The sequence below is a fragment of the Podarcis filfolensis genome (assembly GCF_964270895.1).
Source record: "Podarcis filfolensis genome assembly, chromosome: 13".
Classification (NCBI taxonomy): domain Eukaryota; kingdom Metazoa; phylum Chordata; class Lepidosauria; order Squamata; family Lacertidae; genus Podarcis; species Podarcis filfolensis.
Window position 1 is genome coordinate 3,437,298 of NC_139615.1, and position 282,138 is coordinate 3,719,435.

Sequence of the window (282,138 nt, forward strand, 5' to 3'; positions counted from 1 at the left end):
CAAATGCGTGGTGCAAATGTGGCCTTATCTGCCCATTTCATGAAATTTATACATCGTTTGGTTGTAAAAACAACCAACCCTGAAAATAGTTTACAAAACAGATAAAAGAATAAAATTATCTGTAAGCAAAATTAACAAAAATTGGAGGCCTTTGAACTAAAAACTGATTGGGGGGGATCTACACACAGGAAAAAAACACGCTATAAGTACGTCAGAAATTAAATTGTTAAAACAAAATGGGGAAAACAGCTATGGAAAATCGGAAAGATTTTTTATTTTTCATTGCTCTCCAGTGCAATCGGCTGTTGCATGTTTATAACACACTCAAAACACTGTTTTTTGACTAAGGTAGCTGAGTCCTCGCAGCAAGTTAATAATAAATTATTATTATTATAGAAGTTTCTAACCTGCTGGGTGCAAACAAATGCTTTTGAGTGATGTCAATAGACAGGGAGCTCCACAGTTCAGGCGCCGCTGCACTAAAACAGCTTGCTCTTTATTCGTTTTCAAAATGCGAACGCTGTAGCCTTGCCAAAGGTTCTTTTCCGTGATAGAACGCGCGGGGGCATATTTTGGCTTCCCCTCCCCTGTTTTTTTCTGACCTGGCTGCTTCTGCCTCATCCAATCTCTTTCGCCAGATGACTACTTCGTGGAAGACCCCAAGTTCAGCCTCTGCTACTGCGAGTCGTGTCACAAGCTCCGGGGCGACGAAGCCTACTATAAGCGAGGGGAGCCTCCCCGGGACTACGCGCTGCCTTTCGGGTGGTGCCGTTTTAACCTCAGGTACGGAGGCCGGATTGGAGAGCCAGGGTCCACCAGTCCAGCATCCTGTTCTCTTTTTTTCCCCATAAGATATTTATTAGAATTTTCCATTTTATACAAACAAAGAAAAAAAAGTAAAAAGAAAAAATAATAAAAACACATAAAGTTCACAACTTATTTTTCAATAACATATTTCCCTGACCTCCTCATGCCTCCCCTTCTTGTATTCCAGTTCAAATTATTTATCCAGCAAATCCTTATCTCATAGCATTACAGTTAAAAAAACACCTTATTTTCTATCCAACTTCTTAAATTATTGTAGCTTAAACTTTTACTTATATACAAAGAAAAAAAAGAACCATTTTTTCATATTCTTGTGTACCATTACAGCTAGAAACCACTTAATTTCAATCCAACATCACTCAACATTCATTAATATTGCAGTCTTTTTGTAAATAGTCCTTGAATTTCTTCCATTCTTCTTCTGCCGACTCTTCTCCCTGGTCGCGGATTCTGCCAGTCATTTCTGCCAATCCCATAAAGTCAATCAACTTCATCTGCCATTCTTCCAGAGTGGGTAAATCTTGTGTCTTCCAATACTTTGCGATGAGTATTCTTGCTGCTGTTGTAGCATACATAAAGAAAGTTCTATCCTTTTTTAACACCAATTAGCCGACCATGCCCAAGAGAAAGGCCTCTGGTTTCTTCACAGAGGTATATTTAAATACCTTTTTCAATTCATTATAAATCATTTCCCAGAAAGCCTTAATCCTAGGGCACGTCCACCAAAGGTGAAAGAATGTACCTTCATTTTCTTTACATTTCCAACATTTATTATCGGGCAAATGGTAAATTTTTGCAAGCTTGACTGGGGTCATGTACCACCTGCAGCATCCTGTTCTCACAGGGTTTTGCACATATTGCATTCCTTCTTTTCTGTGGGTTCATTCCCCCCCACACCCCCGAAATAACCCTTTCCTCTCCTCTCGGCAGGGTGAATCCCCGGTTGGAGGTGGGCAGCACCTGTAAGAAATGGCACATGGCCTATCACGGGACGAGCATCGGATCCGTCCGGCGCATGCTGGATCAAGGAGAGCTGGTGCCAGGTAAGGGGGTGCCCAGGTTGTCTTTTCTGGGGGCAGGGGATGCCAACTTCTGCCTCCGCAATGCCTTTGTCACTGTCACGGGGCAGTTCCTCCCCCTGCTCAACAGACAGCCCAAATTTTGTTCCTAGGAAACCGCACCCCGTGAGATTTCGTGGGGAAAAGGAAGCACACCCACTTTGAATTCTGTGGTTTTACACATAACAACCACCCCCTGCTCCTTAGCAGGTCTTGAAATTAGGCGAATCAAACCCTAAATGAACAACAACACATATGACATACAATGGTCCCTTGGTTCTCAAACGCCTTGGTACTCAAACAACTTGGAACCCAGATACTGCAAACCCGGAAGAAAGTGTTCCAGTTTGGGAACTTTTTTCAGAAGCTGAACATGCTCCATTTTGAGTGTTACGCTTCCAATTTGAGTGCCACACTTCCGTTTTGAGTGTTACGCCGAGGTCTGTCTGTTTTTGCTGTTTATTTTGTGTTTTTGTTTTTGCGGCTCTCTTTTGTGACTGTGTGGAACCCAGTCCAGCTACCGATTGATTGATTGGGTGACTGCAGTACATTGTTAACTGCTTTCATTTTATGGACCAATGGTCTTGTTAGATAGTAAAATTCATGTTAAATGGCTGTTTTAGGGGTTGTTTTTAAAAGTCTGGAACGGATTAATCCATTTTGCATTACTTTCTATGGGAAAGCACGCCTTGGTTTTGGAACGCTTTGGTTTTGGAACGGACTTGCGGAACGGATTAAGTTTGAGAACCAAGGTACCACTGTACTGCTCTTGTGTCGTGATTTATTTAACAAAATAAATAAAGGCAACATGGAGAAGCCATGTGTGGAAAGCTCAGCACACACTAACTCAAACCTTGGAGGGCTACCTGAGCAGGGGAACCTTTGCCAATCTAGACATCCCCAAGAGATTGTGTAGGGCAGGGCTCAGCAAACTTTTTCAGCAGGGGGCCGGTCCACTGTCCCTCGGACCTTGTGGGGGGCCAGACTATATTTTGGGGGAAAAAAGTGAACGAATTCCTATGCCCCACAAATAACCCAGAGATGCATTTTAAATAAAAGCACACATTTTACTCATGTAGAAACACCAGGCAGGCCCCACAAATAACCCAGAGATGCATTTTTAATAAAAGGATGCATTCTACTCATGTAAAAACAGGCAGGCCCCACAAAGGATCTAGGAGTCTTGGTTGACCACAAACTTGACATGAGCCAACAGTGTGATGCGGCAGCTAAAAAAGCCAATGCAATTCTGGGCTGCATCAATAGGAGTATAGCATCTAGATCAAGGGAAGTAATAGTGCCACTGTATTCTGCTCTGGTCAGACCTCACCTGGAGTACTGTGTCCAGTTCTGGGCACCACAGTTCAAAAAGGACACTGACAAACTGGAACGTGTCCAGAGGAGGGCAACCAAAATGGTCAAAGGCCTGGAAATGATGCCTTATGAGGAACGGCTAAGGGAGCTGGGCATGTTTAGCCTGGAGAAGAGGAGGTTAAGGGGTGATATGATAGCCATGTTCAAATATATAAAAGGATGTCACATAGAGGAGGGAGAAAGGTTGTTTTCTGCTGCTCCAGAGAAGCGGACACGGAGCAATGGATCCAAACTACAAGAAAGAAGATTCCACCTAAACATTAGGAAGAACTTCCTGACAGTAAGAGCTGTTGGACAGTGGAATTTGCTGCCAAGGAGTGTGGTGGAGTCTCCTTCTTTGGAGGTCTTTAAGCAGAGGCTTGACAACCCTATGTCAGGAGTGCTCTGAAGGTGTTTCCTGCTTGGCAGGGGGTTGGACTCGATGGCCCTTGGGGTCTCTTCCAACTCTATGATTCTATGATTCTATGAAATAACCCAGAGAAACACGCTGATTCCTGGACCATCCGCGGGCCAGATTTAGAAAGCGATTGGTCCAGATCCGGGCCTTAGTTTGCCTACCCATGGCGTTGGGTCTTGCTTTTTGCATTGTTATTATTGATGAGATTTATACGCCGCCCTTCATCCAAAGACCGCAGGGCAGTTTACGGCCTAGACACTGAAAACGGAGGCACCAAATACATACCCTAACAATGGGAACAATCGCCTCTTCCCCCGTAAGCCCATCGGGAGAGGCTGATTCCACCTTGTGTCTGTTCCTCCTCGCTCTTCGCAGGAAGCACGTCGATCCTGAGCTGCCGCCCGGTCAAGGCGGACCCGCAAGGCGGCAACGGCGGAGGTGGCGGCGGCGTGGGTGGCGGGGGCGGCAGTGGGGGGTACCACGAGCCCGAGGAGAACAGCTGCCACGGGCGCGAGGATCTCCAGCGCGTCTTGCTGTCTCCCACGTTGCGCTACGCCGGACTGGAGCCTTTCGCCACCAAAGTGCAGTACGTATCCCGCGGGGTGTGTGGGTGTGCTGTTACTGGGACCTTCGGTGATCCTGGCCGAGGAGCTGTTGGGGGGCAGTGTGGCGCAGTGGTTAGAGCAGCGCTTCTCAAACCCAGGTCCCCCCTGCTGTTGTCGGACTACAACTCCCATCATCCCTGGCTGCTGGTCCTGCCTGCTAGGGGTGATGGGAGTTGTAGTCCGACAGCAGCTGGGAGACCTGGGTTTGAGAAACGTTGGCATTGAGAGTGTTTTACCCTAGGAGCTGGGAGATCAGGGTTCGGATCCCGCCGCTCAGCTTGGGGGGGGCAGTCGCTACCTTTCTCTGCCTAACCTACCTCACGGGGTTGTTGTAACTGACAAGGAGGAGGAGCATGTGGAAGCAGTAAACGGAATAAAAAAGGGAGGAAGGGAGAAATGGGCTTCTTATTTCCTCTCCATCTCAAAGAAGCAGACCGTTTGGCAGCAGGTGAGAGAGCAAGCAGGGAGACTGTCCAGTGATACTGTTCATCTGGATTGAGAAGCAGGGAAACAAATTCTCAAAATCCAAGAGTTTAGAGATCTCCCCCCCCCTCCCTCCTCCCCCCCAAAACCCCTGGTAACTTGAAGACAGTTGACAGGATCAGGCCAATTTCAGGGGGCCAGGTGACCCTCACCTCTCTCGCCCTGACCTGGCCACTGTGATCCACATGACAGTCACCTCCAGCTATGATTATTGTAACTGCTCTACGTGGGGCTGCCCTTGAGACTGACCCAGAAACTCCAGCGGGTGCAGAATGCTGCGGCGAGACTCCTTAGGAGATCCTCAACGCGGGATCACATTCACCCAGTGCTTTACCGGTTGCACTGGCTCCCAGTGGAGTACAGGATCAGGTTTAAGGTGTTGGTTTTGACCTTTAAAGCCCTATGTGGCCTAGGACCCACATACCTACGGGACCGCCTCTCCTGGTATGCCCCAAGGAGGACCTTAAGGTCCACAAATGACAACATTTTGGAGGTCCTAGGTGGTTAGATTGGTCTCAACTAGGGCCAGGGCCTTTTCAGCACTGGCCCCGACTCGGTGGAACGCTCTGTCCCAAGAGACTAGGGCCCTGCGGGACTTGACATCTTTCCGCAGGGCCTGCAAGATGAAGCTGTTCCTCCAGGCCTTTGGCCAAGGCACAGTCTGACCCCCTCCTTTGGTAATCCTCACAGATATCTAGCCCAATGGTTGCCATTAATTTGATTCTGAATTGATTTTAAAATGAACTGATTTTAGAATGCTGTGTTACTTTTATTGTTGTTAGCTGCTCTGAGCCCGGCTTCGGCTGGGGAGGGCAGGATATAAATAAATTATTATTATTATTATTATTTATTATTTATTAGGTCTCCTGCTAACCTCACGGCCCCCTGATTCTGTCCGCCTTCTCTCCCGCAGATTCAAAGACCCAAAGTCCCACCGGCAGCACTCGGCCCAGGTGGCCTTCCAGGTGTGCGTCCGCCCCGGGTCCTACAAAGTCTGCGCCCAGTCGCTGGCGGCCCCCGAGCCCCTGGACCCCCGCTTCAGCAGTGCCGACATCGAGTGGGTCACCAAGGAGAAAGGTGCTACTGTCCTCTACGGGCTCCTCGTCCGCGTGGAATGAGGACCGCTCCCCGCCCAGGAGCGCTGACGAAGACGACGCCACGGCGTTCGGCGGGGAGGAGCGGCGGGGGTAGCGGCTGTTGCCAAAAAACAAAACCCCCGACCCCCTGCTACGCACAGACTGGGGGGGGGACGGCGACAGCTACGGCGATCGACAGGCACAAGAGACTGCCCCCCTCTCTCTCAGTGGGGCAGAGGACGGCATCGCCCCCCTGTGGCCACAGACGGCTGCTTCTTCTACCCCCCTAATTTTTCCTTTTTTTGCACAGAGACAAGCTAAACTTGGGGGGGTTGGGTTGTTTGGGGAGTGTTGAGTTGAGCCTTGTATTTAAGAGCATGAGGGGAGGGGGTTTTTGGGGTAAGCGGGGCAGGGGAATTAGCTGCCACAAAAGGACTTTTGCAGATTTTGGGGTGTGGGGGCTCTTTCTGGAACGCCCAGGGGTTTCTATACCGGCAAAATTCACCCTTTTCCTCCCTCCCTCCCAAACTCACCCTCCCCTGCAGTGTTGAGTCTGTTCATTGGGAAAGGATAGGAAGTTGGGGGGGGTAATATCGGCCCCCTCTCTTTTTCTTCAACAGCTGCATTGCGACAGGATCGGACATTTCAGGAGAGGGGCGTGAAGGGGGCAGGGGTTGACCCAGCTGCTGCCCCCTCCCCGGAAGAGAAAGCAGAGGTGCAGATTCGCACCCACCCCCCAAGCGTGGGTCTCTTTGCTCCTTAGTACGCGTGTGTGTTTTTAATGGGGGTCCTTCTTTTTCATCTTCCCCACCACCACCCTCTTTCTTCAGCCTTCTGCACCAACTCTTGTGTACCGCCCCCAAGAAGGTCGTGGAATAAGGTGTGGAATGGTGGGTGTATGTGTGTGTGTGTGTGTTTAATCAACACAGCCTGTGAACAAGCACTTAACCCCGTGGAAGGTTTCAAGAGTGGGTTCCAGGGGGGAAAGAGACATGGATTTATCAAATTTCACACCTAGCTTCTCGAACTCAACACCCGTACCACGATTTCCCTCCAGTTATTCCCACCTAAGAGAAGAGACACGGATTTATCAAATTTCACACCCAGCTTCTCGAACTCGCCACCCGTACCACAATTTCTCTCCAGAGAAGACTCCAGTGGTTCCTTCTCTCTTCTGCCCCCCCCCCCGTTCCCCGTACAACAAGCACATCGCCCCCCCCCAAATTAAATTTCCTTGCTCTTTTTATCCTGAAGGAGCCTGGCACTCACTTCTCAAGTGTGTGTTAACACCCATTTTCCCTTCTCAAGACACTTGATTATTCCCCCCCTCCCTTCCCTTATTTATTTAAAACCTTGTGTTGGTTGTCAAATTAAAATTTAAAAAAAAAATGTGAATTTTCTTGAGGGGCGAAAGGGTACATGGCTTTTAATGCCCACCCCGTCCCCCTTTGATTTATATATATTTTAAATGGTATTTATGCTGCTTTTTCACTTTATTTGTTGGAAAATGACATGCATTGGGGTGTTTTGTTTTTTTTACCTCTGTAAAAAAACTTCGTTTCCCTCCCCCCCCCCTTTTTTTTTTTGAACAAAAGTTTCAAAGGTTGTACAGTGCGTTTCTCCCCAACTTCCTTGCAAGGGTTTATAAACCAGGATTCAGCTGGTTCAGTGTCCGTGTCTCTTTTTCCTACAACCAAAATAGAGCCTGCTGGGTCTGTTTCTTCTGGGAAACCTGCACGCAGGATTCGAACACAAGATCCCTCTCCCTGCCTGCAGTTTCCAGCAACTCGTACCCAGACGCATCGCCGCCTTTAACTGCGGCAGGAGACCACAGCCACCAGTAGCCCTCTCCTCCTCCAGGAATTTGTCCGGTCCTCTTTTAAAAACACCCAAGTTGGCCTCCTGTGGCAGGGAGTTCCGCAGTTCCTGGATGAGCAAGTACGTCTTCCTCCGTTTCCTAAATCTTCCACCGTTCAGCTTCATGGGATGTCTACAATTTCCTGTGTTACAAGGAAAACTTTCCCTTTGCCACGCTTAATTCTATAAGCTTCTATCATGTTGTCCCTTAAACTAAAAGGTCCCAAATGCCGCAACCTTTGCACGGGAGTCGTCGAAATACGTTATTTTGGGGTGGCGCCCCGTTTTCCGGGAGCTGCAGAAGATTGTGCTTGTAACGAAGGGCCGAGGGGTGAGGTGACCCCTTTCTGCTCTTTCCCCATCCGCCATTGGGGCGGCAAGAGCTTGGAAGCAGCATCCGAAAGCTGCCTTGCATCCCAGCACGGGCTGGCAGCATCTTCTCACTAACCCTAACCCGGGCATTGGACCTGGGACCTTTTGTACGCCACCCGAGCCACAGGCCTTCCCCATGATTTGCAGGAAGGTATGGACATCTCCATGGCGGGACGTGGGTGGCGCTGTGGGTTAAACCACAGAGCCTAGGGCTTGCCGATCAGAAGGTCGGCGGTTCGAATCCCCGTGACGGGGTGAGCTCCCGTTGCTCTGCCCCAGCTCCTGCCAACCTAGCAGTTCGAAAGCACGGCAAAGTACAAGTAGATCAATAGGTGCCACTCCGGCGGGAAGGTAAACGGCGTTTCCGTGTGCTGCTCTGGTTCGCCAGAAGCGGCTTAGTCCTGCTGGCCACATGACCCGGAAGCTGTACGCCGGCTCCCTTAGGCCAGTAAAGCGAGATGAGCGCCGCAACCCCAGAGTTGGTCACAACTGGACCTAATGGTCAGGGGTCCCTTTACCTTATGGACATCTCCATAGGCCTGTGTCACTCCTTGCCACTTGGCGGGCCTGACTCTGCAAGGAGACTTTGCGAGTGGGCGTGGCGGGAAAGCACATTTCCTTCCTTAATAAATCATTTCATGCCACCCCCAATCTGATTGGCACAAGGTTTCGGCGAGTTCCAGACATGCTTACCCAAGGTTTGTGGTTGCTTTTGGGAAACACGTCACAGCGGAGACTTGCGAGGTCTTTGGGGTAGATGGTTTATTTACACAAGTACAGAACTTGAGCCTACAGATGGGATTCACAGCTTAATCCAGGCTTCCTCAACCTCGGCCCTCCAGATGTTTTTGGCCTACAACTCCCATGATCCCTAGCTAGCAGGACCAGTGGTCAAGGATGATGGGAATTGTAGTCTCCAAACATCTGGAGGGCCGGGGTTGAAGAAGCCTGCCTTAAATTCATTTTTAGTGTCTTCTGCATAGAAATGTGGAAAATCAAATCAAACTTTGTTAAGCCCCTTGCATTAGAGAAGGGAGATCACAGAAGCAGGTATGGCTGGTCTCCAGATTCGAACTCAGCAAAGGTTTTCTATCTGCAACTCCAGTGAAGCTGAGGACATCTCTTACTGCTTGAAAAGGGAAAAAAAAGGCTTATTTTATTTTTTAGAATATATCTTTTTCACATATAATAAACATAATTTAAAATCATTGTCATTTTCTGGTGAAAAGCACAATAGCAGCCCTTTCCCGGACTCCTGGGTCCCCCTCTCAGTTGGGGGAGAGCAGGGAGCAGTTTCCCGGACTCCTGGGTCCCCCTCTGAGTTGGGGGAGAGCGGGCAGCCCAGTCCCGGACTCCTGGGTCCCTTTCTCAGTTGGGGGAGAGCGGGGAGCCCTTTCCCGGACTCCTGGGTCCCTTTCTCAGTTGGGGGAAAGTGAGAATCCCTTTCCTGGACTCCTGGGTCCCTTTCTCAGTTGTGAGAGAGCTGGGAGCCCTTTCCCGGACTCCTGGGTCCCTTTCTCAGTTGGGGGAGAAGGAGCAGCCCTTTCCCGGACTCCTGGGTCCCCCTCTCAGTTGGGGGAGAGCGGGGAGCCTTTTCCCGGACTCCTGGGTCCCCCTCTCAGTTGGGGGAGAGCATTGAGCCCTTTCCCGGACTCCTGGGTCCCTTTCTCAGTTGGGGGAGAGCATTGAGCCCTTTCCCGGACTCCTGGGTCCCTTTCTCAGTTGGGGGGGAGAAGGAGCAGCCCTTTCCCGGACTCCTGGGTCCCCCTCTCAGTTGGGGGAGAGCGGGGAGCCTTTTCCCGGACTCCTGGGTCCCCCTCTGAGTTGGGGGAGAGCGGGGAGCCTTTCCCGGACTCCTGGGTCCCTTTCTCAGTTATGAGAGAGCTGGGAGCCTTTTCCCGGACTCCTGGGTCCCCCTCTCAGTTGGGGGAGAAGGAGCAGCCCTTTCCCGGACTCCTGGGTCCCCTTCCGCCAGTTGTGGGGGTGGAGCCTGCCCGGACTCCGGAGTCCCCGGCAGAGGGGGGGCGGGGCGGCTGCGACCCGGAAGAGGAAGCCGCGCGGGGTGTTGGCGTCGCCTCTCCCGGGCTGCTTCGCCTCCTCCTTCCCGCGGCCTCCGAGGAGCCCCCTTCTCCGCCTCGGGTCCCGGGCGCCCCGGGCAGCCGGAGAGGCCGCCATGCCGGCGCTGCTGGAGAGGCCGAAGCTGAGCTCGGCCATGGCCCGCGCCTTGCACCGGCACGTCATGGTGGAGAGAGAGAGGAAGCGGCAGGGTGAGAGAGAGCGGGGGGGTATTTGCATGCATTTGCATGTACTGACATTTGTAGTTTCATTTGCATGCATTTGCATGTACTTGTATTTGCATTTGTGGTTGCATTTGCATGCATTTGCATGTACTTGTATTTGCATTTGTAGTTGCATTTGCATGTACTTGTATTTGCATTTGTAGTTTCATTTGCATGCATTTGCATGTACTTGTATTTGCATTTGTAGTTGCCACTGTATTCTGCTCTGGTCAGACCTCACCTGGAGTGCTGTGTCCAGTTCTGGGCACCACAGTTCAAGAAGGACACTGACCAACTGGAACAAGAAAGAAGATTCCACCTAAACATTAGGAAGAACTTCCTGACAGTAAGAGCTGTTCGACAGTGGAATTTGCTGCCAAGGAGTGTGGTGGAGTCTCCTTCTTTGGAGGTCTTTAAGCAGAGGCTTGACAACCATATGTCAGGAGTGCTCTGATGGGGTTTCCTGCTTGGCAGGGGGTTGGACTCGATGGCCCTTGTGGTCTCTTCCAACTCTATGATTCTATGATTTGCATGCATTTGCATGTATTTGCATTTGTAGTTGCATTTGCATGCAGTTGCATGTACTTGCATTTGCATTTGAGTTTGTATCCCGCCTGCAAGTTGCTCCAGGCGGCTCGCAATCCCCACACCCCAACCCTGCCAGGTAGGCTGGCCTGGGAGGAGGCAGCGGCCGACCCCCAGTGACTTACTGGGGGGAAATCCCAGGATTGTAGAGTTGCAGGGGACCCCGAGGGTCATCCAGCCCAACCCCCTGCCATAGCTGTCAACGTTTCCCTTTTTTTAAGGGAAATTCCCTTATTCCGAATAGGCTTCTTCGCAAGAATTGCAGCAATGCCCCTGCAATGCGGGAATCCCAGCTGAAACTTCCAAGACCTTCCAACCTCTGCTTAAAAACCTCCAAGGAAGGAGAGCCCAGCATCATTCCAGGGAAATGCTTCCCCTGTCAAACGGCTCTTCCTGAAGTTTAGTCCCAATCTCTTTCCTTGCAACTTTAATCTGTCCAACCCTCCAGAGCAGGAGAAAATAAGATTGCTCCATCTTCCACGCGACGGCCCTTCGGAGATTTGAAGATGGCTGTCAGATCTCCTCCCAGTCCCCTCTTTTCCAGGCTCAACATACCCAGTTCCCTCAACCGTTCCTCATAAGGCTTGTTCTCCAAACCTTTGACCATCTTGGTCACCCACTCTGCACACCTTATCCTTCTTAAATTGTGGTGCCCAGAGCTGGACGCCGTCTTCCAGACATGGTCTGACCAAGGCAGAATACAGCGGGACTATGCCTTCCCTTGGGACGCGGGTGGCGCTGTGGGTTAAACCACTGAGCCTAGGACTTGCCGATCAGAAGGTCGGCGGTTCGAATCCCCACAATGGTGTGAGCTCCCGTTGCTCTGTCCCTGCTCCTGCCAACCTAGCAGTTCGAAAGCACATCAAAGTGCAAGTAGATAAATAGGCACCGCTCCGGCGGGAAGGTAAACGGCGTTTCCATGCGCTGCTCTGGTTCGCCAGAAGCGGCTTGGTCATGCTGGCCACATGACCCGGAAGCTGTACACCGGCTCCCTCGGCCAGTAAAGCGAGATGAGCACCGCAACCCCAGACTCGGCCACGACTGGACCTAATGGCCAGGGGTCCCTTTACCTTATTCCTTCCCTTGATCTGGACACTAGACTTCCATTGATGCAGCCTAGTATAGCATTGGCCTTTTTTGCTGCTGCATCACATTGTGGGCTCACGTTCAGCTTGTGGTCCACCAAGATCCCTAGATCCTTTTCACAAGGATTACTGGCAAGCCAAGTGTCCGCTATCCTATATTTGTGCAACTGGTTCTTCCTGCCTAAGCAGCGCAGAACCTGAACAAGTCTTGAACTGAGTTGCAGCTCCATGGAAGTTGCATTTCGGGAAGGTAATTGCTCCCTCTTTAGGGAAGCTTTTAATGTTTAATAGATTATTGTGTTTTAATATTTTGTTGGAAGCCACCAAGAGTGGCTGGGGAAACCCAGCCAGATGGGCGGGGTATAAATTATTATTATTATTATTAATAATAATATTATGCCTTTCCCCCTCGTCCTTCAGAGGAGGAAGAAGTCGACAAGATGATGGAGCAGAAGATGAAGGAGGAACAGGAGAGGCGTCGGAAGAAGGAGATGGAAGAGCGGATGTCCCTGGAGGAGACGAAGGAGCAGGTCTGTGGGGTGGCCCTGTGTTTTGGGAGGCCAACGTCCCTGGGGACGTCTCGGCTCACCTCCGACCCTTTTTCCACCCGCAGATCATGAAGCTGGAAGAGAAACTGCTGGCCCTACAGGAGGAGAAGCACCAGCTTTTCCTTCAGCTGAAAAAAGTGCTTCACGAGGAAGAGAAACGACGTCGCAAGGAGCAAAGGTTAGCGAGATCACAGGCGTCTAGCGATGCAGAGGGGAAAACCCTAACTGTGTGTTTATGTTTGTGGTTTCTGAACTGGCTGTGACCGAGTAGGAGCCTCGTGGAGATGTTGAGCCAGTGTTTGGCCGCTGTGAAAAAGGCGAACTCCGTGCTTAGGAGTTATTAGGCAAGGAATTGAAAATAAAACTGCCCATAGCCTGTTCTGTGGTGTGAACGTGCTTGGAATACTGTTCTCCACATAGGGCTGGGCGATGTTATGTTGCTTTGACTCTATATTTGATTTTCTTCAGATTGTTTTATTTATGTTTTATTGATTTAATATGCTGTAAACCAGGGGTCGGGACGTGGGTGGCGCTGTGGGTTAAACCACAGAGCCTAGGGCTTGCCGATCAGAAGGTCGGCGGTTCGAATCCCCGGCATGGAGTGAGCTCCCGTTGCTCGGTCCCTGCTCCTGCCAACCTAGTGGTTCGAAAGCACGTCAAAGTGCAAGTAGATAAATAGGTACCGCTCCGGCGGGAAGGTAAGCGGCGTTTCCGTGCGCTGCTCTGGTTCGCCAGAAGCAGCTTAGTCCTGCTGGCCACATGACCCGGAAGCTGGACGCCGGCTGCCTCGGCCAGTAAAGCGGGATGAGCGCCGCAACCCCAGAGTCGGTCACGACTGGACCTAATGGTCAGGGGTCCCTTTACCTTTAAACCTGTGGTCCATGGGCCGTAAGCGGTCCATGGGGGTTGTTTAAACGGCCCACTAGCTGCCCCTGAACCAAGCCGCTCGCTCAGCGAGTCCCTGCGCACTGCGCTAAACCAGCACAGTGCAGAGCAGGGACTCGGTTGACGCGATCCTGCCCATGGAGCGATCTCCGCGGGAGTGAACTGGCCCAGGTGAGGTAAACCTTGCCGACCCCTGCTGTAAACCACTTTGAGCTTTTTCTTAAAAATATAAAGTGATATAGAAATTAAAAGAATAAAATAAAATAATTACGTTCATATATTGTCCAAAACCGGTTTGAAGTCCGTATCATGATACAGTTGTACCTCAGAATTTGAACGCCTTGCAACTCAAACGTTTTGGCTCCTGAACGCCGCAAACCCGGAAGTAAGTGTTCTGGTTTACAAATGTTCTTTGGAACCCAAACGTCTGACACGGGTTCCACAGCTTCTGATTGGCTGCAGGAGCTTCCTGCAGCCAATCGGAACCCATGCCTTAGTTTCTGAACGTTTTGGAAGTCGAATGGGCTTCCGGAACGGATTCCGTTCGGCTTCCAAGGTACGACTGTACCAGTTTCGTAATTTTTGACCTGGCAATATTTTGTGAATTGTGTTGTGTGTGTGCAGTACGCAAAAATCAGAATGTGTAGGAAACCATGAAGGCAGCCCCTGCCTTGTGCAAAAGGGGCAGCGAATGGCGAGAGCAGGCGCCGGCAAAGATCAGTTTCTTTCTGAGTTGGGTTTCATCGCCGCCATTATTGCAGGCGATTTATTGACCTCCTTCCTCCTGTCCACAGCGACATGACGACGCTGACGGCAGCCGCCTACCAGCAAGGAATGGCCGTCCACGCAGGGGCTCACATCCTCAACATGCAAGGTGCGTTTCTTTTTGCTCCTTTGAGAGGATTCGCATAGAGTTCGGCCACGGATCAGGTGTGTGCTTCCCCCACCCGAAGTCGCCTTGTTCTGAATCGGGCCGCCAGTCTCCACCTGCGGTCCCGTTTTAGTGAGAGATGTCGGGACTCGAATCCAGGACATTCCATGTAGAAAGCCTCCGAGGTGCCTCCCTTGTTAGGATTGCAGGTATGGGAGAGCGGAGGAAAGCGAAGACTTTTTTTAAAAAAATAATTTTTATTAAGTTTTCCATTTTAACAATCCAATCAGATCACATTACACATTCCAAATTATACAAATACATTTCATATAGTCCAAATATTCTGCCAAATTATAAGTTTTTGTTGGGGCTTCCCATGATTCAAGTTCAGTGGGGTTCCAATCATCTTATGTTTCTACTGCCTTGAGTTTCCAATAGTTCCTTCTTTAAATCTTCCTGTTGTTATCCTTCCTTCATGGCCTCTGTTTCCACAGGCAAGTTGAAATGAGCAATAATGTGCTTCTGTGTGAAGTTTGTATGACTCTCCTTTTTTTTTTTTGCAGCTGATAAGTCTGTTGTTTGCAGAATGTCCTCACACGCTGGTGTTTATGCCAAATCAATCCCAAAGTCCTTCTCTGGTGGCAGACGCCATCTTCACTCACTTCCGATGAAATAAAATCTAGGCGTTTGCTCATTCATTATCTCAGACAGGTTGCATCGAACATTAGTCTTTCTAGGGGAGATTTGCCAATTCGGACTTGAAGTACAGATATGATAACAAATTAAGAGCTCGCCTCCCCCATGACTGTTTATCTCTGCAACTTGGTCTGTCCCGTAATGGCGGATCCCAATTAAATAGTGCATCACATATATGATATACGATATCTTTATTGTCATTGTCCCATGCAGAACAATGAAATTGAAAAACTACATAAAACTACTACAAAACTACATAAAACTACTACAAAACTACATAAAACATTCAAAAACCCCTAAAAACTCTGAAACCCCATTTTAAAATACACTATACTATAGAGACCCCTTATGCTGCGATCAGAATCAGAATTGCATTTGGGTAGAAAGTGTTTCTCAGGCGGCTAGTCCTAGTCTTCTTCCAGAAGGCAGAAGCTGAAAGAGATCATTTCCGGGGTGCGCACTATCCTGCGCTATCTCTGCAGCTTTCTTATGGCACCTGGAAGCATAGATTTGATCCAAGGTGGGAAGAGCGCATCCAGTTATTCTCTCCACAGTCTTTCATCCTTCCGGAGAGTCTTTTATCGGAGGAAAGAGAAGACTTGACCCCCCACCCCTTTGGGAAGGAGTTTTCTTGCCCTCTGGAATCCTTGGAGGGTTGATGTCAATGGGATTCCTTTCCTTTCTCTGCAGGGAGCCCCGGAGGCCATAACCGGGCTGGCACCTTGATATCCGCCGATCGAGCCAAGCAGATGTTTGGACCTCCAGTGATCACAGTGAGTCCCCCCCCCCCCCAGTTGTTCCAGGAAAGACCAGATCTCTTTGTTCAACACTGAAGTCATAGAATTCTCAAAGGATTTATTACTGTAATTTTTGCTCTATAAGACTCACTTTTTCCCTCCTAAAAAGTAAGGGGAAATGTGTGTGCGTCTTATGGAGCGAATGCAGGCTGCGCAGCTATCCCAGAAGCCAGAACAGCGAGAGGGATTGCTGCTTTCGCTGCGCAGCGATACCTCTTGCTGTTCTGGCTTCTGAGATTCAGAATAATTTTTTTCTAGTTTTCCTCCTCCAAAAACTAGGTGCGTCTTATGGTGCGAAAAATACGGTGATTTATTTGGCAAGAGGGGCACGTTGCTTAATCAGCAGAAACCTCCTAAGCAGTTTGCAAAATGCAATGTGAAATATCCGTTTAAAAAACTGATAATATGAAACAGGCATGTCCAACTCCCAAGAGCAGGGCTCAGCGAACTTTTCCAGCAGGGGGCTGGTCCCCTGTCCCTCAGACCTTGGGGGGGTGCAGACTATTTTTGGGGGGGAAAGAACGAATTCCTATGCCCCACAAATAACCCAGAGATGCATTTTAAATAAAAGGACACATTCTACTCATGTAAAAACACGCTGATTCCCAGACCGTCCGTGGGCCAGATTGAGAAGGCGATTGGGCCGGATCTGGCCCACGGACCTTGGGTTGCCTACCCCTGCCCAAGAGACTGCGATCTACTACCACTATATAAAAAACTGGCAGTGATCTACCCTTTGGATTGACCATTGTGGAGCTTTTATTGGGGGGGTGATCAACTAGGATCACATGATCGACCAGGAACACTCCGCAATTGACTAGTTGCACATGCCTGATATATAAAGCCAAATTGATGTAAGATTTCTCAGAGTAGAAGCAAAAGCCATGCATCTAAAACAAATGATACGTAATAAAAATTGCCCGTTAAAATGCCACGGAGGCATGCCTGCCTAAGCAAGCAAGAACTGTGCCAGGGGCTGAGCCCAATTTTCTTTTCCCCCAGGAAGTGGTTATATTTTGCTTTTCATGAGCAGACTCAAATGTTCTCTTCCAAATGTTCCCTCACAAAATGGCGGCCGGTGGCAGCGCCGCCTTTGCTATTGTCGTGGTTGTTGTTATTTAAATTTATATCCTGCCCTCGATCCCAAGGGCCACAGGCCCGTTTACAGTATAAAACCACATAACATGATAAACTAGGGTTGCCGTGTTTCAAAAAGTGAAAATCCGGACACAAAAGTTGTTGAGCTTGGGAGGAAGTTGTTGTTTCTGGCAAAACCTCAACAAAAATTGCCGTTTTGGAGCTATTTTTAAGGGAAAGCGGCACAAACAACACTGCCGACATGGGTTGCCGTGCGTCTCAATTTCCCCAGATATTCTTCCGATTTCCTCCCGGATGCTGCTTCCGACTGCAGTATTCTGCGTATGGCCCCCCCTAGATAAACAAGACAAAACGGTTAGTTCTTCCCTCACAAAAGGGCTCCCCTTTCAAAATGGCGGACGGTGGCAGCCCTGCCTTTGCTAGTGCTGTTTTTATGATAGTTTGTTGTTGTTTAGTAGTTTAGTCATGTCTGCCTCTTCGTGACCCCCTGGACCAGAGCACGCCAGGCCCTCCTGTCTTCCACTGCCTCCCGCAGTTTGGTCAAACACAAGCTGGTCCCTTCGAGAACGCTGTCCCACCATCTCGTCCTCCGTCGCCCCCTTCTCCCTGTGCCCTCCATCTTTCCCAACATCAGGGTCTTTTCCAGGGAGTCTTCTCTTCTCATGAGGTGGCCAAAGTCTTGGAGCCTCAGCTTCAGGATCTGTCCTTCCAGTGAGCACTCAGGGCTGATTTCCTTCAGAATGGAGAGGTTTGATCTTCTTGCAGTCCATGGGACTCTCAAGAGTCTCCTCCAGCACCATAATTCAAAAGCATCCATTCTTCGGCGATCAGCCTTCTTTACGGTCCAGCTCTCACTTCCATACATCACTACTGGGAAAACCATAGCTTTAACTATAGGGACCTTTGTTGGCAAGGTGATGTCTCTGCTTTTTAAGATGCTGTCTAGGTAGTTACTTATTAAATGAATATGCCGCCCTTCCTCCCGAGCGCCACAGGCCCGTTTACAGCAGGGAAACACGAAAATACGTCGCATGGCAAATAAGACAAAGCGGTTAGTTGTGAGGCAGATTTGGTGCGCCTCGCGGCATCCCTAAGGGACGTCTCTGTGCTTGCTTTGTCTCCCCAGTCTCGCCACTTTGCCACGCAGCCGACTTTCCCCGCCAGCACGGCAGAGCATGGCCAGTACCAGGGTGGACAGTCCGGGCACAGCCCTTATGCCGTGGGGCAGAGCCAGCACACGGTGCCCGTCAGCTACGCCAGCAGCCAGTCGATCCGAGGTGAGGATGGAGCCCGTGGGCGATCGGGTGCCACGCTGCATCCCTTTCCCTCCGTGGCGTGGGTGGCGGGGGCAGAGCAGGCCGGGCTTTCACCCCCCTCTCCTTTCCGTTCCAGGGCCATCTGCTTTCCCCACCATGCAGTACTTGCCGCAACAGCAGCCTGGCTACACAATCCACAGCCACTTCCCCACGGCTCAGCCTGGTAAGTCTGCAGAGTGGCTGGCAAATCTTAATAGTAAGTCTGCAGTTGTTTAGTCATGTCCGACTCTTCGTGACCCCATGGACCAGAGCATGCCGGGGGTTGGCAAATCCTATTATTTGTTGTTATTATTATTATTATTATTATTATTATTATTATTATTATTATTAATACACCTCCCATCTGGCTGGGTTTCCCCAGCTACTCTGGGCAGATTCCAACAAAATATTAAAATGCAATAATTCATCAAATATTAAAAGCTTCCCTAAACAGGGCTGCCTTCAGATGTCTTCTAAAAGTCAGGTAATTGTTTATTTCCTTGACATCCAACTGGAGGGCGTTCCACAGGGTGGGCGCCACCACCGAGAAAGCCCTCTGCCTGGTTCCCTGTAACTTCACTTCTCGCAGAGAGGGAACCACCAGAAGGCCCTCGGAGCTGGAAATCGGTGTCCGGGCTGAACAATGGGGGTGGAGACGCTCCATCAGGTCTACTGGGCCTTTGAGGCCATTTAGGGCTTTAAAGGTCAGCAACAACAATTTGAATTGTGTTCGGAAACGTCCTGGGAGCCAATGTAGGCCTTTCAGGACCGGTGTTATGTGGTCCCGGCGGCCACTCCCAGTCCCCAGTCTGGCTGCCGCATTCTGGATTAGCTGCAGTTTCCAGGTCACCTTCAAAGGTAGCCCCACGTAGAGCGCATTGCAGTAGTCCAAGCGGGAGATAACCAGAGCATGCACCACTCTGGCCAGACAGTCTGCGGGCAGGGAGGGTCTCATCCTGCGTACCAGATGGAGCTGGTAGACAGCTGCCCTGGACACAGAGTTGACCTGCGCCTCCATGGACGTGAGATGGCAGGGAAGCTGTGCTGGGAGACACTGTCTGTAAAGGAAAGAGAAAATGAACCAGCCCCCCCCTTCTTCCAAGGCCCTGTTCCTTTCCTTGCAAGGCTGACGCTTAGCTCTTTCAACCTTCCCTTTCCAGGTTTCATTCCTCCAAGCACAGCCATCCCTTTGCAGAAACAACTGGAGCACGCGAACCAGCAGTCGGGATTTACCGATTCGGTGAGTTCGCACCCGGAGCATCGCTCTCTGAAAATGTCCGTGCTCTTCTGTAGAGTTGGAAAGGGACCCCGGGGGTCACCAGCCCCCTGGAATGCAGGAATCTTCTGGCCCCAACGTGGGGCTCGAACTCGTGGCCACGAGATGAAGAACCCTATGCTCTTACCGACTGGGCTATCCCACAGAGGTCTTACGAGATGGCTAACAATATTTTTAAAAACCAAACGGCAGTGGTACGTCATCAGGGAAGCAGCCGCAAACCTAAGTAGTCAGTATGGGACCCGGGTGGCGCTGTGGCTTAAACCACAGAGCCTAGGACTTGCCGATCAGAAGGTGGGCGGTTCGAATCCCCGCGACGGGTGAGCTCCCGTTGCTCGGTCCCTGCTCTTGCCAACCTAGCAGTTCGAAAGCACGTCAAAGTGCAAGTAGATCAATAGGTACCACTCTGGCGGGAAGGTAAACGGCGTTTCTGTGCGCTGCTCTGGTTCGCCAGAAGCGGCTTAGTCATGCTGGCCACATGACCCGGAAGCTGTATGCCGGCTCCCTCGGCCAGTAAAGCGAGTTGAGCGCCACAACCCCAGAGTCGTCCGCGACTGGACCTAACGGTCCGGGGTCCCTTTCCCTTTCCCTGAACACAAGTGTCCAGGCAGAACGATGGAGGTGGAGACGCACCTTCAGGTATACAGGACCACTCTGAAATACCTCTCTGAGGAGGATACGGGTCTCCAATAAAAAAATAAAGACCCTCATCTCCCAGAATCCTTTGGGGGAAAGCCATGACTGTATAAAAATGGCGTCGCAGCGGTGCGAATGCAGCCGTTCTTGACTGTTTCTAACCGCACAGGGGGTAAATTTTAAGTTCGGACAGGAGCCTGGGAAGAACGTTTGCCTGCCTGGACTTGGCCGTGAAATAACCAGAGCATGTGCAGAGTGCATTCCCTCTCACCTTAGGAGACGGTCTAATTCCTCTGCTCTCCCTCTCTTGTCCTTGCCTCTCCAGTCGACCCTGCGTCCGATGCACCCCCAAGCCTTGCACCCGAACCAGGGCCTCCTACAAGCCCCCCAAATCCCTGTCCAGATGCAGACAGCTGCCAAGGTAAGCTCAGAACCAGAAGGCACATTGCCCCTCTTCCTGCTTCTACTCCCCCTCTTCCCAGTGATTCCCAGTTACGCGGTTTTCCGTGCCCATAATGTGTTGTCATGGTTCCTCTTGTTTTCGGCCTGTTGTGAATTTTGCCTTCCTTTTCCTCGTCCCAGGTGGGTGCCTCTCCCACCGCCGTCGCGACACCCAGCCCCTTTCCCTCCTGCTCTCTCCCGCTTGCTGATTTTTGGCCCCCCCCACCCGCTTTCTCTCCCTTATAGCCCAGTTTGGCGTACACCCACCCGGCCCGCCCAGCTTCCCCTGGCAGCTTCTCCCACGGAACCGCCCCACAGCAGCCCCACACAGTAAGTATCTCGCTGGCTGGGCGGGGGGAGCGGCGCTCAATCCCAAGCCTTGTCGTACCACAGCAGTACCTCTGGGGTTTTTTTTTTTAAAAAAAATATTGGTTTTCGCAGTTTTATAAACAAACAAATACACAAGACAAACGAACATCAATCATAACCTTATTGAAAATCACACTTCCTCGCTTCTCCTTGGTTGAATTTCATTGCATGTCCTATTAACGGTTTTCCAAATCACAATTTTTATGAAATTTAACTTAAACATTAACATCCTTAAATCTTCACATTATGGAATTAAACATATTAATTCATCACTTAACATAAATAAAATCCTAAGCCAATTAAGTAACTGCAAGCTGTTTTCAGTTCATTTAACTTAACTTATTTAACTAAATAATCATTAAATTTAATCCACTCTTCCTGATACTCCTCCTCCTCCTTCTGGTCGCGGACTCTTCCGGTTAGGTCGGATAGCAGTATCTCTGAGCGCATGCAGAGGGTCTCTCTTCCCTAGTGAGCCTCTGGCCTCTGTACAGTCTGAGGTTGGGGTTATTCTACAGATGGGGAGCCCCCATTGAGAAGGCCAATCCCCAGCAGAACCACCGCCAACCAGACTTCGTGTCGGATGCCGCCAACTTAGGCGCATCAATTTATGCGGGGCTACTAGAATACAAGGGGGCGCGGGTGGCGCTGTGGGTTAAACCACAGAGCCTAGGACTTGCTGATCAGAAGGTCGGTGGTTTGAATCCCCGCGACGGGGTGAGCTCCCGTTGCTCGGTCCCTGCTCCTGCCAACCTAGCAGTTCGAAAGCACGTCAAAGTGCAAGTAGATAAATAGGTACCACTCCGGTGGGAAGGTAAATGGCGTTTCCGTGCGCTGCTCTGGTTCGCCAGAAGCGGCTCAGTCATGCTGGCCACATGACCCAGAAGCTGTACGCCGGCTCCCTCGGCCAGTAAAGCGAGATGAGCACCACAACCCCAGAGTCGGTCACGACTGGACCTAATGGTCAGGGGTCCCTTTACCTTTACTAGAATACAACACTGCATTTGTTTTACAGTGGTGCCTTGGTTCTCAATCCGTTCCAGAAGTCCATTCCAAAACCAAAGCGTTCCAAAACCAAGGCGCGCTTTCCCATAGAAAGGAATGGAAAACGGATTAATCCGTTCCAGACTTTGGAAAACAACCCCTAAGACAGCCATTTAACATGAATTTTGTTATCTAACGAGACCATGGATCCATAAAATGAAAGCAATAATCAATATACTGTACTATAAATAAGACAGTATTAATTACTTTTTTTTCTTACCAGCGCTGATGATAGCCATTGTTTGGATGGGGGGCTTTTATCCATTTCCGCAGTCACACAATCGATCAATCGAACTGGCTTCCACACAGTCACGAAAACAAAAACGCAAAATAAATAGCAAAAACGAAATGTTCAAAAACCAAGGCGCAGCTTCTGATTGGTGCAGGCGCCCCGGAAACAATAGCCAACAGCCGCATCGGCTGTTCAGCTTCCGAAAAATGTTTAAAAACCAGAACACCTCCAGGTTTTTGGAATTTGAGAACCAAGGTACCATTGTATTTTATTTTTTTAAAATACAACTGTCTTTCTGACTTTTCCTGGGGGAAAAGAGTTCAGACAATCCGTTCGCAATTTGAGGATTTTTACTCTACCTTTCTATTAAAAAGATAAACCGATCAGACAAACACACCAGCACGAAACTACCGGTAGGATTCTTGGGCCTAGTTTCGGTACGAAAAACAGCAACAGAGGTTAAACAAACTGAAGCACAACATCGCCAAAGGTGTGGGCAGTGTGGAAGGCCTGGCTGGCTTCATTTGATTAAAAATAATCTGCGCCCCTTAACAGGAGGTAAACCTCATTGTGCTCAGTGTTTGGTACGGTCTGAACCCTATGCTGCTTTGAACTGTTCCTGCGTAGACTGGAAGGTGGGTTGGGGAGGGACAGAGAGAGAAGCGGAGAGGTTTACAGTGCTGGCTGCTTGGCAAGGCTCCAGGGGAAGGGAGTTCCACAGGCCGGCACCAAGAATTCAACCCCAGCTATGCCCTTGGCCGGCTTGATTTAGCACACAGATGATAAACTCATGAAGGCACATTTGATCAGGCTGGGAGGAGGTGATCTTTTGGCCAGGGCAGGAGCACTGTGTCGTGCACAAGAGGGATCAAAGAGGAGACACTCTGCCCACAGCCTGACCGGCACCCCAAGGGCCCTCCAGACACATAATAATAATAATAATAATAATAATAATAATAATAATAATAATTTATTTATACCCCGCCCATCTAGCTGGGTTTACCCAACCACTCTGGGTGGCTTCCAACAAAATAAAGTGGTACCTCAGGTTACATACGCTTCAGGTTACATATGCTTCAGGTTACAGACTCCACTAATCCAGAAATAGTGCTTCAGGTTAAGAACTTTGCTTCAGGATGAGAACAGAAATTGTGCTCCGGCGGCACGGCAGCAGCAGGAGGCCCCATTAGCTAAAGTGGTGCTTCAGGTTAAGAACAGTTTCAGGTTAAGAATGGAACTCCAGAACGAATTAAGTACTTAACCCGAGGTACCACTGTATTAAAATACAAGAATTCATCCAATATTAAAAGCTTCCCTAAACAGGGCTGACCACAGATGTCTTCCAAAAGTCAGGTAGTTGCTTATTTCCTTGACATCTGGTGGGAGGGCGTTCCACAGGGCGGGCGCCACCACCGAGAAGGCCCTCTGCCTGGTTCCCTGCAAGCTCACTTCTCGCAGGGAAGGAACCGCCAGAAGGCCCTCGGAGCTGGAAATCAGTGTCGGGCTGAAAGATGGGAGTGGAGACGCTCCTTCAGGTCTACTGGGCCTTTGAGGCCGTTTAGGGCTTTAAAGGTCAGCACCAACACTTTGAATTGTGCTTCGAAACATACTGGGAGTTTCCACCCAGTACCCAGCAGCCTGAAAACTTAAGGCAGTCACCCCTCATCTTGCTGCACACTCGATTGGTGCGATGTCAACCACGCACGGTTGAAGGCAGGCTGGTTGGAAAAGCGCGAGTCCCAAGTGAGGTGGAGAGCCGGGATTACGCTGTCACAAAGAGCGTTCTAGCTCCCTGCCTTGCTTGCTGGGCATTGGGCAAGGCCGGCTCAGTACACAAGCTGTCTCTCGCTCTCCTTCTCACCAGTTAGGCAATTCTAAGGGTTGGACAATCCACGATTTCCACTTCGCGCTAGGAACCGAGCCCCTGCGTAAGATGAGGGATTGCTGCACAACCTTCTGGTTGTGACTGTTAATTCATATACAGTGGTACCTTGGTTCTCAAACTTAATCTGTTCCGGAAGTCCGTTCCAAAACCAAAGCGTTCCAAAACCAAGGCACGCTTTCCCATAGAAAGTCATGCAAAACTGATTAATCCGTTCCAGACTTTGAAAAACAACCCCTAAAACAGCCATTTAACATGAATTTTACTATCTAACGAGGCCATTGAACCGTAAGATGAAAGCAATAAACAATGTACTGTACTATAAAATAAGACAGTATTGCAATGATAAAAATGATAAAAATTACAATTAATTTTTTTTCTTACCTGCACTGATGGTGGTCAGTTTGGATGGGGGGCTTTTATCCATTTCTGCAGTCACACAATCAGTCAGTCAGTCAGTCAGTAGACTGGCTTCCACACAGTCACAAAAACTGAAAAAGCCCAAAAAACAAAAAACAAAAACGCAAAACAAATAGCAAAAACAAAAGCGCCAAACTTAATCCGTTCCGGAAGTCCGTCTGAATTCCGAAATGTTCGAAAACCAAGGCGCAGCTTCTGATTGGTGCAGGCGCCCCGGAAACAATAGCCGACAGCCACATCGGACGTTCAGCTTCCAAAAAACGTTCGAAAACCGGAACGCTTCCTTCTGGGTTTTTGGTGTTTGGGAAGCAAGGCGTTTGAGAACCAAGGTACCACTATATACTGAAACTTCTTTCCTTTAACATCTCTTTCTCTCCCCTCTTGCAGTCTGGTTTCCAGGCCTCTCCGCAGCCGGCACCTCGGCACTCGTTCATCCAGCACCCGCAACAGGGCCAGCGCTTCTACCACAAGTGAGCCCCCCCCCCACTCTCTCGTTGCTTCGACACCCCCCCCCCGAACCTCAGCCCAAGTCCCAGCGCAAAGGAAGAAAATATACGTGGGATGACCATGTGTGTGGCTTTATTCTCCCCTTCTCTCTTTGCTGTAATTTGTGAAAGCAGAGATTGCACTCTAAATAAAACTTTGTATAATTCGAAGCGCATTCAATGGTGTGTCTGTTCCCCCCCCCCCTTACTATCTTGCCCCAATAACAGAAATCAGGAGTCTGGCTAAACATTAGCAAGAACTTTTGGGCAGTAAGAGCTGACCGGAAGGTAGTGGACTCTCATTTGTATTTCTAAGCGGAGGGAGGGAAGGGAGCAGCGTGGCTTCCCTAAAATTAAGTGTATGCAAAGCAACTAAATTTTGCACACATCACTCTAATTTAGTTTGACACTTCTCCCGAGCTGGTGCCCATCACGTTCTGGACCGGATGTCTTGGCTAATGCCCGATGGGAGTTGTAGTCTAAACATGTCTGAAGGCCACCAGCTTTTAAAGAGTATAAACTGGCAGTTTTCGAACTTTGGGGCAGGTCAGTGGGAAAAGACCTAAAGGCTTGTTCGGCTGAATCCTGCCAGGAGCCAAGTGTCCAAAGTGCTTTCCTGTTGTCAGTCCCCCCTCCCTAGTCCCCCATTTCTAGGGAAAGCAGCTTTTTTGGTGTGTTTCCCCCGCAGTAGCTGTAGTTCCAAGCGCACTCGCAGGTCAGGTTAAAAGCGAAAAGTATGTAAATTTACCGCCCATTGTTCTAACCAGCGCTACAAATGTTTTTCAGACGGCAGCTGACCTACGGGTCGTGTTTTCCACTCCTGCTTCTGTACATAAAAGGACTGCCCTCCATTTTATACGGAGAGGCAAAAAGGCTGCTTTTCCCTGTGCCGGTTTCACTAATGGGCGTGGGGTACAAACAGCCACCGGCCTTTGGTTTGAGACATTTTGTCCGTTAAACGCACTGCAAACACACTGGCCCCTCACCAGTAAGGTTGAGCGTAACGTGACAAGTAATCTTTCTTTTCTCTCTACGCCCCACTCAGTTATTAACACATAATGAGATCAGGAAATTTTAAATTTTCGGAGCTGGCTTCTGAGAACTGCCCTGTCGTCACAGTCATCAAAAACAAATATTCCAGGTAGTTTGTTGAACAAAAATCCTATGAAACTCTCAGTGCAGGAGGGAAAACCTCATGGGTCAGGACAAAAAAAGAGAGGCACATATCTTTATGAAACCTCCACATTTTTATACAGTGGTACCTCTGGTTGTGTTCGCAACATGAAAAGAACGCAACCCGCAGCGGCGCGTCTGCGCACGTGCGGGTTGCGATTCGCCGCTTCTGTGGATGCGTGTGACGTCATTTTGCACTTCTGCGCATGCGGTGAAACCCGGAAGTAACCCTTTCCGGTACTTCCGAGTCGCCGCAGGACATAACCTGAAAGAACGTAACATGAGGTATGACTGTAAACTGTAAAAAAGAAAAGAAAGAAGAGGAGTTTGGATTTGATATCCCGCTTTATCACTACCTGAAGGAGTCTCAAAGCAGCTAACATTCTCCTTTCCCTTCTTCCCCCACAACAAACACTCTGTGAGGTGAGTGGGGCTGAGAGACTTCAGAGAAGTGTGACTGGCCCAAGGTCACCCAGCAGCTGCATGTGGAGGAGCGGAGACGCGAACCCGGTTCCCCAGATTACGAGTCCACTGCTCTTAACCACTACACCACACTGGCTCTCAAAAAAACCACACACACAGAACTGAAATTTAATTTAAATTTTTTTACACTCCCCCCTCTTTGCCTCGTCTAGCACCTGTCCCTGCAGTGAGTGCATAGTCTTAAGCTTCCATGAGCTTCCTTTCTGGGGAATGTCAATCAGCTACCGGCCCCAGGAAGAAGCTGCCACCCAGTTGCAAATAGTGGTTCATTGCATTTTAGGGGGTTGGACTGGATGACCCTCGGGGTCCCTTCCCACTATACAATTCTATGATAACGCAGTAGTTTTAATGAACTTGCCGGTAACGTAACCCCCGCCCCGGCCCCTTACAAATTACACACACACACAGCCAGAAAAGGGTTTTTTCATATTAAACTTGTTTTTTTTATTGAGGTTGATTAACAAATGTGTTGGATTAACAGGGGGAGAGGGAGGAGGCGGCCACAGCGCTGACTTGTGAACAGCAGAGGGGAGTAAATATGAACCAAGGAAATGGGCAGCGGGTGGGGTGGGGGCTAGTTTGTTACCTACCCCCAGAAGACCCCCTTACCCTGAACAGCTCGTAGGTCGGGGATGCGCAGTTACCCAGCCTGGGGAAAAGGGCTTGAGGCGGGGGGGGGCGTGCTAGAGACTTTCTAGCTAGCTCCAAGGACAGAAGGGAGGCAGCGACAGCACTGGTTGCCAGGGAAAAGGGGGGGTGTGTGTCCTTGAACATGATTGACAGGGATCAGAGCCCAGGTGGGATGAGGGCGAGGAGCAAAAAAAAAAAGAGAGAAGTGTGTCATTCGCCAGGCAGCCGCGAGCGGGTTTCTCCTCCCATTTCAGGGGGGGCAGAGTGCCGTGCCTTTGGCAGGAACACCGCCTGCCCCCCCCACTTCCAGATCTGGGGAGGGGGGGGGCTTCTGTGCTCTAGAAGGGAAGGGGTTAAAGAAGGGAGTTTTAAGCAAGCTCAGCAACTAGAGCAGTGATCCCGCCGCCGCCGCCCCCACAAAAAAACCACATTTAATGGGTTAACCTCCAAAGCACAAGAAAGGATGCCGTCCCAAAAGAATTTACCGAATTGCCGCAACCATCACTATGCGGGGGGCGGGGGGGCGTCCGACGGCAGAGGCTGCCGTGCCTCCCCTTCCCACGTTGCCTCAACAGAAAACGCTCACGAGAACAAACACATTTGACAGGGTTAAGAGTGCGACTCTTCGCAATTCGCAACGGTAATTTTTTTCTAATTTTTGCTCAGTTTTTCTGGGGGGAAAGGCAGCTCCCTCCTCAGCGCCGCCACCAATCTTAACAGAAAGCATTAAAACTTGAGAGAGAGAGAGAAAAAAAATCAACAAGAGTCTCCTGCAATTTCCCCCCCTCCTTCTAGCCGTTTAAATATTATTCTTTTTTTTTCTTCCTTTTTTTAAGTGCAAATTCTCAACTTCTCTTGCCAGAAAACAACTGTAGTGTTACTAGCACCCGAGAGAGGGGAGGGGGACTGGGAGGACCGGGCTGAGAGGGGGACCAAAACAAGTGAAATCATAACAAAAGGAATACAATTAAGCGTCCAGCTTTTCTGCTTTTAAAAAGACCACAAAAAAGTTTCTTTTCTTTTGTTTTAATTCAAAAGGGAGTGAGTGGGTGTGGGAGGGTTTTGCTTTTTTGTCCTTTTTTGCTTTTTAGAGGAGGGGGGGGGAGAAAAAAAAGAGAGAGATTTGGGTGGTTTGGAGCCAAATCTGACAGTCTGCGGGTTGCGATCCTCTCTGGTTCATAACAAGTTGAAACTGCTGCCCTGCAAGGTGAGAGAAAAAGAAGAGAAGTTGGTGACAGGGGTTGGTGACAGTGGCAGGAAGGTAAGAGACGACTCCTCTCCCATCTCTCGCAAAACCCTTGCACGTTCCCCTTCCAGGACAGCACCCTTCCAACCTGGGTCTGCACTCACCTGTGGTTCCTTTATTTAGCCATGGCCTTGATAGCAACTGCAGCTTCCTCAGTCATTGCAGACAGTACGGTGATCTGAGGAGGGAGGGAGGAAGCAAGAATCAAGAGCTTAGAAGGGAAGGAGGGCTCATAAAGATATGTAATCACTTGAAAGAAACAATTACGCCTAGGATTAAAATGGAATTAAATTTACAAATAAGAAAATGTACGATAAGGAAAGTTATGTAATATGATTAGGACTGTGATATGGTTTTTTGAAACACTGTTATTGGAAACTGCTACATATAATTACTAAGAAATTCGGATGGAAGAGATTTGAGGAAGTCAAATACTAGGCTTTTGAAGATGGATGGTACTTAATTTTAATTAATTAAGTGGCAATATGTTGTATGTATCTTTTTTCTCTTTTTCTCCTATTTTTTGTTTGTCTTTATTATGATTCATCTCTTCTTTTTTATTATATTTACCTACTGAAAATAATAAATATTATTGGGGGGGGGAAGGAGGGCTCTTGCCAATGGCCCCCTCTAGTCCACCATCCTGTTCTCACAGTGGCCAACCAGATGATCATTATGGGAAACCCACAAGCGGGATCTGGGTGCGAGAACAGCCTTCCCTCCTCCTGCTGTTCTCAGCAACCGATGTTCAGAAGCATCGCTGCCTTCCGATTGTGGATTAAGAGCCCAGCCATCGTGAGGTCCTGCTAGCCCTAGCCCAGGCATGATCCAAAATGGGCATCCGGGTTCTGCTTGAAGACCTCCAGGCGAAGGAGAGCTCGCTAGGGCCGCCGGTATCGCACGTAAGAAGCGGTTTTCTACTGAGTCACACCAGCCTGCCTAGCTCAGGGGACCTGCTCTAACTGACAGCAACGGTTCTCCAGGGTTTCAGGCAGAGAAATATATAATAATAGTAATAATTTATTATTTATACCCCGTCCATCTGGCTGAGTTTCCCCAGCCACTCTGGGCGGCTCCCAATTGAGTGTTAAAAACAATACAGCATTAAATATTTAAAAACTTCCCTAAACAGGGCTGCCTTCAGATGTCTTTTAAAAATAGGATAGCTGCTTATTTCCTTCACATCTGGAGGGCGTTCCACAGGGCGGGCGCCACCACCGAGAAGGCCCTGTGCCTGGTTCCCGAAACCTCACTTCTCGCAGGGAGGGAACCGCCAGAAGGCCTTCGGAGCTGGACCTCAGTGTCCAGGCTGAACGATGGGGGTGGAGACGCTCCTTCAGCTATACAGGAAAGGTCTTTCCCCACCTGAAGATGCCGCTGGGACCTTCTGCTAGGGAAGCAGGTGCTCTGAGCTGCAGAGTGACTCCAAGCCCTGCCACCTGAAGCTTGAGCAGGGAAGCAACCTGCTCTGTCTGCTGTCCAACACCCCACTGTGCAGCTGAGGTCCAGCGCCCCGTTTCCCCTCCTCCTTTCTTATCCCATCTCCAACGTCCCCAAAGACACAGCAGCGGTGGGACATCTGGCCTTACACACAGATCAACGCCAGGCATGCTCGCTCTCCTTCTCCACTCCACCCGCAAGAAAATCTTCCCATTTGGTGGCTGGGAACCCCAGGCAAGGCCGTCTACGGTCCTGGGCAGCTCAGCTTTGCAACTCCCTCACTAACAAAGCTTAATTTGTTCCCACTGTTGCTTATGTTACACAGGACGGGAAAACATGGTGCTTCCATAATTTAAACGGCTAAGGGAGCTGGGCATGTTTAGCCTGGAGAAGAGGAGGTTAAGGGGTGATATGATAGCCATGTTCAAGTATATAAAAGGATGTCACATAGAGGAGGGAGAAAGGTTGTTTTCTGCTGCTCCAGAGAAGCGGACACGGAGCAACGGATCCAAACTACAAGAAAGAAGATTCCACCTAAACATTAGGAAGAACTTCCTGACAGTAAGAGCTGTTTGACAGTGGAATTTGCTCCCAAGGAGTGTGGTGGAGTCTCCTTCTTTGGAGGTCTTTAAGCAGAGGCTTGACAACCATATGTCAGGAGTACTCTGATGGTGTTTCCTGCTTGGCAGGGGGTTGGACTCGATGGCCCTTGTGGTCTCTTCCAACTCTATGATTCTATGATTCTAAAGCCTTATGGAATCATTTCTGCATCTGGCTAGGATTGGAATTTGGTATTCTGCCTTGTTTTTACCCCGCTTTTCAGTCGTCACCATGCTTTGCCACCCCAGGCCTCTCTGGGCTAAGGAATGCTGCTGTTAAATACACCCCCTGAAACACACAAATCACTTGGGCCAGGGGAGGGAGGCCGGCAGCAGGTCTCTTCCCCCCTCCGGCCCCCAAAGTCTTCTCTTACCAGGATTTCTTCGCCACAGTCATATTTCTGTTCAATCTCCTTGCCCAGGTCTCCCTCGGGAAGGCGTAGATCCTCCCGGACTTCCCCGCTGTCCTGGAGCAGGGAGAGGTACCCATCCTGGATCCCAATAAGCTGGAGGAAAGGAAGGAAGGAGGGCAGAACAGTCAGCGCCGAGCTATCGGGCCCCCCTCCTGACTTTAAAAACTCACTGAAGTAGCATTTTGGCAACAGAAGGACGGGGCCTTTTCAGTGGTGGCTCCCTGCTTGCAGAATGCTCTCCGCAGGGAGGCTGGCCTGGAGCCATCACTGTGTATCTTCAGGCACCAGGCAAAAGAATTCCTCTTTAACTGCCCATATGGCCTTTTAGAGTGTTTGGGATGTTTTAGTGAATTTCACTCCCCCCCCCCAGGTTTTAATGCAAGCAGTTTTTTAAAGCTGCTTTGAGTTGCCATGGCGGAAAAGCAACTATTGATTTTAACAGACAATAATAACCTGTTCCTGTTCACATTGGCATGGAAAGGAAGGAGTGTCTGCTCCTCCAGCTGCCTTGGCCTGCCACATTTTTGAAACCACCCCAAGTTTGTAACAGCAGATGATTTGTCAGGGAACAATCCCACGCCAAGAGACAAAACTAACAGTCCCTGGGGCACATCCAGCACTAGCAAGAATCATATATGAACGCTCAAAACTGAGAGAGAGGGTCCAAAACAGTTAAAAAGATTTCTCTGGAAGGGCAGAAGAAGCCTGTCTCCATTGCTACAGCAGCCGCCGCTAGCAGTCTACCCAGTTTGCAAGCCAGGCAGGCCATAGCGGGTACAAACCAACCCTCTCCTTTCGGGATTCCCATCTCTGAAGTGTGGGGGGGGGGGGAGAACCCCACCTAGCTCCACCCGCCTACCTGGAAGTCATTTCTCTTAATGTTGGGCACATCCATGTTGTGGGTGGAAGGGCAGATATCTTCATATTTTTTTCCAGTGAAGATGTCTATGCCAACAAGGTGCACCTACAGTGGGGGTGGAGAGGAAGACAGGATGTTAACGGGGACACATTAAAAAAAAACACACAGCACCCAGGTGTTCCTGCAGGAGAAGGCCGGAGGAAACAGGCAAGGACCTTGTTCTGTCTCAGGAAGGGACGCCAGCCCCCTTCTTAACAGATGCAGAGGCAGACACAGGCACAAACACACCCAGTCTGGGACTGGGGGACACGCTTTGGCCCACTGCAACCAGATCCCTTGGCACCCCACTGGCACCGTATCTGCCTCCGCTCGACCTGGACTCTCTGTGCCTCGCACACCAGTCTCCTTGTCAAGCTGAGAACTCCCTCAACAGCTAGGCCTCGCCTCCCGCTCTTTCCCTTTCCTTCCTTCCTTCTCTCTTTTTCTCCCTCTCTCCAGTTTCCACATTAGGGTAGCAGTATGGTGTGGGTTATTTATACACTCAAGATTTACCTTTTTTTTTTTTAAGAAACAAATAAATCAGGAAAACCAACAGCCACGTTTTGCAGTCTCTTCTCCACTGGCCTTTCACCTTTAACTTTTCGGGTTATCTAATTCAGAGGCTGAACTTCCACAAAGTTCAAAGCATTACTTTAACACCCCCTCCCTTTTGGGGGGGGTTTCTATTTCTAATCCGTCTAAGCCAGCCTTTCTCAACCTGTGGGTCCCCAGATGTTGTTGAACTACAACTCCCATCAGCCCTAGCTAGCTAGGCCAGCGTTCAGGGATGATGGGAGTCATAGTCCTACAACATCTGGGGACCCACAGGTTGAGAACCGCTGACTGGGGCAGGGGGAGATTCAAACAGGTACTAAAGTGATTATCCCACAAAGGTTGCCCCAAGAACCTGATTAGCCCCAGACACCAAGAGGTCAGTCCACGGAAACACACCTTGCATCCTAAAGTGTCCAGGTATCATCCAGTCTCCAAAAGCCACCAGAATGCATCGCCTACCGGTGACTTAACAATGCCACTGACGTGAAAAGAAAGCAGGTCTTTTGGCTCTTCACATGAGAGGAGAATACAGCCTCAGTAGACAGACTGAAAAACTCTGGGTATTTTTGTATACCACTTAGCCAGGGTTCCTCAACATGGTGCCCTCCAGATGTCTGGGGCTACAACTACTGTTGCCAACAGAGCTCAAGAAATTAAACATGTATGCTGCCTTGCGTTTTTGGCAAAAAAAAAGAGCAGGTCTCTCAATGCATTTCAAAGCAAGTCATTCCTTGAGGCTTAGGGCTGGAAAACGATCTCAGGAGATAGAGAAGCTAAATGGCAGCATGCCTCAGAGGTCAGGTGGCTGAAAGGTGACCAGCGCAGGCGACGGAGGAGAGAGCAACGCTTTGCAGACCCAAGAAGCCTCGCACAACATTTTCATCCCACCTTGCGCCTTACTTTTCAGCATTTCATATTGCAAACTGCCTTGAACTCACTGGAAGAAAGGCTGTTTATAAATGTAGACAATGATCTCAGCCAGGAAGGGCTGCATGCAATGGAGAAGAGAACAACAAGAGGTTCAAATTGTGCCAGGGCAGAAAGAGAGACAGACACAGGGAGAGGAAGTAAAGAACAAACCCTCTAGCTCCAAGCTTACTGTCTAAGCCCAGCATCTTCTCCAGACCTGGTGCCCTCCTGGCATTTTTTGCGCTATGTACCCCATCTTCTAAGACAGTGACTTTTTCAGGTCACTGCCCCCTTGGTTCCACAAACTCATCCCCAGTGCCCCCTACCCTATAAAAAGCATTATTCGGAATAGCAGTTTGCACCACCCACTAAGGAAGATAACAACACGATAAAATTTAAAACCAGAACAATTAATTGCACATTTATTCAAAAGCCAACTTAAACTATTTAGCTTAATTCAACAAAACTGATTAACCTGATTTGGTAATGCCAGCTCTTCAAAGTCAGGAGAGTCCATTACCCCTCCAGCAACCCCTGCCTCTTAGCACCCCTCTGGGCTGGTACCGCCCACTTTGGGAACCAATGTACTAAGGGGAGGCAGCAAGGACCAGGTGTCAGAACCCATTCAATTTTGATGTTCCTCCTCCTTAAAACCAGCTTTGCCTGCTCATGGGCAACTGCCCAGGTGCACAACATAAAAGGCAAGCTGGAGGACTACAGTGAAACTACTACAAGGGTCCAGGGTTTGAAATTAGCCAGGCACATTTTGCACCTGGCTATCGGCCACTAGTGACCAAGTGAAGATGGACGGTCTGTGTCACCATTAAGAGAAAGAGGTAGGGATTGGCCAATATATATGCGGACTGTGCCTGGATCAAGGGACTGCTCTTTTTTTAAGTTCTCAGAGTTCTTAACCTAGCTCAAGGTTTGTCATCTGAACCAGCCAGATGTTTAACTAAGAATCAATCACTGTCAGTCCATCATTTGAAAAATGAGACTCGAGAACCGTCTTGCCTCAAAATGGCAACTAGACATTCCAATTTGGTGACTGTAACCTTGGTTTAAGGAGCAATTTGGTCCCTAGCTTATATATCTGAGTTTCTAGCACTGCTGCACGTGAACACGCACAAACTCCTGCTGGAATACCAAGCATAGGGTTGCCATATTTCAGAAAGTGAAAATCCTGACACAAAAGATGTTGAGGGTTTTTTTTTGCCAAAGTTGTTGAATTGTGGCTATTTTTTACGGGAAACGCCAAAAAAATCAATACATGGGCTGCCATACATCCGGGTTTCCCCACGCATTTTAGTCAATTCTCGAAAATCCCACCGAGACACCATTTTCGATGGATGAATTCTGGCTGTGTCTGGGAAATTCCGGAAGTATGGCAGCCCTAGCCAAGCATGCAAATTCACACCTAGAGCTGTCCCAAAAGAGGACCACGAAGGTAAACTAGCCACCAGCCACCGTGGGCGACGAGGCACACTCACTTTGGCATGACCGTGCTTGCCGGTCTTGGAAGTGGACATCTCCACAATCTTGCAGGGACGCCCTTTGAGCACCACAAAGCCGTTCTTGCGGAGAGCAGAGCACTGCATGGGGAAGGTCGCGGAGGCCCCGGCATCACCGGTCTCGAAGTCTAGGTCATCAGCCATGGTGGAACAGATGTTATGGAAACTGCTGGGGGCATTGGGGAGGGGGGAGGAGAGAAAGACAAGGAAGAAAGGTTAGGCAAACTCATCGCCATCATCTTGCAAAATAAAAAGGCTTGGGTTGGTGCTGCCGATCCATTGCTCATCTTTAGCCCAGGACGACTTCTCATCTTTAGGCCGGAGTGAGTCAGGGTGGGGCAATGCCTGGCTAACCTCGCAAGCATGGATGAGGTAGGCGCAGTTCTCGTGATCACCCTGTGCATGTATAGAATTCGGCATCGAACGGTGCTCACAGCAGGGATCCATAAAAAGTAGCCAACAGTGTGACGCAGCAGCTAAAAAAGCCAATGCAATTCTGGGCTGCATCAATAGGAGTATAGCATCTAGATCAAGGGAAGTAATAGTGCCACTGTATTCTGCTCTGGTCAGACCTCACCTGGAGTACTGTGTCCAGTTCTGGGCACCACAGTTCAAGAAGGACACTGACAAACTGGAACGTGTCCAGAGGGCGGCAACCAAAATGGTCAAAGGCCTGGAAACGATGCCTTATGAGGAACGGCTAAGGGAGCTGGGCATGTTTAGCCTGGAGAAGAGGAGGTTAAGGGGTGATATGATAGCCATGTTCAAATATATAAAAGTATGTCACATAGAGGAGGGAGAAAGGTTGTTTTCTGCTGCTCCGGAGAAGCGGACACGGAGCAATGGATCCAAACTACAAGAAAGAAGATTCCACCTAAACATTAGGAAGAACTTCCTGACAGTAAGAGCTGTTTGACAGTGGAATTTGCTGCCAAGGAGTGTGGTGGAGTCTCCTTCTTTGGAGGTCTTTAAGCAGAGGCTTGACAACCATATGTCAGGAGTGCTCTGATGGTGTTTCCTGCTTGGCAGGGGGTTGGACTCGATGGCCCTTGTGGTCTCTTCCGATTCTATGATTCTAGGTACAGATCGATTCCCGGAGGATGAAGCAACAATGGCTACTAACCCTGTCGGCTTGGCTCTGCCTCCAAAGTTAGGAAGCAGCAAAGTTTCTCAATACCAGTTGCTGGATATGCAGGGAAGAGAATGTCATTGCCTTGCGCTCTAGTCTTGCTTGCGGACTTCCCACTGGGGAATCTACTTGGTCACTGCAAGAAAAGAATTGCTGGGCTACAAGGGCCCCCTTTCGGCCTTATTCAGCTGTAGGCTCTTCTGATGCCCTTGCTGGAAAACATCTAAAACTTAAGTATAGAGTCAAGGATTTCTGGTTGCTTAGCTATGCTAACAAAGTGACTCGCACCCCTGAATTAAAATTTCTGAAAGCTCACGGCAACCAGGACTGGATTTTTGTGTGGCAGGGCTGTAAGCTCAGTTCAGTTCCAAGACTTGGAACAAATTCCTGGGCTCAGAATTCTAACTCTTTTTTAAAGATTTTTTTCTTTTGCACCCAGCTCTAATTGGCAGATTTCTAGGTTCTTTTCAAAAGAAACAGTTCCTGAAGTTAGCCTACATCAAAGAATATCGCATCCCAAGAACCCCACCTTCCTTTTAATCAGGTTCTGGCTGTGGAGAGGAAATACATGGCCACTGCCTCTGAAGTGTCACGGAAGAAGGACTCAGGTCACATTCAGCTACCAAGGCTTATCCACAAAGCCCCTAAGGCCCCCCAAAATAAAAATCTTTCATGGCAAAAACTCTGAACTTTTTTTTGAGTCGACAAAATATCCAGTGGCAATGAATTCCACAGGTTAACTACTTGCCATGTAAAACACTTTAGCTTGTCACTATCACGCCGGCCAAGTCGTTTCATTAGATGAGCCAGTTCTCAGTTGACAACGCTCTGGGCAAGAGGAGAAGTACCGGCTGATAGCTGCTCTCTAGTTATAAGCATGGCCATAAGGCTCCACGCTTAAGTCACCGCCAGCTTATGTGGGGGGGGGGGGTGAGGAAGCACTTGCATGCCTGCAGTCTTAGGCAGACAAACGCACGCCTCAGCATGAGAACCAAGGTGGTACGGCCGACAGTGGCGTAGCGTGGGGGGTGCAGGGGGGGCCGGGCGCACCGGGCGCAACATCTGGGGGGCACGCGCTCACACTCGAGTGCTAAAATCCACGGGTTAGGGGGCGCAAATTACTTGCCTTGCCCCGGGTGCTGACAACCCACGCTACGCCACTGACGGCCGACAGGATTAAGGGAGTCCAAAAATCCAGCTGTCTGGCTCTGCAAAGGGGGGAGTTGGCACTCCAGGAAGTCCAGAGCTCTGCTTGCAATCTCTGCGTGCCAAGAGGAAGCTGCCATGGCAGCAGCGGCGGAACTAATCCAGAGTTTCCAGTGCTGTGCAAGGCGGGCACCTAAGAATCTAATGCCTGCTCATGGGAATTTGACATTTTTCCAGCGCTGCGCGCAACCAAGTCAATTCTCACCTGTGACAAGGGCACAGCTGCCTTGCAATAGCCCTGTTTCTGTGCTGCTCATGTGTAGTGCATTTGGGGGTTCGTGTGGGAGCAGGGCTACACTTTTGGTTCCACCCCCCCCCAAATCACAACAGCTTCCTTCACCAATTTCTCTTTCCACGTTGCCTTCTGTAAAGGAACCCTTGATGCCTGAGCTGCTGGTTGTGTTTAAGACTTCTGCACAACTCGGCGCCCCAACTGCACGGAGGTCGCCCATTAATTCAAGCATGTGGAATGCGCAACTGCTGAAATAAGCTGGTGTGATGTCCGGGGCTGGGGCCCCGCTCCCAAGCAAATTCCAAAACTGCCCAGCACACATACCTTTTGGCCTGGGCAGCCACAAGTTATTTTGGCAAAGGTTCAGCGGAGGGAGAGAGAGCGAGCAATGGAAGTGACCACTTTCTGTGCCTTGACAGTAAAACTACACCAGATTATGAGCATCACACTCTGGAAGACGTGCTGCCCCCTAAACTAATGCTGAGCCAAAGGCAGAGATGAGGGAAAGCGAGAAAGGCACCTGCCTTGGAGAACAATCAAAGCTGCCTGTTCATCCTCCCCAGCGCCACTTCGAAACTTACCTGGACTAGTTGTTTAGTGCATTTTTATGGAAATTTAGCACAGCTTTTAAAAAGCAAAAAACAAAATAAAAAAGCGCCAGAAGTAAGAAAGTATTTAGAGTCTGAAGGTGTTCTGCTAGCCTTTCCCTAATACAAGTCATCACAAAATCAAGGGGTTAAAATCTTGGGATGCAAAGTAATTTAGGGCTGGGGTGGGGAAAGGGGAAGAGAAAGCTTTATTTGTGTTCTCACTCTGTATAATGAAAAACCTTCACTTGTTGGGGCTTGCAAGTGAGACCCTTAAGCCCCAAGGACTGTGAAGAGCAGGAAGTCTATTCCGGAGTTTTGCATTCCATTTAAAAACAAATAAAACTCACAGCAATGGCTTCAGCATGCAGATGCCCACCCGCCAGGTTTAAAAGGTCCTGAGTAGATACTCCAGGTAGAGCTCAGCAACGCACAGTAACATCCCAATCCCTGCTAAGGAGAAGGACCCTCAGCAACTATGGAAAGGATTGAGGCACGCACACCCCCCCCCCAAGTCTCCAACTCGCACTCCGGGGATGCCTCTCAGCGGGCCACGAGATCTCTGACAAAGGCCGGGCCTCGCCTCATTTCGTGCAGGCACATGGCTCCCAAGTCGTCCGGAACCCTCCCCATCTTACATCAGAGCTGGAAAAACTAGATTGAATTCCCGAGGAGGTGCTGCAGGCTCACCCTAGCGTTAAGACAAAGCGGAGCAGAGGCGGCGGCGGCTGCAGCCACAGCTGCTCCGCTCAGCTACTACATGGCCGCCTGGCACTCCCTCCCAGGCCGGGAGGAGCATGTCGGTTCATTTACCCTCTCCAGAGATCTGCTGAGCTCGTTTTAGTTCCAGCCGCCGCTGCCGCCACCCCACCTCCTCCTCATCCAAAAACCGCTTCTGACCCACGCTACGCTCCGATAATTGATTAGGACAACTGCTAACTGCAACAGCTTAAGCGGCGTGACATGTCCCTTTGCAGACGGCAACGGGGTGCGCCTGCGAGGTCACCACGTGCTTCCGATTTTTGTCTGCCGCCGCCGTGAGGAGCAGTGGGAAAGTGGGAGGGAGCTGCGGAGAAAGGCAGGAAGTTTTAGCCCAAGTGATCAGGCAGAGAGGCCCTCCATGCCACATGTTTGGAGGGAGACTCCCTCTCTTCCTGCCAACACCAAGCATGATTCAGCGAAGCTGCCACTGCAGAGAGCGCCACACGTGGCCAAGGAAAGGGGAAAAGGGAGGGGGAAAAGGATTACCACAGCATTTGGATGGAAGAAATACCCTTTACAGTTTACGGGCGCCCCCTCCCTCCCCCATTTCAGAGCTACCTTAAGATTCCATGGGGAAACATCCCCAGCAAAACATGGGAAATTCAGTTACTGCATTTCTCATGTAAGGGCCAAATTCCTAGCAATTCTTGCCATACGGTTCCCAGTCACCTAGCACAGATTCAGCGGCAACACAGCTGCTGCAGGAAAGGCCTCTTTCAGTCACAGTCATTCACACCCAGCCCAGGGTCCCCGTTACTCAATGGAAGCCCAGCCACTGCCCAAACCTCTGCCATCCTGAAGGGGGATCAGAAGCCGTGCCCAGGGGGAAAACGAGGTGCTATGGTGAATGGGATCCCAGCCCCTACACCAGCGAAGCAGGAGATACCACCAGTATGGCTGGTATTGCAAAGGAACGTGCAGCTTCGTATCACCTTTCTGCCTCTCCTTGCATGGAAACGAGTTTGGAACTTGCAACCCTGGACTCATCTCCCTGCCTCCCCTGCTTTCCAGGCAGCTTGGCCTGCTACTTGAAAGTCTTCAAGCCATGCCGAAACCAGCTGGGGAGACCAACCGAGCTCCATCCCTCCCAGCCAGGAGAGAAGGACCTTCCCCCTCCCAACTTCTTAACCATAAATGAGTTTGCCTACTTTCTCCATCAAAACTGCAAAGATGGGAGGATTGGTTCATGGGATTCAGGAGCTTTAAAATACACTTGCTATACCCTCATGCATTCAGTAATATATTTATAACTACTATGGAGCTATGCCGCCACACTTCATCCACTCCTCTCCTACAAGGGGAGGGGGGAATTCATCACAACAGCTCCTTCCTCAACCTACGCTAACTTTCTCCGTGGCCTTTTGAACGCTGGGGTGTTTTTGTTACTATGGCATGTATTTTTGTGCTTTTATACTGTAAACTGCCCTGTGAGCCTCAGGTGAAGGGTGGCATAGAAATCTGATAAATTTAAAAATATATCCCAGGTTCCATACTTAAAGGCCCAAACTTCAGTGTCAGGGGGTTTCTCACCCCATTGTCAGTTCCTGCAGGGCTACTCTCCTCAGTAAACCGAGGGCAAGGGGGTGAAGACACCGCCAGCTACTCTTTCATGCATGAACCCAAAGGGTAGTCATATGCATCAACCACTCCAAAGCTCACTCCCCAAGGAACCAGCCTGCCAGGAACACCAGACAGCATGTCTATGAGATCCCCAACTGCCATCTTCCTGCCCCAGCACTGATCCTCCAAACCAGACCTTCAACCCCACTCCAGCTGGAAGCCAATCCTTTCTGCTAACCTGCTGCAGTTTCTCAACCCACTCAGGCACCACTCCCTTCCTTCATCAAGCCCTAACTGGGGCCAGCCCTTGCCTGAGGGTGGGGAATCATCTAATTCTCCCCCAACAGCTAACCTTAAGCCCCTTCCACTGCCTTATCTAGTGAAATGATTCCCAATCAAAATAAATATAAAAAAATAACACCTTAGAGACCAAGTAAGTTTGTACTTCGTATAAGCTTTCGTGTGCATGCACACCTCTGTGGGCAATTCCAGCTCTCTCTACCAAAACCTGACTTCGATACCTACCAGCCATCTCCCTAAGCCGTAAACTGGGGCAGAGCTGGTGACCCTGAGCAAAATGTCAATTCTCTGGGGGAGAAACGTCCTCCAGCTCTGTTTCTTGCAGAGCAGCCCTTCGAGGGATATTCCCACCACACCCATCTCCTACCTTCCCAAGTTCAGCTGAGGACAAGCCTCCGCTTGCAGAGTGCGGGAACCTCAGCGCCCCTTCCCCTCCCCTAAAGGCAGCCCTGACCCCCTTGCTGAAACAGATCCCACCCCCACCCGTGTCCTCAAAGGCCTTCTTTCCCACAATACCAAAGCCAGCAGGGCGTAAAGCCCCTAGAGCAGGGAGTGGACTTCATATCGGAGCCACACACCCCAAAGAAAACCACCCTTCTTGCTTCCAACTCCCACTCAGCCCTCACTCCAAAACCAATGCCTTCTGGTGCAGGATCCCAAAATGTAACCCTGTGCAACTGCAGGAGGCGACCCCCCCCCCCGATCCCTCCCCAAATCAAAGGGTCCCCCCAACCCCTTCCCTTCCATGTTGAATAGGTAGTATTTTTGTGTTTTGCTGGAAGCCGCCCAGAGTGGCTGGGGAAACCCAGCCAGATGGGCGGGGTGTAAATAATAAATTATTATCATTATTATTATTCCTTCGCGCCAGTCCCAACGCAAGAGCTAAAGGAGCCCCCAAACCTCAAGTTATACAGGCCACCCGCAAACCCCAATTACCAGGAGGCCCCCCATATTTTTCTTTAAAAGGTCTTAGGGAGCCCCCCCATATGAAAAAGCAATACCAGGCCTCATCCTGTCCTCATGGGCACCCCCTTTCCTCCCCACCCCCCCAAACCCTGTGTAACCCAAAGGAGACCCGGTCCAAGGTAGGCCTCGGCCGGGCCTGACTCGGCTACCCCCCTCCCTCCTCTCCCGCTCCGTGAGTCAGCCCAGCGGAGGGGCCCGGCCTGGCCTCCCAAGCGCAGGCCTCGGCCTCGCCGCCTCCTCCTCCTGCACGCGACACGGGGGGCGCCAGGCTCTCCTCCCCCCCCCCCCGCTCTCGCTCTCTCTGAGGAGAATGAGGGGGGGAGGGGAGGGTGCGCGCGGCGCCTCGTTCCGTGAGGGGGGAAAGGGAGCCACGCGGCTGAGGCGGCGGCGCCGGTCGGCCAGGCTTCCCCTTCCCTTCCCTTCCCCCCCCCCTCACTCCGCGCCGCGTCGCAACGGCTGCCGCCGCCGCCGCGTGCGCGCGCGCACACACACACACACGGGACAGCCCCGCGCACACACGCACACTCCCGCGCGCCCCAAACTCACCCGCCCGCGAGCTCAACCGCCGCCGCCGCCGCTGCCTGCTGCAACCCAGCCCGCAGTGCGCACGCGCACTTATCGCCTCCTCTCGCCCTTTCCCCCCCCTCCCTCCCGCCTCTTCTCGCGCTGTCGCTTTTTTCCCCTCCTCTCTCCCTCTCTCCTTTTGCCGCACGCGCACTGGGAGGAAACGCTCCAAAAAAAAAAAAAAGCGAAGGCGACCGCAATGGGTGGGAAGGAAGGAAAGTGGGGAGGGGGGAGGAAAGGAGGCGGAGCCTCGTCTTCCGACGCCGTAATGCGCCTGCGCTCTGGGTAGGCGCCGGGGCGCCGGAGCGGCTCTGAGCGTGCGCGTCTGAGGGGCGAAGGAGGCTACGCATGCTCACGAGGCGACCGGCGGTGTGGGGTTCTACTGCGCATGTGCATTTGGGTGTGGGGAAAGAACCACAACTAGGAAACGTCCGGCTTCATCGTTTGGGACTGAGCTTATGCAGCGCGCAAGCGCACAGAAACTGCGTCCCTCCTCCCCACCCCCGCGACCATTTGTTTTCCAATGCGCATGCGCCAGTGGTCCTTGCCCGTCCGGTTTGAGTTGCGCCTGAAATACCAATGAGACTTGCTTCCCTAACGAGGAATTGTTTGTAGATGCGCATGCGCGTCTGCTCCGCATGGGTTCCGGCCGACTCTCCTGCGCTCGCTTGCCGAAACTCTCAGACCATAGAGTGCGCGCGCGAGGGGGAGCAGAGCGGCACGCCCGAGCCCTTTGGCCTTTTTTTAGCCTCCCACGCGGTCTTCGGCGGCCATCTTGGCCGAGAGGTTGCCCGCCATGGTTACCAAGGCAACCGCGGGTTGCAACCATTCAAACGTGCCGAAATAAACCGCGTGCCATTCTAAAAGGTGGAGAAATAAATAAAACAGCGAAAAACTTCATATCGGCGACCTGCCATTCCCAACAACCAGAGCTCCCTGTTTAATAACATTGCATTTTGGTTAGGATAACTATGCTATGTTTTCCTTCAGTGAAATTGTCATTTGCTAGGTCTGAGGCCATAACTCACATTTGCCATCTTTTTTCTCGCTTAAGTTATTTTTATTGATTATAGATTGGTAATTCTTTATTGTAGTTGATAAGTGTGAACTGCCTAACTATGATTTGCTGATGTTTAATTTTACTGTTTACTATTAGATTCTGCTGAATTGTTGAATGTTGCTTTGATATAAGTTATTTATTTTAAAAGTTATTGTGACTTTTATATTGGATCAGATTGTTACTGTTACTGTTACTGTTTGATTTTTTTATTACCTTTTTGTGTTGGAAGCTGCCCAGAGTGGCTGGAGCAACCCAGCCAGATGGGCGGGGTATAAATAAATTATTATTATTATTATTATTTTCTAGTTTCATCACTTTGATCCTCTTGACTGAGTTTCCTGATCCTGATAGTTTCCATATATTCCCGCAGTCTTCAGAATGAGGGACATCAGAAGCTGCTTGCAGATAGTTGTGTGGCAACAAAGTAAACATCACCCATTCCTTTAGGGTTCCTGAAATCAGCTCCCACCCTCTGCTCCCCTTTCATTCTCCCATTCCTAGAAAACAGGAGCCAGGAGCAGCACCCCATGGCACTTCTTCCAATGGCTCCCCTCTCTGGGGCTCTCTCCGGACTCTTGCACCAACCACCAAATGCATTTTAAATAAAAGGACACATTCTACTCATCTCAAAACACCAGGCAGGCCCCACAAATAACCCAGAGATGCATTTTAAATAAAAGGACACATTCTACTCATGTAAAAACACGCTGATTCCCGGACCATCCGCGGGCCAGATTTAGAAGGCGATTGGGCCGGATCTGGCCCCCGGGCCTTAGTTTGCTTACCCATGCTTTGGTATGTGAAGTGGGTTATTTGTAGGGCCTGCCTGGTGTTTTAAGATGAGTAGAATGTGTCCTTTTATTTAAAATGCATCTCTGGGTTATTTGTGGGGCATAGGAATTTGTTCATCCCCCCACCCGCCACAAAATATAGCCCGCCCCCTCCAGAAGGTCTGAGGGACAGTGGACCTGCTGAAAATGTTTGCTGACCCCTGTACCAAAGCCTCATGTTTCAACCTCCTCCCTGTATCTGACTCCACCATTAAGTCTCTTTCGCCTCACTACCCCTTAGAGATGGAACTGCCACTCAAACTGCCTCTACGTGACCACATCATTTCCTTTAAGTCCCTCCACAAAACCCGCATTGCCTCCAAAGATTTTGCACCATCCAACATAGTCCTGCACTCCTCCAGAAGTTGCCGGACTACATCTCCCATCATCCATTACCCGTTCGCCATATTGGCTGAGGCTGATGGGAGTTGGGTGTCCCAACATCAGGAGGGCCACAGGTTGCCCACTGCTGCTCTTCCTACGCTTGTGGCCTGTCATTTGTTGTCAGACTCCCATCTCCCATGAAGTCCACCCACCATGGCCAATGAGCAAGCATGATGGGGGTTGTAGTCCCAACATCGGCGGGGGGGACGACGACAGGTTGGCCAGCACTGCTTTACAGGGAGCGCAGCCGAAGGAGTAAATGTAGACATGATTAGCTTGTTTTTGGACTACAGTTCCCATCATCTCTGACCACTGGTTCTGCTAGATAGGGATGATGGGAGTTGCAGTCCAAAAACAGCTGGAGACCCAACTTTGGGAAATCTGGTGTAGCAGAAATAATAACATATTATTCTACCTGCTCGTGCCTCCATATTCCCCACTTTCCCCCCACTGTTTTGGGGGGGCTGGTTTTAGATTGTAACCCCCCTGAGCCAGACAACCTGTCCCACCAATTCTTTCTAAAGCATGATGCACATAAAACAGTGGTTCCCAAACTTCCCACCCACAGATCACTTGAAAATTGCTTAGGTTCTTGGTGGACCGTCTGGTGATTTTTCAGCCTGTTGCAATTGCGGGTGCTAAATACTGTGTGATTCTTAACTGCATTTTTTACACACACCTACTGGAGCACCTGTGAAACTCATGGAAGCAGTTACAGATAGGTAGCCGTGTTGGTCTGCCATAGTCAAAACAGTAGCACCTTAAAGACCAACTAAGTTAGTTCTTGGTATGAGCTTTCGTGTGCATGCACACTTCTTCAGATACACATGTATCATGGAAGCAGTTCATGTGGCCTGCAGATCACAATTTGAAAAGCCCCGGCATAGTCGACACTATATAAAAATACATATTATAGTTGATTTCATAATGTACTGCTGCTTTTGTGGCTAATCGTTTAGGTTTAGTTTTTTGTGTTTGTTTGTTTTTCTTTGCTTGTGCGTTTAAATAAATGTATGTTCAAAACATCTCTACCCCCAGAAAATCTGCCAGAGCAGCTTGCCAAGTAATCAACGTAAACCCTGTTCCTGCCCTTAAGGCTTGCAAAGACGTGACACAAAAGGAGGGAAAAGAAGCAAACTAAGGTCCCAGATTTTTTTATGCCGCAGGGTTCTTATAATGATTAGCTTGTATGGAAACAGGGGGCTCATACGTCAAGAAAGAGAGCTTGCCGGCCTCTGAAAAACAGACTGGTGTCCTAACCAGGCAGCAGCAGCTAACCTGTGGCCCTCTAGATCAGGCATAGGCAAACTTCAGCCCTCCAGATGTTTTGGGACTACAACTCCCATCATCCCTAGCTAACAGGACCAGTGGTCAGGGATGATGGGGATTGTAGTCTCAAAACATCTGGAGGGCCAAGTTTGCCTATGCCTGCTCTAGATCAGGCTTCCTCAACCACGGCCCTCCAGATGTTTCTGGCCTGCAACTCGCACCATCCCTAGCTAGCAGGACCAGTGGTCAGGGATGATGGGAATTGTAGTCTCAAAACATCTGGAGGGCTGAGGTTGAGGAAGCCTGCTCTAGATGTGGTTTGGACTCCAGTTCCCATCAGCCCCAGTCCACATGACCAATGGTCAGGATATTGGGAGCTGTAGTCTTAAAGGACTTCTCGGTGGTGGCCCCCGCCCTGTGGAACGCCCTCCCACCAGATGTCAAAGAGAAAAATAACTACCAAACTTTTAGAAAACATCTGAAGGCAGCCCTGTTTAGGGAAGCTTTTAATGTTTAATAGGTTATTGTATTTTAGTGTTCTGTTGGAAGCCGCCCAGAGCGGCTGGGGAAACCCAGCCAAATGGGTGGGATATAATTTTTTTTTTAATTATTGAGCTTGAAGGCTGAGCGGGGATTCGAACCCTGTTCTCCCAAGTCCTAGTCCAGCGCTCTAACCGCTACACCACGCTGGCTGTTCCTTACTATCTGCTGCTTACTTCTTCTCTTCCCCATTCATTGCTCTGAATACTTTTTTTAAAAACTCCTGTTGTTAACGAGTGAAACGTCTCAGCGATTGTACTGTATTTGCAATATCAGTAACACATACAATAACACTAGAGCAGGGGTCAGCAAACTTTTACAGCAGGGGGCCGGTCCACTGTCCCTCAGACCTTGTGGGGGGCCGGACTATATGGCGGGGGGGGGAATGAACAAATTCCTATGCCCCACAAATAACCCAGAGATGCATTTTAAATAAAAGGACACAGTCTACTCATCTAAAAACATGCTGATTCCCAGACCATCCGCGGGCCGGATTGAGAAGGCGATTGGGCCAGATCTGGCCCCCGGGCCTTAGTTTGCCTACCCATGCTCTAGTCTAGAAGTAGAGCATGCAGGATGCAGATGGAGACACCAGGGGGCAGCTGGAGCAAGGTGTGAATCGGACAATAGGAATCAGCCAAGTGATTAGAATTATAGGATTGTGGAGTTGGAAGGGACCTTCAAGGGCCATCTAGTCCTTCCCCCTGCAATGCAGGAATCATAGCTAAGTAATTCCTGGCAGCTGGCCACCCAACCTTTGTTTAAAAACCTCCAATGATCAGACACAGAGGAGGTCAGAGACCTGCACATTCCTATAGTGAAGAGCAGATAAAGGTAAAGGGACCCCTGACCATTAGGTCCAGTCGTGGCCGACTCTGGGGTTGTGGCGCTCATCTCACTTTACTGGCTGAGGGAGCCGGCGTACAGCTTCCGGGTCATGCGGCCAGCATGACTAAGCCGCTTCTGGCGAACCAGAGCAGCACACGGAAATGCCGTTTACCTTCCCGCTGGAGTGGTACCTATTTATCTACTTGCACTTCGATGAGCTTTCGAACAGCTAGGTTGGCAGGAGCTGGGACCGAGCAACGGGAGCTCACCCCGTCGCGGGGATTCAAACCTCCGACCTTCTGATCGGCAAGTCCTAGGCTCTGTGGTTTAACCCACAGCGCCACCCGCGTCCCTCCTGAAGAGCAGATATTGGCAGGTAAAATGTTTCTCATCCTCTTCCTTCCTTTCTCAAAAGCACACATCAGTCCCCCGCTCCCTTTGCATCTGGATGCCCTTATCAGTGGCAAATCTTGGCTGAGGATCCCGGGAGTGTCCGTAAGGGAGTAGCCGGTCACCCTCCCCTCTCCTTTGCTGGCGCCTGCTATCCACCTTTGACTGGGTTGTGTGAATATAAAAAGAACCTCTTCTGATCTGGCCAAAGTCTTACGTAGTCCAGCATTCTGTTCCTCACAGTGCCCAACCAGTGTGTCCTAATACGAGTGTGTCACATATTGTTATTTATTTATAAATTCACCAGATCGACATCCCTCCTTAGGATCCTTCCCCCCTAAACGTTTCCCCCCAAACCTAACTTTTCTCAACAACTTTGACCTGAACCCCTAAAAAGGGGGGTGGATCACTGCCAGATTTTAATTCCGAAAGTAGATCGCAGTCCCTCGGGAGTTGGCCACCCCTGGCTGAAATGACCCTCAAGACCGCATATACAGTGGTACCTCAGGTTAAGTACTTAATTCGTTCCGGAGGTCCATTCTTAACTTGAAACTGTTCTTAACCTGAAGCACCACTTTAGCTAATGGGGACTCCTGCTGCTGCTGTGCCGCCAGAGCCCGATTTCTGTTCTCATCCTGAAACAAAGTTCTTAACCTGAAGCACTATTTCTGGGTTAGCGGAGTCTGTAACCTGAAGCATATGTAACCTGAAGCATATGTAACTTGAGGTACCACTGTACAATAAAGACACAAACCACAAACTCTGAGCTTGCACATCTCAGTTGCCCTTAGCCTTTGACAGTTGGAGTTCTGTGTTCTTTCTGCCAGGGAATCTTTCATACGTGTGAACCTCCAAGTTTGTGGGGCAAGCAATGCAGACAGCTGGTCTCAGCAATCTGTATCGACTACATCAGTTTCCCCAAACTTTTTTGCCGCCCCCCCTCCGTTCCATAAACTTATCCCCGGTGCCCTACTACGCTATCCTTTGAAAAGCATTTTTCAGAACAGCACTTTGCACAACCAGCTAAGGCAGCTAACAACACAATAAAATTCAAAACAGTTGATTGCACATTTATTCAAAATCCAATTACAGTGGTATCTCGGGTTACATACGCTTCAGGTTACATACGCTTCAGGTTACAGACTCCACTAACCCAGAAATAGTGCTTCAGGTTAAGAACTTTGCTTCAGGATGAGAACAGAAATCGTGCTCCAGCGGCGTGGCAGCCGCAGGAGGCCCCATTAGCTAAAGTGGTGCTTCAGGTTAAGAACAGTTTCAGGTTAAGTACGGACCTCCGGAACGAATTAAGTACTTAACCTGAGGTACCACTGTAAATTTATTATGTTCTTGTTTATGGGATGCGAGTGGTGCTGTGGGTTAATCCACAGAGCCTAGGGCTTGCCGATCAGAAGGTCGGAGGTTTGAATCCCTGTGACGGGGTGAGCTCCCATTGCTCGGTCCCTGCTCCTGCCAACCTAGCAGTTCAAAAGCACATCAAAAAGTGCAAGTAGATAAATAGGTACCGCTCTGGCGGGAAGGTAAACGGTGTTTCCGTGCGCTGCTCTGGTTCGCCAGAAGGGGCTTAGTCCTGCTGGCCGCATGACCCAGAAGCTGTAAGCCGGCTCCCTCGGCCAGTAAAGCGAGATGAGCGCCGCAACCCCAGAGTCGTCTGTGACTGGACCTAATGGTCGGGGTCCCATTACCTTATATGATGGAAGCCACTGAGAGGGTCTTGGGCAACCCAGTCAGATGGGTGGGGTACATCAGCACCCCCTTGCCTCTTAGCAACCCCCCAGGTCATCCCAGCACACCCAGGGACCAGCAGCCCCCACTTTAAGAACCGCTGGACGACATCAAGGCTCAAATCTGCACAGCAGCAGTTTAATTCCCCTGGACTTGGATTCTATTCTGACCACTGCTTGGTCATTAAAAACCAATGAGGCACTTACGTATTATTAGTTTGCTTTTGCTTGTATTCTATGTCTCATCATTGATGTCATTCTATAAATTAATTTCTCCAAAGAACGCTTACGTCTTAAATGTCCTTGCCTCTCCCCCTACATATCGACCTACAGTGGTACCTCGGGTTAAGTACTTAATTCGTTCCAGAGGTCCGTACTTAACCTGAAACTGTTCTTAACCTGAAGCACCACTTTAGCTAATGGGGCCTCCCACTGCTGCCGTGCCGCCGAAGCACAAATTCTGTTCTTATCCTGAAGCAAAGTTCTTAACCTGAAGGTACTATTTCTGGGTTAGCAGAGTCTGTAACCTGAAGCGTATGTAACCTGAAGCGTATGTAACCCGAGGTACCACTGTATTTTAATTTTACACATTTCATTTTATTTCACTTACTTCCGCACAAAGCAAGTTTATGCTTGCAGCCTGCTGAGCCTCATGACATCACAGGGAAGGAGGGGCAAATGCTTCCCATTTTACAGACTGGGACACTGAGGCTAAGCGAAGGCATATACCCACAGGGGTTGATGCCGAGGGCTGAAATCTCACTCCTAAGTCTTGTTTCCCTGAAGTCCTTTGTCATCAAGATTGTGCTAGAGAGAAAAATTGAAAATGAGAAAGAAATCGCACCTCAAACCTGAAGAGGAATATTCACTCAGCAGAAAAGGTTCTCCACCACAGCTGAGCAAAGGAACATTGGAGCAAGTGGAAGGCTACTTTTATTTTTTGTCCACAAGCCATTGTATGCAGTCCAATCCTGTGCCTATTTACTTGGTGGCAAGTCCCACTGTGTTAAACAGAGATTACTCCCAGGAAAGCGATTACAGTACTTGGGCACAGCCATTCTAAGCTGGCAAAAGCAAGCCTCCCTCTTGTGTAAATTAAGCCGCTTCCTGACCGCTCCTGGCCAGGAGGTGGCTAGACAGGGTGTAAGCCGTAAATCTTCATTTTCTGCCTTTCCATTGAATTTAGTTACGCCTGCGTGTTGTCTTTCATTGGAGTAAGTTTCACCAGGCTATGTGGGCTGGACCAATGAATTAAGGGAGTTAGGATAACTTTGGTTATCTCTTTCTGCATCCTTGACATTCCCCACCTCCATTTGCCCTTTTTACTGATTTTATTTATTAAAAATATATGGTATGCTGTCGTGTCATAAAAAAAAAAATCAAAGCAGTTTAGGGCGATAAAAGCATAAAGCTGTACAACAAAGCCATTAAAAAATTAAAAACATATGTCAATTAACCAGTGTGGAAGGATGTGTTTTTAATTGCTTGTATAGTTTACAGCAGTGTAACTTCCGCTGGGGGGGGGGACACGGGTGGCGCTGTGGGTTAAACCACAGAGCCTAGAACTTACCGATAAGAAGGTCGGCGGTTCGAATCCCCGCAACGGGGTGAGCTCCCGTTGCTCGGTCCCTGCTCCTGCCAACCTAGCAGTTCAAAAGCACATCAAAAAGTGCAAGTAGATAAATACAGCTCTGGCGGGAAGGTAAACGGCGTTTCCGTGCGCTGCTCTGGTTCGCCAGAAGCGGCTTAGTCATGCTGGCCACATGACCCGGAAGCTGTACGCCGGCTCCCTTGGCCAATAAAGCGAGATGAGCGCCGCAACCCCAGAGTTGGCCACGACTGGACCTAATGGTCAGGGGTCCCTTTACCTTTACCTATAGTTTACACCAGCGTAACTTCCGCTAGCTTAATTCAGGCATGCACGGCTCTCCCACAGCCAGTTTAAGCAGATACACTGGTTTAAGACCAGCTCAGGGTGGGGAGATGAGCCACAGCCTAACCTCTCCCAGCAGCCATATCTGTGGCTTAGGAATTCACCTTAAAAACCAGTCAAGCTCTGGACCCCTTAATCTCTCACAATGCCAGTACAAATATATACAAATAAATGTTGCTGACACAAACCCTACCCTAACACTATGCAATAGAACAAAAGAACATTAACCCCTCTCTGTCTCTCTCCATCCCCCTTTATCTTCCTGCTTTCTCTTCCCCAAACTGCACGATGTCTATGACAATAGCGTCTGTGAACTGTGAAAAAGACTATATGAATAAAAAATGGAGACGCAGTGTGTAATTTTCCTTGTTTATTTGTTTGCTTCTTATCACAATAAAATATTTTTAAATGGCCCAGGAGGCAACATTCGAGGGGAAACTTAATACTTCCTATGACAGAAGCCAAGAGGCAGCACAGAGGCAAACTAAGAGTAACTTTTTGTTACACTGTCCCAAAATAAGGACGTGCTTTCAAGATCTGTCCCCGGCTGACCTGGCCGGGCCTGATTACATTGAGAGCCGCAGCTTTGCAGCAGAAAGCAAAGCAGCAGAACACCTTATTTTTAGTTAATGGTTATACAAGGAAATGGGGCTGTTGGACTTTTACCTTGCCTTGATAACAAAAAAGGAGATTAGAATGCACACTGATTGCTAAGGGGGTGGTGGAGAGAGGGAAGAAATCAGAAATCAAAAAGAGGATGAAATGGAAGAATCAAGTTCTCTGCTTTGGGGCAGAGGGGGAGTTTGTTTGAGCCAGAAAGAGAGAGAGGAAATTGCAGGTCACAAAGGTGCTGTACCCTGCTGCCAAGTGAGAGACCTTTATCCAGGTCTTGGATGAAGATATGATTCTGTCTCATCAGAAGTGGCTGAGTCTTATCTTCAGGTGCAAATAGTGGTACAAACAAGCAGACATCCCCTCTGCATGTTTACTCGGAAGCCAAGCCTCACTTGGGACTTGCTCCCAAGTAAGCAACAGCTACAGAATTGGATGCACAGATTGTTCAGGACTGGTGCAAAAGAAAGAGTTAAACTGTTTGCAACTGCAGATCACCCACTTACTTTTGAGGAATCACAGGTGCAAATCAGTTAGGAGGTATCTGCATCATGTACCGGTATATGGTTCTAGATAAAGATGGACATAGCAAGCAAGCAAGCCCAAAAGGATAAAGCCAATGCACACCTATACGTGTGTCAGTCGATCCTCATTTATTTTTTTGTGCTTATATTGCAAACCGCCCTGTGATCCTCGGATGAAGGGTAGTATAAAAATTTAATAAAAAATAAAAAATAGGCGGATATACGTGTTAAATACTGTATACAGAATACATATATAATACACGCATACACGCGAATGCAAATGTAAGACACCAAGTGACTATCAAGAATGCACAATCAGGGCCCAAAATGTTCTACAAAATGCAAAGATCTGCATGGTTCATGCTTGCTAAAAGATGCAGAGATAGCAGCTAATATGGTAACAATTATATATATATATTATATATATATATATATATATATATATATATATATATATATATTGCAAGTAATGAAGAAACACACCCGCTCCAGCCTAGGCAAACAGGCTGTAAGTATGTTCAGAGCCTCTGGAACCAACGGCATAGCTATTGCAAACCACGGCCAGGAGCAAAACTGATCTGAAGGCAATGCATCTGTGATGCAGAGCCTGCACTTCACTTTCACAAGTTGCAACACAGTACATGACAAGGTCCTGTGTTTGCAGAGGCGTCAGAAAGCGAAAGAGCTGAGCACGGCAGTGACCCACCCCTCTTGCTGCGCTTCTTGGACACCAAGCGGTGCAGGCAGCCCGGTCTGTTGTTGTTGTTGTTGAGTCGTTTAGTCGTGTCCAACTCTTCGTGGCCCCATGGACCAGAGCACGCCAGGCACCCCTGTCCTCCACCGCCTCCTGCAGTTTGGTCAAACTCATGCTGGTAGCTTTGGGAACACTGTCCCACCATCTCGTCGTCCCCTTCTCCAGCATCAGGGTCTTTTCCAGGGAGTCTTCTCTTCTCATGGGGTGGCCAAAGTCTTGGAGCCTCAGCTTCAGGATCTGTCCTTCCAGGGAGCACTCAGGGCTGATTTCCTTAAGAATGGAGAGGTTTGATCTTCTTGCAGTCCAGGGGACTCTCCAGAGTCTCCTCCAGCACCAGAATTCAAAAGCATCCATTCTTCGGCGATCAGCCTTCTTTATGGTCCAGCTCTCACTTCCATACATCACTACTGGGAAAACCATGGCTTTAACTATATGGACCTTTGTCGGCAAGGTGATGTCTCTGCTTTTTAAGATGCGGTCTAGGGTTGTCATTGCTTTCCTCCCAAGAAGCAGGCATCTTTTAATTTCGTGACTGCTGTCACCATCTGCAGTGATCATGGAGCCCAAGAAAGTCAAATCTCTCACTGCCTCCATTTCTTCCCCTTCTATTTGCCAGGAGGTGATGGGCCCAGTGGCCACGATCTTCGTTTTTTTGATGTTGAGCTTCAGACCATATTTTGCGCTCTCCTCTTTCACCCTCATTAAAAGCTTCTTTAATTCCTCCTCACTTTCTGCCATCAAGGTTGTGTCATCTGCATATCTGAGGTTGTTGATATTTCTTCCGGGCAATCTTAATTCCGGCTAGGGATTCATCCAGCCCAGCCTTTCGCATGATGCGCTCTGCATATAAGTTAAAGAAGCTGGGAGACAATATCCAGCCCCGCAGCCCGGTCTACTCGGAAGCAAATCCCGTCGATTTGCAGCGGAGGCTTTCCCCTCCAGCCGTGCAAAAAAAAAAAAAAAACTCCCCGCGGTGGTGCAAAACTTTCGCAGGACCTTGATTAGGCTGATTACGCCCAGCAGTTAATCGCCTCGCCACCCCAGCCGCGGGCGCAGGATTTCCTCTCTCTCTCCCGGCGTTGCATCGCATCCTTCATCCCACTCCGGCCCCCACGTGGCCGCGGAGCACCTGAGCGGGACCCGGCCGTCCAATGGGAGCGCGGGGCGTGGGCGTGGCTGCGGGGCGTGGGCGTGCCTCTCCCCCGCAGGCCCCGCCCCTGCCTTATCATCTCTCGATATATAAAAGGGGAGGGGGGTGGTCAGCGCGGCCGGTAGGCAGGTGCGGGGTGCTGATTGGCCGGAGGGCGCGCGGGCGTGCGAGCGAGCGGCGGCCGTTGCTGATTGGGCGTTGGGCGCGGGGCGAGGGTGTGCCGGCAGGCGCGAGGCGGGCAGCGGCAGAGGCAGGCGGGCGGGCGCGCGGTGAGGAGGAGGAGGGGGCGCTTCGGCGGCGGCCGCGGCGGCACCAACGGACGGGCAGGCAGACGCCCAACAGGTGGAGGAGGCGGCGGCGGAGAGGCGGACGCAGCCGGCGGGGATGCTGAGCGAAGCTGTGGAGAGCGGAGGCGGAGGCGGAGGAGCCGTTACCGGCCCCGGGGAGAGCCCCGCGGGGGAGCCCGCGGCCAAGCCCGCCCCGCCCGCGGCAGCCTTGCCCGCGGCACCGCGGAGCCAGGCGGCCAAGCGCGTCTTAGGTGAGGGGGCTGAGGAGCGAGGGCGGAGAGACCCTCTGAGGGAACCGTTTGCCCCGCGAGCGCCTGAGGGAGGGGGAGGGGCCTGAGGGTGGGCGGGGCCAGCGCCGAGCTCGGGAGCGGGGGAGGGGCGAGGGGGCGGGGCGTCGTGGATACTGGGGGGGAGGGGCAGGTCCCCCAAAAAGTTGGGGCGAAAAACCACTTGGCAAAGTTTGTGGCAGGAGCAGGTTTTTTATATAAAAGTGTTTATTTGGTCAGGCTGTGAGGTGTGGGGCAGGGGTGTGGCTTAAGAGGTTGGGGGCGGGGTCACGTGGGGGCGGGGCTAGTGCCCAAGGTGTTTTTTTTGGGGGGGGACCCCACCAACTTTGCAAAATTTGTAGTAGGAATGCTTTAAAGAAGTGTTTTGGAGAAACTCAGGTTCTGAGGTGTGGGGCAGGGGTGTGGCTTAAGAGGTTGGGGGCGGGGCTAGTGGGGCAGGCGCCCCAAGGGTTTTTTGGGGGGGAGAGGAAACCCCACTAACTTGGCAAAGTTTGTAGGGACACTTTTTTGAATGAAAAAAGTGCTTTAGAGATGCTCACTCTGAGGTGTGGGGCAGGGGGTGTGGCTTAAGAGGTTGGGGGCGGGGTCACTTGGACAGAGGCGGGGCTATGTGGCAGGGAGGTTGAAGGCTGGTCCCCAAAAAGGTTGTGGCGAAAAAACACTTAACTTGGCAAAGTTTGTGGCAGGAGCAGTTTTTTATATTAAAAAAGTGCTTATTCGGTCAGGATTTGATGTGTGGGGCAGGGGTGTGGCTTAAGAGATTGGGGGCGGGGCTAGTGGGGCAGGTGCCCAAGATTTTTTGGGGGGGGACCCCACTAACTTGGCAAAGTTTGTAGGAACACTTTTTTTAATGAAAAAAGTGCTTTAGAGATGCTCACTCTCAGGTGTGGGGCAGGGGGTGTGGCTTAAGAGGTTGTGGGCGGGGTCACTTCGACAGAGGCGGGGCTATGTGGCAGGGAGGTTGAAGGCTGGTCCCCAAAAAGATTGTGGCGAAAAAACACTTAACTTGGCAAAGTTTGTGGCAGGAGCAGTTTTTTATATTAAAAAAGTGCTTATTCGGTCAGGATTTGATGTGTGGGGCAGGGGTGTGGCTTAAGAGATTGGGGGCGGGGCTAGTGGGGCAGGTGCCCAAGATTTTTTTGGGGGGGACCCCACTAACTTGGCAAAGTTTGTAGGAACACTTTTTTTAATGAAAAAAGTGCTTTAGAGATGCTCACTCTCAGGTGTGGGGCAGGGGGTGTGGCTTAAGAGGTTGTGGGCGGGGTCACTTGGACAGAGGCGGGGCTATGTGGCAGGGAGGTTGAAGGCTGGTCCCCAAAAAGATTGTGGCGAAAAAACACTTAACTTGGCAAAGTTTGTGGCAGGAGCAGTTTTTTATATTAAAAAAGTGCTTATTCGGTCAGGATTTGATGTGTGGGACAGGGGGTGTGGCTTAAGAGATTGGGGGCGGGGCTAGTGGGGCAGGTGCCCAAGGTTTTTTTGGGGGGGGGACCCCACTAACTTGGCAAAGTTTGTAGGAACACTTTTTTTAATGGAAAAAGTGCTTTAGAGAAGCTGGACTCTCAGGTGTGGGGTAAGGGGTGTGGCTTGAGGGATTGTGGGCGGGGTCACTTGGGCAGAGGCGGGGCTGTGAGTCATGGAGGATGAAGGCTGGACCCCAAAAAGATAGTGGCAAAAAAACACTTGGCAAAGTTTATGGTAGGAGCAGTTTTTTATTAAAAAATGTTTATTTGGTCAGGCCCTGATGTGTGGGACAGGGGTGTGGCTTAAGAGGTATGGGGCGGGACTAGTGGGGCAGGTGCCCCAAGGTGTGTTTTTTTTTGGGGGGGAACCCCACTAACTTTGCAAAGTTTGTAGTAGGAGAGCTTTAGAGAAAAAAGTGTTTTAGAGAAACTCAAGCTCTGAGGTGTGGGGCAGGGGTGTGGCTTAAGAGGTTGGGGGCGGGGCTAGTGGGGCAGGTGCCCAAGGGTTTTTTGGGGGGAGAGGAAACCCCACTAACTTGGCAAAGTTTGTAGGAACACTTTTTAAATGAGAAAAGTGCTTTAGAGAAGCTCTGACTCTGAGGTGTGGGGCAGGGGGTGTGGCTTGAGAGATTGTGGGCGGGGTCACTTGGGCAGAGGCGGGGCTATGAGTCAGGGAGGCGGAAGGCTGGGCCCCAAAAAGGTTGGGGCAAAAAACACTTAACCGCTCCTGCCACATTCTTTGCCAAGTTTTTTTATATAAAAGTGTTTATTCGGTCAGGCTCTGATGTGTGGGACAGGGGTGTGGCTTAAGAGCTTGGGGGCAGGGCTAGTGGGGCGGGGGAACCCACTAACTTGGCAAAGTTTGTAGGAACACTTTTTAAATCAAAAAAGTGCTTGAGAAGCTTAGGCTCCGAGGTGTGGGTCAGGGGTGTGGCTTGAGGGATTGTGGGCAGGGTCACTTGGGCAGGGGAGGGTGGGAGCCACGCCCCCAAAATGTTACAGCTTTTTTTGGGGGGGGACCAACTTGATAAAATTTGCATTAGGAGCACTTTTTAAAATGAAAAGAGCTAAATAAGTCAGGCTTTGAGGTAAGGGGCAGCGCTGTGGCAAAAACCACTAACTGCCCAAAATTTGTGATAGCAGCACTTTTTTAATTAAAAAAAATGAAGACTAAATTATAGCAGACCAGGCTTTTGAGGTCCTGAGAACAGGGAGAGTCTTAAGGGTCTGTGAGCAGAGTCATTTGGGTGCAGAGAGGCGGCTAGGCAATGGGAGCCACCCCCCCAAGGGGTTGTGGCTCATTTGACAAAAACACTAACTTGGCAAAGTTTACTTTGGGAGCCCATTAAAACAAACTCTGACTGAGGTGTGGAGCAGGGGGGTAACTTAAGGGCTTGTGGGCGGGGCAGAAGGGCTAGACACCAGAGAGGGTGAGGGCCATTACCCCAAGGGATTGGGGCTTAATTGGCTAGATCCTTAATTTCCTAATTTGTTGCTGTAGCTCAGCGGTTCCCAAACTTACAATAATAGTGTACCCCTTTTGAGAGTTTTAGTCTTAGCAGCATACTATTTCTTGGGCAGAAATAATTTGGGAAAAGTTTTAATTAATACCATTTTGTGTTTGAATCGCATTCTGCAGCTTTTTGCTTTCTTTTGCCCTGTACATTTTGAAACCCTTTTGAATACACAGGGGTATACAGGTCACACTTTGGGATACATTTCTCTAGTCTTGGGAAATAGCTTTCCATGTATTCATGGGCGTAGCCAGGCTTTGTTAGGGGGGCGGAATTATCTGTGACGCAATTGGTCAGCTAAGCGTTTTTTTTTCATTACTTGATTGGGGTGGGCAACTGCCCCCTGCGCCCCCCCCCCCCGCTATGCATGTGCCTGGTTCTTTTAAGAGGGGAAGGACCTCACCACACATGCCGCCTTGAGCTCATTGAAAGTGGGATATAAATGCAAGAGTTAATTGTAATTAGAAGATATTAGGGTTTGAATCTGGGACTGGTGTGCAATGCATGTTGCCCATTGGTGAAGCTATGGCTCCTCCCTTGCTTTGACCCTTTTGCCTTGGAAATAGTTTAAACTCTGCCTTCTCTCTCACATTCTCCCATCATAAAGAGATGTCCGAATGGTGTGCTGTAGCCTTTTTCAGGATAAGTACTTATGTAGGTAGGATGCTGGAAAGTGTTCCTGGTTTAGGGCGGGGGGTGTCTAGGGTTTCATGGGAGAAATGGCTATGGGGCTGCATGTTTCAGATTAAAGGTGTTGTTTTTGCTTAAATTACCTGGCCTTATAGAGAGCTAAAATCCCCCATTAGTTTACTTTTATTGTTAAATCTCAGGGTGTCGTACATGTTTCTTCCCCTCCTCATTTAATCCTCACAACAGCCCTGTGAGGTAGGTTAGGTTGAGAGGCAGTATCTGAACCAAGGTTACCCAATGAGTTTCATAGCTGGGGATTTTGAACCCTGGTTTCCTAGGTACTGGTCTGACACTCTAACCACTATGCCACATGGCTAGACCTCTGGCAGTTGAAACTGATGCAAATGAAGTTGGAGCCATGAGAATTCTGCCTCCTGAAAGTCTATTGAGGGACTTGACCACCAACTTAAAAGTGTGTATTGCTTCTTTAAAGCCTAGAGAAGCTGGGACTGTATATTGCCAAGCTAGGTGTCTACTAGATTCTGTTTTAAAACATTTCTATGCCGCCCTCTTTAAACCACTCACAACCCCAAGGTCATACAACAAAGAAGTATGTAATAACTGTGTAGTCATAGTGGGTTGAAATAAAAATTAGCTAGCCTTAGGGGCAAATCTTAGCTTGTTTTGGAACTCCTGACCTGAACCCAAACACTTAATGCTTGCAGAGTAGTATTGGGGTATGGAAGTGGCTTGGAGGTGTGCTTAGAAGGGAAAGATGTTTCACCAGGTAGGTAGAAGTGTATCTGCCTCTCAACATGTGAATTTTCTTTCTTTCTTGCCAACGACTTGCAGCCACCCAGGTGCAGGGCACTGTGAAATGGTTCAACGTCCGCAATGGCTATGGATTTATAAACAGGTGAGCCTCCCTTGTTTACCTCCCCAAAGGCTTGGAAGATGCATGAAACTCTGGGGCCTTTTATTTTACATGCTTATGAATATATAAATTTGATTTACGTTCCATCCTTCCTCCCTAAGAAGGAACAGGCTTGGTTGCAACGGACTCTTCATCTCGGGAAGTCAGAAGCAGCTGGAGTTCTGTCAATTCCTGATCAACAAAATGCAAAACATTTGAGTTTTACAACCAAACTTTTAAGGAAGACGACTCTACAGTAGTTTAATCTATTGAAATTTATTGGCTTAAATAATAAATTGACAATGATTACATAAAAATAGAACCTGGCTGAATCAGACCAGTGGCCCATCTGGTCCAGCATCCCATTCTTCTAGATGCCTATCGGAAGGCTGCAAGCAGGACCTGAGTACAGTAGCATTCAAGAAAATCCCCTTCAGTAGATTCCCACTACGGTGGCTGATGGCAAAAAAGGGAAATGTAAAGGAGGCCAGGCTTGACTAGTAGCAGGGCTGTCTTGCCCATAGGCGCTAGGGGTGCAGGGCGCTGGGCTCTCAGGGGCGCCAGGCTGAGAATCCAGGGCCCGAGAGTTGAGTCCGGGGAAGAGCCCGCCCGTCAGTTGGAGAGCCATGGTGGGGTCTTCTGCGGGTGGCTCTGCGCCACAAGTTTGGGGGCGACTGAGCCAGCGAAACGTTAGGTGGCCGGCCAGCTCTGCTCTCCTGTGCACCTGGGACTGGGCAACCGGGGGTGGGTGCCGGGCAGATCTTTGAACCCCGGTGCCGCATATGCTTAAGACAGCCCTGACTAGTAGCTATATCTTCAGTTTGTTTTGAATGTTGGCTGTGAATTAGCAATGAAGAGAACTGCACTTCAATGAAATGAACGTTCTCTTAGGTGAACTGAGCCTGAAATTATGCCTAGCGCCACAAAACAGAGCTGCTTCTCAGTTCCTTAATTTCTCTTAGAGAGCCTCTGAGTCACAGGAGCAAAGACTAACCCAGAAATTTTCAGCTGGTTTGCTCTTTTGCAGAAAAAATCTTGTGCCCCACCCAAGATAACTCTAGTGAAAGACTTGAGAATACCTGAGCAAGATTTCCAGTATATCCTTGTAGAACTAATGTACTGAAACATAAGAACTCCTTAACAGGTCTATATATGAATGCTCGGAAGAAGCTCCCTTGGACCTTTGTGCATTTGACTGAATCCCCGTACAAATGGAACACTCTGTTTGCCTGTTTGTGATTTTAGAAATCTGGGCTGCTTGGTTGGGCTAATCTGTCAGACTCCAGTGTGTGGCTTGGCTAATACAAACAGCTGATTAAGCCAGCAAGCAGAGCTCTGACACACCCAGCAAGCCAGCCAAGGACTTGGGATGTTTATCCATGCTGTGTGTTGGTACTATGATGCCCTCTTTGGGTGGCTGTATGTAAATGGAATTTGCTATGCTAGCAGAAAGCCACTGTTAATACTAATAGCATGGATTTCTGGTGAAGGGGATAGAGCAGAGAGCTAGAAGTTTTCAGATGGGGTGTGTGTGTGTGTAACAGCAGTGCTTAACTTAAATGAGACCTGTTGTCAGACTGGGAATTTCTGTACTTTATTAAAGTCAAACTTCTCATAACACGGTAGAAACTTAGATAGCAATCACATGCATCATCACCTGATCAGTTATGGAAACAAAATAAAGAAGTGTGCATGCACACGAAAGCTCATACCAATAACAAACTTAGTTGGTCTCTAAGGTGCTACTGGAAGGAATTTTTTTTTTTGTTTCAACTACGGCAGACCAACACCTACCTGTAACTGATCAGTTATGGTTCTCCTTTTACGTTTGCGGAAAACAATGTCTGTGTCTCATTTCTCTCAGCTTCCTCAGACTAGGTTAGCTGGGTGCCTGTCCCAGCTGAAGAGGTACCAAGTGGGTATGGTGGTAGTGACCGTGACCGTAGGCTGGTATAGGAGTAGACACATTAAAGTTGTGTTGTGGGTGCTGGGCATGTTACTCAAATTGCAGCAGGGTCAGGTGGAGTATTACCCCCCACAAACCTTTTGTTACTTCCCTGCCTCCAAGCTGTGGGAGATGGGATCTGGCTAAAATTGGTAGAGGATTGTAGAACTCATACCTCCCCACTCCCTAATTTGAGCCCTCATTTGGCGTACATGAAATCCAGAACTCTCACCCTCCCAGTATTCTGAGCTTTGTCTCCCTCTCCTTCCCTCTATACAGGAATGATACCAAGGAGGATGTGTTTGTGCACCAGGTAAGAAACACACTAAAGTTCATTCTCTTTGCCCTCTTCTCTGTTATACTGTCGGCTTGTGTCTCAATCACAAGCTTGTTCCATGTGGTAAATAAGTCAGCAAACAGAAATCTGAATTATGGTGCTCTACTGGATTTCCTAGAGGAAATTTCCTAGATGTGGAAATCATTATCTGAATTAAAGAGACCCCCCTAAATCCTTCTCTTGATCTCTGATCAGATATCCATTAGATAGGCACTAAGCTTTAAGGATGCAAAGCTTGTATTACTAAACTGGATGGGTAACTTATTAAACAGATGTGCAACTCTTTTGTAGATTAGGAGCTCCTCTTTTAAGGTAGGTTAGCATTGTCATCCAGATAAAGCTTTAGAAGAACTTCAGTTGCTACAAGTTATTATTCCTGTAAACCTCAAGCAACATGGTTCTTCTTGGACTACTCTGTCTATGTACATGGTTTGGAGAATGTTCTGTTCTTAAAACTTGCATCAGTAGCCAAATAAGCCTGCATTCCTAATTGCTGGTCGTTATAAAAGAACATTGAAAAGAGCTATCTCCAATTGTTTGAGAGTTTAATTCAGTTAGCATATAGTTCCTGTGCATTGTCTGTAACGGTTTGATGGAAATAAGGTATTTGCTTTCTTCCCAACTTCTCAAGGAAGAGTGATGCTGCATCCCAGAAACTTAGTGTAGCCAAAATGGTTTGTTGTTGGTGCTTACAAAAGGGTTTAACTTGGGAATTGGTAGAAACTTGAGAATGTAGCATGAGTTACATCGCCTTCCTGAAAAGTTCATGTTGTCTTCTCTGCACTTTACTAGACGGCAATTAAGAGGAACAACCCCCGTAAATTCCTCCGAAGTGTGGGAGACGGGGAAACGGTGGAGTTTGATGTTGTGGAAGGAGAGAAGGTAAGAGCTGTGGCACTAGCCTTCCAGCCGTTGAAGACTGGGATGGAAGAGTCTCTCCCCACTCCTTTTGTTCCTTGTTTTCTTTTGCAGGGGGCTGAGGCAGCCAATGTGACTGGCCCAGGCGGTGTTCCTGTGAAGGGCAGCCGCTATGCTCCCAACCGCCGCCGCTTTCGCAGGTTCATCCCCAGGCCCCGGCAGGCCCAACAGCCACAGGATGCTACCCGGACAGAAGGGGCCGCAGAGACGGTCAGCGAGGGGGAGAGGGCTGATGATGCTGTACAGCAGCGCCCCCGAAGGAGGCGCCCCCCACCATTTTTCTTCCGCCGGAGATTTGTGCGGGGGCCTAGGGCTCAAGCCCAGCAGCAGCAGGCCCAGCCAGCAGAAGTGAGTCCTCTGTGGGGCTGGAATTCTCTCGAGAACCTGTTGAGAGGTGGGAGAAGCAGAGTATCTAGTCTTTTTCCAGCCACTGTGGGAGTAACACTTTGCGATTCACTCACACACAAAACACAGCCCTACACATAAGTGAATTTGTATAGAATGTCATTGTGGCAAATGGCCTTCACCACTGAGCCATGATATTCTTTGGTGATCACTTGTAGCTGAGTAAGATGGTCTTCCCTGAACACAGTCTTAACAGTGACTGTGGAGGCCAATTCTGGATCCACACATCCACCGTTGGGATATAGGTTTCCGGGTGGAAGTTGATCACGGTGAGGGTTTGCCAAGCGTGTCTTCCTCTTAGCACATTTCTCCCTTTCATCCTGAATTTGAGTGTCTTCAAAGTCCATGACACCTTTGGTAAAGGCTGTTCTCCAATTGGAGCGCTCGCTGGCTAGCGTTTCCCAGTTGTCAGTGTTTATAATAAAATAAAAAAATAGATTTGGCTTGAGAGTCTTTGAACCTCTTTTGTTGACCACCAGCATTACACTTTCCATGTTTAAGTTTAGAATAGAGTAGTTGCTTTGGAAGACGATAATTAGACATCTGAACATGACCAGTCCAGTGAAGTTGATGTTGAAGAATCATTGCTTCGACACTGGTGGTTTTTGCTTCTTCCAGTACCCTGGCATTAGTTCACCTGCCATCCTTTACTGTAGGTGTATTGTACCAATGGTTCTAAGTGGCTCTTCTGGCCTTGGGGTAAAAGCAGTTTGGGATAATACCCTGAGGAACTGAAGGCATTGTGATATTTCTCCCTCAGGGCAGTGAAAGCACAGAACCCAAAGATGCCACCCAGCCTGAGGGAGATCAGCAACAGCAGATCCAGGCTGGTGAGAGAGCCCCAGCCCCTCGCTTCCGTCCCAGATACCGCAGGTAAAGCTGCAGGCAGCACCGTCATGTCTGTGACTTCAACCAGTAACACCAAGGCTGGTATTTCAGTTACAAACCATCTTTCCCTTCACAACATCCCCTTTGGGGACCTACATCCACATGATCAAAGCAAAGAGTAAGGTTATTTAGGCAGGTGTCCTTTGTATGCTGTTCACATGTTTGATGTACAAGAGAACCTTCCCTACTCTTTAAGGAACAGCATAGTGTTTAAAGGAATAAGGGGAGTACAGTCGTACCTTGGAAGTCAAACGGAATCCATTCTGGAAGTCCATTGCAAAATTTTCGGAAGCAGCAGAAGCCCCGTCGGACGTTCGGCTTCCAAAAGTAGTTCGCAAACCAGAACAGTTTGCGGTGTTCGGGAGCCAAAACATTTGAGAACTAAGCTGTTCGAAAACCAAGGTACGACTGCATATGGCAGCTCCTCTGCTTTTCCAGGATGGAAATGACAGCTCTCTGCAAGGTGCATTTTTGAAAGGGATGGGAAAAGGTCTACTCAGCTAGTATCTCATAAACAGTTTTAAGAGGAGATGCACATTCTGCTTTGAAATCTGCAGCCTCTTCCAATTGCTTTTCTTCCCCACCTCCCATTTGAGGAGCTGCTATTTACAAGGAGTTTGCTATTTAAGTTCTTAATCCGTGTTGCTAAATAACCTCCTGCTTCCTTTCAGCCACTAAGTCTTTCTTCAATATTTTCATTATGTTCTTTATATCCTGCCCTTTGTCCCAGAAGGGAGAATGGGGTGGCTAACAACTTAAAACAATGCGTTAATCATAAAAAACTTTTAAACCACAAACTGATCTTCGTCAATAAAAGCAGCAGCAGGTAATACAGCCCTGAGACCAACCATTCTCCAAAGACCTGAAGGCACAGGTGAGTTTTCAAATTATGCCTGAACATAGCCAGAGTGAGAGGCGACCTGATTTCATCTGGGAGGCGGCGGCTCCATAAGCAGAGTGTGACTATCCTTTGCTTTTCCAGACCTTTCCGCCCCCGCCCACCGCAGCAGCCCACCACTGAGGGAGGAGATGGCGAGACAAAGGCGGCACAAGCCCCAGCGGACGGCATCCGTCCTGAGCCCCAGCGCCAGCGCAACCGACCTTACTTCCAGCGCAGGCGCCAGCAAACAGCTGCCGCCCGCCAGACTGCAACTGAGGTGAGATCCAGGGACTACTGATTGATCCTACTGATGGATAGGATGGGATCTCTGGCCTCTGTTCTTCGGTCTCGGTCACTTTGGAAGCTCTAGAACACGGCCTTGTTTAGTGCATTTGTTAAAAGTTCAATGGCTGAGATAGACGGGAAGCCTTATCTATTTATTTTTGTATTTCTTTACTACATTTTTTCTTTGTTTCAGAGAGTTAGCAACTCCCAAAGCAGCTCACATCAGTTAAAAATAAAGGCATCCCCTGGTGAAACATAATCTAAAGAGATTTTTCTTTTTCCTTTTTTGTTTTTTCCTTTTTGGAATAATAAAACATGTTGAAATTTAAAAAAATAAATAATAATCTAAAGAGAATGGGTTCTTTATCTTAACCCAAGTGTTCATCAAATGCTCTGAACAGGAGGAACCTTGCTCACCAAAGCTCTCTAGATAATTCTGCAACCATTGGCTTAGATGTACAAAGCAATGTGTTCAGTACACTGTAAACATAGGTTAATCTTCTTAAAGCAGTGGGATTTGAAACTGGCTAGTTATAGTCTTCTCTCCTAAATGGAAGTAGAAGTAATTTGAAAAGAGGTGAAATATAGCCAGTGCTTACTTGCAAATTTGTTTGTCCCAACTGTGGGATATTATAAAGCAGAGAGGCAAAATGAATCTCCTTCACTTCCTCTCTTTTCCCTTTTTTACTGGGGTGGGGAGCTGCCCCTGTCGTCTGCTTTATTTATACCCATGGCTCCTTATGCTCAACCCTCACAATAAATTTAAACAATGCAAACAGGGTTCTGCCTGCTGGCATGGCAAAGCTGCCTTGTTCTTTCTCAGTATCCAAATCTCCCACTCACTGTTCAGAAGGGCTGTGCGATGGGCAAGATCCTGTGCCTTACTTTTACATAGGTGAGGGGCATCCATAAACTGAGCTAGGTTTCTGTAGATCCTGAGGAACTGCGCACTCTGCGTGCGCATTTAACTACCAAACATAAAAATGGCCTGCGTGTCAATGCCAACCTCTATTCAGAAACCTAACCCTGCTTTTTTTTCCTGCCTAAGGCTACCACAGCTACCAAAGAGCAGCCTGCTCCGAGCTCTGCTGCTGCTGGTGGAGACACCCCTGCCACTAGCACACCTGCGATGGCTCAGGAAGCAGTGGTGGAAGCCAGCAAGCCTGCTTCCCCAGCCCAGGAGAGTCCCTCTCAGCCGCTGCCGGAGATCCAGCAACAGCTTGTGGATGTAAGTAGATGCTGGCAGCGAAAGGCCCTTAGTCCCCTTAGAGTACTCCGTTCCCAGGACAAATTCACAGAAGCAAGGAAGCCCTATTCTAACCAGAGATGTTCCTGGACAGGGGCTGCAGGGAGTTGCAGTTCTACAGCATGTGGGGAGAGGGCATAGGTTTTGCCTCTCCGTGTTGTAAACCAAGGTGCATGAATTCTGGTTAATGCAGGCTGCATCTTCTGTCAGTACAGTGGTACGTCTGGTTACGTACTTAATTCGTTCTGGGGGTCCATTCTTAACCTGAAACTGTTCTTAACCTGAAGCACCACTTTAGCTAATGGGGCCTCCCGCTGCTGCCGTGCTGCTGGAGCACGATTTCTCTTCTCATGCTGAAGCAAAGTTCTTAACCCGAGGTACTATTTCTGGGTTAGCGGAGTCTGTAACCTGAAGCGTATGTAACCTGAAACGTATTTAACCCAAGGTACCACTGTATATGGAACCCGAAATGCTATGCTGCATATGGCTAAGAGCATGGGTAGGCAAACTAAGGCCCGGGGGCCGGATCCGGCCCAATCGCCTTCTAAATCCGGCCCGCGGACGGACCAGGAATCAGCATGTTTTTACATGAGTAGAGTGTGTCCTTTTATTTAAAATGCATCTCTGGGTTATTTGTGGGGCATAGGGATTCATTTTTATTTTTTTCAAAATATAGTCCGGTCCCCCACAAAGTCTGAGGGACAGTGGACTGGCCCCCTGCTGAAAAACTTTGCTGACCCCTGGCTAAGAGCCATTATTATGTCTTTCTGGCACTCTGTCATGTTTTCCTTTGCCACACGGTGTCCTCCGTGAGTTAACTTCAGAGAAGCAAAGTTATTAGTACAGAAAGGGACAGGCTTGTCAGCAGGGCTGTTTTTTTTCTTTGCAGATCTCAACACCTGAGCCTGGGGGAGAGCTGGCCCCAGCCCTACTGGCGTGATGAACCTGCACACGGTGAGGGGATGCCAAGAGCTGTGATCTGGTAAGGACGCCTGGGCAGGAATGCTAAAACTGAACAGAGATGTTGATTTATTACATTTGTGTTGTGCCATCTGAGGAACCCAGGTAGTGCATAAATGGTCTCCCCTCCCCATTTTATCCTCACAGCAACCCTGTGATTTGGGTTAGCCAGAGAAATTGGCTCAAGCCCTGCTAATAGCTGGATGAGATTTAAAAGGTTAGCAGTCTGATTTCTAAATTTGATGCACTTGTGTGCCTTACATCTGCTAGGAAACAGTCTGAATGGAAACTTCTAAATCCCTGAAGCAAGCTAGTTTTTCTTCCCCTTCCTACTGTTGTGCCATAGCGCTTCTCTGGGCATATGATTTCAGAAGTGAAGAACAAGTAAAGATGGCAAGATGTGCTGGGCCCCATCTCTGGTTTTCGGCCTCTTCTGAAAGGGAGCTTTTTAGCATTTAAGAGCTGCATGGCAAAGGAAGAAGTCACACCTCCTGAATTAATTCTAAGTTCTCAAAGGCACAAGAGGATGCTTTGAGAGGCTTGAGGGGTTATCTCTGGGAAGAGGGATTAACACTTCTTGCTGACAATTCAGACTGACTTTTGTTTCTCACCATAAACTACAATTTTCAAGGTTTTCTTGTGGGAAACATTTATGCTTGAAACTTGCATTCCTGCATTGGCTCCCAGTACATTTCTGAGCACAATTCAAAGTGTTGGTGCAGACCTTTAAAGCCATAAACGGTTTCAAAGGCCCAGTAGACCTGAAGGAGCGTCTCCACCCCCATCGTTCAGCCCGGACACTGAGGTCCAGCGCCGAGGGCCTTCTGGCGGTTCCCTCATTGTGAGAAGCAAAGCTACAGGGAACCAGACAGAGGGCCTTCTCGGTGGTGGCACCCACACTGTGGAACGCCCTCCCACCAGATGTCAAAGAGAAAAACAACTACCTGACATTCAGAAGACATCTTAAGGCAGCCCTGTTCAGGGAAGTTTTTAATGTGCGACATCTTAGTGTATTTTTGGTCTTTGTGGAAGCCGCCCAGAGTGGCTGGGGAAGCCCAGCCAGATGGGTGGGGTACAAATAAAATTATTATTATTATGCCCCCATAACTTCTGTACTTCTGCTAGAGCTTGGTATTTACCTTGTGGGAATAGCAGCCCTATGTCCTATTCTGCAAATGCATCCCCACAACTTCTGCTCCCTGAAGGCTGCTGCTTCCAGCTTCTCCTTCTGCCTCTGACCACATCTTTCCCCCTCCACAGGTGTCCTCAATGTGCCTACAACCCAAGTTACCTCATCCTGCACTTGAAGAGACCCCAAACTTCACCAATACCCCCTTTGCTGCTGTTGAAGCCCTGAATGTGAAAAAAAAAATTAGTAAACCCGAGGGGGGGAATTTGACCAAAAAGATAACTCGCTTTGCTTTAAAAACCTTCTGAGGGGTTTGTCTTCCCTCTCCCACAGCTTTGCCAGTTTGAGAAAAATAAACTGGCTGTTGAATCTTCAGTTAACTTTTTTCTCCCCCATTGTTGAAGAACACCCTGTGTGAACCATTGTGTGCAGTTTGGGCGTCAGTAAAAAGAAAAATTGCACAGACTTTGTGTCCCTTGTGTTTTCTTCTTCCCCCCCCACAAGGAAATAAATGTTGCCTTAAGGTGCTGCTTTGTCCTTTACCCCACAGCTCTTGGTGAGGGGATTTGTGGAGGATCTTGATCTTAAGGAATCCTAAGACCTACCCCATAATACTTAAAAATAACTTGGAGGAAGTGGAGAATAGTTCCTGGCAGCAAGTGTTGCTGCTTGCTTCGTACTATGCAGAGGGGCTGCAACTGACATTTGGATGGATAGAAGTCAGAGATTCTCCAGGAGTAGGGAGAATGCCATAGGTAACGCCAGCCCCACACTAGGCTGCTTTTTAAAAAGAGGCTTCTAAAATATTAGAAAGGTGGCACCTAACTTCCTCAAGTGCAGACAGTAATGTAGTGGTTATTGTAGTAGCAGGACTCTCCGTCAGCCTATAAAAGGAATTTACATTTGCTCAACTTACTGCTTCCCAAGGGAGTGTTTTTGCAGAAAGGAAGTTGCTGTTCCTGCTAATGTGGTGAGCAGGAAAGCATCCAACCTAAGTAACCACTGGTAGCGTCAAAAATCGTTGTCCTGAAGCGAAGCCCAAGTCCGGTGTGTTTCACCACGGTTGCTAACAAACCACTGGGTCCAAAACATATCCTACCCCAGAGTTCTAGAAGAACTGAAATGTGAAATTTATGGTTTTCCACCAAATACGTAACTTGTCTCTTTAAGTTTGGTGTTGGAACCTGAAAACAGGAAAGTGATCACTGTAACACAAGTGAGTTTTTTTAACAAAAGGGAGCCCAGCATATTACAGGCCACTTTGCTTAATGTGTGTTCTGGGAAACTTAATGTATGTTTTGATTAAAGTCGAACTTTTCAAGGAAACAGAAGTCTTGCTGAAAAAGAATCGGCATCACTTCTGCAAAGGGAAGTCCTGTCTAGCTTGGTGTCGTTAATGGACATTACTATCTTAGGTTCATTAATTTCAGTGGCTTTACTCTGAGGACTTGGCTGAATGCCACCTGTTGTATACTTGTCAAAAGCTTTTTAGAAGTCCAAAAGACTTCTCAACAAATTTCACAGCCATGGGATCAGATAACAGGTCCTCTTAAAGGTACAGTAGGAGTAGAATTAAATGGGCAGTTCTGCCCATGGAGGGCTGTAAGAAGTGGGGTGCCCCAAGGATCTGAATTTGGATTTATGCTTTTAACATTCATAGATCTGGAGTTAAGCGGTCAGCAGAATCCAATGCAAATAAACCAGAGTTGAAAAAATGAAAAAGGGATTGTGAAGTGCTTCAAAAGGATCTCTAATCTGGGGTGGGCAGGCCATTAAAATGTGGCTCAATTTAAACTATTTTTAAATTTAGAATGCATCACTTGAGACGGTTGTTTAGAAAGCAATTAATAAATTGATTATGATAAAAGTAATGCACATTGGGGCAAAAAAGAATTCAGCTTCAGATATACACAAAGCAAGCTCTATGTTAGGGAGCATTATGCAAAAGATCAAAAATAAAACTGCCAATATTGTAATTCCTTAAATCTACGGTGTGGTAATGCTTGGAACACTCTGTACAGTTGTAGTCTCTGCATCTCAGAAACAGCATTGTGGAAGGAACTGGAAAGGCTGGAACATTTGGGGCTTTTAATTTGGAAAAGTGAGCAAGAGTTGACCTGATAAGAGATGTAAAAAATTATGTATGGCTTGGGGAAAGTGAAAAGTTTGTCTCCTTTTCCAGAACCCAAGGAACCGGAATGTTGGGACAGGCAAAAGGAACTACTGTTTTCCAACAGTGCATAGATAAAACCACAAATCGATAGTGTGAGCAGTTGGATGGCTTTAAAAGGGAATTAAGACAAAATCATGGAAGACAGGGCTATTGGTGTCTACTAGCTGTGATGGCTAGATGTTCTCATTAGGGTCTGCTTCTGAATACCAGTTCTTGAGGACAGGAGTGCTATTGCATTTGGGTCCTGTTTGCATGCTTCCCAGAAGCAGCTGATTGCTCATCGTGGGAACAGAATACTAGATTTCATGGGTCTTTGGTCTGATCCACTCCTAAGTTCTTATGTCATTGTCAACACCTTGAATATCCCACTGGACATGCCCACATCATACGCCTCAACATGGAATTTGCAGCATTGCACTTCCAGCATCTACCAGTAATAAATAATGCCTTCCTATAAAGACATTGTGGAGTCCAATATAACTGAAACATCATTTGTTTGCTGGGATAATCTCAATTTTAAGTCCCTGGGAAGGGGCCACTTAGCTCAAGGAGTAGAGGGTGCTGTTTGCATGCAGGAAGTCTTGGATTCAATCTCCAGTTAAAAGACATGGGAGCTGCCGTTAATTCAAATAGACACCGTTAGAGTACATGGGCCGGTGACATGGCTCAAGCCAAAACAACCCCGTATCTTCATGTACTGTAAAGGCCCAGCAAAACAGCCTCAGTTGCTCTCTCCTTGGCAAAAACTGACTCTTTGGGAGTGGGAGAGAGTACAGCCAGTTTCTTTGCTCATATGCAAAAAGACATCCAGCAATGGGCTTGAGAATGGGTAGGCAAACTGAGGCCCAGGGGCCGGATCCGGCCCAATCGCCTTGTAAATCCGGCCCATGGATGGTCTGGGAATCAGTGTGTTTTTACATGAGTAGAATGTGTGTTTTTATTTAAAATGCATCTCTGGGTTATTTGTGGGGCATAGGAATTCGTTCACCCCCCCTAAATATAGTCTGGCCCCCAACAAGGTCTGAGGGACAGTGGACCGGCCCCCTGCTGAAAAAGTCTGCTGACCCCTGGGCTTGAGCAAAAAGGGAGTTGTGCAACATAGGGCAAAATATTCCTTGAAAGTTGAGGAACAGGTCACAGTGATCAAGTGATCAATCGCTAAAGAAGCTTGTGGCATTGTTAACCTTTCCAGAAAAGCAGGGGCAGTTGAAGGCCCACCTCTCTAGCTACTGAGTGCCAGGATTCAGACTTTGGAGAAGGAAAATATTAAGAAGTAGCGGCGCAGACTCAACTCCCCTATTATCTGTGTGGCATTTTGAACTATCCTGTTCCTTTTACTTTTTGGAACAGATTGCTGATGCATTAAACATTTAGAACTGGAGAGAACGAATGTAAAGCAAGCAACAGCCGTATAAGAGTCTATTCTTTATATACAAATATTTTTTTTCTTGGAAATACAAACATTAACATGCGCACGCACACACAAACATGCCTGTAATCTCGAGAGTCTCTTCCTCCGATTAAATACACAGAAAACAGAATCCTTTGCACAGTCCCGAGGGAAACCCTTTTTACAAAGTGGGTGTCCTTTTTCCCCCCTTCCTTGCTTCCATTTAGTATTTTGAGTGCTGGGTGGCTAACGTAGCCTATGGAGTGATGCAGTCCATTTGCTCTTGTTTTAAAAGCCCACCTTTAATAGAAAAGTCGCCCTAGCCCTCTTGGGGTTTAAGTGCCGTGGTAAAAAGTGCTGAAGAATCAGTGCAAAGCTCAAACCACTAGAAAGTTCACTACACGTGTTCAAGTCTGGATTTGTAAGATGGTGTGGACTCCCGATGGCACAGCTTCACAGGGCCTGTTCTACAACATTAAAATCCCTTTATAATTTCCATCGCTCCCAGCCAAGAAACCCTGTGTTCTCACGCTCACCGTGTTTTCAAAGATGTCCTTGCGAGGCTTAGGGTGAAAACCCCCAATGGTTTCAAACCAGTTTGGCAATACCTGAAAACGACTGGGTTAGCCAGGTTCCCTGCGGTTTAATACTTGCCATTTACGATTAATGCCAAACGATATAAATACATATCCTTGCAGCTGTTCTGCCTAGAAAAGAACTTGTTATTTCACCTTCCCAAGTATTGCCCTTGAGGTAGGGTGTGGGGTTGGCCTTTGTAACTGGTGAGGCCAGGACATTTTTCCATCTGGAACTCAGTTCCGGCCCATCTCAGGTGAGTGCTATTGCAATTTTAAGATAGTGGACACGTACACCAGCCTTTCTCAACCTGGTGCCCTTCAGATAATTTAGACTACAACTTCCTACCAACTCAGGTTGCAACGGACCAAGAGGCCTTCTTTCTCTCCTCCATTTTTGTTTTGCAAGCAAGTTACCTTTTCACCTTCCAGAAAACCAAGCTATACATTTGGAATCAAACTGATAACATTAATCAGTTGGCAATAATAGAGGATGAACCACACCCTGACGCAATCACCTAAGATTGAGTGTTTCTTAAAAAAATATGTGACCCTTGTAAGCAAGCCACACTGAAATAAAGGAAGGAGAAATCCTTGCCACAGATTCTCTTCTTCACACGGGAAGCCTTTTTGAACTGCTATGGACCATTCGTAGAGCCCTATAAACCACAGGGTTCTATGCGCTGTCCATGCGCTCTCGAGAGCAACAGGCTTCCATGATGGGACTGTCATCATCTTCTCCCTGCTTCCTCATAATCTGCTCTCGAAGGTTTGCGGGACCCTCTGGAGTAGATGGAGGGAGGCGAAATCTTGTTGCACACGAGGAAGTCCACTCACGTAACTTTAGATTCTGCCCATAGTGAGACCTCTTGGTTTATTCATGGCGCATGGCGGTTTGCATTTCTCTGTGCCGAAACGCTAACCAAAGTAACCATGAGACCAGGCAGCGCTGCCAAAGAAAACTCAACACCGCTAGAAAACTTAATTCCCAGGGTGTTCTGGTAGGGAAGCGATTGCTGTGACATCCTCCGCAAGCGGCCTTGCCGGTGGTTTAATATTCCTCATAGGAGGGAGTTCTAGAAGTGCAGAATAAGCTGTTGGGGGCATCCATCGAGATGGCCTTGACATTCAAAGCTGGAGAATGGGTGACACATCCTCCTCTCTGCACCTACTCTTAGGCCACAGTCACGCTATACAACGTTGAAAACACAACTGATACCAATTTAAACAGTCATGGCTGCCCCCAAAGGATCCTGGGAGCTGTAGTTTGTAACGGATGCTGAGCATCGTTAGGAGACCCCGCTAGTCCCTGTCCCGGAACTACAATTCCCAGAGTCCTCCATGAAGAGGAACTGATTGTTAAACCACTCTGGGAATGGACCTGGGTCCCCCCCGCAATGATTTGGCACCATTAGGAAACTACAGTTCCCAAAACCGTATTCTGATCTCCCTGCCCTACTTCACCCTGCCACAGAGTCCTCAACAAAGGAGTGCTTAGGCAACACACATGGTGGTCACTAAACACATCCAGGGCAGCCATTGTTGCTGTTGCTAGGCAACCACGGTGCAGGCAAAAATGGGTTTTTTGGGGGGCTTGAGACCCCAGAAACGTCACTACTGACCATATTACCTCTCCATGAGCATCCAAGGATGGTTTTAGTCATACCCACCCTCCAGTTCTTAATTTCTAGAAGGAGATGGGTCAGCCCTCGGGCCTAAAAGCCCTGACCCCTCCCCACACCCCAAAACGGGGTGATGGGAGAGGCCTGAGCGTGGCTCCTTAGGGTGTGAGCGGGAAAGAACTCAGCACATGTTCTGGGGCACTCTTTTCTCAGCTGCTTGTGTAAGTCAGGGCTGAGCCCTGGCTCGATGCGAAAATGGAGTCAACATATAAATAACCCGAAAATCGGTGAGAAGATTAATTTAGTCGCTGTCCTCAGAATTATTCCTTCCACCCCACCGTCCACCGTCCCTTTTTCAGATTCAGCCTCTGCCTTTGAACTTTGCTTTTGGGGAGAATGCGTTTCCTGGATCTCGACAGCACGTCAGCCTCCCAGGGCGTCCGCTCTCAGTGCAAATCCCCCACAATCCTTTATTTACAGAATCAGAACTCGTGGCTCCTGGCTCGACGCCACGAGCTTCTTGTTCTCCGAAACAAAGAAAGTGGGGCGATGGGCCTGTGTCCCCCACACCCCACAATGCCCACCCTGCTTTTTATTAATGTTTTTCCTTTCTTTCTTAAAAAAAAGAAATTAAAAACACATCCAGGCTAAAAACTGACCTAATGAAAACAAAGAAAAAAATAGGGTTCAACTCTGACCACACGCCAATAAGGCTTGTGGCACCATTAAAGTGCTAGGCAGATCCTGGTACCTCTTGCCAGCTACCCTGAACACCACGGTCCACATTTGCCGTGCCTTTTGGGCGCTAGGGTTCGCCGCCTGCCCATTCATGGGCGTCCGGGCTCAGTTCGTCCAGTTCCGTGTACGGCTTGATCTCTCGTTCTAGCAAAGATGGCGTCCGTCGGAATGTAGCGGCGATCTGGTCAAAGGTGCGGCCTCGCGTCTCGGGAACCTTGATGTACGTGAAGATCAAGAACACAAAGAGAAGGGCTGCGAAGACGAGGAAGACGTACGAGTGGAGGGCTCCCTGCAAGGAGGAGGAAGAGGAGAGCGTGAGAAACTGTAGCCCTGCCAGGTCTCGCACTGCGCAGGACCTCAAGAGCTCCACAGCTTAGGGGCCGCCACAGAGAAGGCCCTGTTCTCGTATGCGTCACCCCCTGAGCCTCCGAGGACGGGCAAACCACCCTGTTATAATAATTCTAAGGTCTCAAATTTAAAACAAATGTTCATAAATGTACAAGGCAAACACATACATAAGTATATAAACCACGTGTCTGAAATAGTACAGGAGAGCAATCCTGAAGCCATTTTGACTCTCCCAATGACCTCATATAACCCTCTGCAGTAAGGCAGGAAAATGGGGAAAATTGTCTTTTCGCTTACAAATCCTGTCTTAAGGGCGTATTTGTGTAGGAATAGGGTGAGCCTGTGACCTGGATTCAGGAAGTAAAGTACTAACCATCACAAAAGAATGGCCAGGCTGCCCCGGTAAAGCAATCAGTGACCATTATCAGGTATCCTGGCAGACAGGATTTCTGCTGAAGATTGCCTCCTTCTGTGATGTACGTATGATGTTTTGGGCTACAGGGCGGGCAATTTCAAGAGTCTATATAAGGGCTAGCGGCTGAAACTCACCTCGATCGAGGGGAAGCTCATCCCAATGATGAAGTTGCAAGTCCAGTTGGCGAAGCCGGCGACGGCCATTGCAGCCGGGCGGGGACCTTGGCTGAAGAGCTCCGCCACAATGAACCAGGGAATGGGTCCCGGGCCGATCTCAAAGAACGCCACAAAGCCAAAGGTAGCCACCATGCTGAGGTAGCTCATTGCCGGCACACGATCCTGCGGTGCGTGGAGAGAAACGGGAGGCGCTGCGTCAACCCTCTCGCGACCAAATGTGTCGTATTCATATGTAAAATATGTACCTCAGGTTACAGACGCTACAGGTTACAGACTCCGCTAACCCAGAAATAGTGCTTCAGGTTAAGAACTTTGCTTCAGGATGAGAACAGAAATCGTGCTCCGGCGGCAGCAGGAGCTAAAGTGGTGCTTCAGGTTAAGAACAGTTTCAGGTTAAGAACGGACCTCCGGAACGAATTAAGTACTTAACCCGAGGTAGCACTGTACTTTAAAACGAGGAAGATTAAACTAATGGCAAAAGCCAGGAATACCCTCTCCGCCCTAGTATCTTGCCTTTTATGTCCAAGGCATATGTGAGCATATGTACCAGATTTACATATAAGCTAAGCAAGCTATAAGGGACGCTGGTGGCACTGTGGGTTAAACCACAGAGCCTAGGACTTGCCGATCAGAAGGTTGGCGGTTTGAATCCCCGTGACGGGGGGAGCTCCGGTTGCTTGGTCCCTGCTCCTGCCAGCCTAGCAGTTCGAAAGCACGTCAAAGTGCAAGTAGATCAATAGGTACGGCTCCAGTGGGAAGGTAAACGGTGTTTCCGTGCGCTGCTCTGGTTTGCCAGAAGCAGCTTAGTCCTGCTAGCCACATGACCCGATGAAGGGCTATGTCCTCTGCCCAGTTACTCACCGTCAAGCCCTGGGCCACCGTCATAAGGATGGCACACACAGCCATTCCCGCCAATCCCAGCATATGCAAGGTCCGCCGGCCAGCTCTCTCCACCAGGAACACCTGGGGCAGAGAAGAAAAGATGAAGACGGTCGTGAGAAAGAGGTGGAGAGAAGAACTACCGACGAAAGAGGAATGGAGGATGAAATTGATGGACTATGCAGAGTTAGATAAAATTAACAGGAAGGATTCGAAACCTGCGGGACCAGAGATTCTCAGAAGACTGGAGTAAATTTACGAACTATTTGAGAAGCAATTGTGATGAACAGATTACGCTAGTAGGATTGCAATAAGTTTTGTAAGGTGAATTATTTGAAATACTGCAAGAAAGATAATTAGGAGAATTATTAGTTAAGGATAATTAAATGTAATATAATAAGAATCATAATAATTTTTATTTATACCCCGCCCTCCCCAGCCAAGGCTGGGCTCAGGGCGGCTAACAAGCAATAATAAAAACAAGTTGAATGAATACAACTTAAAAAACAAAATTAAATTACAACATTAAAATATTGAAACATTAATATATTAAAATGTAGCCTCATCGCAGGAGGAGAAAGGAAAAGAAAAAAGAAAGAGGGGGAGGGAACCAAATTGGCTCCAAGCCAAAGGCCAGGCGGAACAACTCTGTCTTACAGGCCCTGCGGAAAGAAATCAGAAATTATCAGAAATATAGAAATTAAGAAATGCATAATAAGCGATAGAGAACAGAAAAGCATCAGAGGTGTTGATGGAAGTCTAAAAACATTGTATAAGACGAGAAGTTATGCTGTATGACTGTTGGAACTGATGTGTTAAAAAATTAATTAAAATGTAAAAAAAGAGAGAGAGAAAGAGGTGGAGAAGAGAAACAATTAAAAAAGGAAAGAGCGGTTCAGGCAGTCAAAGGCCTTGCAGAGCAGGAGGCAATTCTTCCAGAGATTGGCGGACTCCAAATCCCAACAGGCAGCATGGCCCAATGGTCAGGAATGATAGGAGCTGTAGTCCAGCAAGCAACATCTGGGAGACAACCACATTGGTCCAAACTCGCAGCCTTTCTCAACCTGTGGGTCCTAGGGGGGCTAGGGGGGCGACTGGCCTGATACAGGGGAATTTCTTTTATGTTCCCAATGCACTGTTATTGCTATTATTAGGTAAAGGTAAAGGGACCCCAACCGTTGCGTACAGTTGCGAACGACTCTGGGGTTGCGGCGCTCATCTCGCTTTATTGGCCGAGGGAGCTGGCGTTTGTCCGTAGACAGCTTCTGGGTCATGTAGCCAGCATGATCAAGCCGCTTCTGGCGAACCAGAGCAGCGCACGGAAACGCCATTTACCTCCCCGCCGGAGTGGTACCTATTTATCTACTTGCGCTTTGACTGCTTTCGAACTGCTAGGTTGGCAGGAGCAGGGACCGAGCAACGGGAGCTCACCCCATCGCGAGGATTCAAACCGCTGACCTTCTGATCGGCAAGTCCTAGGCTCTGTGGTTTAACCCACAGCGCCACCCGCGTCCCTTATTGCTATTATTACTTTGTATTAAATGCGTATAAAGATTGGCCGGGCAAAAATGACTGCATCTATCAGGGTTCTGCTCCAATCAAAAATTCTATACAGAATGGGAATGCATAGGGGAATACATGAAGAAATATGGTGTTAAAGCAGAACTCTTAATTGGCAATTGTTAAGCGTCTAAGGACAAAAGAGGTAATTATAATTTAACAGTTTTCATGCTATTCTATTCTATTAAAGCAACTAGAAAAAATATTATGATGGGAAAATCTCACGCGGGTGAAGGGGAGCAGTGGGAGGAGGGGAGGGTTAGGTTGAATTTGGGAAATAAAATAAGATATGGGACAGCAAAGGATATAATAGATTCTTATAGAATAGTAATATATTGTAACCAGAATAGAAGTTCAAAAGGGGAAGTAAATGTATTTTTAGTATTTTCATTATTGTAATAGTTAGTGTTATTTCTTATCGGTAGAAAGCAATGTTAATTTAGGCTTCTTCGTTTTGCTGTCTGTATAATTTTTGTAAGTCAATAAAATAAAAAAATATATAATAAAACATTTGCCAGGCACGGATACAGCGGCAGGAGGTTCTTACCGAAACGACGGTGAACACCGTGTTCACGGCGCCAGCCCCGATGGTGGCGAAGATGGGTTTCTCCAAGCCGGCCTTTTTGAAGATGTCAGTCGAGTAATAAAATATCTAAGAGGACAGAGAGAGAGCGGTCAAATGACAGTGTCCCCCAGCAGGGCTGGCCCAAGACATCTTGCTTCATGGCTGGACCAACTCTGTCCCCTTCAGAGCCATCAAACACCCCCCACAAAAAAATTTCACTTCCTCTCCTGCTCCTGTTCAACACCTTCTTAACTGCTCAACACCTACTTTGTCTCTTTTTTCACCCTAAAAATGAAAGCAGTCTGGAATAGAGTGATGCAGGGAGGGAGCTACGGCCCAAGAGAGGAAAAGAGATGCGAAGGGAATGTTGTTGTTTAGTCGTGTCTGCCTCTTCGTGACCCCCTGGACCAGAGCACACCAGGCCCTCCTGTCTTCCACTGCCTCCCGCAGTTTGGTCAAACTCATGCTGGTCGCTTCGAGAACACTGTCCCACCGTCTCATCCTCCGTCGTCCCCTTCTCCTTGTGCCCTCCATCTTTCCCAACATCAGGGTCTTTTCCAGGGAGTCTTCTCTTCTCATGAGGTGGCCAAAGTCTTGGAGCCTCAGCTTCAGGATCTGTCCTTCCAGTGAGCACTCAGGGCTGATTTCCTTCAGAATGGATCGGTTTGATCTTCTTGCAGTCCATGGGACTCTCAAGAGTCTCCTCCAGCTCCATGGACAAAGACAACAGGCGAAGGGAATAGCTGCTTTAAATCTCCAGGGCCTGATGAGATGCACCCAAGGGTGCCAAAGGAGCTTGCGGGGTGTCATTTCAGAGCCTCTGTCTATAATCCCTGAGAATTCTTGGAGAACTGGGGAGGTCCCTGCAGACTGGAGGAAGGCAAATGTCCCCCTCTTTGAGAATGGGGAGCGAAGCAAACTTGTTTTCTCCTGCTCCAGAAGGTAGGATCTGAACTATCGCGAGAAAGGAGATCCTGACTAAACCTCAGGAAGAACTTTCTCACAGTAAAAAAGGTAAAAGACCCCTGGACGGTTAAGTCCAGTCAAAGGCGACTCTGGGGTTGCGGCGCTCATCTCACTTTCAGGCCGAGGGAGCCGCCGGTTGTCCGCAGACAGCTTTCCGGGTCATGTGGCCAGCAGGACTAAACCGCTTCTGGTGCAACGGAACACCATGACGGAAACCAGAGCGCACGGAAACACCGTTTACCTTCCCGCCGCAGCAGTACAGTGGACGCTCGGGTTGCCAACGTGATCCGTGCGGGATGCACGTTCGTAACCCGTGTCTACACACACACGGGTTTACCTTCCCGCCGCAGCAGTACAGTGGACGCTCGGGTTGCGAACGTGATCCGTGCGGGATGCACGTTCGTAACCCGTGTCTACACACACACGGGTTGCAATTTGGTGCTTCGGCGCATGCGCAAAGCACTATTTAGCGCTTTTGCGCATGCGTGACCCTTGAAACTCGGAAGTAACCCGTTCTGGTACTTCCGGGTTTCGGCAGGTCCGTAACCCAAAAAAAAAAAAAAACACAACCTGAAGCGTCTGCAACCTGAGGTATGACTGTACCTATTTGTCTACTCACACTTTGACGTGCTTTCGAACTACTAGGTTGGCAGGAGCTGGGAGTTCACCCCGTTGCGGGGATTTGAACCACCGACTTTCCGATCGGCAAGCCCAAGAGGCTCCATGGTTTAGACCACAGCGCCACCCGCGTCCCTCTCACGGTAAGAGCCGTTCGGTGGTGGAACGGACTCCTTCGGAGAGTTGCGGGCTCTCCTTGGTTGGAGAATTTTGAGCAGAGGTTGGGTGTCAGGGATTCTTCGGCTGAGATTCCAGCATTTTGGGGGGCTGGACTAGATGGTATCTCGGGTTCCCTTAGAACTCGACAGTTCTGTTATTCTTCCACCCCCTGCAGCAAACTCACCGCGTTGACGCCAGAGAGCTGTTGTGATAGCTGCAAGACCACGGCGATCAGCAGGGGCTGGCGGTAGATGCGGCAGCGGAAGAGTTGCGCGATGGAGACTTTGCGCTCCAAATCCATCCTCCGCTTCTCTTCCTTCATCTCTGTCAGAGCCGCGGTCACGTCCACCTGGCCGGTCAGCCGCTTGAGACCTGGAGGGGGAAAGAAGAGGGGGCGTCACTGTGTGTTTTGGGGGGAGGTTGAACGGGAAGCGAGAGAGATAGGAGGCTCAGGGGGCGGCAGACGTGAAGAAAGGAAGATTACGTGCGAGGGATCGAACAGAAAACTGCCAATATCGAACAATGGCGTGATTCGAATCTATGGCCCAACTGTATCTGGAGCACTGTGTGTGCAGTTCTGGGTCTCCTTGCCCCGTAAAGGATATTGTAGAGTTGGTCGGCTGAAAACACAACTCCTCCTGCTGGAACTGATGGCTACACAATTAGAACAAAAGACTATGGAACTTTATTTTGATACAGTGGTACCTCGGGTTAAGTACTTAATTCGTTCTGGAGGTCCGTACTTAACCTGAAACTGTTCTTAACCTGAAGCACCACTTTAGCTAATGGGGCCTCCTGCTGCTGCCAGAGCACGACTTCTGTTCTCATCCTGAAGCAAAGTTCTTAACCTGAAGCACTATTTCTGGGTTAGCGGAGTCTGTAACCTGAAGCGTATGTAACCTGAAGCGTATGTAACCTGAGGTACCACTGTATATGATTACAAGCCGTGAGACACTTATATACACAAAGATGGGAAAATTCATCATTAGCCACCATGCAGGAATGACTGGTTTAAAATTATTGGACCTAGCCGAGATGGCAAAGTTGACGTGTTTAATCAGAGAAAAACCATCGCCAACATTTACTAAAGACTGGAAACTTCTTATCGTATAGGCTTTCTACGTGAAAAAGAAAATGGGCTTATGATATCTGGGTTTGAAGATTGAAGATAAGGTTTATAGAAAGTGGATTTGTTGGGAATGGATGCGTTGAATAATTTTCTGCTTATAGCTGAAAGACGGAAAAATCAGAAGTTCTCTTTTTTCTTTTCTCTCTTACTGTTTTTCTTTTCCCTTCACCTTCCCCACCCCTTTTCTCTTCCTGGTCTGCGTTTTGATTTAGGTTAACTTTTCAGTTTTGATGGAAAGGTATCTGACATTAGCCGTGGTATTTCCCCCCAATTTTTTTAAAAATAAAATCTATTTAAAAAGAAAAGAAAATGATGTTGTAGTCACATGACTTAGGTGTAACGCCTGCATTGCCAGGGGATGGGCTAGAGAACTTTGTGGGGGTCCCTCTCTAACTCAGGAAGAAATGGAGGCAGTGAGAGATTTTACTTTCTTGGGCTGCATGATCACTGAGGATGGTGACAGCAGCCACGAAATTAAAAGACGCCTGCTTCTTGGGAGAAAAGCAATGACAAACCTAGACAGCATCTCAAAAAGCAGAGACATCACCTTGCCGACAAAGGTCCGTATACTTAAAGCTAAGGTTTTCCCAGTAGTGATGTATGGAAGTGAGAGCTGGACCATAAAGAAGGCTGATCGCCGAAGAATGGATGCTTTTGAATTCTGGTGCTGGAGGAGAGTCTTGAGAGTCCCATGGACTGCAAGAAGATCAAACCTCTCCATTCTGAAGGAAATCAGCCATGAGTGCTCCCTGGAAGGACAGATCCTGAAGCTGAGGCTCCAAGACTTTGGCCACCTCATGAGAAGAGAAGACTCCCTGGAAAAGACCCTGATGTTGGGAAAGATGGAGGGCCCAAGGAGAAGGGGACGACAGAGGACGAGATGGTGGGACAGTGTTCTCGAAGCTACCAGCATGAGTTTGACCAAACTGCGGGAGGCAGTGGAAGACAGGAGTGCCTGGCGTGCTCTGGTCCAGGGGGTCACGAAGAGGCAGACATGACTAAACGACTAAACAACAACAACTCTCTAACTCGACAATTCTACGATTCTATGAATGGGGAAAGGCAGAGGGAAAGGAAACGGGGAGATCTCACTTTCTTTGGCCTTGGACTCCTTGTTGCGGATGATGTAGAGATATCGTGGGCTCTCCGGACAGAAGGGGAACATCAGGAGCTGGAGGATGGAAGGGACGACCGAAATACCCAACAACAGCGGCCACAGCTCACTTGTGCCCAGAAGACTGTCCAGACCAAACACCTGTTGCACAAAAAAGCCAGTTAGACACCTGAAATATTTCTTGTTTCATTCATTTTTCAAAACAGATTTTGCAGGTTCCAGGGAACATGCCCCCCCCCCAGCGCACCACGTTCTGGACAGAACAGAAAACACAGAAAGGATGTTTTTAGCCATACAGTGGTACCTCAGGTTAAGTACTTAATTCGTTCCGGAGGTCCGTTCTTAACCTGAAACTGTTCTTGACCTGAAGCACCACTTTAGCTAATGGGGCTTCTTGCTGCCGCCGCTCCGCCGGAGCCCGATTTCTGTTCTCATCCTGAAGCAAAGTTCTTAACCTGAGGTACTATTTCTGGGTTAACAGAGTCTGTAACTTGAAGCGTATGTAACCCGAGGTACCACTGTAGTTGTAAACATGATTCCAGACGATGCCAAACATTTGGATTTTCAACAGAGAACATCAGGGCACCAGATTTCCACAAAGCCATCAGCTAGACCATTCAGTGGTTCTCAACCTGTGGGTTCCCAGATGTTGTTAGACTACAACTCCCATTATCCCTGACCACTAGTCATGCTGGCTAGGAATGATGGGAGTTGTAGTCCGACAACATCTGGGGACCCACAGGTTGAGAACCACTGAATGGGTAGGCAAACTGAGGCTTGGGGGCTGGATCCGGCCCAATCCCCTTCTCAATCAGGCCCGTGGATGGTCCGGGAATCAGTGTGTTTTTACCTGAGTAGAATGTGTCCTTTTATTTAAAATGCATCTCTGGGTTATTTGTGGGGCATAGGAATTCGTTAATTTCCCCCCCTTCAAAATATAGTCCGGCCCCCAACAAGGTCTGAGGGACAGCGGACCGGCCCCCTGCTGAAAAAGTTTGCTGACCCCTCAGCTAGCGCCTTCATATCCTTAGCCAATTCCCCCCGATAATGTGATACCCCATACTTTTTGCGGCCACACAGAGATACAGTCGTACCTCAGAAGTCGAATGGAATCCGTTCCGGAAGTCCGTTTGACTTCCAAAACATTCGGAAATCAAAGCGCGGCTTTTGATTGGCTGCAGGAAGCTCCTGCAAGCCAATCGGAAGCTGCGCCGGACATTCGGCTTCCGAAAATTGTTTGGAAACGGGAACACTCACTTCTGGGTTTCGATCGTTCGGGAGCCACTTTGTTTGGAAACCAAGGCGTTTGAGATCCAAGGTACGACTGCATAGTTAAACTGCGGAACTCCTTCCCACAGGAAAAAGTGATGCCGACTAATTTGGATGGTTTTAAGAGGACTGGACAACTTCACAGAGAAGGAGAGGGCTACCAGCAAAGATGGCTATGCTTCTGCCTCTGTGAAATTATTATTATTATTATTATTATTATTATTATTATTATTATTAATCAGGCCATTGGACTGATCCAGCAGGGATCTTCTCATATTCTTACATGCCCCAGGCTTTTTCAGTTCTGAGCTATGAGCAGATACTGAATATATTTTCTAACCCACTCTATTCCAATGACTTGGGGCGGATTGCAAAAACTGAGACGCCCCCTTCTGTTTTGAATGCCAGGCCAGGCAAGCATGGAGGAGAGCCCTGGCCTCTTCCTTTTGCCCAAACGAGACAGGCAGCGTCTTCTGCCAAGTTCCCCAAACACAGCGCAGAAATAGGTTCTGTCTGGCAGCCAAATCCCTCTCTGGAGCTGTCCGTCCACCTCACCGCAACTTCCTTAAAGGTTTTCACAGGCCCCCCCCCGTCCGGCACGACTTGTACTCCGATTGCTTGGGGAAGTGTCAGTCACCCAACGTGGGTTCGAAGAAACGGACAGCGGTCATGCAGTCCCTTGACCCTCATATTGGGGTCTGCCCCATCACTGGCCTAGGACCCACGTACCTACGGGACCGCCTCTCCTGGTATGCCCCGTGGAGAGGTCCACAAATGACAACAACTTGGAGGTCCCAAGTTGCTTGGTGGTTAGATTGGTCTCAACTAGGGACAGGGCCTTTTCAGTACTGGCCCCGACTTGGTGGAACACTCTGTCCCAAGAGACCAGGGCCCTGCGGGACTTGACATCTTTCTGCAGGGCCTGCAAGACAGAGCTGTTCCACCTGGCCTTTGGTTTGGACTCAGTCTGACCCTTATGTTTCCCTCCCCTTATGGTTTTGATTTATCAGCTACTTTAAAATGAGCCTGCATTTTAAATTGCATTTTAACCTGTATTTTAAATTGGTTTTGTTTGTTTGTTTGTTTTTCCCTTCTCTTTCCCCCATATTATATTTTTACTGTGATTTTATTGGTGTTAGCTGCCCCGAGCCTGGCTCTGGCCGGGGAGGGCGCGGTATAAATAAAATTTATTATTATTATTAAAACCCTGTATGGTCTGTTGCTGCATCAGAAAACTCAACAAAGAGATTACAGGGGTCCCTTGGTTTTCAAACGCCTTGGGACTCAAACAACTTGGAACCCAAACACTGCAAACCCGGAAGTAAGTTTCCAGTCTGTGAACTGTTTTCGGAAGCCGAACGAGCTCTGCTTTGAGTGCCACGCTTCCATTTTGAGTGTTGCGCTGAGGTCTGTCTGTTATTTTGCATATTTGTTTTTGTGGCTTTTTGTTGTTCTTGTTCTTGTGAGTGTGTGGAACCCAGTTCACCTACCGACTGATTGACTGTGTGATTGAAGTACATTGCTTGTTTGCTTTCATTTTATGGATCAATGGTCTCGTTAGATAGCAAAATTCATGTTAAACTTCTGTTTTAGGGGTTGTTTTCCAAAGTCTGGAATGGATTAATCCCATTAACAGAGCCCTCTCATTTTCCTAGAATCTAGCCAATGGTGGTTCCCGCACTGTTGGGGTTGGGCTAGATGACCCCGGGGTCCCTTCCCGCTCGACAGTCCTAGGATTCTACGCTACATATGTGTGTGAGGGAGAGAGGGGAGAATTGTTCTTTACCTGGGCAATGAGGATGCCGATGACGATGGCCAGCTGATTCAGTGTGCCCAGCGCCCCGCGAAGGTTGGTGGGGGAGATTTCGCCCACGTACATGGGCACCAGACCCGAAGCAAATCCTGGTGTGGGAGGAAACATAGGATCAGTCTGGGAAACAGCAGGATGAATGTGACAAAACAGGAGCTGCCGTCCGAAGAATCACAGAACTGGAATACTCATAATAATTTATTTATTCCCCACCCATCTGGCTGGGTTTCCCAGCCACTCTGGGCGGCTTCCAGCAAAATATTAAAATACAATAATTCATCAAATGTTAAAAGCTTCCCTAAACAGGGCTGCCTTCAGATGTCTTCTAAAAGTCAGATAGTTGTTTATTTCCTTTACATCTGACAGGAGGGCATTCCACAGGGCGGGCGCCACCACCGAGAAGGCCCTCTGCCTGGTTCCCTGTAACTTGGCATCTCGCAGGGAGGGAACCGCCAGAAGGCCCTCGGAGCTGGACCTCAGTGTCCGGGCTGAACGATGGGGGTGGAGATGCTCCTTCAGGTTTGAGGCTGTTTAGGGCTTTCAAGGTCAGCACCAACACTTTGAATTGTGCTTGGAAACATACTGGGAGCCAGTGTAGGTTATGTGGTCTCGCCGGCCGCTCCTAGTCACTGGTCTGGCTGCTACATTCTGGATTACAGTCATATCTAGAGTTACAGACTCTTCAGGTTGCATTTTTTTGGGTTTACGCATGCACCAAAACCCAGAAGTACTGGAATGGGTTACTTCCGGGTTTTGGCGGTCGCGCATGCGTAGAAGTGCTAAATCGCGCTTTGCGCATGTGCAGAAGCGCCGAATCACAACCTGCGCATGTGCAGACGCGCTGCTGTGGGTTGTGAATGTGGATCCCGCATGGATCACGTTCACAACCCGAGCGTCCACTGTATACAGGACCAAGGCCGTTTAGGGCTTTCAAGGTCAGCACCAACACTTTGAATTGTGCTCGGAAATATACTGGGAGCCAATGCAGATCTCTCAGGACCGGTGTTATGTGGTCTCATTGCCAGCTCCCAGTCCCCAGTCTAGCTGCTGCATTCTGGATTAATTGCAGTTTCCGGGTCACCTTCAAAGGTAGCCCCATGTAGAGCGCATGGCAGTAGTCCAAGCGGGAGATAACCAGAGCATGCGCCACTCTGGCCAGACTGTCCAGGCAAACAGAGAATGCCTTTTCTTCCCCTTGCTAAATGAGCCCAGCTTCCTTCCACAGATGACTCCAGGAAGCCCCAAAACAGGGTGGGAAAGGAAGGGCCCCCTTTTATTCTTCACAAGACGCAGTTCTGCCTTGGCACCGTGTCCCTGGGCACGCATCCAGCCTTGCTGATGGGTAGCGATGACTCTTCAGTCCAAAGGTTCATCCAAGATTCTCGTCTGCTGCGGCCATTACTCAAATGTTCCCTCTCTGTGTCTGGGAGTTTGTCACGTTACGACCAGCCACAGAGAATGATTTCCGGCTGAGTCACACAGGGAACAAACCAGCAGTCGCTTTGGTGAAGCTTTTTCTAGTCTCAGGGAACCACATGGCCATGGTGGGCGGAGCCAGAGTCAAAAGGGGGCGGAGCAACTAAATTAATTGTAGACTTTTGAAGGCTAATTTCTCCCAGGGGTGGGTCTACCATGAAATTAATGATGCTCCAGTCCAGGGTGGATAAAAATCAATGATTTTTTTTTAAAAAAAACAACCCTAAAGAAATCGGATTTTTTCAATTTTACAGTAAATCGGATTTGTTGCTTTAAATCAGATTTTTAAAATTTAAATCGGATTTTTAAAATAAAATGCTTTCGGAGGAAAAATCTTTCCAAAGATAGTTTTCTGTTTAAGTTACATTATCGTCCAAAGGCTATTCATCAGGAAAGAAGGATTTGTTTAAAGTTTTTCATGTGTGCTAAAACTCAATCTAAGTTTTTTATTTAAGAAATTGTTTAACCACAGCAGTTAACAAATGTGGATACATATGCTATAATGCTATTGTTTTAGTTAAACAAATTGTTTAAATTGTTATTAAGGAAATTGTTATTTTTCTCCTTCCAATATAGTACCGCAGAAAAGTTGTCGAAATATAAGCAGTTCACTTATTAAACCTCACAATAATTTCATCATGATCTGCCTATGTATTTCTAATAGTAGAACCAAATCAGATTTTTTTGATATAACTGTAAAAACGGCTCTGAAAATTTATTATTCCAAAAATGAAACCTTCATCTGGTTGTAAATACTGCGACTATACCAGCAAGAATGAGTCTTTCTGTATAACCCAGCGCAGCAATTTTAATCGAGACCTAAGATGTAGAAGATTTGAAGGTCGCAGGGCGATTGGCCGCATAAAAACACAAGGTGGGAACGCAAAATATGTAATGAAACAAAAGCAAACCAATAAACCCCTTCCACAAACACATTTAAACGAATAACCAGCCAAAGGACGGGTTGCAGAGAAACATTTTTGCCTGGCCCCACTGACAAAAATATATCCAGGCTTTCTTCTCTGTTCCCACTAGCATCACTTGTTCAAAACACTTGGATCCCTTCCAGTCGGGATTCAGGCCTCATCATGGGACTGAAACTGCCTTGGTCGCACTGGTTGATGATCTCCGGCAGGCTAGGGACAAAGGTGAGAGCTGTTTCCTAGTTCTGCTGGATCTCTCAGCGGCGTTTGATACCATCGACCATAACATCCTTCTGGACCGTCTTGAGGGGCTGGGAGCTGGGGGCACTGTCATACACTGGTTCCACTCCTTGCTCCTGGGCCGTGTTCAGAAAGTGGTGGTGGGGGATGAGTGTTCAGACCCCTGGGCTCTCACTTGTGGGGTGCCTCAGGGTTCTGTCCTCTCCCCCATGCTTTTCAACATTTACATGCAGCCGCTGGGAGAGATCATCAAGAGGTTTGGGCTGGGTGTTCATCAGTATGCGGATGATACCCAGCTCTACCTCTCTTTTAAATCAGAACCAGTGAAGGCGGTGAAGGTCCTGTGTGAGTGTCTGGAAGCGGTTGGAGGATGGATGGCGGATAACAGATTGAGGTTGAATCCTGACAAGACAGAAGTACTGTTTTTGGGGGACAGGAGGCGGGCAGGTGTGGAGGATTCCCTGGTCCTGAATGGGGTAACTGTGCCCCTGAAGGACCAGGTGCGCAGCCTGGGAGTCATTTTGGACTCACAGCTGTCCATGGAGGCACAGGTCAAATCTGTACCCAGGGCAGCTGGTACGTAGGCTGAGACCCTATCTGCCTGCAGACTGTCTCGCCAGAGTGGTACATGCTCTGGTTATCTCCCGCTTGGACTACTGCCATGCGCTCTACGTGGGGCTACCTTTGAAGGTGACCCGGAAACTACAACTAATCCAGAATGCGGCAGCTAGACTGGTGACTGGGAGCGGCCGCCGAGACCATTTAACACCGGTCTTGAAAGACCTACATTGGCTCCCAGTACGTTTCCGAGCACAATTCAAAGTGTTGGTGCTGACCTTTAAAGCCCTAAACGGCCTTGGTCCAGTATATCTGAAGGAGCGTCTCCTCCCCCATCGTTCTGCCCAGACACTGAGGTCCAGCTCCGAGGGCCTTCTGGCGGTTCCCTCACTGCGAAAGGCCAAGTTACAGGGAACCAGGCAGAAGGCCTTCTCGGTAGTGGCACCCGCTCTGTGGAACGCCCTCCCATCAGATGTCAAAGCGATAAACATCTACCTGACATTCAGAAGACATCTGAAGGCAGCCCTGTTCAGGGAAGTTTTTAATATGTGACATTTTAGTGTATTTTTCATCTTTGTTGGAAGCTGCCCAGAGTGGCTGGGGAAACCCAGCCAGATGGGCGGGGTACAAATAAATAATAATAATAATAATAATAATAATAATAATAATAATAAAACCTGTGTGTCCTTTCATAGAATTGTTAGACGGGACCCTCCAAAGGTCATCCATCCCAACCCGCTTCCTTACCTGAGAAAGCCCCAATCAGGAACCGTCCGATGATCATCATCTCGTAGGATTTGCCGAGTTTGGCTAGGCCCATGAAACCGCCACCGAGGAAAGCCAAACCATTGTTCACAATCATCGCCCTCTTCCTAAAAACCACAGAGGAAATGAAAGCGTCTGTTGTTGTTCGGCTAGTTTTGTTTTGAAGAATTTAATACGGCGTTTGATTTATTTATTTATTACAATCATATCCCCCCCACATCATCTCGTGACAGCCTTGTGAGGTAGATTAGGCTGAGAGGCAGCGACTGAATCTCAAGGTCACCCAGTGAACTTTTGTGGCTGAGTCAGAATTCGAACCCGGGTCCTGCTGAGCCTAGCCTGACACACTAACCACTGCACTGACGTACGACTCAAATCCCCTTAGAGATTGGTCAAGGGGATGGAGCGACTCTGCTTTGAAGAAAGGTTGCAGCATTGAAGAATTTTTTTTTTTTTAGTTTAGAGGAAAGGCGAGGAAGAGGCGACGAGATTAGACGTTTATAAAACTATGCGTGGCGTAGAGAGAGCAGGTAAAGTTTTCCTTCTCCTCTCAAAGCACCAGAACGTGAGGACATTCCACGAAGCTGGACATTGGAAGGTTCAGATAAAATAAAGTCTTTCTTCACAGAGCGTGGCATTAACCTGCGGAACTCCTTGCTACAGGAGGCAGAAATGGCTACCAACCTGGGTGGCTTTAAAAGAGAATTGGGCAAATTCACAGAGGCCACAATGGCCATGTTCTGTCGCCACTGTCAGAGGCATCTTGTGGAGGCAAAGCTTCTTCTTCTTTGGCGATCCCTCGTAGCCGAGTAAGACTGTCTTCCATAAACACGGTTTTAACAATGAGTCCGTAAGTGACTGTGGAGGTCAATTCTGGATCCACACGTTCTTCCACAGTGGGGACATTGGTTTCCAGGCGGGAGTCCATCACGGTGTGGATTTGCCAAGCATGCCTTCCTCTTAGCATGTTTCTCCCTTGCGTCCTGAGTTCGAGTGTCTTCAAAGCCCATTACACCTTTGGTAAAGGCTGTTCTCCAATTGGAGCGCTCGCAGGCCAGTGTTTCCCAGTTGTCGGTGTTTATACTCCACTTTAAAGATTTGGCTTGAGAGAGTCTTTCAACCTCTTTTGTGACCACCAGCATTACGCTTTCCATTTCTAAATTTGGAATAGAGTAGTTGCTTTGGAAGAAAATAATCTTGCATCCGCACAACATGACCAGTCCAACAAAGTGGATGTTGAAGAATCATTGCTTTGACACTGGTGATCTTTGCTTCTTCCAGTACCCTGGTATTAGTTTGCCTGTCTTCCCAAGTGATGCGTAAAAATTTTCAGAGATGCCGTTGATGGAATCTTTTGAGGAGTTGGAGATGGCGTTTATAAGTGGTCCGTGTTTCACAAGCAGACAGTAAGGGTGGCAGTACAATAGCTTTGTAAACAAGCATTTTGGTTTCCCTGCGAATGACCTGGTCCTCAAACACTCTGCACTTCAATTGGGAGAAAATTGCACTCGTAGAGCTCAGGCGATGCTGGATTTCGGCCTCAGTTTCGGCCCTTGTGGAAAGATAACTGCCCAGGTAGGAGAAGCGATTGACATTTTCCAACGTTACGCCGTTGAGTTGGAGCATATCTAGCAGATATCGAGATATCGAGAGCCCTCTCCCCTTCCATGAATTGGCCCAATCCTCTTTTAAAACCATCCAAGTTGTTGGCCATCGTGGTCTCCTGTGGCGGGTAGTTCCAGAGATTAATTCTGCACTGTGTGAAGAAGGGTTTTCTTTTATCTGCCCCCCCTCCCCGAACCTCAGGCCGCTATCTAGAGAAGATCTCTAAAGAGCTGCTCAAACAATATTTTATCTCCAGATTATCAGTGCCGGGAGATAATCTTGCCCTTTAGACATCCCTCCCTAACGTTCAGATCGTGAGATAAAGAACGAAGGCTGGCAAGTCTTTTTGCCACAGCGTGCAGGGCTGGATCCGGCCCACGCACAGCAAGCTAGGCTCCTCTGCTGTAGAAAAAGAAACGATTACACGTTCGCTGCAAGAAACGAGGGATTAAAATCCCAGCTCCAAGTTGCAGCTTGCAAATTGCCTCTGAGGGCACAACCTGCAAGAGCGTAAAATCAAAGTTAAGTTTATACAGGTCTTAACTGCTCGCTGAAAGCATTTTTTGTTCCGGAAAGCCAATCTGGACACGTCAACACTGATCTGTTTAAATCTCTCTTCAGCCTGCTGTGGGTTTTAATTGATCGTTTAAACGGTTTCCACCACTTTTATTTCTAACTTTCATATTTATAGAGGCCAATCGGAGTACAAATGCCGTTTTCTGATAATAATTCCTATTTATGTCTTGACTAACGAGATTTACAGGCTGCTTGGTTGTCGTGAAACCTCGAAGCAGGTTACGGGAGGTATTAAGGCTATTGATAAAATAAAGAAATAGAATTTTCATATTTGTTATCAACCGCTTAGAGGTTTTCGGACCATCCAGCGGTATATAAATCCCATTTTATGAGAAGACTTCTTAGCTATTTGCTGGTTACTTTCTGGCAAAATTTATATACTGTTGGATTGTCCTGAAACATTGAAGCAGGTTTACAAGAAATATTAAAACGATCAATTAAGATGATGGTGAGGACTGGGCAAATTCACGGCAGCAGAGAGGGCTATCAGTGGCTAATAATAATAATAATAATAATAATAATAATAATAATAATAATAATTATTTATTCCCCGTACATCTGGTTGGGTTTCCCTAGCTACTCTGGGTGGCTTCCAACAAAGTATTAAAATACAGTAGTCTGTTAAACATTAAAAGCTTCCCTAAACAGGGCTGCCTTCAGATGTCTTCTAAAAGTCAGATGGTTGTTTATGGCATTCCACAGGGATTTAAAAACAGTTTAAAACACTTACAAGATTAAAAAGATCAACAGCAGACAAAAGAGAGATCAAAACATATCAATGTACCATATTTTTCACTCTATAGGACGCACCAGACCACAAGACGCGCCTAATTTTTGGAGGAGGAAAACAAGAAAAAAAATATTCTGAATCTCAGAAGCCAGAACAGCAAGAGGGATCGCTGTGCAGTGAAAGCAGCGATCCTTCTTGCTGTTCTGGCTTCTGGGATAGCTGCGCAGCCTGAATTCACTCCATAAGACGCACACACACATTTCCCCTTACTTTTTAGGAGGGGAAAAGTGAGTCTTATAGAGCAAAAAATACATATTTTTCGCTCCATAAGACGCACCTGATCATAAGACGCACCTAGTTTTTAGAGGAGGAAAACAAGAAAAAAAATATTCTGAACGAAACAATGGATGTATTATTTTTGTGTTTCATTCTGTGGCCACAGACATGTGATCTGATGGTGAATTTGGGGTGACCCAATGCAAAAATCCTGAGGATCCATGGGCTTTTACCTCCCCCCTCCCAGGCAGCCTCCTCTAGCATCCCTTATCTCTCTTGCGATCCCACCGATCAGCTGCTTCCTTTCAACACTCCCTTCCTTCTTGTTTGCCTTAGTGTCTTTTCCTTAGCTGGAGCAGTTTTTTGCTCCTCCTTTACTTCCAATTTCTCTCTTCATTGATTTAGCCTTCCTGTCTCCTCTCCTTGCAAGTTTGCTGTCTTTACCTCCCCCTCCCAGGCAGCCTCCTTCATCTCTAGCGTCCCTTATCTCCCTCCCTGATCGGCAAACGATCAGCGGCTTTGTTTCAACACCCCCTTCCCTCTTTCAAAAAAAAATGAGAGCATGATCTGCTTTTCTCCCCTGGGCAATTCGGCTCCAGGGACCCACATATTCGCTCCATAAGACGCACAGACATTTCCCCTTACTTTTTAGGAAGAAAAAAGTGCGTCTTATGGAGCGAAAAATACGGTACTTTGTTGCGGCTTCACGTGGAGCGGGCTTACCTGCCGAGCCATTCCGAGACGACACCCACCATGCAGGCAGAGATCATTCCGCCGATGGAAAAAATGGCGACCGACAGGGACCAGAGCGTTTTGAGGGTGTTGGGGTCAATATGCTCCCCATTTCGGTGTAGCCAGGTAGCATTGTAGTTCTGTTCGATTATCTGAGCGAAGCAGGAAGGAAAGAGGGTCAGTTGGGAAAAGCCCCTCTTATATCACAAATCGATCTGCAGTCTTCGGATGGAGGGCAGAATAGAAGCTTACTTCTCTATTATTATTATTATTATTATTATTATTATTATTATTATTATTATTACTCTGTAATGGGGTAGGCATTTTTGTATATCTATGAATGATAAATAAATAACTTATTATTTATTTAACTTATTTATTATTAATAATAATAAGTTATTTATTTATTTATCATTCATAGATATACAAAAACGCTATAAGTTAATAAGTTAAATATTATTTATTTAACTTATGTATTATTATTAATAATAAGTTATTTATTTATTTATCATTATTAGATGTACAAAAATGCCTACCCCATTACAGAGTAATAATAATAAGTTAATAACTTATTAACTTATAGCGTTTTTGTATATCTATGAATGATAAATAAATAAATAACTTATTATTAATAATAATAAATGAGTTAAATAAATAATAAGTTATTTATTTATCATTCATAGATCTACAAAAACACCAACCCATCACAGAGCATCTTTCTATAATATACTAAGGTAAGACTTAAGCCCAAAGAAAGAACAAAGTCAGGAAGATGGGGAAAAACAAGAAAAGGAGGTTCCTAAAGAGAAAGGGAGAGAAAAGGGAAAGGAAGGAAAAAACTACAGAAAGATAGAAGAGAGGAAAATGACTTCTAGCTCTCTGTCCTGAATCTTTATTCCTTCAGCCATTCTATCCTCTATAAACCAGTATTTTTTTCAATCTTCACACCCCAATATTACAAGTTCGTTTTCTCTTTCATGCAAAAAGAGAGAAATTTTCAGTCCTTCGCAAATGTCGGCGACGGTTTTTCTCTAATTAAACGTGTTCACTTTGCCAGTACTGTATGTTAATTATTATTATAATAATAGTTTCACAATTTATTTATTAAAGTGTGTTTAAAATACCCTGATTTGTGTTGCAGGAGCCACAAGCGCACAACCACACACAGGCGGCCAACATTGCTGGCTCTCCTCTCTCAACCTTTAACTCTTTTCTATTGCGTATCTTAAATTGTGAGTACGGAGGCAGAGCCTGGCTTTCTATTTATTAAGTTTATCAGAGCAAACCAAACCATATCAATAATTCGCAGTGAATTCTTTAGATTAACTATAATAGTTCGTGGACAGAGCGGCTGTTTGCCATGCAGAACATCTCGGGTTTAGATCCTTGGGATTTAGGGTTGGGAACGCCGCCTTTCCCTAGGTGTTGCTAGACTACAACTCCCATCATCCCTAGCTAGCAGGCCCAGTGGATGATGGGAGTTGTAGTCCAACAATACCTGGTTGAGAGGGGCTGGTGCGGACAAAACTGGGTTTGGCGGACTACTGGTCTGACTCCGTAGGAGGCATTGCCTCCTGTTCCGAATTGCTTTGTCATTTCATTTACGAAAAACCATTTCATTTTTTCATTTAAGAAAATCCATATACCGCTCGATTGTACAAAAAACCCCCAACAACCTAAGTTGCTTACAAAAATTACAAATTAAAATTGTTGATAAAAAGCAGGTAGCTAAAAAGCATTTGGAAGAATGTTTAATGCAAATTCTTATGCAGTGGAGTCTCGGTTTTCAAACGTAATCCATTCCGGAAGACCGCTCGACTTCCGAAACGTCCGAAAATTGAAAACGGAAGCCTGAATACAAAACGGAAGCCATGTCGCACGTTCGGCTTCTGAATATCATTCGAAAACCGGAGCAGTTACTTCCGGATTTTCAGCGTTCGGCTTCCAAATCGTTTGGCTGCCGAGACGTTCGAAAACTGAGGTTCCGCTGTAACACAAAATGGGGCTGCTTTGATTTTACAAAAGATATTTGTACAGTACCTAGAAATTAATAATAATGCGCAGAATTAGATAAATTAACAGGAAAGATTCGAAACCGGCGGGACCAGAGATTCTTAGAAGACTGGGGTAAATATATGAACTATTTGAAAAGTAACTGCGATGAACAGATTACGCTAGCGGGACTGCAAGAACTTTTGTAAGGTGGGTTATTTGAAATACAAACCATGAAGCGAACTATTAGTTAAGGGTAAGTATATGTAAAAAGAAAGTAAGAAACACGGAATAAGTGATAAAGAACAGAAAATCAGCAGAGGAGTTGACGGAAGTCCAAAATATTGTATAAGATGAGAAGCTATGTTGTATGACTGTTGGAACTGATATGTTAAAAACATTAATAAAAATGTGTATGTGTGTGTGTGTGTGTGTGTGTGTGTGTGTGTATGTGTGTGTGTGTGTGTCTCTGTCTGTAGGTGTGTGTGTGTGTATATATATATATATATATATATATATATATATATATATATATATACATATATATGAAATTAATAATAACAACAACACAGTATTGATTCACTCTGTAATTTCCTGTCCTTTCATACCCAATAATATACTTAAAAAAACAGAATTTTCTATCATTCTCTCAGCCTTCCCCAACTTGCTGCCCTCCAGATGCCTGGGACCACCCCTCTCTTTTCTCCCCAGACAGCCTTGGGGGTCTGACCCTCTCTCCTTCCAGGGGAACACCCCCCCAAACAAACCTCTTGCGGCGCGTTGATGACTCCGATGTTGTATCCAAACTGCAGGGACCCCAACACGGCCGTGAAGACGGACAAGATTAAGGTGAAGGTTATCCCACTCCCCGAATCTTCCTCTCCTTCCTGGGAAAAGACAGGGAGAGAAAAAATGAGTGATGGATCCGTTTTCCCAGCTCACAGCTGGATTCCTAGGACCCTCTTACCTACGGGACCGTCTCTCCTGGTATGCCCCGTGGAGAGGTCCACAAATGACAACATTTTGGAGGTCCCAGGTCACAAGGTGGTTAGATTGGTCTCAACTAGGACCAGGGCCTTTTCAGTACTGGCCCCGACTTGGTGGAACGCTCTGTCCCAAGAGGCCAGGGCCCTGCGGGACTTGACATCTTTCTGCAGGGGCTGCAAGACAGAGCTGTTCCACCTGGCTTTCAGCTTAGACTCACTCTGACGACCCCTTATATGGGATTTGGTATATAAATTCTCCCTTGGCTTTTTTGCTGAGACATGTAGGACCAGCATGGATAGCTGGCTCGGGTGAATATCTGATGTTTGCTCCCTTTATGGTCTTGATTTATGGGCTAATACTGGCGCTGTGGGTTAAACCACAGAGCCTAGGACTTGCTGATCAGAAGGTTGGCGGTTCGAATCCCCGCGACAGGGTGAGCTCCCATTGCTCGGTCCCTGCTCCTGCCCACCTAGCAGTTCGAAAGCACACCAGTGCTAGTAGATAAATAGGCACCGCTCCGGCGGGAAGGTAAACAGCATTTCCGTGCGCTGCTCTGGTTCGCCAGAAGCGGCTTAGTCCTGCTGGCCACATGACCCGGAAGCTGTACGCCGGCTCCCTCGGCCAGTAAAGCGAGATGAGTGCCGCAATCCCAGAGTCGGCCACGACTGGACCTAATGGTCAGGGGTCCCTTTACCTTTACTAAAATGAGGCTGCATTTTAAGCTGTATTTTAAGCCATATTTTAATTAACTGTTTGGTGGTGGTGGTGGTGGTGGTTTTTCAATTACGTTTTATTGTAATTCGTATTTGGTGTTAGCCACTGTGAGTCCTCCCCTGCCGGCGAGGGAGGGGTATAAATAAACATTTATTTACTTATTATTTATGCGTGTGATATTTTGACGTCCTGATGTCGCACACGTGAGCATAAGCGAAACCCCACGTTTGAGGGAAAACACACTTTGCACATGCCCAGAAGCATGCCCTGGCCTTTGGTTTGGACTCGGTCTGACCCCCTCCTTTGGTAATCCTCATAGAAATCTAGCCCAATGGTTGCCATTAAATAAAAATATTATTATTATTATTATTATTATTATTATTATTATTATTATTATTCCAGCTGCCACCCAGAGTCCCAGGTTATCCCTATACAGTGGTACCTTGCTTCCCAAACCCTGAAAACCCGGAAATAAGTGTTCCGGTTTTTGAACGTTTTTCGGAAGCCAAACATCCGATGTGGCTGTCGGCTATTGTTTCCGGGGCGCCTGCACCAAAAAACCCGAGCCTTGGTTTCCGAACATTTTGGAAGTCAAACGGACTTCTGGAACGGATTAAGTTTGGCGCTTTTGTTTTTGCTCTTTATTTTGCGTTTTTGTTTTTGAGGCTTTTTCAGTTAATTAGTTTTTTGTGACTGTTCAGCTACTGATGGATTGATTGATTGTGTGACGTCGGAAATGGATAAAAGCCCCCCATCTAAACAAGGACTATCATCAGTGCAGGTAAGAAAAGAAAAAGTAATTTTAATTTGTATCATCTACGATACTGTCTTATTTATTTTATAGTACAGTACACTGATTATTGCTTTCGTTTTATGGATCCATGGTCTCGTTAGATAGCAGAATTCATGTTAGATGGCTGTTTTAGGGGTTGTTTTTCAAAGTCTGGAACGGATTAATCGCTTTTGCGTTACTTTCTATGAGAAAGCGTGCCTTGGTTTTGGAACGCTTTGGTTTTGGAACGGACTTCCGGAACGGATCAAGTTTGAGAACCAAGGTACTGTATCTTTATGATGATTTCTCCCTCCATGTCTCTGTTATTTAGAGACAGATACCTCTCAGGTTGCAGTGTTTTTTTACAACTTCCTCCTCACCTTTCTCTCTCTCTCTCAGGTGAGAGGTCACCTTCAAACCGAGAGAAAAATGGAGCAAAAATAGCTGCCTTTTTCTTCTTCTCGGGACTAGTTAGACCAGAACGAGAAACCTCTGTCTGGTTGCCTCAGCCTCGGAAACGCTAATGCGAGAATTACATGAAGATGATGTACAGATGGTACACAACACCAGTGCAGTTAGGGAAAATGTACAAAACTAGTTCAAATATATGTTGGAAGTGTAAGGAAAAGGAGGGGACATTTTATCATATGTGGTGGGATTGTAAGGTAATTAAAAATTTTTGGGAAATGATATACAATGAATTGAAGAAAATGTTCCATTTAACATTTGTTTAAAAACCAGAGGCATTTTTGTTGGGGATTGTAGGGAAAGACCTGCCAAAAAAGCTGAAAAACATCTTCATGTATGCGACAACGGCCGCAAGAGTTCTGGTAGCACAAGGATGGAAGACTGAAGAAACCCCAACTAAAGAATCATGGCAAGAAAAATTGACGGACTACGCAGAACTGGCAAAACTGACTTATAAGCTACGGGACAAAGATAACTGTGACTTTAAAGATGAATGGGAACCCTTTACAAAGTATCTGAAGACGCAGCAAAGCGAACTGGACTCCTTGGCAGGTTTTGAATAAACATTCACAAACTTTTTATCGATAAGAATCAGGTAAATAGTTTGAGGATCTATACAACTGTGTAACATGCAGAAAACAGCAGTCTCCGAGAAACCAAAGACTGGAACAGAGGGAAGTTGGGGGGGGCGGGGGGGGGTTGTGTGGGAGGGTGGGGGGAGGGAGGGAGGAAAAATGGGGGGAAAACAAGGATGATATGTTTTTGGATAAAATGTCTTGTTATAATTTTGAATAGAAAAAGAAAAGAAACGATAATGCGAAGTTGGGAAAGGTTCAGGGAAAGGAGAACCAAAATGATTGAGGGGATGGAGCGGTACCCCTGGGGGAAAGGATTTCAAGCGCCATGGACTTTTTATCTTAAGAGAAAATTATAAAATTATGCGATGGGGTGTGTGGAAATGGATAGAGAAAAGTTTTCCTCTCATAACACTAGAAATCCAGTCATGCTGAATATTGGGAGATTGAGGCCACAGAAAAGAAAGCACTTTTTAATGCAACACATAGTTAATCTATGGAACTCCACGCCTAGGGAGAAAGCCCTTTCTTTTATGTTCTTAAATTCTCACTATATTCGAGGGACTAGATTTCCCAGCTTAGCCTAGTCCACACGCCTCGAAACTTATCGGATGTTATTTTCAGGGTTGCTTTTCAAACTGTTCTCATTGCATTTTGCAGATTGACTCGAGACACATGTGTATTGGAGGCAATAATAATAATAATAATAATAATAATAATAATAATAATAATATTGTTCCCAACCCATCTGACTCGGTTACCCCCAGCCACTCTGGGCAGCTTCCGACAAAATGTAAAGGGCATAACAAAACATCTTGAATTCAGCAGACGTACATATAATGATTGAGGGACGCGGGTGGCGCTGTGGGTTCAACCACAGAGCCTAGGACTTGCCGATAAGAAGGTCGGCGGTTTGAATCCCCGCGACAGGGTGAGCTCTCGTTGCTCGGTCCCTGCTCCTGCCAACCTAGCAGTTCCAAAGCACCTCAAAGTGCAAGTAGATAAATAGGTACCGCTCCGGCGGGAAGGTAAACGGCGTTTCCGTGCGCTGCTCTGGTTCGCCAGAAGCGGCTTAGTCCTGCTGGCCACATGACCCGGAAGCTGTACGCCGGCTCCCTTGGCCAATAAAGCGAGATGAGCGCCACAACCCCCGAGTCGGCCACGACTGGACCTAATGGTCAGGGGTCCCTTTACTTTTACTTTACATATACCGTATTTTTCGCTGTATAAGACACACTTTTTCCCTCCTAAAAAGTAAGGGGAAATGTGTGTGTGTGTCTTATGGAGCGAATGCAGGCTGCACAGAACTCTTGCAAAGCCTCTTCAACAACATTTGATTCACAATATTTTTTTTCTTGTTTTCCTCCTCTAAAAACTAGGTGCGTCTTACTGTCAGGTGCGTCTTATAGAGCAGAAAATACGGTACAGTGGTACCTCAGGTTAAGTACTTAATTCGTTCCAGAGGTCCGTTCTTAACCTGAAACTGTTCTTAACCTGAAGCACCACTTTAGCTAATGGGGCCTCCTGCTGCTGCTGCGTCACCGGAGCATGATTTATGTTCTCAACCTGAAGCAAAGTTCTTAACCTGAAGCACTATTTCTGCGTTAGCGGAGTCTGTAACCTGAAGTGTATGTAACCCGAGGTACCACTGTAATGATTATGTAAGGAATCATAGCAATCATGATGTTATTCAAAATGTGCGCTGCAGGGCAGATGTGTCCCATTTCAATTTCCCACCTGAGCCACCAAACCGACTCATTTTCCCATTCCCAAACGCAGGCATCTTTGATTTTTATAAGAAGTCTTCAGAAGAGAGATATTGTTGGGAACTTGAGAGAGAGGGGAGAATCAGCGGTACCCCATAAACAGCCGCATTAGTCTGCTTCTGGTTTTAACCTACTTATTATTGGCCTTGGTGAAAACAAATAATTCCATATTTCCTGTATCGCCAACGGCGCCTGCCCCCTCCAGCGTGTGGCACCAAAAGGAAATGAGCTTTGGAAACCAAAGATGTTGCAAATTGCCATCTCTTCCCAGTTCCCAGGAACTAGGGCGAGGCCAGCCTTGCCCGGCGTGGACTGCGCTCGGGTTGGCAGGAGTAATGTCAATATTTGAGAATAGTGATTATATTATCCACTATCATTGTCTCCCCTCACCACCAACAGCGGCAAGCTCAGTCCCAAAAGATCACATTTGTGGAGGCGGGTGGGTACCGGAAAGAGGGAGCGTGCACACAAACACACACACACACCCACACACCCTCGACTGTTTTCGGCCTTGCCCCAAAGTGGAAAAACTTTTGCAGGAGAAAAGCCATAGGACCTCACAGCAAAGGAAATTGTCCCACAGCCGCCTCATGGTTCAACCACAGAATTTGCTCTCGTGCAAGACAGCGATGGCCCCCGGTTTCAATGGCCTTGGAAAAACCGATCCGGCGAATTTATTTATTTACATTCTTTCCGAAAGGAAAACGCAGCAAATTGATCGGGATTAACAACAGCCGTTGAAGACGATCCGAAAGTTAAACTAACAATAAAAGGAAAAGCAGATTCTGGTGGGGTTTTTTAGCAGGCACCAGAAAAAGTGAAGTTGAAGGCCTGTCGTCAAGAGGCGGGGAGTTCCAAAGTTCAGGCGCAGCCATGTTAATATGGTCTTATAAATGTGGAAAGCGCCTGATCTCATAGGTCAACGCTGGAGGATCAATGGCGAACAGCCGCAATGGGTATATTCCTCCTTCGCTGGGATTCAGAGGCGAGGAGAGGGTCCCCCGGGCATCTGAGAACAGGACCCCGTACCTGGGGGGCATTTTGTCTCCCACATATTGCGCCATCGACGGCCCGCCTGCCGGCAGATAGCAAGGCGTGTTGTAACACAGAGCTCTTCAGCGATGCGCTGGCAGATGAGGGCTTCCCATAACCCCACGTACCGCACGTAGCCCCAGGATGGCGCACCACGGCGCATAGCCTCAAGGTCGAACGTTATTTCGCCCCTGGGCAGTGGCGCAAAAACGTGCCAGGCTGCCGCCTTTGCACAACACTCACGCTGTGGCCTGTCCAGAGCTATAGGGCTGGCCTCTGCTCTGGTGCCCCTTGTGGGTTTCTCATCTGTGCCCATTTCAAGAGTTTTGCCGCCAGCTCCCTGGCAAAGGAGATCTTGCGCTCTGCCACACTGAAAATGCGGTTTTGCCGTCCTTTAACGGCCCTCCAAAAGTTTTCGACTTCCGGTGGAATGCCTTCCACATGCCCATGCCCGCCCTGCCCATCGTAAACCGAGGATCCCTGCCAACCCCGCCACAGTCCCATACAAAGATCGCCAGACGGCATCAATGCCATCCTCTGCCCCAGAGCTGGCTGCATTTTCCTGCACAAAACAGACGGTACGAGGCAGGATCAGGCCGGTGGGTCGTTCCGCCAGCCCAGCATCCTGTCCCTCTCTGGGGCGAACCAGACAGATGCCTTTTCTGGGGAGCCTGCCAGCGGGATCCGAGTTCGAGAGCCGCTCTCCCCTCTGGCGGCTTCTTCTGGCGACTGGTTTGGGGTGGCTAGTAGCGGCCCCCTCTCTGGGGGCTGGAAGGAGCATGTGGGGCTAGGAAGGGGGCTGCAAAGGGAATGCCGCACATACCTTTCTCCGGAGAACCATCCTGAGCCGGCTCCCAGGCTGCCCTCCAAGTGACTCACGCCTCCTGCTTGCTGCCGCAGTCGCTGGAGGCCTGTCCCCTCCCTCTTCCTCTGGGTCTGGTATTTGGGGCGAGGCCCGTTTCCATAGCACTGGGAGGCAGGGAGGGGCAGCCAGACAGGCCAGGAAGGAGGTGAAGGGGGGGGACCCTGCAGCTGGCTGTGCGGCCTAGCGGGCGGAGCAAAGCTCCCTTGCAAAGTTATAATTTCCCCAGCACGGTTCCCCACCCCCTGAGCTGGCAGGCAGAAATCCAACACGTGGAGCTTTGTTGGGGTGCTTCACCGGTTGGGTTTCTGCCTGCCGCTTGAGTTTTAAGGCAAACGCTGCTGGGTCCTCACGTTTTTTCCCCTGAGCAGGCAGGCAGAAATCCAACACGTGGAGCTTTGTTGGGGCGCTTCACCGGTTGGATTTCTGCCTGCCACTTACTTGAATTTTAAGGCAAATGCTGCTGGCTCCTCGCGTTTTTTCCCCCGAGCAGGCAGGCAGAAATCCAACACATGGAGCTTTGCTGGGGCGCTTCACCTGTTGGGTTTCTGCCTGCCGCTTGACTTTTAAGGTGAATACTGCTTGCTTGTGGGTCTGAGTGGAGAGGGGCTGGGGGCTCCTTTTGAGGGGGGGGGAATCCAACACGTGAAGCTTTGTTGGGGTGCTTCACCGGTTGGATTTCTGCCTGCCGCTTGAGTTTTAAAGCAAACGCTGCTGGCTTGTGGGTCTGAGTGGAGAGGGGCTGGGGGCTCCTTTTGAGGGGGGGAATCCAACACGTGGAGCTTTGTTGGGGCGCTTCACCGGTTGGATTTCTGCCTGCCGCTTGAGTTTTAAGGCAAACGCTGCTGGCTTGTGGGTCAGAGTGGAGCAGGGCTGCTGGGAGCCCCTTTTGAGGGGGTAAATTGTGGGTTTTCTCTTTTTTTTAGCTGGAGGAGGAAAGGCAGGTTTTAAGGATGGCTGACTGGAGGCCCTGAGGGTTTGTGCTCTGCTGGAGAAGAGAGAGACAGCAGTGTGGCTAAGGTTAGTGTTGTGTGTGTGTGTTTGTGTGTGTTTATTAGTGCATTTGTCTTCTGGCAATCTGGAACGGACCTCCCACCCCAGGCACCCAGGGGAGGGCGTCTTGTCCTGACAGACATCCGCACAAGAGAGGACCATATTAGGGGATGCTGCTGGAGCCAGGAAGCTTCAGAAATGTAAACATGGAAACGGCTTCTTGACCCCCAAAAAAGGGAGGCGGAGGAGGAGGGACAGCAAGGGTTAACTGGCAACAAATCTCAAGCCATTTCCAGCAAACCATTAAGGGGCTTCTTCTGGCAACCAAGCAACAGATTAAATTTTGCTGAATGACAATTCGCTCCTGCGAACAAAGGGCCTCTGAGCGCGTGCAGAGTTCCCTGCATTTGTTTGAGCGGCTGCGACAAAGGATGTTTCAGTGGCACAAGGGAGTGATTAACCACTGGGGGATAATAGAAGATGAAGTCTGGCAGAGACTCCAACTGCCTTTACTCTATTTGATGTTTCCTTTTCACTTATTCATTTTTAATGTTTATTTGAATGCAAGAAAGTGAAATATAACTTTATTGTATCTTATAGTGCGGCGCTTGTGTTTGATTTTTCTGTTATTTGTTTGATTGTATGTTTGTTTACTTGTACATACCTCTGTTTTCTCCTAAATGTATTTATTTTAAATTAATATATATATATATCTTTAAAAAGGAAGAAATTGTAATATAACATCTAATTCAATGCCCACCCCGCTTTTATCCTGGCTTTGGAGGAAATGTAGAGGAGACCCCCTTAATTTTTTGCCTCCCTAGTTCACGACTGGCCTGCGGGGAGGTCGCCTCCAACGCGCCCTTCTCCAACGTGGCGCCCTCCAGGCGTCTTGGGAGTCATAGCACAAGGCGCCGGGTGGGCGCCCGGTTGGCAAAGGACGCTGCGGTGTGTACGTGCATAAAAATGCGACCGCGTTTAAAGGATGGCGTGTCACTTCCCCTCTTCGGTGGACGGATCTAAGCCCGCCCGCCTTCTGAGAAGTCTATAAATAATCGCCGCCAGGTCCATTGTGAGATCAAAACTCTTTTTTGAGAGCTTCAAAGGAGAAGGAAGCTCAGGCACGCGGTCTTTTTGCTCACAACGCCCCATTAAATAAATGAACATTAAAGGCAGAAAAGAGAGAGCCCCGGTGGTTCGGAACAAAAGGCCCACCTGCTCCATCATCCGGCGTCCGACTGCGCCAGCCCAGGTGTGGCAAAAACACCCTCTGCCATTTTGTCCCATCTCTTGCGGGGGCACAATTAGTGCCAGCACCGTCCGTTAAGAGTTTGGGTGTCATCTTCGACACCTCCCTTTCCATGGAGGCGCAGATTGCAGCTATAACAAAGGCGGCATTTTTTCATCTCCGCCGAGCTAAGCAGTTGGCTCCTTACCTCTCTCGCCCTGACCTAGCCACTGTGATCCACGCGACGGTCACCTCCAGACTGGATTATTGTAACTCGCTCTACGTGGGGCTGCCCTTGAGACTGACCCAGAAACTCCAGCGGGTGCAGAATGCCGTGGCAAGGCTCCTTATGGGGTCTTCGCTGCGAGATCACATTCACCCGGTGCTATACCAGCTGCATTGGCTCCCGGTGGAGTACAGGATCTGGTTTAAGGTGCTGGTTTTGACCTTTAAAGCCCTATATGGCCTAGGACCCTCGTACCTACAGGACCGCCTCTCCTGGTATGTCCCACGGAGGACCTTACGGTCTTCAAACAAAAACATCTTGGAGGTCCCAGGCCACAGAGAAGTTAGGCTGGCCTCAACCAGAGCCAGGGCCTTTTCGGCTGTGGCCCCGATCTGGCGGAACACTCTGTCCCAAGAGACTAGGGCCCTGCGGGACTTGACATCTTTCTGCAGGGCCTGCAAGACAGAGCTGTTCCACCAGGCTTTTGGCCAAGGCACAGCCTGACTCCCTCCTTTGGCAATCTTCACAGAACTCTAGCCCAATGGTTGCCATCAATTTGATTTGAATTAATTTTATAAATTAAATGATTTTAGAATGCTGTATTATTTTATTGTTGTTAGCCGCCCTGAGCCCGGCATCGGCTGGGGAGGGCGGGATATAAAAAAAAAAAATATTATTATTATTACTGTCCTCCTCCTGAGCTGCCAGGGTTCAAAGGTAGACTTCGTCCGGACATGGGGGCTCAATTAGCTCTCGCTGATAACCCCAAGTTGCAGGTTCCGAGCCCCATAAGGGACACCTGCATATTCCTGCATCGCCGGGGGTTGGGCTGGATGACCTCTAGGGTGTCCCTGAGGTCTCTACAATTCTGCAAGTCTAGGAATGCAAAAAAAGCCTTTGGCATGATCAGGCAGCCAGGCTCCCTTATGGAGCTGCGCAGGGTCGTTCAAGGTCACGGTGGAATATTTGAGATGGGTAGGTAGGGGAAACAGAACACGTTATTTTATTTCCTAAAAATTAGGCACCGCCCAATTGGTTAAAACGGAAAAAAGCTCCAAGTGGTTTACGGAAAGATAAAACGGAAATTCGGGGGGGGGGGGCGTTTACGATGCTTTGAAGCTAAAAAGTTGTTCTACGGATGAAGGCGAAGGAAGAAGAAGAAGAAGAAGAAGAAGAAGACAGATTAAAACCAACTTTCTATAACCAAGTTTCTACTGAAATGAGGCTGCATTTTAATGTTGTACTATAATCTTGTTTTTAAGTTGTACTTTAATCAATTGTTTTTCTACCTGGTCTTAGGCGCCCTGAGCCCAGTCTTGGCTGGGGAGGGCGGGGTATAAATAAAATTATTATTATTATTATTATTATTATTATTATTATTATTAGCCTGGGTAGGCTTGTCTAAACAAGGATGCTTACAGGGGGGGCGTCAAAAAGAATCCAGGGAAGACCCTGGCAGGTGTCAATCAGCAGGGAGTTCCAAAGGCTAGAAGGATTCAAATTATTATTATTATTATTAATATTATTATTATTATTAGACCCTTCTTACCTGTGTGAGAGAAGGATCCATTCCATCCCTCTGCCCTCCGGGAATAGAAATCCGCGGTAATAATTTCCGTTTATCGGACGCCCGTCTGGCTCTGGAGACCTCCCCCCCCCGAAAGGCCCGCAATCTCCCCCCTTCTTTTAATACCCCCTCTTAATTTGGCCTCGCTGCCTCCCCACCTCCTCAACATTCAATCCCTTTCCCAAGTCTCTGGGGAAGCCAAGGTTTCACCTGCCAGTTTCCAGCTCTGAGATGGGAAAGTTTCCAAAGCCGGCTAGGGTTTCATCCTCTGTTTGGGGGGGGGGGACGACACGCGATGCGTCTGAGTGGCAGGTGACGGGCATGTCACCGTGTGGGAGAGGGTCCTGTTACTTGCACGCGCAGGACCCCCCCCCCATGTCCTTGTGTGTGTGTGTGCGTGTCCCACCATCCTCTTCTCCCCCCCCCCCCCCAAAAAAATTTTTTTGACAGCAACATCTTTGACAGGCTCTGAAGTTCAGGTTGGGAAACTGGGTCTGCTTTTTTATTATTATTTATTTATTCTTTTTTTAATACCAACAGCAACCACAAAAACCACATGCAACAAAAAATGCACAATAGCACTAGGAATACAATTTAAATTTAACGATTACTTAGTTAAATATGTTAAGTGAAATGAACTGAAAACAGCTTGCAGATACTTAATCGGCTCAGGGTTTTATTTATGTTAAGTGATGAATTAATAGGTTTGATTTCGTAAAGTGAAGATTTAAGGATGTTAGTGTTTAAGTTAAATTTGATAAGAATTGTGACTTGGGAAACCGTTAAAAGGACATGCAATGAAATTCAACCAAGGGGAAGCGAGGAAGTCACTTAATGTTAATAAGTGTAATTTTCAACAAGGTTATGATTTATGTTTGTTTGTCTTATGTGTTTGTTTGTTTATAATATTGGGAAAACCAATAATTTTTTGGGGGGGAGGAAAGAAAAGAATACAATTTAACAATTCAGAGTTGAGTACTGATATACGCCCTTTTAACATTATTTCCCCACCTCTCTGCTCCCCCTACTTCCCACCATTTTTATGCCTTATCGCTTAAGTATTCCTTTCAGATTTCTTCATATTTATCCATTCTTGATATGCAATTTGTTCGTATGCAACTAGTCTGTCCATATTGTCAATCCATGTGCTCAGTGGGATCTTTTTGCGGCTCTTCCAATTCATGAAAACAAGATTTTTTTGCGTCTAATATGGCACGGTACATCCATATTTATTTATTTTTAAGTCATCCAGGCTTCTCACTGCCCCCTTCCCGAAATAGGAAGGGGGTGGGGGCCTCTGCGGCTGCCTTGGCAACCCCTGGAGCCTGTCAATCAACGGGCGGCCTGGCAGCCAGCACCTGTTCGGCTGCTGGGCAAGGCAAGTGTAATTTAATTTAATTTTTTTTTTAAAGGGCCAGAGGGGAATACGCAGAGACATGCGCCTTTGCCTCCATTACTCAGCGTAATGGGAGACAGGCCTGATCTGCATGAAAGCAGCCAAATATGGCTTTTTTCCCTCTCTCTCCAGCAGCTGAGGTTCATTCCTGCCTCCAGGCCTGGAAGAACTGCAATTGCAAAGTGCTTTTTTAAAAAAGTCCCAATGTTTTCCCGATGGGAACAGGGACGTCCGAAAGGGCAAGCGGGACATTGTAGGATCAAATCAAAAATGGGGAAGGTTTTTGTCCATTACCAGATTTACGTGTAAACTAAACAAGCTCTAGTTTAGGGCCCCACTCTCTTGCGGGCCCCCAAAAAATTTAAAGGGGAAAAAAACCTGGATGTGCATTTCCAAAATATGAAAAACAAATAAAATAAAACCAACATACAGTGTTTGTGTTGTGTATGGACCTAAAGGTAAAGGTAAAGGGACCCCTGACCATTAGGTCCAGTTGTGACCGACTCTGGGGTTGTGGCGCTCATCTCACTTTACTGGCCGAGGGAGCCGGCGTACAGCTTCCGGGTCATGTGGCCAGCAGGACTAAGCCGCTTCTGGCGAACCAGAGCAGTGCACAGAAACGCCGTTTACCTTCCTGCCGGAGCGGTGCCTATTTATCTACTTGCACTTTGACGTGCTTTCGAACTGCTAGGTTGGCAGGAGCAGGGACCGAGCAACGGGAGCTCACCCCGTCGCGGGGATTCGAACCGCCGACCTTCTGATCGGCAAGTCCTAGGCTCCGTGGTTTAACCACCAGCGCCACCCGCGTCCCATGTATGGACCTATTAGGTCTATAAATGACCATAGAGAATATATTTGACACAAAAAAACAGGGACAATTTGTTGTTGACAAAGGACAGCTGGACATATAAAGGGCCCCATTAGCTTCAGTAGTTTAGGGCCTCATCAGACCTGAATCGGGCCCTGCTTCTGTCGATCCGGGACTGTCCCGGGAAAATAGGTGCACTTTGGGGGTCTGCAGACTGTTGGGAATCGGCTCCGATCCCCACTGCAAAAGCTCAGCGTTGCTTGCAGAATAAGGCCTGCCCCCCAGTTACCCTGGGAGCAAGCTCCCTTGGGATTCAGTGGGGCTTACTTCCGAGTAGGCAAAGCACTACCAGCTAAGCTAAGGCAGGAAGAAAAAAGCCACAGTGATTTCGAAAAGAGGCAGCAAAAGGTCAGTTGTATTATATTGCTATCGTTAAAAATTGCATTTATATCCAGGTGTTTTCTGCAAGGAAAGTCTTGTATGGGGCTCTATTCTGGCTCTTTCTCATTTAACCCTGCAAGGGAGGTCAGGCTGACTGGGCTCAAGGTCACCCAGTGAGCTTCAGGGTGATTTGAACCCTGGTCTCATCCAGGTCCTAGGAAGACGCTCTAACCACTATGCCGCACTGCCCCAGTAATTTAATCTGGTTGAGAATCAGATATTCTTCACTTGGGTTTTGTTATCTTAACCCACGTGCAACTGTACTCATGCCTATTTTATAGTTTTGGTTTTCCAGCTTTTAATTTCCGTCTTTTGTTATAGCCCTTCTATATACATTATAAAATGATTTTTTTTTAGAAAAACAGCAACAACAACCAAAAGCTTTGCAAAAAATGAGAGCGAGGAGGATAATTTGGAATTATTTGCTAAAACCTTAATTATCTTACACCTTTTCGTGGCAAATATTTGATTGTATTTATGCCGATCTTATAAAAGCTAAATATTTATATCTTTGTCTATGTAAAGTGATTCATTAAGGATTTAATATCAATCTCTGTGTATAGAATTAAAGGGAAATAATAATAATAATAATCTAGTTTTGATTTTTGAACCTAATGCTTTGTGTTGTATGTTCATGCGTATTATTAAGTGAAATAAAATTAATGTTTTTTTTAAAAGAGAGAGAGAGAGAGAAAGGAAGGAAGGAAGGAAGGAAGGAAGGAAGGAAAGTGGTTGCGTCTACAATTTGCCAGCAGTCGCAACCCAATATTTACTTGTCATGTTTAATTATGGTGAATTCTGTGCTGAGGGAACCATTAATTGAAATTAATGGACATTAATGGACATACCTAACTCAGGTCTACTTTTTCGTCCGAGACCTGGGCGGGACCAGGGTTCAAGTCCCCTGAACCACAAAATTCACTGACCTTCAGCCAGTCACTGACTTTACTCAGGCTAAACTACCTCGCAAGGTTGTTGTGGGGTTTAAATGAGGAGCGGGAGGAGAAACATGCAAACCGCTTTGCGCTCCTTGGAGGAAAAAGGCGGGGTAGAAATGCAAGAAATGATTTTTTTAAAAAAAATAGATGGTTCCTCTGAGCATGTGCAGAGTGGGTGAATGTCTCTCACCAGCAAGTAAAGCTCAGCATCGCCCTACAGGAGCAGGTTTAGGGACCCAAAGCTTCCAGATCAGAGACTCTTTAGCCTGGTGGAATCTCATCTGAGAAATGGATGCTCTCCCAGCCAAAAGGAAAATCCAAGATAAACATAAGGGCATAAGCCTGTATTGATGGAAGCCTCACTTCTGTTGTCTATGCTCTGGTAACCTTTAGGTTAGATTACTGCAATGCGTTCTATGTAGGGCTGCCTCTGAATCATAGCTGTCAAGTGTCCCTTATTTGGTGGGACAGTCCCTTATCCCAGCGCCATGACCCGCTGCTGTCCCTTATTGATGAGGCTTCGTTTGGCTGCTGGCTGGGCTTTCTGCCTTTGGCTCGGAAGTTGAACATACCTGTGCCCGGAAAATCCCTTATTTTGGCTGCTGTTCCCTTATTTTCGAGGCTGCTGGTCCCTTATTTTCAAATCTGTAAGTTGACAGCTATGCTCTGAATACAGTTCAGCTGGTGCAGAATTCAGCAGCCCATTTATGCACCGGAGCAAAACGGTTTGTGCATTATAACACCATTCCTGGCCCGATGACACTGGCTGCCAATTAGTTTCTGCTTTTGACCTTCAACAGTGCCCGATTTACGTATAGTGGTACCTCAGGTTACATACGCTTCAGGGTGCAGACTCCGCTAACCCAGAAACTCGAAAAATTAGAATATCGTGGAAAAGTTCCTTTATTTCAGGAATTCAACTTCAAAGGTGGAACTAATATATGAGATCGACTCATGACATGCAAAGTGAGATATGCTTCTACTTCTCAGAGGTCCAATCTTGCTCGATTTGCAATCCTTGTTTTGCTGATTTCCTTGAATATTCTAATTTTCTGAGATTGTTAATTTGGGGTTTTCATAAGCTGGAACGCCATGATCATCGCAATGATAACAAATCAAGGCTTGACATATCTCGCTTTGCATGTCACAAGTCTATCTCATATATTAGTTTCACCTTTCAAGTTGATTATGGAAATAAAGGAACTTTTCCACGAGATTCTAATTTTTCGAGTTTCACCTGTAGTGCTTCAGGTTAAGAACTTTGCTTCAGGATGAGAACAGAAATCATACTCTGGTGGCGTGGCGGCAGCAGGAGGCTCCATTAGCTAAAGTGGTGCTTCAGGTTAAGAACAGTTTCAGGTTAAGTACGGACCTCCGGAATGAATTAAGTACTTAACCCGAGGTACCACTGTACAGTCATACCTCGGGTTACAGATGCTTCAGGTTGCGCGATTTTCGGTTGCGCACCACGCCGAACCCAGAAGTACTGAAACAGGTTACTTCCGGGTTTCGGCGCTTGCGCTTGCGCAGAAGCGCTATATTGCGCTTTGCGCATGCACAGAAGCACCGAATCACAACCCGCGCATGCGCAGACGCGGTGCTGTGGGTTGCGGACGCTGCGGGTTGCGAATGTGCTTCCCGCACGGATCACGTTCGTAACCCGAGCGTCCACCATATAAGCTGAACAAGCTCTAGCATGGGCCCCACTCTCTTGGGGCCCCCCAAAAATTAAAGGAAAAAAACCCTGGATGTATATTTCCAAAATATAAGATACCGTAAAAAAGAAATGAAATAAAACCTACATGCAGCAACAGTGTTTTGTGTTGTGTAGGCTCCTAGGATGTAAGTCATGGGCCCCGCCTGCTCCCTAAAATATCCCTGGTTTGTTCCTTTCTATATAGGATGCCTACATTCTGCTATTTATCATTATTAGTAGTTTGCACCATATAGTTACACCTATTATTATTTCATGTTATAGCAAGTTTCCCGAGACTAGATTATGAGTCTTGTTAAATTGTGTTTCTAAAGGAACTTTTGTTATCCCCAAATGCCAATGTGTTTGCATTATGAAGTTTGTTATGAATGAAAAATCATTTTAAGTTAGAGCTGAATCATTATTTCACTAACATACTTCTCAATTGTATTTCCCTGTTAAAATACTTCTTCTTAATTGTATTTCAGTTTTACATTTACTTTGATAAAATACATATTTTGTTATGTGGATATGGCTTTAGAGACCTGGATGTACATTTCCAAAATATAAGATAAAAAACAAATACAGTGGTACCTCGGGTTACATACACTTCAGGTTACATACGCTTCAGGTTACATACGCTTCAGGTTACAGACTCCGCTACCCAGAGATAGTGCTTCAGGTTAAGAACTTTGCTTCAGTATGAGAACAGAAATTGTGTTCCGGGGGCGCTGCGGCAGCGGGAGGCCCCATTAGCTAAAGTGGTGCGTCAGGTTAAGAACAGTTTCAGGTTAAGAACGTACCTCCGGAACGAATTAAGTGCTTAATCCGAGGTACCACTGTAAAATAAAACCTACATACAGTGTTTTGTGTTGTGTATGGACCCGTTAGGTCTATAAATGACCATATAGCATATATTCAACACACAAAAAACGGGACAATTTGTTGTTGACAAAGGACAGCTAGACATATAAAGGGCCCCATTACCTTCTGTAGCTTAGGGCCTCATCCAATCTAAATCTGGCCCCGGTCTATCAAGCCTTAAACGGCTCAGGACCGCCTCTCCCCCTATAAGCCAACCGGGACCCTTTGATCATCACCCAGGACCTCCTTTGTGTGCCTTCTCCATGGGAGTCTGGAGGGTGGCGATGCAAGAACAGGGCCTTGTCTGTGGTGGCTCCTCTGTCTGCGGGACACTCTCCCCAGGGAGGTTCGCCTGGTGCCTTCAATATACAGGCAAAAATATTCCTCTTCTCCAGGCCTTTGGCTAATTAAATCTATGGCCATTTAAACCATTTTGGGTGTGTTGCTTTAGTTTGTTACTTTGTTAAACATTTTTTGTCTTTTTATACTGCAAACCGGTCTGCGATTTAATAAATAAAAGTGATGTTTATAAGCAGGAGCTGAGCCACACACAAAAATGTTCCAGGATGCCAATATGGCGAGGCTAAATAGTGCAGGATTTCTGTGCGCTCAGAATAACGCAGGCGAGGCGCACGCATGGTGAAAGATCGGTGCGAAGTGCGCTCGTTTGCGCATGAGCTAAATGACAGAGGCGACTTGGACGCGATCCTGTCTCCCTGCTAGGTAGCAAAATGCCAGTTGCTGGATGTGATGCAGCCATTGCACGGCCACAAAATTTAGCAATGCAGCTCCAGGCCACGCTCGCCACACGCGTGTGCTTTCCGTGATGTCACAGAAGGTAGTTCTGCTTTGCACATGCATCAGAATCACAGACAATTGCAGGAGACTCTGCGCAAGAGAACGTGCAGAGTTCTGCAGCTGCAGGATGGATCTGATTTAAATCAAATCAATTTAAATCACGAGTCAGTAAGACCCGATTTAAATCTTTTTTTTTATTTAACAGAAAGACCCATCCTTGCTGGGAAAATCTTAATATTTACCAACCAGATGAAAGTTTCATTTACGGAATAATAAATCTTCAGAGTAGTTTTTACAGTTATATCAGAAATTACTGATTTGGTTCTACTATTAGAAATACATTGACAGGTAATTATGAAATTATTGTGAGGTTTGATAATTTAACTCTTTATATTTGGACAACTTTTCTGCTGTGCTTTTTTGGAAGGAGAAAAACAATCATTCCCTTAATAACAATTTAAACAATTTATTTAACTAAAGCAATAACATTGTAGCATACGTATCCATGTTTGTTAACTGATGTGGTTAAACATTTTTTTTTTAAAAAATAACAACTTAGACTGATTTTTAGCAAACATGAAAAAAACTTTAAACAAATCCTTATTTCCTGATGAATAGCCTTTGGACTATAATGTAACTTAAATAGAATCATAGAATTATAGAATCATAGAGTTGGAAGAGACCACAAGGGCCATCGAGTCCAACCCCCTGCCAAGCAGGAAACACCATCAGAGCACTCCTGACATATGGTTGTCAAGCCTCTGCTTAAAGACCTCCAAAGAAGGAGACTCCACCACACTCCTTGGCAGCAAATTCCACTGTCGAACAGCTCTTACTGTCAGGAAGTTCTTCCTAATGTTTAGGGGGAATCTTCTTTCTTGTAGTTTGGATCCATTGCTCCGTGTCCGCTTCTCTGGAGCAGCAGAAAACAACCTTTCTCCCTCCTCTATGTGACATCCTTTTATATATTTGAACATGGCTATCATATCACCCCTTAAGCTCCTCTTCTCCAGGCTAAACATGCCCAGCTCCCTTAGCCGTTCCTCATAAGGCATCGTTTCCAGGCCTTTGACCATTTTGGTTGCCCTCCTCTGGACACGCTCCAGTTTGTCAGTGTCCTTCTTGAACTGTGGTGCCCAGAACTGGACACAGTACTCCAAGTGAGGTCTGACCAGAGCAGAATACAGTGGCACTATTACTTCCCTTGATCTAGATGCTATACTCCTATTGATGCAGCCCAGAATTGCATTGGCTTTTTTAGCTGCCGCGTCACACTGTTGGCTCATGTCAAGTTTGTGGTCAACCAAGACTCCTAGATCCTTTTCACATGTACTGCTCTCAAGCCAGGTGTCACCCATCTTGTATTTGTGCCTCTCATTTTTTTTGCCCAAGTGCAATACTTTACATTTCTCCCTGTTAAAATTCATCTTGTTTGTTTTGGCCCAGTTCTCTAATCTGTCCAAACTATCTTTAGAACGATTTTTCCTCCAAAAGCATTTTATGTTAAAAATCTGATTTAAATTTTTAAAAATCTGATTTTTTTGATATTATTTTGATTTTAATCATGGATTTTTATCCACCCTGCACAGATGTGACCCATTCTGGGCCCAAACCAGCCTATTGAAAAGGGACTACATATGGGGCGCTGATTGCGAGAATTTTGGGATACCATATATAAAGAACATAAAAAGATATTCAAATTCTCATTCACAAAAAAACCTGAGGCCTTCTTATTAGGAATTGCGTCCACAGAAATTAAGAAAAATCTTAGACCTCTTTTCATGTACGCAACCACAGCAGCTAGGGTTTTAATAGTAAAGAACAGGAAAAGAACTGATAACGTCAGTTATTTACAACTTGCAAAGATGACAGGGAGATTAAGAGGAATTTAGTACAGAAAGTTAATAAAGATTGGATAATGTTTAAAGAATACCTTAAAAATTATTGTGATCATGGTAAGCTCCTGGCAAACGAATCTTGAAATATAAAGAGAGTACATAACAGAATTTTCTTGATAAGAAATGGGAAAGCTAAAAAAATAAAAAAATGGGAAAGCTAAATAAATAAATAAATAAATAAAAATGAACTGTGTACAGATTAACAAAATGTTAAATGGTAAAATGAGAAGATTCGGAAGTTAGTGTTTAAGGTGTGTTTATGTTGTAATGTGTGTTGTGTGTCCTGTTTGTATTATATGTATTGTCGAAGTTAAATAGTGTAAGTTATAAGGTATATGCCAACTGATGTATAATAAAGGTATTAAAAAAGAAAGAAAGATAGCAAAAATGTACAAAACCGGCTCAAACCTTTGTTGGAAATGTAAAGAAAAAGAAGGGACTTTTTATCATATGTGGTGGGAGTGTAGAGAAGTTTTAAAAAATTGGGAAATGATATACAATGAATTGAAAAAAATGTTTAAAATGACATTTGTAAAAAAAAAAACCCCAGAAGCATTTCTGTTAGGGATTGTAGGACAAGACCTGCCAAAGAAAACAAAGAATTTATTTATGTATGCTGCAACAGCAGCAAGAGTCTTGATAGCACCAGGATGGAAGAATGCGGAAACCCCAATGAAAGAACAGTGGCAAGAGAAATTGATGAACTATGCAGAATTGGCCAAACTGACTTACAAATTGCGAGATAAGGATAATTGAGATAAGGATAATGGGAACTTTTTACAAACTATTTGAAAAGACAACAACACGAGCTGGACTCCTTGGCAGGTTTTGAAAAAGCATACACAAATTTATTGGTTAATAACATGATGGATGGACATGTAAGGATATGTACAATTTTATAATATGCAGAGAAAATATGTGAAGAGAAATCAAGGAGAGGAGCTGAGGGAAGTCCTGGGGGGGGGGGGGAATAACGTATGTGATTATAGGGTGGAAATTGATCAATAAAAAATATTTACAGAGGAAGGAAGGAAGGAAGGAAGGAAGGAAGGAAAGAAAGAAAGGGAAAGAAAGAAAGAAAGAAAGAAAGAAAGAAAGAGAGAAAGAAAGAGAGAGAGAGAGAGAGAGAGAGAGAGAAAGAAAGAAAGAGAGAGAGAGAGAGAGAGAGAGAGAGAGAGAGAGAGAGAGAGAAAGAAAGAAAGAGAGAAAGAAAGAAAGGAGAGAGAGAAGAGAGAGAGAGAGAGAGAGAGAGAGAGAGAGAGAGAGAGAGAGAGAGAAAGAAAGAAAGAAAGAAAGAAAGAAAGAAAGAAAGAAAGAAAGAAAGAAAGAAAGATAGATATGGGGCACTGTTTGTTGTCTGCATCAGCGTCGCAAGGACGGAAACCCTCAACTGCAACCCTCCAAAAATTTCTAACGGCCCTCAAGACTGTCCCAAGGCGACACACTTTCCCGCAAACATCTCACCCAAACCCTAAGTCCCTTTCATGTTTTTTCCCAGGCTGGGGTCACAGAATCATAGAACTGTATGCTTCCAAGGGACCCCCCAACTCATCCAGCCCAAGGCAGAAAAGACAGTCCATTTTTTGCCAATTACTTCTATTGATTTTCCAAGTTATTACTAATCACAGCCAAATCAATTGATAACCGTTTCCAAAACCAGTTTCCCGCTCTCCTTATAAGTCCCAAGTTGAACCCCTGTCGCTGCTTATATTCTCCGGTTAACACCCCCCAGTTTTTACCGATATTATTATTATTATTAGAATATATTTTAATTAATTGACTGTGCGGTTTTATGGACACTAACCTGTTATTAGTAGCCCGGCTTTGGCTGGGGAGGGCAGGATACAAATAAAATAAATTATTATTATTATTATTATTATTATTATTATTATTAATCGGCTCGCAGCTGAGATGTGCCCTTGTGGTCTGATCGTGCTTCCTGGACGGAGGGTAGAATGCAGGGAACTGAATAATAATAATAATAATAATAATAATAATTCGTTATTATTTATAGCCTACCCATCTGGCTGGGTTTCTCCAGGCACTCTGGGCTGCTTCCAACTGAATATTAAAAACAATACAGGATCAGACATTAAAAACTTCCCTAAACAGGGCCGCCTTCAGTTGTCTTTTAAAAGTAAAGGTATAAAGGTAATATTTCTGCATTCCTTCTCCTGCCTGTTTTGGTCTCTAACCCTGCACACCAATGGCACCTGGCTTAGAAGGGGAAAAGAGGGTTGAGTCTGTACAACTTAGGGCAAGTCTGTCTCTCTCTGAGCCTCAGTCCTTCTATCTGCAAAATGGGCGCAAGACCACAGGGTCGTTTGAAGGTCAAGTTTTTGCAAGTTAGTAACGCAGGCGAGCTGAGGGTGTGTTGCGGCTTGACCTAAGAATTCCAGCAGAAAATGTAACGTTAGGGATGGGTTCGGTTGCGCTGCCTTTCATAAGAACACCCAGAGTAATTAAAATTCCTAAATAGCTACTCAGGTTGGTTCGGGGATTATAATTACCGCGGTGGCTTGATGGCGTTTCTCTCAGCAGAGAGGCATAATTGGGCAAGCAGCGGGGAGAACGCTGCAGAAATCCAGTGGTTTGGGAACGGTTTTAATCATGCAAATAATGCATCGTTTGCATATACGAATGCATGCATTTATTAAAATGTATACAACCCTCGATGGTTAAAAAAGAAGGTCAGAATGGTTGACGAGAAAAAGGCAAAACAATAAACCAAGCCCTGGGGAAATAGCAAAAAAAGTCTGGAAAGTCAAAGGAACGATAGACGAAAATAGCTCAGTCGGTAGATTCTGAATCTCGGGTCGTGGGTTCAAATCCCACACAGGGCAAAAAGATTCCTGCAGAGCTGGGGGAATAGATGAGATAACGTGGGGCAGAGAGGGAGCCGCAGGGCTTTCAGGGACAACAGGAATATCAACTGCCTGCATTCCTATCGACCTTCAAGCCTTTCACGCAGAAATATGAGGACTAGAATCTTGGAAGAAATTCAAAGACTATTTGAATAAATATTCTAACATTAAAGGTATGTAACCACTTGAAAGAACCAACTAGGCCTAGGACAAAATTAGATTTATAAGTATAAATAAGAAAATGCACTATAAGAAAGGTAAAGAAAGTGGAATATGACTGTAATATTGTTTTACGAAATAATGATATTGGAAACTGCTATATTCAATTTAAGAGGAAATTCAGATGGAGGAGATTAGAGGAAGTCAACTAAAATGTTTATGAAAATGGATTTTAATTAATTAACTGATTTTTTTTAATTTTTTTTTACTTTTATTTTTTTCTGTTTAGGTATGTCAAGTCTGTTATTCTTTTTTGTTTTTTTAATTTCTATACTGTTGTTGTTGCTATGTTGTTGTGTGGTTGTATATCCTTTCTATTATGTCTATTGAAAACTAATAAATATTATTGCTAATATTATTGCTTTTATTTTCAGCGGGTCTGACTACAGCACAGTGACAGAGCATCCGGCACTATCCCCTGCCCCAAACCCTGGAGAATTGCTACCAGGCAAAAATACCATCTGAGACAGATGGATCCGGGATCCAACTCAGTGCACAACAGCTTTTTTGTGTTCCTGCATTACTCGCGTAAGCGAGCCAAGCTACACCCAGCGTATAGCTCAGCTGCGGCGCTCGCTCCCACGAGATGTAGCGACGGCATCGACTCGGATAGCGTTAAAAGAAGGTAAAGACTTGGAGCCACGAGGTCTGTATTCTCGGAGGCAGTATCTCAAAGAATCACAGAATGGTGGAGTTGGAACGGGCTCCCCTAAGGACATCCAGTCCAGCCCCCTGGATTTGGGATTCACAGCTAAATAACCCCTCTCAATGCCTTTTGCAAGGAATCAGAGTGCCGGTCTGGAGTGGTATAATGCAGCTTTTTGTGCTCCCTCCTCATGATCAAGGGATCCGGCCTGTGTTGGCGAAGGGGCACGATTCGCACTCAGACCCTGAGCATGCAAAACGAAATCCACTTGAAAGGAGCTGGGCCGGACGCAGCTCCTTGCAACGTGGCACCCGAGCGCGGAGACTGTCCCCAAACAAAAGGAAGCATTCCCGCGATCCCTGCATTTCAGCGGGTTGGACTAGATGACCTTTGGGTGCATTTCAACTCTACAATTATTATTATTTTATTCCTTCCAGGCTGCAATGGGTCACAACGGGCGTGCCTCAAAAAAGACAATCCATTACACGTCCCATAAAAAAATATCCGGTTTCTCCACTGAGCGTTAAAAACTTTGCTGGCAAACACGCATCGGTGGCTCGATTCCCGAAACTCCATGAGGTCTAGAAACCCACCATTTTGAAAACGTGAAAAACGCCTTGGGTTCTTTGCAAGAGGCCTGTGTTCTGCCCTCCCTGCCATGGGGCTCATCCATCCCAGGAACCCACAAGCCCTGTCATTCTTCTGCGTCTACTGGGTGCGGTGATTCTGCGGAGAACAAGGCTCGGCGCAAAAGGCACTTTGCACATGCTCAGAGGCAATGTTTTCAGTGGAATGATACAGAAGCTCAAAAATCCCTAGAGGTGAAATCAGGGCCCAATTCCCTTGCTGCCTCTATGGCTGAAAACTAAGACTGCCTCTCTTCCCAGCTCAGAGGTCCGCCTTGCAGGGAGATTGTTGGGTGGGCAAAAGCAGAACCAGGTGGAAGGGGAAGCTGAACAGATATCACGATAAATCAACCCTGGACACTGCAAATAACTTGTTTGTGCGAGGAGCATTCGCCATAGAATTACAGAGCTGTGGAGTCAGAAAGGGACACCTGAGGGTCATCCAGACCAACCCGCTGCGACGAACGCGTCAGCATCTATTCTGGAAGCGTCTGAGAGCCGCAATTGGGTGAAAAGCAACTTGGGGAGACGCCCCGCTGCAGACAGCGTGGCTTAACCTCTGAGTAAACATGACCCTCATTTCACAGTCACAGGGACACCCTGAACTAAGAGGGTATAAATAGTTGCTTGCATGATCGGCGTGAAACCCAAGTCCTAATTTCAAGCCACAACTCGGAGGCATTTAAAGATACGTTGGTTGGCGATGGAATATTCTGAGGAACCCCAGAAAAAGCAACAACCCCCCAAAATGTGCTCCCAAATCTATGGGTCTCCTTGAGCTTTGGGTCTCAGCACCCCCACAGCACCCCAACACCCACTGTCTTCTCTTCTCCAGCCCCCCAACCCAACATTTACCTCGTCCTCATCCTCTCTCCGTATCTGCTGGAAACCGGCTGGCATTTCTCCGGCGGCGCCCGGGGCTGTGGCGAGTTCAAATCCTGCTCAAAATGACGCAGAGACTCGTCTTCTCTTTCGCTTAAAGGCTGGCCCTTCTTCTTTGGGGAAATGAGTTTAAATCCAAAGTCAAGGTCAAGGCGGGGATTGGAGGTGTGGGGATAATAAGGATTGAAAACAAAAAAAGGGGGAGTCCGGAATTATTCTGAGGGGAGGAAAGTAGGGAAGAGGGGAACAGGTGAAAGGAGGGAGAGAGGGAGAGAAAGAGAGAGGGGGAGAACAGGTGGAGAGAGAGAGAAAAAACAGGTGAAAAAGAGAGAGGGGAAAGTTTGATGGAATAAGAGACGGATGAAGGGAAGGGAAGGAAGAATGAAGAGAGGGAGGGAAGGACGGACGGACGGATGGAGGGAAGGAAAGAAAGAAAAAGAAAGAAAGAAAGAAGAAAGGGAGGAAAGAGAGAGAGTGAAGGACAGGCGGATGGAGGGAAGGAAGGAAGGAAGGAAGGAAGGAAGGAAGGAAGGAAAGGGAAGGAAGGAAGGAAGGAAGGAAGGAAGGAAGGAAGGAAGGAAGAAAGAAAGAAAGGGAGGAAAAAGAGGGAGTGAAGGGCAGACGAATGGAGAGAAGGAAAGAAAGAATAAGGGAGGAAAGAGAGGGAGTGTCAAGGAAGCAGAGGAAAGGTGAAATTGCGAGATAGAGGAATAATTACAAAGAGAGGACAGAGGGGAGAAAAGGAGGAGAGACGGGCAAAGAGGGAAACAAGAAAGAAAGAAAGAAAGAAAGAAAGAAAGAAAGAAAGAAAGAAAGAAAGAAAGAAGGAAGTTGAGGGTCTTCAAAGAGCAGGGAAATCGGGGTGAGGAGGAGAGAGATGTAGAGAAGAGGGGAAGGAGAAAGCCGCGAGGAAGGAGAACTGGGCGAGACCCTCGTGAAAAGAGCTCCCGGGCGGCTGGCAGGTCTGCAGTTTGGCCAGGGCTGGGCTGGGCTGGGCAGGGGGCAAAGCAAGCAGCACGCCCCCCCCGCCCCGCCCCGCCCCGCCCGCTCCCATTGGCTGGCATGGCTGGGCTGGCACCAGGCCCGGCAAGGGCGGGCAGAAGCTCCTGGCTGACTCCCCGGACGGGGTCGCGAAAGGGGGGAAATCGAGGGCCGCGCCTCAGTTGTCCCTCTCCGTGAAATGGGCGCAAAGGAAGCCCAACGTCTTTGAATGGGGTTGGACTAGATGTCCCCTTGGCTCCCCGGTTCTCAAGGGCGTGGGAAGGGCAAGCGCTTCTCCTAATCGGTGGAAGAGTCGCTCCCAGGAAAAGCTTCTGTCTCCCACACTTTACTTTTTCGATCGCTTTTCTTTTTTTAGAGGCTTCGTGGTGTATGCAGTGCCGGATTTACGTATAAACTAAACAAGCTGTAGCTTAGGGCCCCACTCTCTTGGGCCCCCCCCAAAAAACTTGGGTATGCCCTGGTCCTGAATGGGGCAACTGTGCCCCCGAAGGACCAGGTGTGCAGCCTGGGAGTCATTTTGGACTCACCACTGTCCATGGAGGTGCAGTTCAATTCTGTGTCCAGGGCAGCTGTCTACCAGCTCCATCTGGTACGCAGGATGAGACCCTGCCTGCCTGTGGACTGTCTGGCCAGAGTGGTGCATGCTCTGGTTATCTCCCGCTTGGACTACTGCAATGCGCTCCATGTGGGGCTACCTTTGAGCGTGACCTGGAAACTACAATTAATCCAGAATGCGGCAGCCAGACTGTTGACTGGGAGCGGCCGCCAAGACCACAAAACACCAGTCCTGAAAGACCTACATTGGCTCCCAGTACGTTTCCGAGCACAATTCAAAGTGTCGCCGCTGACCTTGAAATCCCTAAACGGTCTCAAATGCCCAGTAGACCTGAAGGAGCATCTCCACCCCCATCGTTCTGCCCAGACACTGAGGTCCAGCTCCGAGGGCCTTCTGGCGGTTCCCTCCCTGCGAGAAGCAAAGCTACAGGGAACCAGGCAGAGGGTCTTCTCGGTGGTGGCGCCCGCCCTGTGGAACGCCCTCCCACCAGATGTCAAGGAAATAAGCAACTATCTGACTTTTAGAAGACATCTGAAGGCAGCCCTGTTTAGGGAAGCTTTTAATGTTTAATAGGTTATTGTATTTTAATATTCTGTTGGAAGCCGCCCAGAGTGGCTGGGGAAACTCAGCCAGATGGGTGGGGTATAAATAATAAATTATTATAATTATTGGTCAACAAGCAGATGTCTGGGACTACAACTCCCATCATCCGCATTCCCCACCTCTCGCAGCCCAGCCTACCTCGCAGGGTTATCAGAGGGTTCAGAGCTCCCCTTCACCTTTTTTGTGTGTTGAATATATAAAGGTAAAGGGTAAAGGGACCCCTGACCATTAGGTCCAGTTGTGGCCGACTCTGGGGTTGTGGCGCTCATCTCACTTTACTGGCCAAGGGAGCCGGCGTACAGCTTCCGGGTCATGTGGCCAGCAGGACTAAGCCGCTTCTGGCGAACCAGAGCAGCGCACGGAAACACCGTTTACCTTCCCGCCGGAGCGGTACCTATTTATCTACTTGCACTTTGATGTGCTTTCGAACTGCTAGGTTGGCAGGAGCAGGGACCGAGCAATGGGAGCTCACACCATTGTGGGGATTCAAACCGCCAACCTTCTGATCGGCAAGTCCTAGGCTCTGTGGTTTAATTCACAGCGCCACCCACGTTGAATATATGCTATATGGCAATTTATGGACCTAATAGGTATCTAAAGCCATTTGCACATAAAAAATATGTATTTTATCAAAGTAATTGTGGGACTGAAATACAATTAAGAAGAAGCATATTAAAAGTGAAATACAATTAAGAAGAAGCATATTAATAGTGAAATACAATTAAGAAGATGTATATTAATAGTGAAATCATTATTAAGCTCTAACTTAAAATGGGCTCTAACTTAAAATGGGCTACTTTTAAAATGAGGCTGCATTTTAAATTGCATTTTAACCTGTATTTTAAATTGGTTCTCTCCCCCCCCCCATTATTTTTTTACTGTAATTTTACTGGTGTTAGCTGCCCTGAGCCCGGGAAGGGTGGGGTATAAATAAAATTTACTGTTATTATTATCATAGCAAACTTAATAATGCAAACACAGGTTTTATTTAATTTTATTATCTTAAATTTTGGAAATCCAGGTTTTCTTCCTTTAATTTTTTGGGGCCCCCCAAGAGAGTGAGGCCCTAAGCTATAGCTTATTTAGCTTATATGTAAATCCGGCACTGCCTGCAATTCACTCTTAGATCCATGAAAACCTTCTTCTTCTCTGCCCCTTTGTGACATTTTGGCTGGAGCTCATCAAGATATAACTGGCCTGTGGCTTTTTCTTTTGACTTCACAACAATCCTCATGCCTTTCTCTCTCTCCTGATATTTTGAGTTCAAAGCCAGAGAGGGAAAATGTGGGGGGGGGGGAGAGAGGAAAAGGTCTTCCCTGCCTCCCCCCCCCCAAGTCTCGTGTCAGCTGTCCCCTTCGGTGGCCTTTAGAGAAGCCTTGGTGTCCTTCAGACACCCATCCCTCCCCAGGGACGCCCCCCCCAGCAGACAAGAGTCACACACTGCTGGCACCCGGCTCAGCTCCTCCGAAAATAGTCCACAAGCTACAGTTCCCATCTCTCAGCAGGTTCTGGCCAGCCTCCCCCAGCCCCTAGGAGGAAAAAGGGGTGTTGTGGGTTGGAAGAAGGGGAGATTGGGAGCCAGGATGGGGAAAGGGGGCAGTTTCTCCGCCGGTGGGAGGGGGGGAAAGAAATAGACTTACGCTACTGTTCAGCCATGCTGGCATTCTCTTGGACCCAAACCTCTGTGTATATGGCAGCCATCCATCACCTCTGGGACTCCCAAAGGGATTTGAAATGGACACCCTTTTAGCGAAATATCTCCTTACATTTCTTGAATTGTGGAATCAATAATTGTTGTTGAGTCGTGTCCGCCTCTTCGTGACCCCCTGGACCAGAGCATGCCAGGCCCTCCTGTCTTCCACTGCCTCCCGCAGTTTGGTCAAACTCATGCTGGTCCCTTCTAGAACACTGTCCCACCATCTCGTCCTCCGTCGTCCCCTTCTCCTTGTGCCCTCCATCTTTCCCAACATCAGGGTCTTTTCCAGGGAGTCTTCTCTTCTCATGAGGTGGCCAAAGTCTTGGAGCCTCAGCTTCAGGATCTGTCCTTCCAGTGAGCACTCAGGGCTGATTTCCTTCAGAATGGATACGTTTGATCTCCTTGCAGTCCATGGGACTCTCAAGAGTCTCCTCCAGCACCAGAATTCAAAAGCATCCATTCGCCCTATACCACCAGGGTGGCTCACAGAATAAAATCAAGATATAAAACCACAAAATGCATAATAAAGGTGTATATTGAAGGTGCCAAGCAAACTTCCCTGGGGAGTGCATAAATACAAAAAAAAGAACAGGACACCTGCTTTGAGTGCAGAAGAGTCCAGTTCTAGTCCCTCGGCATCTCCTGGTAGAACTGGGAAAGGACAACCTTCCCCAATTAAAAACCTGCACGCCAACCTTCCCCAACGAGGTGCCCTCTCACTGCCTTGGGCTACAGTTCCCATTGCGCCCAGTTGATTCTCTAGTCAAGGGATGGGTTCAAATGCGTGAGGTGTGCAAGGCCAAGCCAGGATCCCAGGGGACGATATCCAGCTAACCTCTGGACAGGGACAGTTTTTCTCCCGCGGCCCCTAAGACGGGGTTGGGCTGGATGACCTTTTAGGTCATTTCCAATTTTATGGTTCTGAAAAGATCTGGCTCCCAAGGTCATCAGGTCCCTTGGGATGTGAGCTCCCTCTGCTGGCAGGAAGGAGGTAAAACCAGAAAATAAAAAGTTTAGCTCCGGGTCAGGCTTAGCCAACAAGGTGCCCGCCAGGCGTCAAGAACTACAATTCCCATTATCTCTGACTATTGGCGAGGCTGGCTGAGGCGGATAGCAGCTGCAGAAGGACACTGTGATGGCTGCCCTGCCCCAGGCCTTGAATCCAGAGGCTGCTGGATCTCTGCACGTGCTCAGAGGCACCTCTCCTTGACCTTTCCCCCCCAGGCTCTGGTTTCGAATCTTCCTGGTTGTTGGAAGATCCAGGGCAGGGCCCTTCTTCGCAAGTTAATCTGCGGAACTCCCTGCCACAAGAGCCAGTGGGGGTCACTAATCCCAATGGCTTTAAAATTGGGTTGGACAAATTTGTGGAGGAGGAGACGACTATGGGATGTCTACTATGCTCTGCCTTCCCAGCTGGAGGCAGATGAGGGGAGAGGGATCTTGTATTCGAATCCTGCTTGCAGGTTTCCCTTGGCTGGCCAGTGTGAGAGAAGGACGCTGGGCCAGATGGCCTCGATCCAGCAAGCTCGTCTTACCTTCTGAAGTTTTTATGCAAACGGGTTTATTTCTGCAAGGTGGGGAGGAAAACCAGCAGCAAAAAATCAAACAATTTAAATTTTTTAAACATTTTTTCCCAACCACCAAAACATAAACAGTGAACCCCCCCAGGTGCCTGATACATTGGGCATACAATATTCAATAATGTACATATTCAATAATATTCAATAATAACGTATTCAAATCAACTATATGTACACTTCTATATACCTTAACACTCCTCCCTCCACAAGGTTTATTTAACTTTTAACATTTTAATTGCCCCAAATTGTTCAAACCTGCTCAAATAATTCAATATCTTCTCAAACCAATCCTCCTCTTTCTCATTGACTTTAAACCCTTTCATTATATGTATCTTCACAGTTAAGTATTCTAAAATTATAATATTATTCAGTTTTTTCCTTCATTGGTTCACCCCTAGCTCTTCTGCATTTTCCCAATTACTCGCTATAACCTGCCTGGCTGCAACTACCATCAATTTTACCCATTTGCATTCCTCTTTTAACTCAGTACTACTCAGGGCAGCAGGGACGCGGATGGCTGTGGGTTAAACCACAGAGCCTAGGACTTGCCGATCAGAAGGCTGGTGGTTTGAATCCCTGCGACGGGGTGAGCTCCCGTTGCTCAGTCCCTGCTCCTGCCAACCTAGCAGTTCGAAAGAACGTCAAAGTGCAAGTAGATAAATAGGTACCGCTCCGGCGGGAAGGTAAACGGCGTTTCCGTGCGCTGCTCTGGTTTGCCAGAAGCGGCTTAGTCCTGCTGGCCACATGACCCGGAAGCTGTACGCCGGCTCCCTCGGCCAATAAAGCGAGATGAGCGTCGCAACCCCAGAGTCGTCCGCAACTGGACCTAATGGTCAGGGGTCCCTTTACCTTTAGCTTAGGACCATTAAGCAATTGTTTGATTGCTGTAAGTCACTTTGGTTTCCTTGGGCGAGGTAAAGCGAGGGACGGATTTAACAAACGGATGATGAAACGATGAGTTCATCACAAAGCTCAGTTGGTAGTTACAGATAGGTAGCCGTGTTGGTCTGCCATAGTCAAAACAAAACAAAAAAATTCTTCCAGTAGCACCTTAAAGACCAACTAAGTTAGTTCTTGGTATGAGCTTACGTGTGCATGCACACTTCTTCAGATACACTGAAACAGAAGTTGCCAGATCCTTCTATATAGTGAGAAGGTGGGGAGGGGTATTACTCAGAAGGGTGGTGGGAATGGGTGATTGGCAGATAGCTGTGATGAGCCTGTTGACGACTCTTAACGACGGCAATAGGTCTTACAGGAAAAAGCAAGGGGTGAGAAGGTGAAAAATGGCTTTGTCATGTATAATTGGTAGATTATCAGTTGGTAGAACATGGAATCTCAGGGTTGCGGATTCGAACACCACGTTGGGCAAAATATTCCTGCATTGCAGTGGGGGTTGGGCTAGATGACCCCCAGGTGTCCCTCCCAAGCATTCTATGATTTGGGAGACGGAATGAATGGCTGCAGGCTGGTTGAGAGGAGGAGCAGGCAGCAAAAAGGGCCTCTTGTGCCAGAGGGAGGGAAGTGATACTGGCCGCACGAGGTTGTGACGGTGCCCAGGGCCTGTATTTTTAGACCGCGATCATCCATCACAGCCGTCAAATGTCAAGAACTCAGCGGGAGGCATGTGGGATCTCGTGGCCTCTGGGTCTGAAGGGTCAGCCAGCCGCCTACCTTTCTCTGGGAACACGGGGCCCTCGTGATTGGCACAGCCCCTTTAGGAAGTCTTTGCCGCACGGTGGCATGGGCAGGCGTTCCGAACCGCCAAGATGGCAGGCTTCATCCTGCAACCTTTGGAAAAAAGTACAGCCTGACTGGAAAGATGCAATCAATTGCAGTAATTCAGTTGGTCTGCTCTTGTGGGTAAGGTTTGCAGAAGGCGAAAAGGAAGAGGCTTTATTATATGTAATAATAATAATTTATTATTTATACGCAATGACAAACCTAGACAGCATCTTAAAAAGCAGAGACATCACCTTGCCAACAAAGGTCTGTATAGTTTAAGCTATGGTTTTCCCAGTAGTGACGTATGGAAGTGAGAGTTGGACCATAAAGAAGGCTGATTGCCGAAGAATGGATGCTTTTGAATTCTGGTGCTGGAGGAGACTCTTGAGAGTCCCATGGACTTCAAGAAGATCAAACCTCTCCATTCGGAAGGAAATCCACCCTGAGGGCTCACTGGAAGGACAGATCCTGAAGCTGAGGCTCCAAGACTTTGGCCACCACGTGAGAAGAGAAGACTCTCTGGAAAAGACCCTGATGTTGGGAAAGATGGAGGGCACAAGGAGAAGGGGATGACAGAGGATGAGATGGTGGGACAGTGTTCTCGAAGCTACCAGCATGAGTTTGACCAAACTGCGGGAGGCAGTGGAAGACAGGAATGCCTGGCGTGCTCTGGTCCATGGGGTCACGAAGAGTCGGACACGACTAAAGGACTAAACAACAACAACAACACAACCCGACTGGAACGATGCAATCCATTGCAGTCATTCAGTTGGTCTGCTCTTGTGGAATAGGGTAAGGTTTACAGAAGGCAAAAAGGAAGAGGTTTTATTACCATGTTTTTCACTCTATAAGACACACTTTTTTCTTCCTAAAAAGTAAGGGGAAATGTCTGTGCATCTTATGGAGCGAATGTGTGGTCCCTGGAGCCGAATTGCCCAGGGGGCAAAAAGCAGATTGTGCTTTTTTTTTTTGAAAGAGGGAAGGCGGTGTTGAGAGGAAGCAGCTGATCGGCAAGTGATCAGGGAGGGAGATGAGGGACGCTAGAGATAAAGGAGGCTGCCTGGGAGGGGGGAGGTAAAAGCCCATGGATCCTCAGGATTTTTGCATTGGGTCACCCCAAATTCACCATCAGATCACATAGCATGTCCATGGCTACAGCCTGCACCACAAAAATCATACATCCACTGTTTCGTTCAGAATATTTTTTTTTCTTGTTTTCCTCCTCTAAAAACTAGGTGCGTCTTATGGTCAGGTGCATCTTATGGAGCGAAAAATATGGTATATGCTGTTTCTATTGTCTGCATTTTAGCAGATTCGGCTTTTCAAATGTCATTTTGTGGCGCTATGGGTTAAACCACAGAGCCTAGGACTTGCCGATCAGAAGGTCGGCGGTTCGAATCCCCACGACGGAGTGAGCTCCCGTTGCTCGGTCCCTGCTCCTGCCCACCTAGCAGTTCGAAAGCATGTCAAAGTGCAAGTAGATAAATAGGTACCGCTCCGGCGGGAAGGTAAACGGCGTTTCCGTGTGCTGCTCTGGTTTGCCAGAAGCGGCTTAGTCCTGCTGGCCACATGAACCGGAAGCTGTACGCCGGCTCCCTCGGCCAGGAAAGCGAGATGAGCGCCGCAGCCCCAGAGTCAGCCACGACTGGACCTAATGGTCAGGGGTCCCTTTACCTTTATGGTCAGGTGCATCTTATGGAGCAAAAAATACGATATATGCTGTTTCGTTTGCCTGCATTTTAGCAGATTCGGCTTTTCAAATGTCATTTTAAACTGAGTTTATTTACCTTTGAACGACAATCACAATGACGTGGGCAGCTGCCTTCTGCAAAGCCAGATCGGGGTTCTTCTTCTTCCAGCTCAGTTCTGACTGGCAGCAGCACCTCAGAATTTCAGAGCAGCAATCTCTCCCAGCCCTATTTGGGGATCAAATTTGCCGCCTTCTGCACGCCAAGCAGACACTCTGCAGCTGAGCTGTGGCCTCCGGACGTTGTCAAAAGAGAAGAAGGAAATTGCCTGGCCATAACGTTTTGAACACATTCTTAATTTTATTTCTGAGTGCTCTGTTTTGCTGCTTCAGGAGGAAAGCAGGCTAGACATTTAAATAATAACAGCAGCAGCAGCAGCAACAATAATATATGCCCAGTAGGTGCCTGAAGTCCTCAAATGACCCTGAAGTCGTAATCCACCAGATCTCATCCTTGGATGTAGCTGGAACAGGTGTCTCTGCCATCCTCTAGTTTCAGAGGAACGGGTGTGTGGGTGTGTGTGGCACCATCGCAAAGGGCTGGACCACAACAACACACGTATCTCCCATGTGCAAGAGAGTCTCTGTCTCATGTGCCTCAACTCCAGATCCCTTGTCTTACGGGAAAGATCTCAAAATATACACACGCCCCAGACGCCTGCATGCGATTTCTGCTCAGTTTCTTTAAGAAATAATAATAATAATAATAATAATAATAATAATAATAGATTTTCCAAATTTATAACAAATATAACACACAAAGAAATAAGAGAAACATTAAAATACTAAAAAGAAAAAAATATAAACACCTGTTTCTTTAAGACCTAATTTAATTTTCATTGTTAAGTGACTTCCTCTAATCCCCCCTTACTGAATTTCATTGAATCACCTTGTAACAGCTCTCCAATATCCTATTTCTAATCAAATTAACTCCTTCAATTTACTATCTTCTTTACTTTTCATTATTATCTAAGTTCAAAGTATTTTATACCGTATTTTTTGCTCTATAAGACTCACTTTTTCCCTCCTAAAAAGTAAGGGGAAATGTGTGTGCGTCTTATGGAGTGAATGCAGGCTGCGCAGCTATCACTGAAGCCAGAACAGCAAGAGGGATTGCTGCTTTCACTGCGCAGCGATCCCTCTTGCTGTTCTGGCTTCTGAGATTCAGAATATTTTTTTTCTTGCTTTCCTCCTCCAAAAACTAGGTGCGTCTTATAGAGCGAAAAATACGGTAATTCATTCTTACTCTAATCCTAGGACTATTTGGTACTTTCAAGTGATTCTACTTATCTTATGTTACAGTATTTGGCCAAATAGTATTTGAATTTCTTCCATTGTTCTTGATATTCCTCTTCTTTCTGATCGCGGATTCTTCCAGTCAGGTTGGCTAGCTCCAAAAAGTCTAACATCTTCATCTGCCATTCTTCTATTGTTGGTATTTCTTGGGATTTCCAATTTTTGGCTAATAATTTTGTAAGGTAAAGGTAAAGGGACCCCTGACCATTAGGTCCAGTCGTGGCCGACTCTGGGGTTGCGGCGCTCATCTCGCTTTATTGGCCGAGGGAGCCGGCGTACAGCTTCCGGGTCATGTGGCCGGCATGACTAAGCCGCTTCTGGTGAACCACACCAGCGCACGGAAACGCCGTTTACCTTCCCGCCAGAGCGGTACCTATTTATCTACTTGCACTTTGAGGTGCTTTCGAACTGCTAGGTTGGCAGGAGCAGGGACCGAGCAACGGGAGCTCAGCGCATCGCGGGGATTCGAACTGCCGACCTTCTGATCGGCAAGTCCTAGGCTCTGTGGTTTAGCCCACAGCGCCACCCGCGCCACTAATTTTGTAGTGGCGTACAAAAACAGTCTAACATCTTTTTTGGGCAATTCCAGTCCTGATTTCTGCTCAGTTTCAAAGTGCTCCAAGTCCTAGCGGAAACAAAACCGCCACCATGTCGCTAGACAGATCTATAGCGCGACCGCACTTGGAGAAACTTTGAAAGTGAACAGAAATTGCATGCTGGCGTCTGGGGCTTCACCCAAACTCAAATCCCCCCCAGTCTAATATCCCTAGTTCTGCAAGACTGTCATAAGAGCTAAAACTGTCTATCAAAAACTTCACTCTTGTGGTTTATCCCCACAACAGCTGCTCGCTTTGGGTTTTAGTAAAGCAAACCGTCTAATTTGTCAGCGCCGAAATGATATCGAGCATCAGAACAACTTGGCCACAATAAGGAAATTTTGCCCATGCTTTGACTTATTTTCCACCTTCGCATTTCGACTCTCGGGCACTCTATCTGCATCACCTAGCAATTCTGAAACATAGACACGCTTTTACCCTCGCAAGATTGAATGTATTGCCCTCGGCTGTTTTTTGGGTTAAAAAATGCTATATGGTCATTTATAGATATCTGAAGCCATGTGCACATAACAAAATATGTATTTTATCAAAGTAATTGTTGAACTGAAAAACAATTAAGAAGAAGCATATTAATAGTAAAATACAATTAAGAAGAAGTATATTAATAGTAAAATACAATTAAGAAGAAGTATATTAATAGTTAAATAATTATTAAGCTCTTATAATGATTTTTCATTCATAACAAACTTCATAATGCAAACGCATTGGCATTTGACGATAACAAAAGTTCCTTTAGAAACACAGTTACAGATAGGTAGCCGTGTTGGTCTGCCATAGTCAAAACAAAAAAATCTGAAGAAGTGTGCATGCACACGAAAGCTCATACCAAGAACTAACTTAGTTGGTCTTTAAGGTGCTACTGGAAGGAAAAAAAATTTTTTGTTTAGAAACACAATTTACAAAGACTCATAATCTAGTCTCGGGAAACTTGCTATAACATGAAATAAGAATAGGTGTAAATATATGGTGCAAACTACTAATAATTATAAATAGCAGAATGTAGGCACCTTATATATAGAAAGGAGCAAACCAGGGATATTTTAGGGAGCAGGCTAGCAGGCGGGGCCTGTGACTTACATCATAGGAGCCTACACAACACAAAACACTGTTGCTCTATGTAAGTTTTATTTTATTTGTTTTCTATCTTATATTTTGGAAATGTACATCCAGTTTTTTCCCTTTAAATTTTTTGGGGCCCCCAAGAGAGTGGGGTCCTAAGCTATAACTTTCCGGCACTGGATCATTAAAACGCTTTCACTCTCAGCTTGTTGACGTGCGCTGGATCCTATCAGGTTCGCCATCCACAAATACAACAGCGCCCCCTCTGTGAATGGTTGCAAATATTGCAAAAAATATTATGAAACCTCCGACAGGGTTGCGGCAAGGGCACCATCTACTGGCCTTGTTGGAGAATTGCACCTTTTACTTGCTGACTCTGGCGCCCCGATTTTGGCCAAGATCTAGGCCGGGTTTTCTTAGACGCTGCCCCGCCCTTGTGAAAGCGGCGCCTTGGGCGCAGGTGAGTGGGTCGCCTGGAAATCCCGGGCTGGATTTCTTCCCCAAACTCATACTAGCGGGTGCGTGAGCGACCTGGCGGCGGAATGGTATTTTTCCCCCACGTGCAAAATATGGTTTTGAGTGCTAAGAAAAGGCAGTATTCCAGCCTTGGCGGAATAGGTGCGTTTTAGGTAAATAAACTTAACATTTCCTCTCCTCGCCCCGACGTCACCATTCCGTGCATTGCAATTGCAACGTTCCTGTTATGCTAGAGAGAGCAAGTCAAATAGGAAGCTGTTTGCCAACCCAGGTTAAGAAAAACAATACATTGAGCATGTTCAGTTTTGCATGTTAAATTCCAACAAGTCAACAGTAGCATCGCAGGAATGAAATGGAGTTTGCAGCTAAGAATGTTAAGTTACAAGAAAGGAGATTCCATCTAAACACCAGGAAGAACTTTCTTACTTTCTATTTATTTATATATAATTTTTATCTTACTTTCTTGGGCTCCATGATCACTGCGATGGTGACAGCAGTCACGAAATTAAGAGACACCTGCTTCTTGGGAGAAAAGCAGTGACAAACCTAGACAGCATCTTAAAAAGCAGGGACATCACCTTGACAACAAAAGTCCATATAATTAAGGCTATGGTTTTCCCAGTAGTGACGTATGGAAGTGAGAGCTGGACCATAAAGAAGGCTGATGGCCGAAGAATGGATGCTTTTGAATTCTGGTGCTGGAGGAGACTCTTGAGAGTCCCATGGACTGCAAGAAGATCCAACCTCTCCATTCTGAAGGAAATCAGCCCTGAGTGCTCACTGGAAGGACAGATCCTGAAGCTGAGGCTCCAAGACTTTGGCCACCTCATGAGAAGAGAAGACTCCCTGGAAAAGACCCTGATGTTGGGAAAGATGGAGGGCCCAAGGAGAAGGGGACGACAGAGGACGAGATGGTGGGACAGTGTTCTCGAAGCTACGGACATGAGTCTGACCAAACTGCGGGAGGCAGTGGAAGACAGGAGTGCCTGGCGTGCTCTTGGTCCAAGGGGTCACGAGGAGGCGGACACGACTAAACGACTAAACGACAACAACAAAATTTTATTTATTTTCCATTTAATTATATACATTCACATCATCATTATCCACTTTACCTCCCTGGCACTCTAGATCAGGCTTCCTCAACCTCGGCCCTCCAGATGTTTTGAGACTACAATTCCCATCATCCCTGGCCCCTGGTCCTGCTAGCTTGGGATTGTGGGAGTTGTAGGCCAAAAATATCTGGAGGGCCGAGGTTGAGGAAGCCTGATGTAGAGCCGATCGACTGCCTTCCTTCCCTCCCACCTCACGGCTTTCCAAATGAACCTTTATATCATTGCATTTTGTGTGTTTTCCGCTTCTAATTGCACTCATTACAAAATGACTCAAAATTTAAATAAACATAGAAAGGTAGAAAATTTCTCATTACAAGTCTTCAGCCATCCTTGCTAGTGATGTTAATTGCTTACAATAAGCTTTCAAATATCTTATAAATTTACTCCAGTCTTTTGGGAATATTTGATCATGCTGGTTTCGGATTTTTCCTGTCAAATTTGACAGTTCTGCAAAGTCCATCATCTTCATCTGCCACTCTTCTTTCTTTGGTACTTCTCCTTGTTTCCATTTTTGGACTAAAAGAATTCTTGCCGCAGTTGTCGCACACATAAACAGTCTTTTATCTTCCCTCGATATCTCTGCACTAAACACCAGGAAGAACATTCAGACAGTAATGGCTGGTAAACATTGATCCTCTTTTAAAAGCCATCCAAATTGGTCGCCATTCCTCCTGTGGCAGGGAGTTCCGCAGGTTAACGATCATCACCGCACAAGCACATCACATTTAACACGCGCGGCTCATCCCTTTTAAATGTTTCTGAATGGGGACCCAGGAAAACTTGCCGGAGAAAGGTGGGGGTCAGAAGACCTGTTAAAAACCTCTCTCCCCATTTAACCCTTGGAGTATAGACAGGTTTGTTACGGTTTTTCAAAGCGATTTCGCACAGTTAAGAAAATAAAGCAGGAAAGATATTACGGTCAGATACGGCATGGCCTGGTGGTCAGTGTGTTGGACTTAGCAGAGGTCAGCAAATTTTTTCAGCAGGGGGCCGGTCCATTGTCCCTCAGACCTTGTGGGGGGCTGGACTATATTTTGGGAAGAAAAAAAAATGAATGAATTCCTATGCCCCACAAATAACCCAGAGATGCATTTTAAAATAAAAGCACACATTCTGCTCATGTAAAAACACCAGGCAGGCCCCCAAAATAACCCAGAGATGCATTTTAAATAAAAGCACACATTCTACTCATGTAAAAACACACTGATTCCCGGACTGTCCACGGGCTGGATTTAGAAGGCGATTGGGCCGGATCCAGCCCCCGGGCCTTAGTTTGCTACCCATGACTTACATCCTAGGAGGCTACACAACACAAAACACTGTTGCTGTATGCAGGTTTTATTCTATTCGTTTTTTATCTTTTCTGGAAATGTACACCCAGTTTTTCCCCCTTTTAATTTTTTTTGGGGCCCCCAAGAGAGTGGGGACATAAGCTAGAGCTTGTTTAGCTTATACAGTGCTACCTCGGGTTAAGTACTTAATTCGTTCCGGAGGTCCGTTCTTAACCTGAAACTGTTCTTAACCTGAAGCACCACTTTAGCTAATGGGGCGTCCCCCTGCCGCCACGCAATTTCTGCTCTCATCCTGAAGCAAAGTCCTTAACCCAAGGTACTATTTCTGGGTTAGCGGAGTCTGTAACCTGAAGCGTCTGTAACCCGAGGTACCACTGTAAGTAAATCCGTCGCTGGTTATACCCCACCCCTCCGACATTTGCTGGTTTACACTATTTCGCCGCCTGCTTCTCAGTTGAAACATCGACTTGGCGTGACCTGCTGCCAGTTTCGCCTGGGGCATAAATTCAGCCATAAAGTGACTTTGGATATCTAGAAGCTTACTAGGGAGTCAGAGAGGGCGTGCCTCTGAGCAGAGATGATGATGATGTTTTGCAGTGCCACTTCTGCTCCTGGCCTGAGACGCAGGGAGCGGCAGGAAGGTTTGCCCATATACGGGCAAGACTGGGCAAGGAACCAGCAGGTGCTCTCTGTATGCATCGCTGAGAGGCAAAGATTTATGGCCGACAAGAACGGCACACAGGATGACCTGGCAGAATGCGCATGGAAACTTGGGTGTGATTCTGGCGGACCTGTGCGCCTGAAAATTGCTTTTTTATGGGAGAGCGTTCCTGTGGCTAGCAGAGGCGGCTACAAGGAGGCACCGCTAAGCGAGAGGAACTCTGAGCATACGAAGAGGGCCTGTTGCCACCTGTTAACACACAGAACCTGCTTTTGGGATCGTTTGTTTTTTTGGGGTCCCTTCCAATTCTACAAATTTGGGGGGGGTGTCCCTTCCAATTCTACGATTCTGTGAAAAGAGAGAACTGTTACGGCCACAGGTGAAAATTAAAAGGTGAAAAGCAAAACCACCAGATGTCAATGAGAAAAATAACTACCAAACTTTTAGAAGACAGCCCTGTTGAGGGAAGCTTTTAATGTTTAATTGGTTGTTGTATTTTAGTGTTCTGTTGGAAGCCGCCCAGAGTGGCTGGGGAAGCCCAGCCAGATGCGCGGGGTATAAATAATAATAATAATAATAATTATTATTATTATTATTAAAACTAAAATGCAGTTGAAGTCCAAATAAAGAAAGTCAGCGTTATCTGATTGCCAGGTCTCGTTCCAGATTTCCCCAGGCTTGCCTCGAAAACGGCGGTTCCATTGTCTATGTAATAAAAGAATGACAAATCATGCAAAAGGTCTCTGGAGGCTCTAGCTGAAATCTCAAATTATGCCTCATATTCTCCCTTACAGCTCTGTTCCAGAGCGAGCGGTACCCAACGTCTGGTGTAATATTTTGGATGCTTTCCCACTGAGTTGCAATTATTATTATTTGAGCTGCCGGCATCATATACAAGACCAGTTCTTTTGACAATTCAGCTTCCTGGGTATCATCAAAAATATCCAGTAACGTTAGAGAACCTGCTTTCGGCGACAGCTGACTCAGCCCCGGAATGCATAGTTTTTCTTTTAAAGTAAGTCAGTGCGACCAGTCGAAAGGCTGGTTTCAAATCCGGTCTCGTCGTCATGAGCTGACAAGAGTGTCCTTATAAACGTGACTCACTAACTCACTGCTAGTTGTCCAAAGTGCTTCCCCACACGGCTCTCGTGAAAGCACAAGCACAACCGACTGTTTTTTTAAAAAATAAAAAAGCGCCAGTGTAAGCAAGCCAGAAGCACCTGTAGAGAAACCCACTCTGTGCATGCTCAGATGCACACTCTGTTCTCATTACACACCCGGGCAGGGTACAAATAATAAATTACTATTATTACCGTGCACTGCAAGCTCCCTTGTTAAGACCGGGTGTCGAAGGGCGATTGAGGGCAAAGCTTATCGTATACATATATTAATGCTTTATTTGGTTTCAAGATTCAAAATCACATTTTAACACTAGGTAATTATCATCCTATTCTACAATACTAATGATTTCCTGTTCACCTATCCTTGATGTTTGGGTCTGTGGACGCCTACGTGGGTCTAAGGCAGGGGTAGGCAAACTAAGGCCAGTGGGCCGGATGCGACCCAATCGCCTTCTCAATCCGGCCTGCGGACGGTCCGGGAATCAGCGTGTTTTTACATGAGAAGAATGTGTCCTTTTATTTAAAATGCATCTCTGGGTTATTTGTGGGACATAGGAATTCGTTCATATCCCCCCCCCCAAAATATAGTCTGGCCCCCCACAAGGTCTGAGGGATGGTGGACTGGCCCACAGCTGAAAAAGGTTGCTGACCCCTGGTCTAAGGGATGGGCTATTGGAGGTTCGCAAACCCCCTGAAAATGATTATTTTCCATCAACTTCCTGTCACCTTGGAAACTGGCATTGCGGAAAAACAGTTCTGAGGAGGGGTCTGCGTGGAGCTTCCATGGAGTCTCCCAGGTCCAAGTTTGACCCACTAACCACTACACCACACTGCCTTTCTTCTATCACACAGCAAGAGGTCGTGTCTTCTGCTTTTCTGGGCCAAAGAAGTTCTCACTGACAGACCTTTCTTACTGACAACCTCTGTAAGCATTTAAGAATAAATAAAATCCCATGGATGAGAACGGCATCTGCGAGTGATTCTGTTGTTGGCAAGGCTGCTGCTTCACCTGTTGGATTTCTACCTGCGCTGCAACTCAGAAAGTCAAAATAGTGAGCACTTTGCATGTTGCTTTCAGAGCTGATCTTCCTCAGGGCTGCACATCCAAATGTCTATTTGAGGAGGTGTGTGTGGGAGAAACTGCATTGGTGGCAACGACGATGTGGTGACTTTACCTGACGGATTCCTGCCTGCGCCCCAACTCAGGCAGGCGAGAGAGAAAGAGACTGGATGCAAACCAACCTTAAAAATGACTTATGAATTGAAAGTGGTGATGCGACGTGTACTTTTGTTTGCCTGTCTTGTTTTGTTGCACAAGACAACAAAAACTATTTTTTTTTTCAGGAAGGAAAAAGTCTCTCTCTCTTTCTGTCTCTCTCTCCAGGAAATGGGCGAGGGTGGCCTTGGGTGTCGGTTTCTGTGGACACCCCTCCCCCTCCCTTGATGTCACGCGCCCCTCCCCCACCCGGAGGGGGAGGGGGGAGGGGGAGGAGGTGGCGGCTAGGGCATAAATACAGGTGCGCTCACCTGGCGCGCAAGTACGCTTTTAGCCGCTCGCTCCCGCCGGATTCCTCGGGCTTCTACTCGCGCGTCTCCATCTCTCTCCCACCTGCGCCATGGCCAACTCGGGCTTGCAGCTGCTGGGCTTCACGTTGTCTTTGCTGGGCTGGATCGCCGCGCTGGCGGCCACCTGTATGCCCCAGTGGCAAATGTCTTCCTTCTCCGGGGCGAACATCATCACCGCGCAAGCCTTCTACAGGGGCCTCTGGATGGAGTGCGTGTATCAGAGCACGGGCCAGATGCAATGCAAGAACTACGACTCCATCCTCAGCCTCGACTGTGAGTAGCCAGGCGGACTACATTGCGATTTGGGGGGGGAGGAGCGGGGGGGGTTGGAAAGGGGGAAGCTGGAGGGTCCTCCCCTCCACTTCAGAGCAGGATCTTGTTCAGGAGGGGGAAAAAATAAATCTATTTATTCCATAGTAAAGGAGGAGATAATATTCCCCCTTTCTGTCCTGATGCGCTTTTCTATCCAAGGCGCGCCAGGCGTTGCGCGCGGTTCTGCTCCCCATTTCATCCTCGCCATAGCCACCCTGTGAAGGAGGTGAGGTTGAGAGAGGGCGGTGCCCCCCCGGTCATCGTTTACCCCCCCCTCCACCAGGTCATCGCCCCCACTTCATGCCTAGTGATCGGAATTCGAACCCAGATCCGGCGCTCTGATCCTTGCGCAACGCTGGTCTCGTTATTTCTGTATTGCCCGCCCTTCGCCCTGAGGTCCCGGGGAGGGTCTTGCGGCGTTCAAATGGAAAACCGCGATGAAAAACGGCTTGCTTACGAGTAGGCGGGTTAGCAAAAGGAAATTGGGGGCCGAGATGGGGAGGAGAGAGAGCCAGGTGGTGTTTTTTCTTGGGGTGTGTGTCAGGAAAGGAGTGGTTTTTTTTGGAGATGTGGGTCACACCATGAAAAGAGGAGTTTGTAAATTTCAGCTGTGGGGAGATGGGGGTTTCTTTGGGGGGGGGGCAAGGAGCAGTTGATGGGAAGAGATACGTTTTTAGGGAATGTGGGGCTTTCTTAACCACAAGGAAAGCGCAAGGTTGTGAGATGAGCGGGAAGTGCGCCGTTGTGGGTCAGGTGTGGGGCGTGTTTGGCCTTTGGCAGAAAAGGAGGGGCAGTTTGCAGTGGAGTTTGAAGGGCAGGAAGTAGGGTGGGGCAGGGGGGTCAAGTTGGGGTGACCCAGGTTGAGGAAGAAAGTCTTTGGGCCAACAGACTTAGCTCTCCACAAAATTACATTTTGTGGCCACTCCCCAAACCTTGAAGGTGTTTTATTTTTATATCTTGCCCATCGTCGCAAGCTCTCAGGGCGGTTTGCAGTTTGAGAAGTTGAATTCGGTGCTTGGAGGGGAGAGATCGGGAGCAGCAGGCGTCCATTTTCTTCCTGCAAAAAGAAAAAAAGGCCCTTTACCTGCTCGATTCTTCGTTGCCCTTTCGCCCCCTTGGCTACTGATTAACTCAAACTGTCGTCTTCCCCATCCCACACTTCAGGGAACAGGGAGCCCCAACCCAGGCCAGGAACGCTCCCTGCGAGGAACACACAGAAATAATTTTGGCCTTGTCTGGAAACTTCCCTCGCTGCCTTTCTTTAGAGATTTGGAGTGTGGCTTGTGGCCCCCTCCCAGCCACAAAACCCCCAACCATCTCCTTTGTCGCTTTGGGGTCCCTGCCCACATCTTCCTTTGCAAATGCTCTCTCTTCCTTCGGACCGCAGCCTCAATTTTCTCCAGTCCAGACCTTTCTGCTTGTCTTTCCGTTTAGTTGCCAAAGGAAGATTTGGGGTGAGCAAAAGAAACAGACCCCAATCCCCAAGGAGGGAGACAGCCAGCCAGCCAGCGAGAAAAGCACCCTCCTTTAAATTCCTCCCTTCAATCCGGATATTTGGGTGGCGAGATGGACTGGGTTTTACAGGCTTTTAGGAGACAAAAGGAAATGTATTTGCTCATCTTCTGAAAAGCCCTTTCTCTAATCCTGTCGATTAGTTGTGTTTGACAAGCAGGAACTGATTTCTCCTTTCACATTCAAAATGGTTCTTGGGCCCAAGCTGCGGATTCAAATCAAGCCTTTTATATGGCCAATAAACAGTGGTCCTTTAAGACCCCAAAACTTTATTTTTCCTTTTTTTTTTTTGCAACGTTTAGTAAAGATTAGAAAAGCAAGGAACACCCAGAAGGCCAATTTTGTATTTATAACATTGTATTTATGGGAGACACATTTTCGTTATCCCCACTTCCAGCCAAATCCTCCGGTTTATACCTTGGAATCCCTAAATTAGTAACTGCTGTGTCTTTCCCAGCTGTATAGTGGAAGGGATGGATTTTCAGCCTTACCTGATCTTAACAGCCCTGTTAAGCCCCGTGGGACTATGAATCGTCTTAAACCGGGATTAAATGCAGTACAAACTGAATTATGGGCGGGCAGGGGAAAAGGAAGCTATCGAGGGGGAAGAAGTTGTTCAATCTCTGTTTAGACAACTGGGCCACAATGAACGCACCACCCCTCCTTCTCCAAACAGAAAGAGGGTGGAGATCGCCACATCTTGTTGTTTTTTTTAAAAAATTGTGTGTTAGAAACACCAACACTAAATATTTTTCTTCCTTTTCTCCTTCTTCTGTGTGTCCTCTTTTTCCAAATTGGTTGCTTTCACTTCTTCTTTTAGAAAACCCACCCACCCACTTCAAAACTCTCCCCTTCGCTTATTTCCTTCTTTTCTGCCGAAATTCTCTTCCTGAAACCACCTGGACTGGTTGGGTCACTTTTCTGGGTTTTTTTTCCTCTCTCAAGCCACACCTTTCGGGTGAAGAATGACAAAAGGCCAGTTCTCTTGTCACCACCTGCCGCTTCGCGGCCCTCCCAGGTCTCTTTGACCTTGTTCTTAAAAATAAAAGAGAAAGGAGGAGCAGGAAAGGGGGAATTTATTTTATGGTCCGTATCCATGGCTGCCTTTCGGAGTTTGATAGGCAAAACCAGAGAGGTCTCTGCCCCCGAGGCGCTTACAGTTTAAAGCAGGCTGGGTGGGAGAGGCTTTCCTGTGCTGAACGCCCTACAGAATTCAGAGCAAGGGTTTTTAAGTCCAGATTTCTGAGGACATACAATATATAATAAATATTACATTCATGAATGGCCACCTGTCATGGATGCTTTAGCTGAGATTCCAGCATTGCAGATTGGACTCTAGATGACTGTCGGGGTCTTTTCCAACTCTACGATTTTATTATATAATATACACAGAGATTCTGAATTCGGCATAAACTGTGTCTATAGCCAACAAGCAGAGCAGAGAGTTTAGAAGGAGGAAGTGTTGAAGGCGGCAATGAAATATTCTAAAAACGAGGGGCAGAATTGAACCACGACACCTTTAAAGCACATTTGAATCTCTTTTCTGTCCCTCAAACAATTCTGGGCCCTGTGGGTTCAGGGGCCGCTGAGAATTATAACCCTGCCAGGGGAAAACTATAGTATCCAGAATTCTTTGAGGGAAAGAATGTGCTTTAAAGCTATAGCGTATGGATACAGGGTGGGCTCCCCCCCTTTTAAAGAGAGATTTGGGAGGGGGAAATGGCTCCCGCCTGCTGGCTTTCACGGTTGTTGTCATCCTCCTCTCCTAAGGGATCTGGTTGGGAAATGATTCTGGTGAGAGACGCCTTGGGTTTTGAATGTCCCTGGAAGTCAATAGTGATTCAGGGCTGTGTGTTTCCCGGCTCAAAATGGCTTCCGTCTCGGAGTCGAGATTGCACTCTGGCCCCACTTCCATCCTGCCTGCTGGAGTTTGCCCTCCCCGCACATTGCACCCCACCCCAAATGTGCATCTCGTTCCCGTCTGTTCTTGGGGGGAGCCTCTTTCATACTGGTTTGCCCTGGGGACCACAACTCCCATCAGCCCCCAGAATGCGGCAGCTAGACGGGGGACTGGGAGCGGCCGCCGAGACCACATAACACCGGTCCTGAGAGACCTGCATTGGCTCCCAGGACGTTTCCGAGCACAATTCAAAGTGTTGGTGCTGACCTTGAAAGCCCTAAACAGCCTCAAAGGCCCAGTAGACCTGATGGAGCATCTCCACCCCCATCGTTCAGCCCGGACACTGAGGTCCAGCTCCGAGGGCCTTCTGGCGGTTCCCTCATTGCGAGAAGTGAGGTTACAGGGAACCAGGCAGAGGGCCTTCTCGGTAGTGGCACCCGCCCTGTGGAACTCCCTCCCACCAGATGTCAAGGAAATAAGCAGCTATCCTATCTTTAAAAGACATCTGAAGGCAGCCCTGTTTAGGGAAGCTTTTAATATTTAATGCTGTACTGTTTTTAACACTTGATTGGGAGCCGCCCAGAGTGGCTGGGGAGACTCAGCCAGATGGGCGGGGTATAAATAATAAATTATTATTATTATTATTATTACATGCTCGCAGAGGCTCATGGGAGTCACGGTCCAGAACATCTGGAGGGCGCCACTGCTTTTAGGAGTGCTCGCCTTCAGAATTAATGGTTACTGGCCCCCGGTCCCCTTCAGTAAAACCGTTGTTTCTTGTTCGAAGCTTGCCATGGAATTACAGACTTGTAGACTCGGAAGGGACCAGTGGGGTCATCCAGTCCACCCCCTTGTCGCGCAGGAATCTTTTGCCTAACGTTGGGATTGAACGCACAACCCCGAAGTTAAGAGTCTCACGCTCTACCAGTCGACTGAGAGCAGCAGGTGCGGCCTCCTTCGCTGTTGAAGAAGGAGCCAGCGGGTAGCTTGGCAGATATCTGAAGCCGGGCACCTGAAACATCTCATTACATGAAGTGTTAGAAATTTGGGTATATAAGCTGGGCCCCAAATGGCTCCTTAAACCAGGGTGGCAGCCACCAAAAAAAAAGAACGTCCAGTTGCCATTTTGGGGTCGGAAGGCGCAAAAGTCATATATAATCAATAGGGCTTTTTGGTTCCTGAAATCTGTTCTGATTGTGCAGATAAAATATGACAGAGGAGGTGTTGCTAGTGTGTAGAAACAGTTCAGATCTAAGGATTCACAGATGGTGGAGATGTCAGGATAGCAACTGGGGCATCTTCACTTGGTCGCAGGTGGCTGATAGCCAGGTGTAAAATGTGCCTAAAAAGGTAAAGGGACCCCTGACCATTAGGTCCAGTCGTGGCCGACTCTGGGGTTGCGGCGCCCATCTCGCTTTATTGGCCGAGGGAGCCGGCGTACAGCTTCCGGGTCATGTGGCCAGCAGGACTAAGCCGCTTCTGGCGAACCAGAACAGCACACGGAAACGCCGTTTACCTTCCCACCGGAGTGGTACCTATTGATCTTCTTGCACTGGTGTGCTTTCGAACTGCTAGGTTGGCAGGAGCAGGGACCGAGCAACGGGAGCTCACCCCGTCGCAGGGATTCGAACCGCCGACCTTCTGATCGGCAAGTCCTAGGCTCTGTGGTTTAACCCACAACGCCACCCGCGTCCTTAAAATGTGCCTAGCGCCTGGCTAATTTTGAACGCCGATTACATGCGCCGCAGTAGGAAAGCCAGTGGTTTTGGGTCTTCGCAGGTAGGACCAGGGACGCCAGGCCTAACATACCTTCCATTATGGTGAGGAAGTAGGTGTTGGAGGTACCCGGGATCTTTTAGGGCAAGGCTGAGGGGACCTGTGACCCTCTAGATATTTCAGGTTTCCAGCTCCCAGTAGCCAATGAGGAGAGGGCTTTTGCACCCGATGCTTTCCCATCATGGGCCCAAAACCCAGCCCGGCTCTTCATATTTTTTTAATTATTATTTATTAAATTTTTATGCCACCTTGTACTTGCAGAGCTCAAGGCAGTTCACAACATAACATTACAATATAAAGAAAACAGGAAATACATAATAGAAACCAGAACGAAGACAAAACCAATAACCCTCCACCACACACATATAAAAAGGACATCGGATACCAATCAGCCCAAGGCCTGATCGAAGGGGAGAATTTTCGCCTGGTGCTTAAAGGAAGCGCTAGGCCAGCCTCTCTGGGGAGAGCATCCCATAAACAGGGAGCCACCACAGAAAAGGCCCCGTTCTTGTGTTGCCACCTTCCAGACTGGACGACTTCTTATGTATAAGAAAGAAGCTGACCTGGTTAGTTTAGAGGAAGGCTTTAGAAAGCAGGATTCTAGATTTGAAGCCCCTTTGATCTGGGAAGTTTGGGACTACAGTTCACATCTGCCCCCCCAAAAAAGGCAGTGTTTGGGAGTTGTAGCCCCAAGCTCCTGGAGGGCGCCAGGTTTTGGGTGTGGCTTATGACATCCTCTCTGGGAATTGGGGTCCAGTGGGTTCCACAACCAGGGCGATCTGCTTTGGCTTCCTTCTCTGTGTACCTGAGTCGGGCCGGTCTCTGTTTATAAAACCAGACCTCAGCGCCAAGGGTGCCTGATAATCTTATCGCCCTTCATTGTTTGAGAAAACAAACTTGCTTTGCTCACACAACCGCAGGGGTCACGGGAAGAAGTGGTGGCGGCAGCAGGAATCTGGAAGTCTGTTTTGGTAACTGGCTGCGTCTCCATCCCAGGGGAGGCGGCTGGTTTTTGTACCCATTTCACAGATCCCTTTGCAAAAGGTAGAGGACTTGGAACCCCCAGATTTTCCAGAATGGAAGCCTTGAGAACTAAATCTGGAAAGATAAGTTTTCCCAGTGGATCGGCGGGGAAAGAGGAAGAGTATTATGGGGTCTAACACAGCTTGGGGATGCAGCCAGGCAGAAAAAAGTTGAGGAAACGGGATTAGAGGTTCCTGGCTGCAGGGCGGGATCTACTTTAGGGGTGCCCTATAGCTGGATCAGGCCGAAGGGGGCCCATCCTGTTCTCCCAGAGGCCAAGCGTGCCCCCCATTGGGCAATCCACAAGCAGGATACGACCTCGGGAGCGTTCTCCCCTCCTGTGGTTCCCAGCAGCTGGGATTCAGAGGAAGGGGGCTGAGAGCAAGAAACTTTGCTCGGCTTTTTTGGGGAGACAGAAGGGGCCCCCCAATGAAGCAACAACAGCCAGGGTTCCTGGTTCCAGGCCTAACCTTCCCCCCTCCCCGTAGAAGGCCAGCTTTAGCCACTAGCTCCTGCCTTGTTGTTGTTTAGTCGTTTAGTCGTGTCCGCCTCTTCGTGACCCCCTGGACCAGAGCACGCCAGGCCCTCCTGTCTTCCGCTGCCTCCCGCAGTTTGGTCAAACTCATGCTGGTAGCTTCGAGAACACTGTCCCACCATCTCGTCCTCCGTCGTCCCCTTCTCCTTGTGCCCTCCATCGTTCCCAACATCAGGGTCTTTTCCAGGGAGTCTTCTCTTCTCATGAGGTGGCCAAAGTCTTGGAGCCTCAGCTTCAGGATCTGTCCTTCCAGTGAGCCCTCAGGGCTGATTTCCTTCAGAATGGAGAGGTTGGATCTTCTTGCAGTCCATGGGACTCTCAAGAGTCTCCTCCAGCACCAGAATTCAAAAGCATCCATTCTTCGGTGATCAGCCTTCTTTATGGTCCAGCTCTCACTCCCATACATCACTACAGTGGTACCTCGGGTTAAGTACTTAATTCGTTCCGGAGGTCCGTACTTAACCTGAAACTGTTCTTAACCTGAAGCACCACTTTAGCCTATGGGGCCTCCTGCTGCCGCCGCGCCGCCAGAGCACGATTTCTGTTATCCTGAAGCAAAGTTCTTAACCTGAAGCACTATTTCTGGGTTAGCGGAGTCTGTAACCTGAAGCATATGTAACCCGAGGTAGCACTGTACTGGGAAAACTATAGCTTTAACTATACGGACCTTTGTTGGCAAGGTGATGTCTCTGCCTACGCCACCCCTTTCCCTGAACTCTGTCCACCTGCGCTGGTTTCAATGAAACCCTTTGTTTCGCCTGCTGGTTGGCTGGTGTGTGTCGTCGTCCATGGCACCTGGGCAGGTCTGCGTGCGCACCTGTCCTGAGGGAGGGGTGATGTCACCTCCCTCCCCTCCCCCCCCCCCCAGTCCGGCGGGGAGGGAGGCAAGAGAGAAGAAAAGGAAAGGGTGCGGCAAAACAGAGTTGAATCAATCCCTATATCAACTTTGCCGTGAAAGTGCAAGTCCCTTTCCAAAACACTCAGTTTCTCCAAGTCTTCCTGTTCTATTTCTCTCTCTCTTCCACTGCCTCCATTTCCCCTAGAGAAGGACTGGAAAGGTACTGCAGTTCAAAAACGGCCCTGCTACGGGTGCAACGTAGCACTCGTCTCTCAGAAAGAATCGGGTCTTTCTCGTGTAGCAGCACCTAAACTTTGGAACTCCCTGCCTGTAATTTTTCTAAATTAAATTGATTGGCCGTTTTTGTTTTTTTGATGCGGCAACTTAGAGCGACTTAGAATGTTTTAAGCAGAAAGCTTAAAAAGGGAGGGAGTTCCTTAAGCAGGGAGCCACCAGCGAAAAGGCCGATTCTTGTGTTGCCACCCTCCATCAAAACAAAAAAAATTTTTTCCCCCTTCCAGTAGCACCTTAAAGACCAACTAAGTTAGTTCTTGGTATGAGCTTTCGTGTGCATGCACACTTGTTCAGATACACTGAAACAGAAGTTGCCAGATCCTTCTATATAGTGAGAAGGTGGGGAGGGGTATTACTCAGAAGGGTGGTGGGAATGGGTGATTGGCAGATAGCTGTGATGAGCCTGTTGACGACTCTTAACGACTGCAATAGGTCTTACAGGAAAAAGCAAGGGGTGAGAAGGTGAAAAATGGCTTTGTCATGTATAATGAGATAAGAATCCAATGTCTTTGTTCAGACCAGGTCTCTCCATGGTTTTAAGTTTGGTAATGAGTTGCAATTCAGCAGCTTCTCTTTCCAGTCTATTTCTGAAATTCCTTTGTAGTAATACAGCTACTTTGAGATCTTGTATAGAATGTCCTGGGAGACTGAAGTGTTCTCCTACTGGTTTCTCTGTCTTGTGATTCTTGATGTCCAATTTATGTCCGTTTATTCTTTGGCGTAAGGTTTGGCCTGTTTGTCCAATATAGAGAGCTGAGGGACACTGTTGGCATTTGATGGCATATACAATGTTAGACGATGAGCAATTAAATAGTCCCGAGATGGTAAAATAGTCCCCTCCATCAGACTCCATCAGACTTTCTCAACCTGTGGGTCCCCAGATGTTGTTGGACTGCAACTCCCATCATCCCTGGCTAGCAAGGCCAGAGCTCAGGGATGATGGGAGTTGTAGTCCAACAACATCTGGGGACCCACAAGTTGAGAACCGCTGCTCCAGATCTTCCATGAAGGAGTGTCTCCACCCCTATTGTCCAGCCCGGACACCGAGGTCCAGCTCCGAGGGCCTTCTGGCGGTTCCCTCCCTGCGAGAAGTGAGGTTGCAGGGAACCAGGCAGAGGGCCTTCTCGGTGGTGGCCCCCGCCCTGTGGAACACCCTCCCACCAGATGTCAAGGAAATAAACAACTATCTGACTTTTCTAAAAGGCAACTGAAAGCAGCCCTGTTTAGGGAGGTTTTGAATATTTGATGTTTTATCATGTTTTTAATATACTGTTGGGAGCTGCCCAGAGCGGCTGGGGAAACCCAGCTAGATGGTTGGGGTATAAATAATATTTTTTTAAAAAATATTATTATTATGGAAGTGGTGGGTACATGAGGGATGGCTTCAGAGGGAAATCTGGGTTGATTCGTATGGGGACAGGTGGTCCTGAGCTGTTTAAGGCTATATACATCAAAACCAGCACTTTACATTGGGCCCAGAAACTAATCGGCAGCCAGTGCGGTCAGGCCACGATTGGCGTTATAGCCTCAAACCACCTTGCTCTGATTCCTGCACCAATCACAACAATACAAGCACAACACATAGGCTAATAGTTGTTGTTGTTGTTTAGTCGTTTAGTCATGTCCGCCTCTTCGTGGCCCCCTGGACCACAGCACGCCAGGCACTCCTGTCTTCCACTGCCTCCCGCAGTTTGGTCAGACTCATGCTGGTAGCTTCGAGAACACTGTCCCACCATCTCGTCCTCTGTCGTCCCCTTCTCCTTGTGCCCTCCATCTTTCCCAGCATCAGGGTCTTATCCAGGGAGTCTTCTCTTCTCATGAGGAGGCCAAAGTCTTGGAGCCTCAGCTTCAGGATCTGTCCTTCCAGTGAGCACTCAGGGCTGATTTCCTTCAGAATGGAAAGGTTTTATCTTCTTGTAGTCCATGGGACTCTCAAGAGTCTCCTCCAGCACCAGAATTCAAAAGCATCCATTGTTCGGCCATCAGCCTTCTTTATGGTCCAGCTCTCACTTCCATACATCACTACTAATAGAATAATGGTATCATTCAAATAATAACAGAACAATGGTATCATTCAAATTGTAGGAATAAGCCAATCAAAGTTCATATGTACAAAATAACAGAGTGGTAGCGAGGACCATGTGTTCAAAACAGATGTCTAAGGACAGTCTCACAATAGTCTTTCAAAAGTTACAACAGAAGACGTCTCAAAAGTTTTAGAAGTAAAGTCTCTCAATAGTCTTTCAAAAGTTTCAATGCAGTAAGTCTTAAAAGCCTCAAAAGGACAGTGTCTCTGGAATGATACTACTAGCCTTCATCAGCTGGAAATAAGATACAAGCCATGCAACCGATGAATGATAACCAAACTGAGCTACTTGCATACACATTGTGTAATAAAGCAGAATATACAAAATATACATATAAAAAGGCACATATTTTTCAACACTAGATCGTGTAGCTGCTGATACTTGCAACACAATTGCACAGAACATATAAAGTAAGCCACAGGGGTTTCCAGTAATGATATACATAAAGGAACAGTATGGCATATACAGTATGTAAAAACAAACACAAAATAGACCCATGAAAAACAAATATACGGAGGAATAGTATTAAGTGATTTAAACAGTTATACCTCGGGTTACAGACGCTTCAGGTTGCATGTTTTCGGGTTGCACACTGCGCTGAACCCAGAAGTACCAGAACGGGTTACTTCCGGTTTCCATGCTTGCGCATGTGCAGAAGCACTAAATCATGCTTTGCGCATGTGCAGAAGCACCGAATTGCAGCCCGTGCATGCGCAGATGTGGCGCTGCGGGTTGCGAACGTGCCTCCCACACGGATCACGTTCGCAACCCAAGCGTCCAGTGTACAACAAATGATGCATGCAGCAATTTTAAAATGAAACAAAGGCAACTTCAGAATTTAGCATCCCCCGGATGAATTGATTTGAACAGAAAAAGGAAACGACTTTCTTGTTGACGTAGCCGCCGTTCAAAATCTTGCCTCATCCCGAATTTCTTTTGATTTACCCGTAATACTGTAAATGATAAATCTTGTGTCCAAATGTTTATGGGAAATGAAATGTTTGACCAAAGGCCTCCATAATGGAATTTCGTATGCGGGAATGATGTTCCCCAGTGCGAACCCCGGCTGCTCCTGTGGAGGAACCTATGTGCAATAAATTACATGGACATCGAATAAGGTAAACCACATCTTTAGTTTGGAATGTTCTGAATCCTGCAGCAGCTGAAGTTCCCAGACTGTCTTCAGAGGCAGCCCTATGTGTAGCCCATTACAGTAATCTAACCTAAAGGTGACCAGAGCATAGACAACAGAAGTTATTATTATTATTACCGTATTTTTTGCTCTATAAGACGCACCAGACCACAAGACGCACCTAGTTTTTGGAGGAGGAAAACAAGAAAAAAATATTCTGAATCTCAGAAGCCAGAACAGCAAGAGGGATCGCTGCGCAGTGAAAGCAGCAATCCCTCTTGCTGTTCTGGCTTCTGGGATAGCTGCGCAGCCTGCATTCGCTCCATAAGACGCACACACATTTCCCCTTACTTTTTAGGAGGGAAAAAGTGAGTCTTATAGAGCAAAAAATACGATATTTATTGAATTTATATACCACTCTATACCCGGAGGTCTCTGGGCGGTTCACAGAATAAAATCAAAATATAAAACCACAAAATACATAATCAAAATAAAAACAACAACCCAATAACCCCCCCCCCAAAAAAACCCCACATTTTAAAAGGGCATAGGATCCTCACAACATTTAAAGTAAGACAATTAACAAACCTGGACAAGAGCCACTTGTTGGAAAGACCATGATCTCAGGAATGTTTGCAGCAAAATTTATTGCCAACCGAATTGGCCAGGTGCTTTTCTGATACAAAGACATACAGGAACGTAAAAAGCTGTAAAGGTAAAGGGACCTCTGACCTTTAGGTCCAGTTGTGGCCGACTCTGGGGTTGCGGCGCTCATCTCGCTTTATTGGCTGAGGGAGCTGGCGTACAGCTTCCGGGTCATGTGGCCAGCTGGACTAAGCCGCTTCTGGCGAACCAGAGCAGTGCACGGAAACGCCGTTTACCTTCCCGCTGGAGCGGTACCTATTTATCTACTTGCACTTTGACGTGCTTTCGAACTGCTAGGTTGGCAGGAGCAGGGACCGAGCAACGGGCACTCACCCCATCACAGGGATTTGAACCGCCGGCCTTCTGATCAGCAAGTCCTAGGCTCTGGGGTTTAACCCACAGCGCCACCCGCGGCCCAGTAATAAGCTGTACCACTAGGTAAAATCCTCAGCACAGGATTTTGCTGGGGTTGGAAGGTATTTATAATATAGCAGCAAATGAGAGGGCCTTTCTCATTTCTCCACTGGTGTCTACTGCTCAGAAACAGCTAAACGGCCCCCTAATACTACCTCAGTCTGGATTGAGCTTCAGTTTATTGGCTCTCCTCCAGTCCATTACTGAGGCAAGACATCAGTCCAGCACATCCACTCCCACACCTGCAGATGTAAAGGAGAAGCAGAGCTGTGTGTCTGCAGAATATTTCTGGCAACATACTCCAAAACTCTGGAGGACTCCATTCAGCAGTTTCATGGAGAGGTTGCCATCAGACGAGCAACCTTCACTCTCCTCTTTTTAGTGTCTCCTTGAAAGCTGCTTTGCTTGAGGCAAGCCAGTCCAAACGTGCCGAAGTTGCATCTGTTAGATTGCTTTCTTTTTCTTTTCAGCTAGTGTTTGTTTAAACCACCTTTGGAATGCTTTTCAACAACCTGTTTCTCGTCAAGGATTTCCATGTTTGCCTTTATAATTTTTGTAAACCGCTTAGAGGTTGTTGTTGTGGTTTTAAAAAATAATAATAATCAAGCTGTATATAAATATTGTTAAAAGGAACTCCTGTGCTGTTATTATCTGCAAAGCTTGAGGATTCAAGTCCCAGACAGCTCAGCATTGGTAAATATAATTTCTGTAGAGAATTTAAAGGTAAAGGTAAAGGTCCAGTCGTGGCCGACTCTGGGGTTGCGGCGCTTATCTCGCTTTACTGGCCAAGGGAGCCGGCATACAGCTTCTGGGTCATGTGGCCAGCATGACTAAGCCGCTTCTGGCGAACCAGAGCAGCGCACGGAAACGCCGTTTACCTTCCCGCCAGAGCGGTACCTATTTATCTACTTGCACTTTGATGTGCTTTTGAACTGCTAGGTTGGCAGGAGCAGAGACCGAGCAACGGGAGCTCACCCCGTTACGGGGATTCGAATCGCCAACCTCCTGATCGGCAAGCCCTAGGCTCAGTGGTTTAACCCACAGCACCACCCGCGTCCCTGTAGAGAATTTAAGCAGATGCAAATGCAAATTCATGGCAGTGGCATCCCCTCACCTGCCACAACCTGGCATGCTTCAGCTCTTTTGGACTACAACTCCCATCAGCCCCAGACAGCTAGGGCTGATGGGAGTTGTAGTCCAAAAGAGCTGGAGAGCACCAGGATGGGGAAGCCTTGCTAATCTAGTCAAACACAAACAGATTCAAATATTAGAAGGGATTCAATTGCATTAATGCCTGTGATTTACTTCTGGATGGAAAGATGTACAACCATGCTTTTCAGGTAGCGTTCATTTTTTAGAAAAAGGGGGGTCCTTTTTGTAAAATTGCTTCTAATTAGCAGTGAGATGAGACAGAATGCTTAGCTTTCCACAAGATTTATTTTCATCTCATTTCACAAGATTTATACACCAATTGTAAAGAAACCATCAACACTCCTAGCAATTTACAAAAAAGATTTAAAATACCAGTAAGAAGAATGAAGAGCACTAATTTAAGGTTTCTAAAACAACAACAGGCTAAAAACAGATTAAAACTCGCAGCAACTTTCTCAACATCTGAATATGCCTGTTTTTAGCAGGCGCCGAAAAGCGAACTGCACGGGCGCCTTTCTGAAATCAATAGGTGGGGAGTTCCAAAGTTTACTGCCACACCACACTAAAAGACAAGTGCAAAATGGCACCTTTAGCACTGCCGGTAGTGACCTTGCAGTGATTGTGTGATCTGCCTCAAATCACCTGATTTATATATATATATATTTGGCGGGGCGGGGAGAGGAATCGGATGAGACTCTCCCCTTCCCTTTAGATGCCAGCGCCCCTCTGAGTCACGAAATGGGGCAGGACTTTTTTGGCTGGGCGGCTGAACGTTGTGTGGTGGCAGGCAGGTAAGGCGGAGGCCCTCGGTTGCTCCTCTCGGCTCTCTCCGTGAACCCAGGAGTCCGGCGGCGACTCCTACCTTTATGACAGATCGTTTGCTGAATCCGTGAAGCGTTAAGCAAGGTGTGGCTTTATAGGTTCTGCTAGCAAATGGCTCTCTTAGACTTTGAATCCCTTTCTGTTAACCTGGCCAGGTTGTTCCATGGCAAGATGCCAAAGGCGGGAACTAAAATTGTGGCCTGGCTCTAGTTCCTGGCGCCCCCCAGTAGCTGCTGGGAGTTGCAATCCGAAACAGTTGGGGGCACCAGGTTTGTGGAAGGGTGGTCCGGGTCAGTCTGCCCCACTCCCTCCAGTACTGTAGAATTTAACCCCGGTAGAGGGTTCATGACCCCTAGGAACCCTGCACTGCCAACCTCAGAATCCTCCACGCCCCCAGACAGGCGCCAGTCAATGGGTTTAGCAAACAGTAAAGTCATTCATCTTGGGAGAAAAGCAATGACAAACCTAGACAGCATCTTAAAAAGTGGAGACATCACCTTGCCGACAAAGGTCCGTATAGTTAAAGCTCTGGTTTTCCCAGTAATGATGTATGGAAGTGAGAGCTGGACCATAAAGAAGGCTGATCGCCGAAGAATGGATGCTTTTGAATTCTGGTGCTGGAGGAGACTCTGGAGAGTCCCATGGACTGCAAGAAGATCCAACCTCTACATTCTGAAGGAAATCAGCCCTGAGTGCTCACTGGAAGGACAGATCGTAAAGCCGAAGCTCCAATACTTTGGCCACCTCATGAGAAGAGAAGACTCCCTGGAAAAGACCCTGATGTTGGGAAAGATGGAGGGCACAAGGAGAAGGGGATGACGGAGGATGAGATGGTGGGACTATTCTGGCTTCTGGGATAGCTGCACAGCCTGCATTCGCACCATAAGACGCACACACATTTCCCCTTACTTTTTAGGAGGGAAAAAGTGAGTCTTATAGAGCAAAAAATGCGGTAATCCACTCTTCCTGATACTCCTCCTCCTTCTGGTTGCGGACTCTTCCGGTTAGGTCGGCTAGCTCTGAAAAATCCATCATCTTCATCTGCCATTCTTCTATCGCTGGTAATTCTTGGGTTTTCCACTTTTTAGCTAACAAAATACGGGCAGCACTTGTGGCATACAAAAATAATTTAACATCTTTCTTGGCCAATTCCAAACCTGTTATTCCAAGAAGAAAGGCCTCTGGTTTCTTTATAAATAGTATATTTTAACATTTTTTTCAATTCATATAAATCTTTTCCCAGAAGTCTTTCACCTTGGGACAGGTCCACCACATAGGATAAAAGGTTCCTTCCTTTTCTTTACATTTCCAACATATATTGTCACAGTTATGCAATTTTATTTTACTCTTTGCAAAAAGAAAAGCACGCACCAACGAATAAATTTCAGAAAGGGGCAAGATTAGACCTTGCTGACCCTGGGAGGTATACAGACAGCTTTCTGGCTCTGGGACAGGAAGCAAGAAAGTGCCCCACGCTGACTCACAGACCAGAGTCATGCCTTTAAATCGCTGCAAAGACCTTTTGTTGCTTTGTTTAACTTCTTGAAACTTGCACGCCTGGTATTTACCTGGGGAAGGGACGGGCTGTGAGTAAACTCTCCGGTTTCAAACATTCAAACGGTAGCAGGAAAAGGGCTGGGCTGCACTTTATCCTCTCTGACAGAGGATCAGTGGGGCTTAAGAACCTGGGTGGGCAAACTAAGGCCCAGGGGCCGGATCCGGCCCAATCACCTTCTGAATCCGGCCCACGGACGGTCCGGGAATCAGCATGTTTTTACATGAGTAGAATGTGTCCTTTTATTTAAGATGCATCTCTGGGTTATTTGTGGGGCATAGGTATTCGTTCTCACCCCCCAAAAAATAAATATAGTCCTGGCCCCCACAAGGTCTGAGGGACAGTGGACCTGAAAAAGTTTGCTGACCCCTGTTTAAGAAAATCTGAAGAACTCTGCCAAAGGCCCATCTAGCCGGGTATCCGGTTCCCACAGCGGCCAACCAGAATCGATGCCTGTGGGAAGCCCGAAAGCGGGACCCGAGTTCGAGGGCAGGTGCTGCCACACTTAAAGATTGATTTCTTGCAAGTGTGGATGATGTTGCGCCTGTGACAGTTCCAGTTTCACAGATTAAAGCAGTCAAGTGGGAATATTTGGGCTGAGGCAATCTCCATGCTTCAAGGTTTCGCTTCCGTCCCCATAAAAAGACATTTGATGTGTGTGGTGATTTATCGGCGCACCTCGATTCCACTCACCCTCGCTACTGGTGCCATTTCAGCCCTGGGAAAAAAGAGCCACACCTTTTTAATTTGTGGGTGTGTTGTTTTTTTAAAAAATAATTTTTATTAGTTTTCAGTAACAATCTTATTTTTTAAAAAATAATATTTATTACTTTTAAAACTTACAAGAAAAAAGAGAAGAAAAAAGACAAGGAGGGAAAAAAACAAAAGAGAGAAAAAACAACAATAGAATACAATATATAAACAATACAAAACACAACCTTAACACATTAAACTAAACAAAACAGAACAACAACAATTTTAAAACATACATCATACCATTTCAATACTCTATCTTTCATTCCCTTGTTTCATCGACCTCCTCTCACCTCCCTTTTTGTATTCCACTTCTGTTAATTGTTTCAGCAATTCCTTTCCATCTTTTTCTATTTTTTGTCATCTTAACATATTTTAACCTTATTTTCCATTAATGCTAAAGTACTTATTTATGCTTAACTCCTTATAACATTTCTACTAAAGCCATAGAATTTCATTCCAACATTTTTCTAACACTCATTAATTTTACAGTATTTCTATATATAAACTTTAAACTTTTCCAATCTTCTTCCACCATCTCTTCTCCCTGGTCTCGGATTCTGCCAGTCCTTTCCGTCAATTCCATATAGTTCATCAACCTGGAGATTTTCTGTCCGAGGCTCTTAACTCTTTTCCAAGTCCCTTCTGCAGGTTGTCTTCATATTCTTTGATGCTGAAGAGCAGATCTCGAGGAGACTAACCTAACCTAACAATGCTTTTATTCCTTCTCGACAGGTTAGCCAACTTTCCATGGTTAAAACTAAGGTCCATATAATATTTCAGGACATGTTTCAAAATTCCTCCAAATCCAAAGGTCCCCACAACCCCAATCACCTCCTGACCCAAATCCAGATCCCAACGGTCAGTAAATCCCTGCATTAAAGGATCTACCCAACTTTCCTTCTCCAGTCCAAGCAGGGCTCCGATTCTCAGAATCTGACTTTTTCTATATTCAATCATAAAAGGCCTCAACTTATAGTCCTCAATTTGCCTCTGTAAGGCTGGGGCTCCCACTTGTATTACTTTAGGTTCAACAACAACAACTTTCTCCTTCGTCTTCTCCCCAATTTGTCCTGTCGAAGTAGATTCCTGTGTCGAATCCTGGATAATTTCTGTATTGGTGTTCGCTTTTTGTCCCAAGTTATCAATTTTAGTATTCATAACATCCATCTTCTTGTGGAGCTGTTCCAGCGAATAGCTTATCTTACAAAATGCAGTCACTAAGGCTTCTTCTGTCGACATTCTTAAGTGGTCCAAGGTCAGTCTCTGATTCTCACAGTTTCTTATCTTGCAGCTGGAGATTCCCCAGCTCCACTCTTGTAACAGTTTCAAAAGCTCCCTCTAGAGGGAAACAGTCTCCACTTGTATCAATCCTTTCAAGCACAGTTTAAGCAATAAAATTGGTTTCAATTTTCAGTTACTTTTCTTCCTTTTTAAACGCAGAAAAGGACAATGGAAACAATATATTTCTCTTATTTAGCTAGCTGTCAACATACGTTCTGTTCACAGTCAACGAACTCTCCCAAAACGTCAATCTTCCTGGCAGCCCGTTTCCAGGTTCAGAGCGGTGGTAATTTGATTTTCATCACTCTCTCCTGCAGGGTTACTAGGTCCCAAATTCCCCCCTCTTCCCCTGCTTCCAAGGGGGGTTTAATGATTTTAACCGATGGAAATTTAATCCTTTACGAAAGGCTTTCCAAGACTTTAGCTTGCAGCGTCTTGCTTCAATCTATTTACAAAAGAGGAAGGCGGACTTCCTGTTTGAAACCTTCCCGTTTCGGTGCCAAATTAAAATGTTTAAAGATCCAATTTTCCGTTCTACTCACGGGTAGTTGTTTAAAGTCCAATTGTCCACAGGAAAAGGTCAGCGCTCTCCGGCAACAGCAATGCGGCTTCACTCCGTGAAATAAGCAGTCAATTCGAAGCACCGCGCCACTCACCCCACATCGCTCTGGATCCCCGAAACCGGGTTTCCCCGCGAGTAGGGGAGGCGCAAAAGGTGCCAGCTGAATCCCACGTCCACAGGCTTTTCCCGCCTGTGGTTTTTAGTGGGTCTCCGCCTTCGCCGTGGCGGCCAGACCCTGATTTCCACGGAGCGGATCCTCCCGATCAGAGGAATTCCGCCATTGCCGGAGGCGCTAACCCGGAAGTCTAGTTTTCAGTAACAATCATCTACTATACGCCTCATTGTATCAATACCAAGTTATAATATCAATTCCAGTATCAATCAGTTAAATACCCAATTACATAATTTAAGTGGTAGAATTGAAGGTTTGATCATTTACTTCAATTCTGCTCCCAAACCCTTATTTAATCCCATTACATTCCTATTGTAATAACGATTCCTTATACAACAGCTGCAATATCCTTAACTTCTATTCGTGTTAACACATTTAATAGTTTATAAGACTGCCAGTATTAATAATCAGAATAAATTTGTGGTTTTTAACCTATTTGCTCTAATACTGCCTCCAGCTAAGTTTTCACTCCAGAAATTGACGGCGCCCAGTGAGTCAAGCATCCCTAAATGTCTCTATTTTGAAAACAGCAAACGTTTGCGATACAACCCAGTGTTTTTCTTTTTCTTAAACCGCGAAATATTTGTGCGCCGGTGCTTGAAGGAGAGAAAAATGAAAGTGTTTTCTGTGAATTTAAATCAGTACCTTTAAAAAGCAAGCAAACAGACCCTGGACCGATAAAAAAATGAACTTGAAATCCTTTGCCAGACTTCGGGGAAACAGAAAATTGTAGCCTTATTGCAGAGAAGCATTGCAATTGCATTTTCTGAATCTCCCCCTTTTATCTTTGCAGCGTCTCGCCAAGCCACCCGGGCACTGATGGTGGTCTCCCTGGTACTGGGGGTGATTGGCATGGGCGTCGCCACCATGGGCATGAAATGCACCAATTGCGGGAGCGAGGACAAGGTGACGAAGGCTCGGATTGCGATGACGGGAGGCATAATCTTCATGGTTGCAGGTAAGTCTGCCTAGGAATGGCCCGTTTCCTGCTATGTGGGCCTAAGAAGAATAATGGCCGCTGGATCAGTGCGAAGGGGGGGGGGCATTCTCAGCCAGCCCCAAAGGGGAAAAACCCACAAGCAGGATTCGAACGCAAGTCTACAGCAACCGGGATTCAGAAGCATCGCAATGTCTCCGACTCTGCAGGCAAGAACACAGCCTTTGTGGCTACATGCCACCAATAGCCTTGTCCTCTGTTAATAATTTGTCCAGTCCTCTTTTAAAGCCACCCAGTTTGGTGGCCGTCACTGGGGCAGGGAGGTCCATTCGAATCCGAATATCCTTTATTAGGCATAGCAAACCACATGTTATCAAACAGACAAAGTTGTGCAAAATACGAGCTCAACGTAATGAGGTTTGTCCCGGTCAGATCTTTAACTCCAGAGGAAATCAATTTGCATAAATAATACAACACAGCGCTACCACATCACCGATCAATTAAGAGCCACTAAATCTCTTTATGGGATGCGGGTGGCGCTGTGGGTTAAATCGGAAAGTCGGCAGTTCGAATCCCTGCAACGGGGTGAGCTCCCGTTGCTCGGTCCCAGCTCCTGCCAACCTAGCAGTTCGAAAGCACGTCAAAGTGCAAGTAGATAAATAGGTACCACTCCGGCGGGAAGGTAAGCGGCGTTTCCGTGCGCTGCTCTGGTTTGCCAGAAGCAGCTTAGTCATGCTGGCCACATGACCTGGAAGCTGTACGCCGGCTCCCTCGGCCAGTAAAGCGAGATGAGTGCCGCAACCCCAGAGTCAGCCACGACTGGACCTAATGGTCAGGGGTCCGTTTACCTTTACTTAAATCTCTTTATAATGGCCCAGTCTTTCCACATGGACAGCACTCAAAAATTCAGCCACTATTAAAGTAATTTGATTGTTCCCGTCCGAGAGTAGGTCCTGAACCATTGGTAGCATAGAATTAAGCCTGTTGAGTTGTAAGGCCCCTAATAATTGTCTTCTGGCATAAATGCCAAAATGACAAGAAAAGAAGATATGCTCCAAAGTATCAGGTTCCTGTTTACTACATTTGCAGAGACGCTCTGTTTCTGGGAGAGCTAATATCTTCCTCTTACTACCATCGAGGGAAACATATTAAATCTGGCTAACATAAACAGCCTGCACAGTTCATGGTTCTTGCAGGGAGTTCCATAGTTTAAACCCTGCGCTGCATGAAAAAGGACTTTCTTTTATCCGTCCTGAATTTTCCAGTGTTCGTCTTCATGCGACGTCCACCAGTTCTGGTGCTATAGGAGACACTTTCTCTAGGGCAGACACCCCCAAACTTGGCCCTCCAGATGTTTTGAGACTACAATTCCCATCATCCTTGACCACCAGTCCTGTTAGCTAGGGATGATGGGAGTTGTAGTCCCAAAACACCTGGAGGACTGAGTTTGAGGGTGCCCACTATAGGGCACACATAATTTTATGAATTCCTATTGTGTCTCCTCATGCTCGCTTTTTCTCTAAGCTCGAAAAACCCAAACACTGCAACTTTTCCTCGTACGTTGAGTCCCTCCACTTCTTAGATCATTTTGGTTCCCTTTTCAGAACCTTTTCCAACTCTACAATATCCTTTCTTACGTGAGGCGACCAGAACTGGACTCCATTCTGGGTCCTGCTGGGTGGTTTTCAGCCCTTGCGATGTTCTCTAGTTAATTTCTCTGGAAAGACATACAGTGGTACCTCAAGTTAAGTACTTCATTCGTTCCAGAGGTCCGTTCTTAACCTGAAACTGTTCTTAACCTGAAGCACCACTTTAGCTAATGGGGCCTCCTGCTGCCGCCACGCCACCGGAGCACGATTTCTGTTCTCATCCTGAAGCAAAGTTCTTAACCCGAGGTCCTATTTCTGGGTTAGCGGAGTCTGTAACCTGAAGCGTCTGTAACCCGAGGTACCACTGTAGAGTTATACCTCGGAAGTCGAGCGTCTTGCGAGTCGAACGTTTTGGCTCCCAAACGCCGCAAACCCAGAAGTGAGCCTTCTGGTTTGCGAACGTTCTTTGGAACCCAAACATCTGACGCGACTTCCAATTGGCTGCAGGAGCTTCCTGTAGCCAATCAGAAGCCGCGCTTTGGTTTCCGAACGTTTTGGAAGTCGAACGGACTTCCGGAACGGACTCCATTCGACTTCCGAGGTACGACTTTACTTCTAATATAAGTCTCCATCCCAAGCAGACTCCTAACTGATTTTTTTGTAGTGAGAGTCTTGCACAGACCGGATCCCATGCTTGTTTGAAGATCCCTCGCCTCATTGCATCCTTTTCCTATTATTAATTATTTATACTCCGCCCATCTGGCTGGGTTTCCCCAGCCACTCTGGGTGGCTTCCAACAGAACATTAAAAACACAATAAAACATTAAAAACTTCCCTAAACAGGCCTGCCTTCAGATGTCTTCTAAAAGTCAGGTAGTTGTTAATTTCCTTAACATCTGATGGGCTGGTGCCACCACTGAGAAGGCCCTCTGCCTGGTTCCCTGTAAGCTCCCTTCTCGCAGGGAGGGAACTGCCAGAAGGCCCTCGGAGCTGGACCTCAGTGTCCAGGCTGAACGATGGGGGTGGAGACGCTCCTTCAGGTCTGCTGGGCCTTTGAGGCCGTTTAGGGCTTTCAAGGTCAGCACCAACACTTTGAATTGTGCTCAGAAACGTACTGGGAGCTGATGTAGGTCTTTCAGGACCGGTGTTATGTGGTTTCGGCAGCCGCTCCCAGTCCCCAGTCTGGCTGCCGCATTCTGGATTAGTTGCAGTTTCCGGGTCACCTTCAAAGGTAAAGGTAAAGGGACCCCTGACCATTAGGTCCAGTCGTGACTGGAGATGAGTGGCGCTCATCTCACTTTATTGGCCGAGGGAGCCGGCCGAGGGAGATGGGTCATGTGGCCAGCAGGACTAAGCCGCTTCTGGCGAACCAGAGCAGCGCACAGAAACGCCGTTTACCTTCCCGCCGGAGCAGTACCTCTTTATCTACTTGCACTTTGTGCTTTTGAACCACTAGGTTGGCAGGAGCAGGGACCAAGCAACGGGAGCTCACCCTGTCGCGGGGATTCGAACCGCCGACCTTCTGATCGGCAAATCCTAGGCTCTGTGGTTTAACCCACAGTGCCACCTGTGTCCCCCTTCCAAGGTAGCTACAGGTAAAAAGCATCAGTTAGCCTGGTGAAAAGGAGGGTTGAGCTCTGCAACCGCTCTTGCAGGGAAAGCATCTAATGAAGGGAGGCTGCAAATTGGATCTGTGGAATGAGGAGAGGCTGTTTGTTTTGGCGGTGGAGAAGCAGCGATGTTGTCATACAGGAGGGAATACCATGCCCATCTCAAGGGAGTGCGGCAGAAAGCAGCGATAGGAATCAGTGTTAGAAACTCAGATATATAAGCTAATCGCTCAACAGCACCTTGAACCTGGGCCAGGGGCGCCACAATGGAATGTCTAGGCACTCCCCCCCCCCACAAAATGAAATGTATCATTATTACTATTAATTTCATTCTTACACCGCTTTATATTTTAAAGAAAGTATCTCAAGGTGGTTTAAAAGGTAAAGGGACCCCTGGACTTTTAAGTCCAGTCAAAGGTGACTCTGGGGTTGCAGTGCTCATCTCGCTTTCAGGCCGAGGGAGCCAGCATTTGTCCGCAGACAGCTTTCCCAGTCATGCGGCCGGCAGGAATAAACCGCTTCTGGCGCAACGGGACACTGCGGCAGAAACCAGAGCGCACGGAAACGCCGTTTACCTTCCTATTTATCTACTTGCGCTTGTGTGCTTTCGAACTGCTAGGTTGGAAGGAACTGGGACAGAGCTTGCTCCGTCGCGGGGATTCGAACCGCCGACCTTCCGATCGGCAAGCCCAAGAGGCTCCGTGGTTTAGACCACGGCGCCACCCGTTCCTAACCCCCTGGAGCAACAGGAAACGAGCTTGCGCCATCTTCCAGGTGACGGCCCTTCAGATGTTTGAAGATGGCTATCGTCTCTCTTGCCCAACTCCCTCCACCGTTCCTTATAAGGCTTGGTTTCCAGACCCTTAATCATCTTGGTTTCCCTCCTCTGCACAGGTTTCAGCTTGTCAACATCCTTCTTAAACTGGGGAGCCCAGAACTGGACACAGGACTCCACATGGTGTCCTTCCAAGGCTGAATAGAACAGATCCCAAACTCTGGGAACTGTAGTTTCCAGAGTTCCCAGACTCTGGGAACCATAGCTGTACGAGGCAAATCTCAGCCCCCTTAAACTACACATCCCTCTTGGGGGAAGCCATGACTGTTTAAAGTGGCTTCTGCCGTGTGAGATGAATGGGGCATAATAATAATAATAATAATAATAATAATAATAATAATAATAATAATTTATTTGTACCCCGCCCATCTGGCTGGGTTTCCTCAGCCACTCTGGGCGGCTTCCAACAAAGATTAAAAATACGTAAGAAGACATGCACACACCGGAGTGGCATTTATCTCCGCAAACAATTAGGATCTTTGAGCATAAAGGGCTCAAAGAGTCTATAAAGTCATTAATATCTTTTTTGTTTTTTTAAAACTTCCGGACACCAGCTTGTAACATCCTGAATGCTGGGGGGATAAAACTTCCGAGCGTCGTTTGGACGAACTTGCATGTGCAGCATGTAGTTGAACTGCGGAACTCCCTGCCACAGGAGGCAAACAACTTAGACGGGTTTAGAAGAGGACCGGGCAAATTCATGGAGGAGGAGAGGGCTATGGATGGCGACTAGCCAGGATGGCTGTGCCCTACCTGCACAGTCAGAGGAAGTGATGCTGGTTTCTGGAAACCGCAGGAGGGGAGAGGGCTCTTGAGTTCGAATCCTGCTTGTGGGCTTCCCGTAATAGTCATCTGGTTGGCCCCTGTGAGAACAGGATGCTGGACTCTATGGGCACCTGGCCTGATCTAGCAAGTCTCTTCCCATGTTCTTTATGAACTGAACTAGCAAAGGAGTCGTAGAATTGTGGCGTCGGAAGGGACTCGAGGGTCATCTAGTCCAACCCCCCCCCCGTGAATCTTGATTTAAAGCATCCAGAACAGATTATGGGTTTCGAACTGAAACGGCTTCCTCCCCCCCCCCATTTTTTTTATTGGTTTTCACAACATTATAAACAAACAAACACATAAGACAAACAAACATAAATCATAGCCTTGTTGAAAATTACACTTATTAACATTAAGTGACTTCCTCGCTTCCCCTGGTTGAATTTCATTGCATGTCCTTTTAACGGTTTTCCAAATCACAGTTCTTATAAAATTTAACTTAAACATTAACTTCCTTAGATCTTCACATTATGAAATTTAACATATTAATTCATCACCTAACATAAATAAAATCCTAAGCCAATTAAGTGTCTGAAAGCTGTTTTCAGTTAATTTAACTTAACCATATTTAACTAAGTAATCATTAAATTTAATCCACTCTTCCTGATACTCCTCCTCCTCCTGGTCGTGGACTCTTCCTGTTAGGTCGGCTAGCTCCGAAAAATCCATCATCTTCATCTGCCATTCATCTATCATTGGTAATTCTTGGGTTTTCCACTTTTTAGCTAACAAAATATGAACGGCTTCCTTTTTAAGCATGTCGAAGTTGAGCATGGAACTGTTGAGTTTTCCAGGCTGTTGCTTGAACACCATGGAGGGGAAAGAAGCTGTTATATAAATTATTTTCTCCCCCCCCACCTTCCTTCTCTCTCTTTTTTCCCAGGGCTGTGCGCACTCGTTGCTTGTTCGTGGATCGGGCACCAGACTGTGACGGATTTCTACAGCACCATAGTGCCGACAAATGCAAAGTGAGTTTTCCGGTTGAGGCGGCGGGTGAGGGGGGGAAAGGAATGAATGACCCCCAAACCCCGCAAGCTCTGAGCTTCTCTGATTCCTTCACCTCATCAAAACCTTGCCCACCCACCCTCTCCCCGTGCTAAATAGTCCAGCACATGGTGGATTTGATTTAAATCAAATTGAAGGAGTGTCTCCACCCCCATCGTTCTGCCCGGACACTGAGGTCCAGCTCCGAGGGCCTTCTGGGGGTTCCCTCCCTGCGAGAAGCCAAGTTACAGGGAACCAGGCAGAGGGCCTTCTCGGTGGTGGCACCCGCCCTGTGGAACGCCCTCCCAGCAGATGTCAAAGAGAAAAACAACTATCTGACTTTTAGAAGACATCTGAAGGCAGCCCTGTTTAGGGAAGCTTTTAATGTTTGATGTATTACTGTATTTTAATATTCTGTTGGAAGCCGCCCAGAGTGGCTGGGGAAGCCCAGCCAGATGGGCGGGGTATAAATAATAAATTATTATTATTATTATTATTATTATTATTATTATTATTATTATTATTATTATATTATCACTAGTCAGTAAGACAAAAACAAAAGGAAAAGGCCGCAAAAACGCAAAATAAATAGCAAAAACATACAGACCTCAGCGTAACACTCAAAACGGGAGTGTGGCACTCAAAACAGAACACTTTTGGCTTCTGAGAAAAGTTCACAAACCAGAACACTTACCGGTACTTCCAGGTTTGCAGTGTTTGGGTTCCGAGTTGTTTGAGTCCCAAGGCATTTGAGAACCAAGGGACCACTGTATTGCGCAACGGCTTTAGTATGTTTGTATCAATCCAGGATTGCATTTCCTGGTGATTGATGCTATATGTATGTGCATTTTAGGGACGCGGGTGGTGCTGTGGGTTAAACCACAGAGCCTAGGACTTGCTGATCAGAAGGTTGACGGTTCAAATCCCCGCAATGACGGGGTGAGCTCCCGTTGCTCGGTCCCTGCTCCTGCCAACCTAGCAGTTCGAAAGCACGCCAAAGTGCAAGTAGATCAATAGGTATCGCTCTGGCGGGAAGGTAAACGGCGTTTCCGTGCACTGCTCTGGTTCGCCAGAAGCGGCTTAGTCCTGCTGGCCACATGACCCAGAAGCTGTACGCCGGCTCCCTCGGCCAGTAAAGCGAGATGAGCACTGCAACCCCAGAGTCGGCCACGACTGGACCTAATGGTCAGGGATCCCTTTACCTTTATGTGCATTTTAGAAAACTCCACCTGCTAAATACCAGGCAGGTGCAATACCTGTCTTATCAACACCTATTTCAGATCTTCCCTTTCCCATCAAGCCTTTTAAGTGGCGATTTTTATCCCAGTTTGTAGAAGTTCAAAAAGAAAAAAAAAATGTGTGCATAAACTCGCCAGCTGGAACATCTTGACAATTCACCTTTCTCCTCCTTGCAGGTACGAATTCGGATACGCCATTTTCATCGGCTGGGGGGGCGCTGCCCTGCTGCTCTTAGGGGGCGGGCTCCTCTCCTGCTCCTGCCCCGGGAAGACCACCTACAAGGGGCGCCAGTACCCGCAGGGGAAGCCCATCTCCAAACCTCCCAGCTCCAAAGAATATGTCTAGTGCTTTTGATTGACAGTTCCTTCACTCTTTCCCCCACGCCTAGAATACCACTGGACCAGAGGCGTGGAAAGACCACCCTGAACTTTTTGGGACGACCTCAGCAACTCCTTCCCCCACCCGAGAGAGGCGTTTTTAAAAGTTTCCTCATTTCACACCAGCTTTATTTTTCTTTTTTTTACTAAATAATACTATTTGTTAGCTTGCGATTTCCCCGTGTAATTCTTTTGCTAATGGATAGGAATGATCGTAAGTGATTAATGTCAGATGGTGTAAACACAACACTTCCACGCCGACTTATTGGAACGAGGGGGACACACACAGATAATTTGTTAATTGAACTCTCTTCTCCACCTACCACCCCTGCAGACTCCCAAATTAATATAATATTTTTAAAAGATTACTCAGGGACATATATATAGTTGCGACAGACCTAAAACACAGGACCACAAACCTTAAGTTTGTTTGAAAGCAACTCCTGAACTGGGAAGACTGGTGAATTCAGCACTTAACTGTGCGTCTGTATTGGGTCATTGAACACCAGCAAATTGAGCTTTAAAACAACGGCTCATTTCTCCTTGGGGTGTTTACATCTATCTGTCGTACAATCATTTATATATTCTTTTTCGGGTGGGAGGAGAATGAATGGAGCTCTACTAGAAAATCCCCAGTGATATCTGTTACTGTGTGTAAGTATATAGAGCATTCACTTTGGGGCGAGTAGAAATGGTTTATATCAGGAAGGCTGTTCTGCATGGTGTTCTGCAAGTGTTGAGGGTGGCAGGATTTGACCCTAATCGCTTCGTGTGGCGTTAGAGGCAAGTGTGAAGGTGTGCTTTGCTGCGAAAATCATTGGTGGTTCTTCATGTGGGCAAATACCCCCGATTACACACACACACACACACACACACACACACACACACACACACAAATAAATACACAAATATACACCACCACCCCATAAATTTGCTAGGGTTCTGGTGAAAACGTTTGACCCCAGCCTACAAAAATACGATACTCTCGTTCAAGCCAGAGGCCTTTGGAAAAACAACCTGTTTGCCTACTTCCTATAACCGATATTAATGGGCATTCTGATTTTGGGCCTGTTAATTTCAACCCTTCACTTTACCCCACCTTTAAAATTTTCCCAGTAAACGCCCCCTAAATCGTGTGTCGGGAACTTTTCTATACTTGGAGATATCTGCTTGCTTTAATAGATTTTAAATACTTGCTTTTAATTGCATGGGAAAAGGGGGAGGGAAAATATTGCCGGTCTTCAAGAAAGGAGGTATTCCTAGATTTTTAAATGTGGCCTTATTTAAAGCACCAAGACTCCTTAAGGTTGTGTGCGTGCGCATATTTTTTATTATTAATTGTCTTTGTGTTGCTGGGAATTGATATTTTTTTGTACATAATAAACAAGAATGTTTTGGACAAAAGCCGGCTTCAGTTTGACTCGTGTTTTGGGTGCCAGTCCTCATGAAAATTCATCGACATGAATTTTAGCATGAATTTTTCCTAATACACACATTTTTTGTATTCAATATTGCCAAAGAGACATGATATTGCACAACCATTCTCGTATATAAACAGTCTGAAACAAGTTACAAAATAAACGTTGCAAAATACAAAGCAGCTCATTGCTCTTAAACTGGAAATGTGGTCTGGCCTTCTTGTAAGTCCCTTAATACTGTCCAAGAACTATCCTTGCGTCTGGTCCCAGAGAAAGAACCTAAGCAACTTGCTTGTTCAGCAGCACTAAGCTGAGTACAGGTGAAACTCGGAAAATTAGAATATTGTGGAAAAGTTCATTTATTTCAGTAATTCAACTTAAAAGGTGAAGCTAATATATGACATAGACTCATGACATGCAAAGCGGCCCAAACCAAGTACTGAGTACATATGCATGCTTCTACTTCTCAGAGGTCCAATATTGCTCTATTTGCAGTCCTTGTTTTGCTGGTTTCATTTAATATGCTAATTTTCTGAGATTGTTAATTTGGGGTTTTCATCAGCTGTACGCCATAAACATCACAATTATAACAAATAATGGCTTGACATATCTCGCATTGCATGTCATGAGTCTATCTCATATATTAGTTTCACCTTTTAAGTTGAATTACTGAAATAAATGAACTTTTCCACAATATTCTAATTTTCCGAGTTTCACCTGTATTGTTTTTAATTTGTAGAAAACACACGTATCCCAACAGTGTGGCCCTAAACCTGTTCACCTACAAGCAACTCTCACAGATCTCAACAATATTTGTGAAAATACATATGGCTGCAGTTTTAATTTTTGTGAAACATTCAAAACTGAACCCACAAGTCTCTTTAATTCTATTGCATACAGCAAATTTATTTTTTGGCACAAATTCTACCATAAAGTTTTGTGTCATTTGCAGAAAGCTACACAAACAACAAAAATCTATAGATGTTTCCCCGTATTTATTTTCCAATTGAATTTTACCGAAATTTCAGTAGTCTAAATTTTGTGGATCTGCCAGGTTGGTCAGGTGTTGGGAAAGGGCAAAGGGGTATTTAACTTGGGCTTCTTCATGGCTGGGACGTATCCTGGCACACACAGGCAGGAATCTGCTCACTTTTCGCCTCTGGCCCTGCTTCCCTCTGCCACGTGGCCCTCGAAAGGTCGCCCAAAAGCAAATGTGGCCCCCTGCCTGGAAAAGGTTCCCAGTCTCTGACGGTCAAAGCACAAATCCCATCAGTCTTGTGGCCTCACATGGGGATGAGGCGAAGACCTGGAGGGGGTGGGCAAGCTTACTGACTGCCCCAATACCTAAAGAGAGCCTCACCTGCAGGGGCAGTATACCTGAAAGTGCCAGGCATCGGAAACGAAGGGGGGAATTATGACCTTGTGAAGTTTGTGAGGGCATCTGCTTGGTGGCTGCTGTGATGTTCTAGATCAGGGACGTCTGCAATCTAGGTAAAGGTAAAGGGACCCCGGACCATTAGGTCCAGTCGTGACCGACTCTGGGGTTGCGGCGCTCATCTCGCTTTACTGGCCGAGGGAGTCGGCGTACAGCTTCCAGGTCATGTGGCCAGCAGGACTAAGCCACTTCTGGCAAACCAGAGCAGCGCACGGAAACGCCGTTTACCTTCCCGCCGGAGCGGTTCCTATTTATCTACTTGCACTGGTGTGCTTTTGAACTGCTAGGTTGGCAGGAGCAGGGACTGAGCAACGGGAGCTCACCCCGTCGTGGGGATTCGAACCGCCAACCTTCTGATCAGCAAGTCCTAGGCTCTGTGGTTTAACCCACAGCGCCACCCGCGTCCCTAATTTGGCTAATAATTTTATAGTGGCGCTGTAGTGGCGTACAAAAACAGTCTAACATCTTTTTTGGGCAATTCCAGTCCTGATTTCTGCTCAGTTTCAAAGTGCTCCAAGTCCTAGTGGAAACAAAACCGCCACCATGTTGCTGGACAGATCTATGGTGCGACTGCAACTTTGAAAGTGAGCAGAAATCGCATGCAGGTGTCTGGGGCTTCACGGGGATTTGAACTGCCGTCGCGGGGATTTGAACTGCCGACCTTCTGATCGGCAAGCCCTAGGCTGTGTGGTTTAATCCACAGCGCCACCCATGTTCTGATACTGTACTCCACTGAAATGTTCAAACGATTCTTCGATTGTCCTTGAGTCTATCCGCCACAGTTGCGATTCTCTCCTGCCACACCTTGTGAGAACCGCTGTTTTAAATGTTATTTAAACTGAACTGACCGCATTGCATGCTGTGGTTAAACACCCCCCCCCCAGCAAGTGTAGAACAATGCTGAAAGTAAATAAATTAAAATAATTATGACCCAGGACTAGGGAGTTATCCAGAAGCTGGCTGCTTTCCTAGGGAAGGCTAGACACCCGCTGACTCTTAACTTGCAAGCCTGAATTCTCCCAGGGAACCATTGCAAGAAATGAAAGTGCTGCAGCGCCTCCCAATGGCCATTTGGGGTAGCACAGCTGTACATATACAATGTCCCCACTGTGGAAGGACGTGTGGATCCTAAACTGGCCTCCACAGTCACTTACGGACTCATTGTTAAAACCGTGTTTATGGAAGACAATCTTACTCGGGTAAGAGTGATCGCCCAAAAAGAAGGTATCATGGATTCACGAGGCTGTAGCCATAAAGACTGGAAATAATTGTGTGTGTTACATAGCAGCAGCAGCAGCAGGAGAGGTAGCATTTTAAATTTTAAAAGTTTTAAATTGTTGTTTTATTTGTCTTGAGATTTTTTTTCTGTGAGCTTTTTATTTTTTAAAACATTTGGGCAGACTCCAGAGATACTTCTTTCTTTGCAATTAACAAAATGTATATACTGCTTAAGGGACGCGGGTGGCGCTATGGGTTAAACCACAGAGCCTAGGACTTGCCGATCAGAAGGTCGGCGGTTCGAATCCCCGCGACGGGGTGAGCTCCCGTTGCTCGGTCCCTGCTCCTCCCCACCTAGCAGTTCAAAAGCACGTCAAAGTGCAAGTAGATAAATAGATACCACTCCGGCGGGAAGGTAAACGGCGTTTCCGTGCGCTGCTCTGGTTCGCCAGAAGCGGCTTAGTCATGCTGGCCACATGACCCGGAAGCTGTACGCCGGATCCCTTGGCCAATAAAGTGAGATGAGCGCCGTAACCCCAGAGTCGGCCACGACTGGACCTAATGGTCAGGGGTCCCTTTACCTTTACCTATATACTGATTACTCCATAGAGAAGCTGTAAGCCAGTTGTTCCCAAAGGGAGCACTACACCCCCTGGGAGTGTGCTGCTGGGATTATCTGGGGTGTTTGGGGGGTGTGGTAAGAGGCAAGGGGGCAGCAGAGAGATGTGGGAGGTGTCAATGACCATCGGGCATTAAAAAGCTGGCACAGTCAAACCTCGGTTCCTGAACGCCTCCATTTTGGAACGTTTCGGCTCCCGAATGCCAAAAACCTGGAAGTAACTGCTCCAGTTTTGGAACTATTTTTGAAAGCCGAACGTGCTACGTGGCTTCCGTTTTGAGTTTCCCTATTGTATTGAGGCTTCCGCTTTCAGTTTTCGGTCGTCAAACGTTTCCGAAGTCAAACAGTCTTCCGTAATGGATTACGTTTGACAACTGGGGTTTGACTGCATCAACCCAACCGGACGCCTTCCTCTGTCCCAGCTGCAACAAAACATGTCTCTCCCCATCGGTCTCACTACAGCCGCAGCTGGTGTTGCCACCATCCAACAGCTTGATCTCACCCCCAAAGACGCACTCCTCCGTTGTCTCCGAAGACAGACACCAACAACACCACCACTGTTCAATTCATTAAAACAAATAGTTTAAAGCGGGTTTTGAATAAATGTGCAATTACTGTTCCTGTTCGGAATTTTTCTATGTTATGATCTTCCTTAGCATGTAGTGCAAACATAATGCTTTTCAGAGAGTAGGGGGCACTGGGGATGAGTTTATGGAACCAAGGGGCGGTGGCCAGCTTTTGAGAAAGTTTGGCGACTACTTTTCTATATGGTTGTTTTTACCTTGTTGTTGTTTAGTGGTGTCCGTCTCTTCGTGACCCCATGGACCAGAGCACGCCAGGCCCTCCTGTCTTCCACTGCCTCCCGCAGTTTGGTCAAACTCATGCTGGTAGCTTCAAGAACACTGTCCCACCATCTCGTCCTCTGTCGTCCCCTTCTCCTTGTGCCCTCCATCTTTCCCAACATCAGGGTCTTTTCCAGGGAGTCTTCTCTTCTCATGAGGAGGCCAAAGTCTTGGAGCCTCAGCTTCAGGATCTGTCCTTCCAGTGAGCACTCAGGGCTGATTTCCTTCAGAATGGAGAGGTTTGATCTTCTTGCAGTCCATGGGACTCTCAAGAGTCTCCTCCAGCACCAGAATTCAAAAGCATCCATTCTTCGGCGATCAGCCTTCTTTATGGTCCAGCTCTCACTCCCATACATCACTACTGGGAAAACCATAGCTTTCACTATCCGGACCTTTGTTGGCAAGATGATGTCTCTGCTTTTTAAGATGCTGTCTACTTTTTTAATCTACTTTTATACTACTGTTTTTATCTACTCTTTGTTTTTTTGCAAACCTTTCCAAGATTTTTTTTAAAGCAATCAAGCGGTATATAAAGTTTATGTGACACATAAATCCAGACAGGCTCCAGATCCGATTGCTCGCATTGCATCGGACCAAACGGATATGCCGCTTACTCCGCAAAGACGCTCAAAGCGGTTTACAAGTATCCAGCCGGCTCCTCCCTCCACTCCTCCTGCTCCTCCCGATTAAGGCCGGCTTGGCCCGGGAATCTTCCCACTTCCCAGCCAACCCGCCTCCTCCTCCTCCTCCTCCACCTCCTTGTGCGCTGGCGTCGTCCCGCCGGGCGGAGCTGCCGAGGACTTGCTCCAGGCGGCGCTGCGCGCTCGGCTTCGCGGAGCGGCCGCCCGTGCGTGGCTCGGGGTCGTCCCGCAGACCGAGGGGGGGCGCCCTGCTGCCCTCTCCCGGGCGCCGCGAGGATGGCTCCTCCGCCGGGCACCGCCCGCAGCCGCGCACCCCGCCCCGGGGCGGAGCAGGAGCCGCTGCCGGCGGCGCCTCCTTGCTCCTCCGCGCGCCCCTGGCTGGTCTTGCCTCTGCGCGGCTGCTCGCAGGTCTGGTCCAGGTATCAGCGCCGCCGCCGCCTCCACCTCCGGCCAGGGCTACCTGGAGCCTCCCGGAGGAACGGCGCCGCGATGACGGTCAAGCTGGACTTCGAGGAGTGCCTGAAAGACTCGCCGCGCTTCAGGTGGGTCCGCTTGGCGCGCCGCGCCGTGCGCCCTTGGCCATGCAGCTGGTGCGCCTTTACGCATCGCGCTCCGGCCGGTGCCAGGCGGAGGCAGGCGGGCTGTCCCGCCGCCACGCAGCTGCCCCGACGCCGCGCCTTGCAGAGACGGCGCTCCCGCCCGCTCCCGCGCACGGCTCCGCTGCCTGCCTTCGCCCGCCTCCCTCCTCCACTGGTTGGAGACGAGCCGGCAGTTCCTTCGGCCTTGGAGATAGGACGTCCCGGGTCTGCCTTTCTTCCAAACAAACTCAGAAGGAGAGTTTTCGCTTGGGGAGGGAGGGCTGCGTTGTTGGAGAAGGGAAGTGTCGCCTAGTGGTGAGAGCAGAGGCGGCGGCTAAAGACCCAACTGGCGGGGTCCGGAAGAGGGAGAAGTGTTGGTGCTTCGGTGACGAACCCTAAATGATGGGAGAAATATTAAGGAATGGAAGGGAGTCAATCGCTCTTTCTCCTTTTCCGAAGGTGGGGGGGGGGATTTATCCAATCATATAGGGACCCGTAGGGTCATCTAGTCCAACCCCCTGCCATGCAGGAATCTCTTGATAAGGGGAGAGCTGCCATTTTTGGGGGGCGGCTTGTTTTTGCCTCCCTTTTTGGGGCCCTTTGCTCCCCACTTCTCCCCACGTCTCTCCTTTGCACCAGGCTACAAAAGGAGTTTGACAGTGCAGGAAGTGGCAGGAGAGGTGTGTGTGTAAAATACTACTAAATTGGGGGCTGGGGGGGGCAGTGTGGAGATGATACTGTGAAGCAAATCGAGCTGCTGGTGGGGTTGCCAACTTTTCAACCAGCTCTCTGCTCCTGTGTCTTTACCAGCAATCAGCGCTGCAGCAATCGCCCTGTTCCTTGCTGTTTGCCCACCTGCCCTTAATGGCGCAGGAGCAGGCTGGGCTTGTGGAGGGGGGGTGATTTTTGGGTGAGAGGCGGTAAGTTGGCAACCCCAGTTTGTCAGGGCTGCTGTGCTGAGGCTCAGGGCGCGTAAACTGTAATGGAGGAGCTAGCGCCACACTCAGCGCTTGAGAATCCGGCGGAGCAGGTGTAAGACTGCGGGCTATTTCTAGTGGTGTGGGTTTGGTAGTGCCCCCTTCTCACCCCCCCAAAAAAACCACCCACTAGCAGGAGTTTCCGGCCTGTACACATGGGAACCCAGACCTAACGCTGGGGCGAGGAGGCAGGAAGTGATAACTGGGGCAAGGCTAAAAAGCGTTCCTGGGGTCGCTTGGGCCCCAAAAACCCCCTAAGCCGGCATGTTTCAGTGTGGGGCAGTCACCGTTGCCCCATATTCTGTGCCTGGGGTGCATTTGTGCAAAATTTGGGGCCGCTTTCTGCAGAGAAGCACATCCGTTGAGTGGATTTCTGTTTAACTTTTATATGTTGACATTATTATTTTATACTATTTTAATTGATTGTTGAATGTTACTTTTTTGATATAGGCTGCCTATTTTAAAGTTATGTTTTATGATCACATTTTTGTATTGCATTAGATTTTTATAAGATGTACATTTTTTTTGTTTCTTCAACTTGTAAACCGCGTTGAGTAGTGGAAGATAGAAAGGCGGGATACAAATTAAAAATGATGATGATGATCCGGCCCTGAAGCATTGCGGTTCAGGCTGGCCCCAAACACCCGTGTGGGGCAGTGATGTTTTGAGGGGTGAATCTGTTGGGGAACCCCAACTCCTCAGGGTCTTCTCTGGTGGTACAGAAGAAGACGGCGTTGGCTGTATATTTTTCAGAGCTGAGGGACTCAAAAGCCTTTTGGCCAGGCCCCACCAGCAGTATCATGTTGCTTTAAACAGCCATGGGTTTCCCCCACCCACCCAAGGAATCCTGGGAACTGTAGTTTGAGAAGGGTGCTCCTAGTTGTTAGGCACACCCTTACAGAACTGCAACTCCCAGAGTTCCCTGGGAAAGAGTGTCTGGCTGTTAAACCGCTCTGGGAATTGTAGCTCTGTGGGTGGGGCTCACCTGACAACGCACTCTTAACCAAACTACAGCTCCCAGAATTCCTTGGGTGAAGCCATGATAGTTCAACCGGGGAATTCTGGGAACATTTGCTCTCTGAGTGGGAAATTGGAGCTGGCTCTCAGCTCCCATAATTCTTTGGGGGGGGGAAGCCATGACTGCCTAAAGTGGTCTGATCCTGCTTTATATGACAACACTTCAAACCGCCATGGCTTCCCCCAGAGACTTCTGGGAGTTTAAGGCTGCTGGGAGTTGCTAGGAGAGCCCTTTATTTCTCCTCACGGAGCTACGATTCCCAGAGCAGTTTAGCAGTCGGCCTCCCTTCTCAGGGAGCTCTGGGAATTGTAGCTCTCGGAGGGGAAATATGGGGTCTCCTGGCAACACCCTCGGCGCCCTTAACCAAACTACAGCTCCCAGCATTCCTTGGGGGAAGCCATGCCAGTTTGACACATCAATCCCACCTCCCAGGGAACTCTGGGGAGGGGGGAATAGGGGTCTCCCAATGGCTCTCGGCGCCCTTCGCCAAACTACAGTTCCCAGGACTCTTTGGGGGAAGCAACACCTTCTCAGAGTGAAATCGCTTTGAACGTGAACATGGCCCTGAGAGTCACAGATGGGTTTCCATTCTCCAGCTGTGTGTGGCTGGGACATGAGAGATTGTTTCCAGGCGTCACCGATTTCCACTTGTAGGATGTTCTGCCACAACTTTCCTCTGGTGGGACGCCCAGTGGGTGGTTTTAAAAATGCTTCTCTTTCCCCAGCTGAGAAAGGCTGGGCCGCCTCTCTCTCTCTTTCCACAAAACACACACACACACACTTTTTGGGTGTGTCGCAGCATCGTCAAACTCGTGTTTTGTGTTTGATGCCCGTCCGCCTTGCTGCCTTCCTCCTAGCTTCCTGTGGTTTTGCCACACTTCCCTCCTCGTCGGAGCCGATTCTGAGTTTCCTCTGCTCCGGTTTCAGCCATAGCCCCGGTGCATTGTGGGGGACGTGTGCGCGGCGGCCATCTTGAAATGGCCTGTGTTGAGCAGCTGGAGTGGGAACCCAGTTTGGAGGTACTTACAGAGCACCTCCAATCTAGGTAACTCAAGTAAAAGCCAGAAACCAGGCAAAATTTGGGAATCAGGCCTCCTGTTGGTCTCCCTGCAGAGGGCCTTCTCGGTGGTGGCGCCCGCCCTGTGGAACTCCCTCCCACCAGATGTGAAAGAGAACAACAACTACCAGACTTTTAGAAGACATCTGAAGGCAGCCCTGTTTAGGGAAGCTTTTAATGTTTAATAGGTTATTGTATTTTAATATTTTGTTGGAAGCCGCCCAGAGTGGCTGGGGAAGCCCAGCCAGATGGGTAGGGTATACATTATTATTATTATTATTATTATTATTATTATTATTAATTATTTATTATTATTCCGGCCTACCAGACCACATGCATGAGTGTGCTGCTTAGGGTGGGTGTCTTATTATGGGATGTGTGCTCCTCCTCACCCAATTTTGCAGCCTCCGTACGATGCCTCTGTCATCAAAATGCCCGTTCCAAGGAAGACTTGGCAATTTTTTAAAAAGCCAATATTTGTGATATCTCAGTGGCCCGTTTGCAATTCTAAGCCGTCGTCTGGAAGAGTTTATTCCCGACTCTTTCCAGAGGTCCTTGTAACATAGAAATTGTAGTCGGACCCATATACACTGAAGATTTAAAGCAGCAGTCAGGTTTTTCTCCCCCCCCCCCAAAAGAATCTTGGGAACTCTAGTTTGTTCTGGGTGCTGGGAGTTCTGCCTATTCACAGATCTACAGTTCTCTGGAAGGAGGCCCTGTTCAGGGATGTTTTTAAAATGTGTGACATTTTAATGTATTTTTAATCTTTGCTGGAAGCCGCCCAGAGTGGCTGGGGAAACCCAGACAGATGGGCGGGGTACAAATAAATTATTATTATTACTATTATTACTATTATTATGATTGATTGATTGTTGAACCACTCTGGGATTTGAATAATAGAATTATAGAGTTCAAAGGGACCCGTACGGTCATCTAGCCCAACCCCCTGCTATGCACGGGGGTCGTCTCTCATTTACTTACTACCTTCCCTTCACCCCAAGGTCCCAGGGTGGGTCATGGCATTTATTATATGGAAAAATTAGGGGTTGCCCTCCACTCATTGCCGACCGTGGACTTAGGAAACACCAAACGCCCAGATGGAGAGTTGGGCTGCGAAAGCCAACCCCAAATTTTCGACACATCACGTGAAAACGCAGCATTAGAAACAGAACAACCATCGCAAGACTCAGACGGGTCCTGAAAACCATGGCAACTCTTGGCACCCTTTGTTGTTGTTGTTTAGTCGTCTAGTCGTGTCCACCTCTTCGTGGCCCCCTGGACCAGAGCACGCCAGGCCCTCCTGTCTTCCACTGCCTCCCGCAGTTTGGTCAAACTCATGCTGGTAGCTTCCAGAACACTGTCCCACCATCTCGTCCTCCGTCGTCCCCTTCTCCTTGTGCCCTCCATCCTTCCCAGCATCAGGGTCTTTTCCAGGGAGTCTTCTCTTCTCATGAGGTGGCCAAAGTATTGGAGCCTCAGCTTCAGGATCTGTCCTTCCAGTGAGCACTCAGGGCTGATTTCCTTCAGAATGGAGAAGTTGGATCTTCTTGCAGTCCATGGGACTCTCAAGAGTCTCCTCCAGCACCAGAATTCAAAAGCATCCATTCTTCGGCGATCAGCCTTCTTTATGGTCCAGCTCTCACTTCCATACATCACTACTGGGAAAACCATGGCTTTAACTATACGGACCTTTGTTAGGTGATGTCTGCTTTTTAAGGGTCCCGGCACCCTTAACAAACTACAATTCCCAGGATTCCTTGGGCAGGAGGAGGGGGAAGCCATGGTGCAGACGGGTATTGTGTGTGTCTGTTGTTTTTAAGGTTGTGGTTTTGTGTTGCAAGCTGCCCTGAGACCTACGGCTATAGGGCGGCATTCAAATTTAATAAATAATAGTAGTTGCTTGTCGCTCTGAGAACGTCTCTTCGTGTGTGGCAAAACCAGTTCGCTGTGGATAGGAGAGGTTTCCAGGCAACTGGCAGGAAGTGGTCGCAACGCCGGCCGAGGCAGGAAGCTTGCGAAGCGACCGCAACGCAGCTTTCAGGGTTGGCGGAGAAGAACAGTGGTGCTACTAAAATGCTACTCAGCCCCTAAGCTTAGCTCCTGGGCTCGCCTTCCTAGCTCCTGTACAGATGGTCTTTTCTTGCAAGTTCCTGTCCTGCTACCTGGTATATCCCACGGAGGACCTTAAGGTCCATAAATAGCAACACCCTAGAGGTCCCAGGTCAGGGATGTGGGTGGCGCTGTGGGTTAAACCACTGAGCCTAGGACTTGCTGATCAGAAGGTGGGCGGTTCGTATCCCCGCAACGGGGTGAGCTCCCGTTGCTCGGTCCCTGCTCCTGCCAACCTAGCAGTTCGAAAGAATGTCATAGTGCAAGTAGATAAAGAGGTACAGCTCTGGTGGGAAGGTAAACGGCGTTTCCGTGCGCTGCTCTGGTTTGCCAGAAGCGGCTTAGTCCTGCTGGCCACATGACCCGGAAGCTGTACGTCGGCTCCCTCGGCCAATAAAGCGAGATGAGCGCCGCAACCCCAGAGTCGGCCACAACTGGACCTAATGGTCAGGGGTCCTTTTACCTTTACCTTTAGAGGTCCCAGGCCGTAGGGAAGTCAGATTAGCCTCAACCAGAGCCAGGGCCTTTTCAACACTGGCCCCGGCCTGGTGGAACTCTCTGTCCCATGAGACCAGGGCCCTGCAGGATCTGATTTCTTTCCGCAGGGCCTGCAAGACAGAGTTGTTCCACCTGGCCCTTGGCTTGGAATCAACTTGATCCCCTTCCCCTCTTTCCTTTTTCCTTTCTCCTTCCGTGATGGAACTCCTATTTGGGGACTTCCCTGGCTTTTTTCTGGTCCATGTAGGACCAGACTGGATAGTTAGCCTTAGTGAAGACTTGAAGTTTTCATCCCCCCAAAAGTTTTTTATTGAGTTCCACTGAAATAAAGCTGCATTTTAATGTTTTAATGTTGTCTTTTATTCTTGTTTTTAAAGTTGTATTTCAATCAATTGTTTTATATCGGGTGTTAGCTGCCTTGAGCCCGGTCTTGCCTGGGGAGGGCGAGGTATAAATAAAATTTATTATTAATATTATTATTACCCGCCTTGTGATGGCCAGCTTGGCTAGCTGACTCGGCAATGAAGGGCCGTAGCTCAGAACAGCTGCTTTGCATGCAGAAGGCCCCCAATGGCATCTCCAGCTAGGGCTGGGGGAAGATTTCCAGCCGGAAATCCTGGAGAGCCACTGCTGCTGCCAGTCCGTGTAGGCCATACTAAGCTGGATGGAGGCAGTGTCTGTAGCTGTGGTTCCTGATTTGCAGGGGGTTGGTCTAGATGGCAGTCGAGGTCCCTTCCAACTCTGTGAAGACCTGGCAGTAACAAACTGCAACGGAACGGCTTTCACCACCCCCTTGCTTATCTAGCCCTCTTGCGTTCTCCATTCTGCTATTCTTAATTCGCCTCCTGAACACTTTAGGCCAGGGGTCAGCAAACTTTTTCAACAGGGGGCCAGTCCACCGTCCCTCAGACCTTATGGGGGGGCTGGACTATATTTTGGAAAAAATATTTCTGTGCCCCACAAATAACCCAGAGATGCATTTTAAATAAAAGGGCATATTCTACTCATGTAAAAACACGCTGATTCCTAGACTGTCCATGGACCGGATTGAGAAGGCGATTGGGCCGGATCCAGCCCTCGGGCCTTAGGTTGCCTACCCATGCTTTAATTCAACCCCCCTGTGATGCGGGAATCTCTCCCCCCCCCAAAAAAATTTTGTATTGATTTTCTACATTTATCACAAAAAAGACATAACAAACCACATAACAAAGAAAAACATTACACCACAATAAACAAAACTAAACACAAAGAAAATTTGTATCTTTAAATATCTAATTCTCATTACATTGCTAACTGACTTCCTCAAACCCCTTCTCTCTGAATTTCATTATACAGTGGTACCTCGGGTTAAGTACTTAATTCGTTCCGGAGGTCCGTTCTTAACCTGAAACTGTTCTTAACCTGAAGCACCACTTTAGCTAATGGGGCCTCCTGCTGCCGCCGTGCCGCTGGAGCACAATTTCTGTTCTTATCCTGAAGCAAAGTTCTTAACCTGAAGCACTATTTCTGGGTTAGCGGAGTCTGTAACCTGAAGCGTATGTAACCTGAAGCGTATGTAACCCGAGGTACCACTGTATCACCTATATAACAGTTCTCCAACTTCATATTTCTAATAATATTAACTCCTTTCATTAACTAACCTCTTTTCCTTTATTAATATTCTTATCCTTAATATCTACTACACACATTCTTATTCTACCCCTAGGCCTATTTGTTACTTCCAAGAATTTTCTATTTATCTTATATCACAATATTTAGCTAAATATTCTTTGAATTTCTTCCAATCCTCTTGTATCTCCTCTTCTTTCTGGTCGCGGATTCTTCCAGTCAGGTTGGCTAGCTCCAAAAAGTCCAACATCTTCATCTTGTGATGCAGGAATCTCAACTAGATCATACACGACAGATTGGAGGAAATGTGGAGTGATGGGAACGTACAGTCATATGTGGTGGGATTGTCCGTTAGTTAATCAATTTTGGAAACAGATTGGTATAGAAATATCAGGAATTGTGGGCAGGAAGGTGGGAATATCTAAATTAATGGTTCTTATTAGTCTGAGTAGCACCGAGTTAAAAACAAAAGGGGAATGTAAATGGGTAAAATTGCCTCATAGATAAGCTGGGAAGCGGGACCTGAGTGTGAGACACTCTCCGCCTTCTGCAGCTTCCAGCAACTGGTATAATCTTCATACGAACAAGCGGGAAATAGAGGCAGAGTGAATGGTTTTCCCCAGGCCATGTACAAGACAGAAGTGCAGTTTTGGGGGGACAGGAGGTGGGCAGGTGTGGAGGATTCCCTGGTCCTGAATGGGGCAACTGTGCCCCTGAAGGACCAGGTGCACAGCCTGAGAGTCATTTTGGACTTGCAGCTGTCCATGGAGGCACAGGTCAATTCTGTGTCCAGGGCAGCTGTCTGCCAGCTCCATCTGGTACGCAGGATGAGACCCTCCCTGCCTGCAGACTGTCTCGCCAGAGTGGTGCATGCTCTGGTTATCTCCTGCTTGGACTACTGCAATGCACTGTACATGGGGCTACCTTTGAAGGTGACCCAGAAACTGCAACTAATCCAGAATGTGGCAGCCAGACTGGGGACTGGGAGACCACATAACACCAGTCCCAAAAGACCTCCATTGGCTCCCAGTACGTTTCAAAGCACAATTCAAAGTGTTGGTGCTGACCTTGAAAGCCCTAAACGGCCTCAAAGGCCCAGTAGACCTGAAGGAGCATCTCCACCCCCATCACTCTGCCCAGACACTGAGGTCCAGCTCTGAGGGCCTTCTGGCAGTTCCCTCCCTGTGAGAAGCCAAGTTACAAGGAACCAGGCAGAGGGCCTTCTCAGTGGTGGCGTCCTCCCTGTGGAACGCCCTCCCTTCAGATGTGAAGGAAATAAGCAGCTATCTTATCTTTAAAAGACATCTGAAGGCAGCCCTGTTTAGGGAAGTTTTTAATATCTAATCCTGTATTGCTTTTAACACTTGATTGGGAGCCGCCCAGAGTGGCTGGGGAAACTCAGCCAGATGGGCGGGGTATAAATAAATTATTATTATTATTATTATTATTATTATTATTATTATTATTATTAGTGAGTCTGTGGCTGATGCAGACCTTGAACCCGTGTTAAATCCCGGTTATGCACCTGTGCTGATATTTCCCTCCCTCTTATTTCCCTCGCCCCCCAACCTCAGGGCTGCCATTGAGACGGTGGAAACGGAGGTCTCTGCTTTGGAGTCTCAGCTGGAAAAGGTGAGGAAGAGGCGATCTGCTTGCAAGGGCGCTGAGCTGTGCGGTGGGAGACTTTGCAAAGGGCTCCTTCGCTTGTCGAGAGAAGGCCTTGCTGCTGGGGAAACGGCAAATCCTTCCCCACAAGCTGGAGCAGAAAAACTTGTTGACACGACTGTAAAAACCCAGAGAGGGGCGGGCCTTTGGGGTCACATGGGATGAAATACCCTTAGACCTATCTGGGGCCCACACTGTGCAGGCCCTGGAAGGCAAAAACAACTGTCGTTTGAAATACAGTCATACCTCGGGTTACAGATGCTTCAGGTTGTGTTTTTTCAGGTTGCGGACCTGCCAAAACCCGGAAGTACCGGAATGGGTTACTTCTCGGTTTCGGCAGTCGTGCATGCGCAGAAGCGCTAAATCGCAACCTGCACGTGCGCAGACGCGATGCTGCGGGTTGCGAACGTGCCTCCCGCACGGATCACGTTCGCAACCCGAGCGTCCACTGTAGTAATAAAATGCAACAGAGGGGAGACCGCGTAGGGGAAGAGAAATGGAAGTGGGGGCGGTGAACAGGGAATACTCTGCATTTGTTATTTTCCCTGATTTTAAAAATACAATCATGCCTCGGATCCTGAACGCCTTGCGAGTCAATTTTTTGGCTCCCGAACGCCGCAAACCCAGAAGTGAGTGTTCCAGTTTGCGAACGATCTTTGGAACCCGAATGTCCTCCTTGGGTTCCAATTGGCTGCAGGAGGTGCTTCCTACAGCCAATTGGAAGCCGCGCCTTGGTTTCCGAACGTTTTGGAAGTCAAATGGACTTCTGGAATGGATCCCGTTTGGCTTCCGAGGTACCACTGTACAGGGGACGCTCGGGTAGCGAACGTGATCTGTGCGGGATGCACATTTGCAACCCACAGCGGCGCATCTGTGCATGCGCAGGTTGCGATTCGGCGCTTATGCGCAAAGCGCAATTTAGTGCTTCTGCGCATGCGCGACCGCCGAAACCCGGAAGTAACGCATTCCGGTGCTTCCGGGCTTTGGCGGGTCCTTAACCCAAAAAAACCCAACCTGAAGCGTCTGTAACCCAAGGTATGACTGTGTGTGTGTGTGTGTGTGTGTGTGTGTGTGTGTGTACACACACACACACACACACACACACACACAATTTTTTCCCACCCGAATTTCCATTTTTAAAGATCCTGTTTTTCCTCGGCGGAACTTACGGTTCTCTCTCCCCTGATCCTCGTCTTCTTCACAACAACCTTGTGAGGTGGGCATAGGCTGTAAGAATCTGTGGGGAGAATCTGTGGGGTTCAGGCACAGGCGGGCTCCAACCTGCATAGCAGTCGGCCTCTGGCTTTGCAGACTGATGGGATTCCTGTGGTGTCACGAATGCCGCTGGATCCCAACCTCTTAAATGCAAGCGTGTTGTATTTAAACATGAGGGATCCTAGAATTCGAGAGCTGGATCTGGTCCATCCTCCTGCATTGCAGAAAAAGGATGTCTTTGCAGCATCCTTATTTATTCACAAGGAGGGACGCGGGTGGCGCTGTGGGTAAAACCTCAGCGCCTAGGACTTGCCGATCGTCAGGTCGGCGGTTCGAATCCCCGCGGCAGGGTGCACTCCCGTTGCTCGGTCCAAGCGCCTGCCAACCTAGCAGTTCGAAAGCACCCCCGGGTGCAAGTAGATAAATAGGGACCGCTTACTAGCAGGAAGGTAAACGGCGTTCCGTGTGCTGCGCTGGTCTGGCTCGCCAGATGCAGCTTTGTCACGCTGGCCACGTGACCCGGAAGTGTCTGCGGACAGCGCTGGCCCCCGGCCTCTTAAGTGAGATGGGTGCACAACCCCAGAGTCGGACACGACTGGCCCGTACGGGCAGGGGTACCTTTAGCTTTTTATTTATTCACAAGCCCTGCCAAGTCCCACTGGACTCGATTTCCTTGCCTACTCAGTGTGGTGTATTATTATTATTATTATTTATTGAATTTTGCACTGCCTTTCACCCAGGACCAAAGGGTGGTTTGCAATCTGGCGGTTAGAGTGTCGGGCCAGGACCTTGGGAGACCTGGGTTCAAATCTCCACGCAGCCATGACCCTTAACTGCCTCTCCCAGCCTACCTCGCAAGGTTGTTGTGCAGAATAATTTGGGAGATGGGCCAAGTAGCTGGCATCTTGAGCTCTTTGGTGGGGTTGCAAATTCAACGAATAAACAAAATATCATCATTGCTTATTCACGGCTGTGAAAAGCTTGTGGCTTGTATACGAACCGCATCGTAAGAACAGAAATTCGGTAGCGACAGGGTCCGGTCTTATGGGACAGGGAATGCCTGGGCAAAGAGATGTGCTATTATGGGATGTCTGAAGCTGCTGGGGGCTGCCGATTCGTACGGACCATGAGCGATGGGGTCTGTTCCGCCTGGCCTTTGGTTTGGACTCAGTCTGACCCCTATGTTTCCCTCCCCTTATGGTCTTAATTTATCGGCTACTTTTAAAACGAGGCTGCGTTTTAAATTGCATTTTAACCTGTATTTTAAATTGGTTTTTTTTCTTTTTCCCCTATTGGATTTTTACTGTGATTTTATTGGTGTTAGCCGCCCTGAGACCGGGGAGGGCAGGGTAAAAATAAATTTTATTATTATTATTATTATTATTATTATTATTATTATTATTATTATTATTTGCAGTACAAATGAGCTGGGAGGGAGGGAAAGCTGAGATTTCCACATGGGGAGGGGCGTTGGCCGGCCTTCCCGGGCAGCGGGCTGGCGTTGGCCGGCACCCCTGCCCGTCTTTTGCGTTGCCTGACCTCCCTGTTCATTGCCCCCTCTCTCCTGCCCACCCCCAGCTCCTCAAACTCTGCACCACGATGCTGGATTCGGGGCGGCAATACTGCACCCACAGCAAGAATTTCGTCTCCGGGGTCCAGGAGCTGTCTCAGAATTCCCCGGGGGACACCATGATGAGTGTAAGTTTTCTGTGTGTGTGTGTGGGGGGGGGAAACAGGCGGTCATGCCTGGAGGAAAGGCGGAGGGGGAGGGAAGAGGAAAGGTGTGCGAGCCCAGATACCAAGGTGGAGGGGCATCTCGTCTGAATGTGGGGTGGGAAAGTGGAAAGGTTGCTTTTGTTGCCTGAGCTAGCCTGCCCGGCGTTTGCCGAGCCACTGGGCTTGAAAGACGGGTTTTGCCGAGGCCTGGGGGGGGGGTCACGAGAGGAGCTGTGATTTTTGGGCACACCTTTTTTCGGCGGGGGGGAGAGCATTGGCTTAGTGGTGAGGTGACCGGGTGCAGGTAAACATCGTTAATCACCTAATTGCGCCATTTTATTTGAGGTCTGGGAGTGGGGCAGGGCAGCTGGGTGACCTGGAGCCGGTTTTCCACCCCTTAGAACCTGTTTTCACAGCCAGGGGCTTAGCTGTGCCTCTGAGCATGCGCAGAGTGCCCTTCGCTGGCGAGTGCCTGGGGCCTAGGGAAGCCCCCATCTCTCAGGTTCCACCTGACGCGGCGTTTCTTATTTATTTCTTTTACTCTGTAAAATTTACACGCCGCTTGAGTGTTTTTTAAAACAGCAACAAGCCCCCAAAGCGATTTATGTGGGATTGAAACAAGAGAACTATCAAAATAGAATAGAATTTTATTATTACAGTCACAGACCAGTTCCAGGTCACTTACAATATCAGGAAAATCATAAAACACAACAGGAATACATTGAATTGCAATTGGGTATAACAGAGACAATTCAGATATAGCGGCAGTTAAAAAATATATATTAAATCTTGATCTCTCAAATATAACCTAAAATTATCATTTAAAGCCTTAATCATTTTGGTAGTACAGCTTGTTCCCTAAGTTTTATGGCAGTCGCACAGAATTTGGCCACCCTTAGCGTGATCTCTACCAGTTTTAGACATTGAAGTTCGGACCCATTTGGAGATTTTTTATAACAGGAGCTATCAAAATAAAAATAATAAAGAATTAAAAAATTGTCCAGTAGCACCTCAGAGACCAATTAAGTTTGTTCTCGGTGCTTTCGTGTGCATGCACACTTCTTCAGAAAGCTTATACCAGAACAAACTTAGCTGGTCTCTAAGGTGCTACTGGACAATTTTTTATTTTTTATTATTTTTATTTCGACTGCGTCAGAACCAGCACGGCTACTTACCTGAAATTAGAACTATCAGTAGAAGCCTTTTAAAAAAAGTTTTTTTAAAATGTCCGCATAAAACTTTAAAATCGGCGCTGAATTAAAAAGAGATGGAAACTGTTTTGTTGCCACCTAACGTATTTTTCTCTCTATAGGACGCACCGGACCATAGGACGCACCTTGTTTTAGAGGGGGAGAACAAGAAAAAAAAATCTCCCCCTCTCTGCTCAGCGCCCCTTCAGCGAAGCGGGAGGAGAAACGGAGCCCCTTCCATTTCACCTGCCACTTCGCTGAAGGGGTGCTGCGCAGAGAGGGGGAGAATTTTTTTTCTTGTTCTCCCCCTCTAAAACAAGGTGCGTTCGGTGCGTTCAAGGTGTGTTCAGTCGCCTTCAGTGAAGGCAACCCGAAGCCTTCGGAGGGTGGGGGGATTTCCCGCTGGGCTCCGGAGGCTTCGGGTTCCTTTTGACCTGCTCTTTGGGGCTGGCGGGGGGGGGGAAGCGCTGCTTTCCCCCACTGCCAGCCTCAAAGACCAGGTCGGGGAGCAGTGCAAAGGCTTGTGGGGACTCAAAGATCCCTGAAGCCTTCGGAGCGCAGCCCGAGTTTCCGCTGCGCTCCGCAGGCTTCGGGTTCCTTTTGCTGAAGCCAGGAGAACTCGCGCACCGACCCCTCTCGCTCTCCAGGCTTCAGCGATAGCAATGCAAAGCCTCCGGAGCTCAGAGGGAGTGCTCCCTCTGCGCTTCAGAGGCTTCGCGTTGCTATCGCTGAAGCCAAGGAGCCTGCATTCGCTCCAGAGGACGCACACACATTTCCCCTTCATTTTTGGAGGGGGGAAAGTGCGTCCTATAGAGCGAAAAATACGGTATGTAGCTAGCAGCAACTCTCTAAGATTTCAAGTCTTTTTGCCCGCCCTACCCGGACGTGCTGTTGGGGATTGAACCTAAAACCTTCTGTTTGTTTTTTTTATAATATATTTATTAAGGTTTTAGGAATTTATATAAAATAGAAAAAACAGAACAAAAAACAAGAACAATAAAAATACATACAAACCAAACAGAACACATACAACAACAAGTATAATATCAATCCCTTATATTCATAAAACTTACTTTCCCGACCTCCTCATACCTCCCCCTTTTGTATTCCATTCTCTAATTAAGTCAATTCAGCAAATCCTTCCCCTAATTTCTGTATAATTTTTAACCTTTCTTTTCTTAATCAGATAATCGTTACAGCTTTTAACCACTTAATTTCTGAATCAACATCGTTCTAGCCTTCAATAATTTTACAGTGTTTCCTAAGATAGTCCTTAAATTTCTTCCAATCTTCTTCCGCCATCTCTTTTCCCTGGTCTAGAATTCTAAAACCTTCTGCATGCCAGGCATGTGTCCTACCGCAGAGCAGCAGCCTGAAAGACGAACATAGGAAACAGGCTGTGCACGACACTGTGCACTTAAAGCGCATGACTCCCCCCCCCCCCCCGAGAGCAACCTGGGAACAGTCATTCACCCCTTAGCGGAACTATAACTCCCAGCGCCCGCAGCAACTGCAGTTCCCAGGTTCCCTTTTTTGGGGGGGGGGAGTTGTAGTAGTAGTAGTAGTAGTAGTAGTAATAATAATAATAATAATAATAATAATAATAAATTTATTATTTATACCGCGCCCATCTGGCTGAGTTTCCCCAGCCACTCTGGGCGGCTTCCAATCAAGTGTTAAAAGCAATACAGCATTAAATATTATAAACTTCCCTAAACAGGGCTGCCTTCAGATGTTTTCTAAAGAGAAGATAGCTGCTTATTTCCTTCACATCTGGTGGGAGGGCGTTCCACAGGGCGGGCGCCACCACTGAGAAGGCCCTCTGCCTGGTTCCCTGTAACCTCACTTCTCGCAATGAGGGAACCGCCAGAAGGCCCTCGGAGCTGGACCTCAGTGTCTGGGCTGAACGATGGGGGTGGAGACGCTCCTTCAGGTCTACTGGGCCTTTGAGGCCGTTTAGGGCTTTCAAGGTCAGCACCAACACTTTGAATTGTGCTCGGAAACGTACTGGGAGCCAATTCAGATCTCTCAGGACCGGTGTTATGTGGTCCAGGCAGCCACTCCCAGTCACCAGTCTAGCTGCCACATTCTGCATTAATTGCAGTTTCCGGGTCACCTTCAGAGGTAGCCCCACGTAGAGCACATTGCAGTAGTCCAAGCGGGAGATAACTAGAGTCTGCACCACTCTGGCGAGATAGTCTGCGGGCAGGGAGGGTCTCATCCTGCGTACCAGATGGAGCTGGTAGACAGCCGCCCTGGACACAGAATTGACCTGCGCCTCCATGGACAGCGGTGAGTCCAAAATGACTCCCTGGCTGCGTACCTGGTCCTTCAGGGGCACGGTTACCCCATTCAGAACCAGGGAGTCCCCCACACCTGCCCGCCTCCTGTCCCCCCAAAACAGTACTTCACTCTTGTCAGGATTCAACCTGAATCTGTTAGCCACCATCCATCCTCCAGCCACCTCCAGACACTCACACAGGACCTTCACCACCTTCGCTGGTTCTGATTTAAAAGAGAGGTAGAGCTGGGTATCATCTGCATATTGATGGACACCCAGCCCAAACCCCCTGATGATCTCTCCCAGCGGCTTCATATAGATATTTAAAAGCATGGGGGAGAGGACGGAACCCCGAGGCACCCCACAAGTGAGAGCCCAGGGGTCTGAACACTCATCCCCCAAAAATACTTGTGAGCATTGAATGTATGGTGTGTGCAGGAAGCTATGCTGACGCACACCGCCGCTGCGTGTTTTTGCCGCATGTGTGTTGGGGGGGGGGTGTTTAGGTGACCGCACATTGCTTTTCCGCCACTGTGTCATGAGTAGCCGGACCGAAAGGGCTTCTGCATTTGAAGTGGTGGTTTCAAGTCATACAGCAGCGCCCACCACATCCCTCTGAGCAAACCGAGGGCTGTTTGTGGTGGGCGAAACGGGAAATGCTTAAGCCTGGGGGTGCCGGGGGGGGGCGCGTTCAGGTCAGTCTCTAAATTTGGAGCCTGCTTGGATATTTCTGCAGCCCAAAATGAGCTCTGAAAAAAAATGACGGGGGAAAAATCATCAGATCTAGAAACTTGGGGTTTTTTAATTTGGGGGGCTAGCGGAGAAGGCATTGCAGATTCCAGCCTGCAGCGTGCCTTTCGTCTCTGCTCTGCTCCCCAGATCGTAAGCAGGCGTACCGGGAGATCCCAAACTCTGTGCCCTCTGCTCAACGCCTCTCTTCCTTGCTTGATTTGCTCCCTTGTTGCAGGCGGGGTTGGGCTGGATGACCTTTGGAGGGCCCTCCCTTCCAACCCTGCGGTTCCCCTTGTTTTCCAGGAGTGCCTTGAGAGCTTTTCCGAGAGCTTGAAGAAGATGATTGACGGCCACGAGGTGAGCGGCTCACCCGTCTTTCTGTCGCCCCCCCCTCCTGCGCCTTCCTCTTTCCCAAAGGGTGCTCAGCCGCTCTGTCACCATCCAAATGTGGGTGGGGAGAGGGTGAGAACCTAGGAAGGAGTCGAGAACACCAGTCCATCTAGCCTGCACTGGCTGGCAGCAGCTCTCGGTGAAGGGAGATTCCCAACCTGGCTGGCCATAGCAGGGGTCGGACCCGGGACTTTTCCGTGCGCAAAGGAGGCAGAGATCCGTAAGCTCTGGTCCTAAACCAGCAGAGGAAGCTGCCTTATGCTGATCTGATAGCTCAATAGTCCCTACACGGACTGGCAGCAGCCCTACTTGGAGGTGAACTGCGGCCCTTTTATTTTCCTACCTTTCTTTGTCGTAGGAGCTTCTGGATACGACGCAACAGTCCCTCAAACATCAGCTGCAGAGTCTGGTGAAAGAGTATGTATTGTGATAGGGGCGCCCGCTCCGAAAGGTCGGTTTTTTTGTGGGGCGGGGGTACCAGAAGGAAGGCAGCTACCGGTCGACCAGGTGGGGGGCAGTTTTGTGTTTCAAATGGGGAGGGTGTCAAACCTTTCTTGTATTTCCCATGCTGTGTTTGGTCTTCGAGGGTGGATCCAATAGGCACTCCCACATCCTGTGGCGGTGAGTCCCACAGATCACATGTACACCTCGAGCGTGTAAGGTTCTCTTTTTGCAGTTGCTGCTACTGCAAACACCCAGCTAACACTTTCCGGAGCCCTTCACCATGAAAGAGAAAATTGCAAGCCATAATAATAATAATAATAATAATAATAATAATAATTTATTATTTATACCCCAGCCAGCCTGGGCGGCTTCCAACAAAATATTAAAATACAGTAATGCATCAAACTTTAAAAGCTTCCCTAATCAGGGCTGCCTTCAGGTGTCTTCTAAAAGTCTGGTAGTTGTTGTTCTCTTTGACATCTGGTGGGAGGGCGTTCCACAGGGCGGGCGCCACCACCAAGAAGGCCCTCTGCCTGGTTCCCTGTAATGCATGTAAAGCATGGGTAGGCAAAGTAAGGCCCGGGGGCCTGATCCGTTCCCATCGCCTTCTCAATCCGGCCTGCAGACGGTCCGGGAATCAGCGTGTTTTTACATGAGTAGAATATGTCCTTTTATTTAAAATGCACCTCTGGGTTATTTGTGGGGCATAGGAATTCGTTCATTTTTATTTATTTTTTCAAAATACAGTCCGGCCCCCCACAAGGACTGAGGGAGTTGCAGTTTTGGCAGCTGTCAGCGCCAAATTTTACTGGTGTTAGCCAACCTGAGCCCAGCTCTGGCCGGAGAGGGCGGGGTATAAATAAAATGTATTATAAATAAAATTATTATTATTATTATTATTATTATTATTATTATTATTATTATTATTATGCCAGGAGTTCCTGAGAGCTGAAACCTTTCAGCTAATCGTCCCATAGATTTTAGTAAACATTTTTGGTAGATTGGCATACATTTATTACGTATGGTGCGAAAGAGGAGTGTGGGGCATCTGCTACGTTGCTTATTATTATTATTAATAATATTATTATTATTATTTTATAATTATTTATTATATATATATAATTATATATATAATTATATTATATTATATTATATTATATTATATTATATTATATATTATATTATATTATATTATATTATATTATATTATATTATATTATATTATATTATATTATATTATATTATATTATATTATTATAATATATAATTATATTATATATATAATTATATATATAATTATATATAATTATTTATAATTATTATTTTATTTTATTTTATTTTATTTTATTTTATTTTTTGTACCCCACCCATCTAACTGGCTTACCCCAGCCACTCTGGGTAGCTACAAAGGTTGAGGGGCATAACCGCCGATGTAATCCGACCTCGTGGAATTATAGAGCTGGGAGAGGGGGGCCCTCCAAAGCTCATCCATCCCAACCCCCTCACGTCTCCAGAAAGGGCGGGTTTCCCCCCGATCCAATATGTCTCCTTGCCGTTTTGCGATATGACGGCAACGTGTGTTTCAGGGACATGAAGCAGTTCAAGGAGACCCGGAAGGAATTCGAACGCGGCAGCGAAAGCCTGGCCAGCGCCCTGCACCACAACGCCGAGGTGCCGCGGCGGCGCCACCATGAAGCCGAGGAGGCCGTGGTCGCCCTGAAAGCCGCCCGAACCACCTTCCGCGCCCGAGCCCTCGACTACGTGCTGCAGGTGGGCCACCAGCGGGCAGCTCGGACTCCTGGGTCCTTTACATAGCTGTCAACTGTCCCTTATTTGGCGGGATAGTCCCTTATCCCAGCGCCGTGTCCCGCTGCTGTCCCTTATTGATGATGTCCCTTAAATTTCCCGGGTTTCAAAGGAAGCAGCTCCTCTCCCTCCCTCCCTGCCAGCCAAGGAGGAGGGAGGCTCCAACTGGGTTGCTTGGCTGCGTTGCTCACCCAATAAGGAGTCTGAGAACGACTGGGGGGTGGAGCTTGCATGCCTTGTGCCAATCAAATCGGCCACGTTGCCTGGGGACTCGCCTTTGCTCAGCGCTTCCCAGCGGAGAGGGGACGGTGGTTTCCCTTGCTGCATCCCCTTTGCCGGGTTGCTGCGCTGTGGGAACCACCGCTTGAGGCTTCGTTTGGCTGCTGGCTGGGCTTTCTGCCTTTTGCTCGGAGGGGCTCAGAAGCTGAACATACCTGTGCCCCTTGGAAAATCCCTTATTTTGGCTGCTGATCCCTTATTTTCAAATCTGTAAGTTGACAGCTATGGGGGAGGGCGGCAGGACCCAGCGGATTCCCCCTCCTGTCTGATTTGGCCTGGGTCTTGGAGGGGCTTTCTCAATGCAAGGAGGGCGTTCCCTTCGGGTCAACCTTGTTGGGGTGGCGTTTTAGGGGCGGAGCCAAGGGCAAAGTGGGCGGGGCAAAGGGCGTGGTTCCCCCTTTTGTTTTTTATTTTTTTTATTTTTTATTGATACAGCAAGAAAAGAAGAAAGAGAAAACACAAATACCAAATTACACACAGGAATAACCACAGAGACACAACGATAAATCATAAATTGGTCTTAATATTAAAGACCCCACCTCCCATCTATTCCACTTTTTGAATTCATATCGCTTATTGCCAATACGCACTTTTATCACAATTAAACTTTTTCTGACTATATCTTAATTCTTATATCGACCTCGCAACTATGATGGAAGTTCCTCGAATGCTGCAACAGAGTCTAAACTACTCTACGGTGGTACCTCGGGATGCGAATGGGATCCGTTCCGGATCCCAGGATTTGAAGATTTCCTGGCCCTGGGACCGGGGTTCAAAACCCTCACTCAGCCCTGAAGCTTGCTGGGTGAGCCTGGGCTTCAGTCGCCATCTCTTGGCCTGCCCCGCAGGTCGGTTGTGCGGAGAAAAGGCGGCCAAAAAAAATCACGTGTGTCGCCTGGAGGTCCTTAGAGGAAAGGCAAGGGTACATGTGCGAGAATTTTTAATTTTTTTTAAAAAAAATTATTAGTATTTTCCACACAACAACAACAACACGCAAGAAATCAAAAAATAACAATACACAACACACAAAAATCAACATTCGAAAACTTAAAAACAAAAACAAAAAAACAAACAAATCCTTATCTTACAAGTTAATATTATAAACACTAAAACAACAAGACATTGACTTCCACCAATCCCACAGCACCTCCTTTATCTCTCATTGTGTCTTCCTGTTTTCCTGTTTTCTTTATCCTCTCTATCCTAACATCTAGATATAAATCCTTCTTTCATATCCTTTCACTTCACAAGGTTATTCCAGACTCAGCCAGATTTCTGCCCTCCAACCTTGACTTTTGAGGTATTCATTTAGGCACTCCCATTCTTTTTTTACTTCGCTTTTTGGTTTTTGTCTTGTTACGTCTGTCAGTTTGGCTAATTCTAAGTATTCTGAGAGCTTACATGGCCACTCTCCCCTAGTGGGTAACTGATTCCCTTTCCACCGGGATTCTTGCTGCAAACGTTGCGTATAAGAAAAATTTAGTTTTGTCTTTTGGAATATCGTCATTTAAAAATCCTAAAAGGAATGCCTCTGGCCTTTTACTATATGATATTCTTAATATTTTCTTTATTTCTTCGTGCATGAGAAATTTTTAAAAAGGATAAAATGAAAGTTGGGGGAGGGTCTCTGGGCAAACCCCACGCTTGGCGTTGGAAGCAAAGGACGAAGGACCGAAGCGACAGAACAGGCTTCTCTGTCTTTCTTTTTTTAAAAAAAATATAAATATTAAATTTTATTTAACATAATTATTACAAAATACAAGCAAAATACATACCGTATTTTTCGTCCCATAGGACGCTCCGTCCCATAGGACGCACCTAGTTTTTTTTTGGGGGGGGGAATAAAGGAATTTTTTCCCCCTTTATTTCCCCCCCAAAACCAGGTCGGGGAAACCGAACCAGGTCGAGGAACAGCGGGATGGCGGCGCTGCGCCTCCCTGCTGTCCCCCGAGCTTGTGGGGCTGGCCGATGTCTGCCCAGCGCGCAGGGCGCTCTGCTTCAGTGCGCTCTGCCCGCCGGGCGGCAGGCTGCTATCCGCACGAGGGGAGCCCTGCGGGGAACTCCTGCAGGGCTCCCCACGCTGCGGATGTCTGCCCGGCGCGAGGGGCGCTCTGCTTCAGGGTGCCTCTTGCGCCGGGCGGCAGGCTGCTATCCGCAGCCTAGACAGCCCTGCGGGAACTCCTGCAGGGCTGCCTAGGCTGCGGATGTCTTCCTGAAGCCTGGAGAGCGAGAGGGGTCGGTGCTGATACGGAAGGGGGGGGCATGTCTTCTTCACCTTCTTCTTCGCTACAATATATCAATTTCTTTCCAATTGTCAATGTCAAAAGGGACTAAAATCTATAAAATTCATAGAAAATCAACGTGCCAATTTGCTCAATTTCTCTAGGACTCCATCACACCTCCCCTGTCCTCCATAATCCCTCAAACAAGGTGTCAAGACCCTAATCCTGTCAAATCACTCTGCCTCCAGGAAATGCCAGTACATGGACCATTGTCTTCTCATCAGGATGTGCTTATCTGCGCATATCTCCAGCTCTGCATATTCCCCCCTCCCTCCTCCATATGTTAATCTGTGTAACCCAACCTCTCTTTAATGTATTCATGATGTAACTGGGATGTATTTTGCACTGTATTCTGGGACATGGAGGGAAGTTTCAAAAGTTCATGTCACCCCTTTCTTGCTGTTCAATCTCGCCTTGAACCTGTTGCGCAATAAACGTGGATCTTCTGCAGCTTGCTCCTGTCTCCGGCTGAGCTCATTTTCCTCCACAGGGAGCCGCGGACTTAGTCCGACGAGCTGGGTGGCAGAGCAGCCTCGCACCCAGATTTTTACCGTAACACCGTAACAGTGCGCACCTATCCCTCTCGCTCTCCAAGCTTGAGCGAAAGCCTGCATTCGCCCCATAAGACGCACCCAGATTTCCCCTTCATTTTTGGAGGGGGAAGAGTGCGTCCTATAGGGCGAAAAATACGGTACGTACGTATTTTTTTCAGATAAGCACACACATATAAAAAAAGAACAAAAAACAGAAAAGGGGAAAAGAAAAAACAAGAAGAAAAATTGCAATAAGAAGAAAAATTGGAAGAATTCTTCTCTGTCTTTCAGATCAACGTGATCCAGTCGAAGAAGAAGTTTGAGATCCTGAAGTTTGTGAGTACACGACGGTTTGTGGTTCGGTGTTGGCCAGCCAGAAATTTTGGACTACAAATCCCATCAGCCCCGGCCAGCTGTGGACCAGGGGTTTAAATCCTGGTTCCTTCGCTGTGCACCTGTACTGTGTGGGGCGCTGGCAGGTGCACTGGAAAAACTGGGTCTCCCACTCTCAATTCAGCCTGTTTTCAGGCTTAGGTCTGAAGCACATGTAGAAATGAGGGTACCTCTGAGCACATGCAGAGTTCCCCCTGCCCTGCGATAACCAACTATAGCCATCTCCCACTTGTCTAGGCTTTCCTAGTAAAAAAACCAGTGGCTTCTAGGCAATCCCAGACCCCCAAACCTTTTTCTTTTAAAATCATAGCTAATTATTATTATTATTATTATTTATACCCCGCGCATCTGGCTGGGTTTCCACTCTGGGCGGCTTCCAACAGAACACTAAAATACAATAACCTATTAAACATTAAAAGCTTTCCTAAACAGGGCTGCCTTCAGATGTCTTCTAAAAGTTTGGTACTTTTCCAACAGACCAGCTCCTGCCCCAAACTGTTTTCTATGCCTGCTGATTATGCCAAAAACTATTTAGGAATCTGTGCCCGAGTTTGCTTCCCTCCTCTTCCCTCCCTATTCCCCTTTCCTTGCGTGTCATGCTTTTCTTTGTTCAAGATTATAAGCCTGCCGTCGGGGCTGTCTCATTTTAACCGACCGTATAGTACGTCGCTCTTTTCAGCCAAAGAGCCGGGTGCGAACTCTGGTAACGTCAGCAGCTGCTTCCTGTTTTTCCAGATGTTGACGTTCATGGAGGCTCAGTCATTCTACCTGGAGCAGGGGTTCCAGACGGCGAAGCGGCTGGAGCAGTATCGCAAGGACCTGGCGGCTCAGGTGAGCGCCCGGAGGAGTCCCGGGAGGGTGCCGGGTTCGAAGGAAGCGGCGGGGAGATGGGCAGGCAGGAAAGAGATAACCTCCTCCTTCCTCTCCCATAACACTGGAACTCAAAGACAAACCGACCAAGCTGAGCGTTGGAAGATTTAGGACAGATGCCTAGTTAGACTGCGGAACTCCCTGCCACTGGGTGGCTGTAAAAGAGGATTGGATAAATTCACAGAGGAGCGAGAGCTATTGCTGTTTACCAGCCGCAGTTCCTATGCTCTGTCGCCGTTGTCAGAAGCAGGAAAAGCTTCTGGATGTGGTTTGCTGGAAACCGCAGGACAGGAGAATCGCTCTTGAGTTCGAATCCTGCTTGCTGGCCTGATTCGGCAGGCTTCTCGCTATGATTTTCTCCTGTTTGCCTCCTGGAAACTGCTAGAGAGGGAGAGGGAGGAAGCTGGCTTGGGCGTTGGGAGGTTGGAGAACCAGCCCTGTCAGCAAAGAAGAAAATTGGATAAAAACAGGATGCAGGAATTCAGATTCCATGCCGGCTGCTGAAATGCAGCAACCTCTGAGCTCTGCTTCTGAATTTTCGAGGTAGGCAGCTTGTCTGATAGGAGATTCTTTGCAGAGTGCCTGTGATTGCAAGACCGGCGAGAGGGAAAGCTTGGAGGCGGGTGGAAACGATTTGGATGTTGGGAAGAAAATGCTGGAATCGGGGGTTTCTGATTCTGGGTTCTCCAAGCCCATAATGAGGACTAGGACCCTGACATGGCCGGCGGTGCAGCTGTAAGGGTTAGTGGCAAGTGACTTCCCAAAGGGAAGCCCTCCGGAAGCCTGTTACAGCCTTGGCCGATGTGGTAGCCTCCCGATGTTGGACTACAAGTCCCATGCTCCAGCGCAGCTCAAACATCTGGAGGGCGCCGGGTTGGCGAAGGCTGCTGTGAGCCAGCTTTCTTCGACCTTGAGTTGCCTGACACTGTTGGACTGCAGCACCCATCATCCAGGGCAGTCGGCAGAGCTGACTCAGGATGATGGGATTTGTAGTACATGTGGAGACTGGCGAACCGTCGATCATTTATAATGAAATGATTTTAGAATGTTTTATCATTTTACTGTTGTTAGCCGCTCTGAGCCCGGCTTCGGCTGGGGAGGGCGGGAAATAAATAAAATTTATTATTAGTAGTATTGACTCCCGTCATTCTTTCATCCTTCCACGCTCCTCCCTTAAACTCCTTTCAAATCTGCCCCCCCCCCCCAGTTATGGTTATTCCGAGTTCAAATCTCTCTCCACCGCCATCCTGGCGGAAGTGACATGCAGGGTACCCTAGATCTGTTGTTTTGGCTGGAATGGACCTTCCTCCCCAGTCCACTGTGCTGGAAAGGGGGGGGCGTTAAAGAAATTGGAGTTCTTGTTGGAAATACACTAAAAAGGATATACCAAGAGCTCAGGCCACAAGTTTCAATATAAGGAATAATTCCTACTCGAGAGTTGAAAAGAAAAACGTGTATATTCTGCTAAGAATAACAATGTGAAGCTGATAGTAAATTTAAACACAACGTGTAAGTACGATAGTTTTAAGTAAATTTAAACACAACGTGTAAGTACGATAGTTTTAAGGTAAAACGTTTAAGTACAGGAATAATGTCGTTTCAAAAATGCAGTGATATAGTATAGAGGTACATGAAATGCCAGTACACAACAGTTATTTTGTACAAGTCTCAATGGCAGTCAAAAGGAATAAAGAATCAAATAGGGCCGAAAAGTAGTATCCGGAGTGTGAATCAGATGTACGACTCAGTGGTGGTGACCAGGACAGGGCCCTGTTTCGGAGTAAACGCCTTCTTCAGCTGGTAATATCAAATAATATGTCAAAATAAATCAGGTTCTTCAATACCATAGATCATAAATATAATAAAGTATATAAATTCTAAAGTGTATTAACACATATCATGATATTTGGTTCCATACCTCGGTTTTTTGAGGACTATAAATCTGTTGGAAATCTGTATCATTTAATTCTTTTATGTTTCTTTTTCGACATGCGTCTAGAGATAAGGATTTACAAGAGTTATTATTTCCAGTCAAATTGTTTGTGAAAAGGGGGGGCGGGCAGGGAATGCCGGGCAAACTTTCATGTGAGAAAGGGACCCAGGCGTCCGGCCTCATTTCCCCTCCCTCTCTTTCTCCAGCTCGATCAGTTGGTCCTGGAGTCGGCCCGAGAGAAGCGAGATATGGAGCAGAGGCACACCGTGATAAAGCAAAAGGTTTGAGCACTGTGTGTGTGTGTGTGTGCTTCAGTTTTGCCTTACGGAAGCCGCCCAGTTAGGGGAGGCGGAGCTTCCGCTTGGAGAAGTTCTAAGGGGCGGGGCTTGAGACAGGTGGGAGGAGTCTTGGAGTGCGGGGTGGGGTTCCGAAATGCAGTCGGCTGGGCTTGGCAGGGGAGCGTCGGAGACTTGGGGTGTGGGCGGAGCTTGCAGGTGAAGGGGTGGCGCTTGTGGCAGTGGGCAGAACAGCACAGGGCGGGGCTTGTGGGTGGGTGGGAGGAGTCTAGGAGCAAGGGGCGGGGCTTGGGCAAAATCAGAAGAATAGAACCGTAGCAATAGGTTAACAGGGACGCAGGTGGCGCTGTGGGTTAAACCACAGAGTCTAGGGCTTGCTGATCAGAAGGTCGGCGGTTCGAATCCCCGCGATGGAGTGAGCTCCCGTTGCTCGGTCCCTGCTCCTGCCCACCTAGCAGTTCGAAAGCACGTCAAAGTGCAAGTAGATAAATAGGTACCGCTCCGGTGGGAAGGTAAACGGCGTTTCCGTGCGCTGCTCTGGTTCGCCAGAAGCGGCTTAGTCCTGCTGGCCACATGACCCGGAAGCTGTACGCCGGCTCCCTCGGCCAGTAAAGCGAGATGAGCGCCGCAACCCCAGAGTCGTCCACGACTGGACCTAACGGTCAGGGGTCTCTTTACCTTTACCTTTAATAGGTTAACACTTGCACTGACTTTAGGAGCATGTGGCTGGCCTTTGTCTTTGGGCATCTTTTCTTTAATTAGGTGGGTCTGCCCCCCTCCCGTTTTTCCCCAGGACCTGTCCCAGGAAGACGTTGTTCCCGAGGTCCGTACGGAGCCCGGAGGGGTGGTGATGGAAGGCTACCTCTACAAACGGGCCAGCAACGCCTTCAAGACCTGGAGCAGGTGAGCAAGGCTCCCCCCGTCTTCTACACGCACCTTGGGGTGCTCCTGTTTGCCACCCTCTCTTAGCAGGATGGGTGAGGTTTGGGGGCATTGCTTATTGAGGTTATCTCCAACTCCTACTGCACAAAGAGTTTGGGGCGGCACAGAGGTAACACAGTTTACAGTACGTTTCTGAGCACAATTCAAAGTGTTGGTGCTGACCTTGAAAGCCCTAAATGGCCTCAAAGGCCCAGTATACCTGAAGGAGCGTCTCCACCCCCATTGTTCAGCCCGGACACTGAGGTCCAGCGCCGAGGGCCTTCTGGCGGTTCCCTCCCTGCGAGAAATGAAGCTACAGGGAACCAGGCAGAGGGCCTTCTCGGTGGTGGCACCCGCCCTGTGGAACGCCCTCCCATCAGATGTCAAAGACTACCAGACTTCTGAAGGCAGCCCTGTTTAGGGAAGCTTTTAATGTTTAAGAGGTTATTGTATTTTAGTGTTTTGTTGGAAGCCGCCCAGAGTGGCTGGGGAAACCCAGCCAGATGGGCGGGGTATAAATAATAAATTACTATTATTATTATTATTATTATTATTATTATTATTATTACAATTGAAAACATTCTAAAACAGGTTAAAAAACAACTGCCGTTTAAAACACCTAAAGCCAGTTACAAAAATCCGAACTGCAATTTCATTTTTTTTATTTAAATTTTTTTATTAGATTTTCCACAATTAGAACGAATGTCACATAACAAAACAATAAACAAAAACAAAGACATAAAAAGAAAAGATACATCAAAGAAAAACAACAATACACAATACCAAATTTCATGAGCAGGATGCAGCCTGAGTTGCCAACTGCTCTGGTTACTCACGTTCCGCCGCCATTCCCTCCCTCCCCTGCTAACCCAGTGGCCTGTGGCCAAACTGGATTTGCAGATCTTCACAGCACTCCAAGCCATAACCAGCTCCCCCAGCAACGTGACTGTCTGTTGTGTAATCAATACACATTATCTGAGTGCAGGATCAGCACCTATTGGCTAGTGCCCGAGGCGTATAATCTCCCCCCTCCTTCCAATACCTGGAGCAGTTTTTGCAGCCTCTCATTATTCTGAAAGTATTTGCAAGGGTCAGGACGTACCTGCGCTTTTAGGTTTTGGAAAGAAAAGCACAGGTTACCGTCCATCCATCCCCCGCCAAGCGAGACCCACCCCCGATTCAAGTACGCCTTGTTTTCCTTGAAAATATTGTTGCCGAATCTTTATTGCTCAAACCACCATTGTTTTCCTTAGAAGTAAAATTGACTAGACCTCGGAGATCCAATCAGTTTCTCCTGAGTAAATTTCTTTTCTTTTTTTTTGGTTAGATCGTTTTTGTTAATTTTCAAATAAAAGACATCCAGTTAACATATCAAATCATAATCCAATAAAAATAAAAAACTAAAATAAAAAAGGTCAAGGTCTGAACCTTGAAGCATGTCTAAATCTCAGTCCTGCCAGTCAGCGATATTTTAATGTTTCCACATCTTGATTTTAACTCCCCAAACTTCTTTGTCTCTGGCTCTGCGATCCTCAATCATATCAGGAATCACATAACCTTTCATCCGTCGAATACAGATTTGTTTGCGTAATATACTTTTCCAACTGTCTTTTTGCTGACGCGGCTTCATCCAGCTCCATTGCAATCTGGGCTGTTATCTAACTCTCTGAAGTTACTCCCGAGTAAATTCCAAAGGTCCAGACTGCTCTGCCCATTCAGCTTCAGTTTGAGAACAACTTGACGTGTCCTTAGATCAGGCTCAGCCTTTGTGCACCGGGTTGCCTTCCAGATGTTTTGGACTACAACTCCCATCAGCCCCTAGAAACATTAAAACACACACACCACCCTCTCTTCAGCTCCAATCAGCTCCAGAGGTGGGTGGGATTTCTGAGCTGAAAGAGGCTTGCGATTGGTGGAGCTTTGGAACACAGCCCTATGAGATTCTGAGTTGAGCATCTTTAACTTAGGCACATATTCCATGTAGACTATTGTACAGTGGTACCTCGGGTTACATACGCTTCAGGTTACACACTCTGCTAACCCAGAAATAGTGCTTCAGGTTAAGAACTTTGCTTCAGGATAAGAACAGAAATCGTGTTCTGGTGGCGCGGCGGCAGCAGGAGGCCCCATTAGCTAAAGTGGTGCTTCAGGTTAAGAACAGTTTCAGGTTAAATACGGACCTCTGGAACAAATTAAGTACTAACCCAAGGTACCACCGTATTCTAATATTCTGTTGGAAGCCGCCCAGAGCGGCTGGGGAAACCCAGCCAGATGAGTGGGGTATAAATGATAAATTATTATTATTAGTAGTAGTAGTAGTAGTAAAAGAATGAAAGTCTGCTACCCCCCTTCTCTCTCCCCAACTCCCTTCTCCCCCTAACCTTATACTGTGTACAATATCAAAATCTCACATCAAATATAACTTACCTGTAGAAAGGACTTTACTATATGAAAAGAGAGACGATTTGTGTACAGTGGGCACTTGGGTTGCGAACGTGATCCGTGCGGGATGCACGTTCGCAACCCGCAGCGGCACGTCTGCGCACGCGGGGGTTGCGATTTGGCGTTTCTGCGCATGCACGAGCCCCAAAACCTGGAATTAACCCGTTCCGGTACTTCCGGGTTCCGGTGGGTCCGTAACCTGAGAAAACGCAACCTGAAGCGTCTGTAACCCGAGGTATGACTGCACTTTTGTTACCCCCAGAAAATCTTTAATAAAAAAACATTTTCTTACAAAAAGAAATGAACCACCCCTCAGGGATTAATCCTTTCGCCCAGCTTCCTTCTGCCCTAGAAGCTCAGGCAAAAGCTGCTTCTTCCGTAGTCTCAGAGGTGCTGCAGTCTTCTTTGGTGATCCCTTGTAGCCGAGTAAATTGTCTTCCATGAACACGGTTTTAGCAGGGAGTCCGTAAGTGACTGTGGAGGCCAATTCTGGATCTACACGTCTTTCCACAGTGGGGACATAGGTTTCCGGGCAGGAGTTGATCACGGTGTGGATTTGCCAAGCGTGCCTTCCTCTTAGCGCGTTTCTCCCTTGCGTCCTGAGTTCGAGTGTCTTCAAAGCCCATGACACCTTTGGTAAAGGCTGTTCTCCAACTGGAGCACTCGCAGGCCAGTGTTTCCCAATTGTTGGTGTTTATACTACATTTTTAAAGATTTGCCTTGAGACAGTCTTTGAACCTCTTTTGTTGACCACCAGTATTACGCTGTCCATGTTTAATTTCAGTTGTTGGTGTGTTTTCAGGGGTCCCCAAACAAAGGCCCACGGGCCGGATAAGGCCCGAGGGACTCGTTTATTTGGCCTGTGGCGACCCCCGCCGCCTGCTCTTACTGGCGCTGCACTGCGCGGCTGCCCACCGGGTCGGAGTATAACCAGAAATCGCTTGTGTGCATGCGCATGCATTATTTGCCCATGCGCAAGCGTTATTTCTGGTGCACATCCGGGTCAGAGGAAGACCATGCACATGCGCACAAGCTACAGTGGTACTCGGGTTACAGACACTTCAGGTTACAGACTCCGCTAACCCAGAAATATTACCTCGGGTTAAGAACTTTGCTTCAGGATGAGAACAGAAATCGTGCTCCGGAGGCGCGGCGGCAGCAGGAGGCCCCATTAGCTAAAGTGGTGCTTCAGGTTACGAACAGTTTCAGGTTAAGAACGGACCTCCGGAATGAATTAAGTACTTAACCTGAGGTACCACTGTATTTCCGGTGCTCCTCTGACCCGGAAGTGCGCGGGATATATCATGTGTGCACGCATAAGGGCACGCGCTCCCCTGCCCTCTGGCCCGCCGTGCAATTGGCGCTGGGGACACCGGCCCAAGGCGTGTTAAGTTTGCTGACCCCTGGTTTAGGTTCTGTCAAAGAGGGAGGGAACACCCTCTCTTAAAGCCTTAGTCCAGAACATCTATAGGTCTGCCTTGTGCTCACGCATTCGCTTTCTGTGCATTTCATTACGTATATTTTTTTAATTGCAGGCGCTGGTTTTCAATCCAGAGCAACCAGCTGGTGTATCAGAAGAAGGCCAAGGTGAGGAATAGGAAATGGATTTATTTGTGAGCCTTTGAGATGCGTGTGAATATTTGGGGGTGGGGTGGGAGGAAGGGGCAAAAACTTTGGCGCAGGCAAAGGGCAGAAGGTTTGCAAGATTCCAACTGCCTCCTTTTTTCCTAATTTCCTAATTCTTCCCTGGCCTCCTCGCTGGCCCAAGTAGGACCAATTCAGCCAGCTAGCCCTGGGGATTATCTAATGCTTATTTCCTCTAAATTAATTTTTTAATTTTATTGTTATTCACGTTTTTATACTGTATTTTATTCTGCTTTTATAATTAAGTGTTTAAAATTTGTTGTTAGCCGCCCTGAGCCCGGTTTTTGAACCGGGAAGGGTGGGGTATAAATATATTATTATTATTATTATTATTATTATTATTATTATTATTATTATTTTGAAATTAAGGCCGATGAGCTGCTGGAGCTCTTTGGTATGCAAAATGGTTGCCTTGGCTCCAAAAAGATATCGTAGACGGGGGAAGACATTCAGTAAAGGGCTGCCGAAAAGATCATGGGCGAGGGGGGGGAGCACAACTCCCCTAGGAAGAAAAGCTTGCAGCGTTTTGGACTTTTTAGTTTAGAGAAAAGGCACATTAAGAGGCAGCACAATTGAAGTTGGTGAATAGAGAAAAGCCTTTCTTCCTCTGTCAAACACAAGAATTCCGGGACACTCCATAAAGTTGGATGTTGGAAGATTTAGGACAGATAAAATGAAATATTTGCACAGTGCTTAGTTAAGCTACGGAACTCCCTGCCACTTGGATGGCTTTAAAAGTGTATTAGACATTAGAGTATCAGTTTAAACATGAAAGAGATTGAGAAGTTAGCTAAGAAGTCAAAGGCCCAGGGATAGTCCAGGAATATGGATTTCCCTCCCTCTGTCCCCATGCAAACCCCTCCTCTTCTTCTTTTAATTTTATTGATTTGTTTGCAGCAAAAAGTAAGACAACAAAAGAATTTAAAATAGAAAGCGCCACAGCCCGGAAGGACAAAAGCGCAAAGACAACAGCACAGTTCCAAAGGGATCGTACATTATTACCGTATTTTTCGCTCTATAAGACGCACCAGACCACAAGACGCACCTAGTTTTTGGAGGAGGAAAACAAGAAAAAAAATATTCTGAATCTCATAAGCCAGAACAGCAAGAGGGATCGCTGCGCAGTGAAAGCAGCAATTCCTCTTGCTGTTCTGGCTTTTGGGATAGCTGCGCAGCCTGCATTCGCTCCATAAGACGCACACACATTTCCCCTTACTTTTTAGGAGGGAAAAGGTGAGTCCTATAGAGCAAAAAATACGGTAACTCATACAAAGGTTCCCTTTGCAAATATTTCTAAAAATAAAAGCATTCTCCATCTGTGAGTTCCGTTATTGTTGAGAATAGGGGTTCTGTGTAGTCTTAAATGTGGCCGTTTACTGGCCCCGTGCCTTGACGTTTGTATAAGAAATAAAATTATGCTGTACGTAAGGAAAAAACGGTCATTTGAGCTCTGCCCTTTGAATACTTTCAGTATTGCTGCATGCTTTCAGTTTATGAGATTCATTTTCAAGAAGGGTCGTTGATTGCTGGCGATCCAAATCATTAAGATTAAAGGCTTCTCAGGAATTGGCAGTGCAGTCCTGAGATGAAAAATCAGTTCTTGGCTTTCCAACCCTGCTTTCTGCAAATCTCAATTGCACCCAAACTACCGAAAGAATTGGCCCGTCCGCCCACCCCTTCACCTTGCTTTGTTGAATGAAGAATTAGGAGCCTGATGAGAGAGAGAGAGAAAGAAAGAAGGATTAGGAGCCTAAACAGGTTTGGCAGACTTATCTGCTAATCCACCAGGGTGTGTGGGTGTAAGATGAATTCTATCCGTCGGGTGGAGGAGAGTTCAGATGTGTTAATATCGGGGATGAGAGCAGGGCATGGATGGGAAGAATGATGGTGGCATCTGAAGAGGCAGAGGCAGGGGGCTGTTTGTGCCAGGGCCAAATCCTGCCCTTTTCCTTCCCGAGCCCAGGATGTCCTGACGGTGGTTGTGGAGGACCTGCGCCTGTGCACCGTCAAGCCTTGCCCGGACCACGAACGCCGTTTCTGCTTCGAGGTGGTTTCCCCAACTAAGTGAGTTTTCTCTTCGCTGTTAGGCCCTCAAATATGTGTGTGTGTGTGTGTGTGTGTGTGTATTTGCACACACACAGAGACACACACATGACAGCTAGACTGGTGACTGGGAGCCATAGCTGTCAACTTTTCACTTTTCTTACGAGGAATCCTATTCGGAATAAGGGAATTTCCCTTTAAAAAAGGGAAAAGTTAACAGCTATGCTGGGAGCGGCTGCCGAGACCACATAACACCGGTCCTGAAAGACCTACATTGGCTCCCAGTACGTTTCCAAGCACAATTCAAAGTGTTGGTGCTGACCTTGAAAGCCCTAAACGGCCTCAAAGGCCCAGTAGACCTGAAGGAGCATCTCCACCCCCATCGTTCTGCCCGGACACTAAGGTCCAGCTCCAAGGGCCTTCTGGCGGTGCCCTCCCTGCGAGAAGCCAAGTTACAGGGAACCAGGCAGAGGGCCTTCTTGGTGGTGGCGCCCGCCCTGTGGAACGCCCTCCCAACAGATGTCAAGGATATAAGCAACTCTCTGACTTTTAGAAGACATCTGAAGGCAGTTTTTAATGTTTGATGTTTTATCGTGATTTTAATATTCTGTTGGGAGCCGCCCAGAGTGGCTGGGGAAACCCAGCCAGATGGGACGGGCATAAATAAATTATTATTATTATTATTAATATTACTGCTACTACTACTATTAATTACTGGGACACAGCAAGCTTGTCCCACCCCAAAAAGTAGCTCTTTGCATGGCAAGATGTCATGTTGCACAGGGACGTGTTGACTTTGGTAATAAGGAGAATCATAGAATCATAGAATCATAGAGTTGGAAGAGACCACAAGGGCCATCGAGTCCAACCCCCTGCCAAGCAGGAAACACCATCAGAGCACTCCTGACATATGGTTGTCAAGCCTCTGCTTAAAGACCTCCAAAGAAGGAGACTCCACCACACTCCTTGGCAGCAAATTCCACTGTCAAACAGCCCTTACTGTCAGGAAGTTCTTCCTAATGTTTAGGTGGAATCTTCTTTCTTGTAGTTTGGATCCATTGCTCCGTGTCCGCTTCTCTGGAGCAGCAGAAAACAACCTTTCTCCCTCCTCTATGTGACATCCTTTTATATATTTGAACATGGCTATCATATCACCCCTTAACCTCCTCTTCTCCAGGCTAAACATGCCCAGCTCCCTTAGCCGTTCCTCATAAGGCATCGTTTCCAGGCCTTTGACCATTTTGGTTGCCCTCCTCTGGACACGTTCCAGTTTGTCAGTGCCCTTCTTGAACTGTGGTGCCCAGAACTGGACACAGTACTCCAGGTGAGGTCTGACCAGAGCAGAATACAGTGGCACTATTACTTCCCTTGATCTAGATGCTATACTCCTATTGATGCAGCCCAGAATTGCATTGGCTTTTTTAGCTGCCGCGTCACACTGTTGGCTCATGTCAAGTCTGTGGTCAACCAAGACTCCTAGATCCTTTTCACATGTACTGCTCTCAAGCCAGGTGTCACCCATCTTGTATTTGTGCCTCTCATTGTATTTGTGGAATACATGCAGAGGAGGGTGACGAAGACGATAAAAGGGTTTGGAATCCAAGCTTCATGGGCATATATAGAATGGGAGACATCCGGCTTGCCAGTAGTACATGTGAAATGTATCCACCAAGACCCCTATATACATTTCACATGTACAATAGGCTGATGCTATTCTCGGCTGCATCAACAGAAGTCTAGATGAAGGGAAGTATTAGTACCGCTCTATTCTGTCTTGGTCAGAGATCCCACCTGGAGTCCTGTGTCCAGTTCTGGGAGCCACAATTTATAACAACAACAACAACAATAATAAAATTTATTACTTATACGCCACGCATCTGGTGGGTTTCCCCAGCCACTCTGGGCAGCGTCCAACAGAATATTAAAAACACGATAAAACATCAAACATTAAAAACTTCCCTAAACTGGCCTGCCTTCAGATGTCTTCTAAAAGTCAGGTAGTTGTTTATTTCTTTGACATCTGAAGGGAGGGCGTTCCACAGGGAGGGAGCCACCACCGAGAAGGCCCTGCCTGGTTCCCTGTAACCTCAGTTCTCGCAAGGAGGGAACCGCCAGAAGGCCCTCGGAGCTGGACCTCAGTGTCTGGGCAGAACGATGGGGGTGGAGACGCTCCTTCAGGTCTACTGGGCCTTTGAGGCCGTTTAGGGCTTTCAAGGTCAGCACCAACACTTGGAATTGTGCTCGGAAAGAGGGATACAGTGGTACCTCGGGTTACAGACGCTTCAGGTTACAGACTCCGCTAACCCAGAAAGAGTACCTCGGGTTAAGAACTTTGCTTCAGGATGAGAACAGAAATTGTGCTCCAGCAGCGCGTCGGCAGCAGGAGGTCCCATTAGCTAAAGTGGTACCTCAGGTTAAGAACTTCTTAAGTTCTTAACCTGAGGTACCACTGTACTGGCAAGCTGGCAGGTGTGCAGAAAAGGGCAACCCAGACTATAAAGTGGGTCTGGAAACCAAGCGTTGGAAGAGTTTAGCCTGGAGAAGAGGGAGCTGAGAGGCAGCCATCTTCAAATAAGAAAACAAAAATGGAGAAAGCCTGTTTTCCGCTGCTCCAGAAGGCAGGATCCGAACCCGTGGATTCAAATAACAAGGGAGGAGATGCTGACTAAAGATTAGGACGAATTTTCTGACGCTAAGAGCCATTGGGTGGTGGAACGGACTCCCTCAGAATGGACTCTCCTTCCTTGGAGGTTTTTCAGCGGAGGTTTGGATGACCACCGACTGCATCTCGGGGGGTTGGGCTGGATGACCTTTGGGGGTCCCTTCCAGCTCGGCAGTTCTGCCATTCCATGTTCTCCCTCTCTGACCCTTTGCTGTCCTTCCGCTTTCCCTGGCAGGAGCTGTTTCCTGCAGGCGGATTCGGAGAGGCACCAGCAAGCCTGGCTGTGCGCCGTTCAAAACAGCATCGCGTCTGCGTACAACGAAGAACATCTGGAACCCCGGGGGCAGGTAAGGGGTTGCCGAACACCAGGAGAGTTAGCAAATTCACAGTATTCCAGTCCCAAACTGTCACCCTAAGCAGAAGACACCCACCGCTTTTTGCTTATTTTTGCTCTACGTGGGGCTGCCCTTGAGACTGACCCAGAAACTCCAGCGGGTGCAGAATGCAGATGCACTCATTCCTTGGAGTCAGAGACAAAGACACAACAGAGAGTTGCTAGCCAAGGTAATGCAGATGCACTCATTCCTTGGAAGCCAGACAACCAGAGAGGTACACTGGGGATACCAGTGGCGGGTAGTTCCAAGGGTGGAACTGAAACAACAGGGGAGTGTTATGTGTATAACAACTGTTTGTTTTCTTCTCTGGATCACGCTTTGCTTGCCGCAACACGCATTGATTCTTTTGGGGGAGGTTGTTACGAAAAAGGAGCAATGCTGCTGAGTGCTCCAGGTGGCTGGAAAGCCAAACAGGATGTTGATGTTTTGGGATTGTACCATGGGAACCAGGGACAGTCTATTATGTGCTCTGAGCACCGGATGTTAGCTCAGAGTGTCACATGACCCTGTACTGGAAGTACATGGGTGGAGTTATATTCTCTCTCTGCAGCTGGGTATCAGAGAGTGCAGACATGTTGTTCTCTGCACTGAGGAAAGACAGAAATAAAGGCATGTAAATACATTTCTGTCTGTCTCTTTCCCCTCCCTGGGGATGGCAGGGAGTGAGGGAGGAGGAGTGGTTGTGTTCTTCTCACGTTTGAGGAGAATCGGCCGATAAAGACCTCGCCTTGTCCTGCCGGGAGTCGCTGACGGGGAGGTCAAGGAATCAAAGCCGGGCACCTGGAGAGTGCCAAATTCCTCTGATTGATGGGCTTGATTCAACAATTTTTGCTCTACGTGGGGCTGCCCTTGAGACTGACCCAGAAACTCCAGCGGGTGCAGAATGCCACACCGAGACTCCTTACGGGGTCCTTGCCGCAGGATCACATTCACCCAGTGCTTCACCAACTGCACCGGCTCCCGGTGGAGTGCAGGGTCAGGTTCAAGGTGCTGGTTTTAACCTTTAAAGCCCTATACGGCCTAGGACCCTCGTACCTACGGGACCGCCTCTCCTGGTTTGTCCCACAGAGGACCTTACGGTCTTCAAACAAAAACAGCTTGGAGGTCCCGGACCACAGGGAGGTTAGGCGGACCTCGACCAGAGCCAGGGCTTTTTTGGCTGTGGCCCCGATCTGGTGGAACGTTCTGTCCCAAGTGACTAGAGACTAGGAATATTGGTCTGTTGAAGATAAATGCGATGAAGGCAGCATATAGAAGTGTGCTTAAAATATGCCGCAGTACAGAACTTTTGTGCAGGGTCTTGCCATACATGGGAAAGGATTTTTTAAAATATCTCTGTATGTCTTCCAATAACCAAGTTACAGTTTTATATGTTTGCTGTTCCGGTGGAAGATAATCAAGTTCCATTTTCCCATTTGCCAGACTGACCCTTCTCTTACCCTTATTTGATTTGTGGGTTTATTGATAGATGCCATTTCCCAGACTCTGGTGAGCTGGGAATTTATGGATGATGGGAGATGTTTTTTCCATGCGCTCTGGCACTCGTCACGGCGCTCCATGTGCCAGAAGCTGTTTAGTCCTGCTGGCCACATGACCCGGAAAGCTGTCTGCGAACAAACGCCGGCTCCCTCAGCCTGAAAAGAGAGATAACCTCCCAGGGGCCCTTTACCTTTTTTAAACTTCTCCCATTTTTGCAGATTTCTATTTTTGTCATTGTTTTTCACTAAGGTTATAATTTCTTGACCTGCCTCTGGTGCTGTGCCTTTAAAATATTCAAACATTGTTGCAGGTGGCTCTCTGGGGAGGTGCTGACCAAGGAGATATATATATATATATATAAATCCTGTTTACATTGCACAACTCTTCTTACCGTACTGGCACTCCACCCCTTCGAAATTTTCTTGTGCCCTGCAGTTCCCAAGGCTTACACAGTCATTGCCTTCCCATCCTGTATTGAGGGCTAGCAACTTGGTTTTCTTGTGGCTGCCATTTCAAAACAAGGATTGAGATTCTCGCGCCCGAATGCCAATTTCTGAACTTGGAAAGGGGGGGAAATACATGCAAGCCTTTTTCGTTCCCACTCCTCTGCAGCCCCTGGAGCGGACGGCGTCTCTTTCTGCTGCAAAACTGCAGTCCCCCTCCAGCCGGAAGCTGCGTGCCGGGGTGGACAAGCAAGTCATAGACCAGGTGCAGAGACTGGAGGGAAACGCCCAGTGTTGCGACTGCCGGGAGCCAGCGCCCGAGTGGGCAAGCATCAACCTGGGCATCACACTTTGCATAGAGTGTTCCGGCATCCACAGGTGAGCTGGCAAACTCCGCTTAGGGTGTAGCGGATGGAGCGGATTCCAGTTTTCTCTGCTGCTCCCTTTTCTGCTGTAAGAGGCGGGGCTTGAGTGAGGTGGGAGGAGCCTTGGAGAAAGGGGAGGGGCTTTGAAATACCATATTGCTCTGAATATAAGCCGCACCTTTAAAATCAGAAGGGGGAAAAGAAAAAGAGAGAAAATATCCAAATATTGTTGTGGTTTAGTCGTTTAGTCATGTCAGACTCTTCGTGGCCCCCTGGACCAGAGCACGCCAGGCCCTCCTGTCTTCCACTGCCTCCCGCAGTTTGGTCAAACTCATGCTGGTCCAACCATCTCGTCCTCTGTCGCCCCCTTCTCCTTGTGCCCTCCATCTTTCCCAGCATCAGGGTCTTTTCCAGGGAGTCTTCTCTTCTCATGAGGTGGCCAAAGTCTTGGAGCCTCAGCTTCAGGATCTGTCCTTCCAGTGAGCACTCAGGGCTGATTTCCTTCAGAATGGAGAGGTTTGATCTTCTTGCAGTCCATGGGACTCTCAAGAGTCTCCTCCAGCACCAGAATTCCAAAGCATCCATTCTTCAAAAGCGATCACCCTTCTTTATGGTCCAGCTCTCACTTCCATACATCACTACTGGGAAAACCATAGCTTTAACTATACGGACCTTTGTTGGCAAGGTGATGTCTCTGCTTTTTGAGATGCTGTCTAGGTTTGTCATTGCTTTTCTCCCAAGAAGCAGGTGTCTTTTAATTTTGTGGCTGCTGTCACCATCTGCAGTGATCATGGAGCCCAAGAAAGTCACATCTCTCACTGCCTCCATTTCTTCAAGCCGATACATTCCTTGCTGCTTCTGGCTGCATACTGGGCAGAAGGGGGGGGGGACTGCGCTGTGTTGCCAGCGGCCTTCCCCCTTCCTTGCTTCCTCCCTTCTTGGCCTTGGAGGAAAAGTTAGGGCACTTCGCCGCACTCCTGGCTGCATCCCATAAGGTGGCGAATATAAGTCAGAATTTGGGGGAAGAAGTGCGGCTTATATTCAGGCCAATACGGTATATCTTAGTAAGTTAGTGGCTGAAGTGGTGGGGCTGACATTGTGGGAGGAGCCTGTGGAGGAAAGGGGCGGGGCTTGCACACCAGGAACTGGGAAAGGGGTGGGGCTTGTGACCATGAGGGGAGGTGCTTGCTATAGATGGGAGGAGCCAGGAAAGAGAGGGTGGGGCTAGGGTACAATGCAAAGAGAGGGATTGCCATTTCTCCCACCCCACCTTGAAGGTTGGCCCCTCTGTTAGGAACGTAAGCAGAGCTTGGTGGATCAGGCCCAGAGGCCTATTTAGGCCTGCATCCTGCTTTCACAGTGACCGACCAGATGACTATTATGGGAAACCTGCAAGCAGGATCTGAGCCCAAGAGTCCTTTCCCACCTCCGTGGATTCCAGAAACTGGGATTCAGAAAATATTTCTGAGCCCGGCCACCGTGGCGAATGGCATTTGATAGCCCTCCACAGATTTGCCTCATCTTCTTTTCAAGCCCTCCAGGTTGTTGCCTGCTTCCTGTGGCAGGGAGTTCCGCAGTTTAACTGTGCCCTGCATGGAGCAGGAGTGCCCCTTGCCTGATCTCTCCCTCCCTGTCTCCAAATTAGGAGTCTCGGTGTCCATTTCTCCAAAGTGCGGTCGCTGACACTCGACTCCTGGGAACCTGAGCTAGTCAAGGTAAATGCAGGGGCCTAATGGCGGGTGGGCTCTGAACTCCTCATTGGTTGGGAATGATGGCAGTGGCGTAGCAAGGTCAGGTGGTACCCGGTCCCCAGTGGTTGGGAATGATGGCAGTGGCGTAGCAAGGTCAGGTGGTACCCGGTCCCCATCGGTCCCCAGTGGTTGGGAATGATGGCAGTGGCGTAACAAGGTCAGGTGGCACCCGGTCCCCATCGGCCACCAGTGGTTGGGAATGATGGCAGTGGCGTAACAAGGTCAGGTGGCACCCGGTCCCCATCGGCCACCAGTGGTTGGGAATGATGGCAGTGGCGTAACAAGGTCAGGTGGCACCCGGTCCCCATCGGCCACCAGTGGTTGGGAATGATGGCAGTGGCGTAACAAGGTCAGGTGGTATCCGGTCCCCATCAGTCGCCAGTGGTTGGGAATGATGGCAGTGGCGTAACAAGGTCAGGTGGTACCCGGTCTCCATCAGTCGCCAGTGGTTGGGAATGATGGCAGTGGCGTAACAAGGTCAGGTGGTACCCGGTCTCCATCAGTCGCCAGTGGTTGGGAATGATGGCAGTGGCGTAACAAGGTCAGGTGGTACCCGGTCTCCATCAGTCACCAGTGGTTGGGAATGATGGCAGTGCCGTAGCAAGGTCAGGTGGTACCCGGTCTCCATCAGTCACCAGTGGTTGGGAATGATGGCAGTGCCGTAGCAAGGTCACGTGGTACCAGGTCCCCACCGGTGGCCAGTGGTTGGGAATGATGGCAGTGGCGTAACAAGGTCAGTGGTATCTGGTCCCCATCGACCACCACTGGTTGGGAATGATGGCAGTGGCATAACAGGGTCAGTGGTACCTGGTCCCCACCGGCCACCAGTGGTTGGGAATGATGGCAGTGGCGTAGCAAAGTCAGGTGGTACCCGGTCCCCATCAGTCCCCAGTGGTTGGGAATGATGGCAGTGGCGTAGCAAAGTCAGGTGGTACCCGGTCCCCATCAGTCCCCAGTGGTTGGGAATGATGGCGGTGGCGTAACAAGGTCAGGTGGCACCCGGTCGCCATCACTCGCCAGTGGTTGGGAATGATGGCAGTGGCATAACAGGGTCAGTGGTACCTGGTCCCCATCGGCCACCAGTGGTTGGGAATGATGGCAGTGGCGTAGCAAGGTCAGGTGGTACCCGGTGCGGAATTTCTTTTGTCAACCTCCCCATTGAAATTTTCCCTCCCTCCCTCCCTCCACTGCCCCCATCAAAGAAAGCTAAGCCCTGCCCTTCTCCAGGAGCGTGGGGGGCAACAGCGCACCGCCCGCCCGTGACCCCCAAGCCTCCCCCGAGCTGGGGGAAGGGGGGGAAGGCCGCTGGCAAAGCGGCGCAGCTCCCCGCCTTCCCCCAACGGCTCAGGGTCATAGCTGTCAACGTTTCCCTTTTTTTAAAAAAGGGAAATTCCCTTATTTCGAATAGGATTCCTCGCAAGAAAAGGGGAAAGTTGACAGCTATGCATCAGGGTAGGCTTGGGAGTCGTGGGCGCATTGTGTGCCGAATGTGACTCCCCTCGGCAGATGGGTCGGGGGGGGTTGGCTAAGATGCAGCTTCTGAGATCCTTGTCTCTCCCTCCTCCTCCTGCAGCTGATGTGCGAACTGGGAAACCGAGTCATCAACCAGATTTACGAGGCGCGAGTGGAAGAGATGAACATGAAGCGTCCCCAGCCGGGCTGTTCGCGGTGAGGATGTCCTCTTCATGGAACGATACGATAATCTTTATTGTCATTGTCCCATACAGAACAACGAAATTGAAAAAAATCTACATAAGACATTCAAAAACCAACAACCAACCAAATTAAATTAAATTAAATTTCTTCTTCTGTTTCTCTGTCCCAAGGTTGGAGAAGGAGGCATGGGTCAGGGCCAAATACGTGGAAAAGAAGTTCATCACCCAGTTCCCGAAACCTGGGGCACGGCTGCATCGGGGAGGAGACATCCGGGGGCTCGAGAAGCCCAAACCGTTCCCCAAACCCAAACCCCCGGGGCAGAAACGAGGGGGCACAGGTAGGGAGAGAGGCTCTCTTCCTTCCCTCCGCCCTTAGCGCAGGCGATATAAGATAGCTGTCAGTTTTCGGGAGATTTGCGGGGTTAAGAGGCAGAAGCAAGGAGTCAGGTCCTGCTGGTTTTCCAGAAGCGGTTTTCATGTCGATGCGAAAGGTCCCCTAAAACATGGAAACGATCAGGAACCATCAGGAAAACTGAATAAAAGTGCAGCCTTAAGCCAGGTCTAATAGATCTGCTCTGAGCAAACTTATTATTGTGTTTTTAATATTCGGTTGGGAGCCGCCCAGAGTGTCTGGGGAAACCCAGCCAGCTGGGCGGGGTATAAATAATAAATTACTATTATTATATTATATATACTGTTTATTGCATTGAATTACCCACTTTTTTTCCTACAAGGGGGGTGATAGTGTACACCAGGGGTCAGCAAACTTTTTCAGCAGGGGGCCGGTCCACCGTCCCTCAGACCTTGTGAGGGGCCGGACTATATTTTTTTGGGAGGGGGAATATGAACGAATTCCAATGCCCCACAAATAACCCAGAGATGCATTTTAAATAAAAGCACACATTCTACTCATGTAAAAACACGCTGATTCCCGGACCGTCCATGGGTCGGATTTAGAAGACGATTGGGCCTGATCCGGCCCCCGGGCCTTAGTTTGCCTACCCACGGTGTACACGGTTCTCTCCCCTTCCCTATTTCATTCCCACAACAACTCAGTGAGGTAGGTTAGGCTGAAAGCAGCCGTGGCTGGCCCCCGCCCCCAGTCCCTCAGTGAAGTTTCATGTGGCCAAATAAGGATTCAAACCCTGGTCCCTCCCAGGTCCTGGTCCAACATCCTTAAGTAGGGACACAGGTGGCACTGTGGTCTAAACCACTGAGCCTAGGGCTTGCTGATCGGAAGGTCGGTGGTTCGAATCCCCGCAACAGGGTGAGCTCCCGTTGCTCGGTCCCTGCTCCTGCCAACCTAGCAGTTCGAAAGCACACCAGTCCAAGTAGGTAAATAGGTACCACTCCGGCGGGAAGGTAAACAGTGTTTCTGTGCGCTCTGGTTTCTGTCACGGTGTCCCGTTGTGCCAGAAGCGGTTTAGTCCTGCTGGCCGTATGACTTGGAAAGCTGTCTGTGGACAAACGCCGGCTCCCTCGGCCTGAAAGCGAGATGAGCGCTGCAACCCCAAAGTTGTCTTTGACTGGACTTAACCATCCAGGGGTCCTTGACCTTTTACCTTTACCTGTTAAGGTAACAGCTGCACCACCAGCGCTCATCTTCTCAGCCCCCTTGCAACCTAGGTGTAAAGTCTTCATTGCATAATGCACTGCAGAAACCAATGGGTTTTACCCAAACGCTGAAAGAATATACCATTTCTTACTGGTCCCCCTTTTTTTACTCCTACAGGAAGTAGTCCAAGCCGAGCGAGCCCAAACCCAGGTATGTGTCTCTCAAAGCCAGGTATACTTTGAAAGGTGGTGGAGGTTCGTTTTTGAGCTCAGTTTAGGAGGGATGGGGACCATAGCTGTCAACCTTCCCTTATTTTGCGGGAAATTCCCTTACTCCAGCACCGTTTCCCGCTGCTTCCCCCTGCTATCCCGGATTGTTAGATATCCCGTAGACTGTCCCCGGGACAGGTGAGGCTGCTGATCCCTTATTTTCGAGGCTGCTGATCCCTTATTTTCAAATCTGAAAGTTGACAGCTATGGATGGGGACCCACATGGGTCTGGGTGAGAGACCCCATCTTTCCAGGTGCTGTTCAGTCCTAGCCCCAGAATGCCAGGACGCATTTATTTATCTCCTAAAATTCACACGCCGCTTATAGACTCACAGAATTGCAGAATCGAAAGGTGTTGTATTGTCCAAGCCCTGGCACTGCAGGAATCGCAGCTTTGTTGTAAAAACAAACAGACCTCAAAGCAGATTACAAAAAAAGGACAAAGCAATAAAACGATCAATAAGATTCTGAAAAGTTAAAACAACAATGGAATAAGAGCAGATTCGAACTCGCAGCAGCTTCCTGAATGACTGGGTAGGCTTGCCTAAACAAAAATGTTAGATCTCTGAGCAGAGGGGCTAGTGTCCTGACAAGGCCTTGCTCCTGTCGGCAGTCGGGTGTCTGCACTGCTTGCCAATCTGGGCCGAGTCAAAGGCGCTATTATCCGTATACAAAGCCCTTAACAACTTGGGGACCACTTTACCTATTAGATCTTCTTTGGTCCACTTGGCTGCTTTGAATGGCAGAACTAGCGCCACCGACACTGTGGAACTCCCTGCCTCTTGACAGCAAGCAGCTGCCTTCGCTTGACTCCTTTCAGGGCGTGCTAAAAACATCCTTGTTTCAACAGGCCTACCCAGATGCATAGGGAAGGGGAGGCAATTTTAATGTGCATGCTTCAAAGTGCTGTTGTAAATTTCTCTTGGTTTCATAGTAATAATAATAATAATAATAATAATAATAATAATAAATTTATACCCTGCCCATCTAGCTGGGCTTCCCGAGCTACTCTGGGCGGCTTCCAACAAAATATTAAAATACAGTAATGCATCAAACATTAAAAGCTTCCCTAAACAGGGCTCCCTTCAGATGTCTTCTAAAAGTCAGGTAGTTGTTTATTTCCTTGACATCTGGTGGGAGGGCGTTCCACAGGGCGGGCGCCACCACCGAAAAGGCCCTCTGCCTGGTTCCCTGTAACTTGGCTTCTCGCAGCGAGGGAACCCCCAGAAGGTCCTCAGAGCTGGACCTCAGTGTCCGGACAGAACGATAGGGGTGGAGACGCTCCTTCAGGTCTACTGGACTGAGGCCGTTTAGGGCTTTAAAGGTCAGCACCAACATTTTGAATTGTGCTCGGAAACGTACTGGGAGCCAATGTAGGTCTTTCAGGACCGGTGTTATGTGGTCTCGGCGGCCACTCCCAGTCCCCAGTCTGGCTGCCGCATTCTGGATTAGTTGTAGTTTCCAGGTCACCTTCAAAGGTAGCCCCATGTAGAGCGCATTGCAGTAGTCCATGCGGGAGATACCCAGAGCATGCATCACTCTGGAGAGACAGTCTGCGGGCAGGTAGGGTCTCATCCTGCATACTAGATGGAGCTAATAAACAGCTGCCCTGGACACAGAATTGACCTGTGCCTCCATGGACAGCAGTGAGTCCAAAATGACTCCCAGGCTGCGCACCTGGTCCTTCGGGGGCACAGTTCCCCCATTCAGGACCAGGGAATCCTCCACACCTGCCCACCTCCTGTCCCCCCAAAACAGCACTTCTGTCTTGCCAGGGTTCAACCTCAGTCTGTCATTGCTGTAGCTCTTTTCGTAAATTGCATTTGAGTTTTCTGCCATGTATATATTTTATGGAATGAATAAAATCCTGGAGAGGTGCTGCTGCTGCAGCTGCCAGCCAGTGTTGGCATTCCTGAATTAGATGGGCCAGTGGTCTAACTCAGTATAAGACAGCTTCCTAGGTAATCCACGCTGGTGGCTGTTGCTGGTCTGATTCTCTCTGCCTCCCCCCTCTTTTTAGGGGCAAAGGAAGGGGCCTCTCCAAGCCCCACAGACAACCTGCCAAGTTTGCACCCAGGAGCCTTGCTCTATCGCGCTGCCGCTGCACCCCCAAGCCTGCCCACCATGGCGGACGCCTTGGCTCACGGCGCTGACGTCAACTGGGTGAACGCAAACCACGAAAGCCGGACCCCTTTGCTGCAGGCCGTCGCCGCGGTGAGTCTGTGTGGGGCTCAGACCTCTTTTTTTTTTAATTGATACACCAAAAAAAGGGGGGGGGACCAAGACAAGAAATACAAACCAAACCATGATAAGGACAATATTAATTACAAATCAATAAAATGAAAAGTGGTCCTGGGACTATAGACCCGATCTCCCATCCATTCCTTATTTCAGTTATCTATTATTTGTCACCAATACATGTTTTTGTCTTAATTTTTTCCCCCAATTTTTTAAAATTAATTTTCCAGAACAATTGTAAGACAAACAAACAGACAAACATACATCCTAATTGTAGTTAAACCAGTCTTGATAACATTGTTAAGTGACTTCCTCAAATGCCCCTGGTTGAATTTCATTGTATATCATTTTAACAGTTTTCCAAAATCAATCTTTTAAAAAAATTAACTTGATCACTGAGCATCTGCCATTCTTTCTTTCATAGAGAATGGAGCTTTAAACATCTTAATTCCTATTCTTACATTTTTAAATCCTAAGCCTACCTAATATTTGCAACCTTTTCCAATTAAGTTATCTTAACATATTTAGCTAAATAGTCTTTAAATTTTATCCATTCTTCCTGGTACTCCTCCTCTTCCCGTCAGGTCGGCTAGCTCTGAAAAATCCATCATCTTCATCTGCCAACGTTTTTGTCTTAAATTAACTAATTATTGATTTATCTAAGCTTTCAGATCTTTCGTAAATCTACTACTAAAGTTATTCAAATGCTGCAACAGAGTTTAAACTACTGTAATTGTTTTTCAAACAAACTTGAAAGACTTCCCATTTTGAGATGAATTCCAGTTTGGGTTTGTTCTTTATTTTTTCTGTGGGGCTCAGAACTCTTGACGCTCTCAAACGCCAACCCACTTCCCTCATTTCCCCACTTAACCTTCTGTATTTCTCTCTCTACCCAGAATTCTCTCTTGGCCTGCGAATTCCTTCTTCAAAACGGAGCCAGCGTCAACCAGCCAGACAGCAGAGGCCGAGGCCCCCTTCATCATGCTACCATCTTGGGACACACTGGGTAGATATCTCTCTCTATCTATACATATATGGGTGACACCTGGCTTGAGAGCAGTACATGTGAAAAGGATCTAGGAGTCTTGGTTGACCACAAACTTGACATGAGCCAACAGTGTGACGCGGCAGCTAAAAAAGCCAATGCAATTCTGGGCTGCATCAATAGGAGTATAGCATCTAGATCAAGGGAAGTAATAGTGCCACTGTATTCTGCTCTGGTCAGACCTCACCTGGAGTACTGTGTCCAGTTCTGGGCACCACAGTTCAAGAAGGACACTGACAAACTGGAACGTGTCCAGAGGAGGGCAACCAAAATGGTCAAAGGCCTGGAAACGATGCCTTATGAGGAACGGCTAAGGGAGCTGGGCATGTTTAGCCTGGAGAAGAGGAGGTTAAGGGGTGATATGATAGCCATGTTCAAATATATCAAAGAATGTCACATAGAGGAGGGAGAAAGGTTGTTTTCTGCTGCTCCAGAGAAGCGGACACGGAGCAATGGATCCAAACTACAAGAAAGAAGATTCCACCTAAACATTAGGAAGAACTTCCTGACAGTAAGAGCTGTTTGACAGTGGAATTTGCTGCCAAGGAGTGTGGTGGAGTCTCCTTCTTTGGAGGTCTTTAAGCAGAGGCTTGACAACCATATGTCAGGAGTGCTCTGATGATGTTTCCTGCTTGGCAGGGGGTTGGACTCGATGGCCCTTGTGGTCTCTTCCAACTCTAGGATTCTATGATTCTATGATTCTTCCTATATGCATAGAAATGGAAGGCTGTCGTCACGTTGCAGTTCGCTGCAGCCAGTGCCAACTCCAGCGTGGCAACAGAATGGCGGGCAGGCAGGTGTGGAAGAACCCCGAAATTTCCCTAAGACAGACAAGCGGCCGCGGGAAGGGGGAGAAGGGAGACTTCAGGGGGAGAACCAGGCTATTGATGGTTGAATCATTGTGTTTTAATATTCTGCTGGAAGCCGCCCAGATTGGAGTCCAACCTCCAATCTTTCACCCAAAGTGGGATTCGAACCCTCAACCCTTGAGCTCTACCGACTGAGCTATTCCTTATTGACAATTGGTTCAGCCAACTGGTTGGTGTGAATTAATTCTTTCCAGACACTGGGAACGAATAACCTTTATATTGTAAAGGGATTTTGCTGATGGCGCATAATGATCTATTTATATATGAGGCTGTGAGAGATCCCTGTCATGTGGAAATATTGAATATGTGTCTTCCCTGTTCCGTTTCCTAGGCTGGCCTGCCTTTTCCTCAAGCGCGGGGCCAACATGAACGCCGTCGATGGGGAAGGGAAGGACCCCCTCAGCATCGCCATAGATTCAGCCAACGCGGATATCGTCACCTTGTAAGGGAAATTCTCCACCCCCCACCTGCCGCCATCTCCCTTGGGTGCCAAATAATCCCCCCCCCCCATCGTGAGGTCTTGGGTGTGAATTCTGCAGCTCTTCAGAAGTTGAAGGGGAAGAGAGGGATTCTGGGAGAAAGTTGGCGGGACGTCGGCCATCTTGAATCTTGGGCTCAGGCCTTTGGGTCTATAAATGCGTTATAACACTGTGGCACCAGATGGCGCTGTCGGGCTGAAATTGGAAGTCGATTATCATTTCCATTGTCAGCTTTTACAACGTTTTTTCCATAGCGTTTTTCTACAGCTGTGTAGATCCAGCCCATATCTGGTTTCAGCTTCTTGTCAATTGTTCTTCCAGCGTTTTTAATAGCTGTTCTTAAATTGCTTTTACTGGTAATTTTATTCTTTTTCTAAACTGCTTTGAGGTTTGTTTTGGTTTTTTTACAACCAAGTGGTATGCATAAGTTTTACGAAATATATAATCAACAAAATAAATTGAACGATTGGGTCTGTGGCTGGTAGGGGATTGGGGTAAGATGGGGGGGGAGAAGGGGCTGAAATTCATTTTTTTCTGTTGTGTCACATGACTCTTTTTCTCTCCTCACCCCTCTTCCCTCTTTCAAAGATTGCGATTGGCCAAGATGCGTGAATCTGAGCTTGCCCTCGGCCAATCAGGTGAGTCTCACCTGTGGGGGGTGGGAACACAATTCCACATCAGAATTCGCTCTATCTTCCGGAAACAGTTTCCCATATGCTCTCAGTCCTCATTTGCTCCATCTGTAAAATGGGAACAATCTGGCAACGATGGTCAACAGGTGGACAAACAAGTGATGGGTGTTTGCTGTTTACACACCCGGACATAACAACGGCTAAAAATTAATTAATGTTACAGATAAGTAGCAAAACCCAGAAGCTGGTGTTTAGGCAACAGGTGCAAAATTAACAACCAAATAACTGAGATGGCTCAGTCGGCTGAGCACGAGGCTCTGAATTTCAGGGTTGTGGGTTCGAGGTCCACGTAGGGCAAAAATATTCCTGCCTTGGAGGGGGTCAGACTAGATGACCCCCGCAATCCCGTCCAACTTGACGATTCTACATGATAATAAGTTTTTATCCCAGGCTGCTATTTTTATAGAAGGCAATAAACAGCTCAAGTTAACCTAAAGGTTTTATAATGTGAGGAGAGTCCCTGGTTTTAAGTTTTTTAAGCCAACCTGCGCCATGGAGCCTTTGTCCTTCAAGACTTGAGCCAATTTTCTTTTGTTATTCTATTTTTCGACAAGGACAGTTTGGCCAGATTTTGCTGTACCGATTTGTCAGAGAACACACACACACCTCACAAGATCTCGCTATTATTATGAGCCTGGTTGCTAAGTAGGAAAGAACTTAATTGAAGGTTTAAGCTGTAAGTTAATATTCTCTCTTGGGAAAAGATTGAGGAGACCCAGCTCTGGACATTTTGTCCAGCAAATTCCTGTGGGAGGGAGTTCCGCAGGTTAACTAAGCGCTGCGTGAAGAAGCGCTGCCTTTTATCTGTCCTGGATCTCCCACCATTCGCCTTCTTTTGGTATGCCATTAGTTCCTTGGCAGACATTCCCCGAACATGACCAGTAGATTCTGGGGCTGTGGGTGCGAATCCTGCTTCAATGCCAGAGAGTGGCTGGTGCAATTCAGGGCAGGCTAAGGCGGCGATCTGGGGTCTTCCTTCCAAAACGTGAACAGATTTCCAATGCTCCCTGGCCAGGGCCTTTGCAGACTCCTAGCTCCTTGCATTGGAGCGGGTTGGACTAGATGAGCTTTGGGGTCTCCCTCCCTTGTCCTGAATGGGGCAACTGTGCCCCTGAAGGACCAGGTGCGCAGCCTGGGAGTCATTCTGGACTCACCGCTGTCCATGGAGACGCAGGTCAGTTCTGTGTCCAGGGCAGCTGTCTGCCAGCTCCATCTGGTACGCAGGATGAGACCCTCCCTGCCCGCAGACTGTCTCGCCAGAGTGGTGCATGCTCTGGTTATCTCCCGCTTGGACTGCTGCAATGCACTCTATGTGGGGCTACCTTTGAAGGTGACCCGGAAACTGCAATTAATCCAGAATGCGGCAGCCAGACTGGTGACTGGGAGCGGCCGCCGAGACCACATAACACCGGTCCTGAAAGACCTACATTGGCTCACAGTACGTTTCCGAGCACAATTCAAAGTGTTAGTGCTGACATTAAAAGCTCTAAACGGCCTCAGTCAAGTATACCTGAAGGAGCGTCTCCACCCCCATCATTCTGCCCAGACACTGAGATCCAGCTCTGAGGGCCTTCTGGCGGTTCCCTCCCTGTGAGAAGCCAAGTTACAGGGAACCAGGCAGAGGGCCTTCTTGGTGGTGGCTCTCGCCCTGTGGAACGCCCTCCCACCAGATGTCAAAGAAATAAACAACTATCTGACGTTTAGAAGACATCTGAAGGCAGCCCTATTTAGGGAAGTTTTTAATGACTGATGTTTTAATGTATTTTTAATCTTTAGCTGGAAGCCACACAGAGTGGCTGGGAAAACCCAGCCAGATGGGTGGGGTATAAGTAATAGATTATTATTTGAGTTTCTATTGAAATGAGGCTTCATTTTAATGTTGTATTTTAATCCTGTTTTTAAGTTGTATCTTAATCAATTGTTTTATATTAGCCACCCCGAGCCTGGTCTTGGCTGGGGAGGGCGGGGTATAAATAAAAATTATTATTATTATTATTATTATTATTATTATTATTATTATTATTATTCCCTGATTCTTCCCGCTCTTCCAGGAGACGAAACATACCTCGACATCTTCCAGGATTTCTCCCTCATGGCGTCCAACGATCCAGACAAGTTGACCCGGCGGAGTTACGATCTGAAACTGACGACGATGTGAAGTTGGCCCCCATCCGCCGAAAGGAGGAGGGAGACAGGAGCAGGAGGCCTTAAGTCACGTGCAAATTCCTGGTGTGACACTTGAGTCGGAAACAAAGGACCGTCCAGTAGAAGCCTGTCTCTCCCTTCAGCAGCCCCCAAAATGTTTTTGGTGACTTTGTGGAGTCGGACAAAAAGAAAAGATTTTCGTAGAAGATCGTGGGAAACGAAGAACCGATCTCCCCTGCTTACTCCACAACTGCTGTCTTTTATTTATTGCTGACAGACGAGGACGTAAAAAGCTGTACCACCTTCTTGGCCCTCGATGGACACAGAGATAAAATTACGGATTATTTCTCCTCCCACCTTTTCAAAACCAGATTACAGTCGTTTTATTTCCTCTCCTGGGCCTTGAAGAGGGAGATACTCCTTGAGGGAGGCAATTGATTTGGGGTCGAGGAAAGATTGTGTAGGAAGAGGCACAGATTAAACACAGCTCTCTGGAATTTGGGAAATGGTGTGTTTCATCTCTGTGTGTGTTGAAATTCTCAGCGGTTTTTTCCTGAGGTTGAAATCTAATTTTGCAGGTAGAGCAAACCTGCCTCAAGGTTTGCCCACGTTCATTTCGTTCGTAATTAGCTGAGCGTAAACGGAACTTTCTTTTCCTTTTAATTTAAATTGCGGTGTGGACATTTTAAATAAACTCGCATCTCTGGCCAAACCGCCCCAAATGACCAAGCTAAAGCCAACCAGTGTGGTCTTTTCCGTGTTTTAATTTTCTGCCTCTGTGTGTGAGTGTGTTCTTGTTTGTTTTTCAAAGGACTGGGGTTTATTTATTTCATAAAATCTATACACCGCTTGAGTGTTGGGGGCGGACGGGGAAGCCCCAAAGTGATTTGCAAAACAAATTAAGACATTTTCCTTACTGACGGTTTTGTGAACAGCAAAAACGTCAAACTTGCGAAAAGTTAAAATAATGACAAATTAAAAATAGATTGCAACTCACACCAACTTTCTAAACATCACAGGCAGGCATGCTTAAGCAAGAATGTTTTTAGCAGGCGCTGAAAAGAGAACTGTGAAGGCACTTGCCTGATATAGATAGGCAGGGAGTTCCAAAGTTTGTGTTGTTGTTGTTGTTGTTTAGTCGTTTAGTCGTGTCCGCCTCTTCGTGACCCCCTGGACCAGAGCACGCCAGGCCCTCCTGTCTTCCACTGCCTCCCGCAGTTTGGTCAAACTCATGCTGGTAGCTTCAAGAACCCTGTCCAACCATCGTCCTCCGTCGTCCCCTTCTCCTTGTGCCCTCCATCTTTCCCAACATCAGGGTCTTTTCCAGGGAGTCTTCTCTTCTCATGAGGTGGCCAAAGTCTTGGAGCCTCAGCTTCAGGATATGTCCTTCCAGTGAGCACTCAGGACTGATTTCCTTCAGAATGGAGAGGTTTGATCTTCTTGCAGTCCATGGGACTCTCCAGAGTCTCCTCCAGCACCATAATTCAAAAGCATCTATTCTTCGGCGATCAGCCTTCTTGATGGTCCAGCTCTCACTTCCATACATCACTACTGGGAAAACCAGAGCTTTTACTATACGGACCATTGTTGGCAAGGTGATGTCTCTGCTTTTTAAGATGCTGTCTAGGTTTGTCATTGCTTTTCTCCCAAGAAGCAGGCGTCTTTTCCCCCAAAGTTTAGTAAAGCTAAAGGGACCCCTGTTCATTAGGTCCAGTCGTGGCCGACTCTGGGGTTGCAGTGCTCATCTCGCTTTACTTGCCGAGGGAGCCGGCATACAGCTTCCGGGTCATGTGGCCAGCATGACTAAGCCGCTTCTGGCGAACCGGAGCAGCGCACGGAAACACCGTTTACCTTCCTGCCGGAGTGGTACCTATTTATCTGCTTGCACTTTGACGTGCTTTTGAACTGCTAGGTTAGCAGGAGCAGGGACTGAGCAACGGGAGCTCACCCCGTCGCGGGGATTCAAACCACCGACCTTCTGATTGGCAAGTCCTAGGCTCTGTGGTTTAACCCACAGCACCACCTGCGTCCCACCAAAGTTCCAAAGTTTACATTGCACCAAATAAATTGTCCTTATCCCAGGTGTGTAAAGGAGGGAGCTGTACGCTGACGCTGGCGTTCATTCACTTCGTATCCCATCCTTTTCCCCAAGAATTTGGGGTGGCACACATAGGGCAGAACCCTATTTTATCCTCACAAGAGCCCTGCACAGCGGGCCGTGTCCCCTGGGAACCGAGGGGAAAGGTGGTAGCTGAGTGTTTTCCATGCCGGACAATCCCTGATGGCAGGTGCAGGGGTCAGCAGACTTTTTCAGCAGGGGGCCGGTCCACTGTCCCTCAGACCTTGTGGGGGGCCAGACTATATTTTGAAAAAAATATATGAACGAATATTTTGAAAAAAATATATGAACGAATTCCTATGCCCCACAAATAACCCAGAGATGCATTTTAAATAAAAGCACACATTCAATTCATGTTAAAACACCAGGTAAAGGTAAAGGGACCCCTGACCATTAAGTCCAGTCGTGGCCGACTCTGGGGTTGTGGCGCTCATCTCGCTTTATTGGCCGAGGGAACCGGCGTACAGCTTCCGGGTCATGTGGCCAGCGGTCACAGTATATCTGAAGGAGCGTCTCCACCCGAGGGCCTTCTCAGTGGTGGCACCCGTCCTGTGGAACACCCTCCCTTCAGATGTCAAAGAGAAAAACAACTACCAGACTTTTAGAAGTCATCTGAAGGCAGCCCTGTTTAGGGAAGCTTTTAATGTTTGATGTATTACAGTATTTTAATATTTTTTTGGAAGCCGCCCAGAGTGGCTGGGGAAGCCCGGCCAGATGGGCGGGGTATAAATAAATTATTATTATTATTATTATGACAAAGCCGCTTCTGGCGAACCAGAGCAGTGCACGGAAACGCCGTTTACCTTACCGCCGGAGTGGTACCTATTTATCTACTTGCACTTTGCATTTATCTTACCGCCGGAGTGGTACCTATTTATCTACTTGCACTTTGACGTTCTTTCGAACTGCTAGGTTGGCAGGAGCAGGGACCGAGCAACGGGAGCTCACCCCGTCGCGGGCATTCGAACCGCTGACCTTCTGATCGGCAAGCCCTAGGCTCTGTGGTTTAACCCACAGCGCCACCAGGCAGGCCCCACAAATAACCCAGAGATGCATTTTAAATAAAAGCACACATTCTACTCATGTAAAAGCACGCTGATTCCCAGACCGTCTGTGAGCCAGATTTAGAAGGCGATTGGGCCGGATCCGGCCCCCAGACCTTAGTTTGCCTACCCATGAGGTAGGGCTTTGGAGAGACTCCCTACTTTGGGGGATGGTGCCTGAAAACACACAAAAAAAGACACACATACACACCCGGATGTAAAATTGCATAATGTAATTGATACAGACATATAATTGAAAGGCAGTTTTCACGTCTTTCTGAAGGATGCCCTGTATCAGGAAGTTTTTAATGTCTGGTGTTTCACTGTTTTCTTTTATATTCTGTTGGAAGCTGGCCAAAGTGGCTGAGGCAGCCCGGTCAGATGGGTGGGGTATAAGTAGTAAATTATTATGTCCTTCTGCAAATAATAATAATATCAGAAGGTGGTAAGCTCTCCTTCCTTGGAGGTTTTTAAAGCAGAGGTTGGCTGGCCATCTGTCATGGATGCTTTAGTTGAGATTCCTGCATTGAAGGGGGTTGGGCTGGATGACCTTTGAGGGTACCAATTCTACTATTCTATGATATAGAGCGGAAAGACACCAGGTGACCTGTGTGCGCATTCAACCTGCTGACCAGGTGCTGTTAAAGGGGGAGGGGGTAACCCAACTTTGCCCTACTCAGAGTAGACCCATTGAAATCGGTAGACTTACCTTAGACAGGCCCATTCACTGCAAAGGGTCTGCTGTGAGTACAGCTAATACAGTGGTCCCTTGGTTCTCAAACGCCTTGGTACTCAAACAACTTGGAACCCAAACACAGCAAACCCGGAAGTAAGTGTTCCAGTTTGCAAACATTTTTCAGAAGCCAAACATGCTCCGTGCTCCGTGTTATGCTTCCGATTTGAGTGTTCTGCTGAGGTTTGTCTGTTTTTGCTATTTATTTTCCTTTTTTGTTTTCGCAGCTCTTTTTCATTTTGTTCTTGTGACTGTGTGGAACCCAGTTCACCTCCTGATTGATTGGTTGTGTGACTGCAGTACATTGCTTATTCCTTTCATTTTATGGATCAATGGTCTTGTTAGATAGTAAAATTGCTGTTTTAGGGGTTGTTATTAAAAGTCTGGAACGGATTAATCCATTTTGCATTATTTTCTATGGGAAAGCGCGCCTTGGTTTTGGAGCGCTTTGGTTTCGGAACGGACTTCCGGAACGGATTAAGTTTGAGAACCAAGGTACCACTGTATTTGGATAAAACCTGGGCATGTGCAATAGAGGACAGCTTTCAGGAGAAGAATGTCCTCTCTAAAACATTAAATACCCTGTTATCCTGGCAACCAACCAGTGGTCTGACTCTGTAGAATAAGGGCTCAGGTATTGGTCATTGGTCTGACGCAGTCGAAATAAATAAAAAAATTGTCCAGTAGCACTGACCTTAGAGACCAACTAAGTTTGTTCTTGGTATGAGCTTTTGTGTGCATGCACACTTCTTCAGATAACACTATATAACAGCATGCAAATGCTTTATTGAATATTTACAGATTAACTGTAAACAGATAAGGACATTGGCAGGATTACTGTAACAACCTGCAGTTTAATAAGAGTATATAAATAAAATAAACGAGCAAATTAATTGAATTTGGAAATGCAGAAGATATTAAAAATAAATTTAAGGAAGCGCAGAAAGAGGGGGATGGAAGTCAAGTTTTGAAAGGTTAAAATGATTGCAAAATTAATGAAATGAATGATGATGATGATAGCAATTTTATTTCTACCCTGCCTATCTGGCTGGGTTTCCCCAGCCACTCTGGGCGGCTTTCAACAGAACATTCAAAACATCAAACGTTAAAAACCTCCGGATACAGGGCTGCCTTCAGATGTCTTCTAAAAGTCAGATAGTAGTTTATTTCCTTGACATCTGATGGGAGGGTGTTCCACAGGGCGAGAGCCACCACCGAGAAGGCCCTCTGCCTGGTTCCCTGTAACCTCGCTTCTCGCAGTGAGGGAACTGCCAGAAGGCCCTCGGAGCTGGACCTCAGTGTCCAGGCTGAACGATGGGGATGGAGACGCTCCTTCAGGTCCACTGGGCCTTTGAGGCCGTTTAGGGCTTTCAAGGTCAGCACAAACACTTTGAATTGTGCTCGGAAACGTACTGGGAACCAATGCAGATCTCTCAGGACCGGTGTTATGTGGTCCTGGCGGCCGCTCCCAGTCCCCAGTCTAGTTGCCGCATTCTGGATTAGTTGCAGTTTCCAGGTCACCTTCAAAGGTAGCCCCATGTAGAACGCATTGCAGTTGTCCGTGCAGGAGATAACCAGAGCATGCACCACTCTGGACGGACAGTCTGCGGGCAGGGAGGGTCTCATCCTGTGTACCAGATGGAGCTGGTAAACAGCTGCCCTGGACACAGAACTGACCTGTGCCTCCATGGACAGCGGTGAGTCCAGAATGACTCCCAGGCTGCGCACCTGGTCCTTTGGGGGCACAGTTGCCCCATTCAGGACCAGGGAGTCCCCCACACCCACCCGCCCCCTGTCCCCCCAAAACAGTACTTCTGTCTTGTTAGGATTCAACCTCAATCTGTTAGCCGCCATCCATCCTCCAACCACCTCCAGACACTCGTTATTGTTATTATTAGAACAGAAACGGGCAGTAGCTTTGTGCCTTTCCCGGCGAAGCAACAGGCAGGCGCCCAACAGGTGCAGCCTCCCCGCAGGACACGGGATTGCAAGGAGACAGAGAAGCCTGCCTCTTGGGCAGCTGAGAAATGCTTAGGAGTCTCTTTGTTTGGCAACCGCAAGGCAGCAGCCAACTCCCTTGCGGGGCGGGAACAGGATCCGCCTTCGCTTCCAGACAGAGTCATGCCCATCCGGCCGGCACCTTTTAAAGGCGGCCGTCCCAGCTTCTCCATGGGGAAAAGAGGGTGAACCTTCTCACGGCTCAGGAGACCTCTGGGGCTGGCCGTTGCCGCAGAGGACCAGGCTCCTTCCCACAGCATCCTCTCTCACCTGTCGCAGGTAAAATAAGGAGGACGGGGTGGGATGGGGCAGGATCAGGAAACCAGCAAAGATCTCAGATGTGATGGAGAGGGGAGCTCCCCTTAGTGCCTGGCTCATGACACCCGCTCCAGCCCCATCCCATAATTTCAGGGCCCCTCCAGACGTTCTTAAAAAAAAAAAACTGCGTTCATGATGCTATCGAGGTGGTAAATCCCGCTTTCGACACTGTTTCCGAAACTTTCAGCGCGGACACAACTTCATTTCCAATCGGTGCTGGTCTTTCTGCGTGTATCCTGCAACTTTTCACACCGCAGATGTTCCGGGAAGGGTGTGGGGGCGGTGTCCCACTTTTGCTGCGCTTATAGGATCAGACTGACCCCCCCAAGCCCAATAATGATGTGTGGACCGACCAGTACGAATCCATCTCTAATGCGCTCTTATCGCACCGATATGTCACATTGCAGAATACGCCCCACAAAAATCCCACCAGTTTGGGGGAGGGGGTTCTTCAAAAGTTTCCATCTTATATTATTGAGACCCCCACCCCTTCGGTCCCTGTTAAAATGGGGGGGGGGGGTCTTGTATCCCTCCCACCCGCTCCTTGCTTGCAAAACCCCTCGTGGGCTCTCCCTCTTCTGCGTCTTGGAGACCCCTACCAGACTTTTATATTATCTCCCTTGCTCATTTCCCTGTCCTGAGATCCCCCCCCCCCCAGTTTATGCAGCCCAGAAGGCTTCTCTCTCCTCAGCCGTCACAAATCATCTCCCCCCCCAACCCCCCAAAAAAGGAGGTTTCCCAGGAGAGTTGGGTTACCATACACCTGAAACAACCAGTTCCAAACTGCCCCTTGAGTCTCCGGATTAAAGATTTAAACACTGCCTTGTATAATCAGTGAGCAGCTTTTTTTTGGTGGGGGTGGAGTATTTGGCTTTAGACCGTGTGTGTGTGTGTGTGTGTGTGTTGATTTTGACAAATGCAGGTTTTGATTGGGGAGTCGCCGTGATACCATATCGCAGAGGGTCCCACACTTTTTGCGCGCGCGCCCCCACGCAACTTGGTGCCATAAATTCATTTCCAGTGCCCCCTGTAAAAAGCGCTGTTCGGACGTTTGCACGACCCTCTCAAGTAAAGAGAACGGCACAGCAAAATTCAAAACCTAATTAATTGCGCATTTATTCCAAATCCAGTTAAAGCTATTTATTTCCATTAATTCCACAAAAGGGATGAACGTGGTCCAATGATGCCAACTTTTCAAAGCTGGATAGTCATTTGCCTCTCCTGAGCCCACCCCCCCCTTACTTTGAGAACACCTGCTATATAGGAGAATTGTGGCCACGCTGGGTGCATACAGAACTATGTTTCCCAGGTTTTTGCTTTATGGATATCCTTTGATATGCTGACCCATCAATTTATTGCCCCATGAATTCTGGACCTCTCCGTTTTCTTGGCAGCCGCCGATTTCGTGCCTCCGAACTGCAAGTTTGCCTGTTTTGTGCCCATTACTCGGGGCAGCCGAGCGAAGCGTCCCTATTTAATGTGCCATTTGGTGAAATATTTATAGTACTTTCAAAGCCCCCTATCCGAGATTTTGCTCACGCGAATGCACGCACGCCGCCTGATCACAGGGGATTTTATGGGGCTCCCGTGCGAAGCCTGCGCGACCCACCTGCGCCGTGGGAAACGCTGGTTTGGAGAATTTAACCAGGTGGGCGGTTTTTTTGGGGGGGGGGGCGGGCAGACTCCCTGCCTCGCCAGCTCCTTCCAGCAGGGGGCGCACCCAGCTCCTGATGCGTTGCTGTAGGCCAAGATGAGACTCAGGGTTCCGTCCTCTCCCCCATGCTTTTCAACATCTACATGCAGCCACTGGGAGAGATCATCAGGGGGTTTGGGCTGGGTGTCCATCAATATGCAGATGATACCCGGCTCTACCTCTCTTTTAAATCAGAACCAGTGAAGGCGGTGAAGGTCCTGTGTGAGTGTCTGGAGGCGGTTGGAGGATGGATGGCGGCTAAGAGATTGAGGTTGAATCCTGACAATACAGAAGGACTGTTTTTGGGGGACAGGAGGCGGGCGGGTGTGGAGGACTCCCTGGTTCTGAATGAGGCAACTGTGCCCCTGAAGGACCAGGTGCGCAGCCTGGGAGTCATTCTGGACTCACAGCTGTCCATGGAGGCGCAGGTCAATTCTGTGTCCAGGGCAGCTGTCTACCAGCTCCATCTGGTACACAGGATGAGACCCTACCTGCCCGCGGACTGTCTCACCAGAGTAGTGCATGTACTGGTTATCTCTCATTTGGACTACTGCCGTGCGCTCTACGTGGGGCTACCTTTGAAGGCGACCCGGAAACTACAACTAATCCAGAATGCGGCAGCCAGACTGGTGACTGGGAGCGGCCGCCGAGACCACATAACACCGGTCCAGAAAGACCTACACTGGCTCCCAGTACGTTTCCAAGCACAATTCAAAGTGTTGGTGCTGACCTCTAAAGCCCTAAACGGCCTCATAGGCCCAGTAGACCTGAAGGAGCGTCTCCACCCCCATCATCCAGTCCAGACACTGAGGTCCAGCTCCAAGAGCCTCAGTGTCCGAGGAACCCCAAAGTTGTTAACCTTTTTGAAGGGAGCTGACACCACGCTTATCTCTGCTCAGGAAAATAGGAAACATAAGTAGCCCAGCGCAGCAAATCAGCCCGAGGCATCGGCGTCAGCGACTGAGCAAAGCCGGGCGCCACGTGGTGTAAGCAGCGTGCCCTGGGCCCTACGCCAAACCCAGGGGCGGAGCCGGTCGGCTGCCTTTGGCCTCGCTGGCTCGCTCACCCCCAAACTCACGGCACAGAGATATCCACAGTAAAAGAGCCCGCTGTGGCGCTCCGACCGACGGACGGGCTCTTCCCTGGACTCCAACTCTCAGGCCCTGGACTCTCAGCCTGGTGCCCCTGAGAGCCTGGTGCCCGGGTGCCCTGCACCCCTGGCGCCTATGGTTAAGACGGCCCTGATTGCTATAAATCAGGGGTCAGCAAACTGACTGCGCCTTGGGCCAGTGTCTCCAGCGCCTATCATGCGGCGGGCCGGAGGGCAGGGGAGTGCGTGCCCATGCGCATGCGCACACGCTATTTCCGGCGCACTTCTGGGTCGGAGGAGCACCGGAAATAGCTTGTGCGCATGTGCACAGGCCTCCTCCGACCCGGATGTGCAGCGGAAATAATGCTTGTGCATGCACAAATAACACTTGCGCATGCATAAATAACGCTTGTGTGTGTGTGTGTGTGCAAATAACGCTTGCGCATGCACAAAGAACACTTGCGCATGCGCACAAGCTATTTCCGGCGCACTTCCGGGTCAGAGGAGCACCGGAAATAGCTTGTGTGCATGCGCACGGGCCTCCTCCGACCCAGATGTGCAGCGGAAATAACACTTTCGCATGCGCACAAGCTATTTCCGGTGCTCCCCCACTAAGAGCAGGCGGTGGCAGTGGGCAGCAGGGGTCACCGTGGGCCGAATAAACCAGTCCCTTATCCAGCTTGCGGGCCTTAGTTTGGGGACCCCTGCTATAAGTGCAATCAATGGGATCCAGAAAACAGTCACCCATAATGGTGGCTGCTCCCTGCCACAACATTCCCACCGAACATGTGCAGCCTTGTCTTGTGGAAGTTATAAAGAGCAGTGGGTTATGGCTGTGTTTTGCAAAAACACTCTCTTCTCTCCTTTGACTCGTCTAGGAATCTAACCCTGAGAGATGTCACTGCCTCTGGAAAACCCTCCGGATGGGGGCTGGGGTTGGCTGATCGTCCTCTCGGGATTTCTGGCCAACTCCCTCACTTATGGGATCTTGAGATCTCTGGGTATCCTCTTTGAAGAACTGGTGGAAGCTTTCGATGCCAGCGCTGCCCAGGTCTCCTGGGTGACAGCCATCGCCTTGGCAACCCAGCAGCTGGCTAGTAAGTTTTTCCAGATGGGGCCACCACCCAGAAGGCCACGCCTGTTTATGCCTTTGCTCCAGATCCCAGTTTTGTATTGGCGATGTCGCAGCTGCTTGCAGAATAATATACTTTTCAAACAACACACCTTTTAACCAGATTGGAACACAACTCAAAATCCTCAAAAACTGTGTTGGGTTCAAATAGGCGAAATGGCAAATAATTAAGCCGTACAAAGTCTGTCCAGACAAAGAGGGCAGCCATTTTTGAGTGAATCAGCTGGTCTGTCTCCGGAGTGAAGGCAACACATTTATCTGAGATTCCTGCATTGCAAAGGGTGGGCTAGATGACTCTTGGGGTCCCAACTCAAGGATGAGAGCTTATTTCTAACGGAGAAAATCTCCCAACGCTCCTCTTTCTTGTTAATCTCACATCCCTACACTTTCATGTTTTAATTATATTCCAAATATAATGAAATTAAAGGGGGCAGAGGTTGAGAGCAAATCTGGGAAGGGTTTGGGAGCCAGTGTGGTGTAGTGGTTAAGAGCGGTAGTCAAGTAATCTGGGGAACCGGGTTCGCTTCCCCACTCCTCCACCTGCAGCTGCTGGGGGACCTTGGGAGTCACACTTCTCTGAAGTCTCTTAGCCTCACTCACCTCACAGAGTGTTTGTTGTGGGGGAGGAAGGGAAAGGAGAATGTTAGCTGCTTTGAGACTCCTTAAAGGGAGTGAAAGGCGGGATATCAAATCCAAACTCTTCTTCTTCTTCTTTGGCAGGGTTTGATTTGAATGCAGAACGCCACGGGTTCAATCCTTGCCTTGGTTCAGTCCTTCAGTTTAACATAAAACCAAACAAACTAACCCGTAACTGTGAGGTGGGCGGGGGGGGGATCTCTAGAAGACGTCAGGGAACTAATCAGATTGCCAAAAGCCAGTGTTCTTCATCCTTGGCTCCCCAGGAGCTGTTGGACTACAACTCCCATCATCCACGAAAATCGGTTACGCTGGCTCAGGATGATAGGAGTTGTAGTCCCAAAAGATCTGGAGGGCACCAGATTGCCAAAAGGTACTGGTCTTCATCCTTGGCTCCCCAAAAGTTGCCGGACTACATCATCTACAAATATTGGTTACGCTGAGTCAGGATGATGGGGCTTGTAGTCCAACCCCCCCCCCAAAAAAACCCCCCAAGAGGCTGCCCTAACCCTCTGCAACCATCTTCCACCCGCTTTCCACCCAGGTCCCGTTGGTACGGCTGCTAGCATGCGGTTCGGAGCTCGTCCGGTGGTCATGCTGGGCGGCCTCCTCTCCTCTCTGGGCATCTTCTGGGCTTCCTTCAGCACCAGCTTACTCCAGTTGTATCTCACCCTGGGGTTTCTGACAGGTGAGTGAGCATGGGGTCCACCTTCCCCTCCTGCTCCCCCCTGGAAGTGGGGTTCAGAAGGATCGCTGCCTCGGGCCGCGGAGGCAGAGCACAGCCTTACCTCCCACGAACTTGTCCGACCCTCTGCTGATGCCATCCGAGCTGGCGGCCATTGCCGCCTCCTGTGGCAGGGAGTTCCGCAGTCTAACTACGCACTGCATGAAGGAGGGGGCAGAACGTAAGCATAGTGTTTAGGGAAGTTTTTAATGTTTGAAGTTTTGTTCTGGTTTTAGTCCTCTGTTGGGAGTTGCCCAGGGTGGCTGGGGAGACCCGACTGGATGGGCGGGGTATAAATAATAAAATAATTACTATTAAAGTAGTAGTAGTAGTAGTAGTAGTAGTAGTAGTAGTAGTAATGTCTCCCTCTCCTGCTGCGACCTGCTCCTCTCTCCCTTGGTCTCCCCAGGAACCAGAAGATGCATGAAAAGGGCGGAGGATAGGTTGGCTGAAGGCAGGCATAGTCTCCGATTGCTTGGGGAAAACCCTGCAGAGGAGGAGACATTGATGGCTGTGGGGAGACAGGAACCTTCAGCCCCCACAACTGCCTCACAGGGGCAGGACCACAGTTGCTGCGCTCATTAGGCCTGACAGCCCTGAGCAGATCTTTGAATAAAGAGGGATTTATTGTTGGCAACAACACAGCTGCCTGCTGTTTCGTTCTGTTAATGGAGAAATATGAGGGCTCCCTTGGACACAAAAAAAAACAAGGACACCAGCCAGGAATACCAGAGCAAAACAGCAGCCAGTAGGCTTGGTCTTTATTAAGACTGTCGCGACAGGACTCCCCCCTGCCACCAGGTGGAACAAGATGAAAGCCCGAACAAAAGAGAACCCAAACTTCTATTAGCTGCTAATCCCCATGTTACACCCCCCAAAAAAAACTACATCATGGTAACATCATGAAAGGGGAGGTCTGGTGGCCGTAATCTGAGCATCCTGGACCCTGCCCCATGGTTCCCCTTGCCCTCCACCAAACACCCATCAAGTGTAACAAAAGAGATATTTCCATTTCCCTGTTTCCCAGCCAAGTCAATCACACCCTTTTGTCTTCATCTGGGTTTGTTCTTTCTGGAATGGCTACCTGTCTGGCACTCAGGTATCAGGAGGCCAGGGATTATCACTCAGGCAGAGGGGCTGCTGAGGAGCTGAGCTCACCTGTCTATATGAATTTCTGAAGTTTTCCCAGTGAGCCAGTACATAGGTACATCTATCAGTGAATTCTTACATTTGGTATCGTGCAGCAGAGGCCCTTTGAATAGATAGGAAGAAACTGTGATGGGGTGTTTTGTGGGGACAAGTCACAAAAGTCACAAAAGCGATTGTGCTGGTTTTGGTAGTGGGCTGCATGTGCATGATATCTGATGGAGGGGCAACATCCCCCCCCCCAACCTATACATAAATTCCTGCAACAATGAGAAACATTTTGCAGAGTTGGAAGGCTCCCACAGAGTCATCTAGTCCAACCCCTGCAATGCAGGGATTTGTGGGGAGGAGGAGACATTGCTGGCTGTGGGGAGACAGGGACCTTCAGCCCCCACAACTGCCTCATAGGGGCAGGACCACAGTTGCTGCGCTCATTAGGCCTGGCAGCCCTGAGCAGATCTTTGACCAAAGAGGGATTTATTGCTGGCAACAACACGGCTGCCTGCTGTTTCCTTCGCCCACCCAAAGCCTCTCTCCCCTTGCAGGTTTCGGCTGGGCGCTGGCCTTCGCCCCCGTCATGGGCACCCTCTCGCGCTATTTCTCGTCTCGGCGCTCCCTGGCGATGGGCCTGGCACTGATGGGCAACGGACTGTCCTCCTTCGCCTTCTCCCCGCTGCTGAGGCTCCTGGCTGACTCCCTGGCATGGCGGGGGGCTCTGATTGCCACCTCCGCCCTGGGCCTCCACCTCTTGGTCTGCGGGGCCCTCCTGCGCCCGCTGAGCCTGCGGGGCGACCTCTCGCACTCGGGACCGGGCTTCGACCTGGGCCTGTTCACCCAGAGGGGCTTTGCGGCCTTCTCCCTTGGCGCCGCCCTGCTGGCCGCTGGCTACTTCACGCCTTACGTCCACCTGGAGCCCTACGGCCGGGCGATGGGCCTCGGACCCTACGAAGCCGCCGCCGTGGTGTCCGCGGCCTCCCTCTCGGACGCTCTGGCCCGGCTGCTGGCCGGCGGCCTGGCTGACCGGCGGCTCCTGTCCCCGGCCCGTCTCCTCGTCCTCTGCAGTGCGCTGACCGCCTGCAGCCTCCTCCTCTTCCCCCTCGCCTCGTCCTTCGTAGATGCCCTCGGACTGGCCCTGCTCTACGGCACAAGCGCGGGCAGTTTTGCCACGGTGGCCTTTGGCGTACTGCCCGAGATCGTCGGCGTGTCACGCGTGGTCAACGCCACGGGGCTGTGTCTGATGGCCATGAGCTTCGGGGGGCTGCTGGGCCCGCCTCTCTCTGGTAAGGGACACTTCGCTTAATATTATTATTACTGCCTCCCAGAGTTTGGTCAAACTCATGCTGGTAGCCTTGAGAACACTGTCCCACCATCTCGTCCTCTGTCGTCCCCTTCTCCTTGTGCCCTCCATCTTTCCCAGCATCAGGGTCTTTTCCAGGGAGTCTTCTCTTCTCATGAGGTGGCCAAAGTCTTGGAGCCTCAGCTTCAGGATCTGTCCTTCCAGTGAGCACTCAGGGCTGATTTCCTTCAGAATGGAGAGGTTGGATCTTCTTGCAGTCCATGGGACTCTCAAGAGTCTCCTCCAGCTCCAGAATTCAAAAGCATCCATTCTTCGGCAATCAGCCTTCTTGATGGTCCAGCTCTCACTTCCATACATCACTACTGGGAAAACCAGAGCTTTAACTATATGGACCTTTGTTGGCAAGGTGATGTAAATGTAAAGGGAAAAAAATCTTTGATAAAATACATATTTTGTTATGTGCAAATGGCTTGAGATAACTATGAGGTCCATAGAGGTTAGGCTGGCCTCAACTAGAGCCAGGGCCTTCTCGGCTGCGGCTCCAATCTGGTGGAACGCTCTGTCACAAGAGACTAGGGCCCTGCGGGACCTGACATCTTTCCGCAGGGCCTGCAAGACAGAGTTGTTCCACCAGGCCTTTGGTCAGGGCGCATCCTGACTCCCTCCTCTGGCAACCTGCACAGAGTTCTGTTTAATGGTTGCCATCAACTTGACTTTAATTAATTTTTATAATGAAATATTTTTAGAATGTTGGTTTATTTGATTGTTTGATTATTTGATTGTTGTTAGCCGCCCTGAGCCCGGCTTCGGCTGGGGAGGGCAGGATATAAATAAAATTTATTATTATTATTATTATTAAATGGCCATACAGCATATATTCAACACAAAAAACAGTGACAATTTGTTGTTGACAGAGGACAGCTGGCCCCATTACCTTCAGTAGCTTAGGGCCCCATCACACCTATATCCGGCCCTGCCAGGCACCAAGGTACACTGCTCTTGGACATGGAGGTTCTGTTTTGCCATTAGCCAGGAGTCCAGGCCTCCTGCCCAAAGTTCTCCGAGTTCTGGCGAAATCAAGATCTGGCGGCCTCCTACTGTCTTCCTCTTCTTCTCCAGGTTTCCTGAGAGACCTGACGGGAGACTTCACCGCCTCGTTCCTGGTCGGAGGGTCCTTCGTCCTCTGCGCCAGCGGGGTCTTCGCTGCCCTCCCCTCTTTCTGCCCTGGCTGCTGCAAGGACGATGGTGACCCCAAGGCCCGGGGAACCCTTGGCTCAGTCCCCTCTCTGCTTCCTTCTCCCCTCACAAGCAAATGTTCACAGGTATGAAGAAAGAAAAGAAAAACAAACACTGACACAACAACCAAATTTCAGCCGTGAGCGCCTGTTTTTCACCGCAGAGGCCAAAAAGTTGGCAGAGTTGTCGCGTATCTTAAATCTGCGAGAGAGGCTGTTTTTCAGACACTAATCCACAAACTGGAAAGGTTTCAGAGGATTTGAGAATATCTCTTTTGCCCATGCAGGTGATGATGATTATTATTATTTTATCAAGGCTGGAGTTTGAAGGTTGGATAAGCCTGCCATTTTCACAAGACTGTGTCTGCCTATTAATTGCTCCCTTAAAATTTCAGTTCAAGGGATCAATAACTTGCATACGAAGAGGTTGCTTTTATCGACCATGCCCGCACTGCAGAAGAATATATATATATTATTAAATTATGAGTTACGTATGCACCGTGATTAAAAAACACACGATAAAGCTTATTAAATGCTCTTCTAAGTCGCTGAGCAATTGTCGAGGGAGGCGCGAAAAAGAATTTGATAGCTGCCCGAGAACAGCAGTTTTCTACCCAAATTGGCGTGCTTCAGGTGTTCAGCCCTAAATCGTGCACAATCTCGCTGTCAGGGGCTGATGGGATTTGTAGTCCAATATAGTAGAGTAGGAGAACTGACAGCAATATCTCACACCTGACAACCAATATGCTGCTTTGGTTTCAGTTAGCACAGGGGTCTCAAAAGCCCAGGACACAAATTTTCATGGCCCTCTAAGCGGCTAGGATGGCTCATTTGCCTACCAAAAAGACCCGAAGCTTTCCTACTGGGATTAGTGGGTAAGGAAATTGGAAAAAAAAGATAAAAATCTTTTTCTATATGCCACAACAGCAGCCAGAAATATGTTAGCCCAGAATTGGAAAACGGATGTAATACCTAATATAATGGACGGGCAGGTTAAAATGATGAATTATGCAGAACTGGCTAGACTAACAGGAAAATTGAGAGATCAGGACGAACAGAAGTTTCAAGAAAATTGGAGTAAATATTTGATGTATATAAGAAACAATTGTAAATCTTTGAAGACACTGGTAGGGTTGGAATAACTCTTTCAGCGTATGGTAGATAAATATGATATGTAAAATACGAGATTCCAGAATTTATTTGATACTTACCAAAGGAATGGAGGGAAGTCTGAGGCTCACCAGAGCCTAGTTTAAATATGTAACTTATATATGTAATATATGAATGTATGTATGTTTACTAAAAATTAATTAATAAAAATTATTCCACAAAAAAAAAAAAAAAGATGGCTCATTTGCCAGAAGTGGTGTATTGAGAGTTGACTCTGGTACCTAATTTGGACCAAACTGATGTATATTTTGCTCCTATCCCTTCCTAGCTGGGGGTGTGTGGCAGTGGCGTAGCGTGGGGGGTGCAGGGGGGGCCGGCCGCACCGGGCGCAACATCTGGGGTTAGGGCAAATCCATGGGTTAGGGGGCGCAAATCCATGGGTTAGGGGGCACAAATCCACGGGTTAGGGGGCGCAAATTACTTGCCTTGCCCCGGGTGCTGACAACCCACGCTACGCCACTGGTGTGTGGGGCTTCCAAGACAGAGGGTAAAAAAACAGCCTGCTCCCCCTCCACCCTACTGCCTTCCTGCCCCCAAATATCAGGAATATGACATGTCCCAGGCCGATGGAGAGACCGGTCCTTTTTCCAAAACGAAGCAGTCTGGGGTTGATCTCCGTCAAGCTAGACAAACTCCGTTTTGCTGGCTTGGGTTCCAGGGATCTTCCGGTTTGCTCCCTTCCTGGTTCTGCTTGGGGGGGCTGGGGGTATGGAGGGAGAAATAGCCGGGCAGGAGCAAAAGTCCCAGGCTTCCGGCGACGAGGAAGGAGCCCCCTGCCAGGAAGGAGGCCTTGTAGCTTCCGCTAACGTCCCGGATCCAACCTGGAACAGAGGGAAGGTCCAAGTCGTGAGTGGAATAAGATTCATCTTGGGGGTGTACATAATAAGAGCGTAGTAAAAGCCCGCCGGATCAGGTCCGCCGGATCGATGCCTCCGACTGTGAAGGGAGAGCGAGGAAGCCATCGATAGCCAGACCGTCCTCCTCCTCCTCCATGAATTCATCCAGTCCTCTTTTAAAGCCATCTAATTTGGTGCACGTCACTGCGTCCCGTGGCAGGGAGTTCCGCAGTTTAACTGCGCGGCACAAATATTGTATTTTTTGCTCTATAAGACGCACCAGACCACAAGACCCACCTAGTTTTTGGAGGAGGAAAACAAGAAAAAAATATTCTGAATCTCAGAAGCCAGAACAGCAAGAGGGATCGCTGCGCAGTGAAAGCAGCGATCCCTCTTGCTGTTCTGGCTTCTGGGATAGCTGCGCAGCCTGCATTCGCTCCATAAGACACACACACACATTTCCCCTTACTTTTTAGAAGGGGAAAAGTGAGTCTTATAGAGCAAAAAATACGGTAAGTCCTTTATTTGATCTGTCCTGAATTTTGTGGCTAGTGCGTTCAATGGAGGAGATAAGCTGGGGGATAAGCCATAGCTGTCAACTCTTCCCTTTCCTTGCGAGGAATCCTATTCAGAATAAGGGGATTTTCCTTTAAAAAAGGGAAACGTTGACAGCTATGGGGTAAGCCTGCCTGTCTCGGGCAGAAATGGAGGCGATGTATTTTGAGAGAGAGAGAGAGAGAGAGAGAGAGAGAAAACTAAGTTGTTCATTTAAATGACTAAAGCTGAGTTGACAGTATGCTAAAGGGCAAAAAAGCTGTTTTTTCTCTGCCTCCCACTCCCACCACTGCTTCATAAATATCTATGACACCCCTCATCTCAATTTGCTTACATCACTCGCCTGTTGGGGTGACAGCACCCGACGGACAGGTGGGTGTGGTCTCAGGCGGAACCGCTAAGATTAGTTCTGAGGATCCGATCGAAGGCTCCACAATCAGAAAAAGTTGGAGGAAATGTTTCAAATATGAACGAAGTGGAAGTATGCAAAAATAAACATTATTTTCCATCTTACTGTAGGTTTCGTTTCATTTTGAAAAGTAACATTTTATTTTACAGTTTTTTTGTGGTTTATATTTTGAATTAGATATATGGGAGTGGGCATCGAAATCTTTTAAGTGCTTATCACCTCTAAAGGTCTTAATCCAGCCTTGGGTACGAGAGATGGCTGCACGTTGTACCTGCCAACATTTTTCTGGTGAAAATAGGGATTTCTTTAACAACAACAAACAAACAACATGCCAGCCACTCTAGGTAGCTTCCAACATAATAAAAACATAATAAAACTTTAAACATTAAAAAACTTCCCTATCCAGGGCTGCCTTCAGATGTCTTCTGAAGGTTGTATAGTTACTTACCTCCTGGGCTGTGGGATTGCATAATTCCATACCCTCCTATGAAAATAGGGACATCTACCATACCCTCAAACAGTGCTTTTTTCTGGGGGGGGACCCAGGGGTATGCATACCCCTAAACATTTTATGAATCTAAGTTTGGCCTCATTAAGGGACAGTATTTCAATATACTGTACTTTTCCATAGAATCATAGAATCATAGAGTTGGAAGAGACCACAAGGGCCATCGAGTCCAACCCCCTGCCAAGCAGGAAACACCATCAGAGCACTCCTGACATATGGTTGTCAAGCCTCTGCTTAAAGACCTCCAAAGAAGGAGACTCCACCACACTCCTTGGCAGCAAATTCCACTGTCGAACATGTATAAGACTAGGTGTATAAGACTAGGTGGTTTTTTTTACTAAAAAATAATGTTAAAAAGGGACGCGGGTGGTGCTGTGGGTTAAACCCCAGAGCCTAGGACTTGCCGATCAGAAGGTTGGCAGTTCAAATCCCCGCGACGGGGTGAGCTCCCGTTGCTCGGTCCCTGCTCCTGCCAACCTAGCAGTTCGAAAGCACGAAGTGCAAGTAGATAAATAGGTACCGCTCCGGCGGGAAGGTAAACGGCGTTTCCGTGCGCTGCTCTGGTTCGCCACAAGCGGCTCAGTCATGCTGGCCACATGACCCAGAAGCTGTATGCCGGCTCCCTCGGCCAGTAAAGCGAGATGAGCGCTGCAACCCCAGAGTCGGCCACGACTGGACCTAATGGTCAGGGGTCCCTTTACCTTTACTAACGTTAAAAAAAGGAGGGTAGTCTTATACATGGGGGCAATCTGGCATTTTCTTAATTTTGAGTCCCCCCAAAATAGGGGGCGTCTTATACACATGGGTGTGTTATACACCGAAAAATACGGTATGTAGGACAATGAGAGTACCTCTAAACATTTTTTAAAGAAAAAAAACACTGCCCTCCAACATTTCTCCGATGAAAACAGGGACGTGACGCAACTAAGGAAAAGCGAGACATTCCAGGATCAAATCAGAAACTCCTTCCACCTGCCCTGCCCCACCCTCCATCCCTGGGTCTCCTCATAAGGAAGCTGTTCCTGAAGGAAGAACTGTGAGGGGAGAGACCCTATCAGGCAAGGCCTCTTTCTACCTGCCTTGCTCTACGCTCTGCTTCTCAATGTGTATTGTATTGTTTTATGTACTGTGGCTTGCCGTTGTTTAATAGTTTAGCTATTATTGTAACTGTTGAGTGGATTTCTGTTTAACTTTTATTAATAGTATAACATAATAATATATTATTATTATGTTATACTATTCTAATTGATGGTTGAATGTTGCTATTTTGATGTAGGTAAAGGTAAAGGGACCCCTGACCATTAGGTCCAGTCGCAGACGACTCTGGGGTTGCGGAGCTCATCTCACTTTATTGGCCAAGGGAGCCGGCGTACAGCTTCCGGCTCATGTGCCCAGCAGGACTAAGCCGCTTCTGGCGAACCAGAGCAGCGCACGGAAACGCCGTTTACCTTTCCGCCGGAGTGGTACCTATTTATCTACTTGCACTTTGACGTGCTTTTCAACTGCTAGGTTGGCAGGAGCAGGGACCGAGCAACGGGAGCTCACCCCGTCGCGGGGATTCAAACCGCCGACCTTCTGATCGGCAAGTCCTAGGCTCTGTGGTTTAACCCACAGCGCCACCTGCGTCCCCATTTTGATGTAGGCTGCCTATTTTAAAGTTCTGTTTTATTATCACATTTTTGTATTGCATTAGATTGTTATAAGAAGTACATTTTTTGTTTCTTCAGCTTGCAAACCGCCTTGAGTATTGTAAGATAGAAAGGCGGGATACAAATTAAAAATGATGACGATGAAACCGGGACAGCTTCTGTCAATCTGGGACCGTCCCTGGAAAAGAGGTATGCTTGGATACTGACCGGCTGACTGCCAGGCTCCGGCCTGGACCGCGTCTTCCTTACCTGAGAGGGGGGGCCCCGACAGCGCCCCGACGCTCTCCATCAGGTTGATGAGTCCGATAGCCCCCATGATCCGTGCGGGACCCACGATTTCTACCAGGGTGGAGACCCTGAGCGGGAGAACGGCGCCGGCCAGGAACCCGTAGCAGGCGCTGATGGCGAGCACGGCCCCGTAGCTTCGCCCCAGGGGCACGGCCAGGACGGACACCCCTGTCAGGAAGCTCCACAGGGTGAGGTGGTGGCAGAGGCGGAGAGGGCCACAGGTGACCAGCCAGGTGCAGGCGACGCGGCCCCCGATGTCGGCCACGCCCACGGCGGAGGCGAGGAAGGCCGCCTGGTACTCGTCGAAGTCCAGCTCCCGGGCGTGGGGCACGAGGTGGACCAGGGGCACGAAGAACCCGGCCGCGTTCAGCACCCCGCAGCAGGTGTAGGTCATGAAGCCTCGGTGGCGGAGCAGAGAGAGTCCGAAGAGAGACGAGAGCCGGTGGCGCCAGCTCGCCACCTGCTCCGGGGGCGCTGCCAGGGCATCGTCCTCAGGCAAGGAGAGGGGGCGAAGCAGGGCTCCGCACGGCAGCAGGTGGAAGACCATCCCGGATACCATCAGGAGAGCCCCGCGCCAGCCGTAGAGGTCCACCAGGAACTGGAAGAAGGGCGAGAGGGCCAGGGAGGCCACGCCGGCGCCCGAGAGGGCCAGGGAGGTGGCCAGGGGGCGCCGGCGCTCGAAGTACCGCGACAGCAAGGCCAGCGAGGGCCAGAGGGCAAAGGTGCCTCCAATTCCTGAGTGGGGAAGATAGGCAGACAGGGCGTCAGCGCAGCGAAAGGAGCTGAGTGCCTTTCAACGCAAACGTTTCGCCTCCCGGACGACCAGAAACCGGAAGCGGTTGTCCTGGTTTCTGAATGTTTTCCGGAAGCCAAACGTCCGGTGTACATTTCCGAGCACAATTCGAAGTGTTGGTGCTGACCTTGAAAGCCCTAAATGGCCTCAAAGGTCCAGTAGACCTGAAGGAGCGTCTCCACCCCCATTGTTCAGCTCAGACACTGAGATCCAGCTCCGAGGGCCTCAGTGTCCGAGGAACCCCAAAGTTGTTAACCTTTTTTAAGGGAGCTGACACCACGCTTATCTCTGCTCAGGAAAAGAAAACAGGAAACGTACATAAGGAGCCCAGCGCAGCAAACCAGCCCTGAGGTCCAGCTCCGAGGGCCTTCTGGCGGTTCCCTCCCTGCGAGAAGCCAAATTACAGGGAACCAGGCAGAGGGCCTTCTAGGTGGTGGCGCCCGATCTGTGGAACGCCCTCCCACCAGATGTCAAAGAGGAAAACAACTACCAAACTTTTAGAAGACATCTGAAGGCAGCCCTGTTTAGGGAAGCTTTTAATGTTTGATGTACTACTGTATTTTAATATTTGGTTGGAAGCCACCCAGAGTGGCTGGGGAAGCTCAGCCAGATGGGCGAGGTATAAATTATTATTATTATTATTATTATTATTAATAATAATAATAAAGTTCAAGAACCAAGGTACAACACTATATCATAATGATTACAGATATGAAAATATGTCTAAATAGCTCTGTAAGCTGGGATAGCTCTGTTGGCAGAGCACGAGACTCTGAATCTCAAGGTTCTGAGTTCGAGTCCCACAGTGGCAAAAGATTCCTTCATTTCAGGGGGTTGGACTAGATGAACCTCGGGGGTCCCTCCCAACTCTGGGATAACATGCATGCGTGTTATCCATTTGTAAAAGACATTTTATATCAATGACAATATTGATTTATAGGAATTTAGAGGGAGAAGCTAGGGCATGGAGTTCTCTCTCTCTCTCTCTCTCTCTCTCTCTCTCTCTGTGTGTGTGTGTGTGTGTAACGTGCCAAGCAAATTCAAATAATGAACCTTTCTGGCCTGTGGCTGGGGGTCTTTACTGCGGAGGAAGGCGGAAGAGAAAGAGACTCTGGCTTGGCTCCAGACATTCCTTACCTGTGAACACGCCAATAAATATATAGAGCTGTGCCAGGTTGGTGGCGAAGGAGGCGAGGAAATAGCCGAGGCCCGAAAGGAGCCCGCCTGCCATGGCAATGGGACGCTCTCCGTACTGAGTGGCCAGTGCCCCTGCCAACGGACCTGTAATATAGAAGGTAAACAGAGGGGCTGATCTGGACCCACGGCTGAGGCCAAGACTACCCAAAGGATCTCATTCCCCCCTATGGATCTGCCCAGGATCTGAGATCTCTGGAGGAGGCCCTTCTCTCAGTCCTGCCACCCTCCCAGGCCTGCACGGTGGGGACACGGGACAGGGCCTTTTCGGTGGTGGCTCCTCCCAGGCAACTTTAGAACTCCCTGCTTAGAGAAGCCAGACCGGCTCCCCACTTCCTGTCCTTCTGCCAAACAGGTGAAGATGCTTTTATAGCCACCAGCCTTTGGGGACGGACTGTTTCCTTAAAGTAAGGGCTTTTAAATAATGCCATCCTTTTTTCTTTTTTGCTGTCTGTATACACCTGTCTTTATATTGCTTGGGCTCTGCTAATGACTTTGAGTCTTCTGCATTTTATCCCTTTTGCTTTAATCTGAATAAGCTGCCTTAAGTCCCAGTCTGGGTAAAAGGTGCGGACAAGAATGGAAATAACATTTAATACTATTTCCCTATTCAAGGGTGCCCACTTGGATAAAATATTATTGGGGGGCCCAGGTAAGGCCTGCCTTACACAATCGATCACAAGACTCATGAACACCCTTAGAAAGGCAATGTACATCAACTGGGGGTGGGGCAGACCCCCTCAAATACAGCAGTACCTCGGTTTTCGAACGTAATCTGTTCCGGAAGAACGTTCGAGTTCCGAAACGTTCGAAAACTGAGGCGCAAAGGGCGGTCTGCCAGTTCAATGGAGAAAATTGAGAAAAATAACATACCGTATTTTTCACTCTATAAGATGCACCAGACCACAAGATGCACCTAGTTTTTGGAGGAGGAAAACAAGGAAAAAAATATTCTGAATCTCGGAAGCCAGAACAGCAAGAGAGATCGCTGCGCAGTGAAAGCAGCAATCCCTCTTGCTGTTCTGGCTTCTGGGATAGCTGCGCAGCCTGCATTCGCTCCATAAGACGCACGCACATTTCCCCTTACTTTTTAGGAGGGAAAAAGTGAGTCTTATAGAGCAAAAAATACGGTAAACACTCAGCGGAAGCCGTTCGACTTCCAAGGCACGTTCAGAAACTGAAGCAGTTACTTCCGGTTTTACGGCAGTCGAGTTCCGAAACGTTTGTCAACGGAGATGTTTGAAAACCGAGGTATCACTGTATTTTATTGGGGGCGAAGGGATCATGGATTCTAGAAGTTCGGTCCTGGGCTGCCCAGACGACAAGACCGCCCTCTGGGCCTGGCTGATGTGAGGCAAAGGAAAGCAGAGCAAGATGTTTGGCACCAGTCTGTCTGCAAGAGTTGTAAGAAGGAGGCGTACAAAGCCCCATCCAACCGCCTTAGGGACTCGGCTCCAGATTTGTGTAGGGTTTATTCCTGAGCCTTTTCCTTCTCCTGAAGATATCTGACAAGGCAGTGGAGGTTGAGGATCAGAGTTTTCCTTCTCCAAGGTGGGCTCCGTTCCCAGGTGGCTGAGCCCCACCTGCCCCTCAGTTTTTATATTGTGATTTTACGTTGCGAACCACCCTGAGACCTGCAGGTATACAAATTTAATAAATAACAATCATCGTTACCACCACTTAAAGGGTAAAGGGATCCCTGACCATTAGGTCCAGTTGTGGCCAACTCTGGGGTTGCGGCGCTCATCTCGCTTTATTGGCCGAGGGAGCCGGCGTACAGCTTCCGGGTCACGTGGCCAGCATGACTGAGCTGCTTCTGGCGAACCAGAGCAGCGCACGGAAACGCCGTTTACCTTCCCGCCGGAGCGGTACCTATTGATCTACTTGCACTTTGACGTGCTTTCGAACTGCTAGGTTGGCAGGAGCAGGGACCGAGCAATGGGAGCTCACCCCGTCGCGGGGATTCGAACCGCCGACCTTCTGATCGGCAAGTCCTAGGCTCTGTGGTTTAACCCACAGCGCCACCCGTGTCCCACTTCTCTCTGTAGCACGTGCGGAAACCGACTAAGCTCACAATTGCGTTTAGAAACCAGTCGCTCGACCGTCGGAAACTGGTCGGAATCGGGTACTCACTGGTGAATTTCGACGTGGCCACGGTGATGGACGAAATCCAGGACGTGGCGCTCGATGGCTCGTCGAAATAGGCCATGAACTCCACAAAGAAGATGCCGAAAGGCCGTGTGACCCCAAAGACCAGGGCGGACTGCATGAAACACGCCAACGTGATCGCCCAGCCCCAGCCCCCATCTGGGGGCTCAGAATATACCCGGGGACTCATGTCGTTTCAGTAGAGGAGCCCCATGAATTTACCGCCAGCAGAGAGCAGCTTCCCTATACGGCTGTTTTGCGCTTTGTGGACTCTGCCCCAGAGGCGGCTGCATTCTGAGTAATGGAGCATATATAGGCAACTTCTCCCTCCACCCCCGAAGTGGCGACTTTCCTATAGGTTCAGCAGAAAGCTTTTTTTTTCTTTTCTTTTTTTAATAGACAGTTAAACCACCAGGTCCCCTCTCCTCCTCTTCCAAACCACGTCAGCGTCAAGAAAGTGCTCTCTCTGCCACGGCTGACCCCCTGAACATCGCCTGCGCTGGATGTGACCCGTGTTCGAAAGGTTGCCCGTCGTAAACCCCGGGGCCAAAGTCTGCTCGGAGGTGTGTCCCTGCGCACCTGCGGTCTGAATACCAGCTGCTGGAAAGCACAGGAGAACAGATCATGGAATTGGAGAGTTGGACGAGACCCCTAGGGGTCATCTATCCCAACCCGCAGCCGTGCGAAGAATCTGCAATGTGCCACAAGAACAGCTTGCTGGATCCGGTCCCATGACGAATGCAAGAGTTCTGCCGTACCTGACCTGCAGCTGCCAGCAAACTGGTGCAGTGGTATCTCAGGTTAAGTACTTAATTCGTTCCAGAGGTCCGTTCTTAACCTGAAACTGTTCTTAACCTGAAGCACCACTTTAGCTAATGGGGCCTCCTGCTGCTGCTGTGCCGCCGGAACACAATTTCTGTTCTCATCCTGAAGCAAAGTTCTTAACCTGAAGCACTATTTCTGGGTTAGCGGAGTCTATAACCTGAAGCGTATGTAACCTGAAGTGTATGTAACCCGAGGTACCACTGTACTCAGAAGCACGGCTGCCTCCCAGCCATTGCGTTCAGTAGCAATTCAACCCAAGAAAATAAGTAAAAGGGGTGGGGGCATAGTGGAGCGCAGTTGGACTGTGGACGAACAAGCAAATTCTGGCTGCCGTTAACAGAAGTGTAAAAAGGGTTATTTTACTGGCAGTTGCCTAGACGAAGTTTTTTTGCTATTGCTTTTGCAGAAACCGAGTCAAGTTGCACACGAAGCAAATGAGCATTTATTCAGAGCTCTCTGCTTCGACCCATTTTATTAAAATCGTGTGTTTCGTTTTCCAAAAATTCTCGGAGGAAGAAATGAAACTACAGCCGTGAAGGAGTAATTTGAAGAACAAGAGTGAATTGCGTAAAACGGCTTTGCTTGTCCACTGTTGTTTTAAAAACAAATAGCGCCTTTTCCTTTTTTGCACTGATTTCTTGCCCAGCTGCACCTTTGCTTCCAGAAAAGGGTGCTGAATTTCTCCCTGAGCAGTGACTAGCTTGCTCTCAGACTTGGAGAGCGTTTGACGAAGTCTAGTAGCTAGCAGCCACTAAAAGACAGGTGGGAAATTAAACAGGGTATTGTATCAGGATTTGACCCGCTAAAATGAGTGAGCAAGGCTGGGTTTACAACTGCATTTGGAAATCAGGCTCTTGGCTCTTGGATCCTGGAAACATCCCTGGTTTACTATCCCTAGTACTTCAAAAGTGCCTGGTTTAAAACCGTCTATCAAAAACTTCACTCTTGTGTCCTATCCCCACAACATCTACTCACTATGGGTCCTGCTAAAGCAAACAGCCTAACTGGTCAACATCTAAAAGATATCAGCCATCAGAACAACCTGGCCACTATAAGGAAATTCTGCCCTTGGTATGTTCATTTTCCACCTCTCCATTTTGATTCTCTAGCCCCATATCTGCACAAACATTATTATTCAAAATACAGATGTGCTTTTACACTTGCAAGACTGGATGTTTTGCATCTGCGGTACTTGAGGGTCAAATCCAAAAAAATCCTGCCTGAGAAACGCCTTTGCCCCTGTGGAGATGGTAGCACCGAAACAGCGGCACACGTCCTCCTGTCTTGCACTCTCTAAAAAAACACCTGAGGAACGAGATCATCACCCCACTCATACTAACCATCCCAGGACGTTCAACCGCTGCCACAATGTCCTTTCTTCTATCAGATCAAAATGAGCAGATAACAGCAAAGGTAGCTAGGTTCATAGCAGGGGCAATTAGAATAAGGGCTGCTGATTCAGGACTTTAAATTGTGCTCTCATATCAAATTTCCTTTTCTGCGTGGTACCTTGGGTTAAGTACTTAATTCGTTCCGGAGGTCCGTTCTTGACCTGAAACTGTTCTTAACCTATGGTTAAAGCTGTGGTTTTCCCAGTAGTGATGTATGGAAGTGAGAGCTGGACCATAAAGAAGGCTGATCGCCAAAGAATGGATGCTTTTGAATTCTGGTGCTGGAGGAGACTCTTGAGAGTCCCATGGACTGCAAGAAGATCAAACCTATCCATTCTGAAGGAAATCAGGCCTGAGTGCTCCCTGGAAGGACAGATCGTGAAGCTGAGGCTCCAAGACTTTGGCCACCTCATGAGAAGAGAAGACTCCCTGGAAAAGACCCTGATGTTGGGAAAGATGGAGGGCACAAGGAGAAGGGGAGGACGGAGGACGAGATGGTGGGACAGTGTTCTTGAAGCTACCAGCATGAGTTTGACCAAACTGCGGGAGGCAGTGGAAGACAGGAGTGCCTGGCGTGCTCTGGTCCAGGGGGACACGAAGAGGCGGACACAACTAAACGACTAAACAGCAACAGCAGTTCTTAACCTGAAGCACCACTTTAGCTAATGGGGCCTCCTGCTGCCACTGCACCACCAGAGCACGATTTCTGTTCTCATCCTGAAGCAAAGTTCTTAACCCAAGGTAATCTTTCTGGGTTAGCGGAGTCTGTAACCTGAAGCGTATGTAACCTGAAGCGTATGTAACCCGAGGTACCACTGTACTGTAATGTTTTACTGTCGCTATGGTCATTGGCTAATGCGAATGAAGTTTTATCTTATCTTAACCCCCCTGGAAACGGAGCGGAGTCGGGTACTCACTGGTGACCATCATGGTGGCCAAGGCGACGGACGAAATCCAGGACGTGGCGCTCGACGGCTTGTCGAAATAGGCCATGAACTCCACAAAGAAGATGCCTAAAAGGCGCGTGACCCCAAAGACCAGGACGGACTGTATGAAACACGCCAGCGCAATCACCCAGCCCCAGCCCCCATCTGGGGGTTCAGAATATACCTGGGGGCTCATGCCTTTTCAATACAGGAGCCCTGTGAAGTCACTGCCAGCACAGAGCAGCGTCCCTATGCAGCTGTTTTGCTCCTTGTGGGTTCTGCCCCAGAAGCGGCTGCATTCTGAGCAACAGAGGATATACACAAGTGTCAGAGTTTTCCCGCAGAAGTTTTCCCGCTAATTTCCTATTGGGTTAGCACAAATATTATAAAACGCAATCAAAGAACCTGACCCCTCCTTGCCGCCTCTTTCAAGGCATGTCAACGTCGCGGAAGTTCCCTCTTTGTCACGGGGCGACCACCCGAAGATTGCCTGCCTTTGATTGCCTGTCGTAAAATCCGGGGCCAAAGTCTGAGCGGAGGTGTGTCCCTGTGAACACCAGAAATGGCAGGAAGGCAACACAGAACAGAACCTCTCTCGCCCTGACCTAGCCACTGTGATCCACGCGACGGTCACCTCCAGACTGGATTATTGTAACTCGCTCTACGTGGGGCTGCCCTTGAGACTGACCCAGAAACTCCAGCGGGTGCAGAATGCTGCAGCGAGACTCTTTACGGGGTCTTCGCTGCGAGATCATATTCACCTGGTGCTATACCAGCTGCATTGGCTCCCGGTGGAGTACAGGGTCAGGTTTAAGGTGCTGGTTTTAACCTTTAAAGCCCTATACAGTACGGCCTAGGACCCTCGTACCTACGGGACCACCTCTCCTGGTATGCCCCATGGAGGAACTTACGATCTTCAAACAAAAACATCTTGGAGGTCCCAGGCCACAGAGAACTTAGGCTGGCCTCAACTAGAGCCAGGGCTTTTTCGGCTGTGACTCCAATTTGGTGGAACGCTCTGTCCCAAGAGACTAGGGCCCTGCGGGACTTGACATCTTTCCACAGGGCCTGCAAGACAGAGCTGTTCCACCAGGCCTTTGGCCAAGGCACAGCCTGACTCCCTCCTTTGGCAATCTTCACAGAACTCTAGCCCAGTGGTTGCCATCAATTTGATTTGAATTAATTTTATAATGAAATGATTTTAGAATGTTGTATTATTTTATTGTTGTTAGGCGCCCTGAGCCCGGCTTCAGCTGGGGAGGGCGGGATATAAATAAAAATTATTATTATTATTATTATTATTATTATTATTATTATTATTAATCATACGACTGCAGAGATGGGAGCCCCCTAAGGGCCATCTAGTCCAACCCCTGGCAATGCAGGACCCAAGAAAAGCCCTGCAGGATTGTCTATCTAGCCCAACTTCCTGTTCTCACAGCGGCTGGGCAGAGGCAAGCATGATTCAAACGCAGGAGCGCACCGCCTGCCTGCCGTTTGCAGCAGTTGGTGTTCAGAAGCATCGCTGCCAGTGAGGATGCCATAGAGACAACTCTTTCTCGCGACTTTAGACACTTGAGAGGGGTATGTTTTTAGGAATCATCTCCTCTCTATTCCTGTAAATTGTTTTAAACTGTTTCTAACATTACGTTTTGATGTTGTAGCCCAGCCACAGACCTTAGGGTAATAAAGAAATAATACGCCTTCTGCATTTATCAGAAATCAATATTTTAGTGTGATTTGTCCCCACCAAACACTTCATCACAGTTCCTTCCTATCTATTCAAAGGGCCTCTGCTGCACAATACCAAATGTAACTATGTACTGGCTCACTGGAAAAACTTCAGAAACTCATATAGACACGTGTGTTCAGCTCCTCAGCAGCCCCTCTGCCTGAGGGATAATCCCTGGCATCCTGATACCTGGGTGCCATTCCAGAAATAACAAACCCAGATGAGGACAAAAGGGTGTGATTAACTTGGCTGGGAAACAGGGAAATGTAAATATCTCTTTTGTTACACTTGAGGGGTGTTTGGTGGAGGGCAAGGGGAACCATGGGGCAGGGTCCAGGATGCTCAGATTCCTGCCACCAGACCTCCCCTTTCATGATGTAACCAGGATGTATTAGTGATGTAGTTTGGGGGGTGTAACATGGGGATTAGCAGCTAATAAAAGTTTGGGTTCTCTTTTGTTCGGGCTTTCATCTTGTTCCACCTTGAGGCAGGTGGGAGTCCTGTCGCGACGGTCTTCAATAAAGACCAAGCCTACTGGCTGCTGTTTTGCTCTGGTATTCCTGGCTGGTGTCCTTGTTTTTTGTCTGAGGGAGCCCTCAGATTTCTCCGTTAACAGAGGCAATGGCAGCAGTTTGGCATGCGCTGTTCAGGGTACCTCTCTGCCTCCTTTCCCCACCCCATAGATCTCACCAAGCCCCCTTTCCCCACATTTCCATTTACAGCATATACCTGTGGAGATCTTTGCAACCACTTATCCGCAAAGGACGGAAAGCTGTGCCAGATTTTGAGCAAATTTCTCACATCCTGCCTTTCCCCAGACCAAAGTGACGGTTTGGCACACAAAATGGAGGCTTTGCTTGTCTTGAGGTACTGCAAAAGGCTCCCTGTGGGGAGAGGGTCTTCCTGGGGCTCCTTTCTCCTTGCCCAGGGAGTGCCAAGAGGTCCAAAGGCACCCCCTCTCCTCTTCGCAAGTGCGATCGGCTAACCTGTCTCCGCCTCACGCTCTGTCTTGTTGGGGCAGACCCCTTAATTCGAAGGCCTGGTGGTCTGGGGGTCCCGTGAGGGTCTCTGCCTTGGTCTGCGATGGCCGAGAGCAGGAGAAGTAGTCCGGCAAGGTGAGAAGGGTAGCGCTGCCCGCCAGGAGGAACGCTCCAGCCGTGAGGAAGGAGGCGGTGTAATTCCCCGTGATGTCTCTCAGCCAGCCTGGAACGTAAAAGGTGGTCTTAGCTTTTGAGCTTATTGGCATCGCCCTCCGGTAAAAAGATCATAGGAAGAGCTGTGTGTGCTGCAGCTGCCAATGGCCCATGTAGCTGTTCCCACAGTGGGAAAGCCAGCAAGCAGAATTCGAACACAAGAGCCACTCTTCCCTCTTGGGGTTTCTGGCCCGTGGCTTGGGAGAGAAGCAATGACAAACCTAGACAGCATCTTAAAAAGCAGAGACACCACCTTGCCAACAAAGGTCCCTATAGTTAAAGCTCTGGTTTTCCCAGAAGTGATGTATGGAAGTGGGAACTGGACCATAAAGAAGGCTGATCGCCGAAGAATGGGTGCTTTTGAATTCTGGTGCTGGAGGAGACTCTTGAGAGTCCCATGGACTGCAAGAAGATCAAACCTCTCCACTCTGAAGGAAATCAGCCCTGAGTGCTCACTGGAAGGACAGATCGTGAAGCTGAGGCTCCAAGACTTTGGCCTCCTCATGAGAAGAGAAGACTCCCTGGAAAAGACCCTGATGTTGGGAAAGATGGAGGGCACAAGGGGAAGGGGACGACGGAGGATGAGATGGTGGGACAGTGTTCTTGAAGCTACCAGCATGAGTTGGGATGCGGGAGGCAGTGGAAGACAGGAGGGCCTGGCGTGCTCTGGTCCAGGGGGTCACGAAGAGGTGGACACGACTAAACGACTAAACAACTAAACAACAACAATTCGGAAGCATTGCTGCCTCAAACTGTGGAGATTATCCACCCTGGCTAGGAGCCACTGATAGCCCTCTCCACCACAAATCCGACTTCTTTTAAAGTCACCTAGATTGGTGGCTGTCACTGCCTCATGTGGGAGTTGTTGTTGCTGTTGTTGTTGTTTGTTGTTGTTTGTTGTTGTTGTTGTTTGTTGTTGTTGTTATTTAATACCTATGGGACCGCCTTTCCTAGTATGCCCCATGGAGGACCTTAAGGTCCACAAATGACAACATTTTGGAGGTCCCAGGTTGCAAGGTGGTTAGATTGGTCTCAGCCAGGGCCAGGGCCAGGGCCTTTTCAGTACTGGCCCCGACTTGGTTGAACGCTCTGTCCCAAGAGACCAGGGCCCTGCGGGACTTGACATCTTTCCGCAGGGCCTGCAAGACAGAGCTGTTCCGCCTGGCCTTTGGTTTGGACTCAGTCTGACCCTTATGTTTCCCTCCCCTTATGGTTTTGATCTATGGGCTACTTTTAAGATGAGGCTGCACTTTAAATTGCATTTTAAGCTGTATTTTAAATTGTTCCCTCCCCCTTACGTTTTTACTGTAATTTTGCTGGTGTTAGCCGCCCTGAGCCCGGCTCTGGCCGGGGAGGGTGCATTTGTGTATGAATAGGGTGAGCCTGTGACCTGGATTCAGGAACTAGAGTATTAACCACCACAAAATAATGGCCAGGCTGCCCAGGTAAAGCAATCAAGGACCATTATCAGGTACCCTGGCAGACAGGATTTCTGCTGAAGACTGCCTCCTTCTGTGATGTATGTATGATGCTTGGGGGATGGTCTTGGGCTACAGGGTGGGCATTTTCAAGAGTCTATATAACAGCTTGCGCACCATTGTTCAGGGTTCCTCCTCTTTCCTGCGTGTGGTGAGCGGGGGACCCTGCTGCAAAAGTTTAATAAAGATCAGGCTTACTAGCCGCTTTACTTCTCAATGTTCTCTGCTTGGCCTCTGTTATTTTCTCCTACTGATAGGGAACCCACTTAAGGACTCTTGGATACACCATAAGGGAAAAGGAGCAGGTTTTTCTTATAACATGGGTGACACACTCCATCCTCTGAATTGTTTCAATTGCCCTTTGCCAGCTCTTTTCAGTACCCTTTTTGAGGCGAGGCGACCAGAACCCTCCACAAAAGAGCACTCGGAAGCCTGGGAACAAGGGGAATAAACCAGAGCCCTTTACCTGACAGAGGGGTCCCCACCAGAGCCCCCACACTCTCCAACATGTGCATGAGGCCGATACCGCCCAGCACCGAGTCGGCACCCACAATTTCTGCCAGGCTAGCAAACTGGAGAGGGACAAGGGCGCCGGCGAAGAACCCGTAGCAGAGGCCAAGGGACACCAAGGCGGCGAGGCCGTGCCCCAGGGGCACCAGAGCGAGCGAGACCCCCGTGAGGACAGTCCAGAGGGTCAGGTGGTGGACGAGGCGGCAGAAGACGGCGGTATCTGCCAGCCAGCCGGCCCAAATCCGGCCAAACATGTCCGCCACGGCGGCGGCGGCCATGATAAAGGCGGCTTGGTATTCGTCGCAGCCCTCTTCCCTTGCGTGGGCCACCAGGTGGGCATAGGGGACGAAGTAGCCGGCGTCGACCAGGACGAAGGCCAAGACGTAGCGCAGGAAGCCTCCGTGGCGGAGTAGCTCCAGGGCGAAGAGGGAAGCCAATGTCTGCCGCCATTCTGAATCCTGGGCCTGGACATCCGGCTGTCTGTCTCCCTCCCCGGTCAAGGGCCTCAGAAGCACGGCGGACACCACCAGGTTGAGGGACATGGCCGAGACCACCAGCAGCGCCCCTCGCCAGCCATACGAGTCCGCCAGGAGCTGGAAGAGCGGGGAGAAGACCAGCGAGGAGACGCCGGCGCCCGAGACCGCCAGCCCCATGGCCAGAGCCCGGCGCTTCTGGAAGTAATCGGAGACAGCGGCCGTGGAAGGGGTGAACACCAAGGCCCAGCCGAACCCTGTGGTTGAAGGGGGAGAGAAAAGCAGGCGGTGAGATCAGGCGGTGGATCGCAGAATCACAGGCTTGGAAAGGGGACCCCTGCAGGTCATCTAGTCTGACCCCGGCTCGGCACGGGGACCGGCAGCAACTAACTGCTCTCCGGGCTGCCAGACATTGGCGGGGATTGAATCAGGTGCCTTCTGCTCCGTCTCTGAGCTACAGCCAAACCCCCCTGGAAATAAAGCAAGTTTGTAGTCCTCATGGATCCAGATAAGTGGCTGAGTTAGACAGGGACAGGGATGGGGAACCCACAACCAGTCTCCAGGGGTCGTTGTTGGACTCGTGACAGCTAACATTAGAGTTCTTGTTATTAAATATACCAAGAAAAAAGCACACCAAGAACTCAGGCCAATATAAATTTCAGTAGTGGGAGATTACAAACACAAACAGAGATTACAAGATTATATCCAGTTATGGATCAGAAACCAGTAAATTCATGAATTTACTGGTTTCTGATCCATAATTGGATATACATATCCTTATGAGTTTGAGTTTGTAATCTCTGTTTGAGTTTGTAATCTCTACCTGAGTCTGTAATCTTTGTCAGAATACATACTTTTGAATGGATTAGTTTTTGTTACAGTTGACTATTGATTTGCGAGTTAGGGACGACTCCCACTGCTGAAACTTATATTGGCCTAGGCTCTTGGTGTGCTTTTTTCTTGGACTGACAGCTGGCAGACCCAGCATCAGGGACTTGGATAGGTTCCCCATTGCTGACCCTATAGCCCCCTTTCCCTCATACCATGAGAAGGCTTTTTTTTGGGGGGGGGGGTTGACTGTCCCTTTCCAATTCTTCATGTGGGATGTGAAACACAAGAGCAGTCAAGTACAACATTCCTAGAGTTTACACATGGGAGGAATGTTTGTCCAGCCAGCAGGTAAACTTCCTGTTTCCTTCTGGGCTGGGACAGACTTCCTCTGCATGTGACTAGAGGTGGGCGTGGCCTCACCTGTGCAGGTAAGGACAAAAGCACAGGGCAGGGCAGCCATCTCTCTCTCTTTGACTACATGTGTCGAAGAAGCAACATCTGCTTAGCCAAAGATGCCCTCAAGAGAGGACAAAGGGACTGTCTTCTTATGAGATAGTTTCTAGGTATATGTTAGTTTTCTAAGCTAAGTCTGCCTTCTGGGATCCTATTGTGAACAGAATGATGTGTGAGTAAACCTTTTTTAATACTTTTGTAGAAGACCGTGTCATGTCTTATCTTTTATGAGGGATTAAGGGGGAAATACCAGAACAGTTATTATAGAGGCTTTAGTGAGCCTGAGCAAACGCATCCGCTGCAAGTTTAAAAAGGGGGGTGTTACTCTGCTAAATCATGGAACTTGTTCACACAAGTTGGAAAAGGATATAACCAAACAATATATCTGCTCCTGCACCCCGAACATTCCCACACTTCAGTTCTTCCTCTCCTCTTGCTTAGGGAACGGATGAGGGACCATTGTCCCATAGGCCTAGCTCACCAATGTATCCAAACTAACCTACGCTTGCGGGCATCCTTCTGTCTCAATAAACATCATCATCATCATCATCATCATCATCATCATCATTATTAATACCCTGCCCATCTGGCTGGGTTTCCCCAGCCACTCTGGGCGGTTCCCAACAGAATATTAAAAACACGATAAAACGTCAAACATTAAAAACTGCCCTAAACAGGGCTGCCTTCAGATGTCTTCTAAAAGTCAGATAGTTGTTTGTTTCCTTGACATCTGACGGGAGGGCGTTCCACAGGGCGGGCGCCACCACCGAGAAGGCCCTGTGCCTGGTTCCCTGCAACCTCACTTCTCGCAGGGAGGGAACCGCCAAAAGGCCATTGGCACTGGACCTCAGTGTCCGGGCAGAACAATGGGGGTGGAGACTCTCCTTCAGGTATACTGGGCCTAGGTATACTACTGTACAAAGGTGAGCATTTGCATCCATTGTCCTAACCACCTTTCACCCTGGCCCTGTCCATGTGGCCCTCAAAAGGCTGCCCATTTGAGAATGCAGCCCTCAGAAACAAGATTTGGGCTCCACTTTTAAGTATGGAGGTCTGGCTGGAAGAAACATAGACCTTATTGGGACAGAGCTTCTCCGAGATCTGGTGTTTAATACTAAGGACTATCAAAAAAACCGGCAGAGAGGAATTGAGAGAGAATTAAGAGCCTCGGACGTGAGGTCTCCAGGCTGATAGTAGATTAAGACTGATGGACATTTGCTGGGGATCGAAACAGGGAAAGGGGGTGGTGGGGTCTGGGAATCCAAAGGGTGTACAATTATAATCTGTTTTTTATTTTGTTTTGTTATTAGTATGAAAATTGGGGAATTCGTGGAAGGGAATTTGGGTCGACTTTAGAAAAAGGTTTTAAGAATGAGCACTGAGGTACAAATATTGATGTTTATAAGTTAAAATTGGTTTTTCTAAAATGAATTAAATATAAAAAGGTTAAAAATTGGGGATAAGAACTTGTTGAACTAACAATTTGAATTGGAATATAAGAAGGGGAGGTGTGGGGAAGTCAGGGAAACATGGTATTGAAAATATGGATTTGTAAACTTTATATGTTTTTAATTTTTTTTGTTTTTTCCTTTTTGATTTTTTGTATTAATGTGGAAAATTTTAATAAATATTTAATGAGAAAAAAAAAGAGAGAATGCAGCCCTCAAACTGCAAAAGGGTCCCGCCCCCCACCCGGCTTAGAAGAAGGCGCACCTGAGATGAGGCCGATGCTCAGGTAAAGGTGAGAGATCTTGACGGAGAACGAAGCCAGCAGCAAACCTAGGCTAGCGAAGAGGCCTCCGGCCATCACCACTGGGCGTGCCCCGTACCGGCCGCTGAGGGCGCTCCCCATCGGGCCTGTAGGGGGCAGCACATGCATAAGTGGCAAGGTTCTCTTACAGTTGGCAGGAGTTGAGCTTGCTCGATCAATGCAAAGGAGCTGAGCTGCTGGATCAATGCAAACGTTCAGCTACCTCTGTCGCAGGTTTTGCAATCCCACGTGATTAATGTATGGCGCTGTGGGTTAAACCACTGAGCCTAGGGCTTGCCGATCAGAAGGTCGGCGGTTCGAATCCCCGTGACGGGGTGAGCTCCCGGTGCTCGGTCCCTGCTCCTGCCAACCTAGCAGTTCGAAAGCACGCCAAAGTGCAAGTAGATAAAGAGGTACCGCTCTGGCGGGAAGGTAAATGGCATTTCCGTGCGCTAATCTGGTTTGCCAGAAGCGGCTTAGTCATGCTGGCCACATGACCTGGAAGCTGTACGCCGGCTCCCTCGGCCAGTAAAGCGAGATGAGCACCGCAACCCCAGAGTCGTCCGCGACTGGACCTAACGGTCAGGGGTCCCTTTACCTTTACCTAGGGAGTTGAGGGTGGCCGGCCATTGCCCAGTTTTTAAAAAACTCTGTGCATTTATGTTTCACAAGGTGCAAAAGAAGGGCTTTGCACCTTGCCTGGCAGAGAAACCGTGCGCCATGCGCCCCTCCTGGGCAACACCCGTCCGCCCACAACTCCCGAGCCTCCCCTGATCTGTCAAAACAAAGGGGAAAGGGGGCAGGAGATCGGGGAAGGATTGGGAGTAGAGGGCGGCCGGCCGTTGCCCAGTTTTTTTAAAAAAACTCTGCGCATTTATGTTTCACAGGGTGCGAAAGAAGGGCTTTGCACCTTTATACAATATGCACGTGTGCTTGGGCCCAGAGTCTTTTGCCTCACCATCCCCTCTACTGACTCCCTGTTGCTACTCAGCTTCAAAAGAAAAAAGAAAATAAGTGTCCATGGATTCATTGAAACAAATCTGGTAACCATAGCCTAGAATAGCGCTAGCTTTTTTTGCTGCTGCATCACGCTGCGGACTCATGTTCAGATTGTGGTCTGCTGAGACCCCTCAAAAATTTTTTACGAGCGCTCTGGTGCTCTGGCACTGAGCCACGACCCCTTCCCAATGGGCGCCGGAGCCCATAAACACCTTTAACAGGTCCCCCATCCCTGGTACATAAAGAGCTGTTTCCTCGCCGCACGGCATAGGCAGATGTATCCAAATTACTGTTTAACTTTTATGACGCTGGCTGTGCATCGAAAGCAACGTTGGAAATAACCCAGCTGCTTTCTGATTCCTCCCTGACTCTGGGACTGGGGTTATAAGAGCGGAGAGGATTCGGCCGTCCCAGAGCTGGCACTCAAATCTCCACGCTGGAGAAGACCCCCGAAACCTGGAACGCCCCTTACTCGCAAATTGCAGGACGGCGACGCCAAGAGACAGGGCCCAGGAGACGGTGCTGGTGGATTCCTTGAAGTGAGCCACAAACTCGACGAAGAAGACCCCAAAGGAGCGGATCACCCCAAAGACCAGGGCCGTTTGCACAAAACCTGCCAGGACTACCATCCATCCCCAGCTGCTGTCAGGATGCATGCGAAGGGCCATGGAGTCCTCTTCCTTTGCAGAGGTGAGGGGTCTTTGAAAAGAAATGAGAGAATGGAAAGAGAGAGAGAATTAAATTGGTGGCGAGTTACTGTGCATAAGAACAGTGCCGGATTTATATGTAAGGTAAACGAGCTCTAGCTTATGGCCCCAGTCTCTTGGGGGGCCCCAAAAAAATCAAAGGGGGAAAAAACTGGATGTACATTTCCAAAATATAAGATTAAAAACAAATAAAATAAAACCTACATACAGCAAGAGTGTTTTGTGTTGTGTAGGCTCCCATTTTGTTATGTGCAAATGGCTTTAGATACCTATTAGGTCCATAAATTACCATATAGCATATAGGTAAAGGTAAAGGGACCCCTGACCGTTAGGTCCAGTCGTGGCCGACTCTGGGGTTGCGGCGCTCATCTCGCTTTATTGGCCGAGGGAGCCGGCGTACAGCTTCCGGGTCATGTGGCCAGCATGACTGAGCCGCTTCTGGCGAACCAGAGCAGCGCACGGAAACGCCGTTTACCTTCCCGCCGGAGCGGTACCTATTTATCTACTTGCACTTTGACGTGCTTTTGAACTGCTAGGTTGGCAGGAGCAGGGACCGAGCAACAGGAGCTCACCCCATCGCGGGGATTCGAACCGCTGACCTTCTGATCGGCAAGTCCTAGGCTCTGTGGTTTAACCCACAGCGCCACCCACGTCCCTTAAATGAGCCTTTTAGCTCCTCACAAATAATTGGTTCCATGCCGGGCCTTGATATAAAGCAGGTTTGCAGCTTCCGGAATTGGAACTGGGTTAAGAGGTGTGTGTGCCTGAACATGTTCCAAATAAATTTTTGTCTCCGCAGGGAGGCGAAGCGGGTTTCCTACGCAGTTGCGTTTGGTTCCCAGCTCAAGGAGCGAGATAGGAATATAGGAATGGCCCTCTGTCAGGGGGTCCGCTTACCTCAGTGGGGCCTGCGCCAGCGGGTAGCCAACACGGTTCCATCCAGGTGCCGTCGACCGAGCAACGGGAGCTGACCCCATCGCAGGGATTCAAACCACCGACTTTCCGATCGGCAAGCCCTAGGCTCTGTGATTTAGACCACAGCGCCACCCGTGCACAATTCACAATTCAACACAAAAAAGCGACAATTTGTTGTTGACATATAAAGGGTCCCGTTACCTTCAGTAGCTTAGGGCCTCATCAAACCTAAATCCAGCTCTGTCTAAGAATAGCAGAACTTGGCGCTGGATCCGGAATACTGTCCACCCAGATGTTTTTTGCCCACCATCAGGATTCGAACACAAGAGCAATTCTCTTGCCTCCTGCAGCTTCCAGCAACTGGGATTCAAAAGCTTGGCTTCCTCCAACCATGGAGGCAGAGCGTAGCCATTTTGGGTAGTAGCCATCAAATGGCCCCCTGGATAGCTCAGTTGATTAGAGCGTGGGGCTGATGATGCCGAGGTTGCGGGTTCGATCCAGACTTCATATTCCTGTATTGCAGGGGGTTGGGCTGGATGGGCCCTCTTCTGATTCTACAGTTCTACGATTCCCCTGTGGGACGTGGGTGGCGCTGTGGGTTAAACCACAGAGCCTAGGGCTTGCCGATCAGAAGGTCGGCGGTTCGAATCCCCGCGACGGGGTCAGCTCCCGTTGCTCGGTCCCAGCTCCTGCCAACCTAGCAGTTCAAAAGCACGTCAAAGTGCAAGTAGATAAATAGGTACCACTCCGGCGGGAAGGTAAACGGCGTTTCCGTGCGCTGCTCTGGTTCGCCAGAAGGGGCTTAGTCCTGCTGGCCACATGACCTGGAAGCTGTACGCCGGCTCCCTCGGCCTGTAAAGCGAGATGAGCGCCGCAACCTCAGAGTCGGCCACGACTGGACCTAATGGTCAGGGGACCCTTTACCTTTACTATGATTCCCCTACATGAATTTGTCCAATCCTCTTTTAAAGCCTTCTAGAGCGGTGGTAGGGAGTTCCACAGATTAACTAAGCACTGCGTGAAGAAGGGCTTTATTTTGCCTTTCCTGAATATGCCAACAGGGAGCTTCGTGGGACGTAAAGAGTTCTAGCATTAGGAGAGAGGAATAATTCCCACCCACCCCTCTATCCACTTTCATAATGCCATGCATTGTTTTATAAACTTCCATCACTTCTTACTTACTACCTTTTCTCTAGGGGAAATCATTTTAATTTATTGCAATTATTCATTGCATTTAGATCCCACCTTTTTTTCCTCCAAGGAGGGGCTCAAATGCCCTGCTGTCCCTTCCTCGCTTAATCCCTGTGAGTTAGTTTAAGCAGAGAAGCAGCTGAAATGTCACTCAGTCAGTTTCATGGGCAAAGTGGGGATTCGAACCCAGGTCTCCCAGGCCCTAGTCCAGGGGTAGGCAACCTAAAGCCCATGGGCCACAAGCGGCCCACGGGGGTTGTTTTACCGGCCCTGAACTGAGCTGCCTGCTCGGCGAGTCCCCACATGCTGCGCTAAAGTGGCGCAGCGTGGTGCAGGGACTCACTTCTGCAGCGCCGGAAATTGCCCCGTGCAGACACAGATGCCAGAAATCGCAGCTGCGATCCGGCCCACGGAAGGATCCCCGCTGGAGTGAACCGGCTCAGGTGAGGTAAACCTTGCCGACCCCATCTGATGCTCTAACCACTGCCCCACACTGCCTCTCATTGCAAAACAGCTAATAAAGTAGAATGACGTGTCCAACATAGATCTGTTGATAATGCACTGCTACTCCCCACCACCAAAAAAGCACAGAAATCAAACTATACGCCTGATGAAATTAACCACACAGCTGATCTCTCCAGGGCTCCAGCTGTACTTCTTCCCCTGCTCCTAGGACTTGCCGATCAGAAGGTCGGCGGTTCGAATCCCCACGACGGGGTGAGCTCCCGTTGCTCGGTCCCTGCTCCTGCCAACCTAGCAGTTCCAAAACACCTCAAAGTGCAAGTAGATAAATAGGTACCGCTCCAGCGGGAAGGTACACGGCGTTTCCGTGCGCTGCTCTGGTTCGCCAGAAGCGGCTTAGTCCTGCTGGCCACATGACCCGGAAGCTGTACACCGGCTCCCTTGGCCAATAAAGCGAGATGAGCGCCACAACCCCAGAGTCATCCGCACTGGACTGAATTGTCAGGGGTCCCTTTCCCTTTACTCACCCTTCCACCAGGAGGCGCTGTCCCGGCCAGCACAGCCGCAGGGGATGAAATTGTGGACTGGAATTTTTCTGTCTTTACACTTTGAAGAAATCTGGGGCTTTTGAGCATTTGGCGGAGAATCTGGGCTTCACCCCAGAGGCACCGTCTCGGCCAGGACAAAGTCTCCTCCGCCGGTGTCCTTAAATCATCTTCACTCCTCACCCAATAGACTTCTTCATTTGTGCAACTCTGTTTTTCCAGACGCCACAATTGATGAGGTTGACTACGTCTGTGCGCTGGGATTTGAGTGATTTGGGTGGATGGACTTGGGCTGCGTCCAAATCCCGTTTTCCTTTGAGGCTTGGGAGCCTGAGGATTTTGTGGGGTTTTTTTAGTCAATCTTTATTGAGTTAAAATGAATATATCCATACAGGATTTGGCATTGCAAGCTTACAACATAAGAAAGAAAGAAAAGGAAAATGCAAGATAAGGACAAGTGTATAAAAATCAAGGAAAACAGAAGAGAAAAAACATACGTGATTATGGAATTTCTCAACATTAAGCATTTTGTTAATGCAATGATTATTCACACAATTAGAAATAAAAAGTGCTGCAAACATTTAAAACGACCTCCAATTATTCTCATTGTACTTTATCTGTTACCGTATTTTTTGCTCTGCAAGACTCGCTCTTTCCCTCCTAAAAAGTAAGGGGAAATGTGTGTGCGTCTTATGGAGCGAATGCAGGCTGCGCAGCTATCCCAGAAGCCAGAACAGCAAGAGGGATTGCTGCTTTCACTGCGCAGCGATCCCTCTTGCTGTTCTGGCTTCTGAGGTTCAGAATATTTTATTTCTTGTTTTCCTTCTCCAAAAACTAGGTGCATCTTGTGGTCTGGTGTGCGTCTTATAGAGCGAAAAATACGGTATATACATTATACCGCAGTTACCTGTTTCTTGTGATTTTTTATTATACCTCAGTTGCCTTTTATGAATTTCAAGGGTCAGTCTAATTCTGCCAGGAGATTTCTGTTTGCACCACAGTTTTCAAAGTATTCTTTATATAGTATCCATTCCTTATAAACTCTCTTGTTTTGTCAGACCTCTAACTCTTCCTGTCATCTTTGCCCGAGGATTTTGGGTGGGTGATTGATACGTACAGGCCTGTAAGTTGCCAGGCAACAAGGGAGCGACATCTGCAATCAGCATCGGCTTAGAGCAGCCCGCCAGATATGTTGGACTACAACTCCCATCGTCAGCTTTGCCAATTGTCGTGGATGATGGGAGTTGTAGTCTGACAACATCCAGAAACCCCAGGTTGAAAACCACTGGCTTCGAGAAATCATTGCCCTCCAGAAATTATGGACTACAACTCCTGACATTCTGAGTTAGCTAAGACAATTGCTTTTAAGGAAAGGGCTGGCACTGTTTTTATTTTAATGATCTCTGTGTTTTAATAGATCGCACAATTTGCTGCTTTGCAGGGGGTTGCACTACATAACCCTAGGGTCTCTTCAAACTCTACAATTCTATGATATTTTCTATTAATGTTTGATAATTGATTTTTAATTATCATTTCCCTCCCCCTCTGTTTCTGTTTTAGCTGTAAGCCACCTCGAGTGAGGAGAAAAAGCAGGATATAAATATAATAATAATTGTCACAGATGATGGGAGTTGTAGTTCAATGACGTCTAGGGACTCAAGAATGAAGAGCGCTGACTTAGGGCAGCCTTTGTCAACCTGGTGCTCGTCAGACTATAACTCCCATCATCCATGATGGATGTGCTGGCTGGGGATGGTGGGAATTGTAGTCCAAAACATCCAGCGGGCACCAGGTCGGCAAGGGCTGTCTATTTTGCAACGGGAAAACTATCCCTTGGGGCTTTAAAAAGGCATAGCCTGCTCAGATCAAAATTACAAGCCACTGTCTGGTTTGAAAGCGGCTAAATCTAAATCATGAGTTTATTCCTAACTCTAAATTAACTTCGGTTGCATTGAAGAGGATAAATCAAAACCATTTTCTGCTCCCTGGCAGGGCGAGTTAGTTAAATTCATCGCCAAATGCCAACAGAGAGAGCATAATAGATAATGTCGAAACTGTTTGTTGATAGCAGGGCCTCTGTAATGGTGACAGGTTTATTAGCAATTTAATAACCAAAGAATGGAGTCTGCAGGCAGGGAATATCTTGCTTTTATTGGTCTTGTGTAATTCTTGGATGCTCTTTGGTGAAAAAGAAAGGTGTTTATTTTTTAAAAAAAACCCCACTTTAAATACTGTAATATTATTTGATGTACACATTGGACGCAGTGGCTTAAAGAGTCCCTGTCAGATGATCATAGCGTTATAAAGACTAGGACTAGCCGCCTGAGAAATAGTTTTTATCCAAATGCGATTTGGGTTTTAAACGCAGTGTGAGGTAGTCTCTGTGGGAGTATATTGCGTTTAATTATGGGGTGTCAGAGTTTTTAGGGGGTTAACCAGCCTGGGGTAGCAGGCTTGTTGGTTTTTGAATGCCTGATGTAGATTTTTTCAATTTCGTTGTTCTGTATGGGACAATGACGATAAAGATTATCGTGCCGTATCGTCATCTAACCTCTGTTTAAAATACTCCAGAAAAGGAGAGGCCACCACCTTCCAGGGTCATAAAGGTAAAGGGACCCCTGACTGTTAGGTCCAGTCGTGGCCAACTCTGGGGTTGCGGCGCTCATCTCGCTTTACTGGCCGAGGGATCTGGTGTACAGCTTCCGGGTCATGTGGCCAGCATGACTAAGCCGCTTCTGGCGAACCAGAGCAGCGCACGGAAATGCCGTTTACCTTCCGGCCAAAGCAGTACCAATTGATCTACTTGCACTTTGATGTGGTTTTGAACTGCTAGGTGGGCAGGAGCTGGGACCAAACAACGGGAGCTCACTCTGTCATGGGGATTCGAACCGCCGACCTCCTGATCGGCAAGTCCTAGGCTCTGTGGTTTAACCCACAGTGCCACCTGCATCCTAGAATCATAGAAATTGTAGTTTGAAGGGAACCTTGAGGGTCATCTAGTTAAAACCCCCTTCGATGCAGGGGTCACAGCGAAAGCATCCCTGACAGATGGCTGTCCAACCTCTGCTTAAAAACCTCCCCTCTTGTGGGGAGTCTGTTCCACCGTCAAACAGCTCCTACCGTCAGAATATTCTTCCTAATGCTAAGTCAGATTGGCCTTTCTTGCAATTTGAGTTCGTTGGTTTGGATCCTGCATCCCAGAGCAGGAGAAAACAAGCTTGCTCCATCTTCCTCGCGACAGCCCTTTGGGTATTTTTTTAGATGGCTGTCTTCACGAATGGATGGCAGCTGGAGGAATTTTTCCCGCCAGAGTGGTGCATGCTCTGGTTATCTCCCGCCTGGACTACTGCAATGCGCTCTATGTGGGGCTCCCTTTGAAGGTGACCTGGAAACTACAACTAATCCAGAATGCGGCAGCCAGACTGGTGACTGGGAGTGGCCGCCGAGACCACATAAGGACCTACATTGGCTCCCAGTACATTTCCGAGCACAATTCAAAGTGTTGGTGCTGACCTTGAAAGCCCTAAATGGCCTCAGCCCAGTATACCTGAAGGAGCGTCTCCACCCACATCGCTCAGCTGAGGTCCATCTCCGAGGGCCTTCTGGCGGTTCCCTCACTGCGAGAAGCCAAGTTACAGGGAACCAGGCAGAGGGCCTTCTCGGTGGTGGCGCCCGCCCTGTGGAACGCCCTCCCCTCAGATGTGAAGGAAATAAGCAGCTATCTTCTCTTTAAAAGACATCTGAAGGCAGCCCTGTTTAGGGAAGCTTTTAATGTTTGATGCTTTACTGTATTTTAATATTTTGTTGGAAGCCCAGCCAGATGGGCGGGGTATAAATAATAAATTGTTGTTGCTGTTGTTGTTTCCGGGAGAGGGGGAAGTGAATAAAAGACTGAAAGGATGGGGCAGCCTCATTTCTCAGCAGAAAAAAAAAAGAAAATAGTACCTGCAGATTTTGCCTTATTTCTCGGGTTCTACAGAAGCTAAAAACTTGCTCTTTTATTAAAAAAATATATATATAAATGTTGAGAATCTGGGTATTATTGCGCATGGGGGGGGGGCAATTGATGGGAATTGCAGTCCAAAATGTCCATGTTTCCCCCCTCTGCGCAGTTGTGTATGTAAATTAACTGCATCTCTGCAGCTGCTGTTTGAGAATGAAAACACCAATCACAGTATTCCTGCGTCATCTTTGACTTTCAAATATCCCAGGAAGCAGCATCGAAGAAATGTTCACCTAGGAGGCCATAATCTGAATCGTCTGAATCAGGCGTGTCAGCTTCATGTGCTAACCTCAGGACTCCTCAGGTCCTGCCCGCTTGAGGTCTAGAAAGTTGGAAAGTTGTGAAGATGATGGAGTTTATGGAGCTGGCTGATCTCACCGGGAGAATCCACGACCAGAAAGAAGAGGAACACCAAGAAGACTGGAATAAATTCAAAAACTATTTGAATAAACATTGTAATATTAAAGATATGTAATCACTTGAAAGAATCAATTAGGCCTAGGATTAAATTGGGATTAAATATATAAATAAGAAAATGTACGAAAAGAAAAGTTAGGAAATATGATTATGACTGTGATGTGGTTTATGAAATGATGATATTGGAAACTGCTATATATAATTACTAAGAAATTCAGATGGAAGAGATTTGAGGAAGCCAAATAATATATTTATGAAGATGGATCTTAATTAATTAATTAAGTGTTAGTCAAGTGATGATCTGTTGTATGTTTTATATTCTTTTCTCTCTCTCTCTCCCCCCCCCCCCGTTTCATTCTTTTCCCTTTGTTATCGTTAATTCTTTCTTTTTTGTTATGTTTATGTATTGAAAACAATAAATATTATTGTGAAGAGGAAAAAAAGAAACTTGGAAAGTTGACAGCAGGGCACCAAATTTCACCAACAGCAGTTGTTTTATCTGAACGCTTTACAGAATACATGATACACATTTCTCTTCAACCAGGCCTTTGGCGGATTAATTCTATCATAGAATCATAGAATTTAAGAAGGGACCCTGAGAGTCATTCTGCAATGCGGGAATGTCCTTTTAAATGTGGTTTAGAGTGCAGGGGGGCGGGTTATTGGTTTGTTCGCTTGTTCGTTGCCTTTTTATTTTGTCTTTTCACCACCCAGAGTTCTACGGATTAAAGGTGGTATACCAATTAAAGAATAACACCGTTACCTTTAGAAAAGTCCCCTATGCTCAGAGACTTTGCACCTGTCCATTGGGAGAGACCATCGCCCAACTCAAAATAGTCTGGCATGAAAATCCCCAAATTTGGTTCCATGGGTGACTCTGAGTCAACTCCCTGGGATAGTTTATTGTTGTACATCGTTTCTATCCTTCAAAATTTTTTATTAGTTTTTACAATATCAACGACAAACAAAAACATAAAACAAACAAAACATAACAAACATAAATCATAACCTTATTGAAAATAACAGTTATTTACTTTGTAGAACGACTTCCTCATTTCCCCTTAGTTGAATTTCATTGCATATCCTTATAACGGTTTTCCAAATCCCAATTTTAATACCCATTAAATAAAACATTAACATCTTTAAATCTTCTCCTTCTTGTATTAAACATATTATTTTATCAGTTAACATAAATACAATCCTAAGCCCATTAAGTATCTGGAGGCTATTTCCAGTTATTTTAGCTTAACAAATTTAGCTAAATAATCATTAAATTTCTTCCATTCTTCGTGGTGTTCCTCCTCCTTCTGGTCGCAGACTCTTCCGGTTAGATCGGCTAGCTCTAGTACATCGTTTCCAAATTTATTGTTGTACATTGTTTTAATTGTCTGTTTTACTTCTGTGACTATACCCCCAAGTATGTTTTATAAGCTGGTCTCTGACCGTAATAAATTATCTTATCTAAACACAGTTAGCTAGAGGCAGCAAATTGTGAGCCATGGGGCTGAAATAACCAGTACCGTCCTTCGCCAGAGAGTGGTGTCTCTATCTTTCCGTTCAGAGGAATGGAGGAGAGTGAGTCAGTCGAGGACACGGCTTATTATACTCTGCCGCTGGAAATTGGACTAAAGATATCTTTTGTCCAAAGTGTGTGCGTCAGCCTTTTAGGGTCTAAAAAGCACAGTGACCTAAGCCGTGTTGTGGCAAGGCAGTCCTTAGCTTCCCAGAATCCCGACTTTAACACCGTCTCTCCTATTTTGGGATGGTGTTTGCCCCCCCCCCAAAAAAATCTTTGGGTCGTGGTCCCCAGGCCTGGCCTGCAGATTTTGCCAAGGAACCAGAGTGTCTGTTCATTTCCTCATTAGTGATGTCGTCAGCAAGGCAGCTATGAAAACTAAGCTTTGCAAGAGGTCAGTTGCCAGCCGACTTGAAAGTTAAAGGTAAAGGTAAAGGGACCCCTGACCATAAGGTCCAGTCGTGACCGACTCTGGGGTTGCGGCGCTTATCTCGCTTTATTGGCCAAGGGAGCCGGCGTAGAGCTTCCGGGTTGTGGCCAGCAGGACTAAGCCGCTTCTGGCGAACCAGAGCAGCGCACGGAAACGCCGTTTACCTTCCCACCGGAGTGGTACCTATTTATCTACTTGCACTTTAATGTGCTTTCGAACTGCTAGGTTGGCAGGAGCAGGGACCGAGCAACGGGAGCTCACCCCATTGCGGGGATTCGAACCGCCGGCCTTCTGATCGGCAAGTCCTAGGCTCAGTGGTTTAACCCACAGCGCCACCCATGGAAAATTTGCAAAAAGAGCCACAGATCAGTTGAGTCTTGCAAGAGAGCGAATAAACTTGAGAGAGAGTTTACAAGAGAGTGAATGAACTCAAGGCCCGGGGGGGGGGCAAGTGTGGCCCTCCAGCTCTTTCTGGCCCTCAAAATCCTCCCCCCAGGCAACACCCGTTGCTTCACACACACCTCAAATGTTTTCAGCTGGCTGGGTTGTGTCTTCTGATCTTGCCTTCTGCCTATATGGAGGACGGAGACTGGAATTTGTCTATGCATAAAACCAGCCTCCATCACAAAGCTAAATTTGCACCAGTTGCTCCACCCACTTTCGCCTCTAGCCACGCCCACCACTGGCCCTCAGAAGGTTGCCCAGAATGGAACCCGGCCCTCGGGCTGAAAAACACTTTCCTCCCCACCCCTGGTATTAAAAGACTTACAGCATCCATATTTAGTGTGGGTTAAACCACAGAGCCTAGGGCTTGCTGATCAGAAGGTCAGCAGTTCGAATCCCCGCGACGGGGTGAGCTCCCGTTGCTCGGTCCCTGCTCCTGCCAACCTAGCAGTTTGAAAGCACGTCAAAGTGCAAGTAGATCAATAGGTACCACTCTGGTGGGAAGGTAAATGGTGTTTCCGTGCGCTGCTCTGGTTCACCAGAAGCGGCTTAGTCATGCTGGCCACAACCCGGAAGCTCTACGCCGGCTCCCTTGGCCAATAAAGCGAGATGAGCGCCGCAACCCCAGAGCCGGCCACGACTGGACCTAATGGTCAGGGGTCCCTTTACCTTTACCCATTTACCAGTGGTTCCCGCCTTGCCGGGGTGGGGGTGGGCTGGATGACCTTTGGGGGTCCCTTCCAACTGTACCATTCTGAGAGTCCCATTGGGCTCATTCACTGCCTAGCCAGTGCGGTGCAGTGGTTAGAGTGGAACCTGGGAGACCAGGGTTTAAATTCCCCATGAAGCTCCCTGGGCGCCCTTAGTCTCTCAGCCTGGCCTGCGTTACAGGGTCGTTGTGCGGAATAAATGAAGGGCCTGGGGGAGAACCGCGTACCACCTTGATCTCCCACAAAAGCTGGGATATAAATGCAATAAGTAAATAACTGCCTTAATATATATTTTTTTGCTTCCTGTCCCTTTTTCCTCTCGTTTGTTTTCCATGCAAATTTAGGACTGGGAAACTTATGGGTGAAAGTGTTGAGGCAGCCCAATTCCTCTCCCCTCGCCGGCTGCAAGCTTTCTGGCTTAAAGGATAATGATTTTATGGCAGAGGGGAAAAACAAGTTCCAAAGGGTGAGATTCTGGCCCGTGGAGAGGGGCCCAGCACACCCGAAGGCCTCAAAGTCCACCAGGTGGCTTCGAGGTCAGCTGCTTGCCGAACTTGCCTGAGATCATCCTTGCCTTCCCTCTTCCAGCTCTCTAGAGCAGAGGTAGGGAACCTGGTGCCCTCCAGCCGTTTTCGACATATGTATTTTCAGCCAAAAAGCAGCAAAATATGTTTTTTGCATTGCTGGGATTGGGCTGGTGGACCCCTTTCAGACTCTCCAAACTCTCCCTATTCAGAAACAGAGTTGGCGACGCTCTTTCGAGAACTGAATGGAGACTTTGGGTCCTGCGGAACTCTCTGCCACTAGATTCAGCAGCACTGTTTCAACTTTTAAATGCCTGCTGAAAATTTGACCAGGCCTACGCAGGCAATGAAGAATACGGCTTCCACAAGGGTTAACTGGTGCCTGTTTTTTTACTTTATACATATATGTGTCTTTGCTGTATGGTTTTCCTAGAATTGTAGCGTCGGGAGGGGACCCAACAGTCATCTAGCCCAACCCCCTGCAATTCATAGCTGCCAACTTTCCCCCTTTTTTAAGGGAAATTCCCTTATACCAAATAGGATTCCTCGCAAGGAAAGGGAAAAGTTGACAGCTATGCTGCAATGCATTTGTGCTGTAAACCATTTTTAAATTTTTAATGAAATAGCAGCCTATTTTTTAAATGAATAAATACAATAAAATAATGTATTCCCATAGGGCAGTCTTTGCCAACCTGATGTTTTAGATAGCTGCAATGGGCAAGGGCTAATGGGATTTGTGGTTTGCAACCATCAGAAGGCGCCAGATTCGGAACCAAAATGCTTCATTTCCCGAACTACCGTATTTTTTGCTCTATATGACTCACTTTTTCTCTCCTAAAAAGTAAGGGGAAATGTGTGTGCGTCTTATGGAGCGAATGCAGGCTGCGCAGCTATCCCAGAAGCCAGAACAGCAAGAGGGATCGCTGCTTTCACTGCGCAGCGATCCCTCTTGCTGTTCTGGCTTCTGAGATTCAGAATATTTTTTTTCTTGTTTTCCTCCTCCAAAAACTAGGTGCGTCTTGTGGTCTGGTGCGTCTTATAGAGCGAAAAATACGGTATGTTTCCCAAACAAAATGAAAGGGCTCAAGGGTGATTCACTAACCCCACTCCCCGCAAACATTTATAACAGTGAGTGGCTAACTTGCAGACCCTCCAGATGTTGGACCCTGAACCCCCAACATGTGGCCACAGGTGAGAGTTTGAGAACATCTGGAAAGCCCCCCAAATTTAGCCACCCCCTCCTCGCAAGAGGTGATCTGATGAACAGCTCGAGCCATTTTCGCTGTGGATTTTATTTTCACAAACTGCCGGAATGACCAAATTAATAAATTACAGTAAGAACAAATATGGCCGCAGACTGCAGAAAACAGTTCCATCAAAACGTCACGTTTTTAATCCTAAATTGAACGGGGTGGGGAAGGAGCCAGATTTCAGAGTTTACAATGGACGCTCTGATCCTTCCTCCCTTGCGGAAAGTTGCAAAATTGACCCCATGATTGCGTGAAGGGAGAGGGGCGGATGCTACGAGAGACGGCAGCTCTGCTAGCCAAACAGAGGATGTTAAGGGGTCAGAGTTTACTATTTGAGAGGTCTGTGGGTTGACCGGGTTATGGGATACTGAAGCCCCTCCCCATGGGCGTCCTGGAATGCCCAAATGCTACGAGGGTCTTTTCCGGGGGGTACTGAGTCACTTGCATGGGCATCGAGAGAGGAGCCTCGTAAAAGTTTACAGAAGGCATTCCTCTGGGGAAACCGGCGGTCCAAAGTTCGCCTCCACGTTCGGTTGCTGGAGCGAGTCTGTGGTCACGCACCTGGTCCAACCTCTGCGGGTAGCTCAGGGGAACGGTGGTGCGTTGGTTAAGGCACAGGCAAGGCAAATACCAGCTTCCACAACAAGAAAACCAGCTCCTCTTCAAGGACGCATCTGCACACCACACGGAACTACAGTTCCCAGCGCCCTTAACAAACTACAACTCCCAGGATTATTACTTTTTGCTTTAAATGCATGGTTTGAAGATGCCACCCAAACCTTCTCACCCCACGCTGGTCCCAACAAGGTTATTCTCTCTAGTCCTGGAGTAGCCAATGTGCTCCTCTGGGTATTGTTGGACTACAACGCCCATCATCCACAGTTAACAGCCAGGGATGATGGGAGCTGTAGTATAGCAAGGTATGGAGGGCCTCAGGTTCCCCATTCTTGTTCTTTAACCTTTGCCCACCGCAGAGATGTTGGACTACAACTCCCACCATCCACAGCCACCTTAGCCAACAGCCAAGGATGATGGGCGTTGTAGTCTAGCAACACCTAGCTGGGAAAGGCTGGCTTTGGGTGATCAGCTCTTGGTCAGCGGCTCCTCTGTCTCAGGCATGACCTTGTAGGGGTGGCAGTCGTGGGGAGAGAGGACCCCCACGGGAGCAGTTGCTGATGCCAAGAGGGTGCCCTCGCCAGCTTCCATCTTGGCACTGGGTTCTGGCACAGACGGAGGGGCAAGGCAGCTGGAGAAGTTGGGCAGAGTCATCAGGACAAGGCTTCCGGCGAACATGAACGACCCGGCCGCTAAGAAAGAAGCAACGTAGTCCCCCGTTGCGTCCCTCAGCCAACCTGGAAGAGAAAGGAAGAGCGACCTGGAACAACCTAGAACAGTCTGTGCCAACCTAGTGCCCTCCAGATGTTTTGCACTGTAGTTCCTGTCAGCCCCAGCCAGTGGTTACAGACGGGAAGAGATGAGGTCCCAAACACCTGAAGGGCATGGGATTGGGGAAGGGCGGTCTAGAACATAAGCCTCAAGACACACCTAGAACATAATAACTGGCAGTGCCGTCACTTCTGATGCAGGTGTGGACCCAGCAGTGGTACGGAGATTATTTGCTTGGCTTCCTTGTCCAGAAAGGGCTGTTTAGAGGTAGTTTAGAGCAGTGCTTCTCAACCTGTGGGTCCCCAGATGTTGTTGGACTACAACTCCCATCACACCTAGCCAGCATGACCAGTAGTGCCCTCCAGATGTTTTGCACTGTAGTTCCTGTCAGCCCGGGTCAGTGGTTACAGACGGGAAGAGATGAGGTCCCAAACACCTGAAGGGTATGAGATTGGGGAAGGGCGGTCTAGAACATAACCCTCAAGACACACCTAGAACATAATAACTGGCAGGGCCATCACTTTGCCCAGAAAGGGCTGTTTAGAGCAGTGTTTCTCAACCTGTGGGTCCCCAGATGTTGTTGAACTACAACTCCCATCATTCCTCGCCAGCATGACCAGTGGTCAAGGATGATGGGAGTTGTAGTCCAACAACATCTGGGGACCCACAGGTTGAGAACCGCTGGTTTAGAGGCAGATACTCCCACGTTCATATCAAGGTAGGCCTTAGAGAGACTCCTAGTGAACCGCTGCTAGTCATGCACTACAACTCCCATCAGCCCCTGCCAGAAATGTCAGCGGTCAAGGATGATGGGAGTTGTAGTCCAATGACGCCTGGGGACTCGAGTTTGGGAAAGGCTGCTCTATTGCAAAGTTCTTCAGTCCCGATGCCCCCCACCTAGACGTTGTTGGACTACAACTCCCATCATCCTGAGTCAGCTGAGCTGATTTCTCGTGGATGATGGGAGTTGTAGTACGACAAGAACCGTGTTGGCTACCCGCTGGCGCAGGCCACACAGAGGTAAATGGACCCCCTGACAGAGGGCCATTCCTGTTTTCCTATCTCACTCCTTGAGCTGGGAACCAAATGCAACTGCGTAGGAAACCCGCTTCGCCTCCCTGCGGAGACAAAAATTTATTTGAAACATGTTCGGCCACACACACCCCTTAACCCTTAACCCTTAATTCCAGAAGCTGCAAACCTGCTTTATATCAAGGCCCGGCATGGAACCAATTATTTGTGAGGAGCTAAAAGGCTCATTTAAGGGACATGGGTGGCGCTGTGGGTTAAACCACAGAGCCTAGGACTTCCGATCAGAAGGTTGGCGGTTCGAATCCCCGCGACGGGGTGAGCTCCCGTTGCTCGGTCCCTGCTCCTGCCAGAAGCGGCTTAGTCCTGCTGGCCACATGACCCGGAAGCTGTACGCCGGCTCCCTCGGCCAATAAAGCGAGATGAGCGCCGCAACCCCAGAGTCGGCCATGACTGGACCTAATGGACAGGGGACCCTTTACCTTAAAAGGCTCATTTATGTACCGAACAGTTAATACGGGAGGAAAATGCAGGCCAGGATCAGAGCCACGTGCAGTGGTTGCGAGTGTCAGAATAGGACCTGGGAGAGGCCAGCGTTCAAATCCCCACTCGGCCGTGAAGCTCACTGGGAGACCTTGGGCCACAGCTGTCAACACTTCGCATTTTTAAAGGGAAATTCCCTTATTCCAAATAGGATTCCTCGCAAGAAAAGGGGAAAGTTGACAACAAGACACCGGGAATGCCCATTGCGGATGCCCACTTCAGAAAGGGGATGCTGCTGTGCTAGGAACATGGAAAGGTGCCCTGCCTGTATCAGGCCTCTTGGATAGATTCCTGCATTGCAGTGGGTTGGCCTAGATGACCCTAGTGGTCCTTTCCAACTGCTACAATTCTACGATTCTGCATTGGTTTTTTTAAAGTACAGTGGTAAGGTAAAGGTAAAGGGACCCCTGACCATTAGGTCCAGTCGTGGCCGACTCTGGGGTTGCGGCGCTCATCTCGCTTTATTGGCCGAGGGAGCCGGCGTACAGCTTCCGGGTATGTGGCCAGCAGGACTAAGCCGCTTCTGGCGAACCAGAGCAGCGCACGGAAACGCCGTTTACCTTCCCGCCGGAGTGGTACCTATTTATCTACTTGCACTTTGACGTGCTTTCGAACTGCTAGGTTGGCAGGAGCAGGGACCGAGCAACGGGAGCTCACCCATCGCGGGGATTCGAACCGCCAACCTTCTGATCGGCAAGTCCTAGGCTCTGTGGTTTAACCCACAGCGCCACCCATGTCCCTTAAATGAGCCTTTTAGCTCCTCATAAATAATTGGTTCCATGCCAACGGGACCGAGCAACAGGAGCTCACTCCGTCGCGGGGATTCAAACCGCCTACGCGGTGGGCAAATAAATGTGATAAATGGCACCACCTACCAGAAAGGGGCGCCCCCAGCAGCCCCCCAATGCTCTCGATCATCTGCAATAGCCCCATGGAGCTGAAGATGTTGGCGATGCCCACGATCTCTGGGATGATGGAAAAGACGACGGGCGTCAGGGCCCCCGAGCAGAACCCGTAGCAGAGACTAATGGCCACCAGCAGCGGGTAGTCGCGGCCCCACGGGACAGCCACCAAGGCCACGCCGGTCAGGAAGGTCCAGGCCACCAGGATGCGGGCCAGGCGGCAGCCGCGGCAGTTGGCCAGCCAGCCCGAGAAGAGGCGGCCGCACAGGTCGGCCGCCGCCGCCAGCGACATGAGGAAGGCCGCCTGGTACTCGTCAAAGCCCAGCTCCCTGGCGCGGGCCACCAGGTGGACGTAGGGGACGAAGTAGCCCGTGTTGACCAGGGTGACGGCCAGGACGAACCTCATGAAGGCGAAGTGGCCCAGGAGGTGGAGGCCGAAGAGGGAGGAGAATCGTGCCCAGCACGTCCCTCTCGCGCCGCGGCCCGCCGGACCGGGCAGGTCTTCCTTGAGGGTGATGGGGCGGATGAGGGCCCCGCAGACCACCAGGTTGAAGGACATGCCCGCCACGATGAGGAGGGCCCCTCGCCAGGCGTAGGTGTCCACCAGGAGCTGGAAGAGCGGTGAGAAGGCGAAGGACGAGAGGCCCACGCCCGTCAAGGCCAGGCTGGTGGCCAGCGTCCGGCGGCGCTTGAAGTACCGGGCGACCGACGCCAGGGAGGGCGTGAAGACCAGGGCCCAGCCGAAACCTGCCGAGATAATAATAATAATATTCATAATAATAATATTCGTACCCCGCCCATCCGGCTGGGTTTCCCCAGCCACTCTGGGCGGCTTCCAAGAGAACACTAAAATACAATAACCTATTAAACATTAAAAGCTTCCCTAAACAGGGCTGCCTTCAGAAGTCTGGTAGTTGTTGTTCTCTTTGACATCTGATGGGAGGGCGTTCCACAGGGAGGGCGCCACCACCGAGAAGGCCCTCTGCCTGGTTCCCTGTAACTTGGCTTCTCGCAGGGAGCGAACCGCCAGAAGGTCCTCAGCGCTGGACCTCAGCGTCCGGGCAGAACAATGCGGGTGGAGATGCCCCTTCAGGTCTACTGGGCTTTCAAGGTCAGCACCAACACTTTGAATTACGCTCGGAAACGTCCTGGGAGCCGATGTAGGTCTTCCAGGACCAGTGTTATATGGTCTCGGTGGCCGCTCCCTATCACCAGTCTAGCTGCCGCATTCTGGATTAGTTGTAGAAACGAGAACGTCCCAAAGTGCTGGTTTTGTGCCTGCGGAGCTTTAAAATGGAATCGCAGAGTTGGAAGGGACCCCCGAGGGTCATCTAGCGCAACCCCGGAATCGTTTCGCCCAACGTGGAATTCAAACCCGCGGCCCTGCGATGAAGAGCCTCGTGCTCTCCCCAAGGGAACTACCCCAATACCTCAAGGACCTATGAACCGACCCGGACCCTGAGATCTGCACCGGCGGCCCATCTTTGTGTGCCTCTTTCACAGGAGGGTGGCAACACGAGAACAGGCCTTTTTGGTGGTGGCTCCCCGTTCGTGGGATGCTCCTCTCAGCGAGGCTTGCCTGGCGTCTTCATTATACACCTTTGGGCACCAGGCAAAAACATTCCCTCTTCAACGAGGCCTTGGGCTGGTTAACATCCGATACCCTTTTTAAAACATGTTTGTAGGAGGTTTATTGGCTTGTGTTTCCTGATTTTATCGTGCATTTTGTGTTTTTATTTTTTTATTGAACTGCCCTGAGATCGACAGAGGAAGGGCAATATACAAATCAAATCAAATAAATCAATAAAGAGCCTGCTGGAAAAAGGCTTTTCTCTAGCTGCAATCTCCACCTTTTCTATAAACATTTCTGGACCCTTCCTTTCCCCAACTCGACTCGATACCCTTTCTGAGGCGAGGCGACCCGAACAAAATGCAGAAAGGGAGGCACAGGCATCTCCCAAAGAACAGAAGGATCAGGCCAAAAATGGCTGCCGGGATCAAGCCAAAATGGCGCCTGTCTAGCTCAGCATCCTGTTGTCATGGTGCCCCACCGGATTCCCCGGTGAGGCGGCCATAAGCTGGCAGCTCCTTCTCCATCCTTGCGCCCAACGGTCGTCATAAGCAAAAATGAGATGCCATAGGTGGCTTTTTCAAGATGGCGGCCTTCCATGAGGGGAATCATTATTATAATTATAATTATAATTATAATTATAATTATAATTATTATTATTATTATTATTATTATTATTATTATTATTATTATTATTATGTTCTCACCCTGGGCCAGCAGGGGGATACTGTAGATAGTTATGCAAATGAAGGATCGAAAGTGACGTTCAGTGATTGGATAGTTTGTATGCAAATGAAGGATCGAAAAGTGACGTTCAGTGATTGGATAGTTTTAGAAAATGGCAACAGTTACGTTGTTCTGGAGCTCTATATAAGTAGGCTGACTGAGCTCCTCAGCTTAGTTCTGTTCCAGCTTACAAACAAAGAGCTGCTTTGGAAGAATCGCTGTGTCGTCTGATATGTTCGCCCACAACTTAACAATAATAATAATAATAATAAATTTTATTTATATCCCGCCCTCCCCAGCCGAAGCCGGGCTCAGGGCGGCTAACAACAATAAAATAGTGCAACATTCTAAAAAACATTTCATTATAAAAATTAGTTAAAATCAAATTTATGGCAACCATTACGCTAAAATGAGGCCTAACCCTTCCCTCAGTTAGCCGCCCTCAGAAATTTAAACTCAAACCATGTCCGTGTTTGCTGAAGTTTGCAAAACCACGTTGGAGTGGCATACAAAGGATGAACAAATTAAATCAGTGATGATAGATCGGGCAAGAGATGTTGGACATAATACAATGTTTGAAGACTGGGAAAGGTTGTGGAGGAAAGGGGTCAAGTTCACTCCATGCATGGTGTTAAAGGAAAATGTTTTGAAAATGACTTAACCCCTGTAAATTAGCAAAGATTTACCATAGGACTGATAAGCTATGTTGGAAATGTAAAGAAAAAGAAGGTACTTTTGATCATATGTGGTGGACCTGCCCCAAGGTGGGAAAAGATTGAATGAATTGAAAAAAATGTTGAAATATACATTTATTAAAAAACCAGAAGCCTTTCTACTTGGAATAATAGGTTTGGAATTGCTCAAAAAAAGATGTTTTTGTATGCCACAACAGCTGCTAGAATTTTGCTCGCCAAAAATTGGAAATTACAAGAAGTACCAACAGTGGAGGAATGGCAGATGAAGATGATGGGATTTTCGGAGCTAGCCAACCTGACCGGAAAAGTCCGTGACCAGGAGGAGTGGAAGAAATTCAAAGACTATTTAGCTAAATATCTGAAGATAATATAATTAGAATTACTTGCGAGTACCAAACAGGCCTAGGATTTGAAAATGTGATGTGTAAAATATTATGTTAAAGTTAAAAATGAAAAGAAAGTAAGATGTTCATTGACCAAGTAAATTTTATGGGGAAATAAGTTTTGGAAAACTGTTGCAATGATTTATATGGAAACTCAGCCAATTCAAGGAAGTCACCTAACAATATTAATAAATGTGGAATTATTATAATCAGCATAAATGTTTGTTTTGATTTTCTTTTTCTTATCTGTTTGTTATAAATTTGGAAAATTAATTTTAAAAATTGGAAAAAAAGAGAAGTTTGCAAAACCAGCACATAAATCTAAAATGAACAAATAACCCATTGTGTATCGTGGCTATTTCCTCAGGGGAACGGCATCCATCTTGAACCAGAGCCTGACTTTGCTTCTTCCTCAAATATCCAAGTATCCCCTTGGATATATGGCTTCTCCTTCTCTGGGCTGGTGCCCTCCAGATGTTTTGGACCGAGACATTTTGGACCGAAACATCTGGAGGGTATCTGCTCTGGCTCTCGCCCACCAACGCTCTCCTCCCCTCATCTCTCTGTTACCTCAGCCTTTGCTAAAAAGAAAAAAAGACCGCCAAATAAATATATTGAGATCTTGGAAGCAAAAATAATAATAATTATGCCCATCAAGCAAAAAGATAGAAAACTAACACATTGCAGTTGCAGAGTCAGGGCAAAACCCCACAAGAGTGGATAGTTTGGGGGGCAAGCAGATTTGTACGTTGATTATTTGTTATTTCATGGCATTTATATGCTGTTTGATCGTTTAAAGACCCCCAAGGTGGTTTGCAAAAATGATAAAACAATAAATTTATCAATAGGGAAAATTAAGGACTTTTGAAAAGTTAAAAAAATGCTAAAAAAAAAAAAGATTAAAAATTGCATCAGCTTTGTAAGCATCGGGGACGGGCCTTGCTTAAGCAAGACTTATAGAAATGTAGAGTTGGAAGGGATCCCTGAGGGTCATCTAGTCCAACCCCCCTGCTATGCAGGAATGCTGCCCCCTTGGGTGGGCTCAAGGTTAACAGCCAGAGACCCATTGCACCGCTGGAGGTGTTTTTAGCAGGTGCCGAAAAGAGTACTTTGAAGGGACCTTGCCTGGTGTCAAGAGGCAGGGAGTTCCAAAGTCCACACTGAAAGATTGGTTTCTTGCAAACGACAGCAACGCAGGTCACGCAGTTTCGACGCACCTGAGAGGAG

The 282,138-nt window shown here is 48.2% G+C and overlaps 11 protein-coding genes across 15 annotated transcripts in view; 6 read left to right on the top strand and 5 right to left on the bottom strand.

Moving 5' to 3' along the window:
- The window catches only part of NEURL4 (neuralized E3 ubiquitin protein ligase 4), a gene marked incomplete at its 5' end in the record, with an annotated part of 56,696 nt that extends 49,214 nt beyond the window's left edge, over positions 1 to 7,482 (top strand). The window contains 4 exons of the mRNA XM_083584527.1: positions 639 to 783; positions 1,756 to 1,868; positions 4,030 to 4,240; positions 5,656 to 7,482. Coding sequence (XP_083440653.1) covers positions 639 to 783; positions 1,756 to 1,868; positions 4,030 to 4,240; positions 5,656 to 5,860 — 674 coding nt within the window. The 3' untranslated portion in view covers positions 5,861 to 7,482. The remainder of the gene's footprint in view (positions 1 to 638; positions 784 to 1,755; positions 1,869 to 4,029; positions 4,241 to 5,655) is intronic.
- Positions 7,483 to 10,090: 2,608 nt separating this feature from the next.
- On the top strand, positions 10,091 to 25,142 carry GPS2 (G protein pathway suppressor 2). 2 transcript variants are annotated; one of them, XM_083581061.1, is made up of 11 exons: positions 10,091 to 10,314; positions 12,417 to 12,526; positions 12,610 to 12,722; positions 14,224 to 14,303; positions 15,687 to 15,769; positions 18,018 to 18,168; positions 18,284 to 18,370; positions 19,347 to 19,426; positions 20,424 to 20,519; positions 20,786 to 20,869; positions 24,874 to 25,142. In XM_083581061.1, the coding sequence occupies exons 1-11, from the start codon at positions 10,221 to 10,223 to the stop codon at positions 24,958 to 24,960; spliced, it is 1,065 nt and encodes a 354-aa protein (XP_083437187.1). In that variant the 5' UTR covers positions 10,091 to 10,220; the 3' UTR covers positions 24,961 to 25,142. The 2 variants fall into 2 exon arrangements, with proteins under 2 accessions (XP_083437187.1, XP_083437186.1); XM_083581060.1 differs by lacking the exon at positions 24,874 to 25,142 and adding an exon at positions 21,354 to 21,718 and having other exon boundaries at positions 20,786 to 20,945.
- Positions 25,143 to 27,046: 1,904 nt separating this feature from the next.
- EIF5A (eukaryotic translation initiation factor 5A) lies at positions 27,047 to 42,442 on the bottom strand. 2 transcript variants are annotated; one of them, XM_083581192.1, is made up of 6 exons: positions 42,117 to 42,442; positions 34,808 to 34,994; positions 31,815 to 31,919; positions 30,917 to 31,048; positions 28,608 to 28,681; positions 27,047 to 28,457 (listed from the first exon to the last, which is right to left on the bottom strand). In XM_083581192.1, exons 2-5 carry the CDS (start codon positions 34,970 to 34,972, stop codon positions 28,619 to 28,621), a joined length of 465 nt encoding a protein of 154 aa, XP_083437318.1. In that variant the 5' UTR covers positions 34,973 to 34,994; positions 42,117 to 42,442; the 3' UTR covers positions 27,047 to 28,457; positions 28,608 to 28,618. The 2 variants fall into 2 exon arrangements, with proteins under 2 accessions (XP_083437318.1, XP_083437317.1); XM_083581191.1 differs by having other exon boundaries at positions 34,808 to 34,997; positions 42,117 to 42,242.
- An 11,967-nt stretch (positions 42,443 to 54,409) lies between these two features.
- On the top strand, positions 54,410 to 68,702 carry YBX2 (Y-box binding protein 2). The gene is made up of 10 exons (XM_083584069.1): positions 54,410 to 54,688; positions 59,184 to 59,247; positions 61,469 to 61,502; positions 62,319 to 62,408; positions 62,499 to 62,792; positions 63,610 to 63,722; positions 64,720 to 64,894; positions 65,951 to 66,130; positions 67,038 to 67,130; positions 68,369 to 68,702. Exons 1-9 carry the CDS (start codon positions 54,535 to 54,537, stop codon positions 67,086 to 67,088), a joined length of 1,155 nt encoding a protein of 384 aa, XP_083440195.1. The 5' UTR covers positions 54,410 to 54,534; the 3' UTR covers positions 67,089 to 67,130; positions 68,369 to 68,702.
- Positions 68,703 to 71,822: 3,120 nt separating this feature from the next.
- On the bottom strand, positions 71,823 to 121,872 carry SLC2A4 (solute carrier family 2 member 4). The gene is made up of 11 exons (XM_083581030.1): positions 120,853 to 121,872; positions 96,384 to 96,503; positions 93,616 to 93,776; positions 89,688 to 89,812; positions 85,720 to 85,835; positions 82,643 to 82,805; positions 80,606 to 80,793; positions 78,661 to 78,765; positions 76,536 to 76,637; positions 75,633 to 75,836; positions 71,823 to 75,024 (listed from the first exon to the last, which is right to left on the bottom strand). The coding sequence occupies exons 1-11, from the start codon at positions 120,895 to 120,897 to the stop codon at positions 74,803 to 74,805; spliced, it is 1,551 nt and encodes a 516-aa protein (XP_083437156.1). The 5' UTR covers positions 120,898 to 121,872; the 3' UTR covers positions 71,823 to 74,802.
- Positions 121,873 to 138,789: 16,917 nt separating this feature from the next.
- CLDN7 (claudin 7) lies at positions 138,790 to 167,557 on the top strand. Its single transcript, XM_083581243.1, has 4 exons — positions 138,790 to 139,262; positions 158,551 to 158,715; positions 164,437 to 164,521; positions 165,953 to 167,557. Exons 1-4 carry the CDS (start codon positions 139,040 to 139,042, stop codon positions 166,119 to 166,121), a joined length of 642 nt encoding a protein of 213 aa, XP_083437369.1. The 5' UTR covers positions 138,790 to 139,039; the 3' UTR covers positions 166,122 to 167,557.
- Positions 167,558 to 172,454: 4,897 nt separating this feature from the next.
- ACAP1 (ArfGAP with coiled-coil, ankyrin repeat and PH domains 1) lies at positions 172,455 to 224,017 on the top strand. The gene is made up of 23 exons (XM_083580861.1): positions 172,455 to 172,868; positions 181,746 to 181,803; positions 184,630 to 184,749; positions 189,274 to 189,327; positions 189,719 to 189,777; positions 191,391 to 191,574; positions 194,996 to 195,040; positions 195,833 to 195,928; positions 198,107 to 198,181; positions 198,990 to 199,099; positions 203,095 to 203,146; positions 205,167 to 205,267; positions 208,144 to 208,255; positions 210,395 to 210,603; positions 212,236 to 212,305; positions 213,915 to 214,009; positions 214,168 to 214,334; positions 215,729 to 215,761; positions 217,841 to 218,034; positions 218,955 to 219,064; positions 220,304 to 220,414; positions 221,040 to 221,089; positions 223,195 to 224,017. The coding sequence occupies exons 1-23, from the start codon at positions 172,603 to 172,605 to the stop codon at positions 223,299 to 223,301; spliced, it is 2,478 nt and encodes an 825-aa protein (XP_083436987.1). The 5' UTR covers positions 172,455 to 172,602; the 3' UTR covers positions 223,302 to 224,017.
- Positions 224,018 to 229,441: 5,424 nt separating this feature from the next.
- Positions 229,442 to 238,556, top strand: SLC16A11 (solute carrier family 16 member 11). The gene is made up of 5 exons (XM_083581076.1): positions 229,442 to 229,460; positions 233,161 to 233,379; positions 234,595 to 234,738; positions 236,466 to 237,200; positions 238,337 to 238,556. The coding sequence occupies exons 2-5, from the start codon at positions 233,178 to 233,180 to the stop codon at positions 238,543 to 238,545; spliced, it is 1,290 nt and encodes a 429-aa protein (XP_083437202.1). The 5' UTR covers positions 229,442 to 229,460; positions 233,161 to 233,177; the 3' UTR covers positions 238,546 to 238,556.
- Positions 238,557 to 240,089: 1,533 nt separating this feature from the next.
- LOC310746869 (monocarboxylate transporter 13-like) lies at positions 240,090 to 251,674 on the bottom strand. Of its 2 annotated transcripts, none has more exons than XM_083581072.1 (4): positions 251,136 to 251,674; positions 245,798 to 245,941; positions 243,829 to 244,602; positions 240,090 to 240,443 (listed from the first exon to the last, which is right to left on the bottom strand). In XM_083581072.1, the coding sequence occupies exons 1-4, from the start codon at positions 251,338 to 251,340 to the stop codon at positions 240,241 to 240,243; spliced, it is 1,326 nt and encodes a 441-aa protein (XP_083437198.1). In that variant the 5' UTR covers positions 251,341 to 251,674; the 3' UTR covers positions 240,090 to 240,240. The 2 variants fall into 2 exon arrangements, with proteins under 2 accessions (XP_083437198.1, XP_083437197.1); XM_083581071.1 differs by having other exon boundaries at positions 247,988 to 251,670.
- A 2,199-nt stretch (positions 251,675 to 253,873) lies between these two features.
- On the bottom strand, positions 253,874 to 261,247 carry LOC310748494 (monocarboxylate transporter 13-like; the record flags this gene model as incomplete). The annotated part of the gene is made up of 4 exons (XM_083584325.1): positions 261,036 to 261,247; positions 259,528 to 259,671; positions 256,014 to 256,787; positions 253,874 to 254,079 (listed from the first exon to the last, which is right to left on the bottom strand). Exons 1-4 carry the CDS (start codon positions 261,229 to 261,231, stop codon positions 253,874 to 253,876), a joined length of 1,320 nt encoding a protein of 439 aa, XP_083440451.1. The 5' UTR covers positions 261,232 to 261,247.
- Positions 261,248 to 273,700: 12,453 nt separating this feature from the next.
- Positions 273,701 to 282,138, bottom strand: part of LOC310746865 (monocarboxylate transporter 13-like) — an 11,394-nt gene continuing 2,956 nt past the window's right edge. For both annotated transcript variants that reach the window (XM_083581062.1, XM_083581063.1), the window contains exons 4-6: positions 282,129 to 282,138; positions 277,511 to 278,284; positions 273,701 to 275,029 (exon numbers count right to left, since the gene is read on the bottom strand). The exon at positions 282,129 to 282,138 is cut by the window's right edge and continues 134 nt beyond it. In XM_083581062.1, the coding sequence (XP_083437188.1) occupies positions 274,761 to 275,029; positions 277,511 to 278,284; positions 282,129 to 282,138 (1,053 nt within the window). In that variant the 3' untranslated portion in view covers positions 273,701 to 274,760. The remainder of the gene's footprint in view (positions 275,030 to 277,510; positions 278,285 to 282,128) is intronic.

Bases quoted from the DNA above. Each gene is read 5' to 3' on its own strand.
- GPS2 (XM_083581060.1), top strand. From the start codon at position 10,221: ATGCCGGCGCTGCTGGAGAGGCCGAAGCTGAGCTCGGCCATGGCCCGC. The intron at 12,723-14,223 runs GTTAGCGAGATC...TCCTGTCCACAG, and splicing joins CGACGTCGCAAGGAGCAAAG to CGACATGACGACGCTGACGG. The intron at 18,371-19,346 runs GTAAGTCTGCAG...TTCCCTTTCCAG, and splicing joins CTTCCCCACGGCTCAGCCTG to GTTTCATTCCTCCAAGCACA.
- EIF5A (XM_083581192.1), bottom strand. From the start codon at position 34,972: ATGGCTGATGACCTAGACTTCGAGACCGGTGATGCCGGGGCCTCCGCG. The intron at 31,920-34,807 runs GTGAGTGTGCCT...CCCCCACTGTAG, and splicing joins GCAAGCACGGTCATGCCAAA to GTGCACCTTGTTGGCATAGA. The intron at 31,049-31,814 runs GTAGGCGGGTGG...CCTTTCCTCCAG, and splicing joins TTAAGAGAAATGACTTCCAG to CTTATTGGGATCCAGGATGG.
- ACAP1 (XM_083580861.1), top strand. From the start codon at position 172,603: ATGGCTCCTCCGCCGGGCACCGCCCGCAGCCGCGCACCCCGCCCCGGG. The intron at 205,268-208,143 runs GTGAGTTTTCTC...TTTCCCTGGCAG, and splicing joins GAGGTGGTTTCCCCAACTAA to GAGCTGTTTCCTGCAGGCGG. The intron at 215,762-217,840 runs GTATGTGTCTCT...CCCTCTTTTTAG, and splicing joins CCGAGCGAGCCCAAACCCAG to GGGCAAAGGAAGGGGCCTCT.
- SLC16A11 (XM_083581076.1), top strand. From the start codon at position 233,178: ATGTCACTGCCTCTGGAAAACCCTCCGGATGGGGGCTGGGGTTGGCTG. The intron at 233,380-234,594 runs GTAAGTTTTTCC...CTTTCCACCCAG, and splicing joins GGCAACCCAGCAGCTGGCTA to GTCCCGTTGGTACGGCTGCT. The intron at 237,201-238,336 runs GTAAGGGACACT...CTTCTTCTCCAG, and splicing joins GCTGGGCCCGCCTCTCTCTG to GTTTCCTGAGAGACCTGACG.
- YBX2 (XM_083584069.1), top strand. From the start codon at position 54,535: ATGCTGAGCGAAGCTGTGGAGAGCGGAGGCGGAGGCGGAGGAGCCGTT. The intron at 54,689-59,183 runs GTGAGGGGGCTG...AACGACTTGCAG, and splicing joins GGCGGCCAAGCGCGTCTTAG to CCACCCAGGTGCAGGGCACT. The intron at 62,793-63,609 runs GTGAGTCCTCTG...TTTCTCCCTCAG, and splicing joins AGCAGGCCCAGCCAGCAGAA to GGCAGTGAAAGCACAGAACC.
- CLDN7 (XM_083581243.1), top strand. From the start codon at position 139,040: ATGGCCAACTCGGGCTTGCAGCTGCTGGGCTTCACGTTGTCTTTGCTG. The intron at 158,716-164,436 runs GTAAGTCTGCCT...CTTTTTTCCCAG, and splicing joins CATAATCTTCATGGTTGCAG to GGCTGTGCGCACTCGTTGCT. The intron at 164,522-165,952 runs GTGAGTTTTCCG...TCCTCCTTGCAG, and splicing joins ATAGTGCCGACAAATGCAAA to GTACGAATTCGGATACGCCA.
- LOC310746869 (XM_083581072.1), bottom strand. From the start codon at position 251,340: ATGAGCCCCCAGGTATATTCTGAACCCCCAGATGGGGGCTGGGGCTGG. The intron at 245,942-251,135 runs GTGAGTACCCGA...TCTATATTACAG, and splicing joins GGCCACCATGATGGTCACCA to GTCCGTTGGCAGGGGCACTG. The intron at 244,603-245,797 runs GTAAGGAATGTC...TTCCCCACTCAG, and splicing joins ATTTATTGGCGTGTTCACAG to GAATTGGAGGCACCTTTGCC.
- SLC2A4 (XM_083581030.1), bottom strand. From the start codon at position 120,897: ATGCCAGCCGGTTTCCAGCAGATACGGAGAGAGGATGAGGACGAG. The intron at 80,794-82,642 runs GTGAGATCTCCC...TTCCCCCTCCAG, and splicing joins GGAGTCCAAGGCCAAAGAAA to GTCTCAAGCGGCTGACCGGC. The intron at 78,766-80,605 runs GTGAGTTTGCTG...CTGTCCTCTTAG, and splicing joins AGCTCTCTGGCGTCAACGCG to ATATTTTATTACTCGACTGA.